At 43.9% G+C, this 221,430-nt stretch overlaps 7 protein-coding genes across 12 annotated transcripts in view; 3 read left to right on the top strand and 4 right to left on the bottom strand.

Moving 5' to 3' along the window:
- Positions 1–3,495, top strand: part of MLXIP (MLX interacting protein) — a 61,454-nt gene extending 57,959 nt beyond the window's left edge. For both annotated transcript variants that reach the window (XM_068562768.1, XM_068562767.1), the window contains exon 17: positions 1–3,495. This exon is cut by the window's left edge and continues 1,158 nt beyond it. The gene's annotated coding sequence lies outside the window, so the exon portion shown is untranslated.
- Positions 3,496–27,185: 23,690 nt separating this feature from the next.
- On the top strand, positions 27,186–42,750 carry LRRC43 (leucine rich repeat containing 43). The gene is made up of 13 exons (XM_068563358.1): positions 27,186–27,278; positions 28,308–28,568; positions 29,169–29,279; positions 32,612–32,751; positions 35,112–35,350; positions 36,044–36,231; positions 36,948–37,180; positions 37,427–37,568; positions 37,726–37,878; positions 37,968–38,156; positions 38,458–38,494; positions 38,615–38,662; positions 42,647–42,750. Exons 1-13 carry the CDS (start codon positions 27,186–27,188, stop codon positions 42,748–42,750), a joined length of 1,938 nt encoding a protein of 645 aa, XP_068419459.1.
- Positions 42,751–45,681: 2,931 nt separating this feature from the next.
- Positions 45,682–47,068, top strand: B3GNT4 (UDP-GlcNAc:betaGal beta-1,3-N-acetylglucosaminyltransferase 4). The gene is made up of 2 exons (XM_068563354.1): positions 45,682–45,707; positions 45,876–47,068. The coding sequence occupies exon 2, from the start codon at positions 45,884–45,886 to the stop codon at positions 46,955–46,957; it is 1,074 nt and encodes a 357-aa protein (XP_068419455.1). The 5' UTR covers positions 45,682–45,707; positions 45,876–45,883; the 3' UTR covers positions 46,958–47,068.
- A 488-nt stretch (positions 47,069–47,556) lies between these two features.
- DIABLO (diablo IAP-binding mitochondrial protein) lies at positions 47,557–63,604 on the bottom strand. 2 transcript variants are annotated; one of them, XM_068563309.1, is made up of 6 exons: positions 63,517–63,604; positions 62,536–62,662; positions 59,036–59,167; positions 57,146–57,256; positions 56,863–56,959; positions 47,557–48,145 (listed from the first exon to the last, which is right to left on the bottom strand). In XM_068563309.1, exons 1-6 carry the CDS (start codon positions 63,564–63,566, stop codon positions 47,949–47,951), a joined length of 714 nt encoding a protein of 237 aa, XP_068419410.1. In that variant the 5' UTR covers positions 63,567–63,604; the 3' UTR covers positions 47,557–47,948. The 2 variants fall into 2 exon arrangements, with proteins under 2 accessions (XP_068419410.1, XP_068419411.1); XM_068563310.1 differs by having other exon boundaries at positions 57,146–57,190.
- Positions 63,605–64,010: 406 nt separating this feature from the next.
- On the bottom strand, positions 64,011–64,148 carry LOC137776284 (uncharacterized). The gene has a single exon (XM_068562576.1). The coding sequence runs from the start codon at positions 64,143–64,145 to the stop codon at positions 64,011–64,013; it is 135 nt and encodes a 44-aa protein (XP_068418677.1). The 5' UTR covers positions 64,146–64,148.
- A 2,165-nt stretch (positions 64,149–66,313) lies between these two features.
- On the bottom strand, positions 66,314–93,893 carry VPS33A (VPS33A core subunit of CORVET and HOPS complexes). 2 transcript variants are annotated; one of them, XM_068562912.1, is made up of 14 exons: positions 93,714–93,893; positions 91,396–91,461; positions 90,652–90,779; positions 89,577–89,763; positions 82,571–82,687; positions 81,445–81,619; positions 77,865–78,058; positions 76,506–76,632; positions 75,037–75,104; positions 73,991–74,128; positions 71,414–71,551; positions 69,554–69,722; positions 69,071–69,172; positions 66,314–68,990 (listed from the first exon to the last, which is right to left on the bottom strand). In XM_068562912.1, the coding sequence occupies exons 1-14, from the start codon at positions 93,813–93,815 to the stop codon at positions 68,965–68,967; spliced, it is 1,737 nt and encodes a 578-aa protein (XP_068419013.1). In that variant the 5' UTR covers positions 93,816–93,893; the 3' UTR covers positions 66,314–68,964. The 2 variants fall into 2 exon arrangements, with proteins under 2 accessions (XP_068419013.1, XP_068419012.1); XM_068562911.1 differs by having other exon boundaries at positions 66,314–69,172.
- A 1,867-nt stretch (positions 93,894–95,760) lies between these two features.
- Positions 95,761–221,091, bottom strand: CLIP1 (CAP-Gly domain containing linker protein 1). 3 transcript variants are annotated; one of them, XM_068563780.1, is made up of 26 exons: positions 220,974–221,091; positions 185,025–185,219; positions 180,223–180,794; positions 166,806–166,930; positions 164,022–164,244; positions 160,080–160,277; positions 159,348–159,451; positions 157,444–157,504; positions 156,190–156,222; positions 153,028–153,132; positions 148,240–149,184; positions 146,560–146,676; positions 144,147–144,204; positions 143,530–143,613; positions 142,461–142,617; positions 140,753–140,918; positions 140,439–140,654; positions 134,658–134,774; positions 132,363–132,469; positions 126,583–126,703; positions 108,018–108,070; positions 101,969–102,086; positions 101,742–101,892; positions 101,157–101,206; positions 98,234–98,358; positions 95,766–97,433 (listed from the first exon to the last, which is right to left on the bottom strand). In XM_068563780.1, the coding sequence occupies exons 2-26, from the start codon at positions 185,107–185,109 to the stop codon at positions 97,208–97,210; spliced, it is 4,317 nt and encodes a 1,438-aa protein (XP_068419881.1). In that variant the 5' UTR covers positions 185,110–185,219; positions 220,974–221,091; the 3' UTR covers positions 95,766–97,207. The 3 variants fall into 3 exon arrangements, with proteins under 3 accessions (XP_068419883.1, XP_068419881.1, XP_068419882.1); XM_068563782.1 differs by lacking the exons at positions 153,028–153,132; positions 156,190–156,222 and adding an exon at positions 135,944–138,211 and having other exon boundaries at positions 95,761–97,433; XM_068563781.1 differs by lacking the exons at positions 153,028–153,132; positions 156,190–156,222.
- Between the last annotated feature and the right edge of the window lie 339 nt (positions 221,092–221,430).

Here is a 221,430-nt window from a genome sequence, read left to right as displayed (position 1 = left end):
TCCAGGTGGAGGGGGCAGCAGGCTGTTTCCGGATGTGGGAATTGCACTTGGAAGGGTTCAGAGGAGGGCACGGCAGGAGGGGCGGTCCCGGGCCCGCCCTCCTCTCGGTGTGTCTGCAAGAGCAGCTCCAGGTGGAAGGATGCTGTCTAACACTCAGGAAGCCCAGCCAGGGGTACCTCCTCACTGAAAGAATGTGCTTTTCACGTCCTGCTGTGAAGTTCAGAGGCCAGCAGGCTTCCCGTTCAATCTCTGTCCTCTGGGCCCGAGACGGAGACTGGGCAAGCGCTGGGCAGACCAGGAGCCCAGGGGCCCCAGGAGGGGCCGCTGCGGGCCACCCTCTGAAGCTTGGATCATTTCGGAGGCTGCTGCTGGTTCCCGGAGGCCTGTGGAAGGTGCTCGGGGGTGGGGGCAGGCAGCCCCACCTCAGCCTCGGCTGATGGAGGACGGAGGCGGGGTCCTCTCTTGGCCGCTGGCCGTGCCACTGCCCCTGCCATGGGTCACGACCGGTCACCTGCTCCAGCCCCGTCAAGGGTGCCTCGGCGGCACCCCTCCACCTCCCCAGAACCCGTGTTTACAGGCCTTCCGATCGCTCTCCTGAGGCGCGAGCACGCAGCGAGGCCGGGCCAGCCCTTCGTTTCCACTGGGAGGAGGGACAGGAACCCAGCCTTCCCCTGGGGTGGACACGAGGTCTCCCTCAAAAGTGGAAGAGCACGTGGTAAGAACTCCGTGAGGCTCAAAAGGGAAAAAGGAAAGCCAGAGACGTTCCAGCCATGAGGGCTTGTGGAGGGTCCTGCCCTCGGCCTCGCCCCAGTTCCTGTGCCTTCGTAAACCGCGTGGTGGCCGCGGAGCTCGGCCCGGCCATGACCTCTCCGAGATCACTAGCTTTCTCCCCACCCCTTGCTGGGAGTCTTTTTTTTTTTTTTTTTTTTTTTTTTTTTAGCTCCATGGGATATAAAATTGGCCTCTTCCTTCTCTGGCCTACCTCTCCCTCCCTTTGGCTGATTTAATGTTCACGATTCTGTTTTTTTAAATATTTAAGGCTGTTAGGTTGTATGAGGCATTGAAGGGGGTGTGTGTGTGTGTGCGTGCGTGTGTGTGTGTGTGTGTCCCAGCAGACATTTAACTAGATGCATGTTTTGTTTTGAGATATTTACTTAAATCCATTTCTCTTGGTGCTCACCATTACGGCTGTAGGGCCGCAAAGCTGTATCTCTTACTACAAACACGTTTGTTTCTTGCCCCGGAAGTTTTCTTGTTTTGGATTCTTGCCTGATGAGTCTGGCCAGACGGGGGCCTAGCTTTGACCTCTGTCCTGGGGTCCCAGGCCGGGGTGCAGGGACCCCGGGGCCACTCTGCCAACCGCCTCCAGTGGATGCTGTAGTTTGTTTACACTCATTTTCACCCCTACTCCTGTCCCTACCCCCATAAAAGAGACTTAAAAATGCTGACACTTTGGAGGATAAGAAAATCAAATCTGAAAAGGGAAAAAAAAAAAAAAAAAAAGCCCATCTGGCACGTAATCTCTGAAAGTGTTTCTGTGAAATCTTTCTGTGTCATCAACTCCCTTCCCACTGCTGGTTGCTGTTTGACACCGTGTGGGAGATGCAGGGAGAGTGGGGCTTTCTGCAGTTGGCTGGCCCGTCCCTCCCTCGGTCTCAGGCAGGTTACAGCTGGCTGTCACCCCTCTCCCACCAGGCCCCCAACCTGGCTGGGGTTTTCAGGGCACGAGGGAAGAAGCAGTCCCGGCGTCAGGGGTCAGTGTCGATGTGAGCACCAGCTCTTGTTGGGGAGGGGCGGGCAGGGCGCTGTGGGTGACCCCGTGCACCCAGCTCGCCCTACTCTCTGTGCTTGTGACCTGATCCCGCCTCCCTTGCTAGGTAGCGCTCAGCCCTCCAGGTTGTCATTGCTCTGGCTGATAGAAAGAGAAACTTAGATTCTTAGGGGACACGGCATCCCAGGGTGGGGGCCAAACCCCGTGTCCCTCCCCAGGTGCAGGGGTGCGGGGGCCTCCTCTCAGCCTGGGCCTGCCCTCCCTGCACAGCCGGCTCTCCACCTGGGTGAGCGGATCCGAGAGGCAGGCTCGTCGTGGTCAAGATCCCACGTTCTCACTGTCCAGCTGAACGAGGGCTCATCAGGGCGGAGCCGGGGCTGCCCAGGGGGCCCGTCTGCCCGCGGCCTGCAGGCTTACTCAGTGTGGACCCAGCCCGGCGCCGGCTAGCCTGCCCCACTTCGGTTCTTTTATCTCATCTGGGCTCCAGGTGGGCAGGCTTGGAACACCGCTTGTCGGAGCAGCTTGGCTTCCTTGGTGGTGGGCTTGCTGAGGAACGGAGCTGGGGAGCCCCACTGTGGGCTCAAGGGCAGCAGTGGGCTAGGGTTTTTGGCTCCATGCCCCTGGTGCCTCGTATACGAAAGAGGATTGTCACCGCGTCTGAACACAGATGACAGGAGAGGACAGCGAGGCTGGAGGGTGGAGGAGCTTGGACCTTCAACACGTTGTACATTTCAGTGGTCGCCTAGCCTTGACCCGCTCAGCGGGCAGGTTTGGGGATCGGAGGGGCTCCAGGAGCCGAGAGAAGGCTTAGGACCCCCGGGTGCCTCCACACAGATCACCTGCCCTATTTTCTTTTCCTTCTGACGACTTGGCTTTCCCGGCTCACCACACAGGGCTGTTTCCTGTCGAGGCTTGTGAAAGTAAGCCTTTGAGAAAGAAAAGGGAACGTTTCCTGTTGAATGTTGGCCTTGACTATGCGTGTGTGTATGTGTGTGTGTGCTTGCACAAGCCTGCGTGTGTGTTTGTGGGTGTTTACTTAATGGAATTTTATTTTTGTGAAATTCTTTGATAATTATGTAGCAAAATTCACCTCCATCTCCCAGTCAAACTTTTGGTTCCAGAGTCAACCCTGGGCGTCACTAATTTGAAGAATTCTCTCCTGGGTTTCTCAACCGAGATGCGCCACTGTCAAGAGTTGAGGTTGTGGAGAGGGTTGGGAGAAACTGAAGTCTGATGCATTTCCGTAGAGTTTACATCCTGCAGTTAAAAGGTAGGAAGGGCTCGACCAGGGAGACACGAAGCCCAGGCTATGTTTCTTGCGAGGGAGCTGGACTGCGGCCTCACCCCGAGGTGCCCTGCTGCTGCTTTATCTGAATCTGTTCACACGGCTTGTTTTGCTTGTTTTGTAACGCCACAGCTGAAACAGCACGTTCTTTTCCTTTTTTGGGTTTCAGTTCATTGTATAAATGGTTCATTTTTTCTGTTGTGAGCTCTGGTGACTGTGTCAGGCCTCCCGTAGGAGACAGTCACCCCTTGTGGGCAGAAAAACAAAACCCAAGAAGAGTCGTGTTAATCGGAGGCTCCCTCAGGCCCGCACCATCCAGAGCACAGCCCTTTATGCCCCACTGTTGAGAAGCAGGTTTCCACCAGCTGAATTCAACACTACAATGCAGTTCAAAAACTATATTTGCATCCAAGACAATAAAAAGCCGTATTTTTTCGAAGAGCCTGTGGTGTGTGGTCTTTGCTACCCTGTTGGGCGGTGGAAGAGGCCATAGAATGAGGTCAGAGCGGAGTGAAGCTCACGCTAGCCTTGGGGGGAGTGGGTGCAGCCTGGAGCCAGGGGCTGGGAGTGAGGAGACGGGCCTGAGGCAGTGGGGCTCCGGAGGCGGCCCCAGAAGACGGCGGCCCTAAAGAGAGGCCTCCGCCGAAAGGCCCAACAGGACACATTCTGCCTGTGAACTCACCAGGGCCTGCTCCAGGCCTTTCCCAGGTGGACAGAGTCCAGGGGTACTTGTACAAAACTGCCCGTTTCCTCGTGCGGGACTTGGGCAAACAGCAGCCGCCCTGCGCTCTTTACAGGGTGGCCACGAGGGTCACGTGAAGTCACGAACGTCCGGTGCCCAGAAAGCACAGGTTATCACCAACGTGGCCAGCACTGGCCCCAGCACAGAGCGGGGGGGCTGCGTCACGGTGATGCCCCGGGGGGCGGTGGGCCCCCTGCTGACTGTTGACCCGACACTGTAGACAGAAAATGCTGGGAAGTTGACCAGCAGAGATGTCCCTTTGTTGTGCTGAGATGTTGATGATTTCTGTTTAATCTAAAAGCCTTTCTTTTAGCCCTACCATCTTCCTGTGCCCCCAGCTCCTTGCGGCTGGGCAGGGTGACTGTGAGATGAGGCGTGCTGTCCCCTTTCAGCCTGCCGGCCCCTCTACAGAGCTGCTGGCTTGTTTCACTGAACAACTGCCCGGATCCGTATCTCCTGACTAAGATGCAGTGCGTTCATATGCAGGCCCTTGTCTGATCAACCCCCCACGCCTCCCCCGAGGAAAAAAGTCTTCATGACACAAAGCCAGATTTGGGGCCGTGAGAACCAGGGCCCCCTGAGAGAGGTGAGTGGTTCATGGACTCCTTGAGGCTAGAAGGAACTTGGTTTCCATTGACCTAATCAGTGGGTGTCCAGTTGGTTCTTCTAACTTTTTGAGCCCAGCCCCATGTTAGGTATGGGATCTTAAAGATAGTTGGGGTGTAATTAGGAGAAGAAGAGAGGGTTTGGAAGTGGGGAGGGAGGAGCAGAGTGCTAGAGGGAGGGGCCAGGGCACTGGGGCTTCCCTGCCTCAGTGTCAGGCACTGGGCCATTTCGGGGACATGCCCCACTCTGGACAGTTCTCGAGTTGGTGGTGTGATTATTCCCATTTTATAGAGGAAGAAATCAAAGTCGTTTCCAAGGTGGCGAGGCTGCATGGGTCAGAGCCAGAAGGCTAAAGGTTCATTTTTTATCCTGTAACGGGCCTCTCCATCCACTGAATCCGGAGGATTATCCGTGACGTCCTTCCCCTCCCCTTCCCCTCCTCCAGCACCAAGTCCTGTCGAGTTTGTCCTCCAAATGTCTTCCAAACACATCATCCACTTTTCTCCAGCCCCACAGGCATCATCACCCACGTCCGAGTTGCCATCGTTTCTCAAGTGCACACGATGGTGTCGTCCATCCCTTCTCTGTCTTGTAGCCTCGACCTTACAGTCAGTGGGAGCTTGAGGAGGTCCCAGTCCGGCCACAGCACTGACTCCGCACAGTCCTTCAAGGGCTTCCAGATAAAGGTCAGTCCACCCCGCTCCGTTGAGCCCATCCTGCCTCTACTTGCCTTTCCAACCTCGTTTTTGCTCTTTTCAGTTCCTTGAACATTCCATGCTTTGTTATGTTTCACTCTTCAGGTTTTCCCAAAGCCTCTTTCCCCTGCCTAAGCCTTTGCCAATCTCCACCCCTTTTCCTGAATAGCTCCTATTCTTTCTTCCCATTTTAATCCTTAAATGTCAGTTCTTCAGAAAGCAGCCCTAATGTTCCTTCCACCGACACACAGGTGCATGCACACTCGCACACACATGTACGTACACACGTGCACACACCAAGTCAGACCTCAGAGCAACTGTATTTCCTCAGGATGCTGGTCATGTTTGTCATTACCATTTATCTTCCCCGCCAGGTTCTGAGGCCCATCAGGACAAGATGCCCACGGCCACTGCTGTGCCCAGCTCAGAACCAGCACAGGCGGTGCTCAGGGCACCTGCCCAGTGACCCTCAGCCCCAGGCCCTTCCACCAGCCCAGCGGCCCCTTCCGCACCTCCATGTCAGACAGGCGGGGGTGAGGGGCAGGCAACCAGCAGGTGCAGAGGTCAAGCTCAAGTGGGTGTCCTGCAGGGTTTAAAGGTTGGCTCCTACGATTACATACTTAATATAAAACATCAACTTCAGTAATTCAGGTTGTAGATATGATTAGAATAGTCTCCAAATGGCATTTGAGAGCGTTTCATCTTGGATGTGGACTTGATTCTATAGAACACAGTCTACCTTCTTCAGTAGCTCTTTTTTGTACGTCAAGCTCTGAATTTAGCCTTGTGTAGGCTGGTGGGATTACACTCAATGTGTGCTTTTACCTTTTTCAGAAAATCTCCAGCGCACACAGAAGTAGAACAGTACAGTGAACCCCTAATACCCATCATCCACTTTAACGATGACCAACTCTGGGCCAGTTTTGTTTGCTATATACCTCACCCCCACCCCCATTATTTTGAAGCAAATCCCAGACACCATATGGATTTCGTCTGTTAATAGTAAATGTGCTTTTGTTTCCAGAATTGCATCTATGCCTGCAATGTTGGTCGTTTGAAAACTCCCGAAGGCTTTGTGAAAAACTACAAAGTCACAGTTGATGAGAAACCTGGGGACTAGGGAGTTCTGATTGATCAGATGTTCTGTTTCACTGAATCATTAGCTAGAAAACCCTTATTGTTTAGAGAGGGGGGAAAAGCTTTCTAAGGGTCAACTTTCATACCTTATATGGATTTGTACAGCAAACAGTCTAACCTCTTGATCTAGTCCGACTGATTGTCGCTCCTGGGGGATGTGACTGAACAGGGCTGGTTGGTACCATTACAGGTTTGTGGCGGGGATGGGGCCTTCCCACCTGTTCCCTTATCTGTCCCGCAGCACAGATTCCAACCTGTCGGTGTCTCCTGAGTCCCCAGCATAACTGAACACCCTCTCCACCCCTCACAGACAAAGGATCCTCCAGTTCCGTGCCCCGCCTGAACACCTGCCACAAGTTCCCCCAGCTTTCTCTCTTTTCTCTAGACTTGGAGCAAGACACGTGTGCTGAAGGCTGAATTTGTACTCAGCTCAGGGGACACACAGTGAGTTTATTGGAGACACGACAAAAGTCTGTCTTGGTACCAAGGGGTGGGGAGAAGCACGGGGTGCCGTAGAGGAGCAGCAGGGAGACCGCTGAGGGGGGCGGGGAGGGGGTCAGGGAGTGGCCCCTGGTAGGTGGCCCCCGAGCCAGGACCCAGCAGGACAGGAGTCAGCCGTGCAGAGGGGGCAAGACCCACAGGGAAGAGCACATCTCATGGGAAGAAACGTTGACCAGATGCAACACCTGCCTTCGCATGGAACCTTCCCTCCCTCTCCACTGGGGCTTTTGCTCGTCTGTTGCCTCTTCCGTCCCGTGCAGTTTTCTCTTTTTCCAGTTGACTCCTTCCTCTCCCCCGAGAAGCGTCTCAAGTCTCTCTCCTCATAACCAGCCTTCCTTTAGCTTTCACCCTCCCTGGCCTAGAACGCGTTCATTCCCACATACTCCACATCTCCCTACATGGCGTTGCCATCTGCCCAGTCTCTCAGGCCGGAGATTCACACGTCACCCCCGTTCTTCCTTTTCCCTCGCTTCCCACCTCTGATCTACCAGGAGGTCCTGTCAGTGGTCCCGCAAACCAGCTCGAACCCACCCGTTTCTCCCCACCCCCACTGCCACCACCCGTCTGGACGGCGTGCATTCCCAGGTTCCTCCTCTCGCTGCTCTCTCTCATCAGTTCCCCCCAGAGCTAGAACGATCCTTTTAAAGACACCTACCACACAACGTCCTTCCCCTGCTTAACCGTCCAGTGGCTTCCTGCTGCCGCATTTAGAGAAAAATCCAAACTCCTCACCCTTTAGCTCCCGACTGCCTTGTGAGTGATGACATTTCTGGGCCCGAAAATCTATAAGATGTGGACAATAATTACGCCTGGGGGACTTCCCTGGCGGTCCAGTGGTTAAGGCTCTGTGCTTCCGCTGCAGGGGGCGTGGGTTCGATCCCTGGCTGGGGAACTAGGATCCCACATGCCTCGAGGCGCGGCCAAAAAAAATCCCCACAGTAATTACGCCTGCCCCGCTGGATCGCGGTAAGGGTTCAGGGTGCTTGTTTTTATAGTCAGCAACTCCAATGTCAGCTTCTGTTACTCTTCTTCTTTCCTTCCCACCTTCTCCCCCTCCCCTCTTCCAAAGTTCCCCGTTTTTAAGGCATTGCTAAGACCATCCTCCTTTTTCTTTTTAATTGAAGTGTAGTTGATTTACAATGACATGCCAATCTCTGCTGTACAGCAGAGTGACTCAGTTATACACATGTAGACATTCTTTTTCATATTCTTTTCCATTATGGTTTATTATAGGATATTGAATAGAGTTCCCTGTGCTATGCATTAGGACCTTGTTGTCTCTCCATTCTAAATGTAATAGTTTGCATCTACCAAGCCCAAGCTCCCATTCCATCCCTCTCCCTCCCCCCTTCCCCCTTGGCAACCACAAGTCTGTCCTCTATGAGTCTGTTTCTGTGTTGTAGACAGGTTCATTTGTGCCATATTTTAGATTCCACATATAAGTGTTATCATACAAGACCATCCTCCTTTTTAGTACCCTGGAGTCATTCTAGTTCTCCTTTCCCCACAGCATCCTGCTCCCCCCCCCCCTTTTCATTTGTCAGATCTCGTGCTGTGAATTCTTTCTCCAAAACTTCGCCGACTGTGGTCCCAGGCCTCGCCGAGGGCCCAGCTGGTACGGGTCAGAGTTGAGCTCCTTCCCAGTGAAACTTCCCAGCTCTGGCCTGAAAAGTTCAGGAAATAGCATGGAACTTCCCACCACACCCATCCTTTTGTCAAAAAACCTGCCCGCTCCCAGCCCTTGAGAACTTACTGCTCTTCTAGAACAAAGCGCCGCCCTCAGCCTGGCCTTCAGCTCAGCACTGACACTGTCTGCCATTACAGGTTCCAGGCAAAAGGGACTCCCTGTGGTTGTGCAGTCACACCCCGCACTTCTTCCCTCTGTGCCTTCGCCAGCGCTCCCCCCGCCCCCCGGAAGGCCCGGTGCTTCCTCCTCTCTGTAGCCTGCCCTGGCCTGGTCCACCCCACTTTGGACTCTGAACTACCTACCACTGGTGCTCCATCTCTGTCACTTAACGTCACATGCTGCCTTTTTTTGCTTGGTGCTGTAAATGTCAGTACTGCATTCATAACATCACCTCTTCCTAAGGATAGGAACCACATCTCGTTTGATCAGTCATCTACCCTAGCACAAAGCTTTGGTGTCCTGAGCTTATGATCTAAGTCATAGCTACTACTACCTGCCAGGGAGGATGCAACAGCCCTATGAAATAGGTACTGTGATTATCCCCACTGTAGAGATAAGGAAGTTGAGGCTGAGAGAGTCGCAGAACTTGCCCAAGGGCATCATCACGGAGTGCGAAGCTGAGCTGCAGGCCCAGGTGAGTCTGACCATAGCGCCTCCTACAGCCGATGCATGCCAGCCCCCCAGGCTAGACATCTTTACATAACCTGCTGTTATCCTCAAAAGACCCCATATGGTGGGGATTATTATCCTCATTTTACACTGGAGAAAACTAAGGCTCACCCTCTATGATAAGAGCACTCAACAAACTGGCAGTAGAAGGGCAGTTCCTCAACCCGATAAAGGCATCTACGAAAACCCCACAGTGAACATATTTAATGGTGAAAGACTGAATACTTTCCATCTGAGAGAGGAACAGGACAAGGATGTCTGCGCTCACTAGGACTGGACAACACTGTCCCAGAGGGTCTGGTCAGGGCACATTGACAAGACATAGAAACTCAAGGCATTCTGACTGGAAAAAAGGAGTAAAACTCTCTCTCTGTGCAGATGACACGATGCTTTATATAGGAAACCCTAAAGGATACACACACACGCACACACACAAGCACACACACATACACATAAGAGCTAGTAAATGAGTTCAGCAAGGTCCTAGGACACAAGGTCAATATACAAAAATCAGCTGCATTTCTGGACACTAGCAATGAACAACCCAAAAATGAAGAAACAAGTCCATGTACAATAGCATCAGAGAGAATAAAATACTTAGGAATAAATTTAATCAGGGAAGTCTAAGACTTTTACGCTGAAAATTGTAAAGCATTGTTGACGAGTAGTATTCAGCCATGAAAAGGAATGAAGTGTTGACACAGGCTACTACGTGGATAAACCTCAAAAACCTGGTGCTCTGTGAAAGGAGCCAGACACAAAGGCCGCACATTGCATGAGGCCATGTAAATGAAATATCCAGAATAGGCAAATCCACAGAGACAGAAAGCAGATTGGATTTGGTCGGGGGAGGGAGAGTAGGAGCGTACTTAATGGGTACGGGGTCTCCATTTGGGCTGATGACAGTGTTCTTGGGACTTAATATACATGGTGGTCGCGTGACATTGTGAATGTACTAAATGCCACTGAATTGTACACTTTAAGATGGTTAATCTCATGTAAATTTCACCTCCGTTTTTTTTAATGTTGAAAAAAATTTAAAGAAGACCTAAATAAATGGAAAGACATCCTGTGTTCATGGATTGGAAGACAGTATTGCCAAGATGGTAATACTCCCCAAAGTGACCTACAAGATGCAGTGCAATCCCTGTCAGAATTACAACTATATATTTTTTTTGCAGAAATGAACAAGTTGATCCTAAAATTCACATGGAAATGCAAGGGACCCAGACTAGCCAAAACGATCTTGAAAAAGAAGTACAAAGTTGGAGGGCTCACACTTCCCAATTCAAAAACTTACTACCGAGCTGCAGTAATCAAGACAGTGTGATACTGGCATTAAAACAGACATGTAAATCAATGGAATTCTAGTCTATCGAGAGTCTAGAAATACACCTATAAATCTATTATCAAATGATTTTTGAGAGGGATGCCAAGACACTTGTGGGGAGAGAATAATCTTTTCAGTAAATGATGTTGGGACTTAGAAGAAAACTGGTCTAAATCTTCATGACCTTGGACTGGGCAACAGTTTCTTAGACATGGCGTCAAAAGCACAAGCAACCAAAGGAAAAATAGAGTACACTTCATCAAAAATAAAAATGTTTGTATGTCAAAGGACACTATCAAGAAAGTGAAAAGACAACCCACAGAATGGGAAAAATATTTGCAAATCATATATAAGACAAGGGGCTGGTACTCAGAACATATAAAAACTCTTCCAACTCAATAATAAAAACACAAAGCAATTTAAAAATATACAAAGGATTTGAATGGATCTTTATCCAAAGAAAATATACAAGTGGCCAATAATCACAAGAAAACATGCTCAACATCATTAGTCATTAGGGAGATGCATATTAAAAACCACTGTGAGGGCTTCCCTGGTGGCACAGTGGTTAAGAATCTGCCTGCCAATGCAGGGGACATGGGTTCAAGCCCTGGTCCGGGAAGATCCCACATGCCGCGGAGCAACTGAGCTCGTGCGCCACAACTACTGAGCCTGCGCTCTAGAGCCTTCAAGCCACAACTACTGAGCCCGTGTGCCGCAACTACTGAAGCCCGCGCACCTAGAGTCCATGCTCCGCAACAAGAGAAGCCACCGCAATGAGAAGCCGGCGCACCGCAACGAAGAGTAGCCCCCGCTCGCCGCAACTAGAGAAAGCCTGTGCGCAGCAACGAAGACCCAACACAGCCAAAAATAAATAAATAAATAAATAAATAAATAAATAAAAATAAATTTATTAAAAAAAACTTTAAAAATGAGGGAAGACAGTCCTTTATATATACACATAAGTGATAAAGCAATGATTCTCAAGTTGGGGAGATTAGAGAGAAGTGTCAGAATCAATCAAAGTCTTTTTCAAATGATAGGAGTCCTTGACCTTATCTCCATTTGGAGATGACGTGGAGAGCCACGACTAGCAAGTACGTGCCTGTAGCGTCCCTCAGAAGTGGAGGGGCAGAGGCGGAAAGTTGAGATACAAAATGTGGAAATAATCAGGATCACTTCATATGAATGTGTTAATATATATATTTTGTGGGTTTTTAAAGAAATTTTCATTGAAATATAGTTGATTTATGATGTGTTAGTTTCAGGTGTACAGCAAAGTGGTTCAGTTATACACATATACATATATATGTATCTATTCTTTTTTTAGATTCTTTTCCATTATAGGTTATTACAAGATATTGAGTATAGTTCCCTGTGCTATACAATAGGTTCTTGTTGGTTAACTATTTTATATATAGTAGTGTGTATATTTTAATCCCAAACTCCTAATTTATCCTTCCCTCCCCTTCCCCTTTGGTAACTATAAGTTTGTTTTCTATGTCTGTGGGTCTGTTTCTATATATATTTGGGGGGAAAAAAGAGGTGGTTTTGGGAGAAAAGAAAATCTTCTCCTAAATAGAGTTGAGAGGTGAAAATGGAGTGAACTTGAATACAGAGGGCACAAGTCACTGTGGGATGCTAGTTGGATCTGTCCTTCTAAAGCAGAGCCTCGGGGCCTTCCCTGGTGGCGCAGTGGTTAAGACTCCAAGCTTCCAATGCAGGGGGCCCAGGTTCAATCCCTGGTCAGGGAACTAGATCCCACATGCATGCTGCAACTAAAAGTTCGAATGTCCCAACTAAGGAGCCCACGTGCTGCAACTAAGGAGCCCATGAGCTGCAACTAAGGAGCCCACCTGCTGCAACTAAGACCCAGAGCAACCAAATAAATAAATATTTAAAAAAAAAAAAAAAGAGAAAAAGCAGAGCCTCCCATGGACCTCTGACAAAGGGCCTCAGAAGCTTTTTTGGCAATAGAGCAAAATGTTTCAGCTCTCTGGTTTCTGTAGTGGGAGAAACCTCGGTTCTGATCTCAGCTTAGCTGCTTATTAAGCTTAGGGAGTAGCACCACCAGCTAAAGAGCTACTTAAATCTCTGAATCATGATTTTCTCATGTATAAAATGTTGATGACAATACTAAAATTGTTCCAAGGATTGAATGTGATAATGTGTGTAAAACACTAGGCAGTCAATAAATGATAGTTTTTATCATTGCCTATTAAAAAAAAAGTTTAAGGGCTTCCCTGGTGGCGCAGTGGTTGAGAATCTGCCTGCCAATGCAGGGGACACGGGTTCGAGCCCTGGCCTGGGAAGATCCCACATGCCGCGGAGCGGCTGGGCCCGTGAGCCACAACTGCTGAGCCTGCGCGTCTGGAGCCTGTGCTCCGCAACAAGAGAGGCCGCGATAGTGAGAGGCCCGCGCACCGCGATGAAGAGCGGCCCCCGCTCGCCGCAACTAGAGAAAGCCCTCGCACAGAAACGAAGACCCAACACAGCCATAAATAAATAAATAAATAAAAATTAAAAAAAAAAAAAAAAAAAAAAAAAAAAAAAAAAAAAGTTTAAAAATTAAAAAAATTAAAAAAGAAAAAACCACTGTGAGACGCCACTTCACACCTACCAAGCTGGTGATAATAAAAACAAAACAAATGGAAGGTAAGAAGTGTTGTGAAGGATGTGGCGGGCGATATTGGAATGCTTGCACAAGGCTGGTTGGAATGTTAAAATGGTGTGGGCTCTGTGGGGGAGTTTGGTAGTTCCTCCAGAAGTTAAAGATAGAGTTACTATGTGGCTCAGCAATTCCATTCCTAAGCACATGTTCCAAAGAAGTAGCTGTGTGCAAATATTCATAGCAGCACTATTCATAATAGCCAAATGCGGAAACAACCCACATGCCCTTGAACTGATGAATGGATAAATGAAAGGTGGCGTATCCATGCAGTGGAATATTATTCAGTCATAAAAATGGATAAAGTACCAACACAGGCTACAACATGGATGAATCTTGAAAACATTATGCTCAGTAAAAGAAGCCAGACTAAAAAGGCCACATATTGTATTATTCCATTTCTATGGAGTGTCCAGAATAAGCAAATCCATGGACAGAAAGTAGGTTAGTGGTCACCAGGGGCTGAAGGGAGAATGGGAAGTGACTGCTACAGGGTACAAGTTTTCTTTTGGGGGTGATGAAAATGTTCTGGAAATAGATTGTGGTGATGGTTGCACAACTCTGTGAATATACTTACATACAGACACACACACAGCTAAATTGCATACTTTAGAGAGATGAAGTAGTTTATCTAAAGTTACATCTGGTCCTTAATAGAGGACCAGAAACTGGAACCCAAGAACATCTGCTTTTACACCAATGCTGTTGGGGGAAGAATGTTTCCAGGGCCCTTGAATAAGTAAATTAATATAGTTGGGATCTCACAAAGCCTCAGAAGTATCATTTTGAATATTCCTTCTCATTATAAAATACTGTAGTTGTGGATAGTCCATAGAAGGGCTGAGAGAAGTAATATTGGTTACACTGAAAAAGCGGTTACACTATGCAAGGAATAATCCGCCCTGATGCTCTGCTTTGGTTGTGCCATTCAGCTGGGAGTCTGAAGAGCAGATGAAGGGCTGTGAACAGGGAACTCGAGTCTAATTTCAGAGATCAGTGAGAAGAAATGACGAACTTTACAAGCCCACTACTGTGGTGAACAGCCAAAGAATTTTACCTTTACCCATATATGTAAAACCCTTCAAACCTCTCCATTTTTCATCCTCTTTTCTCTGACAGCTATTTCTTTCAAAATTTAAAGTGTGTTTATTTTACTGATTTCTAAAATAATACATACTAATTTTAGAAAATTTGGAAAGTACATAAAAATATAAAGAAAATTATCCTCATCCCCGAAGACACTTTTTTCCAGCCTTGCTTTCTGTCCCTATACTATATAGGTATATACACACATTTTTAAACTCAATGAGAATGATGATAGATACAGTTTTGTATCCTGCTTCTATAAACATCACATTTGGAGCATTTTACCGTACCATTAAGTATTCTTCAAGGACATGATTTTGAATAGCCACATAATACCACCTTATAGAGACACAATAGGTTTTTTTGGGTTTTTTGTTTTTTTGCTATTTCCTTGTTTTTAGTCATTTGGGTCACATAGCAGCCATGAAAATGTGCCTCTCAGGTCTCCTACTTTGAGAAGCTAGTGGACTGGGGGGGGGTCCCAGCTGCTGTGCTCTGAAGCCCAGCGGCCCATCACGCAGGGGCCTCGTCCCCCACAGGCCCCTCCCAGCCAATGACAGGGCGGCAGGGACACCGAGGCTGCCTCACTCCTGGGAGGCACGAGGTCCCTCTGACAAGTGACTTGGAGGATTTCCTGACAGCCTTGCTGATCTCTCTCAGCAAAGCACCTCAGCGTGAGATGCTGTCCCCTGCCCTCCTGCCTTCTCTGTTCCCTTCAGCGCAGGCCAGACCTGCCTCTTCCTCCTCCACTTCCCCTTACCGGCTTGTCCGCGGATAAACCTTTCTTCACGGCGAATCCCGTCTCCGGATCCGCGCCTCGGGTGGCCTCGACTAACACAGGTTGCTTCCACTCTTGTTCCCTTGTTTGTTTTCTCATCAGTGCTGTTATGAACACGTCAGTGTGTATATCCTGTCCCAGTTACGATCATCTCCTTAGGAAATTCCGTGAGCAGAGAATACCCGGGGAGGGTTCCCCAGTGAGGGATAGCATCCTTTTATCAGGCGGGCACCTGTGTCCAGAAGTGGGTGAGTAGGCCTTTCACAGCCTCATCATCAAGCCCGAGCTCTTGTGAAACCTCTGCTGATTGGATGGGCGGGAAAGAGAGCCTTCTGTTTATTTGCCTTTCTCGGTTAGTCAGTGAGGTTCAGCCGAGTTTCACATTTACGGGCTGTTTGATTTCTTGTTTTCACATTTACGCATTTCTTTCTCTTCTCTCCCCTCTCCTCCTCCTCTCTTCTCGCTCTCGTTATCTGTTGCCTTTTCTATTTCCTTTTGATTTTTCCTCTCATGTTTTAAATCTCCAGAATAAGAATATGACATTGCTTAAAAGTGTTTTTCTTGCAGCTTTATGTTCCTGACTCTTCCTTTATAAATTGAGCAAGTTTTAGCTCTTAAGTTTGAGCTCAGTCTCAAAAAGTTCCCCCTGAAAAAAGTAAGTCCTATTACCATATTAGTGTTTTCTTCTCTGTGACCCTTGATTACTTGTTTTCCTCTTCTCTGTGAGCCAGCGGCACTTGATTTTCTTTTTTACTTTTTAAATTTTTGGCTGCGTTGAGCCTTCATTGCTGCGTGCAGGCTTTCTCTAGTTGCGACGAGCGGGGGCTACTCTTCGTTGCGGTGTGTGGGCTTCTCATTGCGGTGGCTTCTCTTGTTGTGGAGCACGGGCTCTAGGCGCGAGGTCTTCAGTAGTTGCAGCACGTGGGCTTAGTAGTTGTGGCACTTGGGCCCTAGAGTGCGTGGGCTCAGTAGTTGTGGCTCGTGGGCTCTAGAGCACAGGCTCAGTAGTTGTGGCCCACGGGCTTAGTTGCTCCGTGGCATGTGGGATCTTCCTGGACCAGGGATTGAACCCTTGTCCACTGCATTGGCAGGTGGATTCTTAACTACTGCACCACCAGGGAAGTCCCCTGGATTTTTTTTAAAAATGTTTTATTTTGAAATAAATTTAGAAATACAGCAAAGTTGTAGGTAGTACAGAGTTCCCATACACCCTTCTCCAGTTTCTCCTAAATGTGACCGTCTTACATAACCCAGCCACATCTATCAAAACTAAGAAATTAACACTAGTACAGGCTTAATTTGGGTTTCCACCAGTTTTTTCGCTAATATCTTTTTCAAATCCCCTCCAAGATTGCATCCAATGATCATGTCCCCTTGGTCTCCACTCTGTGATAATTTCTCAGTCTTCCCTTGACTTTCCTGACCCTGACACTTGAAGAGGACTGGTCAGGGATTCTGCAGATTATCCCACAATTTGGGTGTGTCTGATATTTTCTCAGGAGGCTGCTGGGCTTGTGGATTTGGGGGAAGAGTCCCACAGAGGTGAGGGGGTGCCCTTTCCATCATGATATATCGGGAGCATCCGACACCCCTGACTGGTGGTGTTTATGTCACTGCAGGTGGTGTTGACCTTGCCCCCTTGCTCAGGGTGGTGTCAGCCGTGTCTCCACCGTTGAGTTGCTGTCTTTCCCTTCCCTACTCTGTGCTTTAGAAGCAAGTCACCGTCCAGCCTACTGTCAAGAGGAGTGGTATCCAGCTGCACCTCCTGGAGGGGGAATATCAAAGAATTCGTGGACACAAGGTAAAACCACCACAATAATTAGTAAATATTAGGAGGCAGATGCTGGGAGGCTATGCAAATTTCCTGTTTCTCCTCCATTTCCCCCATTAACTTCAGCTTTCATCTGTGGGTCTTGTCTGCAGCAATTACTGCTGTGGTGCTTCATGGTGATTTTCTTCATTTCTATGTTTATTAACTAGAATTCTGTAAGGAACATTTTTTCCTTTTCCTCTATTTATTTATTTATATCACTACAGAGTAGTAGATGTTAGTTTTATTCTTTGGGAGGACATATGGTCATCTTTCTGCCTTATTTCCCTGTTTTGGATAATTTTCCTAATAATAGTAAAGGTGTTCCAATATAGGACAGTCAAAAAGAACGATAGATGTCCAACCAACCACAGTGGGTGTTTGTGGAAGGATTGACCAAAACATTGTCATTGGGGGCTGGGATATTCGGGGGCTTTACAAGCCTGGTGTGGGTCTGGAGTAGAAATACCCACAAGAGGGACTTCCCTGGCGGTCCAGTAGTTAGGACTCGGTGCTTTCACTGCCGCGGCCCGGGTTCAATCCTTGGTCAGTGTACTAAGATCCTGCAAGCTGTGTGGCGTGGCCGAAAAAGAAAAAGAAAAAAGAAATACCCAGAAAAGTAAGAATGAGAAGAAACCAAGGCTGGACTGCGTATCTCGGAGTCCTAACCTCGTGCCCCTTATACAAGCACTTGGGCAAATCATACTGTCTCTCTGGGCTTCAGTTTCCTCCCAGTTAAGGTGAAGATGAAGGTGCTGGGCAACTCAGGATCAGTGGTTCTCAGGCTGGAGCATGCATGTGAATCACCTGGCGGTTTCGTTCACGCGCAGGTTGCCGGCTGCACCCCCAAAGTGTCGGATGCAGTAGGTCTGGGGTGGGGCCCAAGGATTTGCATCTCTAACATGTTGCCAGGTGATGCTGGTGCGGTTGACCCAGAGAGGACACTTGGAGAACCGTTGGTCCGGATGATCTCTCAGAACCGTTTACAGCCGTGGACTCATCTCTTCAAATGATTCAATCCTTGGCCCTGGCTATGAAGTTACTGGTGAAATGATGGAACAGACCTTTGCAGGAGCAGAGGCGCCGGAAGTCCAGTGGGGTACCAGGCAGTAGACACGTGAATGATTGCACTGTGCCAGGCATGGTTATTAAGTGCCTCAAAGACCTAGTTGCTGCCCAGGGAGGGACAAAGTTTGGCAGAGTGGTGAAGAGTAGGCTTGAATCTGGGTGCCGCCACTTAACAGCCATGTGGCCTTGGACAAGTGACAGAAATGACTTCTTGCCTCGGTTTCCCCACCTATAAAAGAGGACAAGAGTGGAACTTACAAGGCCTGGCAAGAAAATGCCCGATGAAAGGCTATTGCTGCTAGAATTAATATCCTTTGCGCTAAGCCTGTCCGATGAGGAGAAATAGCATTGACAGAGAGTAGGTGTTTCCACAACATGCCCCGAGCCCCTCAGCTGAGCACGGCCCTGCCTGGGGTCCCAGTCACCAGCTTTCACCCCCAAACAAAACGCGAAACAGAGTATGAGAAAAATTCAATATCATTTATTAAATAGTTTCCAAGGGCTCCTTCAAGGAGCATTAACAATCTCAATATGATAAATATCAATAAATTAACATAGCTGCCACCTCCTGCCCTCCCAAGAGTATAATAAGATTTAAGTCTTCAGAAGAAAAACATTCCACAAATAACAATGACATAACTTGGAATCTTTTTCAAGGTAGCTCATACATTTATATCTCAGTCCTCCCAGGACTGGCAATTTTGAGGCTTCATTGAGATTATAATTAGAATAATTTACTTAATAACTCACAGCAGAATTCTCACACTTAGCTGTCACTCATTTTTTTTTTTTTTTAAGGCTTCATGCATTTCTGCCATTCCAAAAGGACCAGGTTCAACCAGATGCCTTTAAATGACCTACTGGGCTCCAGTGTTTAATGATTTAAACAGATTTCAGGCACTCTGAAAACTTTTTTAAAATAGACACGATGAAGCTTTTTTACATTTAAAGCTCTCTGTAGGCACAGAAACCTTTGTTTCTGGTTCATGTCGAAATTCGAGTTTACTGAGATGGTCTGTGACGGCAACAACTTGAGTTTCGTTATGGAAAGATGGTTTGATCGCTCTGCGGTAAGGCAAGTGGCTGAGCAGTCCTCGCTGTATGGCAGCTGGGGGTTCAGAGCGAAATACGGCATCTGGTACTGGCTGGGTTCCGGCACTCCTCTCTCTTCCTGCTGCTGTGTAACAAGGAGGGGAAGTGGGTGAGCGTTAGTTTTGCAAAACAGCCAGACATCCCGGCGACTAAGGTCTGGATGCCTCCTCTGTGAAGGGCCTGGGCAGTGCTTTCCCCTCACCAGCTCATCTGGTCGGTGCTGCACCCCTGCGAGGCTGTGACCGTCACTATCCCCATCCCCAGAAGGGGTTGAAGCTCGGTTGGTTTGTGAAGCTGGTGCAAGGTCAGGTGGCACAGCAAGACTCCAGCCCACGTTAGGCAGCACTTCCAAAGCCTGTGCTAATAACCGCTGCCCCCCCACCTCCTCTGCCCCATCTGGCCAAGCACTGCACGGCCTTCTGCGCAGTCTCAGAGAGGTGGGGAAGAGGAAAGCGTCTGGGTTTCCATGCTGCTCCTCGCTCTCTGTGACTCTGTGTTAAAGTCATTATATCCCCCGCTCACAGAGGGGGATTCATGCTTCTCCAGAAAGGCCTCCAAGATGCCAGGGAGGGTTTATCCAAACACACTACGGACTCCAGAACGCACCCTCTCCCGTCCCTCTTCCTAAGGGCTAGAAGCGTCTCATCAGCCTGGTCTGCCTGGTCACCTGAGCTAACAACCTCCGCCTTTGTGTCTGTAGAAGCCAAGGCTAAGGTTTAAATGCCAGAATGGAAGGGAAGAGCAAGGCCAATTTCACGAAACGTTTCCGCATGTTGTTATCTGTTTGTCTACTCAAAGCTGCCTAAGAGCTTCGGTCTTGACCACAAGCCTGAGAAACTGAAAGAGTATTTATATGTATTCAGCCTCATACTTTCCCAACCATGGGTCAGGTTCAGCAGAGCCTCTGCTAGAAGCCGACTGTGTCCTAATTAAATAAAGTAGCACGCACATAGACACCTGATTTGTTAACTGCCCTGATCTGCTGTAAGAGACACTCTTTGTAACCCACACAAGCATTTTAACATCCTGCATTCGCTGGGCTATCGTTTACAGCTTAGGCTGGCATTGGCTGCTCCTTGGGGGGGCTGCTGAATGGGTGGGCAAGATGGCCCATCTCTAGGGATGTGCTATGGGAGGGAAAATCATTTACCATTACTGCAAACTGAATATGTTCGGGATGAACAGCCTACTAAAGCAGCAGTGCGTGAGAAATTGTTGCGTTTGGGGCTGTCCGGGCTAATCCCTGCCTCTGACCTCACACCCTCATACAAATTCCATCCTAGCCTGTCTAGTTGTTCCCAATCCTTCCTGGTGTATCCACAGCCCTAGCTTCTGGTCTGAAAAGAGTAGGCTTCTTCTGGGGGCAGTGGAAGGCATTTTAAAGAAATGGCTTGGAAAAAAAATCTCGAGGGCACTTACGTAGTCATTCAAGAGTTTCTCAAACGAGGACCGTAATTCCTTGATTATAGCTTGTTGTTTATCTGGTCCTAGCATATAGGGTGCCGTATGGGAGGACAGCAAGGCTCCTAAACAGCAGAGCAGGAACAGGGCAAACCTGGCAGATCCTGGAGAAAGAGGGTGATCCCGGGAGGAGCAGAGGCCGCACACCCCAGCCCGCCCCCCGGCTTCAACCGCTCAGGCTGTTGTCGAGCAGTGGCTGAGCCCCTCCAGCCTTCCTCTCTGTCTGGTGAGACCTGACTGTGCCCCGCGGCCGCGGCACCCCATGGTACCTGCGTGGGAGACCATGGCGGGAGAGCGAGGCTGCTTCAGCAACAGCTCCTGGAGCCAGATGTGCTCGCCGTGGTCTTCAGGAGCTATATAAAGGGCCAATGGCGAGGAAGAGGGACAATCACTGTCCCACCCATGGCAAAATCATTACTCAGCTTTTTCCCAGAAAACACTTTCAAAAGTCTGCCACCCAAGGCTGGGTGAAAGCAGGGCTGGAAGGAAATGCTGAGGTTACCCTCAAGGTGGGCAGACGCCTGATTCAGTACAGATACACACAGGCACACACAGGAAGGCGTACATGTCTTTGCCATTTCTTCTTGGAAAGAGCTTGTTGATTTGATTAGAAGAAATTTCGAAGTCCCGGGGTTGACAGGCACAACCCCCAAGGAACATGTGACTAACCGGAGTTGAGGGTCAGTGCCCCACAGGGAATTTCTGGGGAGGGTCATGGTGAGCACGTGTAGGCGTAAAGCTGGCATGAAGTTTGTAAAATGTGTTATCTCTGGAAATTTCTGAAGCGTGCCCGTGCCAGAACATGGGGAAGGCCCTGATAACCACCGTGAAGGTGGTGAGTCAAAGCCTTCATCTCCACTCTGCTTGGCCTTGAACATCATTGGATTCTCCATGGTGTCTTTGCAACCGTAGGCCTAGAACCAGAATCCACGCTCCAGAGTTATTTGTTGAAATCACTTTTATTAGTATTTTGAGTGCCAACTATGACCAGATACTCTTCTCGGGTCTCAGAAATGACGGCAAAAAAGTTAGACAAGGTCTTTGCCTTCAGGGAGCTGGTGTTCTAGTGGGCAAGGAGCAGACAATAAACACCATTAATAAACAAGAATGTATCAGGTAATGAAAAGAGCTATACAAATAAAACAAGGGATGAGATAGAGAGTGATGGGTGACGTACTCTAAGTCAGGGGATCAGGAAAAGTCTCTCAGATGAGATGCCATTGCAGCTGAGACCTGAAAGATGAGAAGGAGCCTGCTGTGGGAAGATCTGGGGAAAGAGTGTTCCACGCAGGGGAGACCCTAGTGCAGAAATGAGCTTGACGTGGCTGAGAATGGGAAGCAGGTCATGGTAGCTAGAGTGAAGCGAGAGAAGGACAGGGTGGTGGAGAGCTGGGCAGAGGCCGGGTCACAGAGGGCTTTAAAGAACTCGGGTTTAATTCCAAGTGTGATAAGGCACCACTGCATGGCTGTAGGTGGGAAAATATAGGCTCTGGTGTACTTTAAAGGGTGAGAAAGATATAGGCTGCTGAGTGGAGAATGGACTGTGTGATCCAAGATGGAAGCAGAGGAACCACTTAGAAGGTTATGAAGCAGTCTAGGAGAGAGATGATGTTGGCTTGGATTAGGGTGGAGTGGATGAAGACGGAGTCTACAGAACTGGCTGGTGGACTGGTGTGGAGATGAACTGAAGAGAGGAATCAAGGATGACTCCTGGGATTTTGATAAAGCAGTTGAGTGGTTAATGTGCCATGGGGGAAAAGTCTGGAGATGAGAAATCAAGAGTCCTGTTTGGAATGAGTTAAGTTCGAGATGCCCACTGGGCATCTATTTAATGTCAAGTCAGCCATTGGATAAAAGTCAAGAGCTCAGAGATGAGGTCGGACCTGGGTGGGTCATAGAACCCAGTGCACAACAGAAGAGACAGCCAGCAACCCCCTTCCACCCTTAACCCAAGTCCCCCTCTAGTCGTTGCTGTCTCTTTCCTCTTTCCAAGCTTCTTGACAGAGAGATCTAGACTCATTTTTACCTCACTTCCCAAACTGCCACAATATGGTTTTCACCCCAATAATTTATTCAAAACCCTCTAGAAAAGTCCACAGTAGGTAACATTTTGGCCCCATGACTTTCACCCTCTGGTGTTTACTCCCATAATTATGTTACATTACACGGCAGAGGGGACTTTGCAGATGTAACTCAGGTTACTAATCAGTTGACCTTAAGACAGATTGATTACCAGGTGGGTCCAATGTTGTCACATGAGCCTTAAAAACAAAGAGGAAGGATGAAGAAGAAGTGAGAGAGACTCAAAGCATGAGAAAGACTCAACTGCCATTGCTGGCTTGAAGATGGAGGGGGCCAGGTGGAAAGCAGGAGAAGAAAATGAATTTGGCCAACAACCAGTGAGTTTGGAAGAGGTCCCTGGGTCCCAGGTGAGAACTGCAGCCCCAGCTGATACCTTGGCTTTAGCCTGGTAAGACCCCAAGGAGAGAATAGAATCTAGTTACACCATGCTGGACTCCTGACCTACAGAAACTGTAAGACAGTAACTTTGTGGTCTTAAACTGCTAAATTTATGGTATTTGTGAGAACCAGTATAGTCTCTAGTGACCTCATATTGTCAATGTCACTGGGTTCTTTTCAGCCTCCGTTTGACTTAATCCCTTCATGGTATGCAATAATGCCAACTACTCCCTCCTTGAAAACTTTTTTTCCCCTCTCCTTTCATGACAACGTTATCCTGATATATATATATTTTTTAATATTCATTTATTTATTTGGCTGCACCAGGTATTTAGTTGTGGCGTGCGGGATCTTTTAGTTGCGGCATGTGGGATCTAGTTCCCTGACCAGGGATCGAACCCGGGCCCCCTGCATTGGGAGCAGGGAGTCTTAACCGCTGGACCACCAGGGAAGTCCCCTCCTGATATGTGTTGGATATCAGCCTCAGACAGTGCCTTCTGAGGCTGAATCATCTTCCTGCTTGGCCCTTTAATGGACATGCCTCCAGGGGCCCCACGCTTGGTCTGTTCCTCACACTTTAATGTCTCTCTCTTTCAGATCTAAATGTCCAACTGCCCAATGGACATCACCTCGACCTCACACTCGACATAGCCAAAGACCAGGATCTGAACCAGGGTAATAGTGAGAGTGGAGATGAAGATGTGTGGATGGATTGCTGAAATCTGTAAGAGGTAGAATCCAGTGTTTAGGAGGTGATTGGTTGGGTCTAGGGATGATGGAAAGGGAGGAATTGAGGACGACTTCCAGGTCTCTTGTTTGGGCAACTAAATAGATGGTGTTGCTCAAAACTGAGAGAGGATTACAGGGCTCGGGTGCTGTGAAGGATTCAGTTATTGACATGGGGAGGTGGAAGTGTTATGGAACCCTCAGGTGAAGAGGTACAGCAGGCCACTGGACATTTGGAAATGGAGCTTGAAGGAAGGAACCAGAGACATACATTTGGGTGCCACCTGTATATTGTGTTGATAAAACTATAAGCCTATAAGAGAGGACCAGTGTGAGTTGTGTAAGTCAAGTGTGGAGCCCTAGGGCACACCTCCATTAACGGAACAGGTACAGGAATAGGATTTAGTCTAAAACACCGAGAAGACGTCCTCAAGAGGGAAAGAAATGTGCTAGAAAAACATGTGGTCATGGAACAAGATAAGAAGTGGTTTTCAAGAAGGAGGAAATGATTGGCACCATCAAAAGCTGTGGAGAGGTCAAATAAGATAAAGGCTGAAGAGATACACTAGGTGTGAGAATATGAGGTCACTGGGAACTTTGCTAGGGGAGTTTGAATAAATTGTTGGGGGGGCAGAAGCCATATTGTGGTGGTTTTGGAATTGAGGAAAAAGTAAAACCACTCAGTTGTGTTACCAAAACCCCAGGAGTCCTCCCTGGTTCATCTCTTTGATGTGTTTATATCACTGTAGATTCTTGGATATTTGTTTTATTCTTTAGAAGGACGTGTGGCTCCCTTTTTGTCTTATTTCCCAGTTTTGGAAAATTTTTCTAATAGCAGTAAAGGTGTTCTAATATAGGACAGTCAAAAAGAATGACAGATATCCACAAGAGTGGGTGTTTTTGGAAGGATCACAATCAATAAATTGAACTTCCTCAAAATTAAAAAAATTTTTTCTCTTCTAAACACCCTGTTAAGAGGATGAAAAGACAAGCCTAGACTAGGAGAAAAATGTTTACCAAACGCAAATCTGACAAAGGAGTTGTGAGCAGAATGTATAAAGAATGCTCAAAACTCAATTTTATGGATTAGGCAGTGGTTTCTTCTTACTATTTTTAAAAATATTTATTTATTTATTTATTTGGCTGCACTGGGTCTTAGTTGCGGCGTGCAATCTTCAGTGCAGTGTGCGGGATCTAGTTCCCTGACCAGGGATCGAACCCGGGCCCCCTGCATTGGGAGCGCAAAGTCTTCGGCACTGGACTACCAGGGAAGTTCCTAGGCAGTTGTTTCTTAAAATGACACAAAAAGCACAAGCAACCAAGAAAAAACATAAATTATATCTCATCGAAATTAAACACTTTTGTTTGTCAAGGGACACTACCAAGAAAGTGAAAGACAAGCCACAGAATGGGAGAAAATCATGTACAAGACAGGGGGCTAGTATCCAGAATATATAAAAACTCTTACAACTCAACAGTAAAAAGACAACCCAATTTCAAATTGACCAAAGTATTTGAATAGACATTTCTCCAGAGAAGATATACAAATGGCCAATAAGCACATGAAAAGATGTTCAACATCATTAGTCAGGCATTAGGTAACTGCAGATAAAAACCACAATGACAGGCTTCCCTGGTGGCGCAGTGGTTGAGAATCTGCCTGCCAATGCAGGGGACACGGGTTCGAGCCCTGGTCTGGGAAGATCCCACATGATGCGGAGCAGCTGGGCCCGTGAGCCACAATTACTGAGCCTGTGCGTCTGGAGCCTCTGCTCCGCAACAAGAGAGGCCGCGATAGTGAGAGGCCCGCGCACTGCGATGAAGAGTGGCCTAGAGAAAGCCCTCGCACAGAAACGAAGACCCAACACAGCCATAAATAAATAAATAAATAAAATTAAAAAAACAAAACACAATGAGCTACCACTTCACACCTATTGAGATGGCTATAGTTTTTGTAAATGTAAAATAATCAGTGTTGGTGAGGATATGAAAAAACTGGAACCCCCGTATATTGCTGGTAGAAATGTAAAATGGTGAGGCTTCTGTGTAAAACAGTTTGTCAGTTCCTCAAAATGTTAAACATAGGACTTCCCTGGTGGTGCAGTGGTTAAGAATTCGCCTGTCAATGCAGGGGACACAGGTTCCATCCCCTATCTGGGAAGATCCCACATGCCGTGCAGCAACTAAGCCCGTGAGCCACAACTACTGAGCCTGCGCTCTAGAGCCCCCGAGCCACAACTATTGAGCCCATGTGGCATAACTACTGAAGCCTGCGCGCCTAGAGCCCATGCTCCGCAACAAGAGAAGCCACCGGAGAAGCCTGAGCACCGCGACGAAGAGTAGCCTCTGCTCGCAACTAGAGAAAGCCCGTGCGCAGCAACGAAGACCCAATGCAGCCAAAAAAAAAAAAGTTAAACATAGAGTTACCATATGACCCAGCAATTTCATTCCTAGGTATCTACCTAAGAGAAACGAAAACATATGTTTATACAAAACTTGTACACAAGTGTTCACAGCAGCATTATTCGTAAGAGTCAAAAAGTGGAAACAACTCAAATGTCCATCAACTGATGAATGGATAAACAAAATGCCTTCTACCCATATATAGAAAATTATTCAGCCATAAGAAGGAATGCAGTACTGACACATGCTACAACATAGATGAACCTTGAAACCATTATGCTGTGAAAGAAGCCAGTCATGGAAGGACAAATACTGTATAACTCCACTTACATGAAATATCTAGAAGATGCAATTACAGAGAAAGAAAGCATATTAGCGGTTGACAGGGACTGGGCAAATGGGGGTGGGGTGGGGCTTGACTGCTAACGGGTGGTGTTTCCTTTTGGGGTGAGGAAAATGTTGAAAATTAGATTACAGTGACAGCTGCACTATGAATATAGTGGCACTGTGAATATACTAAAAACCACAGAATTGTACACTTTAAACGGGTGAATTTTAGTTATGTAAATTAGATCTCAGTCAAGAAGTTGCATTTCCAAATTATAGGAACCAGAATCATCTTACCCCATTAATTTCACACACCGGTGCCCGGGAGTCCCTAGAATGTCGGGCAGTGGGCTAGGTGCTGCGAGGATGGAGAGATGAATGAGATTGGACGAGTCTACAATGGGGCCTCGGTGCTAAACGGGTTGTATAGATGGGACAGTGATTAAGAACCCTGATTCAGGGATTAAAGATCCACCTTGGAATCCACTGATAAGAGTGTTCAGAGTATTTGGCCTTGGGCTCACTTCTCCTCTCCAGTTCTGCCAAACAGGGATGAGAATTAACACTTTATTCCGAGGGGGCTTCGGAGTAGAAATAGAAACAGATTAACAACTGGGAAGCGCTCAGGACCTGCTGGGGGCCCCCAAGGTTATAACCCCCAGGCTGTGGTGGGGAAGTGGATTTTTAACCCAGCGCACGTGGGGCTGAGTCGGGGTCTCAGGTTCCCGGCTGGGGAAAAGTTCGCCCGCAAGGGGAGGTAGTGGGTTTCACGAGGGCCGGCGCGGCCGCACGCCCCCGCCTGCTGGAGCACGCGCCCGGCCCTGGCGCACGCGCGCGTCCTGGCGGTTGCCTAGCAACCGGGTGGCGTGGAGAACGCGCGATCATGGAGCCGCCCGCCCTGACCGTGAGCGCCGCGGTCCGGGAGCACCTGCGGAAGTTGTGTCTGCACGAGTTCCCATGCGGCACGGGCAGCTGGGTGCGGGCGCTGGCGGGGCGGCTGGAGGAGGGGCTCGGGGCTCTTGGGGACGGAGGGACTGACCAGGGGCCAGGCCGGGGCCTAGGGGCGGAGAGCGGGGCCGGGGTGGTGCTGGCCCCGGGTGCTGAGGGGGCCGCCAGCCCCAGGAGTTGGCTGGTCTGGAGAAGCCTGAGAGGATGTTTGCGTCTGGGCGTTTGGGGAGCGTCCTGACCGGGGTGGGGGGGGGATGGGGATGGACTGTGGGAACAGGGACACTGCAGGGGTGGACCGGATAGGCCCCCCGGGCCTGTGGGCGCTGACCCAGGGTGGAGGGCAGGGACCCCCCCACCCACCAGAGCAGGACCCCATCCTGAGCGCATCAGGCGGATCCGGGGCCCCTGGCTGTCTTAAAGACACCGGGCTCCTTTGGGGTGAAAAGCTCATCCTGAGAGCAAGGTTTGCAGTTAGGACCCTGCTGCTCTGTGGCCACAGGGGCTATCCTCATCACCTAAGTGCACAAGGAGCGTGACATTGAGAGCCCGGGGCTTCCCAGGTGTGCCCGGAAGTCTTGAGTCTGAAGGGTTCCCATGGACTTGGTGGGAAGCTGGGGCCCCACCTACTCTTGTCGGCTGGTTTCCCTTTTCATAGAAGGGAAAACTGAGATACCAATCAAGGAACTAATTTATTTGTTTCAACAACAAACATTGATTGGGCACCTACTACGTGCCTGGCATTGTGCTGAACTTGGGGGTTTCATAGATAGATGTCTCTCAAGAGGAAGGAGTGGGAGAGAGTAAACTCCAGGACCGAAATCTTTCATCTTCCACTTATGGCATCTAAAGGTTCTGAATTTACCTTTGCAGGCTTTGCCGCCTCTTCTTCAAAAACCTTTCCTTGGCTCGTTACATCCCACAGATTGCCTTTTGCACCTCCCAGCTTCTAAACTCTCCCTGATTGTCCTGTTTTCCAGTCGATTCCATTTTGAGAGTTTTGAGTCCTTGAGAGGGGCTGAGTCATAACGAGAGAAATTCTCCGCCTCCACCTCTGCAGAATAAGTCGCGCTTTCTTCCTCAAACTTGCCGAGCATGGCGGGAGCTGATCCCCAGAGAGGAGGACGCTGTGGGCCCCGGGGAGGAGACGGTGGATGCCCTGCTGGGCCTGGTCTGCAGCCCCCACTCACCCTGGGCCCTGCTGGAGGGCTCAAGCGCTGAGGACCGTTTTCTGAGAGAGCTGGCCGTCCAGAATCCCCTGATGCTCAAAGACAGCTTCTTCTACACCTACTTCAGGTCGCTACGGGTGGTGGACAAACAGGTGAGCCCTGGGCGCGAACACCAGGTACAGGGGTGATGTTAGGGGGGCCGTTCCCCTTACAGGGCTTGGTGGTAAGACCTAGCTCTGCCCTCCTCCTAATTAATCGCACCAGCTTGTCCACAGAGCAGGGCCAACAATCCTGGCGAGCTGGCCCAGTCTGTTCCCCAGCCGGGAAGGGCCCCTAATGTCCTTGAAGCCAAAGTCAGCTGAGGATTCACAGACAGACCCCTGAAGCTTCTGGTCTGACCCTGCTGGGTGTAAACTAGAATGATTGCTTAAGACCATAGGATTCACTGTGGCTCTGGGGTAGGCAGCGGAGAAGGTGGGATTCCTGGCTTCAGGAGCTGACAGTCCAACAAGGGACACAGGACATGAGCTGGAAGTTGTCCAACATCTACAGTCAGAGGAGGGGTGAGGGTTGAGAGGTCACAGGCCACTGCAACGGCCGAGGCACTCGGATCCTGGCAGGAAAGGCGTACAAGAGAAGAAAGGGTTTGGGGTATGGGGCGGTCACTCTCTGAAGATGCACGTGCCATTGCCGTCCTCACTCCAGTGCCGCCTCACGCACTGGAGCTCTGAGCTCCCTTTCCTCCCTTCCAGGTGAGCCTGGTGGACAAAGACCTCCTGAAATTTGTGAAGCTTGAAGAGTTGGTGCTGAGTGCTAATCAAATCAAGGAGATTGACACCACCAACCTGCCCCCAACTCTCAAGGTAAAGGAGCCCAGGTTCCATTCCAGGTCTTGGAGCCAATGCTACCCAGAGGCCCTGCCCCTCCTCTGCGCCCCACACGGAAGGTTTGGCCATCCTGACTGTGCTAAGGGCCGGCCTCAGGCTTTGGAGAGGTAGGCCTGATCCCTCAAAAAGTTAAACCTAGAATTCCCACATGACCCAGCAATTCCCTTCCTAGGTATACACCCCAAAGAAGAGAAGGCAGGAATCAGACAGACTCCTGTACGCCAGTGTTCACAGCAGCGCTATTCACAACAGCCAAAAGGTGGACACAGCCCGCTTGTTACCAGCAGATGAATGGAGCGGCAAAATGTGGTCTATCCACACCGTCATAAAAAGGAATGACATGTGTACAACATGGATGACCTTGAAAACATGATGCTGAATGAAGGAGGCCGGACACAAAAGGCCACGTATTAGATGATTGCACTGCATGAAATAACTGCAAATCCACAGAGACAGAAAGTAGATTAGAGGTTACCAGAGGGAAGGATTGGGGAGTTATAGCTTAATGGGTACACAGTTTCTGTTTGGAGTAATGAAAAATCTTGGAAATGGATAGAAATGATGGTTGTACATTAAGTGAATGTACTTAATGCTGCTGAATTGTCCACTTAAAAAGGGTTGATATGGCAAATTATATATATTTTACCACAATAAAAAAGTTTTAAAAAGAGGTAGGCCAGGCTTTTTTTTAAGAATACTTTATTTTTAATAAATTTATTTATTTTTGGCTGTGTTGGGTCTTCGTTGCTGCGCGTGGGCTTTCTCTAGTTGTGGCGAGCGGGGGCTGCTCTTCATTGCAGTGCGTGGGCTTCTCATTGCGGTGGCTTCTCTTGTTGCGGAGCACGGGCTCTAGGCGCATGGGCTTCAGTAGTTGTGGCATGTGGGCTCAGTAGTTGTGGCATGTGGGCTCAGTAGTTGTGGCTCACGGGCTCTAGAGCGCAGGCTCAGTAGTTGTGGCTCGCGGGCTTAGTTGTTCCACGGCATGTGGGATCTTCCCAGACCAGGGCTCGAACCCGTGTCCCCTGCATTGGCAGGCAGATTCTTAACCACTGTGCCACCAGGGAAGCCCCAAAAAGAGGTAGGCCAGGCTTTATTACGAGTCTTCAGCTGAGCATATCAAAATGGTCTCAATTTTAAATTAAATGCTGAGACTAGTAGATTTTGTGGCAGAAGAGGCTCAGAAGTATGGCTCAGTACTGGGCTCAAGAAGAAAGCGGGCAAGGCCTTGGAGGAGAAATACAAGAACTCTGTTATCTCTGGGTTTATTCCCTATTCCAGCCAGGGGCCCTTTGGCTTTCCCAGAGACAACTGCCGTGAGTCGAGAAGTTGCAAAATTGTTAACTCGGGGCTTCCCTGGTGGCGCAGTGGTTATGAATCAGCCTTCAATGCAGGGGACACAGGTTCAAGCCCTGGTCCGGGAAGATCCCACGTGCCATGGAGCAACTAAGCCCGTGCGCCACAACTACTGAGCCTGTGCGCCTAGAGCCCATGCTCCGCGACAAGAGAAGCCACCAGAATGAGAAGCCCGCGTGCAGCAACGAAGACCCAACACAGCCAAAAATATAAATAAATAAATAAATAAATAAATTTTTAAAAAGTGTTAACTCATTTCCTTTCCCACTCTCTCCGACATCACCTCCACTCCATATTTTAAAGTTTCCTTCACAAAAGGAAAAGAAACTTTTTTTTTTTTTAATTTTTAAGATTAATTTTTATTGCAGTATAGTTGCTTTACAATGTTGTGTTAGTTTCTACTGTACAGCAGAATGAATCAGTTATACGTATACATATATCCCCTCTTTTTTGGATTTCGGTCCCGTTTAGGTCACCACAGTGCATTAAGTAGAGTTCCCCGTGCTATACAGTATGTTCTCAGTAGTTACCTATTTTATACATAGTATCAATAGTGTATATATGTCAATCCCAATCTCCCAATTCCTCCCACCCCCAATTTCCCCCTTGGTATCCATACATTTGTTCTCTACATCTGTGTCTATTCTGCTTTGCAAATAAGATCATCTATACCATTTTCCTAGATTCCACATATATGCATTAATATACAATATTTGTTTATCTCTTTCTGACTTACTTCACTCTGTATGACACCCTGTAGGTCCATCCACATCTCTGTAAATGACCCAGTTTCGTTCTTTTTATGGTTGAGTAATATTCCATTGTATATATGTACCACATCTTCTTTATCCATTCCTCTGTTGATGGTCATTTAGGTTCCTTCCATGTCCAGGCTACTGTAAATAGTGCTGCAATGAACATTGGGGTGCATGTGTCTTTTTGAATTATGGTTTTCTCAGGGTATATGCCCAGTAGTGGGATTGCTGGGTCATATGGTAGTTCTATTTTTAGTTTTTTAAGGTACCTCCATACTGTTCTCCATAGTGGCTGTATCAATTTACATTCCCACCAACAGTGCATGAGGGTTCCCTTTTCTCCACACCCTCTCCAGCATTTATTGTTTGTAGATATTTTTTAAAATTTATTTATTTTATTTTATTTATTTTTGGCTGTGTTGGGTCTTCGTTGCTGCGCACGGGTTTTTCTCTAGTTGCGGAGAGTGGGGACTGCTCTTCATTGTGCGCAGGCCTCTCATTGCGGCGGCCTCTCTTGTTGGGGAGCATGGGCTCTAGGTGCACAGGCCTCAGCAGTTGTGGCTTGCGGGCTCTAGAGCGCAGGCCCAGTAGCTGTGGCGCACAGGCCCAGTTGCCCCACGGCATGTGGGATCTTCCCGGACCAGGGCTCGAACCTGCGTCCTCTGCATTGGCAGGTGGATTTCTAACCACTGTGCCACCAGGGAAGCCCTGTTTGTAGATTTTTTTTAATGATGGCCATTCTGACCGGTGTGAGATGATACCTCATTGTAGTTTTGATTTGCATTTCTCTAATAATTAGTGATGTTGAGCATATTTTCTTGTGCCTCTTAGCCATCTGTATGTCCTCCTTGGAGAAATGTCTATTTAGGTCTTCTGCCCATTTTTTGATTGGGTTATTGGTTTTTTTAATATTGAGCTGCATGAGCTGTTTGTATATTTTGGATATTAATCTTTTGTCAGTTGCTTCATTTGCAAATATTTTCTCCCATTCTGAGGGTTGTCTTTTCGTCGGAAAAGAAACTTTCTGACACCTGCTGCAGGAATATTTTCTTCCCGGATTCTTAGAAGGGGGTCCAGGTGGGCACAGGGAGACGAGGCATTAGTACTTCGTAATTCCTCTCCTGAGTTGCCCAGGGCGGAAGCAGGGAGTGGGTTCCATTTTGTCTGGGCTCACGGGCTGTCTTTCCACCCGCGTCGCAGGTGCTGGAGCTCTACGGCAACAAGATGACCAGCATGGAGTGTCTGTGCACCCGCCCGCCCCCAAGGCTCCAGCACTTGGGGTTGGGTCACAACAAGCTTCTGGGCCCCCTGGAGAGTCTATACGTCACCAGTGATTACTGGTAACTCGGGAGCCCCACGTGGAAAGAGGGAGGGAGGGGTTGAGCATTAGATTTGGGCCATTCTATGCTGGTGGCTTGGAGAACTCAGCTTTGCTCTTTTCTTTTTTTTTTTTAATTTTTTATTTATTTATGGCTGTGTTGGGTCTTCGTTTCTGTGCGAGGGCTTTCTCTAGCTGTGGCAAGCGGGGGCCACTCTTCATCGCGGTGCGCGGGCCTCTCACTATCGCGGCCTCTCTTGTAGCGGAGCACAGGCTCCAGACGCTCAGGCTCAGTAATTGTGGCTCACGGGCCCAGCTGCTCCGCAGCATGTGGGATCTTCCCAGACCAGGGCTCGAACCCGTGTCCCCTGCATTGGCAGGCAGATTCTCAACCACTGCGCCACCAGGGAAGCTCTTTGCTCTTTTCTATAATAACTCCTGCTGCTAAGGCCGGACCTAGGATTTATTTCTCTGACCCAATAAACAAAAAATCCCACTGAGGCCTAGGGAAGGACACCAAGAGGTAGTGGGAATGAGTGGGACCTTTTGCTTCGGGGTTTCTGTTGGCTAATTCTTGGTTGTGAGGGCGTCCTGGGCGCTGCAGAAGGTAGAGCAGCGTCCCTGGCCTCTCCCCACCTGATGCCAGGAGCACCCACCCCAGACCAGCTGCGACAACCAAACGGTCTCCAGACAGCACCAAATGTCCACTGCGGGGCAAAAGCACCCCCAGTTGAGAACTGCTGCCCTACAGACAGCTCTCGGTTTGACTTTGTCTTCTTGGTGGGTGAGCAGTGGGAAACTGAAACGCTGGATCTGAGGAGTCTCAGGGCCTCAGATACCACCCGTGAAAATCCCTCAGAGGAAGCGGGGCCAGGGAGGCCTGTCAGAGGAGCTCTGAGGAAGCTCTCCCGGGGCTCAGCATCCTGGGCAGCACTTCGCCGGGCCGACGTTCATGACTGTTCCTTTCTTCACAGCCCAGAAGGGGCACGAGGCGCAGGGCAACATCGCTTCCCTGCTTTCCCAGCTCTCCTGGGAACGTGCTCGTGGAAGGTCTGTCTCTCTGACCCTAATTTCCTCCTTCCTCCTCTTTCCCTACTCTTGGCCAAGCTGCCTCTTCACAGCCTTGGCCGTGTACAATTCCGGATCCCTTCCCTCTGCTGACCTCAGCCGTCAGGGTGTGTAGCACAGGAAGGAAACGTACACTTTGGACTTTGTGTGACAGCTGAGTTCAGACTCGTACCATGGACAGAGTTCTAAGTGTTCTGGTTTTGTTTTTTTTTTTTTTAGTGTTCTGGTTTTTGATTTGGAAAACAGACTTACGATAACGTAACCTGCTTAATGCTGAGTATGGGTTTCATAGAAACACATATATGTGTGAAACCTCCGTCTTTTGCTGTTTTGAGTTTAAAAGGAGGGTACACTTCTTGCGAATCCATTTTGCTGATGTGTCTACCAGGTCTCTTGAAGGAGGCTGACATTGGGTAAAATCTGTGTGCCGGTCAGCATGAAATGTTCTTCTCGGGTATTTTCGTGACTGGCTGGCCAACATCGCGGGCAGGATGAGAGGAGGGAGGAAGGGGAGGTGAAGTACCTGAACTCAACAGCTGGGAGACCGTCACATGTGATGGCGGGATTGTACTGATGCGTTGTCCCCTTGTGGGTTTTGGTTCTGTTTGTTTGTTTTTGTGTCTCTGTTCTCAGAGCTGAAATTGATTTGCTTTCCGCTTTGTGCAGTAGGGAGGCCCTCTTCTCCAGGTCGGGGTGCAGGGCGCCTCCTCTGTCCTTACCGGCCAGTTCTTCTTCACCCACGTTCCCCAAGAAATGAACCAGATGGCTTCCTGTGGTCACGCGCTGGTCTGACTCTGGAGAGCGTCCTCCAGCTTCTAGACCCCTCGAGCCTCGTGCACCCTCTTCCCAGGCCCCCCCATTTACCGACCTCTCCTACCCCCACCCGCTGCTCCTCCGCGCAGAGGCTCCCCTCCGCCTTCCTCGCCACTTTGTCCCTCTCTGCTGAGAACCTTTTAGATGCACAACCCCGTATTAGGCTCTATGGGAGATAGACGGTTAACTGAGAAGAGGTCTGTATACACAGAAGTCCGGCAGAGGCAGGATGTGGCCACCTCTATGCCACACGAGGAGGGAGGGCACCGGGAGAACCAGGAGCCCCTTCCCAGCAGGGCGGCTAACCCAGGTCAAGGGCAGCACAAGGCTTGCGAGTCGAGGATGGGCACGGCCTCCCATCCCGTCCTCAGCACCAGGCCTTGTCCACTGGGGACTCGGGGTGCTGGGCGATGCAGGCGCCGTGGCAAGACCACAGCTCCCTGTCCCCACCCGTTTGCTTACCTGGCCTCTTGACTCCTGGCGGTCCCACTCACCTTCCAGGCCCAACCTCGTCTCCCTGGACCTGAGCTTCAACGACCTGACGGACCTGCAGGGCACGGTGGCCGGCCTCCGAACGCTGCGGCACCTGAGGTTGCTGGTGCTGCAGGGGAACCCGCTGGCCCTGGTGCCCTGCTACCGGGGCTTCGTTATCGACAGCCTGTCCGGGCTCTGCGTGCTGGACGACGTCACCGTGGCATCCAGCGAGAAGCATCTGTTCCGAGGGCTCAGCCACAGCGGGGGTGAGGGAGCCGATGTGCAGGGCAGGGCGGGGGGTGAGGGGGACCTGCTGGCCCGCCCACCACCCTACTGGCTGCACATGTCTGTCATCCAGCTCCCTGGCTGACCCAGACCCTGGTCAGGTGTAGGTCACCTTCTTGGTCAGAGTTCTCTCCCAGATTTTGATCGTTGTGATTGAGATTTGGCGACGGAAATGGTACGGAGGCTGGGACCATCACATTGCCCTCCCTCTCTAGACAAATGGGAAACATTCTTTAAATTAGTTTCTTGGCGTCCGTGGTGGCTTGAGATCACCCCCTTGTGGCTCACAGCACAGGCTGCACCAGAGCCTTCTCAAGGTCAGGGTGACAAAACATTGATAAAAATAGCTACGCCTACTGAGTACCGGCACGGGCTAAGGTAACATAGTCTCCATCTGTAACTACCCTGCAAAGTAGCTACTACCATTCCCATTTTACACATCAGGGAAACAAGGCTTAAGAGGGGCCTCTTGCCCAAAAGAGACTTACCCCAAATCACGGTGTGTTGAACTTGGTAGAGCTGGGATTCGAACCCAAGTCTGCAAAGTGAGGCTCAGCCCTGCTCGGAGGAAAGAAGGCAGGAGCTGAGCTCGCCCTGCCCCTGCCCTCCCCTGCTGTCTGCCTGCCCACTCCCTCCCCGCGGCTCCCCTCACCCCTGCCCGTTCCCCCCTGCAGATCTCCTGGCGCGTGAGGCGCGGTTAGTGGTGACTGTTGGACATGTCAGAGGGGTTCTGGACTCCTCGGTCTTGGACCCGGAACCAGGGCCCCAAGGCCCTTTCATCGCTTACAGCTATTATGTAACGTACGAGTTTGTGGAAGATGAGGAAGGCGAAGGAAATGAATACGGCCGCGTGCTGGCCGAGGTGTGTCCATGGGGGCTCTGCTCTCGGGTCCTCAGGGTCTCCTGTGCAGGCACAACGGCTTTGGGGACCCAGGAAAACCCTTAACATGGATCTTTCCAATTCATACCCTACTCTGAGCAGGAAACTGGCTTCCGCTCAGCCTGTTTCTTGCAGCTGGAGTAATTCTCAACCGTGTTCACCCCTTCCCATCCCCCCTGAGATAGGAGCAAAGGACATAACAAGGGAGCAGCCCAGAGTTTCCCGACTAGGCTGCTGGCTTCCCAGCCGTGTTCTCCAGCTCCCCCTACACCTCCCGGCTCCCTTCCTGTCACAAGAAAACCCAGCGGTGTCATCCGACTAGGAGAAATGCCTGGGGCCAGGACTTCCCTGGCGGGCCAGTGGTTAAGACTCTGCGCTTCCATTGCAGGGGGCGCGGGTTCGATCCCCGGTCAGGGAACTAAGGTCCCATGTGCCGCAGGGCGTGGCCAAAAAACCCCCAAAAAACGCGACGGTCCCCAGCTCATGTGCAAGTTCTTACTGTTTTTACTGTTAACATAGAACTTTCAGAAAAAACAGGACTGGTATTTTTTTTATAACTTCCTGCCTCCTAAGTCCATGTGTTTGCTTTGCTTCACATCCATCCAACACTGGTGCCCATTTACACCACCTTCACATAGTGTCAGGTGAGAACTCTGAGGCCGGCAGCCCTGGACGTGTTTTCGTGTCTTCTGTGGCAGATCGTCAAGCCCTCTCCCAGCACGGAACAGCTGGGTGAGGACATTCCCAAAGAGCCCGTCAAAGAGGCTGAAGACTCCGTAGAGTCTGGGCTGGCCTCCCAGTCCCGGTCCGGGGAGCCGGCGGTGTCTGTCGTCTCCGGCACCTCAGCGCCCTTGCCGCAGTCCATAGACTCTGCAGAAGAGCTGGCCAAGCTGCGGCCGCGCCTGGATCCCCGGCTCTGCCCGTCCCCGGGGTAAGGTTGCTTACCGGGCTGGGAGCAGGGCCCAGACCACACCTGGCATTTATCATTCTGCATTCTCCTCTGGCCCACAGCCCTCCTGGCCTTCTGTCCCCTGCCCTCCCTGACAGCATGGGCCCCGCAGCCTCACGCTGTGCCCATGTGTGCACATCTTCTCACAGTTCCCTCCCAGCCTTGTCCCTGGTCCCCAGCACAGCCCCCTGAGTGATGGCCCCCATGTCTCCATCTCCCCTCCCCAAGGACAGTTCTCTTTAGCACAGTCCGCAAGCCCTGGTCTGACGTCATCCCTTGCGACTACAAGATGCAGCACACGCTCAAGGACCTGGTGCCGCTCAAGGCCTTCCTGCTCTCAGGGACCACCGTCACCATCGTGGAGGAGAAGGTGGGAGGCTGGAATTCTCCAGGGTCCACACACTGTCCCACTTCTCCTCTGTTCTGCTCTTCTGTCGGGCATCTGTAGCCCTGCTCCCTTGTTGGCAGGGTCTCGGTGCCTTTCCAGAAAGATCCTGGCTAGCTCCAACCCAGCTCCTGTCCCCTAGATTCTCTCCTGGCCTGCGGTGCCACCTTCCCCCAGCAATCCCTCGGCTGCTGAGAAGGGAAAGGGAGAGAAGGACAAGAAAGGGAAGAAGAAAGACAAGAAGGGAAACGATGGGAAAGACAAAGCGGGCAAAGGGGAGAAAGAACCAGCCAAGGTGCCTCTGCGTGGGGCGGCCTGGGTGGCGGGAGGTTGCTCCCTCGGTCCCCTGCTCCCCCCCTCCACTTGCCCGGCCTCTCCCCACAGGAGCAGAAGGGGAGCAAGAAGAAGAAGGACCTGCGCCAGGACCTGCGCCAGGACCCGCCCGTCCTCCGGGTGCTGGGCAGTGGCCCGGTGGCCCTGGAGCCCCTGCTCTCCGGGGAGCCATTCGTGTCCACCGTGTGCAACTTTGGGGTGGTCCGTACCTTGGAGACCGACAGGCTGACGCTTTACAGGGTACAGCAGTGCCCCTGGCCTCCCCCGCCCACAGAAGCCTGGCCAGGCTGTGGGAGGGAGGGGGAGGCGGGGAGGGGGAGGGGGGCCAGAACCACAGGAGGTGGGGGCTGGAGGGGTGACGCAGCAAGGGTCACCTGCACGGTGGGCGGCCTTCTCGAGTGCGAGGGGCCAGGCAAGTGGGCAGGTCGGGCAGCTGCTCCCCAGGAGACCAGGAGAGGCCCTGGCGGGGTGAGAGCACCCACCCCTTCCCCCGCATCCCCCCACTCCAGCAAGGAACTTATTTTGTGGTTCTTCCTCTCAGGATTCAAAGAAGAATAAGAGTAAGAAAGCTAAAAAAGGTAAGACCGATGATGGTAACAGGGCAGGGAGTGTTTACTGAGGACCGGTCCTAGTCCGTTCATGTTGCTGTAAAATTCCACAGCGTGGGTGGCTTGTAAACAACAGACATTTGTTTCCAGCTGCTCTGGAGGCCGGGAGGTCCAAGACCACGTTGCCGACAGCATCAGGTGAGAGCCCTCTTCCTGGTTCGCGCCTTCTCCCTGGGCCCTCATGTGGTGGAAGGGACCAGCGGTCTCCCTCTGCCCTCATGACGTAATCACCTTCCAAAGGCCCCACCTCCTAATATCATCACCTTTGGGGGCTGGGATTTCAACATATGAATTTGGGGAAGGGCACAAATATAGCAGGACTTGCTGAGGGATCAGCCTGATTGGGGACCAAAGGAATGGAAGGATGGAGAATCATATCTTCCAGCCGGTGGGAGGGCCATGCCTACCCTGAGGACCAAACCCTGTGTCTTCCCTGCAGCCCTGCTGCGGTCATGACATGGGCAGGACAGGCATTCTGGGGTGGGGGCCAGGATGGAGCGGGTAGGGAGGCTCAGGGTTACGAGTGTCCAGGGTCCTTCTGGCTCATCGGTGGTCCTGCTCCTGCAGGACATTAGCCCTTATTTGCTGTATAAGGAGCCTGGACTTGTTGTATGGGCAGTGGCAGCATTGAAATAGGTAAGTTTTAGATTTAATTTTTTTTTTTTTAAGATTTATTATTTATTTATTTTATTTATTTTTGGCTGCATCGGGTCTTAGTTGAGTCATGTGGGATCTTCATTGTGGTGCGTGGGCTTCTCTCTAGTTGTGGCGTGCAGGCTCCAGGGCACGTGGGCTCTGCAGTTTGCAGCAGGCAGGCTCTCTAGTTGAGGCACGCAAGCTCAGTAGTTGTGGCACGTGGGCTTAGTTGCCCCGTGGTATGTGGGATCTTAGTTCCCTGACCAGGGATCAAACCTGTGTCCCCTGCATTGTAAGGCGGATTCTTTACCACTGGACCACCAGGGAAGTCCCTAGATTTAATTTTTAGAACTGTCTGGCTTGGAGGGAGAGGTAGGAGACAGGTCACTCAGCTGGGAGACTGCTGCAAAAGTCTAAAGCAAGACCACAGCAGCCCGATTCAGAACAGCCAAAAAGTGGAAACAGCCCAAATGGCTATCAACAGATGAAAGGATAAACAAACTGTGGTCCATCCATACAATGGGATATTATTCCGTCACAAAAAGGAATGAAGCACTGACATGTCCTAAACCATGGATAAACCTTGAAAACTCAATGCTAAGGGAAAGAAGCCAGACACAAAAGACCACATAACGATTTTATATGAAATGTGGAGAATTGTCAAATCCATAGAGACAGAAAGTAGATTAGTGGTTGCCTGGGGGCGGGGGAAGGAGGGAATGGGGCATGACTGGTTAATGGGTGCGGGTTTTCCATTTGGGGTGATGAAAATGTTCTGAAATTAGCGGTGATGGTTGCACAACATTGTAAATATACTAAAAGCCCCTGAACTGTACCTTTTTTTTTTTTTTTCACACACACACTATTTTATTTTTACAAGAGATAAACTGACACCAAGCATTGTAAATGGATGACCACAACAAAAGCAACAATGATTGCAATTACCAAACACAACAAAGAGTTATAGTTAATAAGCCAACAAAGGAGAGAAAATAGGGATTATAAAAATATTCAGTTAATCTGAAGGTGGAAACAGAAAAACAAAGAACATATGGGATAAATAGAAAACAAATAACAAGATGGTAGACTCAAACCCAATTATATTGAGTCACATGAAATATAAATGGTCTAAATACCCAGTTAAAAGGCAGAGATGATCAGATTGGATAAAAAAGTAAGACCAAGCTATCCGCCTATCAGAAACCCCCTTTAAGTATAAAGATACAAAAATACGAGAAATAAAAAGGATGGAAAAAGATATTCATGCTAACACTAATCAAAAGAAAATGGGAGTAGCTGCATTAATATCAGACAAAGTAGATTTCAGAGCAAAGACTATTACCAGGGATAAAGAGGGTCATTTCATAATAAAGGAGTCAGTTCATTGGGAGGATGTAACAGTCCTTAGCATGTATGCACCTAATAATTGAGTTTCAAAATACATGAAACAAAAGCTGATAGAACTACAGGGAGAAATAGACAAATCCAAAATTATATTCAGAGATTTCAGCACAAATAAGTGACAGAACAAATAGACAGAAAATCAATAAGCATGTAGAAGACTTGAATCACACTGCTAATTAACTTGAGCTGACAGCTACAGAGCACTCCATCCAATCACACACACACACACACACACACACAAACACACATTCTTTAAGTGCACACAGAACTGAGATATTCTATAACCTGGGCCATAAAGCAAGTCTCAATAAGTTTAAAAGAATTCAAGTCATATAAAGTATCCTCTATGACCACAGTGGAATTAAATTAGAAATCAGTAACAGAAAAATATTTGCAAAATCCCCAAATTTTTAGAAACTAAATAACACACTTCTAAATAACCTATGGGTCAAAGAAGAAATCAAAAGGGAAATTAAAAAGTATTTTGAACTGAATGGAAATAAAAATACAAAATACCAAAATTAGTAGGCTATAACAAAGCAGTATTTAGAGAGAAATTTATTGCACTAAATGCGTATATTAGAAAAGCTTCTAAAACTAATAAGTGAGTTTAACAGGGTTGCAGAATACAGGGTCAGCATTCAAAAAATGTTTCCATATACGAGCAATGAACAGATATTAAAAATTTTAAATAATACCATTTACAATAGCATTATCAATAGAAGTTCTATATGTTGAAAACTATAAAATATTGCTGAGAGAAACCAGACCTAAATCGGTGGAGATATATACTATGTACATAGATCAAGAGATTCAACATTGTTAAGATGTTGGTTTTTCTCAGATTGATCTAGAGAGTCAATAAAATCTCAATCATAACCCTGGAGGGATTTTTTTTTCTTTTTTTTTGGTAGAAATCAGCAAGCTGATTCTCAAGTTCATATAGAAATTCAAAGGATCTAGAATAGCTAAAACAACTTTGAAAAAGAACAAAGGGCTTACACTACTGGAATTGAAGACCCAGACAAATATGGACATGAGATTTGTGATTGAATCCTGGGGTTAAAATGGGCTTAAACAAAACTTTTTTTTTTTTTTTTACATTTTTGCAAATTTCTTTAATGTCTGGCTTAATTGAGGAAGCCACATTTGCATAGCTGCTTCTGCAGTCAGTCTCTGTGACGTGTTGCTGTAGTTGAAGTGTATGAAGAAAAACCTCACATGGACATGTAATTGGCAAAGAGGGAAATATTCTAATAGGCTTTTAAATAACTGTGGATATTCCTCTTTGCATGAGACTTGACAACTAGTAGTTTTTTAAAGGTTGTTACAGTGTGAAAACTGAATCTATATGGATGAATTTTTTCATAATCAGTTATGTTAAATTAATCCATTGGTCTACATTGCCTTTTTTTTTTTTAACATTGCATTTTGAACCCATGAACAATTGTTAACATCTGGCAATTGTTATTTGTAAAATACTGGTTCACTGAGTTATGCAGATCTTCCAACTGTTGACACATTTTTTTATCCATTAACCAAAAATCGCATTCTTTATCGTCAACCACAACATCAGAAGTCTTTTGAGTATTGGAAAACTGTTAAGTTCATGGTGGCAGATACAGTGTTACAAAATTCTAGTTTCTACTTGAAAAGTTCAAATGTTATAAATGTATTTATCAAAATGCTTTCAGTTGTTTTCCCTGAAGTGCCAGGCTTGCTTCATTCTTTTTTTTAGAAAATATCTGCCAAATATTCACGTCGAAATAACCATATTTTGTCAGCGTACTTTCAAGTGAAAAAGATGTTCCAAGAAAAAGCAGCTAGTTCACCTTGTAATTCAAACTGAGACTTGTTAAATGATCGAGTTAGATGTGATTTAATTTTATTCCTTATTACGGTTAAGACCCGAGGGCGGAATCTGATTCTGAAACCGTGCTCGCCTCGAGACGGCGGAGGTCACATTTGCGTTTCCGGGACGTGTCGTGAGCCGGACCGGGATGGCCCGGCACTGCCAGCCCATCGTCGCTCCGGATTCACACTTTAATATTTCCTCAGAAATAAGAATATCTTTGGTTTCAGTGTACGAAAGCGACTACCGCCCCGACCCCCTGACGGTGGAGATCCAGATCCAGCTGATCCAGGGCCGCTCGACGGAGGAGGCGCTTCGGGGGCTCGTCCCGTAGGGCGCGGGATTAAAGGTTGTTCTGACACCGCGGCTCCGCGTCTGTCCAGCCGCCGCCGCGCGTCCGGGGAGCGGGGTGCTGGCCGGGGCCGCGGGGGGCCTGTTCGGGAGGAGGCGGGAGTGCCTGGCTGGGGAGGAGCGGGGGGCTGGCCGAGGGGAGCGGGGCGTAGGGTGCTGTTCGGAGGAGCGGGGAGCCTGGCCGTGGGGAGCGGGGGTGGAGCTGGCCAGGGAGGAGAGGAGAGCTGGCCGGAGGAGGCGGGGGGCTGGCCGGGGAGAGCGGGGTCGGCCTCCCCGGGGCGGGCTCCGCAGGGCCGGCCTCTCAGCCGGCAGGTGCGCGGGGAGCTGCGCAGACCCAGGTGGGCGGGGACCCGCGGCGGCCCCGGGCCCGCCCCCAGAGACCGCGCCGCCAAGCCCGGCCTTAGCCGCTGGGTTGGTGGGCCGCGCGGGGGCGTGGCCAGCGCTCGGGGGTCGCCGCTGAGCCCTCCCCACCTTCCGCGCCCAGCGGAGAGAGCTGTGTCTACGCGGCTGCGCTGCGCGAGCTCCTCGCCTGTGTCCGCTCGGCGTCTTGGCTCAGGTAGGTAGGCGAGGGGCGGGCGGTGTTTGGCCTGGGGCGCCTGGAGCCCCGCTGCTGGGAGGGGGCTGTCCCACTGTGAGCGGAGGGGCGCCGAGCCCCCGGCGGGAGGAGTCGACTTGACAAAAGCGGGGTCGCGGTCGCACTGCCCCGCGGGAGCGGCCTCCCGCCTGCGGTGGACCGTCGGGGCCAGGTGGCCTCCTGCTGCCTGTCGGCTTCTGTTCGCCCCGCTGGGGCGAGAATGGCCGGAGCCGCGGGTTGTGGACGGGGCAGCCTGCGGCGCTTGCTCCGGACTCCCCGACGGGCAGCGCCGCTCGCTGTGCTCAGGCCCGGAGGGGTGTCCCCCGCGGGGCTCTGGTCCTTGCTCTGGCGACCCCACGGGCCTTCGCGCCTCCACAAGAGCCCTTTAGAGGCTGTCGTGTGGAGAGAATGAACCAGCCCTTGACCCTTTCCCTCATCAAAGCGTGATGGGTCACCGAGCCCTGTGAGGGCCCCAGAAACAATTGCAGACCCTTAGGGCTCAGCACCCACTTGGAGGGGGGCGTGCACTCGCTGAAGCCCGTGCCGGTTAAGGACCAGGCTTGGGGGCTCAGAGAGCGGAGGGAGGCTTACGCTTAGCAGGTACTGAATGGGATTCACAAGCAGGTGTGTGGAGTGGGGAGCAGAGGAACGGCTGCCGCCACTGCGGTGGGGAGCTGCGGGTTAGTTCCCGCAGTGAAGCGCTTGGGGGATGGGGTGCATTGGGAGCGCTGTGGACAAAGGGGAAATCAGGTCCACAGAGCACCTCAGCCTGGGCCTCTGACACGCACAAGTCAAAACCAAACAGCTGGCTTTGCGCCTTTCTCGGTAAGTGGCACCACCAACCCGCCCCCAACTCTTTCCCCTCCCCGGGTGCCCTCACCCACAGCAGGCGTAGCTCCCACACCTGAAATCCATTTTCCACGCCTGAAATCCATCTGGTTTTCATGTGCTCCACGGCCCCCACCCTAGTCTCAGCTGCGGCTGGTTACTGACTAATGCAACAGTTTGCTAGCTGGTCTCCTGTTAACCACTTTTGCGCTTCCACAATCCAACATCTAAGCAGCAGCAGTAGTGACCTTCCAAACAACGTAAATTCTTTTACTGCCTCTGTTAAATCCTCCGACGTATCTCCGTGGTGCTTACAATAAAACCCAAGCTCTTTCCCCAAACTTTCCCCATGGATCTTGCATGTGACCCTCCTCAGGCTACTGCTCCCGCTTCACCACCTAACACTTTCCTCCTTGTTCTTTCCGGTCCAGCCACGCTACGCACCTCCTGTCCTGCTTCAGGAGCTCTGCACTTAACTCTTCCCTCTGCCCGGCCCACTCCCCCACTCTCCCCCCCACCCCAGGTCTTTATGTGGTTTGGTCCCTTACTTTGTTCAGTTCTTGCTCAAGTGTTCTTTTTCAGGGAGGGCTTTCTAAACTACCGTGGGCTGAAAGAGCCTTTCCGGTCACTCTATTCCATCACACTGCTTTAATTTCTTCTCCGCACTCCCTGAAGTTCGTACTGGTTTCTTGGTCTCTTTGTGAGGGCTGGGACCTGTCTATCTTGCCTGCCACTGCATCCCTGGCAGCTAGAAGAGATGCTTTTGTGGCAGCGGCGGCAGGGACACCCGGGATGAGGCTAATGCGGGTAGACCGGATCGAAGTGATGGCCAGCTGGACCAGGACACGGCAGGGGGAGGTGACGAGGAGGGGACTGATGCCAGGCTACTGTGGCTCTTGGGCAGGTTACTGTACTAAGTCACCATTTCTCAGCTTTCTCTTTGTATTGCTGGGAGACTTGCTGAGAGAAAACCAGAACTCAGTAAGCGGTAGAACTGGTGAGGGGTGGCCGCAGGGGAGCCATCCTAGTACAAGTCTGTGGCTTTCCTATTTGCTTTCATGCTCTTCCTGTGCATGTTGTTTTTTGTTTTTTTTCTAAAGCTCCATTTAAACGACTCCCAGGAAACCCCAACTACTTCAGGCAAACCTTGTACCAGTATGTGTTGTACCCCTCCCAAACCTTGTACCAGTGTGTGTTAAATGGGTGTGTTCTGTGGTGGCTTCCGCCACCTGCTGCTGCCCTGCAGTGGTTTCCTCTCCCTGGAGGAGCAAACTCCCTAAGGGCAGTGCCAGGGGCTGTCATCTCTGAGACATGAAACACAGGGCCTGCCACCACTCTAGACTGGTTTTTTTTTTTTTTTTTTTGGAAATAAGCTGTGCCATTTTCACTAAAGCTCATTAGGTACTTGAGTTTCGTGGGAAATGCTGAAAACACTTGTGGTGCCTCAGTTTTAAAGTGGCTGCAAGTCCTTTTGGAGAAAAAGTTGACCCAAGAGTCCCCTAATGACAGCAGAAGGGAAGCGAGGGCTGGCATAGCAGGTGTGTTTGGTCTGTCTTCTGGGAGAGGGACTCTGGAAAGCGCCGGAGGACACGCTGAAGAAGATAATCAGAGGACCTAGCTGCTGGGCCGCGGGTTGCTCTTGGGACCGGGGCGGTGGAGGCCGGGCCAGGGCCGGGCTCAGTCGCTCATCGGCTCTCTCCTTGCAGGCCCTGCCATGCTCCGCAGGGTAGGCTGGCTGGTCCTGTACAGCCTTGCTGTGCTGCTGCTCAGCTGCCTGTTCTTCCTGAAGAAGGAGGCCCACCCAGCGGGGGGCCCCACGGCCCGACAGCCCTTCTGGGCTCCCCCAGGGCCCCGGCGCAGCCAGTGTCTGCCCAACCACACGGTGGCTAATGCCTCCCTGTTCCTGCCTAACCGTCACCGCCTCTTCTTGACCTATCGCCACTGCCGCAACTTCTCCATCTTGCTGGAGCCTTCGGGCTGTGCCGAGGACACCTTTCTGCTCCTGGCCATCAAGTCACAGCCTGGCCATGTGGAGCGGCGGGCGGCCATCCGCAGCACGTGGGGCCGGGCAGGAAGCTGGGCTAAGGGCCGGCAGCTGAAGCTGGTGTTCCTCCTGGGGGTGGCAGGATCTGCGCCCCCAGCCCAGCTGCTGGCCTACGAGAGTCGGGAGTTTGATGATATCCTACAGTGGGACTTTGCTGAGGACTTTTTCAACCTGACACTCAAGGAGCTGCACTTGCAGCGCTGGGTGGCAGCTGCCTGTTCCCAGGCCCATTTCATGCTAAAGGGAGATGACGATGTCTTTGTCCATGTCCCCAACGTGCTGGAGTTCCTGGATGGCTGGGACCCAGCCCAGGACCTACTGGTGGGAGATGTCATCCGCCAGGCCCTGCCCAACAGGAACACCAAGGTCAAATATTTCATCCCACCCTCCATGTATAGGGCCCGCCACTACCCACCCTATGCTGGGGGCGGAGGGTATGTCATGTCCAGAGCCACTGTGCAGCACCTCCAAGCAGCCGTGGAAGAGGCTGAACTCTTCCCCATTGATGACGTCTTTGTGGGGATGTGCCTGAAAAAGCTGGGGGTGAGCCCCATGCACCATGCTGGCTTCAAGACATTTGGAATACGGCGACCCCTGGACCCTCTGGACCCCTGCCTGTACAGAGGGCTCCTTCTGGTGCACCGCCTCAGCCCCCTGGAGATGTGGACCATGTGGGCACTGGTAACAGATGAGGGGCTCAAGTGTGCAGCTGCCCCCTTGTCCCAGCTTAGAGGGGTGGGTTGAGCGAGTAGACTGTTAATTTTGCAATCATGATGAGAAATCGAGAACCCTGAAACTTGGCCCTTGATGGGTCTACAAGAAATGCTGACTTTGTTTTTGTAACCCCCTCCCAAACCTTGCTAACTCTGATTAAAACACTGAAACCTGGCTGACTTGTACCAGTATGTGTTAAATGGGCAAATGCTGCGCCATCACTCCATGGGGGGACTCCTGGAGCCCCTTGGGGCTCTTCCAGTCTGGAGAGGGGGTGGTGAAGGAGGGAGGCTGCCTAGGGCTCCAAAAGACACACACAAACATCTTTTTTAAATGCAAAAAAAAATTATTCTCCTTTAGATACAACAGAGAAACTCCAAGGAAAGAAGGAAATGAGAAGTGTGTGTTGGAGTAAGTCCTGTTAAGAGCACCAGGTAAACACTCTGCACCAGTCCCTGGGCTTTTGGGCTTTTGGCTCCTTGGCCTGAGCTGTCCTTACAGGGCAATGGGACCAGGTCACAGAAGGCATTAGAAACACTTACCAAAAAGAAATCTTACAAACACATAGGCTCCCCTTTCCCCAAAAAACTCACATCCCTATGGAGGGAGCAAATAATCATATTTGAAAATGTAGATGGGAAACTGAGGTTTAATAGCTACTGAACTTGTGGACATGACAGAGAAGCCCCTTCTGTCTGGCCAGGTTGGTGAGATGCTCTGGGTGGGAGGTAAAAAGATCGATGGGTGAGAGGGCAGCTTTGCTGAGCAGGGTGAAATGTTAAACAGGGTGCAGTCCCCTGCAGGCTGCAGGGCTAAGAACCAGGTCCAGTAGAAGCCTGAGACCGTGGAGATAGGGGTCAGGCACTCACAGCTCACAATGACCTCTGGTCTGATGGGCCAGGGCAGGACCTGCCTGCCATGCCTCTCTGTGCAGAGAAAGCTGTGCTGACCCGGGGCTGGATGGCGTCTGCCCTTGCTTTCCCCAGGCCGAGTGGGCAGACGTGGGCAGCAGCTCAGGCCCTCAATCCTCACGCAGGTAGGCCTCCTGCTCCGGCTCAGCCCTCTCATCCCCTTCCTCCTGTGTTTTCTGTCGGAGTTCTTCTGTCTGTGCTTCTGCCAACTTGGTTTCTGCTTTCTGGGAAAGCTGGCGCACCTCCTGCACCTGTGATCTCACCAGCTGGATATGACTCCTGGCGGTTACAGATGCCTGGTCCGCTCCTGCCAAAAGATGGGCCACTTATGCTGAGTGGACACAAGGAAAGCCTGGGGGTTCTGTGGTTGTCATCTGAGCCTTTCTTGGGGCCACTTCCCCTGCCCTCCCTGCAAAGCAGAGAACCCTCTACCCTCCACATCCAGGTCTGCATTTTACTCTTTGTCGTCAAAACCCTGGCATTTTCCTCCAGCTGTCAGCAGCCACCATTGTTATAATCAAATGCAATTCCCACAATCATCTTTATAGCTACTCAGCTCTTAGTATAGACGTTTTAAGATGTTAATTTTTTTAACTGCACAAGTAATACATTTCTTTTTGACAAATGAAGAGATCACTAATGAAATTGTCAAACATCTCTTTCCTCACCCTACCCAATCTTCAGAGATAACATCTTTTAGAAGTTTAAAGGGCACCTTTCTCATCCTTTAAAATGTTACTATAAAGTAACATTTCATCTATTTACTCGATGGGCTGCTGTCCAATTCGTGAACTGTTGAATAAAGCCGACTGGATCTTTTTAAAAAAGTTACTACATTCATATGGAATACATAGAAAAAAATTTTATGACTATAAATCTACATAATGGCACAAACAGTATTTATTGAACATATTTTGCAATTTTGTTTTTGAGCGCTATCATTTTACCTGCTGCTAGTGTATTTCATCATATAGATATCCATATTTATTAATTCATCTACAGAACATTCAAGCAGTTCTTTTCTATGTTACTGCATTAACGAGAACCTTTAGTACATTGTAGAAAGGTAGTGGAGGATAGCAGGCATCCTTTTATTTCTTACGTTGATGGAAATGCTTCTCATATTTCACTATGAAATAGGATTATTTAACCATTATGTTAGGAACATTCTCTCTATAATTGTACTCAGATTTAGATCGGAAATGGGCACTACATTTTACTGAAGGCTTCTGGGGCATACACTGATATGATTACACAAGTGGCTTTTCTCCTATAATCTACTGTAGATAATCTCAAGTAGTGAATTAAATGTTGATAGGGGGTTTTTTTGCTATATGTAGATTTTTAAAAAATTTTACTTTTATTGAAATGTAGTTGATACACAATGTTGTGTTAGTTACTGCTGCACAGCAAAGGGATTCAGTTACACATATATATGCATTCTTTTTTTAATTTTCTTTTCCATTATGGTTTATCATAAGATATTGAATAGAGTTCCTTGTGCTATACAGTAGGACCTTGTTGTTTATCCATCCTATATATAAAAGCTTACATCTTCTAACCCCAGCCTCCCACTCCATCCCTCCCCTAATGCCCTCGGCAACTACCAGTCTGTTCTCTATGTCCCTGATTTTGTTTCTGTTTCGTAGATAGGTTCATTTGTGTCGTATTTTGGATTCCACATATAAGTGATACCATACGGTATTTGTCTTTCTCTTTCTGATTTACTTCACTTAGTATGATAATCTCTAGTTGCATCCATGTTGCTGCAAATGGCATTCTTTCGTTCTTTTTTATGGCTGAGTAGTATTCCATTGTATAATATGTACATCTTCTTTATCCATTCATCTGCCAATGGAGATTTAAGTCGTTTCCATGTCTTGGCTATTGTGAATAGTGCTGCTGTGAACATAGGGGTGCATATATTTTTTGAATTATAGTTTTGTCCAGATACATGCCCAGGAGTGGGATTGCTGGATCATGTGGCGACTCTATTTTTAGTTTTCTGAGGAACCTCCATACAGTTTTCCACAGTGGCTGCACCAACTTACATTCCCACCAACAGTGTAGGAGAGTTCCCTCTTCTCCATACCCTCTCCAGCATTTGTTATTTGTAGACTTTTTAATGATGGCCATTCTGACTGGTGTGAGGTGGTACCTCATTGTAGTTTTGATTTACATTTCTCTAATAATTAGCGATGTTGAGCATGTTTTCATGTGTCTATTGGCCATATGTATTTCTTCTTTGGAGAAATGTCTACTTAAGTCTTCTGCCCATTTTTCGATTGGGTTGTTTGCTTTTTTGTCGTTGAGTTGTAGGAGCTGTTTATATACTTTGGAAATTAAGCCCTTTTTAGTTACATTGTTTGCAAATATTTTCTACCACTGTGTAGGCGGTCTTTTCGTTTTATTTATGGTTTCCTTTTCTGTGCAAAAGCTTAAGTCCCATTTGTTTACTTTTGTTTTTATTTCCATTGCCTTGGGAGACTGACCTAAGAAAACATTGCTATGATTTATGTCAGAGAATGTTTTGTCTATGTTCTCTTGATAGGTTTTTTTAATGTTGAATTATCATTTTATTTTGAAGATAAATGGCTATATTTGATTTATATCTATATTCATAAGTGATACTGAACTATAGTCTTTTTGTTCTGGTGCTGGGCAAGTCCAGTTTGGGATCAGGCCTATGCTGGCTTTAGACAATTACAATAGTTGGGAGGCTTGTCATCATTTTTTGGTACACTTTCTGTAACACAGGAATTATGTTTCTTGAAGATTTGATAAAACTCTCCCACAAAACTGCCTGGGCTTAGTGTCTACTTTGGGGGAACAGATTCTTTGTGAATACTATTTCAACTTTTGTGGTTACTGATCTTACTTGGATTCTTTACTTCTTGGGCCAACTTAGGATTTACATAAAGATCATAATATTCTCGTATGATTAAAAAACCCCTCCATATCTATAATAGCTCCTTCTGATGTTACTCTTGCTCTCTAAAAAGTTATACTTGCCAAACCTAATTTTTTAATTCTTTTCAAGGAACCAGAGTTTGCCTTTTTGACTGTTTATTTCTGGCTGCATTGTGTCTTCGTTGCTGCACACAGGCTTTCTCTAGTTGCGGCAAGTGGGGGCTGCTCTTCATTGTGGTACGTGGGCTTCTCACTGCAGTGGCTTCTCTTGTTGCGGAGCGTGGGCTCTAGGCGTGCGGGCTTCAGTAGCTGTGGCACGCAGGCTCAGCAGTTGTGGCTTGCGGGCTCTAGAGCACAGGCTCAGTAGTTGTGGTGCACGGGCTTAGTTGCTCTGCGGCATGCGGGATCTTCCCGGACCAGGGCTCGAACCCGTGTCCCCTGCATTGGCAGGTGGATTCTTAACCACTGCACCACCAGAGAAGTCCCTGTTTCTTTTTAGTCTTCTTATTTTATTCCACATTGTCTGAATTTATTTTGCTTTCTCTAACTTACTGGGTTAAAAGTTTAATTAATTAATTTTCAGTTCTTCTTAGTACAGTGAACATTACCTGTCACTTATGGCTGCTGTTCTTTTTATTTATGACATGTGCCTTTAAATAACGGTCAATTTCTATTTAAGAGCTACTTTGTATACAACTCTCTGGGTCTGCTATATACAAGACTTATGACAGTTCTAAATACTTTTAAATTTCCATTTTTCTTTATTGAGGTATAGTTGATTTACGATAGTGTATAAGTTTTAGGTGTACAACATAGTTATTCACAATTTTTAAAGGTTCTAGTCCATTTATAGTTACTATAAAATACTGGCTATGTTTTCTGTGCTGTTCAATATATCCTTGCAGCTTATTTATTTTATACATAGTAGTTTATACCTCTTCATCCTCTCCCCACTGGTAACCACTAGTTTGTTCTCTTTATCTATCTGTTTTGTTATATTCACTAGTTTTATTTTTTAGATTCCACATATAAGTGATATCATACAGTATTTGTCTTTGTGTCTGACTTATTTTACTAAGACTAAACCTTGCAAGTCCATCCATGTTGTTGCAAATGGCAAAATTTCATTCTTTTATGGCTGAGTAATATTCCACTGTATATATACACCACATCTTTATCCATTCATCTGTTGATGGACACTTAGGTTGCTTCCAAATCTTGGCTATTGTAAATAATGCTGCTATGAACATTGGGGTGCATATCTTTTCGAATTCACAGTTTCATTTTCTTCAGAGATATACCCAGGAGTGGAAAGGAACTGCTGGATCATATGATGGTTCTATTTTTTTTTTTTTTTTTATTAATTAATTTATTTATTTATGGCTGTGTTGGGTCTTCGTTTCTGTGCGAGGGCTTTCTCCAGTTGTGGCAAGTGGGGGCCACTCTTCATCGCGGTGCGCGGGCCTCTCACTATCGCGGCCTCTCTTGTTGCGGAGCACAGGCTCCAGATGCGCAGGCTCAGTAGTTGTGGCTCACGGGCCTAGTTGCTCCGCGGCATGTGGGATCTTCCAGGACCAGGGCTCGAACCCGTGTCCCCTGCATTGGCAGGCAGATTCTCAACCACTGCGCCACCAGGGAGGCCCCTATTTTTTTTTTTTTTTCTTCTTTTTTTTTTTTTGCTGTGCTGCTCGGCTTGTGGGATCTTAGTTCCCCAACCAGGGATTGAACCTGTGCCCTTGGCAATGAAAATGCAGAGTCCTAAACACTGGACCACCAGGGAATTCCCACTATTTTCAGTTTGTTTATTTTTACCATTGTCTTTTTAAAAAAAATTTTTATTGGAGTATAGTTGATTTGTTAGTTTTAGGTGTACAGTAAGGTGAATCAGTTATACATATACGTATATCCACTCTTTTTTAGATTCTTTTCCCATATAGGTCATTACAGAGTATTGAGTTCCCTGCGCTATACAGTAGGTCCTTATTAGTTATCTATTTTATACATAGTAGTGTATATATGTCAATCCCAATCTCTCAATTTATCCCTCCCCCCACCCTTTCCCCCTGGTAACCATAAGTTTGTTTTCTACATCTGTGACTCTATTTCTGTTTTGTAAGTAAGTTTATTTGTATCATTTTTTTTTTTTTGGTTCCACATGTAAGCGATATCATATGATTATTTGTCTTTCTCTGACTTACTTCACTCAGTATAACTATCTCTAGGTCCACCCATGTTGCTGCAAATGGCATTATTTTGTTCTTTTTATGGCTGAGTAATATTCCATTGTATATATGTACCACATCTTCTCTCTCCACTCTTCTGTAGATGGACATTTAGGTTGCTTCCGAATCTTGGCTACTGTAAATAGTGCTGTAGTGAACACTGGGGTGCATGTATCTTTTCAAATTATGGTTTTCTCTGGATATATGCCCAGGAGCAGGATTGCTGGATCATATGGTAGTTCTATTTTCAGTTTTTTAAGGAAACTCCATACTGTTCTCCACAATGGTTGTACCAATTTACATTCCCACCAACAGTGTAGGAGGGTTCCCTTTTCTCTATACCCTTTCCAGCATTTACTGTTTGTAGATTTTTTGATGGCCATTCTGACCGGTGTGAGGTGACACCTCATTGCAGTTTTGATTTGCATTTCTCTAATAATTAGTGATACTGACATCTTCTAATGTGCTTCTTGGCCATGTGTATGTCTTCTTTGGCAAAATGTTTATTTAGATCTTCTGCCCATATTTTGATTGGGTTGTTTTTCTGTTACTGGGCTGCGTGAACTGTTTGTGTATTTTGGAGATTAATCCCTGTTGGGCACTTCGTTTGCAAATATTTTCTCCCATTCTATAGGTTGTCTTTTTGTTTTGTTTATGGTTTCCTTTGCTGTGCAAAAGCTTTTAATTAGGTTTCATTTGTTTATTTTTATTTTCATTACTCTAGGAGGTGGATCAAAAAAGATATTGCTGTGATTTATGTCAGAGTGTTCTGCCTATGTTTTCCTCTAAGAGTTTTATAGTATCTGGCCTTACATTTAGGTCTTTAATCCATTTTGAGTTTATTTTTGTGTATGGTGTTAGAGAGTGTTCTAATTTCATTCTTTCACATGCAGCTGTCCAGTTTTCCCAGCACAACTTATTGAAGAGACTGTCTTCTCGCCATTGTATATTCTTGCCTCCTTTGTCATAGATTAGTGGACCATAGGTGTGTGGGTTTATTTTTAGTTTTTTGAGAAATCTCCATACTGTTTATCACAGTGGCTGCACCATTTTACATTACCACCAACAGTGTACTAGGGTTCCCTTTTCTCCACATTCTCACCGACATTTGTGATTTATGATCTTTTTATGATAGCCATTCTGACAGGTGAGGTGATATCTCACTGTGGTTTTGATTTGCATTTCTCTGATGATTAGCGATGCTGAGCATCTTTTCATGCACCCATTGGCCATCTGTACGTTGTCTTTGGAAAATGTCTATTCAGATCTTCTTTCCATTTTTAAATCGGGGTTTTTTTGATATTGAGTTGTACGAGTTAAATTTCCATTTTGATTTTTGGTGAGGAAGGGGGGTATCAAGTAATTTGCTGAGTCTTTGTCACTTGGCATAAAAATCAATTTTTGTACATGCTGTATACTATTTGAATTTGAAGAGAATTTTTTGGGGGGGGGGGAGGGCAAGATTTTGTATTCAGTATATGTATTTGGTTAAGCTTTTAAAAATCATTCTGTTCCAACACTTAATAGTTTTGTTTTGGTCTTGACCTGTGAGCCTGAGATGTGTATAAAGCTCCATCTCTCCTTGTAAATCTATCAGTTTTTGCCTCATTAGGCACACACTTCATGATTGATGTCTTGATGAACTGTTCTGTCCCCTTTAATGCTTTTTGTCTTGAATCCCCCTTCTGATTCTGACATTGCTCTGCCACCTTTTTTGGGGTAGATTTCTTTTTGTTAGTAATGGTTCAGTTTATCTTAAAATTCTAAACCTTCCTATGTGTTTTTGTTTTAGATGTGCCTCTAAACAGTTTTAGCTAGAATTATTATTTTTTAATACATTCAGAAAGTATCATTTAATATATAAATTTATTCTTAGTTATTGTGATTACTGATATTTGAATGTGTTCTTCTATTTTACTTTGCATTTTCTAATTAACAGGCTTTAATTCTTAAACCTTTCCTGCCTTAACTGAATTTTATCTTTTCCCTTTCCCCCCCAATTCTTTTTGAAGTGTTTAACAATGTCTTATGTTAAGCCATTTTCTCTCTTCTCAAGCAAGAAAGCTTAGCATGCTTTCACTTCTTCCCCAAATTGATTACTTAAAAATTTAACACTCAGGGGGCTTCTCTGGTGGCACAGTGGTTGAGAATCTGCCTGCCAATGCAGGGGACACGGTTCAGTCCCTGGCCCAAGAAGATCCCACATGCTGCAGAGCAACTAACCCCGTGCGCGCTGCAGAGCAACTAACCCTGTGCGCCACAACTACTGAAGCCTGTGTGCCTAGAGCCCATGCTCCATGAGAGAAGAAGCCACTGCAATGAGAAGCCCGTGCACCGCAACAAAGAGTAGCCCCCACAACTAGAGAAAGCCCATGCACAGCAACAAAGACCCAACACAGCCAAAAATAAATAATTTATTAAAAAAAAAAAATGAACATTCAGAGCTTTTGACAAGTTTTACTAAATTTTCTTCATTAGTTTTGTATCTCAGTTGCTTCTTTCTAAACTAATTTTTCTTTACAGAGTAGGTTTTCCAGGAGGCGTAAGCAGTTGGTAAGCTGAGTCTTTATGTCTGAAAACATCTTTTATTCTCACATTTTAAAGATATTTGGATGGTTATTTTTTGTCACCTTGCATCTAGGGTTGCAGATAAGAAGATTAATGTCTGATTATACTTCTTTTGTAAGTAATTCTGTTTTTTCCTTATAGTTTTTAGGATTTTTCTTTGTATCGTTTATGTTTGTTTGGTTTTTTTAACCCCATGAGATATATTTATATTTTAAATTCTGTTCAGAACCTTTGTGAGCCCTTTCAATCAGTTCTGGGAAAATGCCTTTTTTCAGATAATGCTTATAAATTACTCTCCCTCTTTTCTCCTGCTAGATCTAAGCCTAGTGAGTGGTGAGGGCTGCCTGGGACTGTTCCTGCTGTAGAACCCTCAGCAAACCTCCCTGTTCACTGCACCTGGAAACCCTGCTCCCACCTCTGGTGCGCCACTACTAAAATGCTACTTTCACATGTCTGTTGTTTTGCTCTTCATTCCAATCCTGTTTTCAGAATCTCTTATTCCTCGGGCATTAGGAACGAAGAATTTTTTGTTTTTACTTAAAAAATCTTTCATATCGTTAAGATTTCAGAAAACAAAAGCACTTTAACAAACCAGTTTCCTAATAAGAATTTCTGTGGTGACATAGTTTGGGCCCAACCAGGTAAGATGTCAAATGAGGGGTTCCCTCAAATACATTTAATTAGAAAAACCATTCAGCTCAAGCCCACTGGATGGATAGTGATGGTTTAAAAACGCCTGGTGAATGAATAACTGCATTTTCTATACTCAGGCACCAAGGCACAGAGGATGAAGCCCTGGCTACCAGGGGCAAAGGCTTTAGAATTTGACCTACCTCACTGAATCCCAGTTGGGCTGCTTACTTACTGTGTACCACAGCATGCTGGGTGAATTACTTAACCCCCTCTATCTGCCAGTTTCTTCATCTATAAAGTGGGAATGATGATTGATAGTAACTCCTACTTTAAAGGAACTATGGGGGTTAAATGTCTATAAAATGTTTACCACAAAGCCTGAAATATAGATACTAGTTATTCATAAATTATCCAGGCTATTAAAAAATAAAATGTTCAAAAACTATTTGGAAGCAATCAAAATTTCCAGCTGACAGTAGTTTTATCATTTCTCATTTTCTAGATATTAACTATCTAGCTTTCTATGGGTCTGGTCTACAAGGGCATTAATTTTTCCTTTGTGCAGATGAAATATTGGTTAATATATTGGAAATGGGAACATTTTCCCACAAAATTATAGCCACAATAGTCCCTCACTTTTCAGCTAGCTGAAAACTCAAACAGCACCTCCACAGTAAGAACTTTAACCTACCAGTTTGGTATGCAGCTTCTGCTGCCATCTCTGAAAGACTAACTGCAGTCATCCAGGTGGTTTCCAACTTCAAGTACTCTTGCTGTTTTGAAGTCATCTATAAATTAAACAAAGCACTTCAGACACCATGACTCTGCATTACGTCATTAAGCACATTTAAATGGACTTACTCAATAGCAGACTGAGAGAACAGCTACTGGTAAAACACCTTCATTCAATCATTTAGATAACCACAATGAGGTAGGAGCACTAATAAAGAAACGCCAAGTAACTTTTTGCTCACCTCAACTCTGGCTCCTATGATCACCTGCCACACTTCATCTTCCTCCTGTGAATTCATTTTCCCAAGTAAACTTGTGTATTGTCGGTACAGAGAAATTAAGATATAAACAGCCTACAAATATAGAATAAATGAGTAAAATAAGTGAGACGTATTAGGGTTAGTGAGACTTAGACCTCAAGGTGATGAAGTCCCATTGCAGCAAACTGGCTCTTCAGTCCTTCTGCCTCACTGAACCTGCACTATTGTATGAAGCAGAGGCATTATCCTAAGCCATCAGTATCTCTACTTGTCAACTTTTGTGTTTTAAAAGCTTGTTAGCAATTTAGACATACAAAAAGAACGTAATGCAGATGGAAAACTCAGAAATCTGGGAATAAAGCTGCTGGAAAATGAAGGTAAAGAAACATATAAATGAGACTTTTAAAAATGATTCTGATTATCCATATACTCTCTATTAGCGCAGATCAGTGGTTTTCAAACTGTCCTCACCCAGAAGCCCCTGGTACCCCCAACTGAACCAGATCAGTGTGGTCCCCTTGTCTTATATACTGGGCTGCTATATTTAAGATTTTTCTTTTAAAAAGCGTTCCTGGACAGTGAGGCCGACCACAGCCCCGTCCCAGAGGGCGAGTGTCCCACCTGCAGGGGCCCTACATTAAATGAGGATAAAGCAAAACTCTAATTCAAAAAGATACACACACCCCTATGTTCATAGCAGCACTATTTACAGTAGCCAAGATATGGAAGCAACCTAAATGTTCACTGACAGATGAATGGATAAAGATGTGGTACATATATACAATGGAATATTACTCAGCCATAAAAAAGAATGGAACAGGGGCTTCCCTGGTGGCACAGTGGTTAACAATCTGCCTGCCAACGCAGGGGACACAGGTTCAAGCCCTGGTCTGGGAAGATCCCACATGCCGCGGAGCAACAAAGCCCGTGCGCCACAACTACTGAGTCTGCGCCCTAGAGCCCGTGAGCCACAACTACTGAAGCTCGCACGCTTAGAGCCTGTGCTCTGCAACAAGAGAAGCCACCACAAGGAGAAGCCCATACACCGCAATGAAGAGTAGCCCCCACTCGCCACAACTAGAGAAAGCCCATGCACAGCCACAAAGACCCAACTCAGCCCAAAATAAATAAATAAATAACTAATTATTTTTAAAAAATGGAATAATGCCATTTGCAGCAACATGGATGATCATACTAAGTGAAGTAACCCAGAAAGAGAAAGACAAATCATATGATATCACTTGTATGTGGAATCTAAAATAATGCTACAAATGAACTTACAAAACAGAAACAGACTCGCAGATACAGAGAACAGACTTGTGGATGCTGAGGGGGAGGGAGGTGAGGGAAAGATGGATTGGGAGTTTGAGATTAGCAGATGCAAACTATTATGTAGAGAATGGATAAACAACAAGGTCCTACTGTATAGCACAGGGAACTATATTCAATATCCTGTGATAAACCATAATGGAAAAGAATATGAAGAAGAACATACGTGTAACTGAATCACTTTGCTGTACAGTAGAAATTAACACAACATTGTAAATCAACTATACTTCAATTAAAAATTTTTTTTAAATAAAATAAAATGAATAATAAAAAGGGTTCCTGGAGAAAGTCTAAAAACCAGTAATTTAGATCAGGACTCAGCCCACTTTTTTTTGTAAAGGGCCAGAGAGTGGCCCTACAGTCTCTGTTTGCAACTGTTCAACTCACGAAAGCAGTCATAGACACAAAATACACAAAAAAACGAGCCTGACCGTGTACCAATCAAACTACAAACGCAGGCATCAGACCCGATTTGATCTGTGAGCCATAGTTTGCTAACCATTGACTTAGATGACCAAGACTTATTAACAAGAGGACACTTACCTTAGTATATTCAGTGATTGCTTCAATCAATGCATATGTGGTCTGAGAGAGAAAGGTAGAGGTGCTATCTGTTACCAAAGACACAGCCCTCCTTGTTAATGCATCATTACTAAGAGAATGAGGCTCCGGTTTCTGAAACACAAACATTTTTAGTCAATTTTGAACCTAAAGCTCCAGCTGAGACCATAGACAGCCACGTGAAAAATGTAATTCTCACACTGCAACTGCACTACGATGCTTCTGTGTTAACTTTTTCTTTTTAAGCTTTATTTTCGCTATTGAAGACAACATATGAAAATAATTCTAGAATATGCTTTCTACCTACTTTTGTTGCTTATTCTCTGCTCCAAAAAGCAAAGTATTTCTTTTTATCAAATAAAAGGCTAGTATTTATCATCAACAAATTTCATGAAGTTATGATTCATTCATTACCACAGTGCTAGATGCTTGGGATATAAAGATAAACTAGAAAATTAATGCAATCAAGTACCATGGGAGCTGTGGAAGAAGTCTGGAGGGGCACACGTAAGACAGCAATCACTTCTACGTTGAATGAGAATAACTTAGAAAAGGCTTCATAGAGTTGATAAGGATTAAGCTGAGTCTAAGAAAGTAAATGGTGGAGAGGGCAAATCTGCAGAATGAGCTGTACAGTCTTGATGTGGGGGAGAGGAGACGCTTCCCTCTGACCTCAGCTGTTATGTTTAAAAAAAAAAAAAAAAAAAAAAGGGCAGTATAACTATCTGACGAGTTAAGGGAATGTGGTGGCCACCTTGATTAAATACTGGCAACTATGATGACAAGTCATCCCTAACTCTCCCTTTTTCTCCCATAGCAGAGGATTTATTGTATCAGCACTAACAAACCAATCCCTCTATCATCTGTTGTCGTTTTGCTATTTAAAGTATAAGCACACTGGATCACTACCTGTTGAAAGCAGCAATCAAGAAATATCTCTGGGGCTTCCCTGGTGGCGCAGTGGTTGAGAGTCTGCCTGCCAATGCAGGGGACACGGGTTCGAGCCCTAGTCTGGGAAGATCCCACGTGCCGCGGAGCAACTAGGCCCGTGAGCCACAACTACTGAGCCTCTGCTCCGCAACAAGAGAGGCTGCGACAGTGAGAGGCCCGCGCACCGCGATGAAGAGTGGCCCGCGCTTGCCACAACTAGAGAAAGCCCTTGCACAGAAACGAAAACCCAACACAGTCAAAAATAAATAAATAAATTAATTTAAAAAAAAAAGAAATATCTCTGATACACAAACAAATCATGGATTTTATCATATTTATATTTCATTCAATCAACTAAGTAAGCATTATGTTACCTCGCACTGAGGGGCTAGAAAGGAAAGAATGATGGAAAGAATGATATCATCTCTGCTCATGAGAAGCTAATTTTGACCTATTCTGATAATTTGTGTCTTCATAATGCTCTCCATTTTACAATGCACGTTTACTTGTTCCTCACAACAGTCTAGGTATTAGCACTTCTCTTTTAATGAGGAAACGGAAGCTCAGAATAGTTATGTAACTCTCCCCAAAAGTACACATGTAGACCTCAAACCAAATCTCACTCCAAAGTTTCCATTATGCTCTGCTGACTCAGGGGAGTCAAACAGATTATCATCAAATATCAAAATAGACAATGTAAGTGGTCAGAGAGGGAAATCATTGTTGGCCAGGAACTAGGAAAGGCTTTAAAAAGAGGTGGGATTTGGGTCTCAAGACAACTAGGATTAGAATGGACATGCGTCCTGGGTGAGAAGAAACAATGAGGAAAAGAACACATATGATGTATGCAGGGGATGTCGGGAATCTAGCCTGGTTGGAGTGGATGGCACAAGGGAGATGAGACTGGCTAGGGCACTGGAGTGCGAGGAGAGTTTGCTGGATTTTAGTTCTGTAACACATTATGGGGAGCCACTGCAGGCTCTGAAGAACGGAAGTGGCATTGCTGTTCCTGCAAGAGAACGACTAGAGGCTCCTGTCAACCAGAGGCTCCTGGCATGTGGCCTAGAACTGAGGTAACTAGGGCTTAAGAATAGTATACGAACTAGAAAGGACAAACACAGGGGACTTCTCTGGTGGCACAGTGGTTAAGACTCCGCGCTCCCAATGCAGTGGGCCCGGGTTCTATCTCTGGTCAGGGAACTAGATCCCACATGCGTGCCGCAACTACGAGTGCACATGCTGCAGCTAAGGAGCTGGGGAGCCGCAAATAAGACCCAGTGCAACCAAACAAATAAATAAAATAGGTAAACATTAAAAAAAAAAAAAAAAAGGATAAACACACAAAAAATCTTTTGGAGGAAGAAAGAAAAGGCTGTCCTAACAATGACTGAAAATGGCTTGGTGTCCAAGTAAGGATTTTAGGGTTAAAGGGTCATTAGTACACAGAGATGAGGGCTGAAGTGAGCACAAAAAGGGAAAGGCTCATGAGTGAGCCTCAGAAGATGCTGAAAATACTTGTGATAGATGGAATTAATCTTGTTGCTATGATAAACACACATTTAAGTATCAGGAATGTTTTGCCAAAATGGGGTTTGCCGATTTCTTATTTAGGTCTCCCGATAAAGCATATAACCAACAATTTTTTAATAAGGTACCACTTTCATATCACTGTCTACTTGACAACTCCACCTAGATGTCATTTCCAAAACTGAACTCTTGGTTTCTTCCTCCCAAAACCCATTCCTCTCCATCCAGTATATGGCAACACCATTCTTTCAGTTGCTTAGGCCTTTTAAAAGCATTGGAATCGAAGTTACATACTTCACACCTAACCCATCAGCAACTCCAGCTGATCACATTCAGCCGGCTTCCCCCCACCTGATCCAAGCCCGCGATCATCTCATGCCTGGACCCCTGCTGGTCTTTTTAGTTCCACACAGCAACCTTTAAAAACTTATGTCACATCATAATAATCTTATGTTAAAACCCTCTGTGGCTTCTTTTCCATAATAAAATCCAAAGCTCTACAATGGCCCACAAAGTACAGAAGTCGAAGCACATCTGGTCCTGAGCTAACTCTGTGAGCTGAGCTCATCTATTTCTCTCTCTCTCTCTCTCCCCCTCTCATTCCACTTTCTCCTCTTCCTTCTCTCCAGAATGTAAGCTTTATGAAAGCAGAAACTTCGTTTGATTTGCTCGTACGGTCTCAGTGTGTATGGCACATAAAAGTTGCCCAGTAAATTTTTGTTGAATGCAAGACTATTTTGTTGATACTGTAATATGTTCTTTTCTTTCTTCCCTCTTCATACAATCTGACCAACTTGACATAGCGTTCCTACCAAATAATACGATTAAAATGGAAATATTACTATATTTGCGCAGCTCTGAAAAGAAGATGCCGACACACTAGAAAGTATACCATCACATGCGGGTGGGGAGGAGCGCGGGGTAAAACCATGAAAGCTTGTCAGATGCTTCACTGCCCACCTGAGACTTCAAGAGGACACAGCACACAAAGACAAACAACACGGAGTGACAGGACAGTACTTCACCTGTGCAATAGGAACTGCACACAGGGCTACCCCAAATCCAGCAGCCACAGCTTTGTGCCATGGTCTTATCAATTCCGAGAAACAGCGCTTCTCACAGTTAGCCACGACTGGCACACGCTGTTTGTACCTGGAAACAGAAGTCAAATTTAGTAAGGCACAACCACCAACCTGTAACAGCCTCTTCAATTTACTGATATTTGCAGGGGCTGGAGACTCAAACTCGGGCCACGCTGGAACCCAAATGACGACGCAGGGTGGCCTTCCACACGACAGGGCTCTGTGGGGAGCGGGGTGGACCGGAAAGGCCCGGGCGCGAAGAAACCGCTACTTGGCTCCACGCGCGGGAATGCGGGCCGACGGTGCCGCAGTTTAAGAGTTACCAGGTGTGGACGTTTAAGAGGTGGTCTCAAAGCTTTTAAAAAACTCCGGCCAAAATAAAACGCTTCTGCAGGCAGGATTTAGCGCTGGCCCTCTGGCCTAGGCTGCAAGGGCTCTGATGGTCCCCTGGAGCCCGCAGGCGTCAAGAGGCCTAGGGAGCAGGGCCCGCGGGGAGACCGGCAAGTTCCTGGGGCTCCTCCGCCCTCACGGAAAACCTCTTCCGGGAACCCGCCGCCTGCCCGGGCCTCTCCCCCTACTCTCCCCAGTGACTTCAATGGGCCAACGAGAGTCACTTCGCGGGCAGGCCGAGCGCCCCCCAAAAGACAGCCCGAGGATGGGGGAACGCGCTTTCGGCAGGTGGGAAAACGGAAAAGCCGTCAGTGAGACACGAACCCCGGGCTTGGCCGAGGAGGCGGGAGGCCTCTGGCCCGAGGCAGAGGCGGGACGTCCTCAGACCTCCGAGAGGGGCGGGACGCCGTGACCCTCTCGAGGGCCGAGAAGGGAAGCGCGCGCCCGCAAGGCCGGGGCTGCGGCCCGGGTGCGGCGCTCTCAGCGTCCCCTCCCTCTGTCCGACCCTGACCTCCTACACGGCCTCAGCCCTACCTGAAGAAGGAGGCTACGCTCCGCGACAGCCAACTCCGTAGAGCCGCCATTTCGCGTCGGACGGACCCCACGCGCACACGCCGGAAGTGACGCCCCTTCGTGAGCGGGGGCGGGGCACGGCCCCCACTTGAGAGGGCCGCTTCACATGACCACGCCCCCGCCCGAGGGCGCAGCCGGGATTGGACAGACGGGGAGAGAGGGGGCGGGGCTGAGGGTAACGGCTATAACGGCCTGGCCGGACACCCAACTGCCGGAGCTTCCGCGTGGGGCGAGGCGGGCCGTGTGAGGACGCGGAGCGGGCGGAGCCAAGTCGGCCGTCGTGGCGGGTGCTTGGACTGGGGCCCTTCACCTCGGGAGAGTGTTCTCGTTAGCTGGCCGTGCGGGTCCGTCAGGACAGAAGTCGGAGGCGGAGCAGCGCTCTGCTGGGCAGGCTGCTGCTGGGGCAGGGGCGGGGCGGGAGGCGGGAGGGGCGGGGAGCCGGGCCAGCGGCGCTGTCACTTCAGCACCATGAAATAGGTGGTCCAGCCGGCCAGCAGCAGCGCCCCGATGAGCACCGTGTAGCTGAGGAGCACGAAGGCCAGCAGCTCCCGCAGCAGCTGCAGCACGTGGATGGTGGTCGAGGCCGGCATCGCCCTGCGCGGGAGGCCCGAGGACCTGCGGAGCAGGGCACCCGGGAGAGCCTGAGCACGCAAAGAGGACGGTTCCCTCCCTTGACCAACCTCCGCTGGACCCTGAGCAAGCGCTGCTGAGCCAGGCACTGTTATAGGCAGCGTGGACACAGGGGGCTAGACTAGGTCCCGGCCCTCTACAGAGTGAACATACTTTCCTAAGGCTAAGGAAGCCCAAAGTGCTGATTTTCTCCATTAACAACAACCTGGACACTCTGCATTGACACTACAGAATTCTTTTAAACCGAAAGTTCCCCTCATTCTTCGGCTCCCGATCTGGATCTGGGCTCAGAGAAGAGAGAAGCCTGGCGGTTCCCAGACCCCTTTGCTGCACTGGTCTTCATCCCCAGCCCTCTCCTCCCATCCACCTCCTTCATTTTTAATGTTGTGAGTGCTGCTAATGGGCTGGTGAAGTAAAGCTTTCTTTTGCCATCATTCAAGCTGCAGCCCCGGCTGTCAGCGCTACTTGGGAGGGGAAGAGAAGAAAGAGCCTTTTGAGTAGGGGGAAAACAGCAGACCCTCACTGCAGCCCCTCTGCAATTCCTCTGGCCCCAAGGCTTATTAGTACACAAGAGTTTGAGGATCCCTACTTTGTGGCCAGGCATGCTTGCCCTTCTGGCCAGCCAGGATAGCAGGAGTGCCAAGAGGTGGGTATCAATTTGATTCTGGGCTAATCTCCTTCCCCATCGTGCTCTTGGCATCTGCTCCAGCGCTCTAACTTCCACCACAGATGGAATCATATAGTAACAATCACAAACCACTTCTTTACCTCCACTGCTGCCCTGCCCAGCAACGTCCCTCAGTGCCAGCCACCAGCTTCCCTTTCTCCCCATTTCACTCACTCAGGAAAGTTTCCACGACTCGTCCACCGCAGCAGCTCCACGGTCCCTCTCCGGTCTGGTGTCCAAAGGTAGGCTTGCATGCACTCCAGGGATGTCAGCAGAGCTGAGGGATTTTCAGGCAGCAGCTGCACTCACCAGCTAGGTGTGGTCTAGAGACCAATCACAATCTTCACGTGGTCCCTGAGCTCTCACAGAGCTGCGCACAGGCGATCCCAGACCAGGCGGGGCGCTGGCAACCCTGCCCGCCCTCTGCCTATGTCACCACGACGGCCCACAGAGCTCTGAACTTGCCTGCAAAGCTCCTGACTTAGATGGGCTGAGCAAGTGGCACACTAGGGGGGATTTCATGCCTCTTGTCTGGCTTTTCTAAACACTGCAGGTGGATACAGTCCAAATCCTAACAGACTCCCACGGAGAGCAGTCCCATCCTACTCCTGAGTCTCAGACAAGAAGAACCACCGTACATACAACACTCATGACTGCCCCGCTAAAGCAAAAGCTGTTGTCTTAAAACATATGCAAGTTCGAGCATTTGTGTGTGTGTGTGTGTGTGTGTGTGTGTGTGTGAGAACCAGCTCAGAGAACCAAAAGCTCCCAAGTGCTTGATTCTAATTCACAGAGTTTAGCAGGTTAGAGACTCATTATACAGTCACCTTCCCAATGTGCCCACTTCCAATTTCAACTCCTCCAAATGCGAGGCAAAAAGAACCAGTCAGGATTTCAGCCAATAAAGAACAGACCCTTTCCCAGATGTAACAATGAAGGGAAAAGAAAGCACAAACTTTATGCTGCTTCTGATTCTTCTGCTTTTTGTAGTAGTTTGTAGTAAGAATATGTTTTGACCTTTAAAAAAAAAAGCAGGCAGTGTGGACATCAACCCTTTTATCAACATCATCATCCAGAAGCAAATGGCTCTCTAATTTGATCAGGATCTCCTATTATCAAATCATTGCCCCGCCGCAGCTGGGCTGAAAACAGGAGCAGAATATTATCAAGCTGCGCAGGAAGCCAGTGAGTAGTAATTGCTCCCCCAGAGAACTGGTCATCTGGAGGGCTCTGTGTCCTGCCGAGTCACAGCAAAGAAAGTACAGCTGAGATTTATACCCTCATCCCACACCAAAGTAACAGATGAAAAAGGCTATTAAAATAGGCCTGATTCTGTTCCCCTTTAACTCTCACATCCTTCAAATGGATATCTCAAGTCAGTTATGTGTTCCAGCCTTTGCAGACTCTAGTCACCACCCAATTTGGGGGTATTTTACAGCAACGGAGTAACTGGAGCTGAGAAACATTATGTAGCTTGAAGTTCATATGCATTCATTGAGAAGAGAATCTGAGAAATTTTACATTACTGCCTTTAATTGTTGGATGACAAAAAGGCATCCTCTATTTTCTACAGTAGGTCATCGTTAAACCATATGATTGAATATAATACACCAGGCTCTAGAGTATAATTCACAGTCTGTTCATAATTCATAGTCTATGTGATATCTGTATTTCTCTGCCTTGCCATCTTTATTACAGCCCCTCTTCCTGGCTGCTTTAGATACTCAGTCCGTTCTGGTGTTTTGTTGTTTTTTTTTTTAAAGTATTTCTTCTTGAGTTCAACTCGGCTGAATACAAACACTTCCTCCTGGTGACAGGCCAGTCTTTAACATACAACTGAGAACAAGAGACGGACTCCATGTCGGATTAATCATAATCCACTTGCCGTGAGGGCAGAGCTAAAGGGGACTATCGCACGGAGACCCTCCCTTCCCAGTTCTCTTCAAGAACTAAATGTGCTGTTTTTAATCCTCCTCCTTTTAACCATTAGTCTCTTGCTCCACAGTTAAACTACAGTTCAAATACTTATTTCTCTGTTGGCTAAAATTCAAAAGTGTACAGTATGACACACAATAGTGTCTATGTAGACTTCTTTGTCTATGTAGACTTCTTTTTGGTGGGACTGCTATACCCAACTAGACAAAAGTCCAGACACGATGTAAACAATCCACCCTCTCCAAGAATAAACGTACCATTCACATACCCTTTTTCTCAGTAAGGGCACACTCCTTTGAGACAAAGACTGCTTCAAGTATTAAATGAACTTACACAAAGGCGTATAATATATAATTATCCACCACTTTCTATTTGCATACAAATGAAGCAATTGATGTTTTGAAGTCTTCTGCTGAATGCATTTTTAGGAGCTGACCTAACTATGCTCGGAGCAAGCAAGTATAGAGTCACCAGTGAATGCAGACACACGAGACACAACTGAGTACCTGTTCACAGGACAAAACCCCAGCCACGGAGACTTGACTGGACTTGAATTGAATCCCATGAGCCGAAAACACTTACAGACAAGGTGGATTTCATTCTCTAAAGCAGCTGAGACTCACAACCGCTGGGGCTGGAAGGTATAAACTAATCTCCCTGGGATAACAAGTAGCTGAAAAAGGATTCCTAAAACAGGAATCATTTTAAGACCTTTCCAAATACTGAACGTCAAAGCCAAGTTAAATCCTCGAGTAGCTAATCTTTTAAATATTCCCTCTTCTACCCCTCATTCTTACATTAAGGAGATTTTTAAAAAGTACAGAATTTCTCCTTCACTCATAACATGCAGTGTGCTAAGAGACTTCCACTAGCAAAAGAAAGTGAGGAAAACGTATACAGGTACTAATTAACAGTAGAAATGACACCTGGGGAAGGACACTGACTTTGGCCCTCAGCAAAGACGGGGATCAGCTAATTTGGATGGAGACTCAGGCAAGGGCTGTGAAACCATCAATTTGGTCCCCTTCTTGGCCTTGACTCCTCCAGACACTGGGATGGAGCAGGAGGGAGATTTCCAACTCCCCCACCAGCACCCAAGCTCCTCCGTCCTGCAGTCTAGCAGTCTCCTGTAGGAAGGGTAGCAGCTGGACTCCAAGATCATTGACAGGCTGCACCAGAGGGGGATGAAGTCACCGGCCCACGGCCTGAAATGGGGCTGGGTGTCTTCTAGCAAAATAAATGCCAGAGGCCGAATAGGGTGTGTCTGCAGACTGCTGGGGAAGCGCGTGTGGCACTTACCAGGGAGAGGGAGCTGCCGGATGCTGGAGAAGCAAAGCTGCCACCGCTCACAGTGGGCCTGGCTGGCTGGTGCGGCCCACGATGGGCAGGGAAGAAAACTGGAGGCATCTACCATTGAAATGTCTTAGCGTTAATAACACGTGCACTAAGGACGCGTCTTTGAATGGTTACGTTCTCAGGAAGCTGCTCCCTAATTATTATGTTGCTCGATGTAAAAAGCCCTTGATAAGCACGGGACCCACACTGACTTAGTTGATCAGGCAGCTCCTAATCTCGTTCTGGGGAAAGAAGCTCTTCCAAACCTCTTGCTTTTTAGAAGCAGAGGAATCAAAAACAGAAGGAACACAACTTGCCTTAATGACCAGGTAAGGTAGAGACTGGTGACACTGAATGTAATGTGCCATGTTCTGCAGGAAAAAGAAATCTCAGCTCAGTGATAATACTAGCCCTAGGCCCCCAGCACTCAGCCACTGCCCTAGGCATGATGCACCTTTAAGAAATTCAGCACTATTTATTAGGGGTCGGACCTTCCACTTTTATTTTCATTTTTACCTGCTTGGTCCCTGCTTCCTTAAGAACTGGACCCATCTGTGTGGCTGTATACATTATCCATCCCACCATCCTTAATATATTTCCAGAGGTCCCTAATGAAGATCCTGAGCTCAGAACATTAAAAACTGTTAGGTCTTTTACCCTGGCTGATTCTCTTCCATTCTTCTTTCTGTAAGAAATTAGGAACACAAAAGACAAGCAGAAAGGAGAAAACAGCATAATTTAAGAAGCTGACCCCAAAGTAAATTCTGTGTTCTCGTGTTATTCCTCCATGGGGTTGCACTTCCTTCCAGCAGCTTCTTCAAAGGAGCAGTTTATTCTGCAGTTCACCGGTAAGTCTCCTTTGAACGCCCTAGAAAGGTTTTTCCGTTAGCGACTCTATCCAGCTGGCCCCGTTTATTAGCTTAGTGGTGGCGATGACATATTCTGTACCTCCATCTTCCAGCTGGGAAAGAAATCGCAGGGCAGCAATTTCAGCAAAGGTTACACCCCCGAGGAAAAATATCAGAGTGACTCGGTTTTCTCCCGGTTGACCTAAAATATAAACATTTCAGAATGAAGGATTATTATTGATGCTTCTCTCCCCACCTCTTAAAAAAATTGCACCATTCCTAAGGAAAAATAGTCATATATGTCTTGGTACAGACAATTCATTTGAAACTCAGGACCATGATTGTGATCTCAATGTTTTTTCTAACCTTCTGAGATCCTCAGTTCAGAGGTTGAAAGCGGCTTCTCCTGAGGGAGTAATGGGTTCTAGTGCTTACAATATAATTCATGACTAACAAAAGAGGTATGTACATCGGACTCTGACTCCTAAGTACTTTACAAATGTATCTTACAAAGCAATTGCATATTACATGAAAAGCACACTAACACTACATAATCATCTGTGGATACGGGCTGTGGACGTACGTTTCTTTTGCAGCCCTGTGGGCAACGGCTGCCGCTCCTCAAAGTGGGGCCCTGGGAGAATGCGCAGAACTTCCTCAATACTCCGCCAGCCGGGCCGGGAAAGCAGCTGGGCCAGGCGCACGCTGAGAGGGGCATAACCACTGTACACGTACGATATGTCCGTGGGATTCTGTTGAACAATTAAAGGAGAAAAGGCCTGTAGACAGGGCGAGAGAGAGAGACGTATAGCCGCCTAACTGTGGCTTGTGGGGTAACCAAAATTATTTGATTTGGCTTTGAAGGCAGAAACACAAACCCCCGAAATAGCCTGCTCCAATATTGAAATATCCTGCTGCAATATCGAAATATCCTGCTCCAATCCACCCCCGCTGGGCTCTGTTCTTAGCAGCCAAAGGTTCACTTTCGACTCAAATCTTCAACAGCCACTCAAAGCATCTATAGGTACTGAAGATGAAAAATTGTTACTTGGTTTGGCAAGAAACTTCTTGGACGGTAAAGTGGAACTCCCTAGCTGAGAATATAACCCTTGAACACGGCAATTCCACTTTCAGGCACTTATCCCACAGAGGGGCTTGTACTCTAGAGGACAAAAGACCAAAGCACAAACATATTAACTGCAACACTGTGCGAACTAGCAAAGGACTGCAAACGACCTGAATTTCTATCAGTAGAAATCTGATAAGTCATAAAATAAGATGTATCTGAAAAACCACTAGTTAGCAATTAATTTAAAAAATTATTTTATTTTATCTTTGGCCTTGGCGCTCAGCTTGAGGGATCTTAGTTCCCCGACCAGGGATCGAACCCAGGCCCCCTGCAGTGGAAGCTCAGAGTCCTAACCACTGGACCACCAGGGAAGTCCCTATGTAGCAATGAAAAAGAACTTAAAAGAATGAGGAGATCACAGGAGGCTCTTCAAGATACGGTGTTAAGTGGTGGGTGGAGTGGGGAAAGACAGGTCAGTGCTGTGAAGAGCTGAACTAATCTATGATTTACGTTGTACAACACAGGAATTAAGATTATCTATATTCCCACTGGACAAAAACAATCCAATTTTGCTACTGAGGCAGGAGACTGTTTGTTAGCTTTTGCGGCAAGACGCAGCCTAATAAAGTCCCTTATGAAAAACCAAAAAAGAAAATAAGAAAAATGAAACTTAGAAAGATTGGAATAAACAATAAATATAAAGCAAAGCGCACCCTACTTTGGAGACCAGTGGTATAGAAAATGCACCATTTATGTAAAAATGTTTGTCTGTACAGAGACTCCTTCCGGAAGGATAGATTACAAACGGGTTACAGTGCTCGCCTCTGAGGGGAAACTGAGGTTGGATGTGGGAGGAGCCTTGCTTCTCACCGTTTGCTTTCCCTGTACTGGATCTTTGCCTGACCCTCCCGCATTTCTCCCTGGTGCTCTGTGCCCCAGAGGCAGCCCCGTGGGCGCTACACCAGCTGGAAACTGGAGAGAGGATGGCAGCGTGAGTTGTCGCCCTCACTTCCCCTCTGTGGTGCTGCCAGAGGTTGGCTGTGTCCCTCGGCTTGTCAGACCGCCTGGCCACACAGCTCTTCTCTCCCGGTTCTGGAACAGCCCCCTTCCCCTGCCCTCAGGCCTCGCTGGGGAGGGTTCCCCACTGCATTGCCTCTCCCCGGTCCACCCCGTCTTTATGAAACTCCCTCAAACTACCCAGTGCAAGAGCACCCTGTGCTTCCTGCTGGGATCCACACGAATGCATGACTTTCTCCAAAACATTAGAAAACTGTCTTTAGAAAGCAAGGTGGATGCGGACATCAAGTGGCGTATGTCGCTGCAACTACCCGTTGACTGGGAACTCAAATGAGTTGCAGAGCAGGAGCGTCTTACTTGCTCGTTTACATCGTCCATCCAGAGGCGTAACGTTTTCCGGATGGTTGGGTAAGTGTTTCTGCCCCCCGTCTGTGGTTTCAGCAGGCCAGTCTTCTCTAGGTTGTGCAAGGTCAATATGTGCTCATAGCCGTATGTCTGCAAGAGAAGTCGAATCAGGAGAACGGTTTCTGCGACTTTCAAAAAAGAACACTTCCACGTACAGATGGCCAGTAGGCACGTGAAAAGATGCTCAACATCACTAATTATTAGAGAAATGCAAGTCAAAACCACAACGAGGTACCACCTCACACCAGTCAGAATGGCCATCATTAAAAAGTCTACAAATAACAAATGCTGGAGAAGGTGTGGAGAAACGGGAACCCTCCTACACTGCTGGTAGGAATGTAAGGTGGTGCAGCCACTATGGAAATCTGTATGGAGGTTCCTCAGAAAACTAAAAATAGAGTTGTCATATGATCCAACAATCCCACTTCTGGGCATATATCCAGACAAAACTATAATTCAAAAAATACATGCATCCCTGTGTTCATAGCAGCACTATTTACAATAGCTAAAACATGGAAACAACCTAAATGTCCATCGACAGATGAATGGATAAAGAAGATGTGGTACATATATACAATGGAATATTACTCAGCCATAAAAAAAGAATGAAATAATGCCATTTGCAGCAACAGGGATGCAATAGAGATTATCATACTAAGTGAAGTAAGTCAGAAAGAGAAAGACAAATAGCATGTGATATCACATACATGTGGAATCTAAAATATGGCACAGATGAACCCATCTACAAAACAGAAACAGTCACAGACATAGAGAACAGACTTGTGGTTGCCAAGGGGAAGGGGGGTGAGGAGGGAAGGACTGGGAGTTTGGGGTCAGCAGATGTAAACTATTGTATATAGGATGGATAAACAACAAGGTCCTACTGTAGAGCACAGGGAACTATATTCAATATCCTGTGATAAACCATAATGGAAAAGAATATGAAAAAAAAGAATGTCTCTATGTGTATAACTGAGTCACTCTGCTGTACAGCAGAGATTGGCATGACATTGTAAATCAACTCTACTTCAATTAAAAAAAAAAAAAAGAGCACTTGCAACAAATCCACTGGTTTGTACTCTGGGGCACGTTAGCGAAGTCCAGGCAATGACCGTCCGTGGGCACAGGTGCAGGGCAGGGGTGAAGCCTGCCCTAAAACTGCTTGCCATTACAGCAAATCCAGCTCACTGGATCACTCAAAGAATGATGTAAATTTTTTACTTTAAAGTCAGAATTTATGGACCCAACTTAAGTGAGCGTCAAATAAATTATAGTATATTTTTATATGGGATATAATTAGCTGTTAAAAAAAGAAAGAGGCAGATCTATACATCCTGATAAGAAAGACCTTCTGGATTTATTCTTAAGGACAAAAAAATATAAGAAGACTATTACGTATAGTAGGATTTTATTTTTGTTAAAAAAGATATAGTAAGTAATAATAATAGCTAACACTTATATAATACTTTCTATGGTGGGGGGCACTGGTGTGTTCTAAGTGCTTTACATACGTTAACTCAGTCATTCTTATTATAACCCCACGAGGTAGCCACTATTATCTCCATTTCATAGAGAAGTTTAAATAACTTGCCCAAGGTCACACAGCTAATGAGTAACAGAGCTGGGCCGTGGATCCAGCTGGTCTCACCCCATGGTCTGTGTATATAAACATTCTTTGTACATAGATGCAAAGACAGGAATCTGGAAGCACACAAACCAAACTGCTGACATTGGTCCCTTCCAGGGAGGGAAATGGGGGGAGGGGGAGGCGGGGGAGGGTCATGGTTTGCACCATGGACTTCTGCTTTGTTTGAATGTTATATGATGAGAATGCACGTGTAATTTGTGTAATTTTTTAAAAGGCAAAAAACAAACAAACAAACCCCCCCCCCCCAAAACCCAACCTGAATGAGTATTTAGTTTTAACACTAACATACTTAACTGTGACTAGTAATAGCAAATAAATAGTGCCTGAGACATTTTTAAACAGAAGGGAGAATTTTAAAAACAATGGTGGGCTTTTCCTTATTATAAAGTAACAGGCTTGATTTAAGTAAGTTGGCTAAAGAATCATCATCAGAAATGTGCAAAAAGTTCCCTTCCTCCATCGAATAGTTGGGTTAACAACAAGAGCACTAGACCCTGGCTGCCTGGGTTTTAGCCCTGGCTCTGCCACATACTAGCTGGTGACCTTGGGCAAGTTATAGCACTACTCTGTGCCTTAGTTTTCTCATCCATAAAATGGGGATGGTAAGAGTATATAACTCAGCGCTGTTGTAAGGATTAAACAAATGAATACACATAAAGCTCTTCCAGTTGAGCCTGGCACATAGTAAAAGCTCAGTAAACATTAGCTATTGTTATTATTATGCAAACACAGTAAACAATGAATACCAAGGACAATCCCTCCATGTATTAAAACATTTAAAAGATAGTGGAAACACTATACCAAAATAGCAGCTTTGGGAAGTATTTTTTTAAAAAGATGTTTTCTCCCCTGGCAAATTAGTAATTTAAAACTATACTGACCTGCAGGATTTCTCTTTTGTAATAATCCAAAACTTTTTGTTTGAGTCCACTATTGCACACGGATTGGAGGCAAACTAGTCTTAACACCTTGATCAGCGGATGTTTTTGGGCAATACAATCCTCAATGTAACTGTTGACCTGGAAACAAAATATATACCGGTACCAGCATCTGGTTTGGGGACCTAAAGAACTTGATATTTACTATTACTTTTCAAAGTCAAATATTGTGTGGTGACCTGGATGGGAAGAGAATTTGAAAAGGAATAGATACCATAACCTACTCCTATACATATGTGTGTATATATATATGTATATGTGTATCTGAATCACTTTGCTGTGCACCTGAAGCTAACACAACATTGTTAGTCAACTATACTCCAATATAAAATTAAAAATGAAAAAAAAAAAAAAAAGGAGATGAGTAGGAGAACGGTTCATTCTTTTTTTTCACTGTCCCTAAGCTCCCTCCAAAGTAGCTCCTCTGGCCCCTGCTACACGCACCCCCGTCACCATGCAGACACACCAGCGATGGGGAGCACCGGCCAGTGAGGGCACACGCAGGCAATCCAGCGGCCTGTCTGGACTCACCTGTCTCCATGGACAACCTCGGGAGAGGCTGCCACACGTCCCGGGTGTGTGACCGTTAACAGCAGCAATTTATCAGCATAAAGTAACAGGAATCTTTTTAGAAGATGGGAATTTTCATAAATTGAATAATTTTAAATTTAGTAATAGAGGTGAATATGTAAGGGAAATTATATGATCAGTTCTCTCAGAAAGCAAATCTATTCATTTATCTATTACAGTCCTTAAAGGTCTTTGATTTTAGGGGCTGGGTCTCACCTCTCCGTGCACCGCAGAAAGTGCCTTGCATAGGATAATGTTAAATATTTGATACTTGATAAAATCTCTATTTTCACATTTTGCATTTGCTCTTCAAAATATGTAGACAAGGCATGGGAATCAAAGCAATTGCTTTTCTAGCTATAATCTTATGTTTGATAAGGTATCAATTATTTGTTAGAACAGCTTTATTGTACACATACCTTATCAGTGTCTATTCCAGACATAAACTCCTGCTCCACTGTTAATTTATCAAAGAAGTCTTCAGAAGCTAAAATGGAATTAGCAAATTTGTAACTAAGAAATTAATGTTAACGCTTTTATACACAGAGCATGATTAAGAAACAAGACACGCAAAAAAGAAAGCAAGCAAAAAGTTCAAATCGTCACCTGAAAAGAATCTTCTAAGAAACATGGAAACCCCTACAATCCTGAGCTCCTAAATTACATCTAGAAATAGTCGAGCACTGTACCCCTTTGCTAGCCTTAGGACTCTAATAAGGACTCAAGAATTTTTTCTCAGGACTTCCCTGGCGGTCCAGTGGTTAAGACTTCGCCTTCCAATGCAGGGGGTGTGGGTTCGATCCCTGGTCAGGGAGCTAAGATCCCACATGCCTCGCTGCCAAAAAACCAAAACATAAAAAACAGAAGCAATATTGTAACAAATTCAATAAAGACTTTAAAAATGGTCCACATCGGGCTTCCCTGGTGGCGCAGTGGTTGAGAATCTGCCTGCCAACGCAGGGGGCACGGGTTTGAGCCCTGGTCTGGGAAGATCCCACATGCCGCAGAGCAACTGGGCCCGTGAGCCACAACTACTGAGCCTGCGCGTCTGGAGGCTGTGCTCCGCAACAAGAGAGGCCTGCGCACCGCGATGAGGAGTGGCCCCCGCTCGCCACGACTAGAGAAAGCCCTCACACAGAAACGAAGACCCAACACAGACAAAAATAAATTAATTAATTAGTTTAATAAATAAATAAATAAATAAATTTATTTTAAAAAAAAAAATGGTCCACATCAAGAATTTTTTCTCAGTATCAATGAAAGCTAATTTTGAAAGAGCATTTTACTTGCATCATCAGATCCAACCCAGTTTCACTTGATTTCCACTTCTATTAATATGAAAACAATGGATTGATTTTCCAACACTTTTATATAAGATTCAAAGTCTACTTTATAAAACAGGGCATTGAACAATCGCCAACTCAGCTTTTACAGCCTGTGTTTTAATGAATAAACTCACATCTTCCAAGCCCTTTCAAAATACTTAACATACACTCTCTACCAATTCTGCAGAGAGTCTTCAAGAGACAAACAAGAACTAAAACAGAAACATGATGCTGCCCTAATTAAGTAATCCTTAACAACAGGAAAAAACCCAGACTGAAAAGATTAACCGCCTCATGTTACGGGAAGAATTTTTTTCTCTTTTCGACATTCCAAATATTTTATCATACGATTACGTGATTTTAATAATGAGAAAAATTGAGTTAGCCACAAAGGGAACATTTTTGACTATAAACATTCGAATACTTAACGCTGAGAATAACATAGGGTGTTAAAACAGAGCTGACCTTCCCACGGGAGTACCGTGGTGCCAGTGATCACGGTGTCGGTCATGGCGCGTGCAAGTCAGCCCCAGGTGAGCACGATCACTCCCAAGGATACTCACTGGTTACATCTTTGATTAGCTCTGCAATCGAGGTGTGGTTTGCGAGGGAGCCCCTTGCTGCCTGCATGTGGGGCAGCTGCGAAACGAACTGCTTGATCTCCCCAACGGTCTTGGCGTTGTGCCTCTCCTGAAACGCGTAAAACAGCAGAACCGTTGAGCGGGGAAAATATTTTAAGCGCTCTGTTCTTTGTATTGCTTAGAGGACATTTAATTTATACTCATGCGAAAGAACAGAATACAAATAAATCAGGCCAAACCCACCTCCAACATGACACAGAAAAACAGAAAAGATAGGCTCGTTGTTCCCATTCACTGCATTAGTACTTTTTAAGGGAGCAAATGCCTAATGTTTTTTCTTCCCAGGCATCAGATCATACTGTGATTAGTATTTGTGGGGGACAGTACTAGGTTGTCCACAAACATTTCTGAGTAAAAAACTAAAACAAAGACATGTTAAGAGGGGAACATAAACGGCAAAACATTTCCTCCGTAATAGAAAAAAAAAATCCATTCTTACTGCTGAACCTCAATCTTGAATACTGTCCATGAATAAACAGAACCTTACTGGGTGATGAGAAGGTTTTTTTTTTTGCAAAACTTAGTAATTTAAGCCAAAAGTAACTTCAGAAATTTGAAGAAAATCAATTAGCGAATACAATTCCTAAGAAAGATGAAACCTGGAATACACACTCAAGTAAAAAAAAATCAGCCTTCAAAAATTCTCCCAATTTATGTTTCCAAAGATTAAATACGCAGAGTTCAGCATCTTACTAAATTCGCATGTTTCAGAAACGAGCTTAACCAAGAATAAATCAGTGGTGGGACAAGAGGAGGCAGGAAGGTGATCATGAAGCCGCCAATTTAAAAGCTCTGGGCTGCTGGGATCTCACTCTTATTATCACCTACCACATCTGCAGGGTTCCCCTGCATGTTGGCTAAACTGGGAGCTTTTGGCCCAAATTGCAAGTTCTATTATAGAGGATATTTTATTTAGAGTACAGCTGGCTTCCTCTTTTTTTTTTTTTTTTTTTTTTTTTACAGCTGCCTTCCTCTTAAGTGAGATAGGAAATAATTAAAAGGAAGGTAAAACAAATATTTATGATGAAAGCTTGTAAACTGCAAACACTACCCCTTTCTCCCCCAAAAGGAGAAAAACTTAACACCTTTTCTCATGGGTCTGGGAAGAAGTTTAAAAAGAAAATCTTGAGTCCTCCCAAGATTTTGGGTCCTCCCAAGAGTCCGCAGTTTCTTAGGACGAGAACTGCAGCTCTGCTTAGTGGCTGCACTTCTGGCAGCTCTTCCTTCCTTCGTGGGGTGGGCAGTCTAGCCAGAATCAGGATGACAACCAAACCGTCTCACCTCAAACGCTGCAGAGATCACCTTTGCTTTCTTGCTAAGCACGGAGCCCACTGCATTGAAGTTTTTATCTCGGATCTCAGCATACAGCTCCTCCGCAGAATTCAGCTGAAGCTTCTTTGCTTCCGTGGGAAGGTCCTTACCACCATCGCCCTGTTTCTTAGGTGCAAATTTCTCCGGAGGTAATTTCACGTAACCTGAACAACAGTGGAAGGGAACAAGGCTCTGCGCGCATTTAATGGAAGAACCAGTCAAGTGCTCAGGCACAAAACAGAATCTTCCAACTTAGGAGAGGATGGAAGCCGGCTTTAGAAAAAACTGGAGTATAGCACTGAGGTTTTGATTTTTCCACGATCAAAGTACAGAATGTAGTGACTCTTTAATATTAATATCATGGTTCCACTTTTCTTTGGGGGCACCTATCTGAATCACCGCAGCAATGACCAGTTCCTAAACTTATTCAGGGATCAGGTTACTTTTTCACTTAAAAAAAAATTACAAGGCTCTCCCCATTATCTTCCAGTATTTTTCAAACTGTAAGTCATGTCCTATTAGTATATCATGAAATCAAGTTGGTGGGTTGCAATTAGCATTATAAACAAACAAACAAAACATTAAATACCATAGTGCATCATATGAAGTAGGGTGGTTTTTTTTTTTAAATAAAATGTTGCTTCACTTTCACACACCCATATGTGTGCATGTACTAGGTCATGATATAAAATATATTTCTTACTATAGGTTGTTGTCGAAAATAGTTTGAAAGTCCACTTCCTGTTTTTATAAATAAAGTTTTATTGGCACAAAGCCATGCCTTTTCATTATGTCTCATCTGGGGCTGCTTTCACATTACAATGAAGAAGTGAGATTCCACAGAGGCACTGCATGACCTAAAATATCTGCTATCTGGCTCTTTACAGAAGTTGTCCACCCGGCTCTCAAACAAGCTCCCAAATTCCTCAGCACAGCGTCCAGTTCCTCCACTAAGTAGCCTTAACCCTCTTCTCCCGTTTCTGTTCCTGCCAAACCAACTTAGTCACCATTTCCGGGAACACCCCACACGCCCCCATGAGTTGCCTATAAACCGGTTTAACTCTAAGAAGCTTGGCAATATGAATCAAGGGCCTTATAACGTTAACACCTTTGACCCCAAAATCCCGCATCAGAGAATGTAGCGAAAGAAAGTACTATGCTATATGAAAAATATTTTTTGTATACAGATGCTTTTATAACCATAAAAAAACCTCAAATAACCTAAAATGCCCAACATTAGGGGAAGGATTATGCAAACCATGGTATAATACATATTACGGATTTTAATTAAGCTATTAAAATTATGCATATGCTGAGAAAATGCTCATATTATACCAAATCAAAAAAGAGGTTCAGGGAATTCCCTGGCGGTCCAGTGGTTAGGACTCCGTGCTTTCACTGCCGAGGGCCAGTGATTTATCAATCCCTGGTTGGGGAATCTCGCAAGCCGTGTGGTGAAAAAAAAAACGACAAAAAGAGAGATTCAAAATAATTTGGATAAGCTGATGCTATTTATTTTTTGTTAACTAAAATAAACTCTGCATAGAAAAAGGACTATAAGGAAATACACCAAAATATTAACATTGGCTGTCCCAAGGTTTGTGGGATAGGGCTTCAGGGATAATGGGAGATCTATGTTTTCCTTCTTTATTTTTCCAATTTTCCCTTGATATTTGACTCATATTATGAAAAAAACTTGCTGCAGAGAAACTGTGAATTTATACATATTCCTTCTCTTCTTGGAGAATCCCCTCCTACCTCTCACCTGTCTTAGACAGAGCCCCCTGAGGCCGCCTCACAGGTCATCTCCCTGCTCTAAACTCTAGCTCCCTTTAATGGTCTCCTGGGTGTTTCACTCTCTGGGACCATGAGAGGAGAGGCACCCTTGTTTCTTTCTGGGTTTTTTTTTTCCAACAGCCCTGCTACCTCGTTTCTTTGACTCCCACCCACTATCCAGCACAGAACCCCTCTGTCAATGAAATGGAGTTTTAAAAAGTATTTAAGATGTCATCTTTTGGAACAAATAATTTAAAAATAAGACAACTTTACAACTTTACATTAAAGACTCTTTGTTTTGTGGAAACCCCTCTTCATGGCTGTGTCTTCACCTATTCCCTTGGCCATCCATCCATCCTTATGGTAAAATACACACAACATAAAATTTACCGTTTTAACCATTTTACAGTGAACACTGCAGTAGCATTTAGTACATACACAACTTTGTACAACCACAGCTAGTACCTAGTTCCAGAACCTTTTTATCCCAAAAGGAAACCCCATACCCAATAAGCAGTCACTCCCCATCCTCTTCCTGAGTCCTGGCCACCACTACTCTGTTTTCTGTCTCTGTATTTTCTCCTTCTAGGCCGTTCCTTGGCTCCCTGTGATGTAATTCAGGATGGCAATAGAAGCCAGGGCTGATGGAAGCCAGAGAAGGGCGCCTGGAAGGGACAGAGGGAGTGGTGGGACCTGTCGTAAACTGGAGACAGGGGCCTGTCTAAAGCGGGATCTCCACCGGGCACCAGCTGCAATGTGGAAATGTGACCTCGGGGTCGCCAGAGCTTCAGATGTTTTTAAAGACATGGCATACATGGGAATTCCCTGGCGGTCCAGTGGGTAGGGCTCCGTGCTTTCATTTCCAAGGGCCTGGGTTTGATCCCTGAAGCTAAGATCAGGGATCTTATCTTAGATAAGCCGCAAGCCACGTGGCATGGCCAAAAAGATAAAAATAAATTTTAAAAAAGACATGGCATCCGTCAGGATAATTATTAAAAATTCTCTCCAATTTTAAGTGCTGACAGAAACAAACAGACAAACATCATGTGGACCAAAACCAAATAAAACATTTGTGACCTCTGACCCCAACAGTTTGTCAGGCCTAAACTCTAGCAGGCCTTCAAATCTTCCGTCGAGTGTCCCCAACCTCCCGTATCAGCCTTTGCCCCAGAAGGTCCCAGCTGTGCTCTCTGCCTCAGCAAGCTGGTCGTCCCATGGTTCCCTGAAGGTATTATGCCACCTGCCCCTCGCCAGCACCCCCCCCAAACTCTACCCCTCTTTCCAAACCCAGTACCAAGGCCACCTCTTCCAGAAGCTTTCCTGAACAACTGCCTGCCACGGCATCTATGTTCTGCAACTGCAGAGCCATCTGTTTATTTAGCCCTTGGCCTCTGCTCACAGCGGGCAAGCAGAGTCCTGTGCAGTAAACATCTGCCTGCCCTTGTGTGACAGACAATGGTAGTTTGCTCAGATGTCGTTTAATTTTTTTTTTTTTTTTTTCAGCCGCACCGTGCGGCATGCAAGATCTTAGTTTCCTGACCAGGGATTGAACCCATGCCCCCTGCATTGGAAGAATGAAGTCTTAACCACTGGACCACCGGGGAAGTCCCTCAGATGTCATTTAATCCTAGCGTCTGCAGGTGTAAAGTCAGCATTTTTATTTTTTTCAAATATTCTCTGATTTATTTGAAAAGGAAGCACCTTCTAAAAGAACGGCCTTTTGGATATTTTTATCAGATTACCTATTAGTAAAAGTAGGTGTTACTTTACTCACTGTTCTGAATGCCATAAATTTCATCAATGAGTCCTTCATACGTAAGCTGAGTGGCAAGAGGCGTTAACAAATCCACATTCCGATCGAGCAACAAGAGATTATCAAAAACAGGGAATATTGAATTCTGGCTCCCTGTAAACTCTCTCTTCATCCTGATCATCATATTGGCCACTTGCTGGAAACAAAACATGGGATCAGGTGGGGCCCTCCTGGGAATAAGCAGATTAAAAAATTCGGCTAAAAACGGAAAGAATCAAAAAAGTGAAAAAAGGAGAAAAACTGTAGAAGAGTGAGATGGATAAGAAATAAGCAGCTACAGAAAAGCATTCGCTGCTGGCTGCCTGTCCCAACACTTACACTTTAGCCAGTGGCAGCAGCTATTTCTCAACGGGGCATAATTCAGAGAGTCTATTTCTGTTATTCACAGTAGTTCTGTTCTATAAAGTTGCTGTGAATACTGAATCAGCAAACACCCAACCACTGCCCCGAGGGGCAATCAGGGTTAGGGTGCCACGAGCCTCTGGTTATAACATTTTTGTCATCTGATCAATATATAACCTTGTCTTATGTGTGTTTCTGTTTAAAGACACATTAAATATATGCCGTTGATTCTCTAACACCGTCACTCACGCCTGAACGAAGCTCATCTAACACGAGATTTCTCCCTAAGGCCCATCACAGCCTTCCTGCGCTCTGAGCACTAGACAGCGCTTCTGCACCACCCTTGGGGGCCATTTTAAACAGCAAAATCACCATCAAAAAGAGCACAAAAATGCAAAAAAAAAAAAAAAAAAAAGTGGCACTGAGCAGCACATGGCATTATATAGCGGCAAAAAGGACACTTGTTTATGGTATGAGCTGAAGGCAGAGGGTTGCTCTGTGCGACCTCAGCTGGGAACATGCACACTCATGTGTCCTCAGCTGGGACCACTCAAATTACTGCCGCTCTGAGCATGTCCACAAAACAGTGTGAATATTGATTTGGGGGCTACAGATAAATTTCAGCAAAGAGGTGAGTTCCCAAATAAAAAGGATTGACTGTATTTGTAAACAGATTCCCACTCCTTCCCTTCCTGGGGACCAGGGGACCCTTCCTCCACCACCAGAGGCACCTGCCGTTTCTCACCCGGGCACACTCTCCTTTCCCAAAGATCTGGGGGATCGTCCCGTACAGAGCTTGCAGGGTCATCAGCCCCTTGGCTGCGTGGTACAGGCTGGTCTGGTCGCTCTCCAGGTAGCACTCCTGCGGGGAGGAAGGGCCGGTTACGGTCACGGTCATCTGGGTGCGTGAGGCACCCACCTCTGTCTGGCGCTGGGACTACGCAGCCACTGGGTAAGACCGTTTCCACTAATTCCCCACTTTGCCAGGAAGCTGCAGACTCGGGTCCAGCCCAGGCCAGGAGGCCAACAGCTCTGCCGTCGGGGGCAGCTATGGCAGCAATTCTCCCGTGGCAGAGCCTTCTGGAAGGCACTCCTCTTAGTTTGTCAGCTCTTGAATAAGCTACTGATTAAGAAAGACTGACACAGGAACTGGGCTCTCATTCACCGTGGTGAGTGTAAAGGCTGGGAGGACACCACAGGAGGGCCACATAAGCGCACATATTCTTTGACCCCCCCTAAAGTCCCAGATGACCTCACAACAGAATACCTGGCAGTTTTTACAAACATGACGCCAATTTCATATATACTGACAGCAAATGAAGGCCATAACATCTTGAGAAATGAGAAAGGGGTAGCTGAAGAATCTTTAGAGAGTGATCTCATTTTCAGAAGATATATTTCACCTTATAAAATATACAGGGTATATTTTGTAAAGTAGACAAAATTATACTTTTCTGCATAGAAAAAGGGACCAAAAAATATACACAAAACCAGCTAGGAAGTGAGAGGAGAGACTCTAGCAGTTCTGACATGGGTAAGAGCACAGGTTCTCGACTCTGGTTGTCTTGATCTGAACCTCAGCTGTGTCACTTCCCAACTGGTGCCCTCGGCCACTTAGATAACCTCTCTGTGCCTTATTTATTGTCTGCAGAAGGGAGTATATTCAACATAGTATACGGATTAAATGAGGTAATTGCATGTAAAACATTTCATCCCAGTACCTGAAACATATAGTCAGTCCTTAACAAATGTTAGCTTTTACTATTAGAAATTGTTTGATTATTATTATATTTTTACAATCATCATCCACTCATAAGTCAAAATGGAACACTGTACCAGACACCCCTCACCGACCCTCCCAACGTGCTTCTAGCCTCCAAAGCCAGGAGGGAGGGGACACTGGAGGCATTAAGGACGAAAGGGTGGGACTCATGTGCTCCACCCAGGGAGGAAGGAGGGCTGTGCCTGGAAAGAGCCTGGGGAGAGTGCTTGGCGGCTCTTCCAAGTCTGATGATTTTAACATTTCACTGCATACGACATGTCCAACTCAAGAATGTCCGAAGACATACTTTCTTGAAAAATTACTTAAAACTCCCTATCAGACCAGAGCTAAGCTAAAAATTCAAGAAAAAAAATATATTAGGGAATATCTCTCAAAATCGTATTCATTTTTTTAAACGTAAGAAGTTGTATTACTATAGACATTCTTTTTGTAATTCTCTTTAAAAAAAATTTAAAAGTTGATGACATATTAATCTTGAATTTTTTGCTCTATTATAATTGGTGGTGGGATGATTATTTGTACTAATATCCCTGTATTCTGTGCTTGTGGAATCACCTGGTATTTCAAGCCATGAGGACATTTTTGGAGGGACAAATGCTAATACCCATTAACATTTAAGTACACATATTTTTTGACCCCAAAGTCCCACATGCCTACACAATAGAATACCTGGCAGTTTTTTTGTTTGTTGTTTGTTTTGTTTTGTTTTTCTATGTTTATCAAACCAATGAAAATGAATTTTAAACAGGTGGACTTGTAACTACTTGGAATGTGTTTGTTTTCTTAATTGTAGGCAATTCTTACTTCAGGTTGGGGAAAAAAAGGGCAGGCGGTTTTGATTTTAACTAAAATTATAGTGCTTCACTCACATAACACCAGCGAGTCTAGCACACCATATAAGAAGTAAGACCTTTTAAGGAAAACTTTACATTCTAAAATTATTAAAAGGACAACATAAACTCATTCAATCATGCAGGTCCTTTAAACTTTGCTTTGAAAGTCTTAAGGAGAAAAAAATACGGTACTGTGACTAGGGCATAGGCTGGAGAAACTTTATTTTTCTTCCCTTACCTTACTACTTGAGAGAAGTCAATACAATTTTCCATTTGTATAAATGAAAGGCCAGTTTTTTGTTTTTTTGTTTTTTTTAAAGTGGTGAACTTCCTTTAGTATACCTACTAAGAGGTGATCCCTTCCTTTCTTTTTTTTTTAAATTTATTTATTTATGGCTGTGTTGGGTCTTCGTTTCTGTGCGAGGGCTCTCTCCAGTTGTGGCAGGCGGGGGCCACTCTTCATTGCGGTGCGCGGGCCTCTCACTATCGCGGCCTCTCTTGTTGCGGAGCACAGGCTCCAGACGCGCAGGCTCAGCAGTTGTGGCTCACGGGCCCAGTTGCTCCGCGGCATGTGGGATCTTCCCAGACCAGGGCTCGAACCCACGTCCCCTGCATCGGCAGGCAGATTCTCAACCGCTGCGCCACCAGGGAAGCCCGAAAGGCCAGTTTTTAACTCTTTTATAATAATATTCCTTGAACCAGAAGAAGATATACATATTTTCCACATTTTAGTTACATTTCAACAATTATGTATAATATGCTTATAGGGATCATGTTTAATGGCAAAGTGAAGTGGACTGATGGTCTCAGATGTTTCCGTGTAAGACAGCGTGCCAAGAACTGGCTTATATATTATCCGTCCTCCAGACTGACATCACACTTCATAATAGCTTGGTATGATGACTGCTGTCAAAATCGCCTGCATGGAAAAACCCGTGCCACTGGGCCTGGTCACGCCACGCGGAGGCCTCTCTGGGAAGGATGCACAGGCCGTGCGGGGGAGCAGAGCCCCAGCGGGTAGCACCCGCACCGCCGCCTCGGAAGGGAGGCCTCTACCGTCCGCTACCTTGCAGTTTTTGCAAAGGAGGTAGGTAGATTTTATGTATACTGATTTCTATATATACATATGAAGGCCACAATAGTTTAAGCCCTGTGACTGAGCATTAGAGTTCAATGAGCTGAACTCTAATTCCCACGTTTTGTACAGTGCAATGTTCAAGGCGATCATAATCATAGCCCAAAAGCACAGAAAGATATACATGTGCCTCCTGATGCCATGAAAAGCTAAATTATGCTCACTGTTTAAAATCACATAAGTAAGTAAAATTACCTCAACTCTATCAGAAATCGGGCTTGAATTTAACATTAGGTAGAACTCTCAGCTTTATTATCCAGGCGAAATCTTTGACTTCTAAAATAGAATCTTAAGTGAACATATATAAGCCAAGGGCTTGAAATTCTCAGCAGAAAAGAATTCTGTTCTTTTTTTGCAAACCAGCAGTTAAATAAAGAGGAAATCTCTCCTCTGGACAGGTTTTGTCATGCCAGGACAAGTTTACCTCAGCTGCTACCAATTCACATTAATTACACGGATGTGAATTAATTACATGAGGGTATACCATTATAGCTACGTGATAAAGCGAATAGAGCAAAATGTTAATTCCAGAACCTAGGTGATGAGTATATGGGTGTTCACTGTACCATTCTTTGAACTTTTCTGTATATTTGAAAATTTTCATATAAAATGTTGGGGGGCGGGAAATCTGTCCCATCACTGGAAGAGATTTAGTGTAAGCAAATCGGTGGGGAACATGGCTGAAAAGAAGAGCCAAGAAACTCTCCTGGTTATAAAATTCATCAGTGGTGCCACTGAGTTCTTCCTCAGGTTAACTCCTTGAAGGCGGTGGTCACTGTAACAACATACTAGGGAAGAAAGAGTTTCAAATAATCTTTTGCACAACACCAGTGGTTCTCAGAAGTTCTAGTCTCCAGACCAGCAGCATCAACGTCACATACACATAACTCAAAGAAGGAAATACAGATAAATATGATTACACTAAGAAAGTACGCATAGCAAAAACTACCATAAGCTAAGTCAAAAGACAAATGTCAAAGGCAGGTAAAGAGCCTACAGATACAGGGCCCACGTGTACAGTGATCTATGCATGAGGTAATTCACTGTAGCACTGCCTCTAAAAGCATAAGATGAGAAACAACAAAATGTCCTTCAAAAGGGGACTGACTTGATAAATCACGGTATATCCAAACCATGGAACAGTATGCAGCTTCAGCTAAGAATAAAAAAGTATTTTCATAAATGGTAGAAAATGACTCCAAGATATATTAAGAGAATAAAGCAAGTTACCAAAGTTATATAGGATATGCTACCATTTGAATAAAAGCTCATATATACTATGAGCTGTAGCTGCCTAAAGCACTTCCAAAAACAAATAAAAAAGAACGAGTAATAGTGATTGCTTCTGGGAGGGATAGCATTTTGAGAATTGGGTGGAGAGTGGCTTACTTTTCATTCTGTACCCTTTCTTGCTCAAAGAAAATTTTCATGTACACAGATTATGTTTACAAAAGATTTTCAAATTACTTTTTTAAACATAAAGTAATATTCTTACGAGAGAAAGCATTCTTTGAAATAAAGTTGTAAACAAAACCAATACATAGGGCTTCCCTGGTGGCACAGTGGTTGAGAATCTGCCCGCCAATGCAGGGGACACGGGTTCGAGCCCTGGTCTGCGAAGATCCCACATGCTGTGGAGCGAATAGGCCCGTGAGCCACAGTTGCTGAGCCTGCGCGTCTGGAGCCTGTGCTCCGCAACAAGAGAGGCCGCGATAGTGAGAGGCCAGCGCACCGCGATGAAGAGTGGCCCCCACTTGCCGCAACTAGAGAAAGCCCTCGCACAGAAACGAAGAGCCAACACAGCCATAAATAAATAAATAAATAAAAATTTAAAAAAAAAAGTGGTTTCTTTAAAAAAAAAAAAACAAAAAACAATATATAAAATTACATTGGGAAAAACCATCCAGAACTGGGGAACAAAGATATGCATAGAAAATACAAGATTTTCTATGTCTTCAGGTAGAGAAGGATTTAGTAAGACTCAAAAAACACAGACTGAAAGAAAAAAAGTGATATACTACTTTGAAGGGCTCATACCTCCAAATTTCAAAGCTTACTACAAAGTTACATTTATCAAGGCAGCGTGTTACTGGCATTAAGGACAGACATATTGATCAATGGGGTAGAGCTGAGACACCAGAAATAAACACATTTAGGGACAATTGATTTTCGACAAGGGTACCAAGACAACTGACTGAGGAAAATATACTCTTTCAGCAAATGGTGCTGGAACACATGGATATCCACATGCGTATCTGCACATGCAGAAGGAAGTTGGACCCCGACCTCACATTCAATAAAAATAAACTCAAAACGCATCAAAGACCTAGATGTAGGACCAAAATCGTAAAATTCTTTGAAGAAAACATCGGAGTAAGTTCATGACCTTAGATCAGATATGACACCAACAGCATAAGCAACAAGAGAAAAAAATAGATAAATCGAACTTCATCAAAGTTAAAATCTTTGGTGCATTGAGATATCCCTTTCACCAAAAAGTGAAAAGAACCCACAGAATGGGAGAAAATATTTGCAAATCAAATATCTGGTAAGAGACTTGCATCCAGAATATATTAAGAATTCTTAAAACTCTTATAACGAAAAGATAAATGCCCAATTCTAAAAACGTGCCATGCTTAAAGACTTAAATATAATATATGATACCATAAAACTCCTAGAAGAGAACATAGGCAAAACATTCTCTGACATAAATTATACCAATGTTTTCTTAGGTCGGTCTCCCAAGGCAATAGAAATAAAAGCAAAAATAAACAAATGGGACCTAATCAAACTTATAAGCTTTTGCGCAGCAAAGGAAACCATAAACAAAACGAAAAGACAACCTATGGACCGGGAGAAAATATTTGCAAGTGATGCGACCGACGTGGGCTTAATTCCCAAAATATACAGACAGCTCCTACAACTCCATAACAAAAAACCAAACAACTCAATCAAAAAATAGGCAGAAGACCTAAATAGACATTTCTCCAAAGAAGACACACAGATGGCCAATAGGCACATGAAAAGATGCTCAACATCGTTAATTATTAGAGAAATGCAAATCAAAACTACGATGAGGTACCACCTCACACTGGTCAGAATGGCAATCAATTATTTGCAAAGCAGAAACAGAGACACAGATGTAGAGAATAAACATATGGATACCAAGGCGGGGGGAGGGAGGGTGGGATGAATTAGGAGATTGGGATTGACATATACACCACTATGTATAAAATAGATAGCTAATGAGAACCTACTGTATAGCACAGGGAACTCTACTCAGTGCTCTGTGGTGACCTAAATGGGAAGGAAATCCAAAAAAGAGGGGATATATGTATACGTATAGCTGATTCACCTTGCTACACAGCAGAAACTAACACAACATTGTAAAGCAACTATACTCCAATAAAAATTAATTAAAAAAAATAATCTACAAATAATAAATGCTGGAGGGGGTGTGGAGAAAAGGGAACCCGCCTACACTGTTGGTGGGAATGTAAATTGGTGCAGCCACTGGAAAACAGTATGGAGGTTCCTTAAAAAACTAAAAAGAATGAAATATTGCCATTTGCAGCAAGATGGATGGACCTAGAGAATATTATGCTTAGTGAAATAAGACAAAGACAAATACTACATGACATCACTCATATGTGGAATCTAAAAAAAAAATACAAATGAATGTATACACAAAACAGAAACCGACTCACAGACACACAGAAAACAAACCAGTGGTTACCGGTGGGGAGTGGAAGGGGGGAGGGACAAATTAGGGGTATGGGATCAACAGATACAAACTAGAATACATAAAATAGATAAGCAACAAGGATTTACTGTATAGCACAGGGAATTACACCTAGTATCTTGTAATAACCTATAATGGAATATAATCTGCAAAAATGCTGAATCACTCTGCTGTACACTTGAGATTAACATGACCATCATGCTCACAAATTTGGCAAAAATTAAAGTCTGACGTTAAAAAAGAAAACGCCAAACTTACTTTGAATGCACCCTCTGATTCCATGGATAAGAGATCCCCATCAAATGGAATGAGATCTAGGCTGTACTCCTCCCTATGAATAAAGGATCCCAAAACACCTAGATCCTTCAACCGCTGTTCACACAATAAGCTACGTCGTGGCACAAACAAAATGTGGAAATCTCTTGCTGGGCCACGTCTGTCTTCACTGCAAAAGAAGGAACATTTGTTAGCTTACGAGCTCCTTAGAGCCACAGACTCTTTCACTTATTTTATTCAAACTGCCGGGCACACAGGAGTCACTAAATAAATGCTGGTTAGATAAACATATGAACATTGACTTTCAGACCCAAACTGTTAACAGTCGCTTTCTCGCTCTCTCTCTCTCTCTCTCTCTTTTTTTTCCCTGACAGGAAAGCGTTGATTCATAGCCGGTATTTGCATTTTCTAGCTTTCTCTTAAACTATTTATGGGGGCATTAAAGCGCTCAGGTTTACTGAAACAGGGTATCTGTGTCTTGTTGAAAACAAATTGTTCTTTAACCAAACCAATGCAGCCACAGTGTCTCATATTAAAACGAAACATCACTCTTGACTCCTATCTCTCCTTGACAGTGGACTTCTCAAAATAGCCCATATGCTTTTAAGATTTTAGGGGCCACATCAATCGATTATACCACAGAGTACAGACTGGGCTGAGAGAACTTCCTCTCTCTAAACTGGATGCTAAATTAAATTTTAATCAGCTCTTACTTTGCTTATGAAATTCAAGCACCTTATATTCAGCATAACCATTAGAGGTGTTTTTGTTTGTTTTTTGTTTTTAAAATCAGTGTCCTTTCTACTGATACACGTCCAAACTTTTAGCTGTCCTGAAAGAATGGGGTTTTATGATGACCGCCCTCTCAAACTGTTTGAACAATGTCACAAGTTTCCCACTTTCCTTCGTTGTATTCTTCCGTGCCTGTCCCAGTTTTTCCAAAAGACCACTTTCCAAGGTACTGGCAAGAGAAGGGGTTCACAATGAAAAGCTCAGGACATTAAAACCATGAGAAGGATTAACTTCTTTTGGCCCAAACATAAGCTCTGAGAGATACCTGAGCACATTTTCAGAGATTATATCCATCAATTCTAGCCTGGGTCTGACAACAAAAATAATATTCTTGACATCAGCTGCTGGCAAACGACTTCCTTTAAGCGTGAACATTTTTTCCACTTCATGTTCCTAGGAAAACACACACACACAAAAGGTTAACAAAACCTCTGAAATTTACGTATGGTATCCAGACTCAGACATCATAAACACTCCCAGTCAAATGTACATCAATATTTTGTTATCAAAATTTAGATTTCCCAAAGCCAGCTGTATAAAGGACAAGGTTTCAGGATGAAGTCACTGCTACTGTATCTGAATTTAAATGACTCTCACGTGATGAACTATCAAAGACACCAGGGAACAGTCACATAATACAATGTTAGTAATTAGGATCAGTATAGAATCATCAGCCGAAGGACCACTGTATACAAAATGTTAGCCAGGCATTAGTATTGGTGTTTATAAAAACCGAACAGCCTTGCAAGCCAACTACTCAGGAGGAAATGTAAGCTTATTATTATTACTAAAGTAAAGAATTATTATTATTATTTTTTAAAATTTAATTTAATTTAATTTTTAAATTTATGGCCGTAACTCGCGGCATTCGGGATCTTAGTTCCCGGATCTGGGATCGAACCAGTGCCCCCTGCAGTGGAAGCGCAGAGTCTTAACAGCAGGACTGCCAGGGAGGTCCCTAAAGTACAGAATTATCAATCCCTGAACAAAACCCAAATAGCTCATTTACCTTCAGTAGTGAATACTGTGCAATCAGGCCAAATGGTCCTGTGAGGTACTCATCCCAAACTATTGCCTACAAGAGGGGAGAAACATTCTCTTATTACAGTTAATATCAGGAATTTCAACAATATCAACAGAAAATAGCAGTCATACGTAGTAGAACTATTGGCCTCAAAGTCTGAATTAACAAAGATTGTAACTGGCTCTGGTCACATTCATATCCTACAGGTCTTAAAAAAGTAGCATCAGGGCAAGTGATGTTACTGGTGGTAATGGTAAAGTTAAGACCTAATTACTGTCCTCAAAGGAAAGAAGGAACTGTACTTTGTTGTGTATCTGTGTCATGGTATTATTATTGGACTGAACCATATGGAAACTGCCAATTGCAACAATTCAACTTGTATTTTATTTTATTTTTTATTTAATTAATTAATTTATTTTTGGCTGCATTGGGTCTTTTGCTGCGCGCAGGCTTTTTCTCCCGAGCGGGGGCTACGGCTTCTCATCACAGTGGCTTCTCTTGTTGCGGAGCACAGGCTCTAGGTGCGCAGGCTTCAGGAGTTGTGGCACTCGGGCTCAGTAGTTGTGGCTCACGGGCTCTAGAGCGCAGGCTCAGTAGTTGTGGCACAAGGGCTTAGTTGCTCTGCGGCTTGAACCAGGGCTCGAACCCGTGTCCCCTGCATTGGCAGGCGGATTCTTAACCACGGCACCACCAGGGAAGTCCTCAACTTGTATTTTATATAGAAGTATCATATAATCGAATTATAAAAATTAAAACCTCTGATATAGGTATTACAAATCTTATTTTGACAGAAGAGGAAATTATTTTTAATTGAGTTGTATACTTTATTTTTTAAACTAATTAATTTATTTTTGTTTTTGGCTGTTTTGTGTCTTGTTGCGTGCGGGCTTTCTCTAATTGAGGCGAGCAGGGGCTACTCTTCGTTGCGGTGCGGGGGCTTCTCATTGTGGTTGCTTCTCTTGTTGCGGAGCACGGGCTCTAGGCGCACGGGATTCAGTAGATGTGGCACGTGGGCTCAGTAGTTGTGGCGCGTGGGCTTAGTTGGCTCCGCAGCACGTGGGATCTTCCTGGACCAGGGCTCGAACCCGTGTCCCCTACATTGGCAGGCGGATTCTTAACCACTGCGCCACCAGGGAAGTCCCAGAAGAGGAAATTTTTAAAGGCTCGGAAAGTTTAAGTAACGTCCAAGGCCATATAGGGACCTTGGACATATACAGTGTAAGGGAGTCAGGACTCCAACCTAGGACTTAATGACCCCACAGGGTAGTGCTCTGGGGCCCTACTACTGCTAAACTCCAGTGTGATTTCTTTTTCTTTCATTTTTAATTGAAATTTTTATTGAGATAACTGTAGATTAATATTCAGTTGTAAGAAACAATACAGAGACCCCCTAGTACACTTTGCCCAGTTTCCCCCAATGGAAACTTTTTGCAAAACTATAGTACAATAGGTATTACAACCAGGATATTGACATTGATACAATCCATGATCTCATTCAGATTTCAGATTTATTTCCTGAGCTTGAACTGAGCACGTAGGACTTAGCCTGCTTTTGTTTTCTCTCAATAGCTTCTAGCATCCACTCTACCTCTTGAGGTCCTATTCTTTCTAATACTGATTCCTGAGTTTCCCCAATTTTCCTTTTCTCTTCAGAGTTGTATTGCCAGTTACTTAGAGGGACTGATAAATCCTAAGGGGAGAGAGGAGAGGTAATACCACTTAAAAGAAATCCTATGAAGTCTCTAATCTACGGTTTCTGATCCCATTGTGAGCTGGGTGCTAATAAACGTCTAACAGGAGGAACAATACTATTTAAGGAAGCCGACGTTAAAACCTCAAATAGCTACAACTTCTCATAATCCGAGGGAGCAGCAGGTTGTAAGGTGCTGGTGCTTCATACTTTTGAGGGTATGATTTGTAACGACACGTATGATCATTGTAATGAATGGACACTGGACCAGCTACGTCCCTGGGCCGGGCCCGCCTCACCAGTTCCAGTGTCTGGGGTGGGAGCTGGGGGGCACCAGATCCGCCCCTCGACCTGACACAAGCTGGTTCACTAGGGGCTGAGACAGCACGGTGGCTTATTCTGCTGTCATGAAACAATCACGATGCCACGCGGACTGCGGGCTGGACGCCCCAGGCCCCACCAGCGGGCCCCTCTCCCCGACTTATCATTGCCGCCAGCTCTGCTCCTGGAAGCCCTAGGAAACCTCGTACAACTGAAGCCCAGGCGGTCAGGGACCTGATCAGGCCAGGCCGGACGGCGCCGGAAGGCGGTGTCGCCGCGCACTGCCCCTCACCTTGCTTCCCGCGCACTTGTCCAGGAACTCGCGCAGCTCGCGACGCACCGCCTCGCGCAGCACGTTCAGGTTCACTCGCCCGTAGGACAGGTGCGTCGCCATCTTGCCCCACCGCTCTCTTTTCCCCGCAATCCAACCGGATCGGCTTTACCCCTACGCGAGGCCCACAGACGCTGTCACGTGACGGCATGTTCACGTGACGAGGGCCGCTGACAGCAAGCCAAACCCGGAAACCGGAATCGGCGGGTGTCTGCTGCTCTCTCCCCAGGCCCTAGCGCCCGCCGCTTTCTTCCCCTGCGTGGGTTCCGAGGCTCCCCACGACCGACAGACCCGTCCAGACCCCGCCTCAGTCCAGGGCACCTCAGTTGGGCGCTGAGAATTGGGTTTAAGGGCAGAGACCGGATCCTACTCGTCCCGTTTAAAAATCGAGACTTTCATCTTAGCAGCAAGCATACTCGCTGTAAAATGGTAACGAAGCTAAACTTGAATGGAAATCTTTTAAATTATAGCAATCAAAAAGGTCCTGCGCTTTGCCCGTTTGGTTTGTCAGCTAAAATCTACAAAAATGGCTAAGGGCTGAGGGAACCTTGAGTGACTTGTCTGTTCAGCTCATGCGACATGGTATTTCACACAAACACTATCCGATGTGGAATCTAGGTAAAATTCGCATGTTACCTCGTGAGTTGCGAGGGTGAAACAGGATGTAATTTACATCGTGTGATTTATGTAAAAGGCTTAGCAGGGTGCCTGTAATTTAATAAGTGCTCAGTAAATAACTTATTAGGAAGATATATGCGTTTCAGTACTTTGAGGTGTAAAATTGGCTATTTGGGATCTGGTGAAAGAGGCTTGAAAATGTCTGGTCTTGCCTGGCTTCCTTCAACCCTTTATACACTGTTACCAAGAAAGGAATCGCTAAGCAATTACCATGGAGTATGAATAAGCAAAGAGTGGAATTTGGAGATGATACAGTGATCAACTATACATATTTACATACTTCCACTCTCAACTTCTTGACTCTATCAAAGACATTTAATTTTAAAATAACGTTTCCACACATGTAGACTGTTCCATGCCCTAGTTCTCACCCGATTTTCACAGGGATTCTTCTCAACCTGTATCACAAACTCTTCTCACGTGCGCAGGTTTTTTGCTCAACTGAGAACATGTATTATTTTAGCACCATCTGTGAGAATAGATGTTGAGCTCAGCAGGCCATGTCCTGAACTGGTAAATGAGGGCACACCCACCTAAGAGGTAAAAATGCCCACGGTTAGCGAACTCTCAGGCATGTGTGGGTGCAAACGAGCAAGACGAGGATGATAAACGATCCTCTGCAAACAGGACCAGGATTCTAAATGATCAACAGAGGTGTTTTGTGTAAAGACCCAACTGGAGATACTGCAGTACTACCGCAGTTGCCCTATAAATATCATAGACTTGTTTAGTGTTTTTTTCTTTTTAAAATGTATTTTTAACTGACATAATGGATATTTAATATTAATTTTAGGTGTACAACATAATGATTTGATATATGTATATGTTGTGAAATGGTCACCACAACAAACGTAGTTCATAGTTTTGAGTCTTTTCATCAATTTGGTCAATGCTGAAGTCAAGGACCACTGTCAGGGTAATTTTTAGGTCAAAATAATGTTCAGCTGGTAACTCTGCTTTGGCAATATCTACCTGTGGGGGAGTCAGAGCTCATAAAACAGATTGCTTGGTTCAGTTATCATTTTGGAAAATACCACAACAGCTTTCACAGAGTTTCCTTCCAAAACTTCATGCTGTAATAGGTAGTGGGTACTACATGGTGCCACTTACATTTCTGTCAGGTAATACAGTGAGACATAGCAATGGATAACCACCTTGGATATTTATCTTATGCTGAATGGGTCATAGAATGCTTTGAGATAATTTCTTAAAAGCAATTTATCAACAGACTGCAGTAGAAATTGCTATTTGGGTCTCTAGTGCTTGCTCACTTAAAGAAAAACCACTATGACAAATAAACCTGAGAATAATACCAGTTTACTACACTGGCAAAAAAGAATAACCATTTATTAAAGTAGATACAGAACACCTGTTTGCTCAGATTTTAATATTGCTTTACATATTGTGTTTGTGAAACAGTTCCTATTATATGTTTATAACCCCACATTTCAACAGACTACATTATTTTTTCACTTGTCAAACACATAGTTGATAATCTTGAGAGGAAAATACATCAAAGGCATATATACAATTATAGAAGTTCTTATTATACATGTCTCATGGAAGATACATTTATTTATTACTTTTTACATATTCTAGGAGATATTCTAATGAAGATAAATAGATTCAAACTGGTTGATAAACTTCTTGTGGTTGAGGTCCTTCAGTTTATTTTTTGTGATAAGAAAATCCAAAATTATTAATGTTGAATTTCTCATCGTACATTCATCTAAAAACACAGTAAAAAAAACTTGTAAAGATTGTAGATTGGTTAATTTAGGTGTTTTATAGTGGCTTATTATCTAATTAACTGACTGCTGGGGATATCTGCTGGAGAAGGAAAAAAAAATCTGGAGAAAATTCTCCCAGTTATTTATATCTGATAAAGAAATAAAATGAAAACACAAAGAACAAAGAGCTGCAAAGCCACATGATGCTATTTCTGGCCTAGTCCATTAGGTCCTGATGAACATTTTAAGTGTTTTCTTTTTCATAAAGGTAAAAATCTGAAAAGAAAGACACATTGTATATGTTTTTTCCCAAAATAGAAATTTTACAAAAATATATACATATAATATATAAGCTGAAATTATGCAAAACCAATAAACAAAACACCATAGAAGAGTAAGTGGGTGCAGCATAGAGATTATAAAATGTCCCCACAGCAGTTTGGGGGCTTCCCCCTCCCTTTACCTGTTTCATGATTTTATAATCACACCTAAGTATCATCAAGCCTGAAATAAAGGCACTACTGACATCAGGTAGTGCAAAGAGCTCAGGTATTTCTTTAAGTATAAAATACTTTAAATGAGTAGATGAAAATGCAAAGTGGCACATTTTTTCAACTCATTCCAGTGTCAAAGTTTAACCAAAACATCTAAATATACAAACGCAGCCTGGAAATATTTTAGTGCAAATATGAAAAGTAACAGCATAATTTAAAGTACTTAAATAAGGTACTGTGAGGGTAGGAGTCGTTCTCTGAGGTCTCCCTAGGGACAACTAATGTAATGGCATCTGGTGCAATGTCTTGTTAATACTTTTTAAAAATCAAGACAAAATCAGAGGTGAAAACTCACCTATTTATTATTCTAACTGATAAACTTATAAGGGGAGACTAAAAGGGAGATTTGTTGAAGATCAAAATATTTTCTTAGATTTGTTGATGGGGGGTCAAAAATAACGAGTTCTCCTGAAGTCTGCACACACAATGCTGGTGGTCAGTTGCCTAAACGCTAGTGCATCTGAGAAAGCCCAGTTCTGGATGTGAGGCTTCATCAGAAAGTCTCGTCGTCATTGCAGTTGGTTGCCCAGTGCCCGAACATCTCACAGATTTCACAGTAGGGGCGTTCCTCGCTCCGACTGCCGTGGTGTGTGGAATGGGGGGGGTCCTCAGACATCTGTGCCTGGGTAGGACAATCCTCTGTGTCGTGGAGATCAAAGCAGTCACATATGTCACAGAAGAGGCGAGGTTTCTTCTTGGACTGTTTCTCCTGGTCATCACTACAAATGTTAACGTGCATAATCAGAAACTCATCTCCATCAGAAGAAATTCAAGAGACAGTATCACTTGTAATGAACAAAAAATAAGCAAGAATTATGGCTAAGTCTGGGAGCCTCAAGTGTTTAAGTACTACGGTACACGTTTTAAATTTTCACATCAAACCATTTTCACTCTCTTGCCAGATTTGTGGAAGTCAATTTATGGCCAAATAACCACAAAGCAATTGTTTCTCCAATCCACTGGAGAACCTAACTTTTTTTTTTTTTAATTTTACTGATGACGTATAGTTGATTTACAACGTTTTGTTAATCTCTGCTGTATAGCAGAGTGACTCAGTTATACATATCTTTATTCTTTTTAAAAAATTTTTATTGGAGTATAGGTGATTTACAACGTTGTGTCACCTTCTGCTGTACACAAAGTGAATCAGCCATACATATACATAATTCCACGCTTTTTTAGATTCTTTTCCCATATAGATCACCACAGAGTATTGAGTAGAGTTCCCTGTGCTATACGGTAGGTCCTTATTAGTTATCTATTTTATAAATAGTAGTGTGTAAATGTCAATCCCAATCTCCCAATTTATCCCTCCCCCCCCTTTACCCCCTGGTAACCGTAAGTTTGTTTTCTACATCTGTAACTATTTCTGTTTGTACCATGTGTACCATTTTTTTAGATTCCACCTAGAAGCGATATCATGCGATATCTGTCCTCTGTCTGGAGAACCTAACTTTAAAAACACACATTTATTTAGATGGAACTAAGGTTCCGCTCAGTATCGCTGGACGTGAAATACCTGTCGTAATTGTTCATGTCGTCACCGTTCCCATTCAGGGCTGCTTCCGACATCATCTCCACCTTCATCTTGAGATCCTGATTCTTCCTCTGAAGGTCCACTATTACTGAATTTAGGAAATCGATCTGATTTTTTAGGGAAAAAACAAAAGCAGATGTGTAAAATGTCTGAAGTGTGTTCGCTGGAGCATCAAGCAGTCTACAAGTACACTCTCAGGCTGTGGCTACAGAGTATATGCTGGAGTCGCAGGGGCCCACAGCAGCCGTGACTCAACCGTGTTTTACATTATGTTCACACACACACACACACACACACTGTACAGAAAGCGTAACCAGTTACTTGTTACACTAAACTACAACTAAGCCAGGACTTTTATGTTCTGTAGATTTCAAAAAGCTCATGGAAATTCTCCTCCAACTACGATTTAACATTCACTTATTAGTCATGGTGGGATGGTAAATGGGTCTTCAGAGAAAAAGGAAGGCGTTCTAAAGAGAAGGCTTAAGCTCTCTTTCACCTGAGGAGGTGTGGCCACACACTAAAGGGGCAGCATTCAGGCCACCTGGGCCCAGAATTGGGGCAGTGGGATAACGAGATGACTGCCCACCAGGAGGAAACGCTCTTGTCCTAACCTTGCAAAGCAAGGGCACTTTAATTTAAAATCAGTTAAGTTTCAGGACTTCCCTGATGGTCCAGTGGTTAAGACTCTGTGCTTCCAATGCAAGGGGCGAGGGTTCGATCCCCGGTCAGGGAACTAGATCCCACATGCCGCAGGGCACAGCCAAGAAAAGAAAAAAATCAGTAAGTTTCTTCCCTCTTCTACAAATACAAAGGTCTCATTTCTCTTAATGTCCATTGGGAAAAAAATCCCATTTTACAGTGTTAAAAAATACATCTGTGTGTGTGTATATATTCATCATACATACATATTCACTTTTTAAAGAAATATTTGGCCTTTTTCTCCTGCTGGGGCAGTTATGAAACAAAGCTAGGAATCACTAGCTTTGTGATTCTCTGCAGAATCTCCCTTCTGCCATTGAAGGCAAGACCCACTGAATCTCATCTCACTGCTCAAACTGTATTTTCTAAAGACTTTATCCTGTTAGCAGATACATATCAGAAAGGGGGGAAAAAGCCACAAAATGGATGTAAGTACAGTGGGAAACCACACACACACACGTGCTCACAAATTAGGAAACATAAAACAAACCATTTGCTGATTGGAAGAAAAGTGTTGGCAGTGGCAGATGAAACAAACGGAAGCAGAAAGGAAGGGGGAAAGAGAAAACATTGTGAATTAAGTTTGTGCTCATCAGACATACAAACTAAGCAGAGACAATGCTATTCAGGGTAAATTAGGCTGTGCGTTGAATCCTTACATGCCTTTCAAAGGAGATGTCATAACTAAAACAAATCACTAATGCACTGAGTTTCTCTTTTATTTAAAAGTCAAAGAAGGCTTTTGTACCTTTGAATTTTGAATGGGGTAAGTATGTCCAAAATATGTAATAAAAATTGAAAATAGATGTTTGTTGCTTGTGGGCTATACGTTTCCAAAAACAGAATAGTTTGCCTCCATATAATACCATTTTTAAAACTAAGGCTATTTTGATAATTTTGGCTTTAGGAAACAGTTTTCAAGAACCCTGTCTTGGGGCTTGGGGCTTCCCTGGTGGCGCAGTGGTTGAGAATCCGCCTGCCAATGCAGGGGACACGGGTTCGAGCCCTGGTCTGGGAAGATCCCACATGCCGCGGAGCAACTAGGCCCGTGAGCCACAACTACTGAGCCTGCGCCTCTGGAGCCTGTGCTCCGCAACAAGAGAGGCCGCGACAGCGAGAGGCCCGCGCACCGCAATGAAGAGTGGCCCCCGCTTGCGGCAACTAGAGAAAGCCCTCGGACAGAAACGAAGACCCAACACAGCCATAAATAAATAAATCAATAAAATATAAAAAATAAAAAAGGAGATACTGTTCTTTAAAAAAAAAAAAAAAAAGAACCCTGTCTTTTTTTTTTTTTTTTTAAACGGCTCTGATGTCCTGCTAGCCATCTTTTTTTTTTTTTTTTTTAATTTATTTTTTATATTTATGGCTGTGTTGGGTCTTCGTTTCTGTGCGAGGGCTTTCTCCAGTTGTGGCAAGCGGGGGCCACTCTTCATCGCGGTGCGCGGGCCTCTCGCTATCGCGGCCTCTCTTGTTGGCGGAGCACAGGCTCCAGACGCGCAGGCTCAGTAGCCGTGGCTCACGGGCCTAGTTGCTCCGCGGCATATGGGATCTTCCCAGACCGGGGCTCGAACCCGTGTCCCCTGCATTGGCAGGCGGACTCTCAACCACTGCGCCACCAGGGAAGCCCAGAACCCTGTCTTTTGAAGGTAAAGATGAGGAAGGAAACTTTTATGGAACAATTCAACTTCTAGAAATTTATCCTAAAGAAATATTAGTATGTCTGTAAAATGATAGGTGTTCAAGACAGTTCATTATAGCATTGTTTATAATACATCTAAAAGATCAGAAAACACCCCAAATGTCATGTCAACCAATAAGGCCTGATTAAATTATGGTACACGCATATAATGGAATACCATACAGCTATAAAAAGCTAAGTGCAGATCAGTTTATGTAATATGCCCCCATTTGTGTAAGAAAAAAGGAGGGGGAAAGACTGTATTAGTCTTGGCTTGTATGTACATTTAAAAAAATCTCTGAAAAAATAAAAAAAGACGTTAATAACCCTGATTACCTGTTTGGGGGGTTGGGAACTGAGCAGGAGAGAGATGGCGTTTGGAGGGAGATTCTTTTTTTTTTTTTACTGTACGTATTTTTAACGTTGTTTAATGTTTAGAACATATTAATATATTACCTATTCAAAAGATTAAATGATTTTTTAAAAATAGCAAGTAAGCAAAGCAAAAGGAAGGAATATTACCTGACTCTCCTGGGCTCTTTCGTCCTCTTCTGCCTGAGTATCAGTATTACCTTATATTTAAAAAAAAAAAAAAAAAAAAGTGGAGGGGGGATTTTTTTTAAAAATTACAATCTTATTTCCTTGTTATTGCATTGAAAGGGCCAGTGTTAGAAACGCATTCTCATGTGGAGCCCCACATGCGCCTCTCTGAGAACACGTTTGAGGTTCCTGTCTCCTCTCTGGACCCCTCGGACATGGTCGTCCTCTCTCAGGCCGGCCCACTGCGGGGAGGAACACCGGTCACGGTCACGGCCGTCATTTCCTCCTCCCCGGCAGGGCACCTGCAGAGGCCGCGGCGGCTGCTGGGATGGCAGCTATCACCCACTGTCTTATATAAACTCCTGCCCACGGGAAGGTCCGGAAGTGGGGACAGGCAGGCGCGCCCCTCTGCGTGGGGCCTCATCCGACTACAGGCGGGCGAGCCCGGCACAGAGCGGCCCCGTCGGCGCGGCGCGGCGCAGCCGCCGCCTACAAAGCGCGCGCCCGCCACGAACCCCGCGTCCGCGGGAAGCAGCGGGGTCGGGAGGAAGCACGTGGCCATTTTACCTGACGAGCTGCTGAGCTGCCTCTTGTTTTCTTTGAGTTGAAGCTCCAAGTTCTTTACCTTGAGCTCAAGCTTCGCCTTGTCGGACTCTAGAGACTGAACGACTGCGCGCAAGGACTTGGCGGAGGCGTTCTCTCCCCTGAGCGCTGTGACCTGAAACACAGGCTGGGCTTAGCTTCCGGTCGGAACACAGACGGGTACCGCCAGGGTCCCCGAGGTGGTACTCTACCTCATTCCTCAGCTTTTCCAGCTCTGCATCCTTTTCTGTGAGTAAGGCACTAGTAATACTGATGGATTTCTGCAAGGAAGCTTTTTCTTCATCTGCGTCTTTTATTAGCTTGGATTCTCTAAAAGATCAAAGAGTTAAAAATTCCAGAAATGAACCGAGAGAGCGGTCAGTGTACAACTGTCCTAGAACAAACGCGCAACTTTAGCTAATATACAGGGAGAAAGTATCACGGGGAAGTTTTACAGGGGGTTAAGGCTATTATGCTTGCAGAATGTTACTTGAAATTTTACTTACTGTGAGGGGAGAAAAAGTTTACCTATGCAGAGACATGCCAGAATCTGCATATCATTGTATCCGTTTGAATTTAAAGAAACAAGTTAATAACTTTGGAAGACGCAGAATTAAAAAACAAGACTGTTACACCCCCAAATAATTACTTTAAAAATCTAAGCCCCCCCAGATGAATTCTGTTACTTCTTGAATAAATCATTACCAAGCAATAACAACAATTAAAATACACACATGCAAAGCGATTAAACAGATGTCATGCAGAGCAGTTTTATGCTGGAAGTATCGATTGGTTCTCACTAATTTCAGTAACTTTCAGCAAGTTCCAAGAGTGTGTTTTGGAGATCTTCTGGGCCAAAACAGTAGCAGAGATTATTACCACTATTCAAACGGAAGGATTATTACTTTTCGTCCATAGACTCTGAAGAGGACAGACATTAAGTTGCTCATAGAAATCAAAGGTAATGACATAAAGGCTAGAACGGAAATGTGAAGATGGATTTCCAGGTGTAGAATGGAAGCCAAGGGGCATCTGGAGGGAGAAGGTCAGCACACGGGATGTATGTTCTCAGGCCGACCCAGCACTTGGTTATCAGCACAGGGACGGGGGCCGGGCTTTCCAGGAGAGGAGAACATTTGTCTTGGAGTCAGGGGAGTGGGAAAAGAAAGGGAAAGATGAAGGGAAGACAGGGGAGGAGGGCAAGACACAATAGAGACAACCCCAGAGGGCAGGCTACTATGTGTTTATAAATGTGTGAGTGTATTTAAATTTTCGTGGTGAAAATTCAAACGTGCCAAGGTCACGGAAGCCAAGGAAAGACTGAGGAGCTGTCACAGATGGGACAGCTAAATGCACTGTGGTCTCCTAGACCGGATCCTGGGAGAGACAGAAAGATATGAATGGAAAAACTGGGGAAATCTGAACAACGTCTAGAGTCTGGCTAAGAGTACTGGACCAATGTTACTCTCAGTTTGGATCAAAGGACCAGGGGATGTAAGATGTGCCCATGAGGGGAAGCTGGGTGAAGGGAAGGCGGGACCTCCAGGTACTACCTTTGCGGCTCTTCTGGAAACCTCAGATTTTGAAATAAGAAGTTTTTAAAAAATGACATGCAGTGTGAAACAAGAGGAAAAAAGACCTTGTATCACAAAAATATTTGGGGAAAACACAACTGGAGAAATATTTCCCGGCCGCCCTCAGGCCATACAACCTACTCATCTGCATCCACATAGAGTAGATAATCATCAGTGAGAGTTCATGGCTTAAACCACAACAAACCGAATTACTCCCGGTTCTATTAGAAGTAGCTGGGTGAGTGCAGAGCATGTTGTGGTTCAGTTTGTCATCGAACCAACTGGAGGGATTGGAAACTGAGGCCCAGGTTAGAAATGGCAGAATGTATGTCTGGTTAGTGAGACCCAAGATATCCGGCACACGAATTACAGAATTCTCATGGTTTATGGTAAATTGAAATTCTATTCTACACAAAGATGAAAAATATAAGTGTTGTATTTATCTCATTGTGTGGATAACACTCAAACCCCAGAATAAGTAGTAAGAAAAGAATCTGAGACTTACAGAAAATGTCTTGAACTCAACACCCAAGCATTATATGAATACTTGGTGCTGTTAAATTACTAACTGCATAACACCTCGCTAGGAAATAGGATCCTGTTTAAGTAAAAACAACAACAACAAAAACAAACAAACAAAAAAACCCCCAAAGATTTAAATGAAAGGAATGTACACAGGCATTTTTTCCAGCTGGGAAGTAAATATCTGATTTTATCCAAAGATTCAATAACTCTTGGGCTCTTTAAGTTTCTATTAAACTTATTTGGTAGTTCACTCTATTATAAAAACCGTTTCAAGAGATTCACTTGTAAATCCAGCTCAAATTTGAAAGACGTGATTTTAAATGTTTTTACTGAGAAATACCAGGATTTGGGGGTTAACGGATTTAGATTCCTCTGTAATCAGGACTCTAGTTAGTCAAGCTCTCACAGGTTGTGTTAGGGAGGGATGAGGCCGGCATCAGCCGGCAGAAGGAAAAAGGAGCAGGTATCTTTGCTTATCGCCACATACGTCCACCCTCTAAGTGAGGCTGCTTTCTAAGAAGATGGCAAGCAGATGTTTCTCGTACAAAAGTTATCAAAAGATGCGTGGTTAAAAAAGGGATCTGAAAAAAAAAAAAAAAAAAGGGATCTGACTTGCGATTTGTACACCAAATGAAGGGACAACTAGGCCTCGGCAGCTCATCTCTGTGACAGGTCTTCAGTGTTAGCATCTTCGGTGATTTCTAAGCCAAAATCCCACCGTGCAAACCAAGAGGGGCTAAATTAAACCATTTATGCCAGCATTACTGACACCTGAGTCACACATCACATTGACAGTAAGGCCTGTGTTACTTTAAAGCCACGCTGGCCCCAGTGACTTGGCGTTACTAAAAGTATCAAGAAGGAAAGATAAACATAACATGAAAGAAGGGTTATGGGGGCCAGAAATCTTTCCCCCAAGGGAACGTATTACCCAGATTCTTTCCTTACTACTTACATAAGAAAGAAATTACAGTAATGAAGCAGATACCTTAAAGTGTTACTGGGCAAGCTTTAAAAATGCAAGATAACAAGAACCAAATATTAGGAACATGAAGAGAACTGCAAATGCAGTAAGGAGAACTCAATTTGCACTGAAGTTCTGTGCTGTATATAGATATAAAAAAGATATGTGTGTGTGTGTGTGTATGTATATACTGCTGAGAATATTTTACAAAACAAAAGCAAGACACAGAGGGACAAAGGCAGCCAAAAAATATATACAACAATTTTGTTTACTAAAAATATATGAAATTTATTTATTATAACGTGGATAGACTTTCTTTAGTCTTACCATTAAAGACACACAGATATAGCAAAGGAAGCAAGAGTAGGAAAGGGAAAAGAGAGGGGTGAAATGAGCATTGATAAGTAGCGCAAGCTGGAGACAGTCAGACAGTTAGCAACCCACGGTGAGCTGAATGAGCTGGCGTGGCAGTGACCTCTTCAGAACTGGTGGACGGGACCGTTGGCCAGTTTTCCTTCCTGACAGGAGTCTTGCCTTGACGCCCACAGAATTAAGCCTGACTCTACAAGTCCACAGCTAAGATGATGGCTCTGGAATTCCTTCTAGGACATCAAAAAGCCTAGAGAAGAGAGGGGAGCCCAACAGGTTCCCAAATCTGCCGTAGGCTCTCTGGCCAGAGGGACACACTTCTCTACTTCCATCAGTTAGAGCGCTCAAGGTTGGCTCTACTTTATCTACTAGACGTGTTGGAACCTGTTCTGAAAGAGGTTTGCCTAACTTGGAGACCACTTTCCCAAAGAAATGATTACATTTTTAATCTAAGAGAAAAACTTACACTACGTGTTGCTTGCAATTCGATGCTAGATAGCAAAAAAACAGAGCAAGTACAAGAGGGTGATACTGATTTCTTAACGATAAGTAGTTTCACCCTACATCAGGAGTAAGTACTGCACTTCAACATAATGAACAATAGAGTTTGAATGAAGCCATCATATACTACGTTGACTGTGTATGTTCAGTTCTCACCTCTAAATTAAACTGTTGGCTAAGATCTCGGTTCTTGCATGAACCACTACCTTTCAAATATCTTCCTGATTTAAGTACTTTCTAGATTTTTAAATTAAGAAAGTATCCAATTCTTTTTAGTACTCTATGCTACAGGTACTTAACTATTACACACATAGACCTACATATGAATCCTTTACCAAACTGACTTTCAGAAGGCATTTAAGGCCCCCAAAATATTAGCTAAAATATATTTTTATTCAGATTTCTGAAAGAGACATAACTTTCTGTGAGGATTAATTAACAATTTGATTAAAAAAACAGTTCTAAATATAAGAAACTAAGTTTTAACATTTTTCACTCCCAGAAAAATTATCATCTTTATCCACGTTTATTGATTAAAAGAATAATTATCCAGGACCTAAAATGGGAGCAGGGTGAAATAAGAAGAGAGGAATGGACAAGTACCCAAATTTGTTCTATCTTTTTAAGCCGTGAAAAAAGTCACATGTCTAATCACATTTTGAGAGGCAGGTAATTCAGTCAAAGTCACATGAAAAGGACTAACAAAGCAATAGCATCTTTATTTTTAAAGAAGATTAAAAAGTAAAAATAAATAAATAATAAATGTACAATGAGAAAAGACCCCTTGTAAAAATCTTAAGTCCTGGGTCTTGTGCCTGCATCTGAGTTCTTGGCCAAGTTGCCTAACTTTGGGGGTTTTAGTTTCATCATTTTTAAATGCAAGCCCCACCATATATTTCAGTGGTTTGTTCTGAGATATGAGAAATTTGTGAATTACAAGGGCTACATAAATGCAAAGGGATTACATCAGTACTCACACCAGCCTGTTTTTATTCATTCCCTTGTCAGAATGCCTCAGGAATAAGTGCTATCAATTTTTTCACATACCCTTGACAACTGCATACATGGGGTTCTTTTTAAAGAAACAAAGCCTTATTCATGGAAAATTAAATATCCCAAGGCCCCCACGGGTGGAGCTGTGCTTGTACCTGGGCCCCAGGTTAAGGCATGGCAGGCCAGTCACCACAGCTCATGGGCACTGGGCGAACACCTGGCTGGACCAGGGGCGTGGCAGTCATGAAACACACATGCATTCTGATGTGAAACTTTAAAGAAGAATGAGTCTAAGGATGTCTTAAAAAAAGAAAGGAGGAAGGCACCCCTGAACTGAGGCCTAATTTCCTTTAGAATGGAGCTTATGGAACTCAAGTATCTTTGTGGGCTAAATAAAGCCCTCGACTCTGAAGCAACCGCCATACTGGCAGGAGGGACAACGTCAGCATAAACGCATGCGTCAGTGGTCAGTAAGGGAGACTTCCTCTGCTCTGACAAGTAAGAATAAAATGCTCTGCAAGACCATGAAGGAATTCTTTTTTTTTCTATTTTATTTTCTTATTATTTTTTAATTGAGGTATAGAAGAATTCTTGATTATACTATTCCTAAAGGTTTATTTTTCTTTTTGTAATTAATAAGACAAAAACGCCTGTCTCTGTTGTGATGTACTCTACAGCAAACCACTGTACAGGCTGTGGTTCTTAGCAACAGTATACACTATGCCTACTTGGCATGCAGAGTAAAGCAGAGAATCTCTCTAGACACAAACTGCACATTTTAAAAAAGCAGACAGAGACCATCAGAAAGCATAAGCATCAGGCTTCTAAATGATTACTCCTGGGGGCCCGTTTATCCTTACTCAAAAGTACTGGAAGCTTCCATGTGAACAGCATTCGATTATCATCAAAGAATAACAAATAACAAAGCTCTTTTTAAGAAAGTAAGTAGAAACATTTAAAATGTTTCCCATTATTATTGAAAAAATGAAATTTTTATATAACTGAATTTATTTGCAGATTACTCTAGGTAAAATTATAGTACTTTAGTTACTGAAACTAGGAGGTAAGCAGTATAATATGAGACAATCTAATTTAGAACACTTCTCGACAAATGCAACTGAACATGGCTTAAAAATCGAACTATTCTTTTAGTAATTCATACTGAAACTCTTACAAATTTGTCAATTATGAGTACCAAACTATCACGATGCAATTTTCTGAATATAAGAAGGTCGTATGTTTTCTACAAGTCACTGTACACAGCATATTCTAACATTTTCCTTATTAAACACACACACATACACACAAAACAATATATACAAAAAGAAAGCCTACCTCTTTTTCATTTCTAACAACTGATTATTGAGCACAGATCTCTCTTCTTCCAGCTGGGAAAAAAAACACACACACAAAAAAGTTCAGTGCATAACAGAGAGGTCAGTTTCTCATCCCCCAGGTCACATTCCCATGCTCCAGGACCGCTAAAGCAACGGGCTTTCCTCAGAGGCAGTGAAAAAGGACCAAGTGTACATCAGGGACCTGAGAGTTAAAATATTAAACAACACCATGTACATGCCATATCTTAGACATTCAATAAATGTTTCCTTCATTTGTTAGATGAACGAGTGAAAGCTTCACTATTAACATTCTGGTTCCTTTACTGAAACAAAAGAAGTTAAAGGTCACTAACTTGTGTAGGGCTAGGAACAGGTAATTTATTCTACACGGGCCTTATCTTATGCCTACTATATCCAGGCATTTCTTTCTCACCTATAAAATAAGAAAGTTACAGAAGAATTTCCACTGGCCCTTTAGTTCTAAAATTCTGTTATTCTATTAAGGATAAAAAACAAAAGATTCAGCTAGTCAATCTTGTGAGAAAAGATTCACCTCTACCCCCAATCTGTACCACATACAGTTTAGCCAAATACAGTACCAATTTTAACTCACACTGTTAATAAAACAAAGAGGTAACAAAAGCTCTTACATGGTTTTTTTTAATCAAAGGATAACAACAAAGACTATGTAATGGTTTCCAACCATTTGGGATTGGCCCAGAATTTAAGCCACTAATTCACGATAAGTCGTTGTGGTTTTATTTCTGATTATGTGTCAGTTATGTACATGCTTTGCTATAAAAGTCTTTTATACTTTAGAAGTTCTTAAATATAAACATGTATGTTTTGAACATAAGGTTATCAAGAAATCTATAGAGATTAACATACAGTTTTTTTCCACTGTAGACTCTCTCCTTTCCTAGTCCATTAAGATAAATGCTTTTGCTGCATGAGTAATTCACGGATATATTTAGAAATTTGTAAAGAGTAAAAGGAAGGAAGAACAGTGGGAGGCAAACTTTAAAGGAATGAAACAAGAGGGAGAACATCTGGAGAGTGGGATGTGGAGACGAGAGGGGCTCTCATTATTTCCTTTTGCCCTTTTATATGGTTTATATTTATTTTTTAAACAAGGAAGCTGTTTAACTTTTATAGTTAAAAAAATTAAAAAAGAAAAAAATCAATAAACAAACAAGACTGGGAAATGACTACAATGAAGATATAAATGGATAAATGACATGGCAGATAATTCACAACAGAGAAAATACAAAAAATTAATAAACACTTGGAAAATCATTCAACACTGCAAAGAACAAGTATGCAGAGATTCTCCCCATTTCTTGGAGGCTGAATTTCTTGTACCTGAACTTCCACAGAACAGAATTTTAGGATACTTATTGTACTGATTCTTCATAGGAAATAATGTTTTTTTCTTCTTCTGGTCCAGGATCCAATCCAGGATAACAAGCTTCATTTAGTAGTCAAATTTCTTTAGCCTGTCTAGTTCCTCATTCTTTCCTTGTCTTTTGTGACCCAGACTATTTTTTTTTTTTTTTTTTTTTGGCTGCGCAGCTTGTGGGATTTTAGTTCCCCAACCAGGGATTAAACATGGGCCTTCAGCAATGAGAGCTCGGAGTCCTAACCACTGGACTCCCAGGGAATTCCCTGACCTTGACATTTTTTTTTTGACCTTGACATTTTTGAAGAGCACAGAGGCGAGTAAAATGTCCGTCAATTTGGATTCACCTGATATTCCCACATGAGTAGAGTCAGACTATGCACTTTTTGGCAGAAATACCACAGAAGTGATCCCATGTCCTTCTCAGTATGTGATATTAAGAGGCACACAATGTCGATTTTCGGTGAGGGTAACTTCAATCAGTTGGCTAAAGAAGCATCTTCCATGTTTCTCCACTGTAAAAATACTACTATTTTGTGGAGAGAGACTCTGAAACTATGTAAACATTCTGTTCCTTAACAAAATTTCACCCACTGGTTTTAGCACCAATTGATGACTCTTGCTGAAATAATTACCATGATGGATACCAAATAGTGATTTTATAATTCCATCATTTCACATACTTATCAGTTGGCATTTTACCATAAGGAAGAGCTTTCTTTTTTTTTTTTTTTTTTTTTTTTAGAAAGGCATTCCTATCTATCTATCTATTTATGGCTGTGTCGGGTATTCATTGCTGCCCACGGGCTTTCTCTCATTGCAGCGAGCAGGGGCTACTCTTCGTTGTGGTGTGTGGGCTTCTCATTGCAGTGGCTTCTCTTGTTGCGGAGCACGGGCTCTAGGCGCTCGGGCTTCAGCAGTTGTGGCTCACGGGCTCTAGAGCACAGGCTCAGTAGTTGTGGTGCATGGGCTTAGTTGCTCCGCGGCATGTGGGACCTTCCCGGACCAGGGATCGAACCGTGTTTCCTGAACTGGCCGGCGGATTCTTAACCACTGCACCACCAGGGAAGTCCCAAGAAGGGCTTTCACTTTTCCCTCATTTACTTATTTATATCTGTTTCCATGGCATATTTATATATCATGGTTTCTTATTTTATTCAATAGGCTATAATCCATTACTATCATTATTTCTTTTGATGCTCAAATTATCTCAGATTTGGCCAGTGGAAGCCCCTTCAACATGGTTCTGATAGGTTTCTGACTAATCCCCAGTATTCTTTAAGCACTGCCTTGCTTTTTGGTACACAAGATATTCCAGGCTCATCTTGTAGTCTTTCTCTCTCAGCCCTGGAATCAGCCATTTCTCTAAGGACCTTTTAGTGGGGAAGAGTATTTAGAAACCAAAATCTAGGTAGTTAGGTGTGCTCATTGATACTGGAGTGTTATTACTTCTAAGCCCTGTCAGTGGACTTGACCAAAATTTGAAACTTCTGCTCTTCAAAAGACACTGTTAAGAAAGTGTAATGAGAATACACAGACTGAGAGAAAATACTTGCAAAACTCAATCTGATAAAGGACTTGTATCCAGAACATATTAAGAGCTCTTACAACTCAATAATACACAGACTACAAACCAAATCTTAAAATGGGCAAAAGATCTGAACAGACACTTGACCAAAGAAGCAGCTCAAAATCATTAGCCATCAAGGAAATGCAAATTAAAACTACACCTGAGATACTTGGGTTATCACTTCTAGTTTCTAGGTCAGAGAACATACTTTGCAGGACCTCATGAGACTTGTTTTATGGCCTAGCATATGGTCTACCCTGGAGAATGTTCCACGTGCACTTGAGCAGAATGTGTCTTCTGCTATTGTTGAATGGAGTGATCTAAAGATGACTGTTAGGCCTAGCTGATGTTCAAGTCTTCTATTTCCTTGTGGATCTTCTGTCTAGTTGTTCTATCCATTAATCAAATAGAATACTGAAATCTCCAACTATTATTGCTGAATTATCTATTTCATCCTTTAATTCTGTCAGTTTTTGCTTTCTGTATTTTAGGGCTCTGCCATTAGTTGCATATATATTTGTAATTGTTGTATTTTCTTGAGGGATTGATCTTTCTACCATTATAAAATTTCTTCCTCTGTTTCTAGTAACAATATTTGTCTTCAAAGTCTACTTTGTCTGATAATTAGTATAGACACTCCAGCTTGCTTTTGGTTACTATTTGTATGATATATCTTGTTACATCTTTTTACTTTCAATCCACTGTGTCTTTGAATCTAAATTGTGTCTCTTATAGGCAGCATATAGTTAGATGATGCTTTTTAAAAATTAATTCTGCCAATGTCTGCCTTTTAATCAGCGTTTAATTCACTTACATTTAATGTTATTATGCGTAAGGTTACATACTTTTTTTTTCAATTAATACAGTTTATTTTTTTAAAGAAGTTTCAGGTTCACAGCAAAATCGAACAACAGGTACAGAGATTTCCCATAACTCCGTGTCCCCACACATGTACAACCTTCTCCACTATCAACATCCCACAGGACAGAGGTGCATTTGTTACAATCAGTGACACATCATTACCACCCAAATTTCCATAGTTTACATTAGGTTCACTCTTGGTGTTGTATATCCTACGAGTTTTGACAAATGGATAAAGACATGTATAGTTTAGTTTCACTGCCCTAAAAACCCTTGGTACTCTGCCTATTCATCACTCCCTCCCCCTTTTACCCCTCACAACCACTATATTTTTGTCTCCATAGTTTTGTCTTTTCCAGAATGCCATATCTTTGGAACCATACAGTATGTTGCTTTTACAAATTGGCTTCTTTCACTTTGTAATATGCATTTAAAGTTCCTCCATCTATTTTCATGGCTTGATAGGTCATTTCATTTTGGTGCTGAGTAACATTCCATCATCTGGATGTACTTCAGTTTATTTATCCACTCACCTACTGAAGGACATCTTGGTTGCTTCCAAGTTTTTGGCAATTGTGATTAAACCTGCTGTAAACATCCATGCACAGGATTTTGTGTGGACATAAATTTTCAATTCGTTTGGGTAAATACCAAGGAGCACAATTACTGGATCATATGGTTAGAGTACGTTTAGTGTTGTAAGAAACTGCTGAGCTGTCTTCCAAAGCAGCTGTACCATTTTGCATTCCCAGCAGGGAATGAGAATTTCTGTTGCTCCACATCTTCATCAGCATTTGGTGTTACCAGAGTTTTGGATTCTGGCCATTCTAATAGGTGTGTAGTATTATCTCACTGTTAATTTATAATTCCCTAATGACATATGATACTGAGCACCTTTTCATACGCTTACTTGCCATCTACATGTCTTATTTGGTGAGGTGTCTGTTAAGGTCTTTTGTCCATTTTCTAATTGCGCTATTCATTTTCTTATTCTTAAGTCTTACAAGTTCTGTGTATATTTTGGCTAACCGTCCTTCATTACATGTGTCTTTTGTAAAAAAATTTTCTCCCAGTCAGCAGCTTGTCTTCTCATTCTTTTCACATTGTTTTTCACAGAGTAGAAGTTTTTAATTTTAAGAAAGTTCAGTTTATCAATTCTTTCTTTCACAGATCATGTCTTTGGGGTTGTATCTAAAAAGTTGCCTCCATACTCAAGGCCATCTAGGTTTTCCCGTTATTTTCTAAGAGTTTTATAGTTATTCACTTAACATTTAGGTCTATGATCCATCTTGACTTAATTTTTATAAAGGGCATAACATCTGTGTCTAGATTCACTTTTTGGATATGGGTATCCACTTGCTCCAGCACCATTTGCTGAAAAGATGATCTTTGCTCCACTGTATTGCCTTTCCTCCTTTGTCAAAGATCAACTGCCTATATTTATGTGGGTCTATTTCTGAGCGCTTGATTCTGTTCCACTGACCCACTTGTCTACTCTTTTGCTGTACTTGATTATCGTAGCTTTATACTAAGTCTGGAGATTGGGTAGTGTCAGTCCTTCAACTTCGTTCTTCTTTAATACTGAGTTATTTGGGGTCTTTTTGCCTCTCCATACAAACTTTAGAATCAGTTTGTCAATATCCATAAAATAACTTGCTGGGATTTTGATTGGGATTGTGTTAAATCTACAGATCATGTTGGTAAGAACCAACATCTTGACAACATTGAGTCTTTCTATCTGTGAACATGGAATATCTCTCCATTTATTTAGCTCTTTGATTCTGTTCATTAAAGTTTTGTAGTTTTCCTCAGATGGACCTGGTACATACTTTGTGAGATTTTTACCTAAGTATTTCATTCTGGGGGCTGCTTACGTAAATGGTATTATGTTTTCAATTTCAAATTCCACTTGTTCATTGCTTTGATATAAGAAAGTGACTGATTCTTGTACACTGAACCTTGTATCCTGCAGCCTTGCTATAATCACTTACTAGTTCCAGGAGTTTGTCATTCTTTTGGATTTTCTATGTCACGTGATCTGTGAACAAAGAGTTTTATTTTTTCCTCCCCAATATGTATACCTTTTATTTCCTTTTCTTACTGCATTGGCAAGGACTAGCAGTACGATGTCGAAAAGCAGTGGTGAGAGGGGACATCCTTGCTTTGTTTCTTATCTTAGAAAGAAAGCTTTGAATTTCTCACCACTAAGTATGATGTTAGCAGTAGTTTTTGTAGGTATTATTTATGAGGTTGATGAAGTTCCCCTCTATTCCTAGTTGGCAGAGAGATTTTATCACAATGGGTATTAGCTTTTTCAAATGCTTCTTCTGCATCTACTGATATGATCTTGTGGCTTCTCTTCCTTAGTCTGTTGATGAGATAGATTACATTATCTGATTTTCAAGTGCTGAACCCAGCCTTGCATCTCTGGGATAAATCCTACTTGGTCGAGGAATTATATACTATGTTCCAGAAATGGAGGAGACAGCGGTGAACAAAATAGAAAACTGCTGCTCTTCCCTCAGTCAAGTGGTCTGACTGAGCCTACAAAAGCAGGAGTATGTGTAATGGTTCCGAACATCGGCACATCCTTCACTTCACACAAGCTAGTATTTTTCTTCACACACGCTAGTAATTTGTTTTAAATCTATCATTCCTCCTTTTAAACATTGTTGGGTTTAATTTGCTAATATTTTGTTGTTACATACTATTTTGATTCCATTTATGTTACCTACTAGAAAAGGCAAAACTATAGCACCATAAAAGAGAGAAATGGTTTTCAGGGATTGGGAAGTGATTGACTATAAAAGGAGCATGAGAGAAATTTTGGGGGTGAAGGAAATCTTGATTTCGGGGTAAATTATATGACTATATATATATGTCAAAACTCATCAAGCCATATACCTATGAAGGGTGAATTTTATGTAAATTATACCTTTTTTTTAATACCTTCTCTTTTATAAATTTATTTATTATTTATGTTTTGGCAGCGTTGGGTCTTCGTTGCTGTGCGCAGGCTTTCTCTAGTTGCGGCGAGCGGGGGCTACTCTTTGCTGCGGTGTGCAGGCTTCTCATTGCGATGGCTTCTCTTGTTGCAGAGCACAGGCTCTAGGTGCGCGGGCTTCAGCAGTTGTGGCACGCGGGCTCAGTAGTTGTGGCTCGCGGGCTCTAGAGCGCAGGCTCAGTAATTGTGGTGCACAGGTTTAGTTGCTCCGCGGCATGTGGGATCTTCCCGGACCAGGGCTCGAACCCGTGTCCCCTGCATTGACTGGCAGATTCTTAACCACTGCACCACCAGGGAAGCCCGTAAATTATACCTTAATAAATATAACTTCGGGGGAAAAAGGTGAGTTTGAGTAGTGTATACAATATTGCTTTTGTAAAAAACAAACTATATGTATATGCTGTTACACACATGAAGAGCAGTATGGAAAGGTACACCCAACCATTTATAATGTTGCCTCGATGAAACAACAATGGGAGGAGTAATAACTTTGAAATGGTATGTATTTGTATTGTTTCATGTTACAAACATGTATGATTATTTTTAATTTTAAAATAACATTACAATTTAAAAGGAATAGGGAATTCCCTGGCGGTCCAGTGGTTAGGACTCGGTGCTTTCACTGCTGTGGGCCCCGGGTTCAATTCTTTGTTGGGAACGAAGATCCCGCAAGCCACACAGCATGGCCAAAAAAAAAAAAAAAAAAAAAAAAAGGGTTCTGGGCTTCCCTGGTGGCGCAGTGGTTGAGAATCTGCCTGCCAATGCAGGGGACACGGGTTCGAGCCCTGGTCTGGGAAGATCCCACATGCCGCGGAGCAACTGGGCCCGCGCGCCACAACTACTGAGCCTGCGCGTCTGGAGCCTGTGCTCCGCAACAAGAGAGGCCGCGACAGTGAGAGGCCCGTGCACCGCGATGAAGAGTGGACCCCCGCTCGCCACAACTAGAGAAAGCCCGCGCACAGAAACAAAGACCCAACACAGCCAAAAATAAATAAATAAATAAATAAATAAATAAATAAATAAATAAATAAATTTATTTTAAAAAGGGGGGGATAAATAATTTTATTTTTTAGAGGTACAAAGATATTTACAGATAAAATGACAGTATTCTAGGATTTGCTTCAAATTGATCTATGATGGAGTGGAGGGTGAGTGAGAGTAGAATTGAAGCAAGAGTGACTGGGCCTTCCCTGGGGGTCCAGTGGTTAGGACTCCGTGCTTCCACAGCAGGGGGTGCGGGTTCAACCCCTGGTCTGGGAACTAAGATCCCACAGGCTGCGTGGCCAAAAAAAAAAAAAAATGAACAAGAGTGACCAAGAGTTGACTGCCTTTGGAGTGGGGCACATGGGGATTCACTGTTCTGCTCACTCTGCTTCTGTGCGTGTTTGAAACTTTTTGTAATAAAAGGCTGAATAAAAGGGAGGGTTATTTTACAGAAAAATATTAAGAAGATAACATTACAGTGAAGACAGTATACAAGTGACCATGATTTGGGGAACTCTGGACCAGAAAATCTCACACAGCTGATCTATCCACAAAACTGTTTCATAATACAATAAACATGGTGGGTAATTTGTCTTCAATCTATCACCTAATAAAAATACTAGCTTGTGTGAAGTGAAGGATGTGCTGAAGTTCGGAACCATTACACAGACCACTTGACTGAGGGAGGACGACCAGTTTTCTGTTTTGTTCACCGCTGTCTCCTCCGTTTCTGGAGCACGGGCAGGCACACAGTAGGCACTCAGTAACTACGTGTCGCGTACACGACGGGGTCAGAGAGCCGGTAAGCTGGTGCTGTCCTCGGGTGTGAGCTGGCAGTGACGCCGAGGAGCCAGGGCTCTCACCGGAGGAACTCTCTGCTCAGCTAGTCTGAGCGAGCTGGCGCTCAGCTGCTGCTTTTCTCACCGACTTCCCCAGGGAAGTGGTTCACGTGTGGGCGACTTCAGCCTCTTCTCGGAGCAAGTGTTCTGAGGTCCAAAATAGCGGCGCTACCTTGACAGCACAAGACACATCCCCATCCCCTGTGTCTGCGGATCGCTAGTCTCGCCTCCCACACAGACTCGTGCTCTTGGAAGTGGAGAAGGTAATGGGGAGGAAAGAAGAGGAGGATTTAGTCAATTCTGTGGACAAGCCCCTTCAGAGAAGAAACAGTGAACATTAGCTGTCTCTCCTCGCACACACAGACAGACAGACTTCTCCATGTACACAGAGCAAGAAGGACAGAGAGGGGAGACAAAAGCAAATTTAATTTGACTTGAATTTAACAGGAGAAAGAAAAATCAAAGTAAATAAAAGAAAATGGCTGAGGGCAGAAAAATGTTCTTTACCACAAAGATATATTCCTTTCTAAGAACTCCCACTAGGTTTATACATTTATTTTGTAAAATTTTTAAGTAGAATATATTTTTAAAAAAACATAGATGTTAATATCATTTTCTTAGGTGTAAGTTAATTTTAATTTTAAATAATATCAAACATCACCCTGATATAAAAGATGAGGAGGCTTGCATACTTCCACGTTCTTTCAACTCTATCACCTCAAATTTTGTTAGTCATATTCTCTCTGTATATTTTTCTTTTTTCTCCTTTGTCTTTGATTTTTTTCTTTTTGTCTTGCAAATGCTTTAAACTTACCTTCACTAAATGATCAAAACTGACATCACCAATAATGGGATAAAGCAACATCACCTGCCTCCGGGCAGGAAATGGTAATCACTTATATAGTCTTCCTGCTAAAAATGAATAACCTAAATACCATCATGAGGAAACACCTGACAAACCCAAAATGAAGGATTTTATACAACATAAGTGGCCTGTTTTCAAAAAAGTCAAGTCATAAAAGACAAAGGCAGAAGAACCATTCCAGATAAAGACAACTAAAGGGACCTGAGTCAATGAATGGAACGCATGATCCTGGACTAGATCCTGAATCGGGGGGAAAAAAACCCCACAAAAACTATTGATATAAAGGATATCACGACAACTGCCTAAACAGGAATAGGGCCCATACATTAGATAATAGTGTTCAACTTCCTGAATTTGACAGCCGCACTGTGGTTAGGTAAAAACCAATCCTTAGCCTACATGAGCACTCTGTGTTTTATTTATTTATTTATTTAATTTTAAAATTTTATTTATTTATTTATTTATTTATGGCTGTGTTGGGTCTTCGTTTCTGTGTGAGGGCTTTCTCTAGTTGCGGCAAGCGGGGGCCACTCTTCATCGCGGTGCGCGGGCCTCTCACTATCGCGGACTCTCTTGTTGCGGAGCACAAGCTCCAGACGCGCAGGCTCAGTAGTTGTGGCTCACGGGCCTAGTTGCTCCGTGGCATGTGGGATCTTCCCAGACCGGGGCTCGAACCCGTGTCCCCTGCATTGGCAGGCAGATTCTCAACCACTGCGCCACCAGGGAAGCCCTCTGTGTTTTATTTTTACAACGTTTTGCAAAGCTTGAAATGATTTCCAAATAAAAAGTTAAAATCACAACTCTGTTCCTCATCTGTGATTCCCTAAACTGTTAGCTTAGCTGTCTATTTACCTGGATTTAGTGCTCACCTCCAGTTCCTTTGCCAGGCTTCTCTTGAGCTAGTAAGTCCTGTATATTGAGTCATGTCTTGCTTGGCCAAATTTTACCAGTAAGTAAGCTACTTTCCAGAAGGACTCATAGATGCTATAGCTTCTAAGTTCTTTCAAGTTTGGAAACACCTGTCTTCTTACCTGAATAATAATTGCTTGGATATGATGCTCCTAATCATATCTTCTGTCCCTTAGAACTTTGGAAACAGTGCACTATGTTTTTTGGGTTTTTTTTCTGGCATTGAATGCAGCTGCAGTGGGCTATTTTTTCTCCTTTTTATAAGGAATCTGCTTTTTCTGCCTGGGGACCTGAAGAATTCTCTGTATATTTTCAGAAACGTTCATTAGGTCCCTGTCTGTTTCTGATGTATTTACCAGTTCTGATACGGTGTGGTTTTGGTCTTCAATTTGTTTCCTTAACTCTTTCCTCTCTCTGTTCAGCTTGTGTCATTTTACCATCTTCTCTTTGAACAGCTGTTTTATTTACATCACTTAAGCTTTTATATAACACAAAGCAATATTTTACTCTAGGTAATGTTTTCTCATGGCCTGAATCCCTCATCTCTCTTTGGATTTCTAGGTTCTTTTCTTCTTTCCTCTTTTGGTACAGTATGTAGTCAATTGTTCATCTTACCCTGGGCAGCTCTACCTAGACCTTCTATTTGCTCACATGTAATGTAAATGAATTTTCCTTTATGCCCCTCCTACTTTATCTGAGACCTCCAAGCTACAACTGAAAAATCGGGCATTGCAGTCTATATATGTCTGTAGCCAGAGGGCCCTGGGGCGAGGGTGGGCAGAGTGCTGTTCGGGTGACTATACGATCTGCTGGAGCTCTGTCTCTGAGCTTTTCCCTTCAGTGTCCTGCATCTCATCTACTGCATCAGAAAAGAGGCCACTCTATTCCTGAAGGAGTGTGTGCTCAGCTTCAGCTCCAGGCAGATATTACAAGTTGGCTCTTTCAACGTCTACTCTCACCTCCTCTGTTTCCTTCCCTTCCTGGAGGAATCCAGCCTCACTCGTGGTTGGAGGTGACACTATTACAGAGATCTGAATTGTCCTCTCCAAATGAAAAGATAAACGATGTAAAGAGGAGCCCTCTGCCTTTCCCCACTTGTCCTTCTGCCTGCTTCCTCCCGGAGAGTTTTGCAATGCCTGGGGGTGTAAGAGCCACTGAGATTGAGAGGATGAAAACTATCTGCTGAGGACAGCAGCAGAGCAGAGAGGGAGGGCAGGGTTCCCGGAGGACATCCTTGAGTGGCTGGACCCACGGGGACTACCTACCTGTGAACTTATCATCATTTGAGTAAAAACCCACCCATTCCCACCCACCCCTGTTTACTTAAGCCACCCTGTCGGCTAGACCAGCTATGGAAAATGACGACTAGCCGTTTTTCCTGCTCTGGTAGAGTGCTGGGTGGCAGAAGCACCTCTGGCCTCAAAGATTTTTCCCTGACTGCCTACTCACTTCTTCAGGCTAATTTTCTCCAAACTGGGTTGGGCATGGGGATGGGGAGAATTAGAGGGAAATTTCTGGGGATTTTGCTATTTGTTTTCCTTTCTCTTACCACCGGTGGACACAGTTTCAAACAGAGTCACACCACAATTTTGTTTCTTTTCTTGGTTGTCAGTTTCAGTGTTTACAGCATGAACTTGATTGGCTTTGCTGGATTTTCCTGAAGGTGTTTTTAACAGTCGAAAAAGTGTGTTCATTTCACTAGGTATCGTGCGCGTGCGGGAGAGAGATTCTGTGATCCAGCTTCACTTGGCCCTACTCGCCCGGAAGTCACCCCACCCCAACTCCAGATTAAAATTTGATGGCCGATGATCACTACTTTTCCAAAATAAAATACCACAAGCTAAAAACAGCGTTTTCTTTCTAAACATTCAGGTCTGGGAATGTAGGCTTATTTAAAAGGCAGGCAATGATTCAAGGATCAATTTAGATGATAACCCCAGTTTTTTGTATACTGCATCTGTTATAACCTCTGTTAGGAAGAGGTGTTGATGAAATACAGTTACTGAGTCATCTCATATCTGTCCAGTTTCCATAAGCCAACTATGACCTCATTTTGCAAATAACCAGGGGAAAAACCAGCACTATTCCCATAGCGGCAGTTCAGTGTATCTGCAACCCTCACAGAGGAGAATACATGTGAGGTTTGGGAATGATACATCAGACATTTCAAAAGTGACTCCCTAAGGTGACTGTTTCTATAGAAGAACTCACATCATTCTGATTATTTTTAGTATTCTCTATAAGAAATAATGCTCTGCACGGTTTCCATTAAGCTTGACACCACGTGACCCTGCCCGAATTCACTGTACAGTCCACCATCCACACAGAGCAAACGTCCCGCTCGTGTGGTGATCGTCTTTTGGCAACCGCAGCTCTGCAACAGAGCCATGAAACTGGAAGTAAGTGGACGGGAAGAAAGCAGAAAGAGCAGTCACACAGTCTCCATATCTTATGCTGTAAAACGGGACCTGAGGGCCTGGCTAAAGATGAGATAGTCATTTCATCACCCGTTCATTCATTCACTCGTTAAACCTGCATGTCCTGCTCTAGGAGGCCCACTGTCTCCGAGCTGTGCGGGGAGAGAGCCTGAGTCGACCACATACCCGGCTCCGAGGGTCACGCGCAGAGAGCCGAGGAGACTGCGACCCGGACCGGGGAAGGAAGCGGCCACCTGCAGACGAGAGGTGACGACACGGCACGGGCCTCCAGCGGTGAGGGAAAAAGTGCACGAGTAGGGGAGGAGGAGGAGAGATGCACAAGCAGACAGGCACACGGCCAGGGACGGGGTGTGGCGGGAGATGCGGGAGACACGTGAGGTGTGGAGGAAGCCAGGGGAGGCGCGTCGCAACGCGGATGGTGGTGCGCACCGTCTACAGAGCGTGCAAGGAGCCGCGCGTGCGCAGCCGCACGGAAGCCACCGCTCAAGCCAGAGTCCTTGCCGGCGTGCGCTGGGGCGGCAGGAAGCCGACTGCAACGGACGGGGAAGGAAAGGGGAGTGAGAAATAAGGCAGAAGACAAACTTTAAAAGTTTGGAAGTAAAGATAAGCTGAGAAGATAGGGCTGCAAGTGTGAAGAGTGTGGCGAGATTTAGAAACGAGGATCCCGACCCGCGGAAGACCCGAAGGGGCGGTGAGACGCAGCGGCTCCAGGCAGGGGTGGAGGCTTCAGGAGGGACGGGTGGCCGTCTGAGTGGAGAAAGAGACTGAGACGCCTGAAGCAAACGGATACATGAAACGTGGTCTATTCCTTCAATAAAATGCGACTCAGCCACGACAAGGTATGAAGTTCTGACACAGGCTGCAACATGGATGAGCCTCGAAAACATTATCCTCCGTGAGAGAAGCCAGGCGCAACTGGACATGGACTGTATGATGCCATTTATGTGAAATATCCAGAATGAGCAAATCCACGGGGTAAAAAAAACAGATTAGTGGTTGCCAAGGGCTGGGAGGAGGGAGGAACGGGCAGTGGCTGCTTAAGTGGAGTTTCATTTCGGGGCGATGAAGATGTCGCAACTAGACGGAGGTGATGGTCGCACAACGCTGTGAATGTGCTAAGTGCCGCTGAATCGTACAATGTAAAATGGGTAAAACAGTACATTTTATGTTACGTGTATTTGAACACACACACACAACACACACACACACACACATCCCCAAAACCAACCCAAAGCAGCATGAAACCAGTCAGGCCATCAGGAAGGAAACAGTGTGAGGGCAAACCGTCAACAGCAATTATAATGACAATCTTCAAAACCATCAGTCATAAGAAAAACTAAATTACGTGAGCTATTAGGTTGAACCCTATGAAATTGCACAACAATAGCTATTTCGTATGTTCAATCTAATATAGCCTCTTTTAAAAGACGAGGCACCCTCTGTGACATTTTATGAAGATTTCTGTCACAGGCGATGCCAGATAACTCCAACACTTCTGCTTCTCACAACCCTAACTGATGCTGGTTGTCACTGCCCTCCCCTCTTAAAATGAAAAACCCTACTGGGTAAAGGGGACTTAGAGAGGAAAGGAGAGTGTCTGATAGGGGCTCTGCTTGTGGCTTAGCCAGCTCCACCCTGGAGGGCTGCCAGCCAGCAGGTAAGCCCCACAACTGTTCAAACACTTCCCCCCGGGGGACATGGCACCCGCTTGCCAATCACGGCAGACGAGGGTTTCTAAGAAAGCACAGAAGCTACCATCACTCCCCACCTTTGACCAACCAGTCCTGCTCACTGTTGGCCCTCTTAATTTCGGAACTCCTTCATCACCTTTTAAGGTGATAGAGAGAATGCTCTACAAAACCACTGTCACAGGGGAGCAGGGATTCTTTTATTTCAACAAATAATCTGACTTCCAAATGACAAACAGGAAATGAAATAGCCCTCTTCATGAAGATGGCTTCTCAAGGAAACCAAAATCCTTAGCCCACATTCCCAGTGAGAGTCTTAAGAGGCAGGATAGGATGTCCCTCGCACTCTAGTGGTTAAGACTCTGTGCTTCCAATGCAGGGGGCGTGGGTTCGATCCCTGGTCGGGGAACTAAGATCCCACATGCCACGCGGCGAGGTCAAAAAAAAAAAAAAAGATGCAGAACAGATTCTGGAATCTCATGGGTTTTCTAAGCAAAATAAATATTTGAGGCAGAAAAAAAGTAACAGTAGAATTGAAAGTATATTTTTATAGTACTGTTTGACCCCACCTACCCCATTCGTAGCTCAGAGGGTTTTTTTTTTTTTTAATTTTAACGATAATTATGAAGTACATAGAAATAAGTTTTATTCTCAGTAAGGGACAGGAGCAGGCAAGCAGGCTTACGAGTTAGTCAGACACGAGTTCTGATCTCGGCTCCTCCGCTGCCTAGCTCTGTGTCCTTGGTGAACCGCTTCATTTTTGAGCCTCAGCTTCCTTCCATCCTACAAAATAACCTTACTGTCTCAGGTATGTGGTGATGATTCTGTGAAACAACGGCAGAGCAATCCGCTCAGTACATGGTCAGCGAATGTGGTGCTGCTGAGCAAAGGGACCGGGATGGAACTCGGGTCCCGGGTCAGTGTTTATCTGTCCCACGTCAATCTAGTCTCTACTGTCTTCACCTTATTATTTTTTTAAAATATTTATTTATTTACTTACTTATTTTGGCTGCGCCAAGTCTTAGCTGCAGCATGCAGGATCTAGTTCTCCAACCAGGGATCAAACCCGGGCCCCCTGCATTGGGAACGCAGAGCCTCACCCACTGGACCACAGTCCTCCACTGTCTTCACTTTAGAATGAAACACTGACTATGTCTATAGTACTACAATTAAAATTCTTTTTTTTTTTTTTTAAAATAGGGTTTCTGCCAAACTCTGTAGTATATTTCTGAACAAAGTTGATCAATAGTTTGGCTCAACTGCAGCAAGTAACAAAGTGGAAATTTGTGATTTTACATAAGTAAGCAGCACTCTAGACTCTTGGAGATTATGTAGTAAGAGTAATAAGAGCCGATGAATTAATCAGTCTTCTTCAGCCAAGGCTGCTTCTAAGTTATTTTAAATGGGGGGATTCTCTCCACTCTTTTGAAACGTGTACACGTCAAGGGAAGCAGTATCTGCAGTCTTCCTTGGTGTTCACCATCGCTGTTCACAATCTCTAGCGTCGCAGCCTATCATGGTTTAGTTCACAGCCACTTGCTTCTCTCTCCAGAGTAAAACACAGGGCCCTACAAAGGGCAAAATAACCCCTGCTTTTAAGGGACGTCACTGCCCTGGTTGTTTCTTGCAGGTGCTGTTTTCTAACATTCTTCAAAGTCACTGAGCTTCAAAGTTTTAGTCCCAAAACCTTTTCAAAAAGAAGGTTGGGCTTCCCTGGTGGCGCAGTGGTTGAGAATCTGCCTGCTAATGCAGGGGACACGGGTTCGAGCCGTGGTCTGGGAAGATCCCACATGCCGCAGAGTAGCTGGGCCCGTGAGCCACAATTACTGAGCCTGTGCGTCTGGAGCCTGTGCTCCGCAACAAGAGAGGCCCGCGCACCGCGAGGAAGAGTGGCCCCCGTTTGTCACAACTAGAGAAAGCCCTCGCACAGAAACGAAGACCCAACACAGCCATAAATAAATAAATAAATTAATTAATTAATTAAAAAAAAAAAAAAGAAGGTAATTCAAATACCAAGGCAAAAGAGAAAGGGCTGGAGGATGGAGAGGAACCCTGAAAACCTCTGCCCGAGGAATCGTGATGCTTCCCTCTTAGTCTTTCCGGTTCTGAGTGACAGAAACAAGAAATGTAATCAACAGTCCAGTTAAGGTCACAACGTAAGACAGGAGGCTGACCTCTGTGTGTTCTTCCCATTGGTGGATTCCACGCTCTCCTCCAAAGACGTTCAGTGAGATGAGATAAAAGGAGACCAACAGACTCGGCACTTGGCCGAGATCCTTCCCTTGCAAGTCCTTACAGACACACTGATGTCAGAGGTACCCACAGGGTTTCAGACGCTCTGGTTTGTGCCAGGAAGAAAAGAACCTCATCTGGTCAAAGGGCTTCTGTTTTCCATGAACCCCGCTTTCTCACATAGTGACCAAAGCAGAGTGCAGCAACCCTATTTACGTCAACCCCCTTTGATCCTTTTCCTGACCCAAATCAGAAAATGACACACATCTCCGCATGCTATTGGCTGAATGAGGTTGAGCACATTACTACCTTCTTTGGGCTTCCGCTTCCTCTTTTACAAGTGGGGGTAATGACAGTGCCATCTCATGGAACTATTGTGAAGATCGAGAGGACAGCTATCATGTATTTGTGCCTGTCACACAGTAAAATAAGAGCCAATGAATGTGAGCTACTATCACCAAGAGCATCATTGTTGGCCTGGAGTCTGGAGACATGGGCCATTTCTCCAGTGAAGTAAGGCAGCTGTGGAAAGCTCTAATGAAGACTTTCAAGTATGAAATCAACTCTCTGAAGAGCGCTTTCACTACAAATGGCACCACGTCAATGGACACTCAATCTACTCCATCCAAATGAGAATTAATATTTGCAAAGGGGCTTCCCTGGTGGCGCAGTGGTTGAGAGTCTGCCTGCCAATGCAGGGGACACGGGTTCGAGCCCTGGTCTGGGAAGATCCCACATGCCGTGGAGCAACTGGGCCCGTGAGCCACAACTACTGAGCCTGTGCGTCTGGAGCCTGTGCTCCGCAACAAGAGAGGCCACAACAGTGAGAGGCCCGTGCACCGCGATGAAGAGTGGCCCCCGCTCGCCGCAACTAGAGAAAGCCCTCGCACAGAAATGAAGACCTAACACACCCAAAAACCAATCAATCAATAAATAAATTTATTAAAAAAAAAAAAATTTGCAAAGTATGCTTGGGAAAAAAATTTTTTTTTCCCCTTGACGTGCAAAGCAAGAAATAATGACCACACAGTAAAATTCTCTTAAAAATGTCATTTTTTGGAACTTCTGCTCTGAGGTCAGATGTGACTAACAGTCTAGCGTTTTGATTCAAGAATAAAAAGCAGAATACAGCATTCTTTAAAATCAGTTTTGCTTCAGTGTTTAATAAACTTGTCAGAAGCCTTTGTAATTTAAATACGGAAACAAGTGGGTTGTGGTTAGCTTATCGTTCATTCCAAGTGTAACACACGTTCCATACACCAATGCGCACAAGTGCACATGTACACACAGTTCCATTAGGAGATGTTTAAACATTTTTTTTAATTTAAAGAAAAGCAGAGTCCTATTTAAAAACAGCTGCCAACCCTCACACCAAATCTGTATTCTTGGAACCTTTTTCTTAAAATTAATTTTGATGAAAGAAAAAAAAAATCGAGAAAAAAAAATTTGAAACCAAGCAGTAGGGAAAAGATACTGTCCCTATCCATTTAAATGCATTGCCATAAGATCATCTGATAAAGATCTTATTTTCTACTTGCCTGCAAGTTCCCAGAGCTTTTTTTTTTTTTTTTAAAGGACCTGTCAACTCACTCCTACCCAAGTCCTACAGCAGCACGCTTGAAAACGAGGAGACATGTAACACAGGTGACTTGAAATCCCATTTGAACCACCCCACCACATCGAGCACGTTCTCTGAGGAGCCTCCGAGCGCCCTGCCCACAGCAGCAGACATCAGCGTGGCCGAGCTGGGAATGCCCACCCAACGCCCACTGACCTTTTGATGACTTGTGACTTCGTCCCTGCTTCTCCCCAGCTCCTCGGCAAGTTTCACGTTCTCCTCTTGCAGTGCTGAAAGCTGCTGGGACTTCTGAGCTGCTGCCTGCTTTAGGGTTTCTCTGCAAGGACAGTGAGTGCAGGGTTACCATAGAAACAAGACAGGCAAGGAAACTGTGGGAGACGACCAGCTTCACAGCACCAAGGAAAATATATCTGGGTCACGTGCCTGATAGGCTCTATAACAACAGAAGGCAGCGTTATCTACATGCAGGAGGGGCCAAATGGCTTTAACCTCTCAGGAGGAGGACTGCTGCTCGCATGTATTCCATTTTTTTTCAAACCTGATAAACACTACATCCACTCTCTCATCACCCACACTTACCCCACTTCTAAATACTCCCCATACAAAAAAGCAATGTCACTCTAAAATAAATGACAGATGAAATGGTCAGTATTCCCCTTATTTCCATTAGAAAATTATACTTAAACCTATCATGTTGATAAAGTGATTTACTTTGCTGCCACGGCACTATTCTAACTGTACAAATCTGTAATCTGTTTTTTTTTTTTTTCTGGCAGAAGTGCATATCTGGTGGTTCCATTTGCCAGTATTTGTCAGAATCAAGTGCTGGTGGGAATCTGGGTATATTTTCAGGACAATTAGAGGTGAAATGCCCAAAGGAAATGCAGTTTTCTAATTACATAACAAGTGTTTTATTTTGATTGTATTCTTTCCATACTGCTAACTTGAAATTAAAAGAAGCAAATAAAAATACAGCTTGCTAACCATATTATACCATGAATATCAGCATATAAAATGTGAACAGGGTAAATGTATTTATTAAACATCTTCCCATTATTAAGCTTAATTGCAAATATACATCCCAAATTATCCTTTACACGTGGACATTGAAAACAGTTTATTTGATTGTTGAATTTTAGTTTTATACCATAGAAGGTTTTGATGCAATTATGAATTTTAAGTCTGTGCTGGCTATATTCCATTTAGTGAGCTGTCATACGTGGCTGAATTCTGAATCAAGTCATCTGGGTATGAATCCATCTGCTGATGCATGAACACATCTATTTTTAACTTCAGTTGTCTAATGGGTGGTAGTGCTTGGCATCTTCAGTTTTCTTGATTTTTAATTCTCCACGTACCTATAACATACCTACGGGGCCGACCTCATGAAGATATAGGGGAAGATGTCTACACAAAAATCCTCCCAGCACATTAAATTTGTCATTTTACAGAGATGTTTATTTAGCAAGTGAAGAAAAACTGAGAAGGAATTTTAGCTTCAGGTAATTAGTCATTCAAAAGCTGGGAGGCTTGATTTTAATTATGGATCAAAACACACACACACACACAAACACACACACACATACACACACGCGCACTACAGCTAAAGTTCATCTTCTGGCCAAAGTCCACCAGCTCTTGACAAATCAGAAGATTTTACTTATGATGAAATCATCATAAGCCAAACCTTTTATTCCCAAGTGGTCACCACCTTCATTAGGGGCTATTTGGTTTCAGCATTTGTGTGGCCTGTCAGAGATAAGTTCAAGATCCTGTTCTTTCTCTTTTAAAGATTTTCATCCTTTCAAATTTTTTAAATCCTTGGTTTCTATTAAGAGCCCACAGTAAAGAAAATTAAAATAAGGAGTCAAAGAAATATCAAGATGACCTAAGATTTATAAAAATGATACTTGTTCAATGTTTTAAAACCTGCAAAATGATTTCATGTACATTTAATCCTCTAAGCCCAAGGAAGCTAATGTTATTATTTATATTTTAAAGATGACAAAATTGAAGCTCAGGTAAGTGAAAAGATTTGCCCCAAATCAAGTAAGTTGTAGAACCAAGAGAACTGGAGTTAAAACTGGCAGACAGACCTCAGTTGTGATTTGAATATAGAAACACCTCTTTCAATTTTTCTTTAGACCAGAGGGGATATGTACATTTCATAGAAGAAGGAGGCTCTAACAGCCCAACTTCTGGACATACTCTAAGGAATAATTCCAAAAATACCTACAAATATAATTCTCACAATTTTTTTTTTTTTTTTAATGAAAGCTTATTTATTTATTTATTTATTTTTGGCTGTGTTGGGTCTTCGTTTCTGTGCGAGGGCTTTCTCTAGTTGCGGCGAGCGGGGGCCACTCCTCACTGCGGTGCACGGGCCTCCCACTATCGCGGCCCCTCCTGCTGCGGAGCACAGGCTCCAGACGCGCAGGCTCAGTAGCCGTGGCCCACGGGCCTAGCCGCTCCGCGGCATGTGGGATCCTCCCAGACCAGGGCTCGAACCCGTGTCCCCTGCACCGGCAGGCGGACTCTCAACCACTGCGCCACCAGGGAAGCCCTCTCACAATTTTTAAAGATGCTTTTCTTTCTACATTATAAGATAGATGTCTTGCAACAGAAAAGGAGACTGTCGCAGTTTTAAAACTGAGAGGCAAACATTGCTAATATTGACTTGCAGACATTCTACTTAGGAATCTATCATAAACCTATTAATTACCATGCTAAATATATTCTAGATTTATTACTGTGCCAGGTGAGTAATTAAAGGCAAAAATTAGATGGCTTATATCGTTTTCCCTGAGAGTCAAAAATTACACACCAGAGAGAAACCATTTTATTCTCTCTCTCCAACTAAAAATAGGAGCTGGCTCACCAAAATCAAGTTTTCCTAAAACCAGTTGAGTAAGTGACATAGAGGAAAATGAACATTTAGTTGCAAATGCTGGGATTCCAGGGCAGAGGGCAAGTTTCTGTAGGAGGTGGCTCCTGTTAGAACTCCTGGGTCTGCATACGTGTCCTGGCAGGTGAAGAGAAACACCTGAAAAGCTCTAGAGGCCATGAAGATCCCAGGTACGTGCTAAACCTCGAAAAACAAACAGCTGCTCCTTCCCTAGCTCGGAGCACCGGGGAACAAGACTAAGGAACAGTAAAAGGACTGCTTTTTTCTTTTTAAGAAGCACTGTTCTCATGACACAGTACATTTATATCAGCTGGTCCCTGAAATGCGGCCAAGTCTCAGGCAGGGAACAATGAGTCACTGGGGGCGGGGGGCGCTTTCAACCCACTCCTCACACCTCCCTCCAGCAGCTTCCCACGTATGTCACCGCTGTGTCTCCCACTGCCCCTCCGTCCTGCTAAGAGCCCCGGCCTTGACCGGCCAAGTTACTGGCACAAGGCACGATTCTCGCAGCCCTGCTGGGCCAGGACAATCAGAAGCAGCGCAGGCCCTGTCTGCCCTGTGGTCTGGCTTCCCCTGGCCTGAACTCCCCGCTCAGGGATCAGAGACCCGGGAACCGGGCCCGGGGAGGAAGGCGCAGGTGAGGTGGACGGCAGCGCGGCCCACAGGCTTTTGCTCCCGCTCCCTTGCGGCCGTGGGCCCGAGGCTGATCTTTCCTTATTCAATGGGGTCGTTCAAAGAAGGGCACGCAGAAAGAGCTTCCCTCTCAGCAGGGGTGAAACCACCCCACACGGAGTGGGGTGGGGGACATGACAGAGAGACTGAGTGAGGAGGGTGACACTTTAACGCTAGACCAGTGTGACGACCCTTACAGGAGACGCCCAGATAGCCCTGCAGGAGACAGGAATTCCACCTCTCAGCTGGGTCCCCTCTGGTCCCACCCCTCCACTACCCAGCACGGCCCAGAGAGCTCAGAGTGGGGTGATGGCAGAGGGGGAGTGGTGAGGGTATCTTCTCCCGACGCTCAGATCCTCCCTCACCAGCTGCCTTTGTGATGCAGATGATGGGCTCCAGACACTCAGGTGAGCAGAGCTACTGTGTCACCGGGGAGTGGCGGGGGGGGGGGGGGGGTACCCTGAACTGTAGCTGAACCCATCCTCTCTGAACTGATTTGAATTCGTTTTTCCTATCACAGTGACCGTTTCTATTTGTGCCCTTTGCCTTCGGCAGACCAGGAGATTCAAGCCTCTCCTGGTGGCCGGTCACCACAACTGTGCACGTACACATCGGTGTAAAAGGAACCGTTGGGAGCTGTTTAAACACCACCCAGAGAAACATCACTAAAACCAAGACTGACAAAAGGATCCACCATCAATGTCGTGAGCTGTCCATCCCCTCAGATGAGCAGCTCAGATGAGATCATTTCTAGGAGGATTTTAAGAACTCTCAGAAGAACTAGACATAGTATACTAATTTAATCCGAGCTTGATCAACACATAGTATTGAGGATGGTGACTTGGGAACAGCAGTTTGGAACTGGTGCTTTTGTTTGTGTTTGAATCTCATCTATTCGTTTGATCAAAACTGGAAATAAATAATACAAACCCTCGGATGGCAGGGTCCACATGCAATTCACCTTTGTATCCTTCCTAGCTTAACTGTACCTAGAACAAAGGACATACTCAAATGTTCACCAGATTAGTTGGCTTTGAATTTTAGGTTCACATGGCTGATACAGTATAGTTCTCAGAACAGATAAGCAAAATGAAATCTACTCTGTAACTGTCACTTACAATGCCAGATAAATAACCACCTGCAATGATTATAAGATCCAAACTCGAAAGGTGGTATTGACAAAGGAAACATGGGCAGCCTGTCTGCCTGAAATCTAGGCAGCAGACTGATGGGTGAACCTTGTTTGGAAAGAGTCTCCCAAAATTCTGCTCTTTTAATTTCCACGCCAGAAGATTAGATTACTCTTAAAATCAAGACTACTGACGATCTCAAAAGTGCATGCTTTTTTTTTTTTTCCCTATAGAAAGAGTTTTGAGGGATTGATTCACAGAGGGTCTGATGTTTCCTAATGTTGAGATTAGCTACCATGTAATCATACTACTTTAAAAAGCTCTGGGCGGGCTTCCCTGGTGGCGCAGTGGTTGAGAATCCGCCTGCCAATGCAGGGGACACGGGTTCGAGCCCTGGTCTGGGAGGATCCCACATGCCGCGGAGTGGCTGGGCCCATGAGCCACAATTGCTGAGCCTGCGCGTCTGGAGCCTGTGCTCCGCAACAAGAGAGGCCGCGATGGTGAGAGGTCCATGCACAGCGATGAAGAGTGGCCCCCGCTCTCCGCAACTGGAGAAAGCCCTCACACAGAAACGAAGACCCAACACAGCCAACAATTAAATAAATAAATAAACTAATTAAAAAAAAAAAAAAAAAAAAAAAGCTCTGGGCTTCCCTGGTGGCGCAGTGGTTGAGAATCCGCCTGCCAATGCAGGCGACACGGGTTCGAGCCCTGGTCTGGGAAGATCCCACATGCCGCGGAGCAACTAGGCCCGTGAGCCACAACTACTGAGCGTGCGCGTCTGGAGCCTGTGCTCCGCAACAAGAGAGGCCACGACAGTGAGAGGCCCGCACACCGCGATGAAGAGTGGCCTCCGCTTGCCACAACTAGAGAAAGCCCTCGCACAGAAACGAAGACCCAACACAGCCAAAAATAAAATTAATTAATTAATTAATTAAAATACTTATTAAAAAAAATAAAAAATTTAAAAAGCTCTGATCCCCTTGGATTTTCATAAGGCTTTACCAAGTCACATTTGAATTCCAGCTGTCCTAACTCATCAGCCAGCACACATTTCATTTTGATCCTGTAACTTAGCTATAGTTCTGACTTCACAGTGTAACGTTACAGGGGTGACTTCTCGGGTTTGCAACAGCGTTCGGGGGGCAGGAGGGAGACTATTACTTTTGACTACGTACTTGTCAAGTATTCTAAAAATAATTAGCATTGTTTTCCCTTTTGCAATTTTAAATTAGTGCCATAATTTCTCTCAAAGGAGGTAAACTTACATTTCTTTCTTGAATTCTTCCATTTTTTGGTTCTCTACAGTCAGAAGTTCTTTTGATTTGTTCAGCTCTTCCATATTTTTCAAGTTGTTTTCTTTAAGTGTATCCAACTTAAACACCAAGAGAAAAAAACTTGATGAAATTACTTCATTTTCCAATCACATGACTGGATAGACAAATCATTCATGAAAAGGTGCATTAGAAAGGTGAAATTAGTCATTTGCAAAACAAACAAACAAACAAAAAGATCACGTGGGTGAAGAGATTATAAATGATCAAGTCTATTATAAACTGCAACCTCCCCCTTACTTTAGTCAGACATGTCCTGTACACCTGGCCAAAATGTCAAACTAAATTGCTACATAAATTAAAGCAAAAGTTTTCTTTCACCTTGTATACAATTCTCAAAATTTATCATTGAACTTGCTATTCATGTATAATCCATCTTAAAAAAAAACCAAAAAGAAATTGCAAAGGCATGCCATCAGCAAGGATTAATTCTCTGGAATGAAAATAAACCACTTTCTTCCCCAAAGACTAGTCATTTAGGATAAGATATTTTTCAATGTCAGTACCAAACTTCTATGGTCCTCATTATAAAAATTATTGGGATATTTGTAGATGGGAAAAGATTTAGTTATTCATCTCAACTTCAATCTGAAAAGGAAAAGGTCATGTAGTGAGACTGAAAACCACTCACTCACATTCAGCCCCATCACCTGCCCATGGGGGACACAGCCAGCCTAGGTCCTGGCCCCTGGTGGGAAAGCCAGACACATCACTAGAATGAGTGGGGATGTGACCAACCACAGGCCCTGGCCCCTGGTGGGAAAGCCAGACACATTACTAGAATGAGTGGGGATGTGACCGACCACAGGCTCTGGCAGGTGGCTGGAGTTCGAGGTGTGCATCCCCCAAGGATGGGGAGCTCTTCACGGGTGATCCATTACACAGGGTGTGCTTCTGGCGCCTTGCTGGCTTTCTAGGACGTGTATCGTTATCTCTACAGCCAAAGGTGCTTCTGTCCTGTCACCTGCTACCAGTCAGGAGCCCTAGAAAGTGTCTTGCTAGTTTCAACACCACCATCTCCCTTTTAATGCCCCCTAACATTCCAGATTCATGGAATGTTCAGTGGGTCCAAAAACTGATTCCTCCAGTCTGTATTCTGGCTGTAACAAGACACCAAGGGGTATGGTTTAGAAGCACACAATTCTCCCTGAATCTATCTTCAAAGGTTAGAGACATTCCCTAAAATCTTCTCATTTACTTTACTTTCTAATTTTGGTTATCACCTATTATTTTTGATGCTTTTATATTTTCAGCTGATGTCCTCTTCTGTTAGGACTGTCAATTCCTAAACGCACTCTTTTCTTTTTTTTTTTAATTTTTATTTATTTATTTTTGTTTTTTTATACAGCAGGGTCTTATTAGTCATCAATTTTATAAACATACTCTTTTCTATGTCAAGTTTTATTTACCCTATAATTATCTCAAAATGTTCATGTCTTTATGGATTTCAATCATTGACCTTGCATCATGAGAAGGTCTGATCTTTATAGCAGCTATTCAATGCGGCTCTCCGGATTTTCCCTGGCTTTAATTTCTTAACCTCTTACCTGACTATCGCTTTAAAAAGCATTTCAAGTTCTACAAAACTTCACAAAACTATTTCGGCGAAGCAATCTGCTTGAGATTTATGTAACAGCTTTCCAAAGAAAGAAAGGGTTGGTATGAGCTGGGGGTGGGGGGACTGGGAATCAAAGGAAGGTGCAAGAATAAGAAATGCTACTTCTGGACAGAATCAAAATTATCTTGAGGCCGCAAATCTATCCAAGACCCAGAAGTGACTGATTCAAAATGAGACAAAAGGGAACCAGTACTGAATTAGGCCAAGAAAAAGGCCTATGTCAAACTCAGGGCTGCGGGATGGAATTCAGTGGCTCAAAGTTGGGAGAAAGTTGAGAAAAAAAGCATGTGTGATTTAAGATAAAAAAATACAAAAGCTAGAGAATGTTATCGGTACCTCCTCTCATTAGTTCTATCACTGAACAATTATCACAGAAAGCCACGCTGTTAGGGTTTTCCCCTCCTTTTTTAAAGGTTGATCCTACTAAATAAGTAATGAAGTAATACACTTTATTTAATATTATCATCCCGGTGTACGTTCGACTCCACTAACATACATCCAACCTGTGTAAGGCCACACTTCAAAAAATAAACAATCCTGAGTTAGTGATCAAATACTCCATGAAGTCGGTAAGCTGTCCTTTGTACAAAAAGCCATTTAAATCTGATTACTTCGTTCTGCAGTTTTTCATTTGTTTGCTTGGAATCCTCCAAGGAGGCCAGAGTTTCTGTCTTCTCTTTGGTCATCTGTTCCATTATCTGCATGGCATCTTCTGTTGTTTGAGCAGCCTAAATATGAGAAAGCACTGTGAGAAATGAGGGCACCCCTCACCAACCCGGGGAGGTGACTAACGCTCAGGCCATAGGGCTCAGGGTCTGTGTGGTGAAGGAAATCACACAGAGACGGCGAGCCAATCACTGACCCCATGCCGAAGCAGACAGACCAAGACATCAAAGGTCTTTACTCCGAAGCAGAACAAAGTTACAGACCCTTTTTGTGCCATTTTTTCAACAGGCTAACTGTAATATGCAATTTGTGTTTTTTCAGACCCCTCTAAACCTACATTTTCTAAGTTCCAAGTTCCACTAACAACAGTGCTCACTATTCTGACTTATGTTTGAGAGAAATGCTTAGCAATAATACAGAGTAACATCCTTATGTGGCCGAATTTTCTCTTCATCATATTTATTGTTAAAAATTTAAAATACTACTCTTGCTATCTCAAATTCGGGGCTTTTGAGATCACTTGGGATTTAGGTTGGGAACTTCTCAAATAAAAATAAAAATTATTTGGGCAATTACAGTGTAAGGCTCAAGCGTTTAATGAGAAGCACTGAAGGACAAAGTCGATGAGAAGCTGTAGGTAATGAACATAAGCATGGCTGTGAATAAAAAAGATAACATGCATATGGAAACAAATCCTTAGCTGATAAGATATTGAAAAAAATCACCTAAGCGAATTAAAATCTTTTTAGGCACTTGCTTATTACAATTTCATGTGGTCTAATAAAGCTTATGGGAATTCTGCCTTTATACCTTCCCTGTTACCAACTGTGGAGATTTCCCTGGAATCTTCCAATTCCAAATGAAGAGACACAATGAAACAATTAAAAGTCACATAGAAGATACTTTGTTTTAACATGTGCCCATTTTACTATTGTTCTTAAGCCTTTAAGAACCACTGTTGCCTTTTTCACAAATAAATTCTCCCTACATTAAAAAAATCTATCCTTTTTATTCACAGTTTGCAATTTTTTCTAATGGAGAGGGACAACTGCTATTAGACATTTAGTAAAGAGTTGCCCTTTCAGGTGGTGACAAAGAGCTTGAGATATCTAAGCCAGTGATTAAATGGGGTGGGTCTCCTTCTTCGGAAACAAAGACAAATCCCTCAGCCACTGCAGGGTTAGTGCACAGGGTTAGGCCAGGTGCTCAGCACTTGAACCTCCCACTTTACCGTAAAGGACTGCAGAGTCTCGAGCTCTCTAATTTTAAGAGTGAGCTTGCTCTTGTCTTTCCTCAAAATACGGTTTTCATTTTGAGATTCTAGGAGGTTGACTGAGATATGGCTGTTGGTTTTGGCCAACTGGCTGATCTCTTTCTGAAGGATGAAGTAGCTTTCGGCCAGCTTCTCCTTCTCCTTCAGGAGCTCGTCCTTCTTCAGCATCATCTCTCTTTTCTCAGCCAGGAGGTTCTTGTTGTCCTGCATCACCCTGGCCTGCTCGGCCAGGGTCACCTCGTGGTTCAGCCGCAGGTCATCCAGCATCTTGGTGAGGCAGCTGTGCAGCTCCTGCAGTTCCAGCTTGGATTTGGACAAGGCAGCAAAATCGCTCTTCAGAGTCTCTATGCTGGCGGCCAGCTGAGCCGTCTCTGCGCTCAAGAGTTCCTTCTCCTTAACAATCTCCGCCACTTTCTGCTCTGAGTTGGCCTTGTCTTGGATTAGCACAAAGTTCTCGGACTGGAGCTCCCTGGTGCACACCCTCAGCTCCCCCACCTCCTGCTCCAGGAGAACCACTCTCCCGTGGAGTTGGCTGTTTTCACACAAGGACGACTCTTTGTCCTGGGTCCTGGCTTCTTTCTCCAGGACTAGGGACTGCTGCATCATGTGGATCTTCTCATTTAACTTCTGACACTCTTCTTGCAGGTTCAACCCCTCCTTCAGCAAGATGTTCTTTTCGGAACAGCAAGCCTTGAGTTCAGCGTTCAAACTCTCCTTTGCTTGCAGTACGTTAGCGTGTTCTTTCTCCAGAGTCTTTTTGGCATTTTGAGCCTCTTTCAGCATCAAAGCGAGATCACGCCTGGCGGCTGCGAGTCCTTGGTTTTCCTTTTTTCTCTCTTGAAGCTCTTTCTTCAGGGCATCGAGATTACCAAGCAGTTTCATCTTCTCGTGCACAATGATTCTTCTGTTTGCAGACTCTTGATCGTATTTCTTTTTAAGGTCTTCTATGGCTTTGATGGAATTCTCCCTTTCTGCAAGTAAATCTGTATTTTGCATTTCCAGTACAGATTTTTCTTTCAAGAGACTATCCTGCTGCTTTTTGAGCTTAGTGATTTTCTGACAAACCATCTCCTTCTCGGAAGTTAGGTAAGTGATCTTCTCGTTCAGGTTCATCTCGATGTGGGCAGCCTCTTCCGAGCATTTGTTGAGTTTTTCAGTGATGAGCCTATTTTCATTTAGAAGTTCTTCTTTTTTGGCCAAGAGCCTTCTCTCAGACGAGGCCAGGGTTTCTCTTTCACGCAGAAGCTGGATGCGCTCGGAGTCTGTGATCTCCCGACTGGTCTTCATTTCTTCCAGCAGCTTGGTGAGGCTTGTGTTTGTGGCCTGAAGTTGCAGAGTCTCCAGCTTGGCCTCCCTCAGAGCCTTGCTGGCCTCCTGCAGCTGCGCGCGGAGCCCACTGGCTTCCGTGCTGAGCAGATGTTTGACCTGGAGGGCAGCCTCCAGGCTGGCATTCAGCTTTTCCTGATCTTGAAGCAGCATGTCCTTCTCAAACTGCAGATCTTTGCTGTTTTGGAGGAGATGGTCTCTTTCGATCTTTAAGGCTATGCACATGTTATCAAGACCTGACTGTTTCTCCAAAGCTGACTTTTTCTCAGTTGTAAGATTTTCCATCTCCTGCACCAAGCTTTTCTGATCTTTGACTAGCTCCTCATAGGAGCTCTGAAGCTTCTGAATAATTTCATCTTTATCTTCAGCCAACGCAAGGTTTTCAGTTACAAGCTTCTTGATATGATCCTCCAGGTGATCTTTTTCTTCCAGATTCTTCTTAGACTCAGCCATCAAAATATCTTGGCTGAACTGGAGTTCCTCTGTGAGTGCCTGCAAGCTTGCTTTGGAAGCCTGCAAAGACTCATTTTCCATATTTATCTTCAAGAGTTCTTCCTGTGCGTTATTGATTTCTTTAAGTAATTTCTCTCTCTCAACAGCCAAAGCTGCTTTATTGAGCTGCTCCTGCTGATAAAGCTTTTCAGCATCTTGCTTTTCTTCTAAGACTTTCTCCTTTTCTAAATTAAGAGTTTCGTTTACTGACCATAGCTTCTGTTGGTCTTCCTGAAGTAAAGTTATTTTGGCCTCCACCTCTACAAGCTTTGACAAAAGTGAGCCTTTTTCTAACTTTAAAGCATTTCCCTCCTGTGCAAGAAGCTGCTTCTCTGATTTCAGACCCCTCAGCTCTTCTGACATTAGTTCAATTTCTTTTTTGGCTGATGTTAATAAGTAAGTTAGCGACTACAGAAACAAAAGATGGAAAGAATGGAAACAAAATGAAATCAAGCAGACAAATGCAAGCCCGAATAACTTAATGCAACCTAAACCATAAAAGTTAAAAAAATTTTTACAATAAATGTCATAGAAACTATCTGGATAACAGGGGAAAGAAACTCGATGAACAGAGCCCATAAGAGGATAATGCAAAGCAAGTTTAGCTTTGCAAAGTGCTGATATATCTATTGGTTTATCTTTGAAACAACTTTTGAAGTATTCCTGATAGACACCTATAAGATACAAACAGTAGGTTGACTTTGATGTCAGGGCATGAAATTCTTTCCTGCCATTCCAATTATCCAATTGTTTCTATTGTAGAAGGGATTCATAGAATTTTTTAAAACACAATCTAAAGAACTACAAAAAGTGAGTATACTTTAACCAAAAAAGAGGAGGAAGAGCAAGGTATTATAAACTGTTGCTTTTCAAACTAAATGAAGAGCCTTACTTACTAAAGGACCTGGCCTGAGACTGATTTAACTTCAATATTACATATAACTTAGTAAAAATACAGACTAATTTTCTAGTCTTTGGCAACCAAAATAAATGGGCTTTAAAAAAGTGTATTGGTTTATAAAGTAAATTGACCACAATGTCTCTACCAGCGCTGTCCAGAACTTTCTGCAATGATACAAATGGACTTTATCTGCGCTGTCCATTGTGGTGGACCACACGTGCAGTGCTTGCGACTGAGAGGATGAATTTATAACTTGAACTAATTTAGATTTAAATGGCCACACGTAGCTAGTGGCTACTGTACTGGACGGCACAGCTATAGTTCATTGGCTCTTAAACTAGGGAACATGGGAGCATTGTGGGCTCCACGAATCTCCTGAGGTTTCATCTAAAACTTGTTGAGTGCATATACCAGCTTTCCTGGGGAAAATATCTTAAGGTTTCATCAGATTCTCAAAAGAGTCTGTTGAGCCCCTGCTGTTGACAACATTGAGATTCACGGAAATCGGAGATCCAGACAACTCTGGAGGGGGAACAATCCTGGCATTTTAACCAAATGATCCTTATAAAAACAACAACAACAACAACAAACACAATTAATGAGCCTTCACACAAACCACTAGAATGCTGTGGTTTGGTCAGGCTGCAACATTTTAAGGGAAACACTAAAAAACTAGAGTCTGTCCAGATAAAGGGAACCACAAAGACAAAAACTCTGGAAATTATATCCAGTTGTTAAATGGCTCATAAACCTGGAGACACATCGCAGGGAAAAGAGAAAGCTTTGATGGACAGCATGTAGAATAAAGAAAATTTAGGCATCTTATACATGACATGTATTACATGTCATGCTACACTTAATTTTATAAGTTTTAAATGGGCTCTGTTTCAAGTCCTATGTATGCTCTTTTCTATTTTCTGTCTACTAAACTCATATATATATATATATATAAACATTTCTCTGACACATTAAAAATAATTAAAGACAAGTATTTGCTTTTCTTTGAGCAATTTAGATGGGAGTAGGAGGGTTGAACTTCATTATGTTACCAGAGTCAAAAAACATATTGGGACACTGACACGATCCTGACACCATACAATGAAAATCAGTGTATCAAGTTCTACTCTACTTAGCAGTAGGATGTTTTCTCACAGCCCTTAAATCCAGCTTCCTTGTTGATGAGCTCATAGTGCCTTCCTGGGGACATGCAAGAGCCCTCTCTAGAGCTCTCCCTTCTACTTTATCCTCTAAGAGCTCTGTTCCTCCAACCAGGCTCCATTCCCTGCCCACCTGCCTCACATGGCCTCTGCCTCTTGCTTTTCTGCAAGATGTCTCTCCTAACCCTGGTGCAAGGTGGCAGCAAGATGGCCAAGATTAGAGGAACATGCTTTCCCGCAACAAAGAGTCTACTACAGGCAGGCAGACAGAGGTCAGGCAACAGCAGACTCTTCATGACAGCTGGGGAGCAAGCCGCGTAGGGGGTGGTGGCCACACAGTACATTCGGGGGAAAGACCTGTAGCCATCACCCTCCCTGAGAAGGAACAGCGGCTGGTACAAAGCACTTGAAGATACAGGACATGTAATTCGCCCTCCTGCCACGCACTCTGAGGGCCGACACTGGTAACGGCCACTGAACCCGTCCCACGTGCTGCTGCCTTCTAAGCCCCCTTGCAGCCTTGACGCGGAACGCAAGCAAACTGTAATTCGACCACACGATTCTCGCCACCACGTACTCTGGCTTTGTCGGTTTGCCTTCTCAGCTCCTCCATCTCCTGCAGCAAGTCACTGTTCTCCTTTTGTGCGGCCTTCAGCCGCTCCCCTGTGTCCAACAGCATCTTCTGGAGGTTCTGCAGCACTTCTTCATGCTTGGCCTGCGTCTCAGAACTGGCTTCTTCATACCTGGCTTCCAGCTCTTGACACTCGTTGTGGCTCATTTGCATTTTCTTTTCCTGCAGACACCCCGAGTCAGGAGTGAGTCATCTGGCCATGTCTGTTCTGCCCCTCAACCTCCCCTGCCAGCCAACAGTCCCACTGATTCTCTCCTTACCAGGTCTGACAATTTTTTCAGCAGTTCTTTCTTTTCTTCCTCATGCTTTTTAGCTGCTTCTTGCTGGCTCTGTTCAGCTTTGAGAGTTACTTCCCCAATACTTTTCTGCAGAAGACTTGCATTTTCATTAGCCTTGGTAAGTTTTAGCTGTAATTCTTCTACATTTCTAGAACAAGTTTCAATACAAGGCGTCAGATTTTTCAAAAGAGTACTTTAAATTCTAGAGTTGTACTTTAAAATATTAATAATAATTGTCTTAATGATTATAAATGTTATGAGCAATTAATAACATCTGAAATAAGCTAAAAAACAAAAACAAAAACAAAAACTGACTTGTCCTGAAGAATAATTTTAACAATTGTGATGGTTACAAATACCTTAGAGTAACTACTCCTCTAACTGTGAACATTTATTATTTTATGTCAGTAGATCAATAAGGAAAAATGAGTGAAAAGTAAGCACATTAGAGGAGGTAAGTATTTCGAGGTTTCCAAATTTTAGCAGACTAGATTATCAAAGACTCATTTTGGGGTCGCTTGAGAACAGAAGATACGAAAATAACAATAATGTGACGTTCTAGCTCAAAGAGAACCACGTGGTCCCACAAAGATGTACGAGGGCCATCAACCTGGAGAAAAGGCTGGCTCATGGACCGGAGAACAGGAAGGAAACTTGGACGGTGCCTCTGGATAAGCACCGACAGAAATGCAACTTCTCCAAGGCTCTGTGCCACAACCACCTGGGCAGCTGTGCCCACCTCACAGCAGGCCTGCCACAGTCGGCCAACCAAGGCCCATCTGCCCGTCACCCACCAACGCTGAGCCGTGCCTGAGTGCACGGCTCGACATAAACTAACTCTGCCAAGTATTAATGCTTTCAGAATCAGAAGTCTACCGGGGCTAATATGTCCTCGAAAAGTTTTTGCCTTATAAAATAAACATTTGATTTTTATAGGGCAGCCATTAAAAGAAAAAAAAAAATCAAAGCAACGAGAGCCTCAGAATAAAGACGAGAAGAGAGATTACGATAAAAGAAGCTTTAGCGCTGAGGAAGTAGGGTGTAGTGATGAAGAGCAGCAAGGGCTCTGGGACCAGACCACCTAGATCCGAAACCTCAGGCAAGTTACTTAACCTCATTAAGCCTCAATTTCCTTTTCTTTAAAATAGGAACAATAATACACTCACCTCAGAGGATTATTAATTAGGAGAACTAGAAAATATACTCTACACAAAGCTGTTAGCATAGCGTGTGGCACGTGATAAGCTCTTCACACGTGTTATCTATCATCCCACTGAAATAGGTTAAAAATATATGTATACTTTTTTCTCTTCTCTAGTTGAGGTGCAAGAGCTCAGTAGTTGTGGTGCATGGGCTTAGTTGCCCCATGGCATGTGGGATCCTAGTTCCCTGACCAGGGTTCGAACCCGCATCCCCTGCATTGTAAGGCAGATTCTTTACTACTGGGCCACCAGGGAAGTCCCTAAAAATATTTTTAACTGCCTGTAAAAGATGTTATTGCCATTGGTAAACTACTACCTTTTCTTTACAAGTCACCAGAAAGTCTGCAATACACTGCGATAACAGAGAAAGAATGAGATTCAGGCAACTTTAAAACCTAGCAGTCCTTAAGATTTCAGCTCTCCTCCCACCCAGACCTTGCTTGAGGGCCTAACCCAAAGCAGGCGCTCTTATTAATACTCATACATACCTTTCTTTCAGACGTAATTCATCATTCATTTTTGTCAGCTGAGAAGAACTATCTCCTGACATTTTCATTATTACTGCAATGTCGTTTTCCAGTTTTTCCTTCGCCTTTATCAACTGTTCTTCCCTTTCCTCTCTCTCTCTAAGTTTTGCCTCCATATCTGAATATATATAGAAAAAAATAGCACTGTTGTGTTACAATCAACAAAAATGTATTAACTACACCCTGTATGCCAAGCCTTGCTCTGGGAATATGTGCATATAGCAATCCCTGCTCTCATGAAAATTACATTCTAGCAAAGCAGACAGACAATAAACAAGATAAATAAAGAGAATAAATAGTACAACAGATAGTGGTTAAGTGCTAAGAGGGAGAAAAATACAAGCGGAGAAAGGAGTCAGGAAGGAGTCGGGGAGGTTAAAATCTTAGAGAGAGCCTCTCTGAGACGGTGACATTTAAGTAAAACCCTGAGGGAAGTGAGGGAAGAGGAATGCAGGCAGAGGGGAAAGCAAGCGCAAAGGCCCCGAGGCAGGAACATGCTTGACAATCAAGTATCACCAAGGAGGCCAATATGGTTGCAGTGGAAGGAACAAGGGGAAGAAGAGTACAGGATGAAATCATAGAGATAAGCGGACCTGACGACAGTTAAGGACCACAGCTTTTACTGTGAGTGAGATGGGAGCCACTGGGCCATTCTGACCAGAGAAGTGACATGATCTGACTTGATGTTGAAAGGATCCCCCTGGCTGCTGGGCTGAGAACAGACTGAAGGGGGTCAGAGCAGAAGCAGGCAGCCCAGGTGGCCAGCTGTTACTACAGCTTCGATTAAAGATGCTGGTTGACTCGGATCAAGGATAGCAGGGGGAGTAGTGAGATGGGGTGGATTCTGACTTGTTTGAAAACAAGGCAGAGAGAATTCGCTAAGGTTTACAGACCTCAAACAAGTATTTTATCACAATATAACACGAGTGAAGAATTTATGCCTGAATAGTAATATGCTGTAACAACACACTAAAATTATCTCAAATCCTAGGAAGCCTACTACATTTAATGTGTAGAGACGTCTTCTTACCTGTTAAATTTTCTCTCAACTTCTCCAATTCAGAAGACAGCACATTAAACTGTTTCTCTTTTTGGTGTAATTTATTTACAGTTTCTATTTGGGATGAAGTTAAAAGTTTAATACATTTCATAGTTAATAAGCCATCTAAAGCTTGACTGTCTTAAAACCAAATCAAATCAAAAGCTTGAGATTTGGGATCACGGGAATACTAAAGAGTCCCATTACAAATCAAACCACTGAATAACGAACCTAAAGAAACAAGCAAGCAACTCTTTCTTGTCTCCCCAAATCTGTAGATTAGGCAGGCACCGGGCATCCCTTTTCCAGGCATCTCTTTCCTCCTTCCACTTAAAACTCAATAAAGCTATCAATGACTTAAGCTTAAGTAAGACAATACCTTTCCCAAGTACACCTACATTTTAATATGGAGCAAGCTTTAAGTCAAAAAGAAGAAAGAATGAATGGGAGCTTGAGGCTTCAGGAAGCCAAGGGAACCCAGTATTACTGTGCGCTGCAGGAACTTCCAGGGTGGTGAAATTAGGCTACAGGCAGCATCTATTTTTATGCACCAAAGGCCAGCTCCAGCTTGAGAACAAGAGAGCTGCTCATACTCTGCTAAGACATACCTTGCATACTTCTCTGAACAGAGACTGCCTGCTCTGAAGCATCAGCAAAATTTTCTTTCTAAAGAAAAAGAAGTGGACGTTCAGAATAGAAAGATTTCAGATTATAAAAATAAAAAGTTTCTATGACTACAACATTATCTATTTTTTGTTGCTAGTTTTGTTTCATTAAAGCTAACTTACGCTTAAAACATGTAGGCATCAATTACTACCGTATGCATACTGTGCACGTGTACACACGAGTGAGGTTTGCATGTGTGCTGCATGTGTGGGTATGCACATATGTCTGTACACGTGTGGATATGCACACTTTTGTCAGTATATGCATGTGTGGATACACATGTGGTGCCACATGTATGCCTTTTCTTCATGTTGCAACCCTCAAGTAGCAGAACCTCTCTTCAGAAATCTGCCTGAGACAGTGAACAGAGTTCCGAAATTTGTTTTTTTTTAGTATTTTTTTTTCATTGAAGTATAATTGGTTTACAACGTTGGGTTAGTTTCAGGTGTACAGCAAAGTGATTCAGTTATATATATATATTTTTTCAGCTTCTTTTCCCTAATAAGTTATTACAAAATATTGAGTATAGTTCCCTGTGCTACACAGTAGGTCCTTGTTGGTTATCTATTTTGTACATAGCAGTGTGTACACGTTAAACCCAAACTCCTAATTTATCCCTCCCCCCAGCCCTTCCCCTTTGGTAACCATAGTTTGTTTTCTATGTCTGTGGGTCTGAGTTCTGAAATGTTTTACATCTAAGAATAGTCAGAACCTAGTATCTTAAAACCAGATCTGTGTCAACTACCTTAAACCAAAAAGTCCATCGCTCACTCACTATCTTTTCTAAACATGACAGGAGGGCAAGATAAAACCACTCTCTTGATTTTCCTGAGATGAACTTTGAGCTAGATACACCAAGTGAATTTTTAAATGAGTCTTTCTAATTAATTAATATTTTAGTTTAAAAATGGGCTCACAAGCCACAAGTCCATCAAGGCCCACAAGTTGTCCACCTGTGTTACTCCCAAAGCCAGACCTCAGGTGGCATGTTTTCAGAGGACGTAGAGGAATACTCTAACTTTAAAAAAAAGTAAGGCATCCTGAAAGTTTGGGGAGGAGGGCAGAGAAATGACATGAAACTCAAAACACATTTTCTTAAAGGACACCATATTGAAAAATAGTAATTTCCAGGTCAACTTTTCTCAATATGTAGCTGAAATACACTGTATCATAACTGTCTGATAGAACTCTCTACAATGAAACTGTGCTGTTCAATTAGCAGCCACTGGCCACGTGTGGATTCTAAGCACTTAAAACATGGCTAGTGCAACTGAGGAACTGAATTTTATATTTTATTTAATTTTAATTAATTTAAATTTATGGAGCCATATATATAGACAGTAGCTACCATAATGAAGAGTGCGGCTATATAGTTAACATTTTAAAAGTAGAAATATGTAATATTGGCATTTAAATAAGAAAAAAAAAATCAAACACTTTTTTTTTTTTTTTTTGGCCGTGTGTCATGTGGGATCCTAGCTCCACAACCAGGGATCAAACCCGTGTCCCCGAATTAGAAGCATGGAGTCTCAACTACTGGACCACCAGGGAAGTCCAAAAATCAAACACTTTTATTCACCACAGGTATTAGCAGAGAAGTGTAAAACGTGGAGAACAGGAAGGTGCATGTAAGACCCAAGACAACTGACCCTTCATAGCTAATGTTTCTCTTATCAAGTTTTCCCCATGAGCCTACGCCTCTCCTTTCCCATGACGTGTGGGTATCGCTGGCACCTGCCCGTGGTTATCAGCCTTGACTAAGCTTGTGTTTTTGATGTAGGAGGCAAGGCAGAAGGGAGAACAGTTGAGAAAAAGACAAAAAATGTCCTACAACCTGGGATTAAGCAAAGAGGATATATATGAAAGGAAAAGTAATTTCCTGAGGAGGAATAAACTGAGCTGTAAGAGAGAATTCTGTGAACTCGTTTATTAGACAGCACCCTGCCTTGCTAACAGAGGGTGCCAATGGTCCAGGAGAGCTTGCTGGCTTGCTGTCACAGGGCAGGTAGGACAAGGCATAGGGCGAGACCTCACTATATATGAAACCTAATGTGCTGGGTATATAACTTGAAAGGTTCCTGTGTTTGGTGAAACTAAGTAGTCAATAACATGCCAAAGCAATGCATTACCAGAGGCAAAGGACAGATTAAAAAAAAAAAAAAAAGTAATACTTACCTTTATTGCTAGTTTGGGTTTGATCCAATTCCTCTCAAGTTATTCATCAACCAACCAATACTTTGCAAGAGAAAGGAAATAGGTGCAATACGTCTTTCTTTATAGAAGTTTTTGTTTTTTAAACGGGAACAATTTGAATGGCCAGAAACCCTGAGATTCAGATTCCCAACAGGTACTTACCAAAATCTGAAGTTCTTTTTCCAAAGCCTCTTTCACTTGACTGACTTCACTCAAGTTTTCCTGAAGTTTATTAAGCATTAGCTCTTTTCCCTGCAGCTCTCTGGTGATGCTACTAGCCTAACATACAGAGTTACATGGTACAGAAACCAGTGAACAAAAGGAAACAAAACAGAATGAGAAAGAAAACATAAAACAAATATAAAAAAAATGTATGAGATACAAACATAACCAAACAAAACTGAAAGGAATAAAGGCATGGGTAAAAAGTCGTTTTGGTGTTTTTTTTGGTTTTTTGTCTTTAATTCTAAGAAGCCAATGACTTTTCATACAATCAGTTCTAGATAAGATTGTCCAATGGCTAATTTTAAATAATCAAAAGAGTATTTTTCTATACCTGAATTTGGACTGTCAGCATGCTCTAAAGCAGAAAGTACAGATGCTTACTTTCTAAATGAGACAGTTGAGCAATTTCATCTTCTGGACTTTAGAAAACCTTAAGACAGGAATGGTGGATTCCTGCGGACTGTGTTTCATTTTCTGTATTTTTGTACACGCTTAAAGTATTTCAACATTTAAAATAGAAAATAAAATTTTAAAAATGTACTACACAACAGTCATTAGAAATTGGCTTTCATTAAATCTTAATGTAAAAAAAGTAGACCAACACATTAGCTGCATATTCCATATTAATTTAATTTTTGTGTTTTGATTGGTATTTCAGAACCAAGTGAGGAGATTTGAGAAAAATTTCCTATGACTGTCATCTTCAACTAATGTTACTTAGCAATTTTTGCCGTTTGTCTGTCTTCACCTCTCCCCATTTAACCATCACAACCCTTCCTTCTTTGCCAATAGAGCAGCTTCTCCCGCAAAAAGCTCAGAACATTCAGCATCAATACCAGCGCCTCCACTAGTGGCAGGAGGACTGGGGAAAAGGGTTCCTTCCTTGAACAATCCTTAAAAATGAAGATGACATTTAGCAAGGCTAGTTAGTAAGAAAGGTAGCCAGCGAATGTCTCACATCATTTCCTATGCCTTGATCAAAAGCACACTTGTCCAGTCTTTCCTCAAAAAACCAGGGACTAGATCACATTCTCATCGTGACACAGAAAAAACTCCAATGAGACATAAGTAGCAACGCAAAGGGCTCCAGGCTCTTCACCTTCATTTTGCTGTGAACGTTATTCATCATAGCATGTTAATTCGCACCAGTCAAGTGCTCTCGGAGTTCACATTCTGTTTTACACGTAACCTTACAGACAAGGCAGTTATGTAGGTGGGAAAGGAGGAGATGATCTTACAAGTTTCTATCTTATTCTTTCAATTCATTCACCTCAATGCCATCCTTTTTGGGGAGTTCTCTATTTTAAAAAGTTTATAGACTGGAACCAAGCTTAAATAGGAGATCACAGCAAGCCCAGAGATAAAGTAATAAAGTATTCAGATACTAGGAAACCAGGATCAATCCACAGAGTTGAGCCATTATTTTCTCTAACCTCCTCAGATGAAACCATACTCAAAATACTCAGAAGATACTATACTCAACTGGGAAATTCGTTAGCACCAGTTTTAACTAAGTCAAGAATCTGGAGGATGAATTACCTCAACTGAAAAATAAGATACAATGCAAAATAAGAACAAGAAATGGAAAAGAAAAAGATGGAGGATGTTGATACAAACCTTGCCACTTTCAGCATTCTTTTCGATCTCTAAATTTTTAATCTGTTTCTCAGCTGCCTCAAGCTGCTGTCTAAGGTTCTCGATTTCCGATTTACCTTCGGAACTGGCTTTCCGAAGAGCATCAAGATCCAAGAGCTTGTCTTCGGCAGCCTTGAGCTGTGATGTAAAATTATCAATAACCTTGGTTTGTTCATTGCATTTGGCTTGTAGTACCTCTAGCTCCTTTACCTTTAGCTCAGCTTCCTGCAATTTGTTTAAGGTGTCCTCCATTTCTACTAGATGCTGGTCTTCCGCTTTGTCCAGCTTCGACTTGATGGCTTCCAGACTGTTCTCTTTCTCTTTCATGACTTTCATCAGTTTAGCCCTCAGGGCTTCGAGCTCTTTAGTGTGAGCAGACCTTTCCAGGTCTTGTTTATTCTGCAAATTTTCTATTTCGTGCTGGTAATCTAGTCTCATTTTCTCTATTTGCGTTTTTAACTCGGCAAATTCTGCCGTCTCCGTGCCGACCCCCTTGCTGAAGGACACCTTCAGCTCCTCCATCGCCTGCTGGTGGGATGCAATGGCGGTCTCCAGCCTGGACTTCCACAGAGCTATCACGTCCGAATTCTCCTTGTTGGCGTGATCAAGCTTGCTTTTCAGTGACTCATTCTCTTTGGAAAGCTTCTCTGTGGTGGCCTGAAGAGCCTTTATCTCCTTCTGATGCGTTTCTTCCCGGGCTCCAAAATGCTCCTTCAGAGAAGTGATTTCTTTCTGATGGTCAGTATGGGTGGCTTCTAACTTTTCTTGCAAAGCGCTTATCTCTTGTAAAAGGGAGAGTGACATGTCAACATCCCCAGCAGGCTTACTGGACTCCAGCCTCCTTCGCAGCTCAGCTACTTCCTGTATTCTGAACGCTAGGTCTTTTTCTAGTTCCATTATGCGGGACTTTTCTGACACTGTGGCCACCTAGTATCAGCAAAGAAAGAGAGATCATTTAAATAACAAATCACTGATGATTTTCTTTAACCTTAAAGATCTTTAGTAACTACCCCAGCTCAGGCAGCAGTCAAGCCACCAAGAATGTCTATGTGTTAATCTAGTTGTGATAATGGCTTAAGCCCAGTTCCGGGAGCTCCAAATCAAATTTATAGTCTTTGGCAAACTTTTCACCATTTTGAGATGCTAAAGGAAAATAAAATTGAGTTTAACTCACCCCCAAAATATTTCTTTTCCCTTTAAAGAACCTTAATCAGGAAAGTACCCATTAACTGTAGTAAGTTAATAGAAACAGTACCTTTCAAGGTTCTCTTACATCTGCCTTCTGGAAGAAGAATCCTTATTTTGCCTACTTCAACCAAGGTGTATGAACGTTTGTCTATCTGATGGAAGTGACTTTACAGAAGTGTGCTGTCCCGTACAGCAGCCACTAGCCACACGTGGCTACTCAGCCCTTGAAACGTGGCTCCAAGTGTCAAATATACATCAAATAATGAAGACTCGGGAAAAACAGAATATATCTTGTTAATAATTTCTTTCTCTCTCTGTTTTTTTTTTTTTTTGGCCACACCACGTGCCTTATGGGATTTTAGTTTCCTGACCAGGGATCAAACCTGGGCCCTTAGCAGTGAGAGCACGGAGTCCTAACCACTGGACCGCCAGGGAATTCCCAATAATTTCTTATATTGATTACATGATGAAGTGATAATAGTTTGGATATATTGGTTTAAATAAATAAAATATATGATTAAATTAATTTCACCTGCTCCGTTTTACATATTAAAAAAGTATGTTAATGTGGGTACCAGAAAATTTTTAATTATATATATGTGGCTCATGTCATAATTCTGTTGGATAGCACTGGTGTTAAAGGTGTAAAAGTATCTATGAAATGTTTCAGTGAATACCACGACAACTGTAGAATAAAAGCCTCAAGTGGATAAAGAAGAACTAATTTACTAACCTTTTTTTTTTTTTTTTCCTCCAACCTTTTTTAAAAAGGACAAAGAAAGAATGATTACTTACCTGCAATGATACGTAAGAATCTTATACAGAGTCCCTCCCCCTTTTAGATTTTATAATTCCTTCACCATCTTGACGTACATGTCTCGCTCCCCTAACCCAGTGGTTCTCCGACCTTAGTGTGCGTGTGAGTTGCCTGGGACGTGTGTCTACGGTGCAGGCCCAGTTCCTCCCATGTGTGCTGATTCTACCTGAGCTCTGGGACAGAACCCGGGAATATGCTGCTATTTAAACTCATACCCCCAGGACGAGGAAAAACACTTTCCTAACCTGCGTCCTTCTGTTCTTAGGAAGTTATTTCCCTCTGCTGTTACGCAGTAAGTTTAGTATACAAAATATGTGGGAAATGGTAGCTTTGGGCATAAAAACTAATTATTGGACTAACCTGGGAAATAGAAGGGAACTTGAATGATTTAAAGACATCAGTGAATCCCAAATTTCATGGATCAAAAGTCCTCCGGAGTGAAGGCTTCACTCCCTCACTGCCTTTATCGGGACAGAAGGTAACGAGTGTGTTTTTCCTTCAGCCCCTCTGTCCACCTACAGGCTGTGAGATGGATAAAGACTAAAGTGTCCACCAAGAACAAGAAAATAAAGCACTTGGGGCTCCAAAACTGCATGATCAAATCATTAAGTATTTCAGAGCTGGCTATAATTGTTGTGTTTCAGGGTTACAGGTGCTTCAAAGACGTTAATTCAAAAAAAAAAAAAAGACGTTAATTCATTTATAGTTTTTTCTGGGGTGGAGGTGGGGAGTCCACAGATAAGGTGCATTATTAAACCCCACTGCTACAAGGTTCATAACATAAATAACTTGAATCCAACAGGGCACTAATTCTTAATCAGTCACAACAAAACCGTCAAACTGAGGAAATACCAAGTAAAAAATAAGGGAAAATAATAAATAGTGTGGTTATGCAGCATTTTCACAGCACGTCCATTTTTTAATTTTATTTCCCAAAATCTGCCCTCAGGCAAAACTATCTATGTGTCTGCCTTTCCCACCATAAAAGCCAGGTATCATTTCTTATTCTTGCTAATGTTTCTACAGCGCCAAGCACACTGTTTATAAACTGGGCTTACTGGCTTAGAGGAATTCTAAAGCGCTTCCCAAAAAGGAATGCAGGTGATGGGAAACTTAGATGGGTCAGTGGTTAGTTGCACACTTGGCAAACCAAGAGTGAGGATCGACAGGAGACAAGGCTTGTTATAGGAAGATGACAGATTGCTTGAATCTGAAATACTTAAATAAACCATGCTGTGAACGGATGCCTTCTTTTCCACAGAAAACAAAAACAAAAACAAAATCAAAATTGTTTGCTGACAAAGCTGTAAGGGAGATTTGTTCAGAAGTAAAAAAAATACATCCTTACTTCAATAGCCAGCCACACCACGGGAGCTCAGTCTTACTATTAGTCCCTTGTATTTCCCAGATCAAGTCTTTGGCTCTCGGGTAACAAAGAAACGGCACCAAACTACCAGGATTTTTTTTCTTACCAAATACACAGACGATATCTTTAGTTTTGAGGCCGACTGAGAACATTTTCTTTCTCTTAAAAAATACAAACTCATGACTTAGAGAAGAAAAATTACTCGATTTTCTAGATAAAAAGATCAATGATTTCTCAAGAAGGGAAATTTCTACAAATACTAATAATTCAAAAGGAAAAAAATCAGGATACCAAATTTCATCAGAGACAGAATAATTTTTGAAATTTTAAAATTAACGATCTGGGTGATTTAGCTATTAACAGTCAAATTTGTGATTTAAAAGGTATATAATACATACATGTTTTCTTATATGTGACTCAGATTAGTTCTTAAATCTTTTACCACAAAACTACTTCCATAATAGACAGACTCCATCCTGTAGTGGTTAAGAGCACAGACTCTGGGGTCAAATGGCCCAAATACAAATCCTGGCCCCACTATCTCTATTAGCTGTGTGACCTTGGACATATTATTTAACCTCTCCGCGCCTCGGTTTCCTCATCCGTAAAATGGGGACAATACTACTACCTCTCCCTTGGGGTTGTGGTGAGACTGAATAAGTTAATACTTGTAAAGTGCTTGGAATAGTGCCTGGCATAAAGTAAGCACTATATGGGTGCTTAAATACATAAATAAGTGAAAACATGACTAATGCACTGGCTCCGAGGGCCAAACGCAGTGAGCTGGGCGTTGTAAGAAGCCATTCTGTTCCCAACACACTTTTTCCTCCTGACCACTGAGATTCTAACCTACTGGGTAACAGAAATGCAAAGAGATCAGGTGCGAAGAAAAAAAGACAGCTGGGGTGAAAGTCCCTAACTCTCATTCAAAAAGAGCCAATGTTTCAATTCCCTTTGCCTAAGAGGCCAGGGAAGAAGGCAGGAAAAGAGAGCTAAAGTGAAACAACAAAAAATTATTTAGAAAACCCACTAGGAATATGAGAACAAGAGGACAACTGACTGCCGGTGCAAACTGGCGAAAGGTTATTTCCCGGTATGAATACAAAGAACCTCAAATGCAGCCGTGGACGTCCATGCAGTCTACACGGTCGCAGAGTTTCGGATCTTGATGTTGGTTGAGTTAACCAAAGGGGAATGAATCTTCACCTTGGACAAAAGGTTCCACACAAAACACCTGTGCCCACCCGTCAGCCTACACTCACGAGCACCCGGGCGGCGCCAAGGCCAAACTCGAGTCGAACCACTGGGTCAAGGCTTGGGCCCACTGCAGGGCCGGTCACCCGCGGTGTCCACCGTTCGCAAACATGGGTCTGCTTCATTAAATAGTGAAAGCCATTACCCTAGTGTCTTCTAACTCCCTCTGGAGTTTGCCAGCTTTGGTCTTTTCATAGAGCAGGCTCTGTTCAAGCTCCTTAATGCGGGCGTGCTCCAGTTTGGTCTGCGTCTGTCAGCAAAAAGGAAGAGGAAGAAACACAACAGTGCCACCGTGACATGCCAGCGCAGGAGGAGAGGGCGCGGCATGCAGGCTGAGCCGGCAGTACCTTCCGCCGGAGGATGAACAGAAAGGGTGATGGAGGGGGGGGATGAGGGCGGACTGAGGTGAAGAGGCTGAGGGGTGAGGATGAACACTATGGCCGAGAGGATGAGGCGGGCAGGGGACACGAGCTAGTCTACTGAGAAAGAAAAAATGGAAAACGCATGAGGCAAGGTGAAAAGTGTCAGAGGCATGCAGCCGAATATAAGTTATATTGATAAGTGAAGTTTATCAGCACACATTAGAATAGTTAATATTCCTCTAATCTATCATGTTCCCTCCTCCCCACAACAGCGACTTGACATTAATGTGTATGTAACTGACTCAGTGACTTAAAAAGTAAATTGACCCTCAAAATGATCATTATCACCCAAATATGGAAAAGAACACGTCATAAGTCTGTAAGTGTTCAGTTAGTCCCTACAGCAGATCTTTGCACTTTGGTGTACAATTTGACGTGAGCAAGGGTCAAGTATTAAACCTAACGAAGGAAATCTAGGACCTAGAGCTAAGGAAATCACACCAGTGGCCTTTTGCTGAGATGAGTGAGATTCTTAGCAACATTCCCATATATGACAGGCGAGGAGCCACTAAAGCTCTCATTTCCTTCCAAGGGTGGACTTTCCAAAGACTGTTGCCAGAAAACAAAGAGGGGGGGGGGGATCTGATTTAAAAGAGAAAATTCGGTAATAATTATGCTTGAGGGCCTCCATCCCTGAGGTTCAGAGCAGGAGAAAAGTTGAACCGCATCTGGTAAGGGGCTCATAATCTTGATCCTAAGACAATTCATTCTTCTCAGTTCAGAGGCAAGAAATGGTGACTCAACAGAAAGGCATGAGTTTCAACTCCATGCAAAAAGAGCCGGTAAGGTCTTCACATGTTTCAAAACCTCAGACTCCCCATCATCACTTACTTACATGGAAGCTGATGGAGAAGCCAGAGGGCAACCTCTTTCTACCAGGCTTAAGTGCATCAGAATCTTAATCAATTTGAAATAACCTAGGTCAGTCTGAATGGACCTCTTTCCCCACTCACCTCTCCCACCCAAGAGGTTATCAACTGATAAAACCTGTTGACAGAGCTGCTCCCAGCAGCTTCTAGTTATTTTGTGGTTCCAACTGGTCGGATCTATCAGTCTGGACAATTAAGGGCAACAAGGAAATGACAACAAACTCTAAAGTGACAGAAGGGAGTGCAAAGCTTAAGCACGAGGTGGAATGTTTTACATTATAAACATCTTTGCTCACTCCAGTGGTACTCTGGGGATTTCAGTGCATTCAAGAGGTCAGTTTGCTTGTGAATCAGGTATAAAAAAACCATCATAGAATATTTAAAAAGTAAATAAAAATTTTTTTGTAAAAATTCTTCACCTGCTTCAGCTCTTTACATTCAACAAAAATAATGAAATAAAATTCAAAACCTAATTGTCTGGGTAGTCCCCTTTGTCCATATGTACCTTAGACAGAGGTTGTTCAATTTACCTGCTTTTACAAGAAAAGAATCTAATCCAGATCTACACAGTTGGGGTCACAGCCTCAAGAACAGAAATCCAAAATTAACAGGAAGAAGCCAAAGGCAACGGAACCTTTCTTCCCTTGACACTGAGTTCAGTGTCCTCTGGGTGAAAGGTCACTACTTCCAGATAAAAAGCAAATACCCACTGAATGTGATCTTCTCCCCATTCCGAGATCCTCCAGGTGCCTCCTGACTGGTGAGAGTGCACACAAATGATCTGGGCTCTAACAGCTGTACTTGGTCAACTACCAGCAAGGAAGCTAGCGATCTGCTTCCCTTCCACGGTATGTGGTAAAAACGTTATGCTGAACAGGACAACCCTCCCATTAAAATGATTCCTTTCTTAGAATAGGACAGAGTATCCCAAGAGGAGAGCCCTGGGGCAGGGGATTGAGAGGGAAAGCCAAGGCTCCGCGAGAAGCGCACAGGAGAGGCGGGAGGGAGTCCCATGCAGACTGGCTCCGGAGGTAGCAGGAGCCTGTTTTGGAAGCAGAGAAGAGACCCAGATCACTGAAGGAGCTTCACAAAAAGGAGACCTTCAGAACGGAGGCTTTTTAAAAAGTTCAGTCTCGAGTTGTCTAGTTCAGCTGCCGGGAGGTGGTGGGAAGAAAAATTCTTTGTTTTAATCTTGTTCTCTTGTGGTGGTACCTCAAAGGAAGAAGTTTTTAGGTTTTTCTCAATTGGCATCTCAGCTGGCAGGGTACGCCGAGAAGCCGTGCGTCTGAGGCCACTCTGGTACGATCTGAATTGGGTGTTTGATCCTAAACAGAGGGAGGAAGGAAAAAAAATACACCTCCGTGCCTAGTGGCACTGCTACTAGAAAAATCTCGCTTCAAGAATAATAAATTTAAAATACACAACGTCTTCACTGAAGAATGCTTGCCTCTAGCCTCAAACTAGGGAAAACACTGCCCCAACAAAACTGAAGTTTGAATTTCTCGTCAGCTGCACTGGCAGCCATTGGCCAGCAGTGGGCGCTCACACAAAAGGCAATCAGTCTGGGACTCGATTCCTTTATTTTCATGGGAATAAATTAAACTTGGGGAAACTTTCCCCCAAAATTTCTGTAACAACTTCATCTAATATGTTTTATGTTTCAGTCAGGTATCATCTATTTTGGAATAATTCTATTAAAACTAGAAGGCATTATGAATTAAGGGAAGAAGGCCGGGCCCCATACAAAATTCTTTTCTTTCTTTTTGCCGAAATTCTTTATAGAAGAAACATGTGCCTATGTGTTAAACAAATGGGTTTACAGAACTTAGTCATTACATACAATTTCTTCAGGATTCAAATGTAACTGCTTTGAAAGCCCACATGCACAGAAATATTAAGGACAATGTCTCAAGATCAGATTATGCAGTTAGTATTTGAGTATATCAATAAGCATTTTAATCTGTAATCAATCTGTGTTAACAAGGGAAATATCCACACAGTTAAGTGCCCTCTTACATTCTCAGGATCTTCAGAAATCTGGCTCTTTTGCTATCAGTAAAAAAATAAAAAAATTAACAACAAAAGAGAGATTCAACTAAAGTTTCAATATGTGTTAGGGTTTCAAAATAACTCTGATTAATTACAAGTTTTACCAGACAGACTATCCTAGCCTAGTGCTGATGTAAATATTTTAACTGCCCCTCCTCAAAACATCATAGGCTGTATTTGACATGAATTAGATGATGATATGAAACTTCTAATGAGACTTTGGGGTGTTTTTAAATGGATGAGAACAAACACAAAAGTCAGCTAAACGACTGTGTATCTACATGAAATGAGGGAGGACGATACTCATCAAATTACTGATAATCCAATAAATTCTGGGCCTTATAAAACTGGAACTCAGAATATGTTTCCCTTATTCTTCATTGACTGTAAAGATACATTTATTCCCAAAGAAATCAGAGTTCTTATTTGGAAGGGCTCTTGAAATTGAAGCATGGTGGGGGCAATCAATAGACTAAAATTGCAACAGTAGCAAAAATGTGTATTCTGAGAACTGCACAGACAGGTGAAACTTTTACTAAAATATTACAGATTAAAGTACCAAAAAATCTGCAAATTTGAAAAATTTTAAATTTATATTTGTCATACATCTAGCAGTGGTTTGAAAAGCATCAAAACCATTTAATTCTGGTGTCTTATTAAAAAACTAATATGAATGACTGTTAAGAGAGAGAAACTTGATGCTAAAGGTAAATCTCTGTGAATTTAAAATATGCCATGGAATAAAAGAAGTTGAAATAAAATTGTTCTTTTTCTGGTAATTACTAGAAAAAAATAAATCAATTACTAGAACATACATTTATTGTCTGTAGGGTTATAAAGGATTTATCCTGCTCAACTAAAAAGCAAAGCTGAGATTGTTCTGAACTATCATGGTGAAATAAAAAAATGTTCTTTAAAATGCCATTTCTGATCATCGGAGGAATGTGTAGAGTCTCACTTAGGACACACTGCCAGATTTATGACTTGATTAACTCCAATTCAAGGTTTTGAATTCTGAGGCATGAGAAAAGGGTAGTAAAAATTTTACTCGGCCACCGGAGTCGGGACGGCACAGTGACAGGTTCGAGGGCAGCCACAGCCCACAGGCCAGAGGCCGGGGTTCCTGCCGCCCCCTCTGCTGCCTGTTCTGACCACAACGATTTTATCCGTATTTCTGAATACTGTACCCATAAAGGCTTTAGAGAGGTGGTGGGGTTTTACCTCAAGATCGCCCTTAGTAATTGATTCTTCTTCAACCCGGAACTGAAGGTCCTCAACCTTCCTGTGGAATAAAATCAAAACAAAACACCTGAGAAAGTAACTAAGAAACACCTCTGCCTTATCTCAAAATTATATATATATAATCAATGCCCTGATGAATTTAGCAGATGATGATGGAAAGAAATGCCTTAGAGACATAGAAAATAAAGAAATGCATCTTTAAGCCTCTGGTTTATAAATCTAAGAGCTCTTCTCTACTTGGGAAACTCTAAAGTTTTATCCAGGTATGGATTCCAGAAGGGATGAGGTAAGAGTTGAGAAAAAGCAACTGGTTCCCCAGGTCACAGCCACCAGAAATGGATCTAATCAAGACAAGATCAGCCTGAAAGGAAAAGGTTTGATTACCACAGAAACAGGTTTGAGAATGGAAGTCTGTAATTTCTACTCTCCAATAACAGAACACAGGGGAAAGTGGCACAGAAAACAAATCTCTCTTTATACCACCCCACATCAGGCATTCTAGGGTGAGGTTAGCAGAGATATTACCCATGCAGAGATCCCCAGGACAACACGAGTACCTGTTCCAAGAGTGGGAGAATAAGGCTGTGAATAATTTGGGAGAGAGGCAATCAAGGATCCTATTTCTTTGCTTCTAAAATGCACACTTCTTTTTCACATTTAAAAATCTCTGATATGGCATGTGGGTTTCAATTAATGCCATCACAAAGTCAATGAAATAGGATACTAGGAAGAGCTACAAAATCTGGGTAACACCCACATTGTGAATCTTTACAAAATTGGATGTAAGAGAAGGAAGAAAAGGAGGACAAACCTACATGCAAAAAAAAAAAAAAAATCTTTCAAATTCACTAGCATTTCTAACAAAATTAAGAATAAAAAAATTCTACTCGGTTAAGTCAGAAATATAATCATAGGTTAAAGCCCTCAAGCTTACTGGAGAGCTGGGGGACATTTCTACTGCCCAGAAGTCAGCAGAGCAAGAGCCGGTTTAAAAACAGAAACAAGTGGTGCAGATGCCTTGGCCTTCAGAAGGGCCTGGAAGGGTCTGTCACTATGTCTCGCTCACTCGTAGCCATTTTTAGGATGCAAGGAGAACTTCCTGTGTAAAGTGCTTCTCTCTCCAGTGGGACAGCCATTTCCCTGGTAAGGCACTGTTATTAACCCCCTGTATCCCCCAGCGCAGCAGTGCGCGTGACCATCCTAAAGACCCCTGCATGACATCGCTGCGATCAGAAATGACAGGAGATGGCATTAAGGGTAACCGAGGACAAACAACGTCCCGGAGCCCAGAGACAGTCAAATCGATTCCACGCAGACACTCTTCCCAGAGATCTTGTTCGCTCACGGCCTCAAAAGACCTTTTACAAGAATCAAACTTGCTTTCTCTGTCTCACACAGTTTAGCACCTGATTTCATCCTGACCTGGATAATTCGCTAATTGAGAGTTTTGTTTTCCTATAAAGGTAGTGAGTTTCCTGAGGTCCGGGCCCCTCTGTCACCCCCCAGACACAATATGATTTCACTAGATAGGCAGAAGGTGTTTCATAAATACCAGGTAACTGGGCCTAGAAAATCCTTTTTCCAGGAGTGGCTCTAGGTAGAAGCTGGGTTTGAATTAACTGACTCAGGCCACCCTCTAGAGGATGTTTGGCACACAGTAGGTGCTCAATAAATAGTTGTTAAATTAATCAGGGCACATTTAGCTGGTTCCAAACTTCTCAAAAAAAGTCAAATCAAAGCAAACCCTCCTCACACAGCATGAGGAGTTCAAGCTCCACTGAACACACAGAGAGTCCTTTGGTTCTAAGGGTTTGACACCAACAAGGCTGTTGATGGGCAAGTTCTCCCGAAGGCTGTTTAAAAGGAGGACAGTTTAGGGTCACCTTCTCTCCTCTTCAAGTTGGTTGAGAAGCTCCACCTTCTCCCTGTCAGCAGCTTCCACCATTGCTCGCAGCTGGTCCATCTTGGCCTCCAATTCCAGGACATGCTGGGGAAGGCAAGGGTGTCGGTGAGTGGCCTCCTTCTGACCCAGATGCATGCCCAGGGATGCCTCCAAAGAGCTACGGCTAAGTGGTACCACTGCGGGTCGGCATTACTCAAAAAACCTTTCCGTGTTAAAATGCCTTCTATGGTCTCTTATGATAGGTTATTCTCGGCAGCACCCCTGGGAGCTAGATGATGAAAAACCACACCAGTATAGACATAGGGGGCAATGTCAAAACAACGCTCATCTTTTCTGAGCTGAAACTCGTACAAAGCATAATCTACAAAACAGGAGCTGTCACCACTGGTAAGGTCCTAGTACACAAGCTCACCTGACACAGACAGGCCAAGAGACCTGGATGTAAAGACCAAAAGAGTGCAGTAGACTCGAGAAGAACAGAAATTCATCTCTATGATGATGCAAAACTGGTACCCCAGGGCACAGCTTCCAAACAAGCCCAGCAGAGACATCTACGCTCCTTTCCAGTGCTCTCGAGACCAGCTCCCCGGCTCCAAGCACCGGGTACACCGTTCAACCTCCTCCCTCAATTTAGAAACCATCACGGTCTCTGCGACAAGATCAGCTTAGAACCTGTCACCATCTCTGCAACAAGGTCAGTGCCAGACTTCACCTGGTCGTGTCCGTCCCGGGCCAGAGCTAGCTCCTGCTCTATCTCCCCCACGTGGCTCGTGGCCTTGGCCACCTCCGCCCTCTCTAGATCCCGTTCAGCCAGCAGCTGTTCAATGTGCTGCTGCTTCTCCTTCAGGGCCTCCTGGAGGGCAGTGGTGCCGGAGATCTTCCTGGCGTAACGGGAGGAGGTTTCGGTCAACTGCAAAGGAAAGTTAAAGAAGTGAAGGGCGATGACGCTATCAGGGACGCAAGGAGGGGGCGGTGCATGCAGGCAGGTGTCTCCTCGGCAAAGCAAAAGCGCTGCCCCAGCTCGCAGGCTTGCCGAGGCTTGGGAAAGGCTTTTCATCGAGGAAACGAGACAGCGTGTGCCTCCTGTCTGTCAGTTTCACAAAGAACCCAGCAATGTAAAGAAGCCATGGAACAACCGGGAAGATGTTTAGAAGAAGTGGCTCAAAAGCAAAGGTGCCCTGAGCTCGGGGCCGGGTAGGAATCTAAAAAATTCCTCAGAACCCAGGTAACAAGCTTCTCCAGATTCCATTTCGGCCTGAGCTTCATGAATAGTTATCTTCTTGTTATGACAGTCTGGCCAATCTTTTGATCCTTAGAGTTCGGGATTAGACCTTTTTTTCAACTTCTTAAGCTTCTAAATACCATTACGTGACCAAGAGGTCACCCCTGGAGTCACAAACCTTCTTTCAACTGATTACGTAGTTGGATCTCTGTCAGGATTTTCTTCATCTTTGTTTCAAAATGAAAGGCAGAGGTGATTTCACCCAGGAATCCAGCCATGAGGACCTGAATCCCAATCACCAGAAAAACTTAGAGACAAAAGATTAAAAGGAAACCTGTATGTGCCTTCAAAAGCATGTGTGAGTGGGTGAATGAGTGTGCAAGTACACGTAAGAGAAAGGAGGAAAAAGGGCATGGGAGAGAGAAAAGGGGGGGAGATAAATTTGTGGAGAAAGAGAAGCAGGGGAAGGAAGGAGGGAGAAAAAATGGGGACTGGAGAGGGAACGGGGGCAAAACAAGAGGTGAGGGAGAAAGAGTGGTGGGGTGAGGCGTGGAGAAAACGTGTTTCAGTGCTGTCACCTGTTAATCTTTGCTGTTTCACACACCAGATACCTCCTCAAGATGGCTAATCGTCATGTAAAAACACAGAGGACATGACCTTCCGTTAAATGTGAATAGGTAATGTGGGCAAGTTGAGTAACACTCTTCCAAGCTGGGCTCCGGGGGCTGGGAGGTGGTCCAGAAGAGGCCGCATCCCCTGGCAAGCGTCTGTCCAAGGCCATTTACTTAGCAATCACTGGCTCTAGGTCAACGCCGCTTGACTTCATCCTCTGCAGTCAAAGCCTCACTTGCTGCTTGAAGGCTCTCCTCGTCCCCCGTCTACCTGAGCCCCCGGCCAGGACGCAGACCGACAGTGACGGTCTGCTGTCAGTTCATAGTCAGGCAATTTGACAACTATGAGAGTAAAGTAAACCCAAATTGTCCTTCGCTGTTTCTATTTAGTGAAATTTCTTGACTTACTTAAATATATGGGGGGGAGGGGCATTCCTATGCTCTCTTTTAACCATCTGACCTTTATTTTCCAATTTTACTATGCGGTTATACTTTCTCATACTAACATTTCTTCCTGAATACACTAAATCTGAGGTTCCCAAACCCTGCGCAGAGGTACACCCCAGGGTACTGCAGCTAACTCACAGGGAAACACAAGGAAACAGAGCGACACCTGTTGGATGCCATGCAAACTACCAGCTGGAGGCAATTCAGTTTCAACCTTGGATTGTACTACATTCCCTTCCGTAACGTCATGTCTTTCCGAAGCCGGGTTTTGGCTACTTCCAGACCAAAAGCAAGTACTGTGCAAAAGCCAATGTGGCACAGGAAGTGAGGGTGGCAGTGTCCAGGAAGAGTCCAAGGTCTGACAGGATATGCAGTGCCCAAGAAGAGCATGCAACCTAATACTAATTCATTGTGGTTATTTAAGAATGAATTAAAAATATTCTTTTTCCTTCCAATTAATGTGAACCATTTTTTTTTTTTTTTGAAGAGCTACTAAATTGTTAGGACATAAATATTAAGTTGTTTGGACCTAACTACTTAATAAACAGAACTGTTAGCTATTTCTTTTGGCCTACAGGCACTGTGAAAAAATAACTGAGACTCTAAAGGTTCTGTGGAACCAGAAAGGTTGGGCACCTCTGTACTCAATTCTTTCAGAAGATCATTCTGCATTAAGGAATGTTCCCACTTTTTTATATATATATATACAAGGGATCACACATTGTTGAGATGCATTTTTAAGAAGTCACGCTTTCAATTACTCTGTATTTTTGGTATATTCTTTTATGGTGATTTTTGGTTTAGAAACTATAGCCACTCTATATAAAGAGATACAAAAACAAGCTGTTTTAGAAGGCAAGGAGACTCATTTCTCTTTTGCTAGTTTTCTTCAAAAGAAAATGAGGTGAACTAAGAGGAATCAGAACTGTTCTAAAAAGTAAGAGGACGGGTTGGGGGAGCAGGGAGGGCTTGGGTATCTCCAAAGAAATGGACACTTTATTACAACGTAATAAAAATTACACAAGAAATAATTCCTAATCCAGAGTAGATACTTCCACGGAATTGTTCCTGGATTAGTAAACTCGATGTCCGCTTTAGAGTCTGCTGACCCACTCTGAACAAGGCTTCGTCCAGAGGGGTTTCTTCATCCATTTCACTCAAACATTCAAAAAGTTCTTGACAAGCTTTTCTCATAAGTCCATTTGTAATTTTTCTGTTGAAGATGCAGACTTTTATATGCAAAATGACATAGTCCAAGCAGGTTATTTATTTTACCTGAACAGAAGAGGAACAAAGTCCAGAGAAGCATAACCCCTACTTTAAAGAAAGATGCTTCCGCCGTTGCCTTCCCTGCCCAAGGTCAATGGAGAGAAGGCAAAATGAGATCAAGGGCTAGCCGTTGCCTTCCCTGCCCAAGGTCAATGGAGAGAAGGCAAAACGAGATCAAGGGCCAGCAGCCTTACTGCCCGATCATGACACTTCACATTCTAACTCCTGTCTGTAGCTCATCGTCATAAGGCAGAGATCCTGAATTGAGTCTGGAGTACAACCTCATACTGCCACTTCAAACTTAAACAGTATTTGCCTCACTTCAAGTGAATAAACTAAAGGGCGGGGGTGGGAGGGGGGCGAAGCCAAAAAAGTCATTGCTTTGACGCTAAAAACAAGCATGACATTAACAAACAGAATGAGATGCTGCCTATTTTGATTCTGATGATTTTCTCTTGCTGATCTAAATGGGAAAGAGAGGGAGAAAGTAAGAGGGAGTGGGGGAAGGGGGAGATGGAGACAAAACAAAACATGGCTTTTCCTAGCATCCTTTCAAGTTCCCTAAGTTCCCCTCTGCATCCTCTGGCCTGAGTCAGGAACGCTCCACACACTAACTGCTTTCAGTGGGTTAGACTGTATGAACATGATACTAAAATTCTAAGAACATGCCTTTTCTCAAAAGACTGTAGTTCCTAAAATTGTTTGATGTCAAAGAGAAAGAGACCCAGGTCCTTGAGGAAAAGGGTCCCTCCAATTTTCCTGTCCTTCTGATGCCAAAATAATTTCAGAATACTCAATCATCCCATATGTTAGACTAAGTAGTAGTTACTACAGATTCACCAAGAACTGTGATATCTTAAAGTCTAAGGAACCTGAAAAGGGCTGTTAAAAAAATTCTTTATTTCAAACTTGTATTCTTGCTAGAGGGTTTTGTTTTGTTTTGTTGCAAAATTTGTAAGGACTTTCACAAGCTACAGAGAACATTTAGTACAAGGGCAAGGGGAGACTTAACATCTCCTAAAGCAAAGCAGGCACACCGACGGGGCGGGGGGGCATTTACAGTGCCTGGGATGCAGAGACACGCAGCGGGAGAAGGGAGGCTTACCAGTCCTGTCCGACTGGGCTTGCTGCTCACAGAGGAGGCCACAGAGCTCATGGAGCTGAGAGACGAGGCAGAAGGGCTGCGCGTCAGGCTGGCGGGTGTGGTCGCCATCACCCGCCTCACTGCAGCGGCCTTGGCTTTGGCTGGTGTGGTGGAAGGGAAGCCAATCCTGGTCACTTTGTGGACAGGAGCAAACAGGCCATATTTGGGTTGACATTGAAAATACCTTTAGGAGACAACAACAGGAACAGTAACAAGAAGCAACTTAATTACAAGAAATAACAACTATAACCGAAAAGCTCTCCTGACTCCTAACTCGTGACTGGTTTGCTGTGAATTTTACCAACCAGCTGGGGTGGTGCACCAGCCTGTGGCACTCACTGGTGTGCAAGCTGATAAATAACCACAATAATATATTTTTTAATTTATTATTTTTAGAAATTATTTATTTATTTTTGGCTGCGCTGGGTCTTCGTTGCTGCACGCGGGCTTTCTCTAGTTGTGGTGACCAGGGGCTACTCTTCCTTGCAGTGCGTGGGCTTCTCACTGCGGTGTCTTTGCTTGTTGCAGGGCAAGGGCTCTAGGCACGCGGGCTCAGTAGTTGTGGCTCACGGGCTCTAGAGCGCAGGCTCAGTAGTTGTGGCGCAAGGGCTTAGTTGCTCCGCCGCATGTGGGGTCTTCCCGGACCAGGGCTCGAACCCGTGTCCCCTGCATTGGCGGGCGGATTCTTCTTAACCACTGCGCCACCAGGGAAGCCCCACGATAATGTTTTAGAAAACACACTAGGAAACAACAGTATGATACACAGAGATGGAATCACTCATCTGTCACTAAGATTCTAAGCAAAGGGAAGGTATTTCTACTATCTGATAAACACACAGCAGAGGAGTGATCTCACTTCGTAAAACCTTGCCAAACAAAGGGCAAGAGACATCGAACAAGCACCTAACTCTGGCAGGTTTCACTCAAGTAAAGGTGGAGTAGTGTCGACTGGTACTGACACTTGGGAGATCTCACGACTCTAGTGAATTATAACATCTTAATATCAAGGATATCAATGATACGGCTTCATAATCGTTGCAGCACTAAGAGATTTTCTTTACTCTCCTCAAGGCATTATTATTGTGTTTGGTACATAAGACCTATACGCTTATAATCAGTCTGTAAACATTTTATAAGTAAAATGTTAACTACAACACTTTATACTACTAACAATAATGCATCAGAGACCACAACTGTGCCCAAGGCCTTCAAAGCACCTGAAGTGTGGGAAACGCCTCTTGCATTCATCTGCATGACTTAACTCCCACTCTATCCCTGGGAGGTGAGAGTGGGGTTATCCTCACAGTGGAATAGGTGTGCCTGCCGTCAGTTCTCTTGCCACAGGACGGAATCCTTGCCACCAGGTATAGAGACACATTTTGCGTTCTCGTCCTAACAAGAGCAGCTTCCTTCTCCTCACCCCCCCCTACGCTCCAACGCCCAGAAACTCATTCAGACGTTGACTGCTATCGAAGGGAGAGCAGCCAAAAGGATGATATAGTATTTCCTTTCTATTTTGAAAAATAAAATGAAAACACTATAGATGATACTATATTTGTAGAAACACGTCATTACACACTTGTCTAAATCCATAGAATGTATACCAAGAATAAACTGTAATATAAACTACAGACTTTGGGGGATAATGATGTGTCAATATAGGTTCATCAGCTGTAATAAATGGACCACTTGGGTGCAGGATGTTGATAATGGGGGAGGCTGTGCATGTGTGGGGCAGGGGGTAGAGGAGGGAAATCTCTGTACCTTCCTCTCAATTCTGCTCTGAACCTAAAACTGCTCTAAAAAAAAAAAAAAAGTCTTGAAAATAAATAGATAGGGCTTCCCTGGTGGTGCAGTGGTTCAGGATCCGCCTGCCAATGCAGGGGACACGGGTTCGAGCCCTGGTCCGGGAAGATCCCACATGCCGCGGAGCAACTAAGCCCGCGAGCCACAACTACTGAGCCTGTGTGCCATAACTACTGAAGCCCGTGCACCTAGAGCCCGTGCTCCGCAACAACAGAAGCCACCGCAATGGGAAGCCCACGCACCACAACGAAGAGTAGCCCCCACTCGCCACAACTAGAGAAAGCCGCGGGCAGCAACGTAGACCCAACACAGCCAAAAATAAATAAATAAAATAAATTCTAAAAATAAAATAAATAAATAGATAGATAGATAAATAAACCAAATGCTTGCTCAGAATCTATTCAGACGCATTGCACATATTACTAAAACAGTCAGTCAAAAGAAAGACTCTGATTCTAGTGGGGGGAAAAACCTGTAGATGAGTCTTAGGAAATAAAAGTGCAGCTCTTCAGAACACTCACGTCGGGGTTTCCCTGGTGGTGCAGTGGTTGAGAGTCTGCCTGCCAATGCACGGAACACGGGTTCGAGCCCTGGTCTGGGAAGATCCCACATGCCGCGGAGCAGCTGGGCCCGTGAGCCACAACTACTGAGCCTGCGCGTCTGGAGCCTGTGCTCCGCAACAAGAGAGGCCACGATAGTGAGAGGCCCGCGCACCGCGATGAAGAGTGGCCCCCGCTTGCCGCAAATGGAGAAAGCCCTCACGCAGAAACGAAGACCCAACACAGCCATAAATAAATAAATTAAAAAAAAAAAAATGCAAACCTTTAAAAAAAAAACAAACAAAAAACACTCACGTCCATTTTATTAAACACGGTTGGTGGGATCGGCTTGAGCACCTTTACATGCAAGAGGGAGACGAGATTCCAACTGCAAACAAACCTTGTTCCAGCGACAGCCCCATCGTTCTTCCCAAGAGGCTCATCCAACTCCACACCACACCACTCCCCCTTGGCGAAGTCTGTCTCCCCAAGAAACCGGACGACGCCAGCCTTCGTGCCACCAACCTGGAAGAAGAGAACGTTAAAAGGAAGAGATGAACATGATTACAGTTTCACAGCTTAATCCTTTGCAGTTGCAGCCAGTACTGTGTTCCATCATTTCTATAAGCAGCTCTTCTCTTAACCTCCTCTCCAACTCTTCAAAGAGTTCTCTCCAAAGGTTAGCAAAGTTCCCCTGGGTGGCTTCTGTCGCCAGAGCGATCCGATACCTGAGATAGTCCAATAATGAAATCGCCTAGGTGATGTGCAGTCATCAACATTTAGTCGAATTAAAAAAATACCTTATTACTCCAGAGGGAGGTTCCTGCTTCAAAATAAATATTTGCGACAAAAATAAAACCCCTACGTCATTAAAGAAAAACAAAATTCATGCATAACCCACTGTAACAATTGCTGTGTTTATGTTCCCAAACTTCCTTTACATCATTATCCAGGTAAAGCAATAACACATACGTATTAAAGACAAATACTCACACATCCACACACATGAAATGTAAATTCTTTAAAATATTTAAAATATCGATATTTTCCACCATTTCTTCACAACTATTAAAATGACTGTTCTTCACATTTTATTTTACGTGAACTGTTCAAAGCTGTGACTCTTTTTACATGTCTCTTCGTCCCAGCTGGTGTTTGATATAACATGCAAACATTAATTATTTCCAAAATTATCCCATCAGCATTTATTATTTCTTCCTTTGCCATTATTTTTCTACTTCAAATACTCATTTTATCATATTCTCTCTGACATGCACATAAGAACAGATCTGAGTCTTTTTACAGTTTCAAAAGTTCAATATCTGTGCTACTGCCCTGGCATTTTGATTACTGCTACTTCACAACCTGCATGATATTTCCTAGTGCTGGTTTCCCTTACTACTATTATTCTTCAGAATACTGATTTTCTTACTTTTAGCTCAGCTTCTTTTTTTAAAATTTTTTGGCTGAGCCTCATGGCTCACGGGGTCTTAGTTCCCCAACCAGGGCTCGAAGCTGGGCCCCGGCAGTGAAAGCACAGAGTCCTAACCACTGGACCACCAGGGAATTCCCTCTTTTTCCTTAATTAAAAAAAATTCCCCAGTTATACAAGAGGCGAGTCACCGCAGGCAATTAAGAACACTATGAACAAAAAATAAATGTTATTCCTGTAATCTCAACACCCAGGGACAGTCACTGCTGACATTTTGGTTCATTTTCCCTGCTATTTTATGGCAGCTGTTTAATATCCACAGTACAGATGTATCACAATATGTACCTTACTCATTTTTCGTTTGGGATGTTCACCTTTTTCTTACTGATTAAAAAAGTTATTCTTTATAATGAATTAATTCTTGAATAGCTAATACATTCTCATGGTTCAAAAACTTTTAAATATAAGTATGTATCCAGGGAAAAGCCTCTCTTACTAAACTCCTGTCCCTAACTATCCCACCCTCCCCATCACAGGTAGCCACTGCTATTGATGTATAGTGTATCCTCCTCCCAGCATTTCTTTATGCATATAAAAGCAAATGTTGGGGCCTCCCTGGTGGCGCAGTGGTTAAGAATCCGCCTGCCCATGCAGGGGACACAGGTTCGAGCCCTGGTCCGGGAGGATCCCACATGCCGCGGAGCAACTAAGCCTGTGCGCCACAACTACTGAGCCCGCGTGCCACAACTACTGAAGCCCGCGCGCCTAGAGCCTGTGCTCCTCAACAAGAGAAGCCACCTCAATGAGAAGCCCAAGCAACGAAGAGTAGTTCCCGCTCACCGCAACTAGAGGAAGCCCACGCGCCGCAACAAAGACCCAATGCAGCCAAAAATAAATATATTTTTTAAAAAAAGGAAACGTTAATTCATATTTTTACTCCTCCCTTTCATTTTTACACACAAAAAATGAGCTGTCTTGCACCTGTACTACCTGAGCTGCCCTGCACCTCGCTTTACTCCACATCAAGACACAGAGAACGCCCTCCTTGTGTTTACAATCGCACGTCATTCCACTATACGGATTCACTCCAGTTTATTAAATCAGCCCCCACTGGGAGACATTTAGGTTATGTAGGTTTATTGATTTAATAAATTTAAAAATCATTTTGGTTAATTAAAAAAAAAAAGTCCAATGGGATTGTGTTAAATGTAGATTTACCTTGGGAAGGTAACTTATTTTATCGATCTTCACAAGGAACCAGCTTTTCAGTTTTTCCTTTTTGTTTTTAATGTTCTCTATTTTATTTAATTCACTTTTTTATCTCACTATTTCCTTTTTTCCCACTTCCTTGTGGTTTATTACTCTTTCCTTCCTAACTTCTTAAGACCAATACTAATTTGCTTTTTAATACCAAAGCTATTTGGTTCTAATTTTTCTCTGAATATAGTTTTCTATGAGTTTGGGATGATACACATTTTTTTCCAGCTCTATTTAAGCTTTGTCAAAGATGGAAAACGTTTAAGTCTCAAAGCTATATACTTTTTCTCGGAAAGACAAACTCTTTGTGAAACTGATTTAAGGAACCAAAGCAGTTACAGTTTAAGGTACTCTAGGCAGGAGAGCATGGGAAGGGTGACAGAGGGCAGGCAGCCCCCGGACAGTTCCGAAACGTCCTGGTGTCATGACAGGTGTCACTGAGGAAAGATGGAGTTGGAGGCCGGAGAAAACTCCACGCAGGAACCATTGTGTCCAGCACTGCAATCCACAGTGCACAGCAGGAGACACTCAACAAACATTTGCTGAATAAATGAAAGGAGACCTTCTCCGTAGGGAACTACACAGAAAAGACCATTTTTCCATGTAAACCAACAAAAGGAAAAAGACATCCAGTGGCTGAGGCTGAATTTGATGGCTCAGAAGAGAGCAAAGGAAGAAATATGCTAACACAGACTAAGTAAGCATGGGCTCCAAGTTGGACAAATTCAAATGCCAGCTCTGTCTATGAATTAGTCAAGTTGCTTAGTCTCTAAATCTTAGTTTCGGAACTTCCCTGGTGGTCCAGTGGTTAAGAATCTGCCTTTCAATGCAGAGGACGCAGGTTCGATGATCCCTGGTCGGGGAATTAAGATCCCACATGCCGCGGGGCAACTAAGCCTGCGTGCCACAACTAGAAAGAAGCCCTTTAGCCACAACAAAGAGCCTATGTGTTGCAGCTAAGACCCAATGCAGCCATAAATCAATCAGTCAATCTTAGCTTCCTCATAAGTAAAATGGCGATAATTATAGGATTGCTGTGAAGATTAAATAAAATAATCCACATAAAACTGTTTAGTCAGTGTCTGACAGATAGTGTGAGAGTCTGCTATATGTTAGCAGCCAGTGTGTCCATGCTAAGGAAAGTACTAGTTCTAGATCTGGCAAATTGGACTTTTTAGCACTCTTATTGGTAACCATGGAATGTATGAATAGTAACCTATATAAAATTGGCCTCTGTTTTCTCTGTCCTCTTACACACCTTTCAGAGCAGCAGACGAACCAGTATCACATGAGCAGAACACAGCACATTAGTTAAAGATGATGCAATCTTTCCAGATAATCTGTTGAATTCTTTGGGGGTGAGTCTCAGTTACTGTCATGACAATTGTTTTTCCAAGAGGCGTCTAACAGGCTGTGGGCAGTAAATTCTCCAAACAAACCATGGCTTCACTCAGATCAGAAGCTTTATAACAAATTACCACAAACAGATCAGCAACTTTTTCTCTAAATGCAGGTAACAGAACATACATCTACCCCGGAAAAAAAAAAAAAAAAAAAAGCCATAAAGTTTGTTTCAAATGGATGATTACTAGTTCCTAGGATGGGCAGTTTTCTTATACTTTTTCTCTCACCTAACTTGAAATTCTTGACTCATATAACAGATAATATGCTTTCCTTTCCCCTGTAAAAGATCCTTAGTAATTATTCAAAATATCTTTAACACAGACAGAAAGTCACATCCAAAATCACTCACTTTTCTACTTAATCATTTTACAGTCAAATATTTTTCTAAGCATTTAAACATGATTTTATAAAGTTAAGTTTTACTTCTCATGTGTTCCAGAGAACCCAGAGTATTATAGTATGTGCATTTACATTAAGTATAAGCCACAATTTTCAAATCTATGTTTTAGGGGCAGATATCAGGATTTTTTTTTTAAATATTTATTTATTTATTATTCATCTGGTTGCACTGGGTCTTAGTTGTGGCAGGCAGGCTCCTTAGTTATAGCAGGCAGGTTCCTTAGTTGCAGCTCGCTGGCTCCTTAGCTGTGGCATGGGAACTCTTAGTAGCGGCATGCATGTGGGATCTAGTTCCCTGACCAGGGATCGAACCCAGGCCCCCTGCATTGGGAGCACAGAGTCTTAACCACTACACCACCAGGGAAGTCCCAGATATCAAGATTATTAAAGATAAAAAGTTTTACAACATTGAAACAAAAAATAAAAAAATGGATCCCTATGGCAAACACAAGTAACTACCATTCATTCTCTTTACTTTCAGAATATATATATATAACTCATAACACTGTGGTCAACCTAAGTCAAAATTAGAAGTCACTACTGGAGACCAAATTAATTTAAACTAGAAACTCAGCTAAAGGAAAACCTAGCTGTGCTCAGGCTTTAGCAAATCTCACGTTTTTAAGTTCTCATTCATTCATTCAATATATATATCCTGAGTGCTTGGGCCCTTAGGATACAAATATAAACAGAATACAGTGTTGGCCACTGATAGAAAAATTCAAGCAAATATTTCTAGTGAAAAGTGATAAGCACTTTAAGAGGTTTCTACAAACACCCTTCTTGTAAACTCTTTGGAAAAATAAGAACACTGATAAATTCTGCTGGGGACTTCCCTGGTGGTCCAGTGGCTAAGACTTCACGCTCCCAATGCAGGGGGCCCGGGTTCCATCCCTGGTCAGGGAACTAGATCCCACATGCCACAACTAACAGCCTGTGTGCCACAACTAAGGACTCCACATGCTACAACTAAAATAGATCCTGTGTGCTGCAACTGAGACCTGGCGCAGCCAAATAAATAAATAAATAAATATTAAAAAAGAAAGAATTCTGCTGGGCTGATGAATGGGTCCACAAACAGGAAAAAGGAAACCTTTCATCCTCTCTCAACTCTCCCATCTATTCATCAAATCTCAAACAAGCCATTAAACCCCACCGTGCCTCAATTTATAAAGCTATAAAATGTCCAGTGAGGGGTAATGAGGGACTGTTCCACAGGGGTTTCGTGAGCTACTGAATTTTGTGAGGTGGCTTCTCATCTGCCATATTGTAAGTTAAGCAGCTTAATTTAAAAAGGTAAATATGGCTAATTGGTATTTACCGATACAAATTTAGCCCTGACTTAAAACTTAATCACCTGTGAGATGATGATGGCCATATTTTATACAACCTCAACTAGAGAGCAATCCAGCTTAGGGCAGCTCCACTGGGCAACTCCTGCAAGAAAGCTAAGATCCGCCTAGCCCGGTCTTTATCCACGGGTTCTAACTGCATCTCGTCATACTTTACAATGTTACTCCTCTCCTTTAAGGGTATAATGTGACAACAGTATTTAAAACCCTCTGATTCTTTTGACAATATTTTATGAATGCCTACTGTGTGCCAGGCACTGTTCTAAGTGCTGGGGAAAAGACGGTGAACGAGACAGAAAGTTTCCAGACTCTCATGGAGCCTAAATTCTGGTCAGGGGGAGATGGGCAATGAACAAATAAATAAATGAAAAGATCATTTTAAATACATAGAGGGGGACTTCCCTGGTGGCGCAGTGGTTAAGAATGTTAAGTGGTTAAGAATCTGGACACAGGTTCGAGCCCTAGTCCAGGAAGATCCCACATGCTGTGGAGCAACTAAGCCCGCGAGCCACAACTACTGAGCCTGTGCACCACAACTACTGAAGCCCGCGCGCCTAGAGCCCGTGCTCTGCAACAAGAGAAGCCACCACATGAGAAGCCCACGCACCGCAACAAAGAGTAGCCCCCGCCCGCCGCAACTAGAGAAAGCCCGCGCGCAGCAACGAAGACCCAATGCAGCCAAAAATTAATTAATTAATTAATTAAACTATTGCTATTAAAACAAAAGACCCGACACAGCCATAAAAGAAAAATAAATAAATAATAAATAAATCTTTTAAAAAATCCATTTGTAACTGTTTAAACATTTAATGGGAACCAAAAAAAAAAAAAAAAAAGAACCTCTACTAGCCCTGAGGTGATAAAAGAGCAGAATATTTAATTGCCAGAGTCACATTCTTTTAAAGCACTGAGATCAAAAAGTACCCCACTTGACCAAAACGGTATTAGCAAAGTTTGCTTTTCTAATCTATATGTTTCAGAAGCTACAAAGAGTCTCAGCCTCAAGATATTTTTGTAATTATGCTTAAAGAATTCACAGAAGCAGTATTAAAAGTTAGAAGATGTGATCTAGCAACAGGCATTCCAACATTAGACCCTGGCCTGGGCAGTGGTCAGACTTTCCTCTCTTCAAGTCCGAAAGCTAGACAGCATAAGCTGCCTCCTCAAGAGCCTACACAAAGTCCTCAAGGCAGAGATACCAGCTTTGACATGTCTGGTGTAAAGATACTGGCTTAGGTTTGCAAAAAGAACCTAATTTCACACTGATCAGCCAGTGCCCAGGTACTGAGGCCCGTAGAAAACCCCCAGCACTGTGAAAACAGCACTGGTGTAGGCAGACAGGGCACCACCACACAGGACAACAGCGTGATGAGATCCACGTGTCAGGCGCATCACTCCGTAATTGTGTGAAGACCAGAACCCAGGAGAGACGAGGCTAGCAGCATGGACAGCAGGCTGGGGGTCCAGGTGAAGAGGATGACGGCTTAATTCAAGGCAGCGCAGGACAATGGGGCTGGAGAGAGGAAGATGGGTCGTAAAACCAAAGACATGAAATCCAACGGGCAGATGGATGAGTTTATGCATTCCCAAAACTCAAGAGTGAAAATGGCAAAAGCACACGAATCCTACCCTCTCACAGCTGAAAGCAGTGAGCAGGAAGAGGAACACTGCTATCAGCTATGACCTAAGAAGTGGCTCTACTGAACCCGGCTGTGTGCAGAGAGGAGGAAGCTGCCGAATCTCGCTTCTCATCGACAGTGTGATTCTCTGCGTTCCTTCCCAGACAGCCCTACAAGGCTATGCTGAGTAAGATTTAAGGCTTATGGAAATTGAAAATGGAAAAAAAAAAAAAAAAAAGGAAAACTAAAATCAGAAAAAATGATTCAAATCTGCAGCAATCCTCACTGCAAAGGAATTAGGCTAAGACTGTGGTGCTGGAAAAGATCTCAACATTCAGCCAAGGTGTCCAGAAAGAGTTAACATAATGTGAACATCTGGAGTCTTCTCAACCTTGGGCCATACAAAATAACAGATCCTTCTACTAACAACTACTCTGTCAGCAATCAAGGGAAGGAGAGGTCACTGTGTAAAGAACAGCTTCCCTAGAGCTCAAACGCCCCACCCAAAAAGAGCCCAAGAACCCCCCAGGTAGATGATGAACAAATGCCCAATATGAGTGCAATATCACAACCAGACTTGTAGATGTGGGGGTTATAAGTCACTGGTAAGAAGACTGAGAAAAACAGAAGAAATCAAGTTATTACAAAGGGCATACTTGTACACACTTTGTGGGAACATAAAATGGTAACAGCTTTTTGGACTGTACTTTGGCAATGTTTATTATGATTTAAAATATTTATATATTCTTTGACTCAGAAATTTCATTTCTAGGGAAAAAAGGCTGGGAGCAATCTAAATGTCTATGATTAAATTAGGTGCCCCAAACAGTGTGATACCGAACAGCAGCTTATTATTTTAAATGAAGAGTTGTATTTACTAGCATAGAAATGCCCCAAATCTATCAAAGTATACTGTAAAATGGTGTGTATATAATATGACCCCATTATATGTGTTTGTTTTAAATTTACATGTTATAATAAAGTCTCACAAATAATGCTGAACAAATGAAGACACACAGAAAAGTACATACTAAATGAACTGTAGTTATTTAGACTCAAACACAAGCAAAATAACTTATAAATAAGATTTTTTTTAAAATCTCAGGAAGATGTTTTTCCCTTTCGCAGCATCCAAAAGACCTACAGATTTACACTATAGGATTCTTAGTTTAAGAGCCCTGGGAGCAGCTCGTAGAAAGATAAAGCTTGTCCCTTTAGAAACAAAAGCCTAAAAAGTCTCCTTCTCATACTTGGTCATAAGCTAAGAATTCAGCATAGAACATACAGTACCGGACATGGAGACAACCATGTTGAAACAGAACAGCTGGAAGTCAGTCAAGTTCTCAAGAACCTGACATCACATCCCTGAAATAGTGCATTACACCCGAAAATGCAGCAAGACCATCTCAAAAACATTCAGAGTAATTGGTCATCCCAGGGATTCCCAGTCTGGAAAGAGGTGAGTCTCTGAGAGTCAGCTGAACCGCTGCATCGGCCCAAAGCAGCTCATGCCACAAGACAGATGAAAGCAATCTTCAGCTAAGGAGATCTGTGGAATATTCGTGAGGACAAATGGGAAAACAGAAGGTCCAGAGAGAGATGGGAAGGAGGCAGGTGGGTTTGTTACAAGCAGCTCCAACTGACCCTCCTTGACCCAGCTCATCCACCCCACTGAGGACCACGAGCGTGGAGGGGGCGAGGACAGGCTTCCCCAGGCCCTGACTGCCTCCCCCAAGATGGAAGTGCCCAATACAGTCATAGCTCAGGAGCTCCCACCTCGACCTTCAAGAGGTCATTGAGCTAAACCTCACACCTGACACAGAAATCCGCTTTCCTGCTCTTCTCGCGATGACAGCAAGAACTGGAGAGAGCTGCGTGGAGAAGGCAGCCTCTACTCCTGCCCTCTCTGCGCTCGTTCCACGTGGAAGGCGCCACGAGGGCGCTGGGGGCGGGACTGGGAATATTCTATACCGCTCCTCACATAACAGTGACCTAACGAACTTAGTTCTATTGGAATTTTTTTACTGAAGCATAACTGACTTACAATGTCACACTGGTTCAGGAGTGCAACGTGGGGACCTGATTCATATGTTACGAAATGATCACCAGGAAAATTCTAGTAACTGTCTATCACCATACAAAGTTATTACAATATTATTGACTACCTTCCCTATGCTGTACACGACATCCCTGTGACTTACTTATTTTATAACTGGAGGTTTGTACCTCTTAATCCCCTTCACCTAATTCGCCCACTCCCCCCCATCCCCCTCTGGCAGAACCAGTTTGTTCTCTGTATCCATGGTTGAGTCTGTTTCTGTTTGTTTATGTGTGTTGGTTTGTTTCATTGTTTTAGATTCCACATATACAAGGAAAATCATATGATATTTGCCTTTCCTCTGACTTATTTCACTTAGCATAATACCCTCTAGGTCCATCCATGTTGTTGCCAATGGCAAGATTTCATTCTTTTTTATGGCTGAGTAATATTCCATTGTATATATATACCACATCTTTACCCACTCATCCACTGATGTACATTTAGGTTGCCAACAGAAGTTTTCTTTAATTAGGAGAATTCCAATCAAATATTTCAGATTTCTAAATCTAATTCCCTTTATACATGAATTTTGAAGTAAAAATGTTTTACATTCCTAAATCAAAGATTTCTATTAAACAAGGCAGCACATTAAAGTAGAAAAAACATATTAACTGGGAACAAGAGGCCATAATGATATGTGTACACGTACATCACATACGACCTGAGGCAAGTTGCATTTCTTCTCTGGGCTTCAGTATTCTAAGCAAAAAGAGGCATTTGTTGATCTCAAAGAGCCTTTCCAGATCTAAAATACTGTGATTCTAAGGTACTCCTTTAATTTCTCCTAGAAATACTAACCAAAACAGTAAATAATTTTACTGCCTCTAAAAACACTCTCATTAGACTTAACACTTAGAGATTCAAATTCTGTTCCAAGTATGCTAGTTTTGCACATGTAATTAAAATTTTCCTACAAATACACCCTTCAAGCCTCTACAAACCAACCTGCATCTGCAGATTCTCCTCCTTCCTTACTATAAAAATGGAGGAAATCTCTGTGCGTCTCAATCGAAGGCAAAGCAATCCCCGTGGTGTGCGCCCGGGGTGCCACCTCTTCCCAGGACCCTCATCCCAACACTGATCCCCGCCCCCCCCCACTGTATCTGCACCGTTCCTCTGGTCCAGATCATTTTAGGCAGGATGCAAACACCCCGGACTCTGCCATCTTTAGAAAACACCTTCCCTAGATCCAACACTCCTCCAGCACCAGCCTGACAGCTCTACTCTCCTTCAACATCCAACTTCTTCAAAGAACGGTCACCCCAAATCCACTTTCAACCACCTCTGATCTATTCTTTACGAAGCAGCTGGAGCGATCTTTCCAAACTACAAATCTAATCACATCACTTATCACTCTTGTTGCTCCTAAGGTCAAAATCAAAATCCTTAACATGGCCTAAACTTACAGGCCCTATGTCACCAGTCCCTGCAGACACCACCTAGTGAATGAGTCTCATCTCCTACCCCTATGGGCTCCTCCGCCTGTGGGGAATGACACTGGCCACTTCCCCAAACGTGCCAACTCCCTCCCATCTGGGGAGTTTGCCAATCCCTCTGCTAGAATGTTCCCTCTTGCCACTACCATTGCTCTGCCTGGCCAATTCCTACTCTCCTTCAGGTCCACTTTAATCCTTACATCCTCATGGAAGCCTTTTGTTGTAAGCTAAACCATCCGGACCTTGTCATTTTGTCTGTTTTATCAGCCAAGCAGCACAATACTTGACTAGTAATTTAATCAACTGTTTCTTACTCTGGTGGAAAAGGAGAGCTACTTGTTTTGAAAGCGTGCCATACGTTATCCATTTCATTTACAGCTAAGCACTTAGAATGGAACTGCATATAACCTGTAGTCTAATCTACAAAGCTGTCCTGTGCTAAGGTAACAGGTTTCTGATTTAACCAAATCTTACTAGATAAATAAGTACCATAAGTCTTAAATATTTTTAGGCCCTTTGACCTAGTAATTCCACCACTATAAATTTATCCTAGGAAAGTAAGAGAGATACACACAAAAAATTTTAAATGGCATTCATGGCAGCAATATCTATACAGTAAAAAGTGGAGGAGAGGGGAGGGGAAGTAAACATCAGTAAAAATGAAAAGAAGAGTAAGCATCAAAAAACCTTCACTGCAACAGTGGTTAGGATACGTGCTCTCACTGCCAAGGGCCCGGGTTCAATCCCTGGTGGTGGAACTAAAATCCCACAAGCCGCTCAGCGTGGTTTAAAAAAAAAAAAAAACAAAAAATTGGTATAGCAAGTGAGTATGAGATTGAGCCGCAGAGCACTGCCATGCTGAAATGATGCTCTAAGTTCTGAAGCATCAACTGCTAAAACTCATGACTATTATAACCAGAAGAAGGAACCTACTGACCTCGAAACTAAGAGATCCAGAAGGACCCCCTTGAAAGTAACAGGTATCAAAGGGTTCCCACAGGTGCATGGGGCCTTCTAGATTCATGATGCTACAGGACTGGGAGACAGAAGTCCCAAGTTCTAAATCTAAAACCTATAGTGAACGCACTATTTGACTACAGGGAGTCACTTCCTTTTTCGGGGCTTAAGTTTCCTCGTCTGTAGGACAAAAAAAATCACAAAAACTTCCAATTTCAAAATTATACTATCAATCATCAGCTCGACATAACAGGTTCTGGAGTAAAAATACCTACATTTAAATTGCAGAAGCACCACTCTTCAGGTTGTATGACCTTGGACAAGCGATTGTACTTCTTAGAACCTCTGTTTCCTCACCAATTCTATGGGGGCTACTCCATATACTGCTGACACATTAAACGAGATGCACGGGACATTCTAAAGGCTAACAGCCATTCTTTTTTTCCCATTATATTACTGTAAGCCTCCAAGACTGATGGAATTTTTACGGATACAAAGGAAACTGAAGAGCACAGGGTCAAAGACTTCAGACAAACGTCATGCCTTGAACTGAACTGACCAAAGTGTTGAAAAAGTCAGAGAATAGCTTTAAATTTTCATCAGTGAGAAAAACAGCTACCATTTCTTGGGAATTCTCTGGCGGTCCAGTGGTTAGGACTCGGTGCTTTCACTGCCGAGGGCCTAGGATTGAAATCCCTGGTCAGGGAACTAAGATTCCACAAGCCGCATGGTGTGGCCAATAAATAAATAAATAAATAAATAAATAAATAAGGTTCTGCTGTTTAAAAAAAAAAAAAAGCTACCTTTTCGTGAGTGCTGACTGGATACCAGGCACTGCTAAGAATGTTATATGCATCACCTAATTTAACCCTCACAACAATGTTAGATGTTAGCACTATTATTCAACCTCATTTTCATAGATGAGAAAACTAAGAAGCTAAATAACTTGCTGAGGTCACAAAGGCAGAGCTGGACTCAGCTTGTGTTTTTAGCACTGCTACACTGCCTCTCATTTAAAACAAACAAAAAAAGAATAAATCAGTCACTGTGTCATTCAGGGGTTCTAGAATGTACAGCATGTAGACCTTATACATTGTTTCCTGCTTATTAGTAAAAAAAAAAAAAAAAGAAACTACAGTACATTTCCTTTTTTTTCTTAATATTTATTTATTTATTTATTTGTCTGCGTCGGGTCTTAGCTGCCATGCACAGTCTTCTCTCTAGTTGTGGCGCGCAGGTTCCAGAGCGCACGGACTTGGTTGCCCCTCAGCACGTGGGACCTCAGTTCCCAGACCAGGGATCAACCCGCGTCTCCTGCATTGGAAGGTGGATTCTTAACCACTGGACCACCAGGGAAGTCCCTCCTTTCTTTTCCTAGACCTAAACCTGATCATTTAAAAGGCAGAGAAATTCTGAAATAACATCCTGTGATCTCTGAGTTTTCCAAGACACTCAAAGAAACAGGATCTCATATTTACCAACACACTATCCTTAAATCAAAAATTAAAAACCAGAAAGAAAGAAAAAAACCTTTGTTAAAAACATCTAAGTCCACCTCTCAGCTTGTTTTGTCAAGTAAAGTTACCTTAATATTTACAAGCTAAAAACTCAATATTCTTCTGACTAAACTGGAAGATAAAACTAGAGTCGATCCCTGCAAACCTACCCTTATACTACACGCAAACTACGTAGCCAGTTTCTAATCTGTTGTATATTTACACATAAACGGAACCAGAAAAGCTGATTACTTTCTCTATAAATGAATGGTCATCCCTACAGAACAGATTCTGAGCCCGCATGTGTGTATTTCAACCCCTCACTCAGGTCAACATAATGACTTTGGAAGGTTTATGGACTCACCAATACTCGGTCTCCAATTTTGAGCTCTCTTTCTCCTTTCTTGATTGAGCCGGCCTCCGAAAGGTTGGAAATAGATTCACTGGTGGTTTTTGTAAGGTTGCTGATCTGAGACGTAGCTGAAGGTTCCTTTGCAGTAGGCTGGGGCAATTTATGGGGAATATTTGAGGGGGTGGCTGGGGAAGAGGACACCATGCTGGCTGTCGAAGTGGACAGAGGCGAAGTCGCTCTGGAAGCATGAGTTGTCTGCAGGCCGTCGGCTTCATCTTCTGCCTGCACCTTCCTCGTCAACTTTGAAGGTCGGGTGAATATGCCTTTTAAAGGCTCACACTGGAAATACCGAATTCCTGCCACTGAACCATCGTTCTTGCCTATGGGTTCATCTAAAACGATCCCGGCCCATTGGCCTGGTGCAAACTGGGTTTCTCCCAGGAACTGGATAAATCCAGGCTTATTCCCATTCACCCAAACTCGCTCCCCAACTCGAAAATCATCCACAAACTCCTCTTGTGTCTCAGCAGACGGAGTGCTTGATGTTTTTTCACTGGATATTGTTTTTTCTATTGGAGCTGCAACTGAAAACAGAGAAGAAAGGATCAGAAAAGATTCGATTTCATATTTAAGCAGACAACCCCTAAGTTAAAAGGAAAATAAACTAGAGAAAGGGCCAAAAGCAACAGAAGGAGCCACAACTCTTCAAGAGGTGCTCTGTTCATCTTTCTTCTTCTTCTTTTTCCTTCTTTTTTTCTTTTTTTTTAGCAAGGAGGCAAAAAGTACTTGACCCATCACTATCATTTTCTTTTTTTTTTTAATTAATTAACTTATTTATTTATTTTGGCTGCATTGGGTCTTCATTGTTGCACACGGGCTTTCTCTAGTTGCAGCGAGCAGGGGCTACTCTTCATTGCAGTGCACAGGCTTCTCATTGCGGTGGCTTCTCTTGTTGCGGAGTACGGACTCTAGGCATGCCGGCTTCAGTAGTTGTGGTGCACGGGCTTAGTTGCTCTGTGGCATGTGGGATCTTCCTGGACCAGGGCTTGAACCCGTGTCCCCTGCATTGGCAGGCAGATCCTTACCACTGTACTACCAGGGAAGTCCCGCATCACTACCATTTTCAATGCTGTCAAAACTCAGTGAGCTGACTTAGTCCTTATCTGCAAGTCAAAATAGAGAAAAAAAAGTAGTCCTTTTCCCAGAATTCATAATATAGGTCTGATTTCATTCTTCACCCTGTATCCTGCACATCATGAGCAAATGCCCATTCAGACCCACTGAGATGGGCTCTGTTCCCCCATTTGAGTGGTCAGTTAAAGCTGACAGGACTAGGCCCATTTAACCACACACATGCGCAATTAACTTGATGCAGGAGGGGATTCAGTGCCGCAGTCCCTACCATCATTATTCCAAGACTATTCCTTTGCTAGCAGAAATGGAAATCACAGCAGGGAAGAAAAGAGAGCATCTGGCCTGACTCCCTGTAAAGGCAAGACGACTTGGCAAACTCTACCCTACGGTAAAGACAGAGTTAAATTCTGCCAGGAATGTGATATTTACACTGGAAGTGCATTCACGCATTCACCTGGCAAGCGTTTATTAAATATTCAGCGTGAACTGGCAAAGAGAGCCTGAATTCTTAACGTCTGCCATTTACTGGGCATATCGTGATCTTAGGATGTTCCGTGACCTCTCTGAGTTTAGTTTTTTCATCTGTAAAAGGGGAAAGCAGTAATATCTATCTTGAGGGCTTTTTTTCTTTGAATGAGGATTAAATGAAATAATGTATTTATCCACGTTATGCATCTTTCTTGAGTTCCTACCACTCCGGAACTAGTCCCAGACATTGTTCTTCACCAGGGACAAAGCAAGACAGCACAGTCCATGCCTTCATAGAGCTCAGAGTCTAGCAGTGGAGAAGCAGACAGTCAAGGCACACACCAGGTAACTTCAGGTGGTCTAAGTGCTGTGAAGGAGACAGTGCCTCTGGGCAGAGCAGTCAGGGAAGGCCTCCTGGAGGAGGTGATACCTAGTCTGAGGCCTGATCGACAGGATTGAATCACGCAGACTGGGGAGCAGAGTGGCCCAGCTGAGCGAGAGTGGGTGCTGAACATCTCTTTACCCGACACAGAAAGGGGGACTGTGGAGTTTCCATTTGTGGAGGGTTTTTTTGCTTGTTTGTTTGTTTGTTTAGAAGACAGTGGATGCTCTCAGATAGAACAGATAATAAATAATCTGCCAAAGACAGGGGCCAGTTTTTTTTTTAGCATCAGTTCTGGCTTTGCACATCAACAGTTACTCTTCACAGAGTGCTGCAAGCATGAATTTCTGAAAAACAATGTTCATAAAAGTATCTTGAATTCCTTGGCAATTACTTCCTTTTAAGCGTGTAAGTTTTAGTATTAATAAGCTGCTTTAATCTTAATTTAAAAAAACCTAGTGTGTGCCAAGTAACACTGGAGGAACCAAGTTGAATTACTCATGATCCCTGCACTCAAGGACTTCAAGTGCTAAAAGGTATGCACGAAAAATACTAAAAGTGAAAAAGACAATGCTAACGGGGTAAATGTAACAGTGGAAGGCTTTAGAGAAGGGTTGGCATTTGAAGGGGTCTTAAAAGAGGAAGGATTTTGAGGAGAAGGGGATGCCAATTTTGACTGACTTCCCCCAAGGCTAAATAGTCCTTAAATAAACCCATTTCTTCACAGTCCTTTGCTTTATCAGTAAAGCTTTCCTCTAAGATGTTGTTACCGAGTCTAAGCTCATACTACTCACCACACAACAGGCAGATAACCAAGAGACGAATTGTTGGGGCAAAGAATAACGACTTTATTCGGAAAGCCAGCAGACCGACAAGATGGTGGCCTCGGGCCCCAAAGAACCATCCTGCCTGAGTTAGAATTCGGGCTCCTTTTATACTAAAAGGGGAGGGAGTAAAGTCAAACACTTCCTGGTTCTCATCAGCCTCCGGAGGGCATGGGTTAATTCCTTCCTCCCTGCAGTCATTCACAGGTGGGCCTGGCCAGGATGTTTCCTGTGAGCTGAACAAAGGTATTTTAGCTTAATGCTCAGTATCTGGGAAGCAGGGTTCCAAGAGATGTGCCATTATGTATAATTTAAACTTACAGGCAACATCCCTTTAGTGAGTAACTTGTAATAGAATACAAAAGGTTCTTCCCTATTACAATGTTTTATGGCCTCTCTGAAAAGAACCGGGTTTTATCCTGATACATAAAATGTAAATAACTCAGGATCTCCAACGAGTCAACACATATTTACTGAGCTCCTGTTACATGCCAGGCAATTTTCTAGGTGTGTGGATGGAATACAGCAGTGAAAAAAAAAGAAAAAAAGAGCAAACACAAAGATCCCTTCCCTCAAGGAAGACCAATGAATGTCTTTATGGAAGAACTTGAAGAAACAATGTTGTACTTAATAGATTATGGTGGGCACCTGTCTGGAAAGGCTGAAAACATAAGATCTAATAGTATACAAATCACATAAAAGATGGTAAAAGCAAGCATCAGATGCTTCTCTCCTGCCTCTCTTACTAAAGACCTTAGGTGATCATTATGGGATGGAAATGGAAATGCTGAAGGAGGAGATGGAGAACTGATGAGAAACAGGTTGTTAAAGATAATAAAAGACACAAGTTCATCTATAAAATGGGGAAGGTTTTCCCTCATGAGCCAGACTTGAGCTACTGTACTACCTGCTCCCTTGATGATGATGGCCAATTTCAGGTCAATGACTGTCATCATATCTTTTCTTTTTTTTTAAATAAATTTATTTATTTTATTTATTTATTTTTGGCTATGTTGGGTCTTCGTTGCTGCGCGCAGGCTTTCTCTAGTTGCGGTGAGCGGGGGCTACTCTTTGTTGCAGTGCGCGGGCTTCTCATTGCAGTGGCTTCTCTCGTTGTGAAGCACGGGCTCTAGGCGCGCGGGCTTCAGTAGTTGCGGCACACGGGCTCAGTAGTTGTGGCTCGCGGGCTCTAGAGCACAGGCTCAGTAGTTGCGGCACACGGGCTTAGTTGCTCCATAGCATGTGGGATCTTCCCAGACCAGGGATCGAACCCGTGTCCCCTGCATTGGCAGGCGGTTTCTCAACCACTGCACCACCAGGGAAGCCCTGTCATCATATCTTTTAAGCCAGATTAGTCTTTGTTTTCTCTATCTATCCCTAAACCCCAAGAGAAAGGTCCTGATGAGTTCAGGAAGACACATGGGCAGAAAAACTGAAGAAACACTTTAACACTGTAAGGCTCAAACACTGAAATTAACTTGACAACTATTTCAGAACCTTACACTGAATCGAGGAAATAGACTCTTCACTGATTAAGTCTACTAAATATAAAATTCTATGTCTTTTTTTTTTTTAATTTATTTATTATTACTTTTTTTTTGGCTGCATTGGGTCTTCGTTTCTGTGCGAGGGCTTTCTCCAGTTGCGGCAAGCGGGGGCCACTCTTCATCGCGGTGTGCGGGCCTCTCACTGTCGCGGCCTCTCTTGTTGCGGAGCATGGGCTCCAGACGCGCAGGCTCAGTAATTGTGGCTCACGGGCCTAGCTGCTCCGGGCATGTGGGATCTTCCCAGACCAGGGCTCGAACTCGTGTGCCCTGCATTGGCAGGCGGATTCTCAACCACTGCGCCACCAGGGAAGCCCATAAAATTCTATGTCTTTTAATTGAAACTTTCTCAAGTATTTTCAACAGTATGAAGTTTTATAAGATTGTCTTTTTAAATTTTTCAAATAGAAGTCTTCACATAGGATGAAAAACTTGCTATTAAGGAGAAACATAGAGCATTACCAGGAGCAGGTGTCTTCAAGGCTGTGCTTCCAGGCTTAAGGATCTTCGTCGGGGCCTTAAGCCCGCTTGGTTTCAGCATACTCATTGTCCTTAGGATATCAGAGCTGTTTTTCCTTTGCCTGTTGCCACTATCTTTCCCCAGTCATTGATAGAACTGTGGGTGTTTCTATAGTGGAGTCAGTCTCTGGGTTAAATCTGCAAAGAGAAAAATATAAAAAGAGCTTAGAATCTATAGGAGAAAGAAAGTAGAAAGAGTTACGAAAGTAGCTTTCACAGCCTAAACTTTTCCTTATGTATGATAAGAAAACCATCTCCACAATGAACCTAGGAACCTAGAAAACTCCAGATATCAAAAATATGAAGATGCTGCTGAAATAGATTTAAAAGCAATTTACTATCCTAAAGACAAGTAGCTAAGGCTGGCAATATATTCACTTTTCTTTATAGTATCTAATAATACCAGATCAGTACAGTGCCTAAAAACCACACAATCCATAGAAGAGGGTTCAGAAAAATGTGCACCAAACTAAATGGGGGGAAGAGAAGGGAACTTTCAGTTTTCACTTCACTGACTTCTATGTTGCTTCAGCTTGATGACCACTAGCCCGTATTAACTGTATATACCATTTAATCCACAGAATTATACAGTAACTCAGTATAAAACCAAGTATATGTTAAACAAGAGAAAGATTCAAATTCAAACTCTGTAAGAAAAAGCCGTATCTGGAAAGTACTAAAAGGAAGTTATCTTTGTTTCGTCTACAGAAACACAATGAACTTCTGATTTACTCAAGACCAAGTATGAATCTACAGCTTCTGGGCTCAGGCAAAACAGTACTTCGCCATTTGCTCTTTAAGAGAGGAGGAAGACCTCGGGATTTTGGAATACAGAAAAATATTTCTAGACATAATACCTAATAAAACAGAATTCAAAGAGAAAAATGCTATTTACTGACTCTCTCTAACGGCTGCATTTTGCATTTTTTTCTGGTAGTCAAGCTTGGATGACGAAGCACAGACCTCACTCTCTGTCTCTCTCACAAGCAATGCCAAGCATCAGTAAACAGTCTGGCCAGGGCTAACAGAGGAGCTGCTACGGTCCCTGCAGTGAGTTGAATGGTGGCCTCCCCAAAAGATATGTCCATCTGGAACCTATGCGTGTGACCTTATTTGAGAGAAGAGTCTTTGCAGACGTAATTCAGTTACGGATCTTGAGATGAGCTCGTCCTGGATCACCTGCCTGGGCCCTAAATCTGATGACAAGTGTCCTAATTAGAAGAGGAGAGCACAGAGGAGACGGCCAGGTGAAGACCCAGGCAGAGATTGCAGCCATGTGACTACAAGCCAAGGACAGCCAGCAGCCACCAGAAGCTAAGACAGAAGCATGAGACGGAGTCTCCCTCAGAGCTCCAGAAGGAACCAACCCTGGTGATACTTTGATCTTGGACTTCTGGCCTCCAGATCTGTGAGAGAACAAATCTGTTGTCTTAAGCCACCCGGTTTGTGGTCACTGGTTATGGCGGCCCCAGGAAACTAATATAGCCGTGTAAGTTTTTCTATTCAAAGATAATCAGACTGGGACTTCCCTGGCGGTCCAGTGGTTAAGACTTCGCCTTCCAATAGAGGGGTGCAGGTTCGATCCCTGGTCGGGGAGCTAAGATTCCCACAGGCCTCGAGGCCAAAAAACCAAAACATAAAAACAGAAGCAATACTGTAACAAACTCAATGAAGATTTTACAAATGGTCCACGTCAAAAAATCTTCAAACAAACAAACAAAAAAAAACAAAGATAATCAGACTGAACGGAAATCAAACCAAGACAGTAGTCTCATTAGGCTCACTCTGAAGATTCCCCATGGTTCTCAAGAGGGTCCAAAATGGCACAAAGTGTTTTTTACAAAGTCAAAGGTAAGCCGTGTGGCTTGGGGGAAGACTGGGACTAACAGAGAAAGCACTGCTGTGTGCTTGAAGACAGGGGTTGCCGATCCCGGCTGTTAATACAAAATTCCCGGGCTCCTTACTGTCACCACCATCACCCTCACTGCCAGGACGGCAGCAGTGTGCTGGGAGTCTGTGTGCCGGGTCAGGTGGTTCTAACTCAGAGCGGAAACCACGTGCTTTACTGCCAGACCCTCACCATACACAGTCTGTAGGCTGCAAGCAGAGCTACCTGCTCCTGCTACCGCCTTAGACACATGGAGGGTTTCACTGAGTCTCCTCTAGGCTATTTACTCGTGCAAAAATATTTGAGGAAGATGGGGATAAGCTAAGTGCAGAGATTACCATGGGGTCTTGTGTCTTGGCTACTCTTCACCCTGGTCCAATATCATAAAGTGACAAGGGTCAGGTAGTTAAGGACAGAACAGGCAAAGGAGGCACGATCGTCCTGGAAAAGCTACTATAGCGGCGAGAAGAGAGGATGAAGTACTCCTTAAAATATTTCACTCGGGCTAAACAGTGAATTCTTGGGCTCAGGTCAAGCACTCCTCCCTGAAGCGAAATTCTGAAAACAATAAGCGACTAGGCCAGCCTCAGCCAGTTTCAAACCTTGCAGCTCAACATGCTAAGCTCACAAAACACTGGCCAACTAAAAGCCTCGGCCTAAGAAACAGGCGTGTGGTTATCAGGAACCCAAGAACGGTCATAAACCCAAAGTCTTAAGTCTTCTGTTGTCTAATCTTCATGCCTCTAGCTCTCGGTCCATCTGAGCTACTTGAATCCCAAAGCAGGGAACTGTGACCAAGATTTAATGAAGGAGAAAAATCTAGTCTGTCTCAATAAGAGAATTGGGAGCAATTTAAAAATCCACTCTGTGTTTTTTGTGTCTTGGACCTATTTCTGGGCCTTCTAGTTTTCCACACTATTTTAATAATTATGGCTCTAATCACTGTTAACATTTCGTAGTACAAGTTCTCTCTCATTCTTTTAAATTTGTGAAATATACAGAAAAGTACATAAAACAGACATGTACATAAAACAGATATAGTTTTATGGGTGAAGCAAACAGCTATGTAATCACAAACCAGATGCAGAAAAGCCACTGCCAGCACTCCAAAATCTCCCTGTGTGTCCTCTCCAGCCTCGCCTTTGTCTCCCAGAGGTAACTACTATTCTAACTTTATGGCAATACTCCCCTTTTAGAAAATAGTTTTACCGGTTATGTGTGCAACAATATGATTAGTTTGTTTTGCCTACTTTTGACGTATAAAAATGGAATCACACTGTATGTTGTGTCTGGTATCTTTCACTCAACATTGCTTATACAATTCACATCGCATGTTGGTGTGATTTATTCATTTTCATTACTGTATGATGTGCCATTTCCTTAGTACCACTTTATTTTACTGTGACAGACACTTCTAGAGTGATTTCAGTTTTTGGCTATTATAAGCAATGCTGCAACGAGCATCTTTGTGCACATAAACACATTTCTGTAGGGCATTGACCTAGGAGTTTAATTGCTGGATTGTGAGGTAGGCATATCTTTAACATTTAATATCCCTCTCCTTTTCCCCTGCTGTGTATGAGTTCCAGTTCAGCAACACTTGATATTGCCAGACTTTAACTTTGGCCAGTGTGATGTTGAGACATTCACTGTGGTTTTATTTTGCATTTCTCTAATTAGGAACAAATTTGAGCATCTGCCTACGTTCATTGGTCACTGCAATTCTTCTTTTGAAAAGTGTCCATTCAAAACTTGTCTCTGTTGTGTTCATGTCAGCTGTCTTTTACTCATTGATTTGTATATATTCTTGGTACTAATCATTTCTGAGTTACATCTGTTGTAAATATCCTCTCCTTCTCTGATTATTTTTCATTCTCGTCATGGTTTTTTGATGAATAAAAATTCTTCATTTAAAAAAAATAAAAAAAAATGAAAACCAACAATGTTGGTTTTTAAATCTTCCAATTTAAGTTTCTTCTTCATGCATTATTAATGAATGCCAAGTCAGGCTTGCTTTAAAAAATCAATTCACTGAGAAACAACGGATCAAAGTCTTGGTCATGGTACCCATAAAATGTAATGATCCAGAAGCAACAGCTCTGCATAGTGTTTCAAGTCAGTGAATGTCACATTGAAACTAATCAATTCCAAAACACATGCTAAAGGAAAAAAGATATTCTTGCCTCACTAATACACTGAGAATATTTGAAATTTTGATACTTATGATCACTGAGTCAACAGTTTTGGATCTAAAATAAGACACCCCCATCCTCCCAACACCTGAGGACCACAACACCAGAATATTATAATTTAGAAATAATTGTTATCCTTATTATCCCAGTTGAGCCTTACAATAATACTATAGATTAGCTACTATAACTATTCCTTCTTTAGTGAAGGAACATCTCAGAAACTAAGACATGTATTTCCTCATTTGTTAATGACCTGCCACCTAAAGTTATTCAGCTAAGAAGCAGAGAGGTGAACACAAGTGTGATTCCAGAGCCCAAGTTCTTTCCCTAAATCTAATGTTCAAACTCAGAAGAGACCACACACCACAATTAAAAACACTAGGACTAGGACTGGGCTTCCCTGGTGGCGCAGTGGTTGAGAATCTGCCTGCCAATGCAGGGGACGCGGGTTCGAGCCCTGGTCTGGGAAGATCCCACATGCCGCGGAGCAACTGGGCCCGTGAGCCACAGCTGCTGAGCCTGCGCGTCTGGAGCCTGTGCTCCGCAACAAGAGAAGCCGCGATAGTGAGAGGCCCGCGCACCGCAATGAAGAGTGGCCCCCGCTTGCCGCAACTAGAGAAAGCCCTCGCACAGAAACGAAGACCCAACACAGCCATAAATAAATAAATAAATAAATAAATAAATAAATAAATAAATAAATAAATAAATAAATAAATTTAAAAAAACACTCAGACTAAAAAAAAAAAAAAAAAAGAAAAAAAAATTAGGGGGCGTCCCTTGTGGCACAGTGGTTAAGAATCCGCCTGCCAATGCAGGGGACACAGGTTCGAGCCCTGGTCCGGGAAGATCCCACATGCCACGGAGCAACTATGCCCGTGTGCCACAATACTGAGCCTGCGCTCTAGAGCCCGTGAGCCACAACTACTGAGCCTATGTGCCACAACTACTGAAGCCCACGTGCCTAGAGCCTGTGCTCCTCAACAAGAGAAGCCACCGCAATGAGAGAGAAGCCTGCGCACCACAATGAAGAGTAGCCCCTGCTCGCCGCAACTAGAGAAAGCCGGCACACAGCAACGAAGACCCAATGCGGCCAAAAATAAACAAAATAAAATAAATTAATTAAAAAAAAACATTAGGACGAGTATTACTAAAATGACCTACACATGTACAGTGCCGAGACTGCACAAAGCACAAATATGAAACTGCCTTATTTGTGTCTCAAAATAGCTGTGAAGGTAGGTGAACAAATATCTTTAGGCCCATTCATGGACAAAGAGAATTAAGGTCTGAGAAGGTAAGTGACTTTCCCAAGGTCAATGAAATCAGTGCTGGCGCTTTTGGGACCTGGTACTTTGCTGAACAGATTCACTCTCTGAAGGAAATCTTCCCACAAGATGGTCATCCATTCATTCAACAAATATCTCCTGAGAAACTACTACGTGAAAGGTACTCTTTCATTTTCTCACTGGCCGGTGGGGTAAGCAGGAAAGGAGAAACCGCTGGGAGGCTCAGAGAGAGTGCTGAACACACAAAAATATTTGTCTTTGAGCAGAGAAACAGGAGCTTACTAGGGAAATGTAGTAGGAACGCCAAGCAGCCCAAAGTACACGTGAGGCTTGTGGTCATGAATTTAAAGTGAAACCTGTCTCCTGTTATTTTTTCTCTAATAACAAGCTTCTGCTCAGGCACAGATATGAGGAAGGTAGATAGCTAAGTTCAACTACAATCAAAATTCTGCCAGTTAAATTAAAATAGAAGGGAAAAGCAAGGGAGGTGATGGTGATTTTAAAGGAGTGTTTTAAAGGAGTGATTAAAATGGCACGGGGGATCTGAGATGAGTAAAAAGGGAAGTGGAGACAGGGTGAGGTCAGAGTGAAAAATTGGATCAGAGGTCTCAAAGAGGAGGAAGGATTGTTAGAATGGAGACACTGGATACTCAAACGTGCATACAAATCTGGGGATCTTTTTTTTTTTTTCCTTTAATGTATTTATGTTTGGCTGCGTTGGGTCTTCACTGCTGCGCGTGGGCTTTCTCTAGTTGGGGCAAGCGGGGGCTACTCTTCGTTGCGGTGCGCGGGCTTCTCATTGCGGTGGCGTCTCTTGTTGCGGAGCACGGGCTCTAGGCGCGTGGGCTCAGTATTTGTGGCGCACGGGCTTAGTTGCTCCGCGGCATGTGGGATCTTCCCGGACCAGGGCTCAAACCCGTGTCCCCTAAATTGGCAGGCGGATTCTGAATCACTGCGCCACCAGGGAAGTCCTGGGGAATCTTGTCAAACTGCAGTTTCTGATTTGGTAACTCTGGGGTGGGGCCTCAGATTCTGCTTTCCAGCACTCCCAGAGGATATTAATCCTGCCATTTTGAGGACACGCCCTCCCCTTTGAGTAGCAAGGGGTCAGTGGATCAGAGGTGGTGTTTAGAGTGAGAAGCTTGAAGGCTCTGACCGTCGGGATGGAACTCAGAGGCCTGAGCGCTGAAGGGATTACTGGTAGGACTGTGGGAGTCTAAAATACAGGGACTGGAGGAGGAGATGTGGATAGCAAGAAGGAGGCAGAAGCTAAAAGGAGTGAAGGGAAGAGGCTGAGGTCAGTGGATATCAGCATGGTAGAGCCTCGAAGGGGCTGCGGTTTTTGAAGGCCTGAGAAGTAGCAATTTACAGCATCAAACAACACGGTCAAGTCTGAGGTAGGCCCTCGAGAGGGCTGCAGGGGAAACAGTGTCTTCAGAGACCAGCCAAGTTCTAGACAAGGCAAGGAGGGAAAGAAACTGTTCAGAGAAGAGGCCAGTGACAGAGAGGGAAGACTGATAATCACAAACATGAACTATAGAAGGCCGAGTTAAAGAGTTTGGAATTGGGCTCAATTAGCAGATGAACCCAGCAGTACAGAGATGAATGGTTAAGTATAAAATTATGTCTTACATTGTAGTTAAGAAGCAGTGTACTTAAAAAAAAAAAAAGTGGATTTGTGAAGAAAGCAATCTAAACATAATGAACCTAAAATTTAACCAAAAAAAATGCTATGTTTTGTAATAATCAGTTATAAAAACAACATCAAAAGTCAACATAATGGTAATGTTCAATTTCTTAAACTGGGTGGGGTGTACATGGGTATTCACGCCATTGTTCATTATGTGCACACACATCTCCTGGGGATCTTGTTAAACTGCAGATTCTTATATATGTATACACATACATTTCATTATGAGTAATTGAACATAACATGAAATACACCAAAAGAAGGAAGAAAGGTGACTGTGCATTGCCAAACTAAAAAGAAGCACAGCCCAAGAAGTCTAGAAAAAGAGTTAAAAAGAAAATGTGTATTCTACTCACCCTGGGAAAAGGTTCTCTGGAAAATAAACATAGGGAGTCTACGAAGCAGACTTGGAAAAGCTGGGTGAAAATCAGCATTTAAGGACATTTGAGACAATGCCCCAAAATCCTTTGCTCACATTATGGTCTGGGTTTCTAAGAGCGACCAAAGGGAATGGTGCCTTTTGGCATTTCACTCATTATAAATACACAAAGTTATATTTTATAAACTTCAATCTCTGAATTTGTTAGTATGAGTCTAATCTCTGAGTATATGGATAAAAAAAAAAGAGTTTCTGAGCTTACAAAGTGGAGGGTAAGATCTCTAAGACAGGAGTGACAGAGAGACAGGCCGTCCTGCCAACCCTGATTTTTGTTACTTTAACGCAGCGGTTCTCTAAGTGTGAGCCCTGCACGCCTAGAGCACCCAGAGACCCTTTCAGGGAGTCAAAACTATTTTCATAATATTGCTAAGACGTTAGTTGCCTTCTCCTGCAATGTTGACATTTGCACTAGTGGTACAGTAGCAATAGTGGGTAAAAAGTGTAGATGCCATAATCAAGGCAGTAGAGGCACACTGTGCTATTCTTTTCTGTATTCAGTGCTTCCAGGAAAAAAAAAAAAAACTACTTTCACATAAGAATGTGATAAAGCACTTGCTAAAGCATAAAAATGAATAATTTTATTAAATTTCAACCTTGAATATGTGCCTTTTTAATATTCTGAGTAACAAAATGGGAAGTCCACGTGAAGCACTTCTGCTGCACACCCCTGCACAATGACCGTCTCAATAAAAAGCACACATGCAACTGAGGGGCAGCCTCAATCAGCCACTCTGTTCAGGGAACACCATTTCCACCTGAAAGAATCCCTGACAAACTGTGGTTACTCACACTCGGTATCTCCAGCAGACACTTTCTTGAAAATGAACTATGTGAGCCTGTCACTTCAAGGAAAACAACTGTTTGTTGACAATGATAAAATTTAAGCTTTCAGGAGAAAGAATTTTGGAAAACCTATCCTCTGATGTGAGCTTGAGAGCTTCGCAATACTACAGATATTTCTGATGAGATCGATGGTTAACAAACATAATTTTTAATGTGCCAATATTTGGAAGATCTCATAACTCAGTAAATCAATATTTTCCAACCAACAATGTATAATGTTACAAAATCCCATATGGGTAAAGGGTTCATTCAAAGCACAAATTAGACCAATGGATTTTTACGTAACAATAAAAGTTCATTAATATAGTTTGAGATGCCACCTTTAAGAAACTACAGCCTATCAAGTTTTTGGAGTAGTATTTATTTTATTTATTTATTTTTGGTGTGTTGGGTCTTCATTGTTGTGCACAGGCTTTTCTCTAGTTGCGGCGAGCAGGGGCTACTCTTCATTGTGGTGGCTTCTCTTGTTGCGGAGCACAGGCTCTAGGTGCACAGGCTTCGGTAGTTGTGGTACGTGGGCTTCAGTAGTTGTGGCGCATGGGCTTAGTTGCTCTGCGGCATGTGGGATCTTCCCAGACCAGGAAGATCCCACCTGTGTCCCCTGCATTGGCAGGCGGATTCTTAACCACTGCGCCACCAGGGAAGCCCTGGAGTAGTATTAAAGAAGAAAATCCATAATTATCTGAAAATGCTCTTCCTTTCCTATAAATCTGTGAGGCCAATTTTCTTCATGTACTTCAACCAAAACAATGTATAGGGACTTCCCTGGTGGCGCAGTGGTTAAGAGTCGGCCTACCAATGCAGGGGACATGGGTTCGAGCCCTGGTCCGGGAAGATCCCACGTGCCATGGAGCAACTAAACCCGTGCGCCACAACTACTGAAGCCCGCGCACCTAGAGCCCGTGCTCCACAACAAGAGAAGCCACTGCAATGAGAAGTCCGCGCACCACAATGAAGAGTAGCCCCCGCTCGCCTCAACTAGAGAAAGCCCGCGCGCAGCAACAAAGACCCAACGCAGCCAAAAATAAATAAATAAATTTATTTAAAAAAAAAACACGGGGCTTCCCTGGTGGCGCAGTGGTTGAGAATCTGCCTGCTAATGCAGGGGACACGGGTTCGAGCCCTGGTCTGGGAAGATCCCACATGCCACGGAGTAACTAGGCCCGTGAGCCACAACTGCTGAGCCTGCGCGTCTGGAGCCTGTGCTCCGCAGCGAGAGAGGCCACGACGGCGAGAGGCCCGTGCACCGCGATGAAGAGCGGCCCCCGCTTGCCACAACTAGAGAAAGCCCTAGCACAGAAACGAAGACCCAACATAGCAATCAGCCAATCAATCAACCAATTAAAAAAAAATGTATCACTACAGATTAAATGCAGGAGTTCACTTCTGTTAAGCTTGTCTTCTGTTAAAGCCAGACATTTAGAGAGATTTGCAAAAATGTAAAACAATGCCATCTTCTCATTAAATTTTTTACTTTAGAAAATAGTTATTCTTCATTAAAGAAATATAACATGTATGGGTTTATGATTATGTCTAATGAATTAGTAAATATTTTAAAATATTTTCAGTTTTACTTCCTAGTATGGTAAATATCAATAGATAAAACCGACAAATAAAAACTCTTTGGAGACCTCAATAATTTTTAAGAATGTAAAGGGGTCCTAAGGAAAAAAGTTTGAGAACTGCTGCTATATGCATTTTTGCTTTACATTTTGAGTCACAAAGGGCTTCCCAGATTATAAGGCCTTCCAAAAGCATGTGCTTCTTGTTCAGATAATTTTAGATCTGGATGCCAAGTTAGCAAGCACAGGATTTACTACTGTATTACCACTGATACAGCATTGTGCTAGGGGTTGAGTGATGTAAGGAGCCTGAACTGACAATCTACAGGAAGACCAGATGTGTGTACATAAAGCAACATGAACACAAAGATGCACTGACACCGGGGTATTTGCATATGTAAGACAGACATTTCTCTAAGGCAGATATCAGATGGACAGGAGCTCTCAATCAGCACTTTTCAAAATGCGCAGCAGCGTCACCTGGGAACTTACTAGAAATGCAAATAATTTGGGACCCTCCCCAAACCTACGGAAACGAACTCTGGGGGCGGGGCCAGCTATCTGCATTTTAAGCCCTTCTGGTAACTCTGAGGCTAATGTTTGAGAAACACTGCTGAACAACTGATAAGATCAGAGGTTCATTTTCTCAATTACATGCACATGAATCACCCACATGATCGATTTGGCAAATACCCCTACAGAAGCCCTGGTGCTTTCACTCTATGCTTTTGTTTCAGGTTTTTCACTCAGCCTTGAATGCCCTTTCCAAGCCTAGTTATTTTCATCTGCTGAAACCTTACTCAAGGGCAAATTCAGGGATACAGCCAGCCCACAAAACCTTCTCCAATGAAAATGTGTTCATCCTTCAATTTCCCATAGAACTGAGTCTGTATCTCTTTCCTATCACCTAGCACACTGAGCTGGGTGTACACGGCCTATTGATTCTACAGATTACAAATGCCCTGGGGGGAGAAACTGTATTTTAGTCATTATATCCCTCATGATACTTTATAAACTGTGCTCGCTACAAAAAATGAGAAAAATAGTCTCAATCGTTTAAATGAGTTTACAAACCAGTTGGGATATACCCAATATTTTAAAAAGTTATTCTTGGTGCTTGCTACAGGTGACAGAAAAATATATGATGCAGGCATAAGCTCAAGAATTTATGATGCAGTTGGAGAGAAAAGACCCACATATATGAAAAATAACTAAGAACACAATGCAACTTGTGTGTCAAAGGAAAGTAACAGCTGTTGGCAGTCAGGATTTTTTAAAAGGCAGAAAAATTTCAGAAAAGACCAAGGAAGGAAGAGGAAGGGTATAAAGCATGTGAATAAGACAATGAGACGCTCAGTTTGGCTAACATTAGGAGATTCTTGTAAGAAATCAATTTAGAAAGTTAAATGAAAAGGAGACTTTAAAGAGCCTTAGAGGGTGATGGTCTAGTTGGGTGGGATGGGGGGTGGGGAGGGAGCGGATGTGTGTATGCATATGGCTGATTCACTTCGCTATGCACACAACATTGTAAAGCAATTATACTCCAATAAAATAAATAAATGAATGAATGAATGAATGAATAAATAAAGAGCCTTAGAGGGAATTCCCTGGCAGTCCACTGGTTAGGACTCTGAGATTTCACTGCCGTGGCCGGGGTTCAATCCCTGGTTGGGTAATAAGATCCCACAAGCCACAAGGTGCAGCCAAAAAAAAAAAACTTTAAGACTCTACTGGTACAAGACAAAAGATGTCTAGAGTTTCCCTTTAGGCCCTATATGTATTTCATTTGTTCATGTCAGTTATCTTAACCTAACCACCATTACCAAGCAAAGATTTAAACCGAAGGTTGGCAGCCCCTTTTCCAGTGGCATGCCGAGTCTTCATTCACTCCAACCATGGGTGCTTGTAACAGATGGGGGCTGGCTGCTGGGGTAGGTCTTAAATTTCAGGGAAGAACCATGAGCATCAAAAGACAATGATTAAATTGCAAATACAAAGAAAGGTTTTCATCTAAAACCCTTCGGACAACACCTTAGCAAGGATAAACTTGGAAAGGCTATAAAGATTGGATACCACTGAACACAAATGACAAATTCCAGAGTTTTCTACTACTCTTCGCACTGCGGGAGGGGAGGGGGATCAGATATGCCACAACCTACTTTGCCTTGATAACTTTTGGTATCCTAGCATAAGCTGCTCACCCCAGTTTACAAGTCAGGCTGAAAGCTAAATATTCTAGGTCTGCACTCTCCAATATGGTAGCCGCTAGCCACTTTAAATTCTTTTAAAACGAAATCAAGTTAAAAATTCCACTCCTCAGTCACACCAGCCACACTTCAAGCGCTCAAGAGCCACAGTGCAACATATAGAATAATTTCCACCATCATAGAAAGTTCTATTGGACAACACTGTTCTAGAACCTCCAGGAACCCTCTACGTGCCAAATGAACAGTGTCCTTCAAAGTGACCACCTGAGGAAATGGTAAGTTTATTTGAATAATACTGCTTTGGTCAAAATATTTTTAACTCTTATTTATTTATTTTTTAAAATTTATTTATTTTATTTATTTTTATTTTTGGCTGCATTGGGTCTTCGTTGCTGCGGTCGGGCTTTCTCTAGTTGCAGCGAGTGGGGGCTACTCTGTTGCGGTGCGTGGGCTCCTCATTGCAGTGGCTTCTCTTGTTGCAGAGCACGGGTTCTAGGCGCGCGGGCTTCAGTAGTTGTGGCATGTGGGCTCTAGAGTGCAGGCTCAGTAGCTGTGGCGCACGGGCTTTGTTGCTCCGTGCCATATGGGATCTTCCCAGACCAGGGCTCGAACCCGTGTCCCCTGCATTGGCAGGTGGATTCTTAACCACTGAGCCACCAAGGAAGTCCCCTTAACTCTTCTTTTAGAAATAACTTCATGGCTTCCCTGGTGGCGCAGTGGTTGAGAGTCTGCCTGCCAATGCAGGGGATACGGGTTCGAGCCCTGGTCTGGGAAGATCCCACATGCCACGGAGGAACTGGGCCCATGAGCCACAACTACTGAGCCTGCGCGTCTGGAGCCTGTGCTCCACAAAAGAGAGGCCGCGATAGTGAGAGGCCCGCGCACCGCGATGAAGACTGGCCCCCGCTTGCCACAACTGGAGAAAGCCCTCGCACAGAAACGAAGACCCAACACAGCCAAAAATAAAATAAATTAAAAAAAAGAAAAAAGAAAAAAGAAATGCAGTGTTGGGCCCCATCTCAGATTTAGAGCCTGCATTTAAAAAAAAAAAGAAGAAATAACTTCAGAGACAGTTTATAAGTTGCACTTTATTAGTGAACCAAGGCGACAGTGACCATCTCAATCTCTCAGTACTCTTCTTTGGACTTGGCTCTTAAAACACTACTAGCTGTTTCCAAAACTTGAATCCAAAACCTCAAAAATATAATGACGTGCAGCTACTGAACATAGCAAAAATTTATCCAAGGCACATGGGCCAATTCCAACAGTTCGAAAAAGTATTCATGAATGGCTTATCACTATAATTAATGAACACCTCCCTAAATGAAAAAACTAAGTTCTGGTGTATTTTTTTCATTTATTTTTAAGGCAGTCACATCACTTTATTATCCCACCTTCCAAACTATAATATTGCAACATATACCACACACAAGAACCCCTAGAATCCTTTATTTACACCACTGACTGATGCCACAGTTCTAATATTTTCCAAGCCAAAAACCGTTTGTAAAATGTTCATCTCTAGAACTTAACAACTCATTTCTGAATAGTCAACAATGGCTACTGTTTTGCTAGTACATTCTCAAATGGGAGACAGAGAGAGACCTACTTCCGAAAGCCAACTATGTAGCAGGGAGAAGAGCCCCAGGCCACCGGGCAGCTCAGCTACACAGTCCCTTCTGCCTCCCTCCCTCTCAGTGAAAGGGTTACATTTCCACCTAAAAACGGGAAGCTTTGTTGCCAAACATCAACACCGGAGGAACAGTTTTTGTTTTGTTTTGTTTTGTTTCTGTGTAACCTACAGGTTTATTTTAAGAAGACAAAAAAGCCAAGCCTGGAATAAGCAAAACTTTTGAACTAGATTAACAGCCTGTGTTTGTGATTTAACTCCTAGATCTGATCTAAGTAACAAATATAAAAGGGCAAGATATTTATTTCAGGGAAGCAAATAACCTTAAAAGACCTATCCTCTTTGGTATTTCTTAAAAAGAAATGTGCGTTGTATTTCTTGAGAATGTCAGCTTTACTCAAAGTTGGGATTTCAGGAAGTAGGACTATTCTTCCACCCAACAAACAAATTGTCTTCTAAGACTTCCCTGGCCGTCCAGTGGTTAGAACTCTGAGCTTCCACTGCAGGGGACAAGGGTTCGATCCCTGGTTAGGGAACTAAGATCCCGCAGGTCACAAGGGGTGTGGCCAAAAAAAAAAAAAAAAGTCTTCTACCCTCTATGAAGTCAAGGACAGGTACGCATTTGTCTAGTGTGTTAGATACTGGAAAATACCGGCATCTGGGGAGGTTTCATGAGATTAAAACAATGCCGGGACATAGAAAACGCCACAGATACTAGCTATTACTATTTTTAAGAATCCAAGCACCCCACTTTCCTCTCAGAAAGAACCTTTCTCACTACACATCACTGGACAGGAAATTACATACAAATCACTCTCCCATTCTAAACAAACAAATTTTCAGTGGTAGAAGATACTGTTCAAGACTATAACCTTCTCAAAACACAGAACATATGCTTACTGCAGTTATTCCTTTTAATAAGCAATTTAATAAGCAATCACCTATCATCTGCCTCATAAAGGTAAGAACACTGAAAACATCCAGATAAAGAAAACTTTTACTTGTAGTAAGAACAGTGGTTTAGTTACAAGGACCTTGAACGGGGGAGGAAAGAAAAGACCCTACTAACGAAGCCCAAGTTTGGAGGTGACACTACTGCCATCTAACACTTTATGCAAGACACAGAGAGCAGGTACTGCTCCAGCCACCCCAGAAAACTGCCACAGTGTCATTTCAACATGCCTCTGGGATCACTTCCCATCTGCTAACACCCACTACCATTCAGACCCCATCCTGATAACCCTTCCATGAAAGAGGTCTTGCAAAGTGAATGAAAATTCAGAAGTTAAAGATTCAGTTCTATTCTCCCTGCATAAGAATATATGCTGAGGGCTTCCCTTCCCTGGTGGCGCAGTGGTTAAGAATCCGCCTGCCAATGCAGGGGACACGGGTTCGAGCCCTGGTCTGGGAAGATCCCACATGCCGCGGAGCAACAAAGCCCGTGCACCACAACTACTGTGCCTGCGCTCTAGAGCCCGCGAGCCACAACTACTGAGCCCACGTGCCACAGTTACTGAAGCCCATGTGCCTAGAGCCCATGCTCTGCAACAAGAGAAGCCACCACAATGAGAAGCCCGCGCGCCGCAACGAAGAGTAGCCCCCGCTCGCCGTAACTAGAGAAAGCCGCGCACGGCAACAAAGACCCAATGCAGCCAAAAAAATAATAAATAAATTTATTTTTTTAAAAAATGCTGAAAGCACAGAAATGCTTTCAATAGTGAAAACTGATCTAAAGCAGTTAAATATTGTCCCCATAGATAAAACTGACTTTAAATTGGCAATTTTGAGTGTCTACACCTGTACCTATGTGTACAGGATGACTCATTTCTGAAAAGCCAATTAAAGGAGACTTCTCCGACACATTTGGAAGGGAACACACCAAGCAAATCTAAAAAAGCCTCCTAGTCTCAAAGAAAGTAAATGTTTTAAGACTCTAGGTCATGTGTGTTTAGGAAAATAGGGACATGTGACTGTTACAGAGGGGAAAAAATAGGGAATACATAGGACAATGCTTTAAAAAAGAGGTCTACTTCAGAAACTGGGATGTTGAGTCTCTCGAATACTGACATGCTTTTCGGGGGAAAAAGCAGTAACAACAACAAAAAAATTTTGCCCACTTCATCTCTCAACTCATGGGAATAAACTTAGGAAAAGGGTCCAATATCTACTTAAATAAAAAAATAGGAGGGTGCCCTCCCTGGCGGTCCAGTGGTTAAAGACTCCACGCTTCTAATGTAGGGTGCACGGGTTCAATCCCTAGTCGGAGAACTAAGATTCCCACATGCCGTGCAGCCAAAAAAAAAAAAAAAAAAATAGGAGGGAATAATTTATCAAGTGCTTGCACCCAGCACACAGGAACACAGAGGTCCTTGAAATTTTTGTTTGTTTAAAGGAGGACAATCCTTAAGAAAATTATATTATGTATTAACCCTTAGAGACTAGATTTCTGGATATCTGTGTGAACCAACACCTCTTCTTCCAACTCCCACTAAACCAAGTACAAAGAGCAAAGCAATATATTCAGAACCAAATGGTGACAACCTCTCGATTGTGATATATCAGAATTTAGACCTCTAGGTGATTAATTTATACCACTGACAAACCAAGTCTAATCATTCCAAATTGTTACTTGTCTAGTGCTATAGATACATTTTCACAGAGCAAAAATATTATGTTTATTTGCAGGGAACAGGAAAATTGACAGCAAATTTCATAGCTGATTGAGCCACTGGTTATCTACATACCTATTCACACAGCAAAATACTTCTGCTCTACTGCTGAGTTTTCTATTTTCAAATGTCCTGCCAGAGGATACTTTAAAACAGTGATATTCTTATCATTATACATTATTTTTCAATAAAATACAGAGGGTCCAATGTCAGTGTCTTTACTTTTTATCTACTGAAGTTGCAGAAAAGTCGACACAAATCTAGCAAAATGAGACAAACCGGTACCTCATGGTGTCTGCAGAATTGCAAACTGTCTGCCAGGCCTCACCTCATTTCCGGGCAGAAGCTGGGCAAACACTGTGAGCAATCCTGGCTGTGAGGTCACAATGACATCACAAACAGGGATTCTGATGCCTGACCGCCTCTAGGAGGCAACCTCACCACGTTAAAGAAAAACCAGAAGGTTCCATAATCCTGAACCTGGAGCCGATGACCCAAAACAGGCACCTTGTCCCAAGAAATTATCCTCCCATGTAAAATTAAGCAGCATCATTCTCCAGTGTTGACCAGCATAGGCAATGCAGGTGAGCAGAGAAAAGCTCATCCACCTGAAGTTAAGTATGCAGCTCACCACCAGGAAGGTATTTTTATATACTTCAAGTTTGCAAGTTTTTATTTCAGTTCAGTTTCAAACACCTTTCCTTAGTATTCTGTCCTGGAAAATTAAGCTATATTTAAGAATTCTGAAAACTGAGTAGGATGTAAATCATAAACTTAAAACATCACCTTGGCCTTGCCACTCTACCACATCGCTAACTTCACCAATCCCAATATTTATTTACTAAGAGGAATAAGGATTATAATGTGTAAGCTAGAGGCTCATTTCGAAAATGCCAGAAGTACAAAGCCTCACCACAGCTCCACAATAGTGTATCTTTGCTAAGAAAAGCCAAAAATGCCAGAGTGTTGTCATTGTTGTGGTTCCCTCCCCCCACCCCCATGAGTTCTGGAATTTTCAAGCCAGCACAGAATAAGAATTAGTGACATTTTATTGTTACTTCTAAGAGGTTAAACATTCTTAAATTGGAAGGAAATGTAATAAACGATTAACAGTAATTATCTCTAGGTGATGGGATTACTGGCAGTTTTTAATACCCTCTTTGTGTTTTCTTGGGTTTCTCAAATTTTATTTAACGAACAGATATAATTTCTTAAGCAGGAAAAAAACTTTTAATGACTTTTTTGGAGCCACAGTAAAATGGGCTTCAACCAGGGAGTGAGGAAGCAGACTCCACTGTGCTATGTGCACAGGAACATGAAACCAACAGGCCAGTGTAAGCAGTGAGAAGTGGGTACCCATGGGGAGAGGCTAGGTGTTCACCAAGCCGACTTCTTTCTCTTCCAGGAGTCACAGACCTCGTTTCCCACCTCCCTTTGCAGCTCAGGGTGACCACGTGACTGAGTCCTAGCCAATGGAATGAGAGCAGTGCCTGGGATGTGTGCACTTCTAGGCCTCCCCCGTAATATCTTCCCATTCTTGGCCCTTCCGGTGGCTTGATGGAGATGAGCAGGGCAACCTCAAAAGCACGGATGGAAGACAATGTGATCACAACTCGGAAGAAGCTTGAATCCCTGCATCACTTCTCTTCATTCCCCCATCAGAAAATACCTACCCTGGACTCCTCCATAACTGAAAATAAACTTTCATCCATTTAAGTCATTAAAATTAGTGGAGTTTGCTACAGCAGCTAGCTTTTCTTACCTAATACAGTGGCAAAGAGATAAAAACTCTTGCTAAGATCTTTGGAATCATCTCAGCTAAGTAAACTCAAGGAATATTTTAGGATAAGCACCTGAAACAGAAATGCTTCACATCACAAAAAGCATAATTATATGAAAGATAAATAAACGCAGTGGTTAAGAATCCGCCTGCCAATGCAGGGGACACGGGTTCAAGCCCTGGTCCGGTAAGATCCCATATGCCGCGGAGCAACTAAGCCCGTGCGCCACAACTACTGAGCCTGCGCTCTAGAGCCCGTGAGCCACAACTACTGAAGCCCGCGTGCCACAACTACTGAAGCCCGCACGCCACAACTACTGAAGCCTACGCGCCTAGAGCCCATGTTCCGCGACAAGAGAAGCCACCGCAATGAGAAGCCCACGCACTGCGAGGAAGGGTAGCCCCAGCTCGCCGCAACTAGAGAAAGCCCGCGTGCAGCAACGAAGACCCAACGCAGCCATAAATAAATAAATAAATAAATAAATTTATTTAAAATAAATAAATAAATAAATGTACTGTATTTTTTTTTTTTAAAGCAAAAAGACATTTTACTGGGACTTCCCTAGCGGTCCAGCAGTTAAGACTCCGCGCTCCCACTGCAGCGGCGAGGGTTCGATCCCTGGTCGGGGAACTAAGATCCTGTATGCCGTGTGGTGTGGCCAAAAAAAAAAAAGGCATTTTACTGGCAAGAGCAAAATATGTTTAAACAACACATAAGTCTGACTGTATGTAAGATAAGACTGACGATGAGTTGGTAAGTGTTCAAGAGTTAGGTGATGGTACGACTCACTTTACTTTTGTAAATGTTTGAAATTTCCCATAATAAAAAATTTTTATTATAGAAGATACTTTAGTAAAATCCAAACTCCACCTTCTTCCTCACCCCCTGGAACCTAAAAACAGCTTAAGCAATTTACAGAAATGAGAGGTTCCTCAAAATAAGCAGTTCCCCACAACAAGCACGGTATAAATTATGTCCAAATGAAAAGAAATAATAGTCTTCATAATTCTTCTCTGATTTCCTAAGGTTTTGTTTACTCTTTTGTTGTTGTTTTGCGGTTTTTGTTTTTGTTTACTGTTACAAAAAATGTATTGTTTTTTTAAAAAAAACATTAGGAAAAGAGGGTTAGATTAGGAAATGAAACACCTGGATTCTGTCCCAGCTGGATGACCTTAAACTAGTATTTAACCCCTTCCTGGAACTCGGCACTGTCATCTATATAACCTAAGGATACTCATTACATTAAGATCGGTTTCTAACTCCGTCCTTTCGTAGCTCCACTGTTTCAGGTTTCAAATCCAAACTCCCTAAGTGACAGGGCAAGGATTCACAAGTGAAAGGACTTGTGGCTCAACCTCTGCCAAAGTAAGAGTACTCTGCCATGAGGGAAGGAAGAACCACACCTGACAAGATCGGCCTCTAACAAGTGCAGAGTCTCCTGGTGCTCTCCAGCTCAGCACCGCATCCTCCGAGGCAAATCACATCTCCACACTCCCCCACAGTCCCTTTACAGTCCATGTTGCCCCATCAGCAACATGAAAATACTCCTCTATTTACCAAATCTGGAAATTCTATCGGGAGGCAGAGGAGAGTTGAAGAATTTGCAATGAATTTAACCTGCCAGGAGAGGGAGTTTAACAGTGAGCCTCCAAAAACAAGCTGCCCCCGACTGCAGAGTGAGCACCTACCTGGACGCTCAGGTTTCTGCTCGACCCTGCTGGGTGCCCGCGAGGAGACCGGGCATCAGACAGGCTAAGTGACTTACCTGCAGACAGCTGCACTCTGAGACTTCTGAGCTCCTGTCTATTTCTAAAATGTTAAAAAGTCCATGCACTTTATAATAGAAAGGAAGGGGGAAAGAAGTTCTGGTTTAATGGAAAGTCTAGTTTAGAGAAAGATATTTCTGAAGCTAATTTTCAAGTCAAGCTAGAGAGAAAAACTCAAAGGCTGTGTTCTAATATCATGTTCCTGAATTTGGGAAGTTCATTCACAGCTTAATCCCCTCCCCTGAAGTCACGGTTACATAAGCGTCTGTTGCCTGCTGTGTCACTTGCTGTCCCCCACCCCCAATACAGGAGCCGCCTTGTAACCTGAGCTCCTCTGCTTCAGTCACTGAAAACACTTACACAACACCCTGGTCGCTTTCCAAATTGACTTGTACTTCTACTAAGGAAAGCCAAGTTATTCCATTTTTCCCCATCTTTCAGTTTCATTCACATTGATATTTCTGTACATACATAAAACACAAGGTTGAAGATCATTTTCGGATTTTCTTCAATTCCTGAGTAAAACAAGCAAGGTCAAGTATTTCAGCTTCACAGAAGGATAGCAAAGCACAATCAATAAGCTGGTAGGCTTGCCTGGGGCCAAGTTAAACATAACTCATCTCCTAGGTGAACAGAGCAGATAGTCCTAGTATGGGAACTGCACAGTCATGCCTATTTATACACCCAAAGCCCACACTCCACTGCTCCACGCGGCACACCCCCACGTGTAAGGGCTTCTGGGGGACACAGGAAATGAATGACTCTAGAAGGATACAAGCAGACACGTCGCCTCCTCAGAGGTCTCTTCTGACCGCTTCCTGCCCTATCTCCTCCTCCCCAGGACTGCTCTAACCACCCTGCAGTCTGCTATAATTGAATGGTGAATCATACTCACTCCTGTTTGGTTTGCACATCATGCTATGACTAAGTCTCTCATGGTCGGGCATGAAATTTGTCTCTGCATCCAACGGGCCTAAAAAAAGTATCTGATACACAGCAAGAGTTCAAAAAAGTCCTGAACTGACTCAACAAAACAAGAACACCAAAAATGATGCAATACTGCAATTTCCAAACTAAAGCATCATCTTCTAAGCATTTGATGGAGATGACAATATTATAAGGTTTCCCAACCCTGGTGCCTCCTTTAAAAAGTAGGCCAATGAGGCTATGGGCAAACTGTTCAATTACCACCTCCAGTGAATGCTATGTAAGAGCTGTTAAGTCTCAAATTAGATTACCTTTGTTGACACAGAGATACGTGCTCTGTCCAACAGAAATATAATGCGAGGCAAATGTGTAATTTTGAATTTTCTAATAACCATGTTTAAAAATTTTTTTTAAACCAGGTGAAATTAATAACCTATTTCTATTAACCAAATATTGATATATGCAAAATATTACTTCAAATGTAATCAATATAAAATTATTAATAAGCTATTTTTACATTTTTTTTTTCCTATTAGGTTTTTGAAATGCAATTGTGTATTCTATACTCAGATCTCAACTTGGACTTGCCAGTAGCCATATGTGGCTTATGGCTACTGTACTGGACAGTGCAGCTCTAGAACATACGCTTAACGTAGATTATAAGGTAGCTCTCCTCTTGACATCGATAATGAACTTGCCAATCAGATACCCCAAGTCCCCGTGGGTATGCAACATTCGTCTTTCCTACCTCATTACAACACACATGTGCGGGAAAGGAAAAATGTGTAAACTCTTGAATGTAAAACTGAATAATTTAATTGTTCTTAAGATAAAAAAAGAAAAAATAACATTTCTAGTAAGAGGACCTTTTTTTTAAAAATTTTTTTTTTTTTTTTGGTAAAAGGACCTTTAAAATATCTATTTGACAGGGATACATGATGTATAAAGAAGCCTTGCTTATAGCACAAGGCACTGCCCAGTAAAACTGATAGCTCAATGCAGCTTGAAAACACACCCACACAAAACTCAAAGCAAAGTACAGAGATTAAATTACAGATGAAAATTTAATAAGTGTGTCTCAATATACAAGAAAGGAACCTGAGAGGTAGTGACTGGCAGATTTAAGGGCAATGTAGCGGGAGGCAGCGTTTCAAGCACGAAGAGGGGCGTCAAAGCATCCGTCCTACTGAAGCGGCGTCACGCTCAGCTGCTTCTGGCTTTCTGATTGCAGGAAACCAACATAGAGTCAAGGAAGGGTGGAATAAGAACATGTGGAAAGACAGGCCTGGAGACTGGAGGGGAAAACTATAGGAGAGAAGGAGGGGCTCAGGATGAAACTGCATTGTCAGTTATTCATTTCTTACTAACCTGTTATTTTTTTCCCCCAAACTTTAGTAAATTGGCTTTGACTTAGAAACAGTCTAATGGCTATAATTTAAAATATAAGACCCAGGGAAGAAAAAGCAATGTCCCAAGTTTTAACATCTGGGAAACACGTCAGTCTACTGAATGAAGACACAGAACACTCCTTGGCGGGTGGAGAGGGGAGCACCTCCTCCAGGGCGAGGGTTCAATGTGCGGGAACGATGATGAGTGACGTGAAGCCACCTAAGGTCAGCCTAAGGCCTGGGCCTCCCAGAAGCTTGCCCCTTGAACACAGAAAATGTGTGTGATGTCACCAAACACAGTTTAAGGCACAGGCCACCAAAGAGCCACTGCTTCACATTAGTGTGATAGCAAGTGAGATAAACTAAAGTGAAGAGTGAGCAGGGAATTGGAGCCATTTGGTTTTAGCAGCAACTAAGTGGTTGGCTTAAAGGGTAAAGCGAGAGGTAAGTCTGCTGAGGCTGGCTGATGACAGAGAGGGAAAATCCAAATGGCCCCTCTGTTTCTTTATTCCACCATCTTCAGCAGAGCATTCCAATACTCAGGAATAACGGAAAGATTAGCCAGGGGAAAAGGTCATACAGCCCTCTCAGAAATAAACATACACAAGAAGTGAAAGAGAGAAAATGAGAGAATCTATCTTCCAGAGAGGTGACTGTCCTTCCGAGTGCTATGCCTAAAAGGGTGGGGCAGTGTCTCAAATTTGTTCAGGAGGCCAGGGCATCTGGAAACAGTGGTGTTCTTAAGAGAATACCACGAAATACTGAGATACAGTACAAAGTCTAAAACATCTAAATGCATCCATAGCAGCAGAAGATGAAGACAAACTAAGAAGCCCTATACAAGGTGAAAAATGAAATTAAGAAAACCACTGTTCATTATTTAGTTTCTTGTATACACTGGAAAAAGTAGCATCTCAGTCTAGCCTAAAGATTACTAGCATTCTCCAACAATCACCTGGCTAAAGAAACAGAACCTTCTAAGGACCGAAGGTTGCCTGATATCTCTCTCACAATTCATTCACGTTATTTTGGTACTGCTTTGGATAAATTTACAGTTAACCCACAAGCTGAAGACAGAGCTAGTAATAATTTATATTCGTGGAGTGCTAAGTTTATACTTTTCAGAAATCATTACAAAGCATGACACAAAACAATAACGTAAGTTAAAGGGAGGGAAAAGGAGACATGGGAGACACAAGTAAAATTAAAATGTAAAAACACCAACTTAGGGCTTCCCTGGTGGCGCAGTGGTTGAGAATCTGCCTGCCAATGCAGGGGACACGGGTTCAAGCCCTGGTCTGGGAAGATCCCACATGCCGCGGAGCAACTAGGCCCGTGAGCCACAATTACCGAGCCTGCACGTCTGGAGCCTGTGCTCCGCAACAAGAGAGGCCGCGATAGTGAGAGGCCCGTGCCCCGCGATGAAGAGTGGCCCCTGCTTGCCGCAACTAGAGAAAGCCCTCGCACAGAAACTAAGACCCAACACAGCCAAAAATAAATAAATAAATAAATAAAAATTAGAAAAAAAAAAAAGGTGCCTCCAACTCTTAAAAAAAACAAAAACAAAACACCAACTTAACTGTGGTGCCACTTGTCAGTACTTCCATTCAGGCCCACATGTACCAAATTTACTACCTTGTTTTTACAGGATTTACTTATACTAACTCCCAAGAGACGCGTGTCGGAGTAAGAGTACTAGCATTTATCCTTCAAAACCGTGGTCCTCACCGTCTTCACTTGCAACAAGGAACTATTCCTTGTTGACTATGGATCAATGTGCCTTTCATATGGTAGATTCCTTAACAAATATTTATCCAATATTAAAGCCATGTCCTTTTTTTAAAAAACTCCATTGTCAACAATATTCCTAAACACCAGTATTTCCTCAAAGATTTCCAACCCCTGAGCAGCCCTTGCTACCCAGACTGATGACAGCAACAGGACAACCCAGATGTCAAAGAACTCTTGACAGGTTACTCAGGGGTTGGAAATCTTTGAGGAAATACTGGTGTTTAGGAAGAGTCCAGGAGGCATAATTCTGGGTCTTCTTTAGCCTTTTGTCACCTTATTGTACTAGAGGACCACTAAGATCTGTTTTCTTATGTACTTATCTACATAAGTATTTATATATTTCATACACAATATACAACTTTTTAAACGGGCCAGACTCAAATAGCTTTAAAATTAACACAAAGATTAAAAACACAAACTACATATCTCTAGCAAGGATAAAGTACATAAGATGAAAATAAATAATGTAGTCACTGTTTGTTTAAAAGGATCAATGTGAGAAGCCCATTTAGACACTAAAGGGCTGACACAGCCAGGAAGGGTCAGAAAATTAATTGGCTCCTCAATTCAAATGGTGCTAAAAGGGAGTTGTACTTCCACTGTCTAACTGGCAGAGCCCTTACAGGGCAATTTATAAAGTCAGTGTACCAACAACCTTAAGTGTTCGTTTGAGAATATCACACAATAAGGTGCTGAAGGTAAATAGAAAGTTTTACATCTTTCCATCAAAGACAGAAGTAGAATGTTAAATGATTAAAGACTCAGTTTAGGATGTTTGCCAAATAAAGTCAGAACTGGATGTCAACAGAGAGACATAACCCCTTGAAAAATTATTCTGTGCTCGAAAATTATATGTTATTAAAACTTGACGTGTATATGACACAGTACCGAATACAAGTTGCACCCTGAGTTTCGAAGTCTACAGCAGTTTTTAAAAGGAGGGGGAGGGTGCCAAAACCCAACCAAAGCAAAAGGAGCTGGAGCATTAGGCAAATTTTTCAAGATGGAACACTGAGCCATGATGCATCCGCCTGCAGTGATGAGTGTCTTTGTACAGCTCAGTTTGAGTGAAGATTTATTTTCTGTTCCTGTTACTTAGATAAGCAGATAATAAGCAGCCTCCCAAAGTTCCTCCATCTGCAAAATAACTCTTTTTAAAAGGAGGGGAACATGTAAAGCTGAGCTATTCTGCTCATTTATACAAGTTTTGACAAAATTCCTGTGACTTTGTAACTCTAATACCACCAGCTTAGAGACGGGATCTTAAAAGGAACTGAAATTACTAGGCCTGGTTAGTATCTCCCAGAAGAACTTAATAGGTCAGCAGCAGTCAATTATACTCATGTGTAAAAAGGAGCAAATGTGCTTAATATAGCATCATAAAATTTTAGAATCAGAAGACACCTGCAATCTAGTTCAACTTCCTCATTTTACCACTGAGGAAACTGATTCTAAAAAGTGAAATCACTTGTTAAGGTCACAGTTACTTAAGAGTCTAGGACTTAAACCCCAGTCTCCGGTTTAAAGGCTCCTGACCCTAAACTATACTGATGAATAAAAGTTTCTGATCTGTTATAAACAGCAGTGAGATGAGTGAGTTAATCTCAAGGCAAGTTAAAACTCGTTTCCCTTTCCAGTCTTCACAAAGGAATAAAAGTAAGCATATTTTCGCTTGCCCTGAAACAGCCACACATTGCCCATACCAAAAGCAAACACTTCGCAACTGTTTGTTCTGATCAGGAAAAGGGCACAAAGACAACACAAAGAAGAATCAAGGACTTCCTTACTGGGTTTTTTTGCCTCTTTATAAAAATTTTCTTGCTTTTACTTTGCAAATGAGCAAGTTTAATAGTTGCAGGTCGGGAATTCCCCAGCGATCCAGTGACTAGGGCTCGGCCCTCTCAATGCCAGGGCCTGAGTTCAATCCCTGGTCAGGGGACTAAGATCCCACAAGCCACATAGTGTGGCCAAAAAAAAAAAATAGTTGCGGGTCTTTAGAGCAAATGGAAAAAATAGCCACATTTCTGTTTTCACAATACTGAAGGATACTCGGCTACTTCAAATTTATTCGTAAGTCCCTAAGACAGTTTTCCATACAACCACCCTAGATGCTGTCAAAGGAAACTAGGAATTGTTTCATTTGGATCTTAACACCCAACTTCATTGTTGGTTATTTTTTACCTGTTTAGGTAATCTTCTACACAGACACACAGCAAGTTCTATCAGACCTTAGAAAGAAAGAAACCCCTTTTAATTAAACTGTGGGAAATAAAACTGACAAATACACAAAAGGGCCTGAGGTTTAGCAAGGCGCAAGTTCTGACATGAGGAGCAGGAGGTATTTTCCCATGCTGAGTATTTAGCTCCTCATAAATTAAAGTTCTTCAGGGAAAGCTGTTCGTTAAAAATGTGCCCTTCAACAGTGGCGAGGCGCTCCTCCTCAAATTAACTTTCTAAAGCATGACAGAAAAAAGGTTTTCATTTCCCAGACTTGTAGAAGTGGGGCTTTCCCCCATTCTGACTTAAATGAAAGAAGAACACTGAGGTGCTGAACCTCGACTTCCTTTAGGGATGGGAGGGTGGGAAGACACAAGGGATTAAGGGAAAGGGAGAGAAGAGTTCTGACACTTAGTTTTACAGACATTAATTCATTTAATAGTCACGACAACTATGTGAAATAGCTATTATCCCCAATTTAGACATGAGAAAACTAAGCTCCAGAAGGTTAAGCAGTTTGTACAAGATCTTCCATAAAAGTAACAGAGCTGGGATTTGCTGTCAGGCAAGGACTGAAGTCTTGCCCTTAACCTTACTTCCGTTAACAGCTCTGCGTTCTCCAAGAGCAGAATGTGCGCCTGTTTTACTGAACTTTGTATCTCCAACATCTGGGCTAGTGCCTTGCACCAGCAGGTGCTCATAAATGCCTGATGAATATATGAATTAAAAGATAACTGGTAGGACTTCCCTGGTGGCGAAGTGGTTAAGAATCCGCCCGCCAAGGCAGGGGACATGGGTTCGAGCCCTGGTTCAGGAAGATCCCACATACCGCGGAGCAACTAAGCCTGTGCGCCACAACTACTGAGCCTGCGCTCTAGAGCCCTCAAGCCGTAACTACTGAGCCCGCGTGCCGCAGCTACTGAAGCCTGCACGCCTAGAGCCCATGCTCAGCAGCAAGGGAAGCCACTGCAATAAGAAGCCAGCACGCCACAACGAAGAGTAGCCCCCGCTCGCCGCAACTAGAGGAAGCCCGCGCGCAGCAACAAAGACCCAACACAGCCAAAAATAAATAAATAAATAAAATTTTAAAAACAAAAAAAGATAACCGGTATGCCTTTGTATACCCTTTTTATCCTAAATGGTAACATACTATTTTTCTGCACTTTGCTTTTATACTTAATATTTTGAAGGGAAAAAAAAATGATAACTGGGATATTTTCCAAAGAAGCCATACAATGACAACTAAGCACATGAAAAGGTACTCAACATCACTAGCCATCAGGTAAATGCAAATCACATCACAATGAGATATCACATTTCATCCTCACTAGGATGCCTGTAATCAAAAACATAATAACAAGTGTTGATTAGGATGTGGGAAAATCGGAATCTCGCTCATTGCTGGCAGTACAACCACAATGGAAAACAGTTTTTCAGTTTCTCAAAAGGTAGGGTTCCCACATGATCCAGCCAATTCTATTCCTAGGTGTGTACCTAAGATGAATGAAAACATATGTCCACACAAAAACTAATACACACATGTTCACAGCTGCATTATTCATAACAGGAAAAAGGAGAGACAATCCAAATGTCTATCAGCTGATGAACAAACGAAATGTGGTATATCCACACAATGGAATGTGATTCAACCATAAAAAGGAATGAAGTAGCATTGACATACGCTACAACATGGATGAAGCTTGAAAACATTTTGCTAAGTGACGTCAGTCACACTGTATGATTCCATTTTTATGAAATGTCCAGAATAGGCAAATCTCTAGAGATAGAGAGTAGGGCTTGGGAGAGTACAGAGGAAATGAGGAGTGACTATTAATGGGTACAGGGTTCCTTTTTGGTGTGAAGAAAATATTCTAAAACTGAGTGTGGTGATGGCTGCACAACTCTGTGCAAAAAAGATAACTGGGGGAAAAAAAGATAATTGGTATACCCAGAAGTTTTCCTATTCACCACCTACAACCAGATATTTTTGACCAAACATCATAAAAAAAACTTGCCAAAAAACTTAATGATTATAAAGTGCTACAGACCAGTAAGAGGGACTCCTCCTCAGGGCAGGGAAGCCTTTGCTTGATATAAACCCAGACATCTTAGCTCTATTTCCTGTTACCTGCCCTCAAACTTCAGAGCAGTAGACTGTCTGCTGTCATCTCAACACACTACCTTTATGCCTTTGCTCAATCCGGCCTAGAATGTCTTCTCTAACCCATCCCTGCCTAGACACCCTCCGTCTCCACCAATGCCAAACACAAGAGCTAATTCCCACTTCGGAAGCTTCCTTAATCCCCTCTCTCACACACACACACACACACACCCACGCCAAGAGAACGGACCCTTTTCCAGGGCCCCAGCACGCCTCCGCCTTAGCCGCCACCTGGCCCACAGTTAGCTGTCTCACCTGGTGAGACAGAGTCTTTGCAGCGCTCAACAAATGTTTGATAAATCGATATTTCTGGGGTTTTCTCCCACCCCACAGGACACTTTCTATGGGTCCCATTCATCTGAAAAGCTTTCCTAAAAATGTAACCATTCGCAAAATAAGCCAGGTGACTCACAGGCAACTAGTGATCCTGGACTAGTCTTCCCTCTGTCTCCTGGGTCTCTTTGGTATTTGAAAGCGCCGACGACGCGCTTAGCACTATGACTGTCACCGAATCCCTACATTAATAGAGCAACCCCAGCAGGTGGACAGGGCAGGCGTTACCCCCACTTGACAGAGTGGGAAGCAGACTGACAGAGGTCGAGCAACTTGCCCAACTTCACATGACTCACGGAGCTGGGGCTAAAGCAAATCCAGGACCTCAAACTTCTCTTTTTTTTTCTTTTTTGGCCGAGCTGCGTGGCATGCGGGATCTCAGTTCCCGGACCGGGGCTGGAACCCGTGCCCCCTGCATTGGAATCACGGAGTCTTTACCACCGGACCGCCAGGGAAGTCAAGTCCCTCAAACGTCTTAACAGTAGTTCTGATTCCCCATGTTGGTTTACCCAGAATATTTCCAGTGAAAATATTACCCTTGTAATTACTTCAAAAAAGAAATACAGATCCAGCCATAAATATATTTTTTAAGTATAAAGAAGAAAAGTTTAGAAGGACATACTCTAGAACACTGAAATAATCTTCTCTCAGCAGTAGGATTATGGATAATTTGCTTTTTTCTGTGTTTTTTAATATGTGTGTTTTATATCTTACGCATTGAAACCACATATTATAGGATGACCAATATATGTTATTAAAATGTAAGAGCCCTTGTAAAACTGGTACGTAAGGGGAAAATAAACCTGCGAACCTAAAAAAGTAACAACTTCACTAGAAAAATTTTCTAAAATCTGAATCTGACTCTGATACTAGATTCTCAGTGTCACAACCCAAGCAAGCCACATGTGCCTTACAACAGAAATTAGCAATACACTTTTTTCCAGTCACCCATGTGTGAAAGAAACTTAGTGATAAAAGTTTTCTTTCACTTAAGCTGTAAAAAAAAAAAAAATTACCCTGCCTATAAAGTTTATTTTTCTATAGTGTGGAAAAGAAAAGTCTAAATAGGTTACTTCCTGCCTTACGATATTAGAAGGCAATGTCTCCAGTAAGAAATCATTCTATGGAGGAAACCAGATAAAGAGAGAAGGCAGGAGATAAAATGATTTGATTGAAAGATTTTTAGGGAAATTTCCCTAATACCTCTTATTTTTCCTGAGAAGACAGGGGAAAATTATGCCAAATATTTCAGTGCACTACTTGACTAGGAATCTGTAGAATCAGGGGAAAAAAATCTCATTAAAGTTGTCTTCTCTTTTACAACAAACACAAATTTTGGATGATTTGCACCTCCTGAACATCTGGATCTTCAGGCCTTTAACTTCAGAGAAGATACAGTAAATCAAGGACTCGGCAATTTTAAGAGTGAAAAATGGGCAGAGTTAAAACTGGGATCTAATCCAAGCTATACTTAGACATAAGTAAGCAAAGGAGAATACAAATATCAAACTGCTTAATTCAAGTTGGAAGTACAATATATTAGACCTTATGCTTATATAAAACATTAGGGCAGCAAAATGTCTGTCTGTAGTCTCATTGGGATTCTTAAGAGGCAAATGAGAATACAATTCCCCGGGGAAAGAGATATCAGAAAGGGTTTCCAACAGGGATTCTGTAATAGGAGTACTTCTTTTCTAAGATTTTACAAAGAATACTTTTAAGATTTTGTTGCTGAACCACCATAAGATAGACAATTAAAAAACAGACCCATCCACTGAGTTAGCGCTAGTGGAAGCTGTCCTTCTGGAAGTGCCAGATGGAGATTAAAAAAAAAAAAAAAAAAAAGCTCTTTACTAATTGTGGCCAAGATTCCTTGGTACTTGGTGCCAGGACCAGGATATTAACCCAGATGTCCTAGCCAAATTCAAGGTTGGTTAATTACAGTCTGCCAACCCACCCGAAAAAAAAAACAAAAAAAACTTCTCTGTTCCTCTGATTTGAAATCTGAAGAAGTCACTCTTGAAATTCTTGTACAGCACCATCAGTCAATATGTTTTCCCTTAAAAGTGCATTGTAATTCAAATGCTGATTTAAAGCATATGGATTCCTTGAGTTCCATCTACATGGGAAACATATACTATGTATATTAAAAATATATAAGATGCTATATTAGTTTAAAGCCTCCCTAAACAGTTCTCTAAAAAATTCATATTCAGAGTAATACTGTCACTGCCTTCCAATTAAGATTGAAGAGACTTAAATAAAAGTTTATATTAAACACAGATTTTGAACCATGAAGCTTTTAAGACTAAAAAGGAAGGCTTTACTGCCAGGAGCACAATTCCAGGAAAAAGCTATATTTGCAAATGTCAGTTACAAGGCCTCCCAGGGTTGAGCAAAAATCCTGCATACAAACAGGAAAGTATACACTTAACAGCAAGTCTGAACATCAAGTACTGGTCTGGCCTTTCTGCCAGCCACTTATTTAAGGTTCCACTGCCAACATATTCTGTGCATTGCTTAAAATAATATAAACTTAAGTTCAATTTCTAGCTCTGTATTCACTGGCTGTGTGGCCTTTTAGGGAAGTTAGTGAAATTCTTTAAGCCTTACTTCCCCCATCTTTAACTTTTTCTTCATCAAAATCACTAATAACATGGCACAAAATTCTTTACCTTTCACTATTTTAAAATATTCTAATACATATTTTAACGACTACAACCTATATGGCCTTAAATTATCTGTCCCCTCCCAAGCTCCCACCTCAGGACCCTTGCCCTTGCTGTTCCCCCTTCTGAGTATGCTCTTTCCTCTGGGATCTACATTCTCTCACTTCCTCAAGATCTCTATTTAAAAGTCATTGTCTCAGCTAGGTCTCTTCTTACCACCCTATCTAAAATTTCCATTACCCTAACTCTTGTCCCCAAAACTTCATATTCCCCCTTTCCTGATTTATTTTTCCTTACCACGTATCACTCTCCAACATTTTTAATATGGTTACTGTCTGCCTCCCCTACTTGAAGGGGAGTTTCAAGAGAGCAGGGATTTCTGTCTGTTTTATTTACTGCTGTATCACCAGCACCCAGAACAGCACCCGGCACACAGTAGGTGCTCAATAAATATTTGTTGAGTGAATACCAAATGAGACCTAAGTACTGCCCACATATAAGTACACCATAGCCCCCACAAGCTCCCTTTGGGAAGACTCCCATACATTTCAAAATTACTGAAAAGGAGAACTACTGGCTTGCAATGATTAATAAACAACAGTGTCCATTCTTTATATCAGAGAAAAACACTCAACCTCCCACCTCATTTGTACAAGGAAGAGAGGGAAAGAAGCTGATAATTCAGATAAAGTGGAAAATTATATGAGGTGAAAAGTCTCACTTTAGTTAACACTGCACAAAGTTTTCTTTTAATGTTAACAAATATTAAGCCATCTTCCTGTGACTTTACTACAGTACTTTCAGTTTTTTTCTTTAGCTTTAACTTCTATAAAGCCAGTCCTGAAACTTATGGACCTCGTATTTTCAATTAACTAAATAATAAATATTTACTGAGCACATGGGACTCTGCAGAATTCTGTAGAGGGTGCTATAAAGTGAAATACAAGGTCCTTGATAGATAGATAGATAGATATACACACACACACATTTCATTGAGATATACACACATACACACACACACACACACACACACACATTGGGAAGAACAGAAAATACATCTGTAAAAAACAATGAAGAACATCAGGCAGCCAATATGTGACAAATTCAAAAGTGCCTACCTTTGTATGGAGTGTAAGAGGACCAAGTCATCTCTTACACACCGTGAGTTGGGTTTGGAATCCCAAGAGACAGCACGTAAAAGCAAGAGTCAAACATGACTGACTTAATGGGTCACATAGGATGCAACAGACTCAATGTTAGACACTAGGTTAAAAAAAAAAAATTTAAGGTAAATAAGAGGAGCACCAAATTCTAAACTCCTAAAGAACAGAAACCAGATCTGCCTACGTCATACTGAAGCACAATTAGGAGCTTAAGCAATTGCTGAAAAAAAGAGGGAAGGGCCGATCTTTATCTTTGGACAAAATACCTTCGCAAGGTCCACCCAGTTCGTTTTTTTACCCTTTTGAACAATGCCTAGTGGGAAGCCTAAGCTGTACTTTACCACTTTCTCTGAACCTCAGAAACCTAGGATAAGCTCTTGGCCAAGGAATCACCCACTTTCTTTGCTTTAAAAAGGGCCAGCCTTTTTTGTTATTGAAAAACAAACAACCCAATCCAAAAATGGGCAGAAGACCTAAATAAACATTTCTCCAAAGAAGACATACAGATTGCCAACAAACACATGAAAGAATGCTCAACATCATTAATCATTAGAGAAATGCAAATCAAAACTACAATGAGATATCATCTCACACCAGTCAGAATGGCCATCATCAAAAAATCTAGAAACAATAAATGCTGGAGAGGGTGTGGAGAAAAGGGAACCCTCTTGCACTGTTGGTGGGAACGTAAATTGATAGGGCCACTATGGAGAACAGTATGGAGGTTCCTTAAAAAGCTAAAAATAGAACTACCATATGACCCAGCAATCCCACTACTGGGCATATACCCTGAGAAAACTATAATTCAAAAAGAGTCATGTACCAAAATGTTCACTGCAGCTCTATTTACAATAGCCAGGACATGGAGGCAACCTAAGTGTCCATCATCGGATGAATGGATAAAGAAGATGTGGCACATATATACAATGAATATTACTCAGCCATAAAAAGAAACGAAATTGAGTTATTTGTAGTGAGGTGGATGGAGTTAGAGTCTGTCATACAGAGTGAAGTAAGTCAGAAAGAGAAAAACAAATACAGTATGCTAACACATATATATGGAATCTAAGAGGGGAAAAAAAAAAAAAAAGGTCATGAAGAACCTAGTGGTAAGACGGGAATAAAGACACAGACCTACTAGAGAATGGACTTTAGGATATGGGGAGGAGGAAAGGTAAGCTGTGACAAAGTGAGAGAGTGGCATGGACATATATACACTACCAAACGTAAAACAGATAGCTAGTGGGAAGCAGCCGCATAGCACAGGGAGATCAGCTCATAGCACAGGGAGATCAGCTCGGTGCTTTGTGATCACCTAGAGGGGTGGGATAGGGAGGGTGGGAAGGAGGGAGATGCAAGAGGGAAGAGATATGGGAACATATGTATATGTATAACTGATTCACTTTGTTATAAAGCAGAAACTAACACACCATTGTAAAGCAATTATACTCCAATAAAGATGTTAAAAAAAAAAAAAAAGGGACAGCCTTGGGCTTCCCTAGTGGCGCAGTGGTTAAGAATCCGCCTGCCAATGTAGGGAACATGGGTTCGAGCCCTGGTCCGCGAAGATCCCACACGCTGCAGAGCAACTAAGCCTGTGTGCCACACCTACTGAGCCCGCGTGCCACAACTAGAAGCCACTGCAGTGAGAAGCCTGCACACCGCGCAGCAACGAAGACCCAATGCAACCAAAAATAAGTTTTTTTTAAAAAGGGCCAGCCTTGCTCCTTGCCAGAGAGGCACTATACTAATTTAATTACTCAGCACCTGGAGTCAGGATACCTGAGCTCAAATCCTACCACCACCACTTATCCGTGGTGACCCTGAGCAAGGTTCCTGACCTTTCTATGCCTCCTCTGTAAAATGGGGATAATAACAGCACCATCATTGGGTTAGGTTAATTAATGAGATAAAACATATAAAAGACTTGCCCGGGGCATGAGCACAGGAAGCCCTCAATAAATGTTAATATTTCCAGAGAAAAATGCCCCAAAGCTGAGGAGTCACATACCTGAGGATTCCTGCAAAAGATTATCATTAAACCCAAAATTCTAACACATTTGGTCTCCGGACTTGCGCATACTATAGGTAACAGTAGTAATAAAAAAAATAAAGTAAAATAAAAACCAGTAACACCCACCAAAACCAGAACCATAAGAGGAGCAGCGGTAACACTAATGCTGAGCTCTTACTGGCCAGGCACCATCCTAACCTGAAACAGGAAGAAGGCAAGGCCGCTGAGTCCAACAAAAATAACAACAAAAAGCAGCATTTTCTCCACCCTCCTTCTTAAAAACGGTAATAGGCGCCCGGGTTTTGCTAAAAGCAGGTAACTGAAGATTACAGACTTAACGTGCAATTTCTTCACACCAGAGAGGTGGGGCTGGGAAGGGAGGAGGGAGGGAGTGGTGCTCGGCTCCTGCCAGACGGAAAAGCCACATGAAGTGGAGAAACTGCCGAGTTCAGGGTTTCTCCCCAGATCAAAATCAGATTTCTGAAGCACAGGACCTCCAGAGGAGGGGAATGAGAAGGCTCTGCTTTTAAAATAACCTCTGAACAAGTGTCGTCTGTCTTCCGAGCCAATGCCCTGCCGAGGCAGAAGGTTCGGGTTACGGGGCGGCGGTGTTATTTCAGAAATCCCTGTCACCTCTTGTCATCCACCTTCTCCAAGAATCACAGTCCCACTCGGCGGGGGGCGTGGGGCTGGGGGACAAAAGCCACGGCCGGCCAGGCCCCAGGCCAGCAAGGCCAGCCCGCCGGCCGGCGCCCGCCACGGAGGCCACGGCCAGGGTGCCCTCCATTCCGGCTCGCGGGCACCGCGGCCAAGGGCCCGAGCACGCTCAGGTGCCCGCCGGGGCAACAGGTCCCGCCGGGCCTCGGCCCCCCGGCGTCCGCCCCACCCCCACCCCCACCCCTTCCGGGGCCGAGGAGAGCGGAGAAGGGTGCCGGGGAGGGAGCGGCGCCTGGGGCGGCGCAGGGGCAAGGAGTCCAAGCTCCATCTTGAGGCGGGCGGAGGAAGGGAAGGCCGGGCTCGGCGCTGACAGGGCCGGCCACTTTTCCGGCTCCGGGCGGAGCACCTCGGGGACCGCCGGCCGCCAGGGCCATCGCCCTGGGGCTCCCTGCGGCCCCTCGGGAGCGGCCCGGCGCGCGGGACTCGGTCCCCCCTCTCGGACGCCGGGCCCGGCTCCCGGCCCCGAGCCGGGCGGGCAGGAGCGGGCCGGGCGGAGAGGGAGGGGAAAGGTGAGGAGGGGACGAGGAAGGGGAGAGGGCCCGCGCCGCGCCCCGCTCACCGCTCGCCGCCGCCGCCTCGGTCGCCGCCAGTCACCGCCACCTGCCCCACTGCAGCAGCAGCAGCAGCAGCAGTAACAGCAGCCGCGGGGCCACCGCCTCCCGCCTCCCGGCTCGTCGGCTCCGGGCGGGGGAGAGCGTGACGCGCCGCCTGGAGAAGACGCCGCGGCGGCTCCTCCCCGCGCGCTCGGCCGCCGCGCCCACCCCGGCCGACCGCGCGCCCCGAACCTCGCGGCCCGCACCCCGCGGCCGGCGTCGGGCCCGAGACCCCCACCGCCGCCTCTTTGTCTGCACCCGCCGCGGCTCGGGGGCGGCGAACCCCAGACCCCCGGCGCGCCCGCCGTCCGGCCCTCAGACCCTAACGAGGACCGGGATGGGGAGGAAGGTGCTAGGGAAACCCGAGAGGCCTGGACTAAGGGGCTTCTCATCATCTCGGTTTGTTCCCCATTTTCTGAAAGT

Source organism: Eschrichtius robustus, chromosome 14 (genome assembly GCF_028021215.1).
Source record: "Eschrichtius robustus isolate mEscRob2 chromosome 14, mEscRob2.pri, whole genome shotgun sequence".
Classification (NCBI taxonomy): Eukaryota; Metazoa; Chordata; class Mammalia; order Artiodactyla; family Eschrichtiidae; genus Eschrichtius; species Eschrichtius robustus.
This window is presented reverse-complemented; position numbering and strand designations above follow the sequence as displayed.

Excerpts from the sequence above, each read along its gene's own strand:
- LRRC43 (XM_068563358.1), top strand. The coding sequence starts at position 27,186 with ATGGAGCCGCCCGCCCTGACCGTGAGCGCCGCGGTCCGGGAGCACCTG. Across the intron at positions 32,752-35,111 it reads TACGTCACCAGTGATTACTG|GCCCAACCTCGTCTCCCTGG; the intron begins GTAACTCGGGAG and ends CTCACCTTCCAG. Across the intron at positions 38,663-42,646 it reads CACGTTGCCGACAGCATCAG|TGTACGAAAGCGACTACCGC; the intron begins GTGAGAGCCCTC and ends CTTTGGTTTCAG.
- B3GNT4 (XM_068563354.1), top strand. The coding sequence starts at position 45,884 with ATGCTCCGCAGGGTAGGCTGGCTGGTCCTGTACAGCCTTGCTGTGCTG.
- DIABLO (XM_068563309.1), bottom strand. The coding sequence starts at position 63,566 with ATGGCGGCTCTACGGAGTTGGCTGTCGCGGAGCGTAGCCTCCTTCTTC. Across the intron at positions 56,960-57,145 it reads TCATAGGAGCCAGAGTTGAG|ATGACTTCAAAACAGCAAGA; the intron begins GTGAGCAAAAAG and ends TTTAATTTATAG. Across the intron at positions 48,146-56,862 it reads AGAAGCTGCATACCAAACTG|GAGCGGACCAGGCATCTGTA; the intron begins GTAGGTTAAAGT and ends ATCTTTTGGCAG.
- LOC137776284 (XM_068562576.1), bottom strand. The coding sequence starts at position 64,145 with ATGCCGGCCTCGACCACCATCCACGTGCTGCAGCTGCTGCGGGAGCTG.
- VPS33A (XM_068562911.1), bottom strand. The coding sequence starts at position 93,815 with ATGGCGACGCACCTGTCCTACGGGCGAGTGAACCTGAACGTGCTGCGC. Across the intron at positions 76,633-77,864 it reads TGATCTCTGCAGCGTTTGAG|GAGAGGCACAACGCCAAGAC; the intron begins GTGAGACGGTTT and ends TACGCGTTTCAG. Across the intron at positions 75,105-76,505 it reads GCTAATCAAAGATGTAACCA|CTTCTGAAGACTTCTTTGAT; the intron begins GTGAGTATCCTT and ends ATTCCATTTTAG.
- CLIP1 (XM_068563782.1), bottom strand. The coding sequence starts at position 185,109 with ATGAGTATGCTGAAACCAAGCGGGCTTAAGGCCCCGACGAAGATCCTT. Across the intron at positions 166,931-180,222 it reads AAATTGGAGACCGAGTATTG|GTTGGTGGCACGAAGGCTGG; the intron begins GTGAGTCCATAA and ends CTCTTCTTCCAG. Across the intron at positions 101,893-101,968 it reads TGGAAAAGCTGAGGAATGAG|GTCACAGCGCTCAGGGGAGA; the intron begins GTAGAGTACCAC and ends CCTGTGTTTCAG.